Source organism: Lepidochelys olivacea, assembly GCF_965140295.1.
Source record: "Lepidochelys olivacea isolate rLepOli2 genome assembly, chromosome: 8".
Lineage (NCBI taxonomy): Eukaryota > Metazoa > Chordata > Testudines > Cheloniidae > Lepidochelys > Lepidochelys olivacea.
Window position 1 is genome coordinate 47,031,888 of NC_140418.1, and position 213,128 is coordinate 47,245,015.

At 43.4% G+C, this 213,128-nt stretch overlaps 2 protein-coding genes across 4 annotated transcripts; one reads left to right on the forward strand and one right to left on the reverse strand.

Annotated features, from left to right (window-relative positions):
- Window positions 1-7,278: 7,278 nt before the first annotated feature.
- Window positions 7,279-34,692, reverse strand: NTMT2 (N-terminal Xaa-Pro-Lys N-methyltransferase 2; the record flags this gene model as incomplete). Its single annotated transcript, XM_084637985.1, has 4 exons — window positions 7,279-7,553; window positions 10,874-11,123; window positions 24,691-24,866; window positions 34,539-34,692. 4 exons carry the CDS (start codon window positions 34,690-34,692, stop codon window positions 7,279-7,281), a joined length of 855 nt encoding a protein of 284 aa, XP_084494111.1.
- Window positions 34,693-71,624: 36,932 nt separating this feature from the next.
- KIFAP3 (kinesin associated protein 3) lies at window positions 71,625-209,701 on the forward strand. 3 transcript variants are annotated; one of them, XM_084636400.1, is made up of 20 exons: window positions 71,625-71,783; window positions 80,527-80,658; window positions 83,398-83,552; window positions 86,902-86,957; window positions 87,465-87,606; window positions 88,497-88,596; window positions 89,597-89,721; window positions 90,253-90,351; window positions 91,639-91,817; window positions 93,646-93,808; window positions 123,656-123,756; window positions 128,924-129,032; window positions 131,161-131,273; window positions 132,655-132,820; window positions 133,069-133,194; window positions 133,621-133,719; window positions 136,263-136,348; window positions 151,146-151,335; window positions 159,426-159,525; window positions 209,109-209,701. In XM_084636400.1, the coding sequence occupies exons 1-20, from the start codon at window positions 71,752-71,754 to the stop codon at window positions 209,146-209,148; spliced, it is 2,313 nt and encodes a 770-aa protein (XP_084492526.1). In that variant the 5' UTR covers window positions 71,625-71,751; the 3' UTR covers window positions 209,149-209,701. The 3 variants fall into 3 exon arrangements, with proteins under 3 accessions (XP_084492526.1, XP_084492525.1, XP_084492527.1); XM_084636399.1 differs by lacking the exon at window positions 209,109-209,701 and adding an exon at window positions 200,098-200,542; XM_084636401.1 differs by lacking the exon at window positions 209,109-209,701 and adding an exon at window positions 199,879-200,069.
- Window positions 209,702-213,128: the final 3,427 nt, after the last annotated feature.

Here is a 213,128-nt window from a genome sequence, read left to right on the forward strand (position 1 = left end):
ATTTTGGGTTTGACTTTTTGATACTCTTATACTAAAATGTGTAGAAAAAGACACCGTGATGTTGCTTCTGCCTAGTCCACTGGATTTATTAGTACAATGGGAACAGATAAGAGCAGTTAAAGTGTTACTTGAGAGCATACTTTAAGATTGCCTTGAGATAAGGGTTAAGGCAAAGTCAAGCAACCAGTTGGGAGGGGCAAAGGGGCTGGAGGGGGGGTAGGATAGGGGAATAAAACACTAAAAAAGACCAAAGAAATGCCTGTCCCTGACCGCAATACAACCTCTCTCCTTACCCCTCCCATGGGGTACAAAAGGGGTGGGATGAAGACCCCAGACCCAAAATGGAACATGACCCTAAGTTGTAAGGGGTGGGACCGTGGGCGAGCATTGCAGGTATATTTGGGCCTACTAAGAAGGAGGAGTTGGGAATAGGGAAAATAGGGAATGGGAAATGAGAATGCGGACATAGGCAAGGTTATACAGCATCAGAGCTGGGAAGGGGGACATGGAGCAAAGGCTCTGTAGTGTCAGAGCTGGGAACAGAACACTAGGAAACAGATTCTGCTGGTGTGCAGAGCTATGGATATGCCTGTTTGGAACTAAGCCCGATAATCATCGAATTGCCTGCACTTTGGACTTTTGGTCTTCTGTTTTCTGTCTGTGTGACAAGAACCAGAGGAGAGGGTGAAGGGAAAGCCCTCTAACACTTTATCCTGTACCTTTCATCCCAAAGCAATTTACAAACTATATATCTATATCTAGGAATCGGTTCTCCAAATATTGACATGCATCCACCTCTGGTGTGGAACTTGGCAGCTGCTATGCAATACACAGCAGGGGTAGTCAATATGTGGACCACAGATCAAATTCAGACTGCCAGAAGTTTTTGAACAGACCCTGAAATCTTTTTACTTAATTATTACTATAGTTATTTTATTATTATTCTCTGGCGTCTACACCTTGACTATACCTCGACCAAGAAATTTGGACCTTGACGAAAAATAATTGACTACCCCTGCTGCAGTGAGTCCACACAATAGCTTAGAGTGCCATTTAATTCTTTTTTTTTTTTTTTTACTTCTACAAAATGGCTCTCCCACAGTTGCAGAAATCCCACACCATTCAGACATGCGCTGCACAGACACGTAGTGCATTGAGGATTCCAGCAGGGTATCTATCCCTGGGAGAATCAGGGGAAAACGCAATTGATTTGCACTCATTATTAAGGCTCTTTTCAATTTTCCTCTTTTACTGACAACTGATGTTATTACCACTTGACTGGTGCCCCCTCTCCCACTTTCAGGGCTCACGTGACGCACATAGAAAGTTTCTTACAGAAACTGGAGTTCTTTGACGTGCATGGTTCCATTACCTGCCCTCCTTCCTCTCTGCTTCACATCCTCTGAAGGATCCCAAAAACCACAGTAAGGCCTGTGAATGGGATCATAAGGTTAAGGAGGTGGTACCAAGAGGGAGGGTACCATTGGTCTCCAACCCTGTAACGTGCCCTGTGGGAGTGTGTGGGTACCCCAGAGATGCTGGAACCCTTGTTGGGGCTCATGTTGCGCCTCAGAAGCGGCAGAGGAGGCCTAGTGCCAGCCACCAGCTCACCAGAGTAGGACTCTTCAAATTCCACTGGCAGAGCTGTTGGTACCGTGTGCCTTGTGATACCTTGGCTGGCAGGTGGCACGGGTGAACGGTGCACTGACAGTGTGAGTATCTCTGTAGGGACCACCAGTTCCTCAACTCTTAGTGACTCTGAATAAAGAGCCAGGATATCCAGGGCATTGTACCCAGGTCTAGCTGGTGGAGAGCAGGTGGGACTTCTGCCTCTTTGGTGGAGCCAAAAGTTTGGCTAGATAGTGAATGTTGGTACGGCCGAGTCCTCCTTCCCGCTGTAGTGCAGTACAGTGGACGCAGCCAGTGATCACTCTCTTTTCCTTTTTGCTGGGGTGGGCCTGCCCCTCCCCTTCTACAGCTGGTTGTTTCAGGTACTCTTGGCCCTCAGTATGGGTGGTTTGGACCCAGGCTCCTCCTTTGCTCCTGACACACCCATCCCAGGGTGCAAAGGATCACCCGATTTAGAAGGTGGAAGGAGGCAATCCGCTTCTCAGAGGCCTTGGAAGAAGAGGTCTCCCGTTTCTTACAGGCGTTTGTTTTTACCCTCCTCTTTAGTCCTTAGGCCTGGTCTCTGACAGTTGGTGCTCGAGAGCTTCTGGTCAGGAGGAGCACTGCTAGGTACCTCCTGCTGACATAGAGGGGGTCAGTTGACCCACAGTCAGACTGGGGCCTCAGCCGCTCCATTAGGTGTCTTTAGAGATGGTAGAAACAAACAGCAAACATCGCACTTGGAGGCAATATAAGCACTCACCAGGAAGACCTGGGGGCAGTCCACAGAGGATTTGAAGCCAGTGATTTTAGGCTTACCAAGAATCCCATATGGAGGTGGGGAGGTAACAGAGTGGGGAGCCCCCTCAGGCATCAAAATGCTTCTAAACTACCTAAAGGTAAACTATTTACAGGAAAGGCTAGAATCCAAGTGGGAACACTAGCAAAGCTGCCATGATCAGTAGAAGGAACTGGAGAGACAGGTGATTTGCACCTCACCTTTTGCCCTTGGCTTGGCACAAGAGGAGACCCAGGACACACTGAATGCAGCTAGTAAAAATTTTCCAGTCACAGGCCCATGGAGTGCATGTTCACCCACAGTGGCATACACATAGGGACCATCACCTGATGGAGAACAGTGGGGACACTACATATATCTCTGTGTCTAACCAACGACTACCACAGCTGGTGCATTTGTTAACAGTCTCATGAGAATGAAAAGGTCACTAAGACCCTCTTAGCTCTCAGAGTAAAACCTCCAGACTTTGACTATTCAGCTCCGTGTTTCTAGAATGTTCTCTGCTTCTCTAATCTTCTTCCACCAAATTACTAAAATGGAAGAATTTACCAACGCATTCTAGAAGCAGCTGTGTTGTGTGGCACTGTGATCTAGAAGCGCCAAGTGCTCTCCAAGCAGCTGTGTACTATGATATTCCGGAATGTTCACCGAAGCAGCAGGGCTGTGTCCCCCTTAATGCCAGAAATAGCAGGAGGGCAGAACGCACCCAACTACAGCTTAAGGACTGATGTAAGGAGCCATCTTGTACAAACAGATGAGTTCACACACACACACACACACAAAGTGATCATATTTCTAGAACTGCTGAGTTATTCAATTAAATAAGATCTGGGGGTTTATTATGGAAGAATGACGTGAGGTGCTTTTCCTTAAAAATACAACTGAAAGGACGCACCCCCAAAGGAGTCTTGCTAAATCCACTGGCTTCAGAGCACTATATGGGGTTAATCTGACTCTCTTGATAATACTTGACAGCGACCCCACAGTCTGTCGGACAATGCAGTGCCATCAAAATTGAAACACTTCACAAAATCAGGTTGATTTTGCTGGAATTTCATTTTGGAAGAAAACCAGGTAAACAAATTTTTTGATTTTTCATTTTGAACTGACTTTGCACTTTGAAATTTTTATATTCACTATCATAATATAATAAAGTCAAAATCAAAACAAAATGTTTTGTCAAAATGAAATGTTTTGATCAACCTGAACCCATTTTTTCCCCCAGGAATTTTCTTTTGCGGAGAATATGAAATGTTGAGTTTTTGCTCCTATTTGTAATGAAGCTAAATTTTGAAAATTTGAAATCCTTGAACTGGAACTTCTGTCCTCCACACAGCTCTCCTTGTGCATGTGTAAGTGAAACAAGAAGCTGTTCTGTGTATAATCTCTGGATAGCAGAGGAGAGGGGATATATGATTACTAGTAATGTCAAACCCAAGCTGTTTCAGTATAAATCATAGATGCCTTTGGGTTAAAGTAACATCCTCCGTAGCTTAGTACAGTTAATTAATTCAATATTGTATTAGTATCATCCCTTAGCCTCACTGTTAAGACCCCCTGAAATGCCATTAGCCCTGCATATCATGTCAGACTTGTTTTGAATATGGGTGTGATGGGATTTAGAGACACCCACCCACAGAGACTGATGGAGCAGTACTGGGCCAAGTGGACCCTGTCCCTGCTCAAAAGGGGACTCATATAGTTAAGCAGGGAGGCTGTTCAAAGAGAGGAAGCAAATTTGCAGCTTCTAGGGACAAGCGATCCATGGGGGAGGGACTAGACTGTGGCTTAGACTCAACCAGGAAGGTAGAGTCTTCCCCCACTCTCTGCAGAGAGAGAGCTGCAGTGTGCTTAGTTCACTGACTGGGAACCCCCACTGGGGAGAAAGTGGGCTGTGCCTACACACCAAACCAGACAGAGAGCAGGGAGGTAGGAAGCAGACCAAGGGAGACTAGTCAGGTGCACCAGGAAGAGGTGACTAACACGTTCCACATCTCTCCGCATGGGCCTTGGGCTGGGACCTGATGGAGATGGTGGGCTGGGTCCCCCTACATACCAACCCCCTACATACCAACCATCCGGTTTCTTTGTTTTGAACCTATGACCTTCACTCTGACCCCTGTTTTTCATTAGTTGTCCCCCGCAATCAATTGGTCCCTGGGTCCAATGGTCCCTCCTGCCAGGCCATGTGGGTGAACTTTGGGGGCACTGTGAAATTGACAGGCCATGACCTGCCCACTAGGCCTGCCAGCCTCTCAGTGAAACCCACAACAGTGGGAAAGAAAGGACCTCATGGTTGTATGAATCATGAGGGGACTCACCCAAGCAGTTTCTGCTGTGATCTTCCTGAAAACACCATCCTGGCCACCATGGATGTAGAAGCTCTTTACACCAATATTCCACATAAGGATGAACTACAAGCTGTCAAGAACAGTATCCCTGATGAGGCCATGGCACACCTGGTGTCTGAGCTTTGTGACTTTGTCCTCACCCACAACCATTTCAGATTTGGGGACAACTTACACCTTCAAGTCAGTGCCACTGCTATGGGTACCTGCATGGCCCCACAGTATGCCAACATTTTTATGGCTGACTTAGAACACTTCCTCAGCTCTCATCCCCTAGCGCCTCTCCTCTATTTGTGCTACATTGATGACATCTTCATCATATGGACACATGGGAAGGAGGCCCTTGAGGAATTCCACCTGGATTTCAACAATTTCCACCCCACCATCAACCTCAGCCTGGACCAGTCCACACAAGAGATCCACTTCCTGGACACTACAGTGCAAATAAGTGACGGTCACATAAACGCCACCCTATACTGGAAACCTACTGACCGCTGTACTTACCTACATGCCCCCAGCTTCCATCCAGGACACATCACACGATCCATTGTCTACAGCCACGCCGTAAAATACAACCGAATTTGCTCCAATCCCTCAGACAGAGACAAACACCTACAAGAACTTTATCAAGCATTCTTAAAACTACAATACCCATCTGGGGAAGTGAGGGAACAGATTAACACAGCGAGACAGGTACCCAGAAATCACCTACTACAGGACAGGCCCAACAAGGAAAATAACAGAAGACCACTGGCCATCACGTACAGCCCCCAGCTAAAACCTCTCCAGCACATCATCAATGATCTACAACCTATCCTGGAAAATGATCCCTCACTCTCCCAGACCTTGGGAGGCAGGCCAGTCCTCGCTTACAGACAGCCCCCCAACCTGAAGCAAATACTTACCAGCAACTACACACCACACCACAGAAACACTAACCCAGGAACCAATCCCTGAAGCAAACTTCGTTGCATACTCTGTCCCCATATCTACTCTAGTGACACCATCAGAGGACCCAACCACATCAGCCACACCATCAGAGGCTCATTCACCTGCACATCTACCAATGTTATATATGCCATCATGTGCCAGCAATGCCCCTCTGCCATGTACACTAGCCAAACCAGACAGTTTTTACGTAAAAGAATAAATGGACACAAATCGGACATCAGGAATGGTAACTTACAAAAGCCAGTAGGAGAATACTTCAATCTTCCTGGACATTCTATAACAGATTTGAAAGTAGCTATACTTGAACAAAAAACTTTAGCAACAGACTTCAAAGAGAAACAGCAGAACTAAAATTCATTTGCAAATTTAACACCATTAATTTGGGCTTGAATAGGGGCTGGCTCATTACAAAAGCAGCTTTGCCTCTCCTGGAATTGACACCTCCTCATCTATTATTGGGAGTGGACTACATCCACACTGATCGAATTGGCCCTGTCAGCACTGGTTCTCCACTTGTGAGGTAACTCCCTTCTGTTCATGTGTCAGTATATTTATGTCTGCATCTTTAATTTTCACTCCATGCATCTGAAGAAGTGGGGTTTTTACCCACAAAAGCTTATGCTCAAATATATCTGTTAGTCTTTAAGGCACCACCAGGCTCCTTGTTGTTTCTGCTGTGAATGTAGCTTTTGGTTTTAGAACAAATGTTTTCCGCAACTTAATTACACGTAGAAACCATTTTGCAAAGTTTTCAATGCAAACAGCGTTTTACAATGTAGGTCTTTGTCATTGACGCTTTCCCCAGAAGTGTTGAGAATCCTAATATAACAGCATCCTTCTAGGGCAAGGGAAGAAGGAAGTGAAATTGACTTAAAATATGAAATTGACCAGATTAGTTTCACTGTCTAAACTGAGGGAAATGCAAAAAATAAATAAAAAACAAATAAACAAACAGCATAACTGACAGTAAATAGATTAGACACTCCTGATATTTTTGGTTCCAATAATCTAAGGTATTAGCCACACAGATAAGGAGTTAAGCCGAGATTTTCAGAAGAGAAGTGATTTGTATGTCCAACTTGAATCTTCTTAAGGGGCCTTGATTTCCAGGAAGAGCTGAGCATCCATCCTCTGGGAAAAAACAAAACAAAAAAAACAACAACAGGCTTTGCTATGGCATCTCAAATGGGGCACCCAAAATCTGAGACTCTCAAGTCACTTTGGAAAGCTTTAGCCTATTTTATTTTCTTTTCTTTTCTTTAGCCTATTTTATTTTATTTTCTCACAGATGAGTTTTATCCCTTTAACAAAATAGAAATCTCACAGAGAGGAGGCCTGTTAGTAGAAGATGTGAAGACGAGGCAGCCTGGTTTGGGGAGCAGGGTAGTTCCCAGCATGCCCTGGCTCAGGTGCAGCTACTCTCATGATCATTTGGAGGGAGCAGAGCCCTGTAGCTATAGCAGTAGAGCTATCCTACTAGTGGGATTTTAGGAGACATTTCTCTGCTTCCTCTCATCACAAGTCCTGGGCATCAGTCATGTTTCAGGGGCTTCACATCTACACATCCCCCCTTCAGGGTACGCCAGGGTTCTTCTGCATGGCCAACATCCAGACTGGGACACACTGCTCAGGGAAGCGCTCCTGCCTCTCCTGCTGCAGGATGGTGAGTCCGCTTTTCTCAACAAGGCTCCGGAGGATGCTCAGGTCTCGGATCACACTGCTGTCCAATGGGTCCAGGATACAGCCTTCCCGGGCCACGTTGTCCTTGAGAATGACAACGCCGTTATCCTTCAAGCCATTTTGACACCGGATAAGAAACTCCAAGAGATCTTTATCGGTCAGGTATCCTATAGGTGAAGAGACAGAAATGGGTTGTGGTTCACCATTCCAGTGCATCTGATTGGACTCCTCTCAGCTGGGGCTTGACTTCATCAGCTTATTTATACTCCACTTATTTGACGCAAAGTAACTAACAGAAGTGTTTCTCAGGGTGAGAGCAGGAGACTGGGACTCATAGGACACCGGGTTTTCTTCCTTATACCAGCACTCTTTTGCTGGTATAAGCTGCATCTACACTAGGAAGGTTTGGTATAGCAATGCCACCAAACCTTTTCTAATGTAGACTAGGCCTTAGAGTCTCAGATGTTGTGTCTTGGGAGCAGGCCATTGGGTCAACATGCCATTGGAGGTGTTTTTAAAGAGTTAATCGTTCACACGCAAGGGTGCACCAAATGCACTGAAATCACCCAACCATTAAATCTATGAGATGATCTGAAACAGGTCACTTCCCATTCCATAAACATGAATCAATGTGATTAAACCTATTTCATTTTGTTTCATTTAGCAAAACTTCTCATTAAAAGGCTCACAGTCATGCCATGTTCCTATTTAGAATGAAGATGATCTAGATTCCCTGCCCCATGAGCCACTTTGTTCTCCCTACAGCTTTAATTTCTTAACTTTGCTCAGATTTGGGATGGGACATGGTAGCTAGCATGTTAATGTCCCAGGCTTGTGCTTTTGATTTGGCCCTAAGCAGTTAAGGACACCCTTGAATTTGCCATTTTCTTGTTGCACTCAGCTGCCAGCAGGGGCACTTGAAGCTGGACGATCCAAAGAGTTTGGACAACCTTCCTGCCGCTTTATTTCACACACAGCAGGTATTTGAGAAGCCTGACACCCTGTCCTCTTTTCCTGGCAAGCACGGTTCACTCCACAGCATTTGCAGGTAAGATAATAACACAGTCACTTGTGTTATAGGTACAGCTGATAGAGCCAGCTATACTTAAGTTAGCCTAAGAGTTTCCATTATAAGACCCTGTTTTCAGTTGCTTCTAACTTTGCCAAACTTAACCATTTGGGTTAAAATATTCCATGTCATGTGTCTGCCACAGAGTGAATTTTTTTTAAGTTTCTGCAAAAATGGTTCAGCCATTTCCAAAACCAAATTTAGGGAAAAATCTGATGTTTTTCCCATGTTAAAAAATGTGTACAAATGTTTCGTTACACAGTTCTAATGCCCCCATGCTGTGAACTAGAGTCACAGGATTTTTTTTATAGATTCATAGAGATTCCAAAGCCACAAGGGACCATTGTGGTCATCTTGTCTGACCTTCAGTATAACACAGGCCAGAGACCTTCCCTAAAATAATTCCTAGAGCAGATCCATTAGAAAAAACACCCAATTCTGATGTAAAAATGATCAGTGATGGAGAATCCACCATGACTCTTGGTAAAGCCACACTGCTGCACTGACCAGGAATCAAACTCAGCTCAATGGGTTGGAAGGCGGCTATACACTCAACTATACCACCACCTGAACTGGCCCCTTTAATGGAATTCAGACCATAGCATGAGCCCCTTTAAGGGAGAGGGCCTCAGTCCTGTGACTGAATAGGTGTGCCCTGGCTAGGGCTGATTACAGGGCAGGGTAGCACCTGGGGTCAGAAGACATATAAGGAGGCTTGAGAGCCAGGAAGGAGAGAGAGGCCAGAAGTAGGCTCCTGGGTGGTGGGAACTCCAGAGCCCCAGGGAGTGCTCCTGTGGCCATTGTCCTGTATAAGGGGCAGGGAACTAGGAGAGAACAGAGGATGAAGGAAGCCAAGGGCCTGCAGAGCAGTAGTGGGGACTTACCTGCAATCTCTGTGAGTGCTGGGGTGAAGGAAGGCCTAGAGGGCCCTGTGGTTTCAGTCCCATACACAGAGCAAGGAAAGAACCCAGATGGGGTGTGAGCCCTTCCCTAACCCCAGGGTGGCTGCCGTTTGCATTGTTGCTTTGTTTGAGTCTTTGAACTCCATTAGGGGATGATAGGGACAAACCCAGGAACCCTCCCCTTGAAAGAAGATTGGGGACTGAGGGAGAAGTAAGTGACAAAAGGCGGCAGAGCCAGAGGTGTTTGGAGTTACAATATGGGTCTTTGCTATATGCCTTTGAGACATGTATAATGATAAATTACTCCATGACAAGGGTGTTCTCAGCCCAAGGGAGTGTTGGGAGTGGGGTGACCAGATAGCAAATGTGAAAAACCGGGACAGGTGTGGGAAGTAATAGGTGCCTATATAAGAGAAAGCCCCAAATATCGGGACTGTCCCTATAAAATTGGGACATCTGGTCACCCTAGTTGGGAGGGAAACTGAGGCCAGGTGTCTGCGGGGCACCTTCCTTCCTTGCGAGGGCGCTTGAGGAGGGCCTAGCCTAATACCACCAGGAACTTGAAATTTGGCAGCTAAATTCTTTGCAGAGTTCATCTGCACTGAACCTGCTCCATCCTCGACCTGTCCCCCTCACTCCTCCCCTCAGCTGATCTGCCTCCTAAGTAAACCCACACACACGTTGTGGAACTAACGTGACATTTTCTACAATCCCATTGTTCACTCTGCAGGAGTATTCTGACAGCTAAATCTTAACAGTAGATTTAAGCATACATTTAATCTCTGCAAAACACTATGTGTTTAAACAGAGGCAATACAGGCATGGTTGAGTTCTGACCACCCAAAGGATTGAATCCTACGGGGAAAATGTATTCCCTTCCCTGACCCTGTGTCTGTCTGGTATATTTTGATTGTAAGCTCTTCAGGGCAGAAAACATCTAATGCACGGTGTTTGTACAGCACCTAGCACAATGGAGCTCCATTTTGCTTGTCCTTAGGCACTACCATAATAAACATGATAACCAGACTATGATGTGCCATACCAACAGTGACTGAGCATGCTCCTTTCCAAGGCTGCAGAGGTGCAACAGTATTTTCCTGCAGTTGCTCCTCCTGGCAGCTGGGGACTGCTATGGTGCACTAGAACTGAAAACAAGGAAATTGTATCTGCTATCAAATATCAGGGGGTAGCCATGTTAGTCTGCATCCACAAAAAAACAAGGAGTCCAAGGGCTCCTTAAAAGACATGGAGAGAAATGCATCAGATGAAGTGGGTTCTAGCCCATGAAAGCTTATGCCCAAATAAATCTGTTAGTCTTTAAGGTGCCACCGGACTCCTTGTTTTTGTATCTTCTGTGTTCTCAATGCCGCACCTTGCCAGTGCCTATGCCCAGGCAATCTTAATTCAGGCATTTCCTAACTTTTGAGTACCTGACTTTGCAACCTCAACATTCTTTGAACATGTATTTTAATGCAATATATGGATGGTTCATTAAATATATAAATGGTGAACTAACCTGAAACCCACTGTATCCAGATGACATCATATTTTTGGGGGGCTGGAGTGAATTCCTGGAGGCTGTAGCAATAGTACATCTTTACTCTGTCCTTCTTGCCCTGTAAATAGTTCTGGGCCTCAGCCAGGAAATTCTCCATCATATCCACCAGTTCCACGCTCTTGAAAACTGGCAAGAGGACATGCTTAGTGACCCGTCCAATCCCAGAACCACAGTCGAGGGCATGCTCCGTGCCAGCTTTTCCAGGACCCTGTGGAGTACAAGAAAACCATTTAAAAGCCAGAAATAGCACCACCAGGAGGATCGCTGGATCACTCAATTAGTCCATCAAATCCACTTTCTTGCCTCCATCATAATTTTATACTTGACACTGAAAAGGAAACGCTGCATTGTGCACATAGTTGGTTTTGCAGTGCTGTACAGAATTTGATGGTAATGTCAGCACAGAAGGAAATTCTCCCCTGTCCCCTGCTGCAATCAGCTTACAGTCTAATGTATGAGCTCTGACTAAGCTTAACATGCAAACCTAAAAATATCATTACCAGACAGAAAATTATCCAGATGATTAACTCTGTGATCCCCAGTGGCAGGGAGTTTCACAGGTGGCCTGCATTTACTGGTCATTAACTTCCTGGCATGCCTTTTTGGTTTTGGTCCGTGGGACAGGGTCTTGTACTAAACTCTTAACTTGAATGGCTCTATCAAGTTCCCCTGTGGGGGCTTGTCTACATTATAGCACTTTATCATGTTCAGGCATGATTGGGAAGAATCAAGTTAGCTGACAAGATTGGCCACAAATGACCATCAACAGGATATTTACAGTGTTGTGGTAGCTGTGTTAGTCCCAGGATATTAGAGAAACAAGGTGGATGAGGTAATATCTTTTATTGGACCAATTTCTGCTGGTGAAAGAGACATGCTTTCAAGTCCTGTGTAGCTCAAAAGCTTGTCTTTTTCATCAACCAAAGATGGTCCAATAAAATATATTACCTCATCCACCTTGTCCATCAACAGGATAGTAAAATGTTGGAGGGGGCCATGTCTCCCTCCAGTCGCTATGCCCCTGCCTTGGGAAAAATCACCCAACCTGTCTGTGCTCAGTTTACCCATCTGTAGGTAACCATATTTGCATACAGCCTAGAAATGCTGGAAGGCCTAATTAAGGAATGTTTAAGTGACATGTCCCTGACAATAGACTAGAACTTGGGACCTCCTAAATCCCAGCCCTGTGCTCATTCCTACAAAGCAGGGAGTCTTTTGCCTGGCACAATGGTGAACATAAAGTTTTCACAAGTCCTTAGTTTTCCGAAAACATTCACCCATTTCATAAAGTCCTTGCAAGTTCAGTTCTCATCTATTCACACCTACCCATCCACCAAAACCAACCTGTCACAAAACCAACCGACCCCATGGTCCTCTGAAGACAACTAAATCTTAACAGTAGATTTAAGCATACGTTTAATCTCTGCAAAACACGGTGTGTTTAAACAAAGGCAATACAGGCATGGTTGAATTCTGACCACCCAAAGGATTGAATCATATGGGGAAAATGTATTCCCCCCCATAAGGTACATAGAATTCAAAAATGGACAAATTGATTTTGCTGAACATTTTTTAAAAAACATCATCTCTGTACAGAGATTGGACATGATCAATCTCAGCACCACAGGTATGTGTATGAGAAAGTAACAATGAGCTGCTGAAAAAGGATGTTTCTAATTGATGTGTTTCTTGCTTAATTATAGCAGCAGCTTCTATTCTAGCTATACATGGGCTCTTAAGAACCTGCTGTTTTGCTGTAAAATGGGAATTTTAGCAGTGTGCAGGCATTAACTGTGAGACTGGAACTCCTCCAACTTAATTTGTCTTTAAAGAAAACACATTGGAGACAAATGTAAACACCTTCTCCCCTCTCCTATGTAAGTCAGTGTTGAAACGAAAGCTAAGGGCCAAGGTCATCCCTGCTGTAACTCCATACCTTTCAAAAAAAGATACATCAAGGAAGGATTTGGCTCTATCTGCTTATTAAACAACCTCCTTCAACAAGACTAAGAATAAATCATGTCAGAGGCTTGTATATCATCACTTCTTGGGCCCCCTTTCAATGATTAATTCAGCAGATTATTACGGTCAAAGGACAGTCCCAAGGACGACATCATGGCTATAAATATACTGGCTGTGCATCTAGTTACATGAGGTAGCTGTAGAATAAACACAGAGGCCTGGAAAGATCTCAGCCACTCACTCTACTGGTCCTGCTTTGTCCATTTCTGAAGATTAATCTGACCTTACTTGCAAGAGTGTGTGTCTGCCCTGCACAAGGCAAACCCAAAATTTTCCACAGGAAAAATCCCTGTTTTCCAACCAGTTCTAGCATAGCTTTTTACTGATGCATTCATCAGAACAGATCTAATTTTTCATAGAATCATAGAAGATTAGGGTTGGAAGAGACCTCAGGAGGTCATTTAGTCCAACCCCCTGCTCAAAGCAGGGCCAAGACCAACTAAACCATCCCAGCCAGGGCTTTGTCAAGTTGGGCCTTAAAAAACTCAAAAGATGGAGATTCCACCACCTCCCTAGGTAACCCATTCAAGTGCTTCGCCACCCTCCTAGTGAAATAGTGTTTCCTAATATTCCACCTAGACCTCCCCCACTGCAACTTGAGATCATTGCTCCTTGTTCTGTCATCTGCCACCACTGAGAACAGCCTAGCTCCATTCTCTTTGGAACCCCCCTTCAGGTAGCTGAAGGCTGCTATCAAATCCCCCCCTCACTCTTCTCTTCTGCAGACTAAATAAACCCAGTTCCCTCAGCCTTTCCTCATAAGTCATGTGTCCCAGCCCCCTAATAATTTTTGTTGCCTTCCTCTGGACTCTCTCCAATTTGTCCACATCCTTTCTGTAGTGGGGGGCTTAAAACTGGATGCCATACTCCAGATATGGCGTCACCAGTGCCGAATAGAGGGGAATAATCACTTCCCTCGATCGGCTGGCAATGCTCCTACTAATGCGGCCCAATATGCTGTTAGTTTTCTTAGCAACAAGGGCACACTGTTGACTCATATCCAGCTTCTCGTCCACTGTAATCCCCAGGCCCTATTCTGCCAAACTGCCACTTAGCCAGTCGGTCCCCAGCCTGTAAGGACTTGCTAATCGGCCACATGGAAATTCACATCAGAGAAGTCAGGGTCACAAAACTCCTTCCTTAGGCTGCCTCTTATCTCGGTTTCCTTGTAAGGGCACTGTCTCATCCTCTGTAAATGTATCTACTAATTTACATACTATTAGATATTGCCCATGCACCTAGTGTACAGCATGTAAATGAACATGACAAATGTTCTTTGGCTAATTAAGAATGTTCTGGGCCTGTGGAGAATGCCTGATCCATGAACTCTTCACTAGCCAAAGAACATTAGTCATTATTCATTTTTGGCTTCCCAGTGCAATATCAAAAACCAAAACATTCTGATTGAAAATGGCACCACACTGCCTCCTGGGAGTTGTAGTTTGGATACCTTATGCTCCCATTGTCTGTTAGGCAGAGCTGTCTGGCCAGATTTCATCTCTCACGATGCACCATGGCCAGGAGCTCCCTATGAGGCACCCGCTTCCCTCAGCGAGAGGGGAGAAAGTGGTGTATCATGGAAGATGTAGTCGCACCTGGAAGGCCCACCTATTGGGGAGAATGTGAGCTTGAACCACCCCTGAACTACAGTACCCATGAGCCATTGCAACTCCATTTTTAATCAAAATATTTTGCTTTTCAGCTGAAATTATCTGAATTTCAGGTGCCCTGTATTTTAATGAAAAATCAAAATTTTCCACAGAGAGCAGACACTTTTCTGCAAAAAAAAAAAAACCCTTACTTGAGTTGAAAACCCAATTTTCCATTGTCAAACAGTTTTGCCAGACAGGCTTTTGATCAGCCTTGCTTTAGGATTGTTTGAATGGAAAACACTCTACTGGTTGGTTCCCTCATTCCGTCTCGTCCCCTAAGCTGCTATCCTGTAGGAGATGTACATATTCAAAAGCTCTGGCAAGTAGCAGAATGAGGTGCTCATGGAGCTTCCTAGGGTCATGGCAGTATAAAATTAGTCTCTCTGGGGCACTGCCCTAGTGGGGCTCTGGACTCTTGCCATACCCAGTTACCACCATGGGGTTACTCCAGTACAAGCCACACCCTCTTAGTCCTTGTTGTGAGTCCTGCCCTTGTGGGCCCTGCTTGGTTGATGGGTGGGGGGGAAAGCAAAGATGCAGGTTCAACACAAAACAAGCCCCTCCTGAGATCAATGAAAAGCAGAAATGGTAGAGGCACCACCTTACTTCAGAGGTGCCTGGGTAGCCGCCTCAGTCTTTACCTATCGGGTTTGCCCCTGAAGTTCACTGGGCTCCTTGCAGAGCTGGGGGCGTTTCTGGAGTGAAGGTTCTTCCTGCTGTTTCAGGAGCTACTCCAGCCGCTCCCTTCTCAGGGCTTCCCCCCTGCAGATTGCAGCTTCCTGTTCAGGAAGGACAGGCAGGGCAGAAAAGGTGGGGGAGTAGCACTGTATGTAAGGGAGCAGTATGACTGCTCAGAGCTCCGGTACGAAACTGTAGAAAAACCTGAGTGTCTCTGGATTAAGTTTAGAAGTGTGTGCAACAAGAGTGATGTAGTGGTGGGAGTCTGCTATAGACCACCGGACCAGGGGGATGAGGTAGATGAGGCTTTCTTCCGGCAGCTCACGGAAGCTACTAGATCACATGCCCTGATTCTCATGGGTGACTTTAATTTTCCTGATATCTGCTGGATATTGCTGCTGGAGAGCAATACAGCGGTGCATAGACAATCCAGGAAGTTTTTGGAAAGCGTAGGGGACAATTTCCTGGCGCAAGTGCTAGAGGAGCCAACTAGGGGGGGCGCTTTTCTTGACCTGCTGCTCACAAACCGGGTAGAATTAGTGGGGGAAGCAAAAGTGGATGGGAATCTGGGAGGCAGTGACCATGAGTTGGTTGAGTTCAGGATCCTGACACAGGGAAGAAAGGTAAGCAGCAGGATACGGACCCTGGACTTCAGGAAAGCAGACTTCGACTCCCTCAGGGAACGGATGGCCAGGATCCCCTGGGGGACTAACTTGAAGGGGAAAGGAGTCCAGGAGAGCTGCCTGTATTTCAAGGAATCCCTGTTGAGGTTACAGGGACAAACCATCCCGATGAATCGAAAGAATAGTAAATATGGCAGGCGACCAGCTTGGCTTAATGGTGAAATCCTAGCGGATCTTAAACATAAAAAAGAAGCTTACAAGAAGTGGAAGGTTGGACATATGACCAGGGAAGAGTATAAAAATATTGCTCGGGCATGTAGGAATGATATCAGGAGGGTCAAATCGCACCTGGAGCTGCAGCTAGCAAGAGATGTCAAGAGTAACAAGAAGGGTTTCTTCAGGTATGTTGGCAACAAGAAGAAAGCCAAGGAAAGTGTGGGCCCCTTACTGAATGAGGGAGGCAACCTAGTGACAGAGGATGTGGAAAAAGCTAATGTACTCAATGCTTTTTTTGCCTCTGTTTTCACTAACAAGGTCAGCTCCCAGACTGCTGCGCTGGGCATCACAAAATGGGGAAGAGATGGCCAGCCCTCTGTGGAGATAGAGGTGGTTAGGGACTATTTAGAAAAGCTGGACGTGCACAAGTCCATGGGGCCGGACGAGTTGCATCCGAGAGTGCTGAAGGAATTGGCAGCTGTGATTGCAGAGCCATTGGCCATTATCTTTGAAAACTCGTGGCGAACGGGGGAAGTCCCGGATGACTGGAAAAAGGCTAATGTAGTGCCAATCTTTAAAAAAGGGAAGAAGGAGGATCCAGGGAACTACAGGCCAGTCAGCCTCACCTCAGTCCCTGGAAAAATCATGGAGCAGGTCCTCAAAGAATCAATCCTGAAGCACTTGCATGAGAGGAAAGTGATCAGGAACAGCCAGCATGGATTCACCAAGGGAAGGTCATGCCTGACTAATCTAATTGCCTTCTATGATGAGATTACTGGTTCTGTGGATGAAGGGAAAGCAGTGGATGTATTGTTTCTTGACTTTAGCAAAGCTTTTGACACGGTCTCCCACAGTATTCTTGTCAGCAAGTTAAGGAAGTATGGGCTGGATGAATGCACTATAAGGTGGGTAGAAAGCTGGCTAGATTGTCGGGCTCAATGGGTAGTGATCAATGGCTCCATGTCTAGTTGGCAGCCGGTATCAAGTGGAGTGCCCCAAGGGTCGGTCCTGGGGCCAGTTTTGTTCAATGTCTTCATAAATGATCTGGAGGATGGTGTGGATTGCACTCTCAGCAAATTTGCGGATGATACTAAACTGGGAGGAGTGGTAGATACGCTGGAGGGGAGGGATAGGATACAGAAGGACCTAGACAAATTGGAGGATTGGGCCAAAAGAAATCTGATGAGGTTCAATAAGGGTAAGTGCAGGGTCCTGCACTTAGGGTGGAAGAATCAAATGCACCGCTACAGACTAGGGACTGAACGGCTAGGCAGCAGTTCTGCGGAAAAGGACCTAGGGGTGACAGTGGACGAGAAGCTGGATATGAGTCAGCAGTGTGCCCTTGTTGCCAAGAAGGCCAATGGCATTTTGGGATGTATAAGTAGGGGCATAGCGAGCAGATCGAGGGACGTGATCGTTCCCCTCTATTCGACATTGGTGAGGCCTCATCTGGAGTACTGTGTCCAGTTTTGGGCCCCACACTACAAGAAGGATGTGGATAAATTGGAGAGAGTCCAGCGAAGGGCAACAAAAATGATTAGGGGTCTAGAACACATGACTTATGAGGAGAGGCTGAGGGAGCTGGGATTGTTTAGCCTGCAGAAGAGAAGAATGAGGGGGGATTTGATAGCTGCTTTCAACTACCTGAAAGGGGGTTCCAAAGAGGATGGCTCTAGACTGTTCTCAACGGTAGCAGATGACAGAACGAGGAGTAATGGTCTCAAGTTGCAGTGGGGGAGGTTTAGATTGGATATTAGGAAAAACTTTTTCACTAAGAGGGTGGTGAAACACTGGAATGCGTTACCTAGGGAGGTGGTAGAATCTCCTTCCTTAGAGGTTTTTAAGGTCAGGCTTGACAAAGCCCTGGCTGGGATGATTTAACTGGGAATTGGTCCTGCTTCGAGCAGGGGGTTGGACTACATGACCTTCAGGGGTCCCTTCCAACCCTGATATTCTATGATTCTATGATTCCTCCTTTTTAAAGCTTTCCTGCTTCCCATGCATGATTGACAGGGTTACCTTAGTGCACAGAGCTTCCCAAGCCCCTTCTCTGTTAGTGCAGAGTTTATACAGCCCATCACAGGCAGCCATGGCAGAGGCTCATGGCGTCGCTGCTCAAGGCTTTGGAGGAGTGGAAAGGAATGCAAAGAAGGGCAGTGGCAGAGAAGGGATTAGAACACAGGAACTTTTCCATTACTGCTTCCTGTCTCAGAGGGAAAGCTGCAGGTGAGGAGGGAGGCACTAGAGTTGGTTTAAAAAAAAAAAGTTATTTTTCCACAAAAAAAATCATAAAGTTTGTATTTTAAAAAAAAATTGCAATGCAAATTTGTTGACAAACACAAAATTAAAAAGGGAAAATAATTCACTAATCAAAAAATATTTTTGATAAAAATTTTCAGTGTTCAGACACCAAAAACTTTACTGAGAATTGAAAACTTTTATGGCAAAATATTCAATTTCCATTTTGTCATCTAACAACTGGAAAACTTCAACCCAAATGAAAATTGTCCACACACACACAAAAAAAATCATTTTGGTCAAAAAGCCAATGTTAGTCAAAAAACATTCTGATGACAAGACTTTAGTCAGCTCTAGGAGTAATGGGATGCAGAGAGAAGGCAGAGGATTGGGCCATGAGTGTATTTGGGTTTGGATTCACTATACACCGAGTACTAGGCCAAACTATTTGACATTCATTGGATAATAAAATAATGACCATGCCCTATCCTTTGGTGTTCAGATCCAACAAATGAGCCAATAACATCATGTAGTGGTTAGTGGCCATCCCTCCCTGTCAGTCTCAGAGAGAGGCCATGCCTGCTCATTATGTTGTACCTATACATGCAATGCTCAATAAGAGAATTAGCAGTCTCAGGGCTCTGGTCCTCGGGCAGGGCAGAGAAGTAAGCAAAAGCAGGTCATCCGGCCTAAGATGGGTAGGCGGCCATCCCAGGAGTGGGACAACTGCAGGGGGACCCAGACCCACCCTACTCCACCCAGCCCAGGGCCCTGACAGTGGCAGAGGGTTCCACCACTGGGTCAGTAGCGATTCCACTGTAACACGCTGACCTAGACTCTGGCAACACAACCGGACTCTGGTGTCCCTGGGCTACTTCCTACTACCCCTCCTGAGTGTACCTCCATCTCCTGGGGTTCCTCTGTCCCCCCAGGGTACAAGTACAGTGGTAGTCCCAGTAGCTCCTCCGGGTACTGGTCAGTCAACAGTTCCAGCACCTCTTCTGGGTCCTCAGCACTGGAGAGCTCCAACTCAGGTGCAGGGCTCAGCATCAGGCAAGAAACATCTGCTTCCTTCTCCAGCTCTTGCATAACTAAGCAGCAGGGCCTGCCTTTTAAACTTCCTGTCCTGCCCCTCTGGTTCTGGTCGGGGTTGTGGCTTGCCTGGCTCCATCCACCAGTGGTGGAGAGTGGTTTCTCCCCAACACTCTCAGAGGGAGGCCACGCCCCCTCACTATACATGGTAATGGGCACGTTATAAATATCTGTGAGAAACGTGAAGATAAGATACAAAAATCCCTATTAGAACCTCTTGTCCCCATCCTGCAAATGGCTGCTTGTGTCTACAGAACATTTTCTAGCACCTTGTCCATTCTAATTTCAAAAGTCCAAGCAACAAAGCTTCCGCTACTTCCCTTGGGAAGTTATTACACAGCCTAACACTGTCGGAAAGACTTTTCTGATATTCAGCCTATATGTTCCCATTCTTACTTTCATCCCATTATCTCCATGTTATACCCTATGTACCTTGCTAAATAATCCCTCTCTCTTAGCAAGTCTCCCTTTAGTCATTACTTGGTCAAGCTAATCTCTTTTATCCTCGTATACCCTTTCTTCCAGACCACCCTGATAATTCTTATCAGCACTGTTTGAATACTGTTTATTGGTTATATTATTTGATGAAGTGCAGGGCACCTTACTGACTAATGAACTCATTGTATATTTTCTTCTATTACCCAACCAATGGTAGTTTTGTTCCTCTTCTCTGAACTCACTTCATTTTGTCAATATTTTGCTGGTAACCAACTGTCCAGAAGTCAGTGCAATATTCCAGCTGCATTAGCACCAGAGCTATACAAAAAGAATTATTATCTCTTTACCCCATTACATTATGCCTTCATATAAGCAGACCGAAATGTAGATTTTTTTTTCAGTCGTATCGTCTTGTAAATTCATCTGTAATTTATTGGCTGCTTTCCCCATAGGTCTCTCTTGGTATTACTGTCTCCCAGATTTCTCCCTCCCATTAAGTATGAGTCTCTTGGTTTATTTTTATCCACCTGTATTAGCGCATTTTGTACATTTTATTTTGTCTCACTTCTTTACTTCGTGTGCAAGCTCTTGGGGAAGGGACCAACTTTTAGTTCTGTGTTTATACAGCACCTAGCACAAGGGGCCCCTAGGTGCTACTGTAATACAAGTAACTAATAGTAGTAATAGTTCAACAAGGAAATATCCAAGAATACTGAGGAAATAATACATACACCTTTAAAACAAAAAGCTGGGGATGAATTCTCTATCTCTCAGACAACCTATAAAGCATTAGGCTGGGGCTTCTGCTGGGATATACCAGAATGCCATAGTATTTATATTTTGGGCTTATCATTAGCCTTTTTTAACCTCAGGGAGCCATTTAGTGGATGGAAATAACACAGAATCCTAAAAATCAGGACTTGACATATCAAAAGCTTCCTAGTTCTTAAATCTCAACCTTAAAAATGGCTCCTGGGCATTAAAAAAAGCCTGTGAAATGTGTTAGAGCAAATCAACACACAAATGCAAGCACTAGAGGCTGCAGAGCACTAGCAAGGGAGATGACCTTGCCTGTAATGTAAAAGGGAGAGGGCTATTACGTGCAGTGTCTACTGTGACCAGCTCTATTTGAAGGGTTTCCCAAGCTAAGCTGGAACTAGATATAACACTTACAGTCCTATTCTTTGCATACTCAAGCAAGCATCAGCATCAGCAAAACCAGGCAGCTGGTCCGTGGTGATGCAAGTAATGGTTGATCAATTATGCTGGTTCCTGGATATTTACATAGGCTGGCCACACAAAGTGTGTGGTCTATTGCAGGAATTTTCAAGAATTGTGGCCTATTCAGGTTTGGACTTCACTCACCTCTGTGGTCAGATGTTTGGCTGCATCTGTGTGTTCCCCCTGTGTGCTGCTCCAGCCCAGACAGATGGCACAGCAGACTTCAGGCGAACCGCCCAATGACCACAAGATCCGTTAAGGCATGAAGGCATCCAGCCAGGCTTATTGTTGATAAAGCATGATACTAGTATCCCACAGACTCTACCAGACCACTAATAAATGTATGCCTGTAGTGAGGCGGTGTGGTGCCCCACCACCCCACAGAGGGAAGAACCTCCCCAGACACCAAAGTGGGTGGAGCCAGTGGATCCTGCGCCCGCCCCCTAGAGGTCAAGGCGCAGGACAGGAAGTATAAAAGCCCAACCCCAGAGCTCACTTGGGTGGCAGCCGCCGGAGAGGCCAGGTGCCTGTGGCCTGGCTCCGGCTTGGGAGACCCTGGCAATCCGCGGCTGACCCAAGGACTGGCTGGACCAGCCAATGCCTAATGCCGACCAGTGCACAGAGGAGCTGCCAAGCCTACCCCTCGCCAGCTACCCAGAGGAGCTGCCAAGCCTACCCCTTGCCAGCTACCTGGAGGAACCCATGGTGCTGGAACCCTCTGAGGATACCACCCTGACCCAGGTACCCTACGAGGGGGAGTCCAGAAGTAGCCCGGGGGCAGCCGACCCTAGTCTGGCTGCAGCGCTGCCAGAGCCAATGTCAGTGTGTTGTGGCCAGGATCCCCACTGACACAGCAGCAGGCCTTCTGTCGCTGCTAGGGCCCCAGGCTGGGATGCAGTGGAATGGGTGGGCCTGCGACCCCCTGCCACACACCTCGTGGGTGGCAGTCTCCCCCTCTCCCTGGTTGCTCAAAGCCAGGAGCCTGGGATTTGCTGTTGAACTATTTGCTCAGTCCCTGTCTGAGGGCCTGAGCCTGTGACTATTTGTTTGCTGCCAGCCCTGACCCAGGGCCGGGGCTTATATTGTACTGCTTGCTCAGTCCCTGCCTGAAGGACTGAGCCATAGACTGGGTATTCCCCAACCCAGCAGAGAGGGTGTAGCAAGGACGTGTGGTGCCCCACCACGCCGCAGAGGGACGAGCCCCGGCCGAGTCCCCTTACAATGCCCATAACAATGGACCAGCTCAGTGAACGGCGGGACTTTCCGTTCCTTCCTGGCACAGCTGGACTTCAAATGCAGGGGTTCTTGGCTCCCAGGACTGTAAGCAGTAAACTGGAGTGCACGGCCTCTCAGCCAAAGTATGATGCTACCCTCAGTGCAAAGCAGCAGAGACTTTAAAATACAAGGGACTTGTTAGTCATCAGATTTTATGCTGATCAGAGACAGAACAAACCCACTGCAACACCACCCAGAATGAGAAGACTGAAATGAAAAATTATTTTGCTACTCTCGATCGCAATTTTATGACCATTGGTTAGACGCTTATTTAATATGAAGGAGCACAACTAACTATATAAGTGCAGCATGGTCTAGTGGATTGGGCAGTGGTGTGGGAGTCAGGAGACTTGGGTTTGATTTCTGGTACTGATCTCCTCTGTGACCTTGGGCAAATCGCTTCCTCCCATCCCTTGCCTCTTTAGGGAAGGGAGTATTTCTTATTGTGTGTTTGTACAGCACCTAACACCCTGAGGTCCTGATCTGTTTTGGGACCTCTAGGTGCTAGTGTACTACTCCTAATAATTAATAATTTATTATTATTACTAATACATATTTACCAGTTCAGGCAATTCTATTGCACTGACATATTCCCCCAGTAGTTTCTATTGGATACAATATTCTTCCTCAATTCCTGCCCTACATTGCTATGTAGTGTTGTTCTGTGTTGTTAAAATACCACCACTTTCCATCCCAATATATTTAAACCTGATAAAGGAACATACTACTTTATAGAAACCCTAATTAACTCATGGATCTCATTGCCCCAAGATATCACTGAGGCCGAAAGCTTAGCAGGTTGCACAAACGTTTAAGACATGGGTATGGATAATGAACACATCCCCAGCGAGGTGCTTTGGAAAAATCCCCCCTTGACGCCCATCTGCATCTTTAAGCACCTACATATCTTTAAAAATCTGGCCCTAAGTGACTGAGGTTAGGAAAAAAAATTCTCTATGGGCAGCTTATTCCATGTTTGCCTAATAGAGGGTGGGATGCGGCACACCCCTATCCCAATCAGGAAATCGCTAACAAGCTCCTCTGGGCTCAACCAGTACTAAATAGGTGCATCTTCAGAGGACAGGACAAGGAGTAATGGTCTCAAGTTGCAGTGGGGGAGGTTTAGATTGGATATTAGGAAAAACTTTTTCACTAGGAGGGTGGTGAAACACTGGAATGCGTTACCTCGGGAGGTGGTAGAATCTCCTTCCTTAGAAGTTTTTAAGGTCAGGCTTGACAAAGCCCTGGCTGGGATGATTTAGTTGGGGATTGGTCCTGCTTTGAGGAGGGGGTTGGACTAGAGGACCTCCTGAGGTCCCTTCCAACCCTGATATTCTACGATTCTATGATTCTCTGCCATGTGTAGGAAATGAGCTTAAAAGAGAGAATCTGTCACAGGAAAGGGTGGTAACCAGAGGAAGGCAGCTGGGCCTCAGAGGCAGCAATGCTTGCAACAGAGCTGCCAGGAGGAAGATGGCTTGCAAACCTCTGCCACACGCAAGGGCCCTCCAGATCAGGTACAAGCCAACTACAACAGGGAGAGGTTGGAGATAAGCCCTGACCTAGGGTTTAACTACTTCACCTTCATTGACAAGCCAGACCTCTATAGACTCATAGACTTTAAAGTCAGAACGGACCATCATGATCATCTAGTCTGGCCTCCTACACATTGCAGGCCACAGAACCTCACCCATCCACTCCTGTAACAGACTCCTAACCTCTGGCTGAGTTACCGAAGTCCTTAAATCATGGTTTAAAGATCTCAAATTACAGAGAATCCACTATTTACACTAGTTTAAACCTGCAAGTAGCCGTGCCCCATGCTGGAGAGACTAATTTGAACGACTTGGAAAGCAAGTGTCCCGTAATTGGAAAGACTTTTAAGAGAGAAGGGTCTCTGAAAAAGCCCTGGACCTAAAAAGGCCCAGCCTATCATGTGGGATGTCTCACAACTTCTTCAGAAACATTTAGAAACAGACTCTGAGAGAGGCAGGGTAGTGGGCTAGCTGGAATATTAGTCTGATTTGGTATATTATGTCCACTTTACAGAACGGACCAGGTCTGACCTTGTAGCATTTACACAGGTGAAACTCCTACTGAAGCCAGTGAGACTTTTGCCTATGTACGGCCCCAATCCTACAAATAGAACCACCCCATAACCTCTGTGGAACTCTGGGGTTCTGTGCAAGTGCTTGGGTCCACCTGCATGGCGTGTTTTGCAGGATCAGGCCCTAAGAGCTGAAGAAGGACTGGGCATGATGCAGGTGAATTATGAGACATGAGCCCTGCTTCTTGCCAAAGATTGGAGCGGATGACTTACCCCAATAAACTTTCTAAGAAATTCCCTGGAGGATTCAATGTCTGTACTGGACAGCTCGATGTAGTCTCCCATCATGCCCTCTTCTGTCGCTGGCACCTCCCGGTAGAAATGTTTGGCTCTGGCATAGAACTGCATCTCGCCGTTGATCACTTCGCTCGTTAAAGCATAAAGTTTCACTGCAAACAGAAAGTGTATTATTATTTATTTATAATGGGATACTCCATGGTCTGATTGGGTGTCTTATTGGTGTGTGTGTGCACGCATGTAAGATATTTGAATGTGGAAATAAACCAACAATTTGCAAAATTCTCTTCCTAATTAAAAGAATGATTAATTCTGGACTGGCTCCGGCAAGATGCTGAGGTCCATCAACTCGCATTAAAGTCAATGGGAATTGAGGCCGCTCAGCACCTTCCAGGGTCAGGGCCCATTTGTGTAAATACATCCCTACCTTCCCAGACGGCTCCATGTTAATTCAAAATTGTAGATTTCAGACTTGAGAGCAAACACACATGCAAATTAGACCCATAGAGGCTGTTTGCTACACAGCAGAACCGTGGGTCGCATTAACATTTGTGCAGTGCCACTTTTTAGACTATGGGTATGTCTACATGGCAATCAGAGGGATAACTGCGCACACATGGACCTACCTGAGCTAGCTTTGCTCGAGCTAGCTTGAATAGCAATAGCATTGAAGTCCCAACAGTATGAGCCAGTTGCTCAAGTACAGCCCGTGCTGCTGCGGTTTCACTTCTATTGTTGTTTGAGCTGCTTCGATCAAAGCTAGCTTGGGTATGGCTCCATGTGCTGCAGTCACACCTCTGATTGCAGTGTACAGGTACCCCGAGACGAAGCTAATTGGTTTGTATAGTCCAAGGCCCAGCACCCTGTGTAGTTGATTATAAGCGTGCAAAGTCTGTGCCAAGCAGGAGTAAAACGGTCCCACCGGTGTGACTGAGTGAAGAATTCTATGACTTTCTGTAATGTTTTCTTCCTGCTTGGCACCGGTGTTGGGGTTAATTGCACAGTCCGGCCCTAAAAAGGTGCAAGGTGGTAGCGCATCAATCCCTAAATTTTCATCTGCCACAGATCAAAAAGGAGGAGGGATGTGTAATTGATGAGGGTGACACAATAGGTGCTAGAGTTTGGAGTTTCTATTTTCATTGTTTAGTTTTTAAATGTTTGGGCTCTATATTACTACCACATGGTTTGCTGGTAACCAAGAATAGTAGCTTTGCAGCTGTCTAAGAAACATGAATTCTCAACTTGATATTTGATACTTTTCCCTTTTTTCTTTCCTTAACTGAGATCTGTGCTAAATGTTCTGGGTTTTTCGTACTTACCCTTTCTGAGTATTTGTAGGCGCTTACAATCTAAATAAAAGACAAGACAACAGACAGATACAGACAGACAGATAGGAATACGAGGAAACAATGAGATAACATTGATCAGCATGAGAGAAAGTAGTCTCTGCCTAAGCATTGTCAAGTTTTTTTTTGTAGGCATCAATGCAAAGGAGAGTTTTGAGGAGGGCTTTGAAGGCGGATAATGTAGCTTTTTCTTGCATGAAAAAGAGCTGTTCCCAAACATTCCTGTGAATGAAGACCCAATCACACGACTGCCTTTGAATAGCAAGTAACAAGGAGGTAGGGATGAATCTAATGCTGGTACAGATTTGGAACAAATACTCGTGAGCAGTTTGCAGTATGTGGCCAGGCCTACTATAGGTCGTGCATCTCCAATACATGTGCAGCACTGGAAGTGAGCAAGTGCCAAATGTCCGTCTGGTTAGGTACCTTCAGCCACAGTGTAAACACAGATTTCCCTGTAGACTAAATAAATAAAATGAGGGAAAAGGAATGCAGTTTATGTAGCTTGCAACTGTTATGACTTTGTCTTCCGTGTACTGCACCTTTATTGATAATAATTATTGCCTGGGCTTTGAACAGGCAAGTGAGACTGCACTGTGGAGGACCAGAGTAGACCACAACTCACGAATGAGCATGGACTGTATTTACTGAAGGCAAGGAGCCCAGTGGGGAATAAATGTGTGCTTGCCCATCCTGAGCACCAGAATGACATCCTGGAGGCAAATGAGGGAGGGGCAAAGGAAGTAAAATAGGGAATAATTACCACTAAAGACCACTCTGAGCAAAATAGTGCTCTTGGGTTACGTATTAGCAGCATGCCAGGGATATCCTTTATCCAACAAAAGCAGCATTACCAGCCCTTCTTGTCATCACCTGCTTAAGCTGACTGCCGAGCGGATACTATTAAAGCTTTAATCCATTACACATTTATGTTATGCCTGAGAAATTTATACCACAAGTGAGTGCTGAGCCCAGCAAGGGTCAAACCCAGGTTTGACACACTCCACTGGTTATTTTCCATATTCCAAAAAAACATTTCACTAAAGGAAGAAAAATCAAGGGAGTGGCAGTGGATCCCCTGCAAATCTTGACCATGGTGATTGTCAGACCCTGGGAAATAGAAGGATCCACTGGCTGTCGTCCATTGCTGCAGGGACTGTTGCCCTTCTACTCCTGTATCCCCTTTCTCTGTATACTGCAGCCACTGCTGAGGCTAGTGGAACTGAGCCCCAGGATACTCGCTTTACAAGATCTCACTTAAGAGATTCCATTGAGGATTTCTAGAGCAATTTTATTGGGCTTATCAACAGACGGAGTTTCATATTCTGATGGATGGAAAGGAGAGGAATGAACATGCAGCTTGTGCTTCAGGGCTGAGGTTTGTGTGCAAGGGGCAGCCCATATTACTGTTCAGAGCAGTAACACTCAAAGTGTGACCCAAATGAAAGGGATCACATGGGAGTGACATGCTGCTCAGGATCTCAGATCTTTGGAGTCTGGCCCTGAATTTCTCATGGACCCTCAGCTACACACCACCCTCTGGCTTCCCCTCTCTACTGTCACCACATCCCAGAGGGGCACAGTTCATGGTTTTGCCCACTCATCAAGCCAACCAGGGGTCGTGTCAGATACATTCATGTCATGACTCCCATTGCAGCTAAACAGGAGAGAGACCAAATCTGACAATACCCACCGAGACCACAATAGAAGACTCAGACATAGATGTCGACATAAACTTCTCAGCCAAAAATGGCACTAAAAACTGTCCATTTCGATGTGGAGGGGTTCTCTGCAAAGAAGGCTGAAATGCTATCTGACATGAAAACAGATATTATGTGCTTGCAAGAGACACACGGCAAGGCAACAACACCAAACACTCCTGGCATGCATATAGCTGCGAACATCAAAAGCAACATTTATGCGGCACAATACTTTTATGTGACAAAAGACTGGTGGAAAAACACTGCTGTGAAGCACCATGGTACAAAAGCACTTATCATGGCAGCAATTTCTGTTTACAAACCACCAAGTGAACAGTTTGCATGGCCAACTGACCTTCCACTGCTGTAAAACCGTGTCTTGTCCCAGCCGATTTCAACAGTCACATCATCTCGGGATTCCCCAACGAAGGGGGGGAAGTTGAGAAGGGGGTGGCAACTAACAAGTTGAGCTTGCTCTATGACTTCAAGGACAAATGTGCCTTCCAAAGCACTGGATGGAACAAGGGGTACAATCCCGATCTAGCTTTTGTGACCCCTGAAAATGCCGGCAACTTCAGAAGGGAGGTTATGGCAATGATAGACCAGCACAAGTGGCAATAGAGGCTGCAGTGCAACCCAAAAACAAAGTACCTGCCAAGATTCTACTTCAGAAAAGCTTCCTGGGAAAGCTTCACCTTTGAACTAATGTATCCATCTGTAGTACCACTCTGATACATGAGCACTATGGCGAACTTGTCTCCCTGGTGTGAAAGTGTGCCCAAAAGTACATCCCTAAGTGATGTTGGAGACTACATACACCTGGGCTTTCAGAACAGGCAAGCCAACAATATAAGAGAGATTCAGAATTGTTTGACCTGGATCCATTCAGTGAAGAAACCAGTGAGCTTATGAGAGAGATTGGAAATGAGCAGCACAACCACTGAAGGGAGCTGATTGAAATGATAGCAAAAAAGAATGGGCCACCATTTGCAAGCTGAACCCCGATGCACAACAACCAAAGCGCGTTGCCATAGTCTCTCCCAACCAAGCTACACACCAACTCATCCCAACTCACAAACCAGCCCACAAAGCAAAGTATAAAACTAAACAATCAAGCAGGAACTTTGCTAACTCCTCAGACAACAAAGTCCACAATGAGCAGCAGCCATGAAAACCCTGAAAAGTGGAAAGCGGCTAGTCTCGATGGTATAGCTAATGAATCATTGCTACACTTTGGGACGAGAGCACAGAAGTGGCTATTTCACTTCTTTGTCGCTATGCAAGTGTTAACGCAGCCACCCAGGCTGTGGAGTCAGGCCAAAGGGGTTGCACTACTCAAACCACATAAAGACCCTAACCCTGCAAATAGTTATTGCCCAATATCCTAATCTGCTCAACCTACAAACTATATGAGCAGATGATAATAGTTAGAATAGTGCTCATAGAGGAAGAGCAGCTGGCTGATGCCCAGGCTGGTTTCCAACCAGGATATTTATGCTGTGGCCAAGTTGCAAACCTACCTCAATACATTGAAAATGGCTTCAAAACCTGCAAAATTACAGAGGCTGTATTTGTTGATCTGTCAACTGCATATCACACTGTGAACCATCATGCACTGCTGTTGAAATTGGAAAGAAGAGCCAGATAGTCCTGGTCACCTCTTCCCTGCTCAAAAATCAACATTTCTTTGCCAAAATGGATGGTCATAAAAGTTGATGGCTAGCACAATGGGAGGGATTGCCCCAAGGTTCAGTGCTATCACCCTTGCTGTTTAATGTCCACCCAAATGACCAACCAGAATTCCCTGACATGCAAAGATTAATTCAGGCAGATGATCTTTGCATAACTTCCCAGGTGGAAAGATTTGATGACACTAAGCGCATTTTAACCGACTCCCTGAGTGTACCTGAAAAATACTGCTGTACTTGGTTCCTGAATGCTAAGCCTAGCAAGACACAAGTGTGCACCTTCCACCTGAAACACCACCAGGCCAAGGAAAACTGCAGATATCATGGGATGATACAATCCTTGAGCACTCTGGATATCTGGAGTACCCTGTGGTCACATTGGACAGAATGCTGACGTTCAAAGAGCACAAGAACCTGAAAAAGTGAGCTCCAGGAATTGTGCACTCCAGAAACTGGCCAACACAAATAGGACCCCAAAATACTCTGAGCAACCAGTCTTGCCCTGTGTTACTCAGCTGTGGAGTACTGTGCCCAGAATGGTCACACTTGAGCCATGTACACAGAATTGAAACAGAACTCAGTTGTACGATTGTCACATTGACCTTGAAACCAACTCCTACACTGTTGTATACTGTCTCACTGGGATTCCACTGCCATCAGTGAGATGGGATGCCTTCAGTAAAAAGGAGAGACAAAAACAGGTGCATGATCCAAGACACCCACTGTGTGGGCACATTCCTTCACCCAAGAGGCTGAATTCCAGGAAGAGCTTTGCCTTTGAAAATCCCTTACCCCCCCCCCCAAAAAAAACACCGTGGAAGGCTGCAGAGTAACAAAATGTCAGGAAATGCTAGTAACCTTGGAGAACCTGGTTTCTTCAGGACCCAAGCACTGATGTAGAGCAAAAACACTGGTGTATGCTAAACCAAGCAAGAGCAGGGGGGCAAAGAGTGGTGACAATATGACCAAGTGGAAGTGAGGAATGACCCCAAATGTGAATGTGGAGAGCCTAGGCAAACATTTGAACACTCCCTGATGTGATGTCCCCTGTCGATATCCTATATTCCCAAGGAACTATTCCAGATAAAAGGACAATACCAGGTCTTGGGTGCAGTTTTGGAGTGACAAGCTTTGATGATCAAACCAACCACAGCTCCTTTCATGTTAGTCCTCCCCTTCTGTGCATGTAGGGAAGGTCATAACCTACAATTTGATCAGGCTGATTGCTATGGAACAATTGATTAGAAGTGAATGAGGAAGTGTATTTACTGATCCAATGTTTTATTGCAGTGTAGCTGTAAAATGAGATCCAGCATCCAGGCCAGGATCTCAGGCCCCTTAGCCTCAGAGATGTGAAGGGCTGTAGCTGTTTTTCATGTGTAGAGTTTTCAGAGGTAAATAGCTTACCTAGTCATATAGCTACTTTTGGGGTGTGAGAAATGTTTCTAGTGAAGTAGCATTTTTCTATACATTCTTGGTCTCCAAGCTGAAGCTGCTGGCAAGGAGTCCAAGCAGCGATGGTTATGAAGTACTCACTAGAAAGCAGACTGAGATCAGAAATTCATTTTGTAAAGGTCACTGAACAGTTATCAGATGTTAATGATTTGTAGTCAGTACCAACATGGTCTGGATGCAAAGTGGTGGCCAAGAGATGAATTCCAAGCCTGTGAGCTAAACCAATGAACGTTTACCTAAACTTTTTGCCGTTGCAAAGTCCAAATTGGCACTCCTATTCTTTTCTTAGGTATCAATTTAGGAGTTTCTTTCCCAAACTTCTGAAGGGCCCTTGCTCTGATCAAAGAAATGGTAGCAACCTAGTGTTGGAGGCATTCCTGCTCTCAGACATAATATCTCATATTTCTTAGCTGTGGGGTTCACTCTTCTAAAATTGTGTGATGGGAACAGAAGTTTGCATTTGTGAGCCTGTCTTTGTGACTCAAACCGATTTCTGTGAGACAGAGAACCAGTTCAGTTGTGTCCATTCAGCTGAGCCCCCACTTTAAAATGCATCATGTGGCCAATGCTTGGTGCATCAGTTTTAAACACACATTTGAGAACCCTGGGTGAATTTTACCCCTGTGTAGCAGACGGGCACAAGACTAGGGGCCACTTAAGCCCTTTTTTGTCCAAAGGTAAAGTTCATCCCCAAAGAACCAATTTTACATAGAGACCTGGGGCTCATGGTCCAGAATATTTAGCCCTACAAACTGACAGCATTCTGTTTTCTTTGCAGTGGATCATACTTCCTCAGCACCAGGGGGTGCTGGAGCAATTTGTATAGTAGGAGTACTGAGAGCCATTGAACCAAGCTGTAAACTCTGTATATGATGGAAACCACTTCAAGCCAGGGGGTGCTGCAGCACCCCTAGTTCCAGCACCTATGCTCAGCATTAAGGCCCCGATCCAGCAAAACACTTAAGTATTTTCATAAATGTAAGTATCTGAGTAGTTCCATTGAAGTCCACAGGTCTGCTCATGTGCTTCACGTTATACACTCACTTAAGTGCATTGCTAAGTTGGGGCCTAAATTCACTCCCATAACGTATTTATACAAAGAAAAAAGTGCTATTTTTGGCTGGAAAAATGGCATGTTGATTTCTTGTAAATTGGCTAGACACTGAATACGCTCAGCTCACATGTAACACTAGGGTGAGATTCTATGCTGCACCTCTCTAAGGTCCAGAACAGGACATATAGCCCAGGGTGAATGACGGCTAACTTTAAACCAACTTTGCACCTTCCTGACCCTAGGCTGCTCTAACCTTGAAATGGGACTACTTGTGCAAAGCTAGGTGCATGCTTAAGGCCTTGCTAAATCAGGGGCTTTGTCATGTTGTGTAATATTGAGGTTAAAGAAGAGAGACCTGGATCTAACCACAGATGCTGTGACTCAGACTTAGACGTTTTACATGGGGTGCTATGTTCTCCATGGAACTGAACTTGAAACAGTAATACTATCCTGGCTTTTGGGGCTGCCACATGCTTCCCAGCCCACCACTCATCTCCTTGCTCAGAGACACAGCAGAAAGAGTTGCTAAATTGGACAAACTGACAGTAAATTGACAAATTGGAAAGGGGTTAGAAAAGAGCTAGAAGATTGATTCAGGGACTAGGAAAACTGCTTTACAGTGAAAAACAAAAGGAGCTCCATCTATTTAGCATAACTAAGGCCTGGTCTACACTGGGCCGTGGGGGAATCGATCTAAGATACGCAACTTTAGCTACGAGAATAGCGTAGCTGAAGTCGAAGTATCTTAGATCGACTTAGAATCACTTACTTCGCGTCCTCACGGCGCAGGATTGACAGCCGCCGCTCCCCCGTCGACTCAGCTTCCGCCTCTCGCTGTGGTGGAGTTCTGGAGTCGACGGTAGAGCGATCAGGGATCCGATCCGGCAGGTAGTGTAGGCATGGCCTAAGAGGTGATTTGGTCAGTCTGCAGATATATTTGTGGGGAGAAGATACCTGATGGCAGAGAGCTCTTCAGCTTAGCAGACAAAGGGATAACCAACCCGACAGCTGGACACTGACGCTAGACAACCAGCTAGACACGATACTGGAAACAAGGCACAATTTTTTTTAACAGTGAGGGTAATTAATCATTTGAACAACTTACCTAGGGACCGGGTGGATTCTCCCATCACTTGATAACTTTAAATCAAGAGGTTGCCCTTCTAAAATATATGTTGCAGGAATCACTGTGTGAAACCCTGTGGCCTGTGCTATACAGGAACTCAAACTATTATTTTGGACAACTAAACAGTCAGAAATTTGGCTGAGTTTCTAATACCTTGCACTTATTTTCAGAACAAAGGGAAGGACTAGCATTGTAATGGACTTTTAGGAATTATGTAAGGCTATAACTAAGAAGATCTTTCTTTTTTATTGAGATTCCCCACAACATTCTTACCCATTCCCTCTCATCCTCTCAGAATGACTAGGGTGAAGTGAATTTATCTTCTATGGGACACTTCAGATGGTTGCACATTTTGTTTGTCTGTTTAGCAGCTTTATAGAAATAGTGCAAAACACAGAACTACCTCCACTCTCTAAGAGACCTATAAATGCCTTGATCTTTAACAGAATTCCCCCTGGTGTCAATGGCAGGTGCACATGTTCAGCAAAGGTGATCTGTTGCCTGTGAATGTGGAGGAAGCCCTCAAGAACAAATGCCCTGCCAATAAGATAAACAAGATGTGACCTTAAAGGTTCTTTCCATCTCTAACTGATGTGATTCTAACATTAAGCATAGCCTGCAGTATGCAGCTGGCAAAGTGACCATCTTAAAATAATACAGTCCTAAGTCAAAACCTGGCTTCTTTTTGATTGTCATCAGGACAATTGTGGCTTTTTGGAATTGGAGTAGGACATCCTAAACCTTACATATTCGGGGCCAGACATTTCAGTAGAGCTCAGATCCTATTTCAGCACTATTTCCTAAAAAAGTAGCTCGGCACTTAGCATTCAGCAGCTCCTGTCGAAATCTGGCCATAAATTAACACTTCCTTCCAGAAGTACTTTGAAACTAAATAAATAATTGGATTGAGTGAATTGTGGGAGAGATTTAGGATAGCAAACTCTTGATAACAGACCCACCCAGCATTGTTTCGCAAGCACCTTTCCACTCTGCAAAGCAAGACTTGGATCAAAGATACGGACATCTGGAAAGACAACAAATATGGACATTTGACAGCCAGAAAGCAAAGCATGTCTGCTCCGTTTTTTTTTCTCTCTCTCTCTCTCTTTCGCACTCACACACAATGCAGCTTCTCATCCTTAAACTCACAACACATTTTTTATTTTAACTGTAAATGGAAAAAAATAGCATTAACTGCATCTGCAAGCAAAGTAGATCTCATCTGCCAATCCATCTATTTCTGTGGTGCTTATCATTGTGGCACCAAGATACAATAAACTGTGATGCCAGATCAGTGGTAGCTGAAGGATAGAACAGACTGGCTTGTATAGCACCTTATTGTCTGTGCTAAGGCTTAGCAGAGCTATTTATCATTATTATCAATTTATTTGTATTCTGGTAGCTTGCACAATGCACTAGGCACTGTCCACAGACAGACACACACAGAGAACTCACCGAGGGGAAGCCGCTCCAGCAGGTAGAGGTAACTCTGAAAGAAATCACTTCGTATGGCCTTGTGCAGGATAAAAGACATGCTGTGCCGACAGAGCTCCTCATCCGTCTTGCGCCAGCGTGACTTAAAGGCTAAATGGGCTCCCTTACCATCCATGGTGATGATAGTTTATGGGCTGTTTGGGGAGGGTGGGTGGGAATTGCTTGGATTGTGGTCTGAGCAGTACCTGTCGTTTCCAAGAGGCTGAGAGTGTCATTTAAACTGGGGCAGTCCTCTGTCATCCTATATTGGAGGGAGGGGGAATGTCTGGGAATGGAGCCGGAGAAAGTGCTGGCTCTTAGCACTTGCTCAGAATAATCTCTCCCGTGTCACCCTCCTAACCTAGCAGCTGCTGGAAAGTTCTAAAAACCCAAACCGGGATATTGCTTAGCCAGGGTAAAAGTATATGTGCTCCCAGAGGGATCGCTCTAATTTGATTAGTTTTTAAAATCTTTTTAGCTTCTACTTCAAAGGACCATGGCTGTTGTGCAGTGGCTCCCTCTCCCTCTTTGGCATATTGGAGGGTGATTTTTGTTTTTCAGGCGCTGGGTCGCCTCCAAGCCATGTTTGCTATTCATTCCCCTGGGAAGCCAGGTCTTCTCGGCAAGGCACAAACTGAGTAGAGTGCAACTGACTCTGGAGAGGCAGTGTGGTCTAGTGGACAGCGTCCTGGGATGGCATTGAGACTCTTCATGGGGTTTTTGTCTATTTTTGGACCCACATTGGATGGTGTCCCAGAGACCTATATAGCAGGACAGCAGTTTTACTGCCTTGGAGAGACGTTGGGTAGGATCATTGTGCAGCTGATAAAAGAAGCTACTTAATAGCTCAGAGCTCACTGTTCTGAACTGATACATCTCTTTACACCTCTCTGGCTTGGCAATGTCCATGTGTGCAGCAATATAATGGTACCTCCAGGTTTCAGCTAGGCTTAGTCCAGGCTTGGAATGGCATCAGGGCAGAATGCTGTGTGTTTCCCAGGGGAATACTGACCCTGTGGGAACCTTAACCTAGAGTATTCTGGACAGTTTAGTCCAGGGGTCTCAAGCTCAATTTACCTTAGGGCCAGTGCCAGTCCTCAAATCCTCCCCGTGGGCCAATAATGTCACTGAAGATGGTGTTCAGAAAAGCAAACATTTATATTGTATTTTTTATTTTGAATTTCTTAGAAATAATAAAACTGTCATACAACTTTATACAATTCTTCGTCTGCCAGAGAGTTTTTAGTGTTTGCCAGACACCTGGCAATGCTTCAGTTCTGTCAGTTTGTTGATGTTTGGCCTCAGTGACTGAGCAGTTGAAACCGTCAGGATTGCAGCAAGGTGGGCATCAGATAGTTGTGTTCGGTATTTTGAGTTGTTCATATTCATTGTGGGGGGAAAAAGTGATACTGCCTCCATGGCTGACTCTGCCCAGCAACTAATGCTGCTACCTCCATGGCTGACTCTGCCCGGCGACTAGTGATGGTATCTCTGTCCCTCTCCCTCAGCCAGTGGGAGCTGCTGGGGCTAAATGCCGGCAGCGTGTCCACATGCATCTCTCCTCCGCGAGCCACAGTGGGGAGATTCTCGGGCCACAGATGGCCCGCAGGCCAGGACTTTGAGACCCCTGGTTTAGTCTATAAAATCTCTTATGACATTAAATTCATAGGCCCACAATACGCATTGTTCTCCCAACTTCCACATGGAAGTGAGGCCCAGCCACCTCTGTGGCATTGCTCCTACACTCTCCTCTGGGCCCCATGGAAGCTTCTTCATAGGGTCCAAGGTCTGTGACTTCTAGGAAACTACACTGGTTTACACTAGCCGAGGATCTGGACAGTACCATCAGGCAAACTCACAAGGAAGCAGAGTTAAGGTTGTGAGGTTATTTCTTACCTTTTGAGTCCTTTGTGTATTCTTAATGTTTCTTTTAACACTTTTTTAGCAGTTTCTGATAAGCTGGGGGCTTTCTGCAGACAATGTCCTTTGCATGGCTGTGCGTCGGAGCAGTCCTGCCCCGCACAGAGACCCTGAGGATCCATAGAACACTGAAGAAATAGTTATCACTGTTTATTATTTGCATTGCATTAGCGCCTAGAGGCCACAACCCCTTTGTGCGGGTGCTATACAGACATATTAACCAAGAGTTGCTCTCAGCCCTGAAGCACTTACAATCTAAGCAACACCATTCACATCTGTGCTGCACTAAGCCCCTGGATACCAGCATAGTAGGCAGATGATACTAGTGTGTTGGGGATTTCATCTCCGTTCTAGCTGTTGCTGCCCAAGATTAGAAATGGACCTGGCTGACAGATAGAACTCTCACCAGTGAGTGAGTGATATTGTGCTATTAGAGAAGGCAGCTGCTACACTAGCAAGATTCTCCGCATATTTTTTTCAGGAACAAAATCTAAACATTTTTAGCAATGTGCAATCAGCTATAACTTTGGCCTAGTGGTGCTGCCTCTGTTCTAGTTTTGGCTAGTATCAGTACACCTAGTGGCCTCTACCAGCTGATGGTCCCATTGTGCTAGGAACTGTACCAGCATATAATAAATGACAATCCATGCCCTGAAGAGTGTACAATAAAAAGTTAGCGTGTTTCTGTTTAAATGGGGAAAACAAATGAGTCTATCCCTCCATCTTCCTGCTCACAGTGAGTCTATGCCATCCTGGAAGAGGGAGGTTATCACAGGTTAAGATGGGGAAGTCACTGGGGAGAGTTTCTGGTTAAAATTCAGGCAGCCCATCTCTACCTGAGAGTAACAGGATTAAAGATGAGATTATCTGAGTTCTTACAAGATCCCATGCAGTTCCACCTGTCTGTGGAACACACCTCCACAGTGTACCCTCACAATATTAAATACCTACCTACTATGGATTTACCTGCACATACCTGCACAATTCATGTTTAGTCTCTGCATGGTAAGTCTTGAGAAAAGACTATGGGAGGACCTGATAACAGTCTTCAAATGTCAGGTTTCAGAGTAACAGCCGTGTTAGTCTGTATTCGCAAAAAGAAAAGGAGTACTTGTGGCACCTTAGAGACTAACCAATTTATTTGAGCATGAGCTTTCGTGAGCTACAGCTCACTTCATCAGATGCATACATCTGATGAAGTGAGCTGTAGCTCACGAAAGCTCATGCTCAAATAAATTGGTTAGTCTCTAAGGTGCCACAAGTACTCCTTTTCTTTTAGTCTTCAAATGTGTTAAGGGCTGTTTATAAAGATGATGGGGATCAGTTGTTCTCCATGTCCAGTGAAAGTAGCACAAGAAGTAATGGGTTTAATTTACAGCAAAAGAAATTTAGGCTAGATATTAGGAAAAGCTTTCTAACTATTAGGGTAGTTAAGCTCTGGAACAGGCTTCCAAGAGAGGTTGTGGAATCCCCATCATTGGCAGATTTTTAAAAACAGGTTGGATAATCACCTGTCAGGGATAGTCTACATTTATTTGGTCCTGCCTCAGCGCAAGAGGCTGGACTTGATGACCCCTAAAGGTCCCTTCCATTCTTATGGCTTGATGATGCTGCATATAACCTTTTTGATCCACAACAATGCCCTCATATGTCCACATTTGTAACCATTATGTAAAAATAACTGATAAAGAGGAGCATGTGGGGTACCCAGGGTATAAAGGGGTAATTTCTGTGCCACCCAGGGTATAAAGGGTTAATTTCTGCAGTGCTCCCCTTTACATAATTGCACTCTGCCTACAATATTCTTGATGTGCAGTGATGGAAAGCTAGTCCAGATTATTCTAGCAGTCTCCTTGTTTTAAAACTGGCTCTGTTGACATCCTTATCCCTCTCCTCACCCAAGCTCAGCTCATGGTGTCAGGAGTTACCCTGCTTAGAAAATGGGAATGTTTTGCCATGGAAAATTTTGCCTTTTGGTTTTAAAAAAAATTGGAAAATATTTTGGGGTTTTGCCAAAATCTGAAAGAAAAGGCTGGAAACTACCCAAAAAATTCAGGTTATGGCGGAATTTTTTTTAAGCTTTGGTTTTCCAACAAACTGTCAAAAAAAATTTCAGGAAAGTGGACATGCCCTATGAAAATCTTCCTTTTTTCAAAAACCTGATTTTTCCATTGGAAGAAAGTTGACTGATAATTCTCCCAGCAGCCTTATTCGGAGTATGACTGCACTGCAGTGTAGGGGGCGGTATTGGTTCTAGTGAGCATAAGGCTCATGCACAGCTGGGCAAAGTGGCGCCATCAACTTCCAGAAGAAGAGGGAGTATTTGATTTATGAGTCACTGGTAACATTATTTGATAGTGTCTGAGCTTTTGTAACTGTGAAAAATGAACACGCTCATATGCTGAGGTTATTGCTATTGCCTGTCACAAGAGCTGCACCTACCAGGCATCCTTCTTGGTTTGTATTTCAGAAAGGAAGTTGATTGTCAGAGGCATTTTGACATATAGCTCTTTGGGGTAGGTGCTGTCCTGGACAATGTTTGAATGACATCAAATACAACTGGGCTCTGATCTTGGCTGAGGTCTGTAGGCACTACCATACTACACATAACAGCTTTTCATAGATTCAAAGACGAGAAGGGACCATTGTGAGCGTCTAGTCTGACCTCCTGTATCACAAAGGCCAGAGATCTTCCCCAAAATAATTCCTAGAGAAGATCTTTTAGAAAAACATCCAATCTGGATTTAAAAATTGCCAGTGATGAAGAATCCACCACGACCCTTGGTAAATTGTTCCAATGGTTAATTGCTCACTTGTAAAAAATTACACCTTATTTCCATATTTCCAGTCTGAATTTGTCTAGCTTCAGCTTCCAGCCACTGGAGCATGTTATACCTTTCTCTGCTAGATTGAAGAGCTCATTATTAAATATTTGGGGAAGATAAGTCTGTGCCTTGGCAATGATGAGTCGTTTGTTTGGTTCCATGTGAAATTTGCAGTGTAGCTCTTGATAAGAAGCATGCTAGCTCTGCCCACAACATCTGGTTTCCATTGCGTCCTAGGGAGAATCCCTCACTCACTCCACCCCCACGCTTCATCCTCTCTATGTGGTAGCTTAATTGATGGAGTCTGGAAGGTTTTCAGGTCCAGCACTGTGATATGTGTCTCCATGTACAGTAAGGGATGGGTTATTTATCAGTTTCCTTTGAAAGCGTTTCTCCTAGGAAAGAGGAATTTAGTAAATACCAGGCTACCCATCATGCTTTGCATATTTTACCTGCAAACACAAAAGGTGTTTATAGGTAGAGAGGTGTTTTTTGGCATAAAACTTGATTTTTCTTTTCTTCTACGGTCCCCAAGTTGGCAAGGCATTTAAGCCCATGCCTAACTTTAAGTCCATCCCTATTCAGCAACACCCTTAAGCATCTGCTTAATTTTAAGCAGATGCTGAAGTCCCATTGAAGTCAATAGGTATGATTTTCAAAAGCACATAATACTGCAGTGTGGTATGTAAGGGAAAGGGTGGATGCCCTTTTACTATGGACATTTAAAACTAGATTGGAAAAACCAGTAGTGGGGAATAATCCCAGTGAGTTAATCTAAGAGGCCTTTTCCTTCTTTAACGTCTATGTTTGCATGAAACTGAGAAGAATCAGTCTTGTAAAAGTGGGAAGCCACTACAGACAGGCACCTGGGCAACAGGTCAGTGTTACCAGGCCATGCCACTACTATCGCAGTAGTAATGTCCTTACTAGAATACCCGCTATATATAGCGGATGAACTGGTACTGCATGCCTAAGAGATACCTGGCTTGAACATTCTTCATGCCTGCATCTTCTATGAGTTGTGTGGGATTTAGTGACCTCAGGAATTCTGCGGTTAAATCCTGTACACATCTTGGAACATTCAATTAGTGTCTGTAAAACTATGGAGCAAGGGGCAAGAAGACCAAATGATGGACAGCGTAACACATGGGAACATGGATTCCAAGGAATCCAGCTACCACCTCCTGTGAAATACGGTTCACATGCAGAGGAACGACTCAGAAACTGGAAAAACACCTTAGTTCAAAACTGAAAGTAGAATCTAAAAGAATAATATTGGAAATCATTTGCTTTGAGTAACTGCATTCCATCCTATTCCAGGACTAATGCTGTTAAAAAGTAGCATCTGCACAGAGAGTCCTCCGGAACTGTAAAATAATCAAGACATGAAAAGTTTGAGATGGCTAAAGGCTTCCTCCAGAGGCTGGGGATTAGGAGTCTGGTCAAGAAGCAAATAAAAAAGAAGAAAAAGAAACTCTTAAGTGACCGGACAAGGGACACTTAAATCTTATTTTTAAAGGGTTAGGTCGTACTGAGCCTTGAAAAATTAAATCCCCAGCTGTCTCCAGAGAACCATATCTCACCAAAAAAGCTTCATGTAAGTTTATCATGTATCCAACACCTAGACATTGGGCCTTGGGGATTACTTGGATAATATTTCCTCTGGATTAGCAAGAAAGCTAGCAAGTGACATTTGTAGGAGGCAAACTTTAAATTTAGGGGTTTTTTTCCTGTTACAAAATGATAACCTTAAAAATATGCTTACTGGAAAGGAAAGCTGTTTTGGTTCCTAATAAGACATCCCCCACTTTTTCATAAACAAAACCTGTCTCTTAAATGTGTTTATAACTGAATCAGTGACGTTACCAAATTAATGTTTTTGAGTCTGTTCTCTCCCTTTGACATTGACTAGCCCCAATGTCTTTTTATGAGCAATGCTGTTAATTCCTTTTATGAGCAATGCTTTTGATTTCAGGGGCCTTTGAGATTGGCAATGAGACTGCATAATATGCATGAGAAAAAATCAAGAAGAGATGCTGTAGTAAACATTTCTGGATTGGCTCTTCTAGAATGCACCTGACAACCTTCCAGATCTTTCCTTCTTCAGCCCTGAAAAGCCAACAACTCATCTCCTTGAAAGGCAATTGATATGTCCCTGGGCCCTGGTCTACACTAGGACTTTAGGTCGAATTTAGCAGCATTAAATCGATGTAAACCTGCACCCGTCCACACGATGAAGCCCTTTATTTCGACTTAAAGGGCTCTTAAAATCTATTTCCTTACTCCACCCCTGACAAGTGGATTAGCGCTTAAATCGGCCTTGCTGGCTCGAATTTGGGGTACTGTGGACACAATTCGATGGTGTTCAGCCACCACTACCCCAGCCGTGTTGTTTGACTCCTTCAATGGAGATGGAGGCAAAACGGAAGCAGGTTTTGGAGACGAAGAAGATGATGAGGAGGAGGTTGTAGACAGCTCACAGCAAGCAAGCGGAGAAACCGGTTTTCCCGACAGCCAGGAACCGTTTCTCACCCTGGACCTGGAGCCAGTAACCCCCGAACCCACCCAAGGCTGCCTCCTGGACCCAGCAGGCGGAGAAGGGACCTCCGGTGAGTGTACCTTTTAAAATACTATACATGGTTTAAAAGCAAGCATGTGAAAGGATTACTTTGCCCTGGCTTTCGCGGTTCTCCTGGATGTACTCCCAAAGCCTTTGCAAAAGGTTTCTGGGGAGGGCAGCCTTATTGCGTCCTTCATGGTAGGACACTTTACCAATCCAGGCCAGTAACACGTACTCGGGAATCATTGTACAACAAATCATTGCAGTGTATGTTTGCTGGCATTCAAACAACATCCGTTCTTTATCTCTGTGTTATCCTCAGGAGAGTGAGATATAATTCATGGTCACCCGGTTGAAATAGAGTGATTTTCTTCAGGGGACACTAGAGGAGCCCATTCCTGCTGGGCTGTTTGCCTGTGGCTAAACAGAAATTTTCCCCGCTGTTAGCCACAGGGAGGGGGGAAGGTTGAGGGGGTAGCCATGCGGTGGGGGGAGGCAAAATGCGACCTTGTAACGAAAGCACATGTGCTATGTATGTAATGTTAACAGCAAGGTTTTCCCTGAAAGAGTGTAGCCACTGTTTTATAAAATGTGTCTTTTTAAATACCGCTGTCCCTTTTTTTTTCTCCACCAGCTGCATGTGTTTCAATGATCACAGGATCTTCTCCTTCCCAGAGGCTAGTGAAGCTTAGAAAGAAAAAAAAAAACGCACTCGCGATGAAATGTTCTCGGAGCTCATGCTGTCCTCCCACACTGACAGAGCACAGACGAATGCGTGGAGGCAAATAATGTCAGAGTGCAGGAAAGCACAAAATGACCGCGAGGAGAGGTGGTGGGCTGAAGAGAGTAAGTGGCAGGCTGAAGAGAGTAAGTGGCGGGCTGAAAACAGGGCTGAAGCTCAAATGTGGCGGCAGTGTGATGAGAGGAGGCAGGATTCAATGCTGAGGCTGCTGGAGGACCAAACCAGTATGCTCCAGTGTATGGCTGAGCTGCAGCAAAGGCAGCTGGAGCACAGACTGCCACTACAGCCCCTGTGTAACCAACCGCCCTCCTCCCCAAGTTCCATAGCCTCCACACCCAGACGCCCAAGAACGCGGTGGGGGGGCCTCCGGCCAACCAGCCACTCCACCACAGAGGATTGCCCCAAAAAAAGAAGGCTGTCATTCAATAAATTTTAAAGTTGTAAACTTTTAAAGTGCTGTGTGGCATTTTCCTTCCCTCCTCCACCACCCCTCCTGGGCTACCTTGGTAGTCATCCCCCTATTTGTGTGATGAATGAATAAAGAATGCATGAATGTGAAGCAACAATGACTTTATTGCCTCTGCAAGCGGTGACTGAAGGGAGGAGGGGAGGGTGGTTAGCTTACAGGGAAGTAGAGTGAAGCAAGGGGCGGGGGGTTTCATCAAGGAGAAACAAACAGAACTTTCACACCGTAGCCTGGCCAGTCATGAAACTGGTTTTCAAAGCTTCTCTGATGCGTACCGCGCCCTCCTGTGCTCTTCTAACCGCCCTGGTGTCTGGATGTGCATAACCAGCAGCCAGGCGATTTGCCTCAACCTCCCACCCCGCCATAAACGTCTCCCCCTTACTCTCACAGATATTGTGGAGCACACAGCAAGCAGTAATAACAGTGGGAATATTGGTTTCGCTGAGGTCTAAGCGAGTCAGTAAACTGCGCCAGCGCGCCTTTAAACGTCCAAATGCACATTCTACCACCATTCTGCACTTGCTCAGCCTGTAGTTGAACAGCTCCTGACTACTGTCCAGGCTGCCTGTGTACGGCTTCATGAGCCATGGCATTAAGGGGTAGGCTGGGTCCCCAAGGATACATATAGGCATTTCAACATCCCCAACAGTTATTTTCTGGTCTGGGAATAAAGTCCCTTCCTGCAGCTTTTGAAACAGACCAGAGTTCCTGAAGATGCGAGCGTCATGTACCTTTCCCGGCCATCCCACGTTGATGTTGGTGAAACGTCCCTTGTGATCCACCAGAGCTTGCAGCACTATTGAAAAGTACCCCTTGCGGTTTATGCACTCGCTGGCTTGGTGCTCTGGTGCCAAAATAGGGATATGGGTTCCGTTTATGGCCCCACCACAGTTAGGGAATCCCATTGCAGCAAAGCCATCCACTGTGACCTGCACATTTCCCAGGGTCACTACCCTTGATATCAGCAGATCTTTGATTGCGTGGGCTACTTGCATCACAGCAGGCCCAACAGTAGATTTGCCCACTCCGAATTGACTCCCAACTGACCGGTAGCTGTCTGGCGTTGCAAGCTTCCACAGGGCTATCGCCACTCGCTTCTCAACTGTGAGGGCTGCTCTCATCCTGGTATTCATGCGCCTCAGGGCAGGGGAAAGCAAGTCACAAAGTTCCATGAAAGTGCCCTTACAGATGTGAAAGTTTCGCAGCCACTGGGAATTGTCCCAGACCTGCAACACTATGCGGTCCCAACAGTCTGTGCTTGTTTCCCGAGCCCAGAATTGGCGTTCCACAGCATGAACCTGCCCCATTAGCACCATGATGCATGCATTGGCAGGGCCCATGCTTTCAGAGAAATCTGTGTCCATGTTCTGATCACTCACGTGACCGCGCTGACGTTGCCTCCTCGCCCGGTATCGCTTTGCCAGGTTCTGGTGCTGCTGGATAATGCGTGTGGTGTTTAATGTGCTCCTAATTGCCAAAGTGAGCTGAGTGGCCTCCATGCTTGGCTTGATATGGCGTCCGCACAGAAAAAAGGCGCGGAATGATTGTCTGCTGTTGCTCTGACGGAGGGAGGGGCGACTGACGACACGGCTTACAGGGTTGGCTTCAGGGAGCTAAAATCAACAAAGGGGGTGGCTTTACATCAAGGAGTATTTCAGGCAGGACTTCACGGAGGGTTCCAATAAGAAATGGTGCACCTAAGTTATTGTTCTTATTGGAACAAGGAGGTTAGCCTGGCCTCTGATTGATACATGGCTAGATTTACCTCGCTGCACCTTCTCTGTGAGTGACTGCAGTGTGACCTAGAGGAATGAGTCCCCTAGATGGGGGAGGGGAGGAAGCAAATGAATACAAAACAAATCTGGTCTATTTCTTGTTTTGATCCACTCCATCTATCTTTTACATCTTTGGCTGGCAGCAGACGGTGCAGAAGGACTGCATGCCATCCACATCTCATGGCTGCTCAGCAGAAGATGGTACAGTACGACTGCTAACCATCCTCATCTCTTGCCTGCCCGGCAGAAGATGGTACAGTACGACTGCTAGCAATCCGTATCGCCTGCCTGCTCACCATAAGACGGTTCAATAGGACTGACTGCAGGACTAAAGAGAATGACCTGGTCAAGTCACTCCAAATTTAGTCCCTGCGCCCATGTCTGCCCAGGCGCTCCCAGCTGACGTGGCCAGGAGCACCTCGGACATGACGAGGACGGCTACCAGTCGTACTGCACCGTCTGCTGCCACAAGGCAAGGGGTTGCTGCTACTGTGTAGCAATGCCGTACCGCGTCTGCCAGCACCCAGGAGACATAGGGTGACGGTTACCTGAACGGGCTCCATGCTTGCCACGGTATGGCGTCTGCACAGGTAACTCAGGAAAAAAGGTGCGAAACGATTGTCTGCCCTTGCTTTCACGGAGGGAGAGAGGGAAGGGGGGCCTGACGATATGTACCCAGAACCACCTGCGACAATGTTTTAGCTCCATCAGGCATTGGGATCTCATCCCAGAATTCCAATGGGCAGCGGAGACTGCGGGAACTGTGGGATAGCTATCCACAGTGCAATGCTCCGGAAGTCGACTCTAGCCTCGGTACTGTGGAAGCACTCCGCCGAGTTAATGCACTTAATGCACTTAGAGCATTTTCTGTGGGGACACACACACTCGAATATATAAAACCGATTTCTAAAAAAACGACTTCTATAAATTCGACCTTATTCCGTAGTGTAGACATACCCTGAGATCCTTGGGAAATTGCAATACTTAGACTTAACTGGGTGAAGGAAGGACAGAGTTTGATGTTGCCTCTAAAATTAGAGATCCAAGGATGAGATGTGCTGTATAGATGAAAAGGCCTTTGTCAAATCAAACTCCAACTTTAGTATGTGTGTGCTTTAATGTGGATGTATGGGGTACATGTGTGCGGGTAGCTGTCTCATGTTCACTGGTATGTGAAGACAGGCACACAGTTGTGTATGTGGCTGGTGTGCCCATTAGTGTGGAAGATGAGCTACTGTATGCACATATATGTCTATGCCTATACAGATATATGTCTAGGAGGAGAAGTATCAACCAGGAGGCATATGTAGCTGCTAAAATTAAACAGGAAAGGCTAAAAGAGGGGAAGTACCCAAACAATTCACAGATGGTAACTGAATTAGGGGAAAACATGAGGATCATTTTTTCAACACACAACTTCACGGAGCAGTATAATTTTTGTTATTATAACATGGAAGCACACAAGGAATGGTCATGGCAAGAGCTGAACTTTCAGGTCCAAGCATTCGCCTGCGGTGGTATAGGTAAGATCAGTGATTCCTCTCTCACTGACACTGATAGATCTATCTTTATTGGCTTCACTTGGTGTAAGGAATAGGAGAATATGGGCCTTGATCCCAGAAAAACACCCCTGGAATAGTGAAGAAATATACTGTGTGAGGCTCCTTTCGCTTCATCCCCACCATTATCTTCACCACCACATTTCTTCAGCTGCATCCTCCTGCTCACTATCACCTTAACCATCATTGTACTCAGCCTTCCCTGTCACTGCCTCATGGCCAATATCCTCATTCATACCATCACCACATTCTGCTTCCTCCTAAGCACCTTTCTCGTCCTTACCAGCACCAACCTTGTTGTCAACAACCCCACCTTCATCCTTGTCACCATCACTGCTACACTTGTCCTTCCCACCGCCATTGTGCCCTCACCACCATTATATGCTCACCATTGGACTGGCCAGAACAAAGCAACAGAAGAATAAAAGCATGACAGGTGTCTGTAGTACCCTCCTCTTCCTCACTCTTGTCTCAGATTTCTTCCACCGGGTCAGAGATTGTAAAACCAGAAGGGACCACTGTTGTTACCTAGTCTGACCTCCTGCGTAATGCAGGCCAGAGAACCTCACCCAGTAACTCTCCATCATGTCCATAACTGCTGTTTTAGCTACAGCATCTCTTTTAGAAAGAGATCCAGTCCTGGTTTAAAGACTACAAGAGGTGGAGAATCCACCACATCCCAAGAGGAGTTGTTCCAGTAATTAGTCTGAATTGATCTAGCTGATGTTTCCAACCATTGGATCTCATTGTGCCTTTTTCTGCTAGGTTTCTAATGTGCCATTGTTAAGAGATGGGAATAAAGGGCAAGACTGCCATTGACTGCATTGAGAACAGACTTCAGCCCCAAATGAACAGGTCTGGCATTAGGCAGGGCTCAATGAAGAATTTTCGTGTCGTTGGGTTTTTTTATGAAGAATGTCCTTTTGAACAACATGAACATTTCTGTGAAAAAAAATCATATTCTAAATTTTCTGATTTTTTTTAGATTAAATTATTCAACAGTAAAAATTTCATTTTGAATGGATCTGAAACAACAAACAATTGTGGTTAGATTAAAATCGAGTGAAATCAAAGTATCGCCATTTTGGTTTGGGAGGTCTTCCCAACCTTACTCTCCCTGTTTCTTCCTTCTTAAAAGGAAAAGTTTGATTTTAAATTATTTAATCAATAACTCAGAAAATGCGGGGGTGGCGGGAAGAGATTTTAATAAAACAAAAAATGTTCACTTCATTTGAAATTTTTTGTGGAAAGGAGATCCCATTTTATGATCAGCCTTAGGTTTGAGTAGAGGGAACAGACCCCATTCCTGCAAACACACACATGCTTAACTTTTGCAGGTTCAGGGCCATGAAATGTCATGGCCTTTGTGGCTATGCATCTGTTTTCTGCATACTGTCTCTTTAGATATGAGGCGAAATACTGAGTCCATTGAAGAAAGTGGCCCATTAAGTCTACCTCCTTGTCTATGAAGGCCCAGGGCTATGAGATGATGTTACGGAAGAAGAGAGACTCTCTTATAGCCATTTCATTTTATATTTGATATTTCTACATTTCCCTTAATCTAATATAAAATTAATCTAGACAGAAAGTACATTTTTGCTCTTTGGGTAACAAAAACATATTGCATGGCACATTGTTCCGAGTGAGAAAACTAACACAAATGAGATGCAAGCATTGTATTGCACTGCCAGAGAACATACTGAAAATGAACAACCCATTGCTTGTGGGAACCTCTCTTAAGGGAAAGGACTTTTATTTAAAAGATCTGGTTCTTCTCTCATTCACCCTGGCTTTATACCAGTGTACCACCATCGACTTCAGGGGAATTACTCTGGATAAGCAAGAGGAGATTTGGGCCCAAAGTCTGCTATGTCTGGAAATTTCTCACAGTATGACAATTCCATCTTAAAGTTTAGTTCTACCCTCAAAAGTGAGTCTGTAAAAAGGGCTTTGTGTAGTTATCTGTTTATTGTTTCTCAATGCTGCCTTTATCAACACTGGCAAGACAAGGTGGGTGAGGTAGTATCTTTTATTGCCCCAGTTTCTGCTGATGAGCGAGACAAGCTTTCAAGCAGACATGGAGCTCTTCTTCCTATCAACATTGCTCAGTTTTATAAGGACACAGATATTTCTTCCTAACTGCCAACGCTGATAACTCAGCCTGGGTTTCGGTCTCATCAGATTCTTTCACCCATATTGTTGCTACAGACCAAACTCTGCCTTCCTGACACCTCATGGCAGTCTTACGGCCATTGGTGGGTAATTTACAGCCATAATGGGTTAGAATTTAATAAACAACAATTGTCCTGGTGAGGCACAAGAAGGAAAAAAATCCAGCTCACATCCCACTAGCAATGTTGGCTTGGCTGGGCTAACAGGTCAGAAGTGTTGTCACTGAAGTCAGCAGATCTGACTTCGAATACACAGGGGGAACAGATTTGCTGAAGAAAAAGATGCTCTTTTTTATATAGTCACTATTGAGAACAAAATCTTGCTTCAGGGTGTGAGAACTCTGTTTCTTTTCACTTCTTTAACCTCTGTTTTTAAGTATGAAATAACCTACTGCTAAAATTCTGGTGTAAGTAGTAGCAATTCCATAGATGTCAATGGGGGTATGCTTTCTCAGGCCAGTGCCAAATTGGCCCCATAATGTAGTTCAAGTCCTGCTCCCATAGAAACTCCTCTATGGGTTTTATGAAGCAAAACGCCACTTCTGAGTATTGGTTCCTCTCAAGGACACCAGGAGCTGCCAGTGGCTATCACTGTGACCACGTGACATTGAAAACACCCTTCTCCTGTTCAGATGTAGCAATCATTGCTGACTGAAAAAGCATTCAGCTACATTCCTGATCTGTCTACCAAGATTAACTTCATCAAGGCAAGACCTTCCCTTAGTGTATCAGATTTTGCTTCATCTTTTCTCACTTCTTCCTTCTAGTATAAATATTTAAGCTGAGCATTTACTACCCAATCAGTAAAGATGAGAGTGCACATGAGAACACCAAGAATTCTGCCCCAATGACTGGCCTGGTGTAATCCCTTATGTTTAGTCAGTCACCTTATCAAGTGGCATTATTTTATTTTAGCTAATAAGGTTCCATGAGGATTTTTATATAGACAGTTGATATAAAAGAGGATCATAGAAAAGACATGCAGCCACTTATTTCCTTAAGAGATAGACCCTGGATTTACCGTGCAGAAATCGGTACAGAGGAAGAGATCTTAGAAGTGGAGACTATAAGTCTCCGACTTTTTCCATCCGACAAGATAAAAAATAATCTATTAAATTTATAATAGTTTTATTTTCTGGATAAAAGCAATGCTGATGGGTTGGTTTAGTTTATTTTTAATTATGATCCTGAAATAACTATAAGGGATTCAGTCAGGCACTGAAGCAAATCAGATCCCAAAATATCTTCAGTAGGCAATCACAGTCCTAGCACTTATTGCCATGTTTTTTCATACTTCAGGGGTCACTGACATTCACAGAAAGATTCCTATTGACTTCAATGGGCTTTGGATTATGCCCAGAGGGCATCCATATCCTTTCAGTCAGGATGACTTTTGTTTCACATGAAAAGAACAACAAAACAAAAAAGAACAAAAATAAAGTCTCCATGAGAGAGCACAGTGTGTGTCTTCCCTGCAGCAGACTGTGTCTGAGCAAGAGTTGGCTGAGAAATTCTATGTTTTCAATGAAAAATTTCAAACGGGATGAAAAATTTTCACTTTGTTTGAAAGTTTGGTGCAAGCTTTTGGTCTTTTGATTACATGAAACCCAAAGAAATTTTGGTTTTCAGTTTTTGAAAACCAAAAAAATAGATTGGCTCATTTCCCTGCCAACTTGCTCTCCCTTTTATCCTTCCTCTTGCCTTTATTTCTGCCACTGGAAAAGTGGGGATGAAGGAAAGAAAACAAGGAAGGAGAAATAAAAGATGTTTTTCCACTCTAAAATCGTAACATTTTTACCAAAACAAAATTTTCATTTTGATCAAAAAGCTATTTTTCATTGGGGGGAAAACAAGTTTCAGCAAAAACATTTCGACCAGCCATGTTCTGAACAAAAATGGCAGCTGCCTCTGCAATTAGAATGAGGGACTTCCCTCTGTAAAAAGGAGCAGTATATAACAAATAGAAAACAGATCAATGCTACATACAGCACACTTAACCTATAATCTGTAACTGTAGTTGGTTTAGGGATTCTTGTCTAGCTCCTGTCTTAATTCAAGATCACTCTTCAGTTCTTGCTTTTCTCCCAGTCTCTTTCATCCCATTGCACATCTTTTTATTTCTCCATCTCCATACATCCCTCATAACATTTCCTTCCACTTTAAATTCTCTCCCTCCTTTCCTGCCTTATTCCTTTCAGTAATGCTCACCCTCTTTCCCACTCTGCTCTGTTTTCTCCCATTCATAACTCCTTTCTTTTAGCTGCCTTCAAACACAGTGTATACTTACAACCAGCTGGCCTGAAATCTTAAAAAACACAGGCCTTCAAAGAGCATGTTGATTGAGATACACCTCTAGTATGCAGCATCTCTGCTTTGCAGCCAGCTCTGCCTTAGATTTCACTCATCCAGCTTCATATGTCCTTGTGTATGCCGTTGATATACACCATGAACTGAATGAAATCACACCAGAACGAACAGAGCAGCCAGGACCATATAATGCAGCATGAATAATCAAGAGAATGCCTGTGCAACTAGCGCTGGTGCAGCAGTTGCCTGGCAGCGTGATTGTTAAAGAACTCGCCACACAAGGTAAGGTTTCTGGTGTTTGCGCAGTGTGGTCATCCAAACCCAACATCATCTGATTCACGGGGAGAGGATTATCTGTTTCTAGCACCACTTGTGGCTCAAATGCTACAAACAGGGCAAAGCTAAGGTCATTTTATTCTCGACTCTGTCAGGCTGAGATAGGCTCATTGCCCTTACAGCCCCTGTCACACAAGATGGCAAGTCTCGTGCTTTAGCCCCTGCATGATGATGTACTTGCATTGCAATACTTGTGTTACCGATCGCCTTTAGGATTTTCTTTCTCTTGCATTTCTCACATTTCATACCATTTTACATCTTCCAAGTCCTAAAATCTTTGGCCAGTTTTTTTTAAACGAGTGCCTAAAATTAGCCTCCTGTGTCCATATTTAAGCACCTGGAAAAATGGCCCTTTTTTTCAAAAACACTGAACGTCCCACAGTTCCTACTGAAATTGAGGGAAATTGGAGCGCTCAGCACTTCGGAAAAAGAGGCTTATTTAAAGACTTATTTAGCTGCCTAGGAGCCTAATGTTAGGCTCCCGCTTTTGAAAAATCCTAGCCCTTGTTTGCAATCACTGAGACCGACTGAACAAACCTAGGTTTGAACATGTATTCACACACAATTTACTTTGCCCCCCAATAGAATCATAAAATCATAGAATCATAGATACTAAACTGGGAGGAGTGGTAGATATGCTGGAGGGGAGGGATAGGATACAGAAGGACCTAGACAAATTGGAGGATTGGGCCAAAAGAAATCTGATGAGGTTCAATAAGGATAAGTGCAGGGTCCTGCACTTAGGACGGAAGAACCCAATGCACAGCTACAGACTAGGGACCGAATGGCTAGGCAGCAGTTCTGCGGAAAAGGACCTAGGGGTGACAGTGGACGAGAAGCTGGATATGAGTCAGCAGTGTGCCCTTGTTGCCAAGAAGGCCAATGGCATTTTGGGATGTATAAGTAGGGGCATAGCGAGCAGATCGAGGGACGTGATCGTTCTCCTCTATTCGACATTGGTGAGGCCTCATCTGGAGTACTGTGTCCAGTTTTGGGCCCCACACTACAAGAAGGATGTGGATAAATTGGAGAGAGTCCAGCGAAGGGCAACAAAAATGATTAGGGGTCTGAAACACATGAGTTATGAGGAGAGGCTGAGGGAGCTGGGATTGTTTAGCCTGCAGAAGAGAAGAATGAGGGGGGATTTGATAGCTGCTTTCAACTACCTGAAAGGGGGTTCCAAAGAGGATGGCTCTAGACTGTTCTCAATGGTAGCAGATGACAGAACGAGGAGTAATGGTCTCAAGTTGCAGTGGGGGAGGTTTAGATTGGATATTAGGAAAAACTTTTTCACTAAGAGGGTGGTGAAACACTGGAATGCGTTACCTAGGGAGGTGGTAGAATCTCCTTCCTTAGAGGTTTTTAAGGTCAGGCTTGACAAAGCCCTGGCTGGGATGATTTAACTGGGAATTGGTCCTGCTTCGAGCGGGGGGTTGGACTAGATGACCTTCTGGGGTCCCTTCCAACCCTGATATTCTATGATTCTATGATTCTATGGAATGAGGATGGATGCTAATAGATATTTTTATAAATCTGAAGGAATAAATAATGAAAAGTGAAAAAGCTGTAATGTTCTATGATATTGTTAGATGTTCTGTTTTTATTCTTAATATCCTGCTACTAAAAGATCAAATGTCTATGCCTGTTATCTATTTCTGTATTAACTACTTGACTCTGTGTGAATATTATTTCCAGTTATTTGCTTGTTCCAGGTCTATCAGTTGAGGCCCTGATACTGCAACAAGAACTGCACAGACACCACTTAATTTGTTTTGCAGGATTGGGACTTTATACATTTGTTACTTTGCTAATAGATACCACAGCCTGGCACCCTCTTCTGCCACCAAGCCCCAGTCAACTGAAAAAAAACAAACAAACCCTGCCATGAATTGCCTACAAAAATCCCCAATAAGAGTAAATTAATAACATTTTTAAGAACCAACCTGAAATAAAAATCCTACTCTAAATGGGGTTTCTACCTGGGAAAGGCAGAAAGGCTAGAGACTCCATGCAGTCCAGTAGACACAGAGAAGAAAGAAAGCCTGTATGGCAGCTGGGCTCCAGCAGGGATTTAAAGGGCCTGGTGCACCTGCCACTGGGGATTTAAAGGCCCTGCCTCTTCTGGTTCAGGCCACGCCCCCACTCAGGACTCCAACGTACTGGTAAGTCCTTTAAGTTACTTTCACCGCTGACTAGACACTTTGCTATTGCAATGGATTTTACATGGAAAGTGCTCAGACAGTAAGATGATAGGCAGCAATACAAAATCCATAGATGGACGGATGTGCTATGTTTGCAGAATATGCACAGAGAAGTTAGATAAAAATATCAAATGCTCTTGCTGGAGGGTTGCAACGTAACACTACTTTATTTTTTAAAATTCAGAATGATAACACAAAACAACGAGAGAGAAAACAGGCTGCTCCCTACAGCAGTAAGGTACAATTCACTCCACCTTGCTTCAGACTGGCTCTTTTTGGACTCACTCTGATCACATGCTTCCCTATGGAGTCCCTGGACTAGCCAGGAAGCAGGACCAGCAAACCCCTTGCTTTTAAAATTGTAGTTACAATTCCAACACATTCTCAATACTCACAGCATGGGCCTGAGCTGCGAAGTTCAGATCTGGATTCCAGCTTTGGTACACGCCCATCTCTAACAGAGATGAAAGACAAGGATGGAATAACTCAAAGGGATCCCCAGAACTGGATTGAAAACAATTCTGATAGGAACAAAGCTCAGTTAAAGGCAGTTTCCATGAGGATATCCTCATTAAAAATGTCTCCTGACATATCAGAACAACGTAACCCAAATTTGTGTTCCAAAAATGATGCCGCATGGATGTTCTATAGATTGGCTGGGAAGAGGAAGGTATAGAGAGAAAATGGAAAATTCAGAATCTGCTTCCACAGTGCCGCTTTCCCCATCCTACCCACTACTCTTCTGAGATTTGCAGCCACTGCTGTGAGTCATAGTGATGTCACAGTTCAGCCAGTTGTGTGCTGGGTATGAGCAGTGGTGCTGGTAATCAAGGAAGAGGATTTTGCTTTAAGATGCCTTTTTGACTCGGGCTGTCTTAGGGCTGGGATCAGCAATGAGAGCTAAAGAGAAAGGTGCGGTAGAAAGATGACAGCACAACTGGCCATAATGGGGGCAATACCAGGACAGGAAGAGATCCGGGATCCTCTCCCAAATATTGTAACCAGGTAACACTAGCCAAGCCTATGGGAAATGCTAAATGGATGGCCATGGTGGAAACATATATAAAGCTGGCTCACTCCTGCTACGCTGAAGCATCAGGTGGGGGAGAACATTTCTGAAGGCAGGATTCCAGACTGGATGGACCAATAATATGATCCTGCATGGCAATCCTATGGTCTTTGTGGTTTTATGGGATTTCTCCCCCATCAGCAAGGTTCCTTTTAGCCTCTCAGAGCTCCAAGGGTGCCTGTCATTTCTCTTCTTTAACTCATACTTCCCATCTTTAGCCCTCTATATTATGCAGATTTTTGGTTACTTATTAATTATATTTATGTATGTTTTTAATCAATTTTGCAATTAAACCTGTACAAGAGATCATACTTATTAGGCAATCTCCTGCCTATGGACAGCACCTCACAGTATACACAACTATACATGATTCTTCTCCACGTTTATTAGAAGACCGCCCCAGCCAAGGAACCTGGTTGGTCCCTGAGACAAGGTTTCACAGGGAATAGCAGCATAAATTTACATAGTGCTTTACCAACACAGACCAAGACACGCCCTTTGCTTTTCTACACAACATTAAGAATACAAGGAAATCGTAGGGACACAGTTGGGTTTCAAATAGTCATAGTTTTCTAAATATATACACACATACAAAGTCTAGTTACCTGTATACCCTGCTTCTCTGTTGGGTTGTGGTTGCATCTGCAATAAAACACAGGAAGGCCTATTACTGGACTCCCAAACTAGATAAAGGGATACCAACCAGATTACAATAACTTTTACAAGGCTTTACAATCCGAGATGTATAGGAGAAGATATTTGGCAACAGGACAGGTAGAGGAGGCTGTGGCAAGACTATTGGTGAGAAGAGGCTCGGAAGGAAGTCGGACTAGGTCACAGCTCACACCAGAGTCCAATAGCATTGCTACTAGACCATAGCCACATGCTGCAGCCAGTAGCAAGGGATGGAGACTGAATCAGAAACTCTTGATTTTATAGCTATTTTTAAGAGGCATTTCTGTTTTGTTGGGTCATAATTACTGAAAGCCTAACCTTTCTCAGCCCTGGTCTACGCTAGGAGTTTAGGTCAAATTTAGCAGCGTTAAATCGATGTAAACCTGCACCCATCCACACGATGAAGTCCTTTTTTTTGACTTAAAGAGCTCTTAAAATCGATTTCCTTAATCCACCTCTGACGAGTGGATTAGTGCTTAAATCGGCCTTGCCGGGTCGACTTTGGGGTACTGTGGATGCAATTAGACAGTATTGGGCTCCGGGAGCTATCCCAGAGTGCTCCACTCTGACCGCTCTGGACAGCACTCTCAACTCAGATGCACTGGCCAGGTAGACAGGAAAAGAACCGCAAACTTTTGAATTTCAATTTCCTGTTTGCATGGTGACCTGCAGCTTGCCACGCTGGCCAGAGCTCATCAGCAGAAGTGACCATGCGGAGCTCATCAGCAGAGGTGACCATGATGGAGTCCCAGAATCGCAAAAGAGCTCCAGCATGGACCGAACGGGAGGTACGGGATCTGATCGCTGTTTCGGGAGAGGAATCCGTGCTATCAGAACTCCGTTCCAGTTTTCGAAATGCCAAAACCTTTGTCAAAATCTCCCAGGGCATGAAGGACAGAGGCCATAACAGGGACACGAAGTAGTGCCGCGTGAAACTGAAGGAGCTGAGGCAAGCCTACCAGAAAACCAGAGAGGCAAACAGCCGCTCCGGGTCAGAGCCCCAAACATGCCACTTCTATGATGAGCTGCTTGCCATTTTAGGGGGTTCAGCCACCACGACCCCAGCCGTGTTGTTTAACTCCTTCAATGGAGATGGAGGCAACACAGAAGCAGGTTTTGGGGACGAGGAAGATAGCTCACAGCAAGCAAGCGGAGAAACCGGTTTTCCCAACAGCCAGGAACTGTTTCTCACCCTGGACCTGGAGGCAGTCCCCCCCAGACCCACCCAAGGCTGCCTCCCAGACCCGCCAGGCAGAGAAGGGACCTCTGGTGAGTGTACCTTTTAAAATACTACACATGGTTTAAAAGCAAGCATGTTTAATGATTAATTTGCCCTGGCATTTGCGGCTCTCCTGGATGTACTCCCAAAGCCTTTGCAAAAGACTTCTGGGGAGGGCAGCCTTATTCTGTCCACCATGGTAGGACACTTTACCACACCAGGCCAGTAGCACGTACTTGGGAATCATTGTACAACAAAGCATTGCAGAGTATGTTTGCTGGCATTCAAACAACATCCGTTCTGTATCTCTCTGTGTTATCCTCAGGAGAGTGATATCATTCATGGTCACCTGGTTGAAATAGGGTGCTTTTCTTAAGGGGACATGCAGAAGTGCCCGTTCCTGCTGGGCTGTTTGCCTGTGGCTGAACAGAAATGTTCCCTGCTGTTAGCCACGGGGTGGGGTGGGTTGAGGGGCTAGCCACGTGGTGGGGGGAGGCAAAATGCGACCTTGTAACGAAAGCACATGTGCTGTGTATGTAATGTTAACAGCAAGGTTTACCCTGAAAGAGTGTAGCCATTGTTCTAGAAAATGTGTCTTTTTAAATACCACTGCCTCTTTTTTTTTTTCTCCACCAGCTGCATGTGTTTCAATGATCTCAGGATCTTCTCCTTCCCAGAGGCTAGTGAAGATTAGAAGGCGAAAAAAACACACTCGTGATGAAATGTTCTCTGAGCTCATGGTGTCTTCCCACACTGACATAGCACAGACGACTGCGTGGAGGCAGACAATGTCAGAGTGCAGGAAAGCACAATATGACTGGGAGGAGAGGTGGCGGGCTGAAGAGAGGGCTGAAGCTCAAATGTGGTGGCAGCGTGATGAGAGGAGGCAGGCTTCAATGCTGAGGCTGCTGGAGGATCAAACCAATATGCTCCAGCGTATGGTTGAGCTGCAGGAAAGGCAGCAGGAGCATAGACCGCCGCTACAGCCCCTCCTCCCTAACTTCCATAGCCTCCTCACCCAGACGCCCAAGAACGCGTGGGGGGGCCTCTGGCCACCCAGCCACTCCACCCCAGAGGATTGCCCAAGCAACAGAAGGCTGGCACTCAATAAGTTTTAAAGTTTTAAACTTTTAAAGTGCTGTGTGGCCTTGTCCTTCCCTCCTCCACCACCCCTCCTGGTGCTTCTCTCCTCCACCACCCCTCCCAGGCTACCTTGGTAGTTATCCCCCTATTTGTGTGATGAATGAATACAGAATGCATGAATGTGAAGCAACAATGACTTTATTTCCTCTGACAGCGGTGATCGAAGGGAGGAGGGGAGGGTGGTTAGCTTAGAGGGAAGTAGAGTGAAGGAAGGGGCAGGGGGTTTCATCATGGAGAAACAAACAGAACTTTCACACCGTAGCCTGGCCAGTCATGAAACTGGTTTTCAAAGCTTCTCTGATGCGTACTGCGCCCTCCTGTGCTCTTATAACCGCCCTGGTGTCTGGCTGTGCGAAACCAGCAGCCAGGCGATTTGCCTCAACCTCCCACCCCGCCATAAACGTCTTCCCCTTACTCTCACAGATATTATGGAGCACACAGCAAGCAGTAATAACAGTGGGAATATTGGTTTCGCTGAGGTCTAACTGAGTCAGTAAACTGCGCCAGCGCGCTTTTAAATGTCCAAATGCACATTCTACCACCATTCTGCACTTGCTCAGCCTGTAGTTGAACAGCTCCTGACTACTGTCCAGACTGCCTGTGTATTGCTTCACGCGTGTCAACGTTCCTTCCCCACTCTGAACGCTAGGGTACAGATGTGGGGACCTGCATGAAAAACCTCCTAAGCTTCTCTTTACCAGCTTAGGTCAAAACTTCCCCAAGGTACAAAATATTCCACCCTTTGTCCTTGGATTGGCCGCTACCACCACCAAACAAATACTGGTTACTGGGGAAGAGCTGTTTGGACACATCTTTCCCCCCAAATTACTTCCCAAAACCTTGCACCCCACTTTCTGGACAAGGTTTGGTAAAAAGCCTCACCAATTTGCCTAGGTGACTATAGACCCAGACCCTTGGATCTTAAGAACAATGAACAATCCTCCCAACACTTGCACCCCCCCTTTCCAGGGAAATGTTGGATAAAAAGCCTCACCAATTTGCATAGGTGACCACAGACTCAAACCCTTCGATCTGAGAACAATGAAAAAGCATTCAGTTTTCTTACAAGAAGACTTTTAATAGAAATAGAAGTAAATAGAAGTAAAGAAATCACCTCTGTAAAATCAGGATGGTAGATACCTTACAGGGTAATTAGATTCAAAACATAGAGAATCCCTCTAGGCAAAAACTTAAGTTACAAAAAAGGTACACAGACAGAAATAGTTATTCTATTCAGCACAATTCTTTTCTCAGCCATTTAAAGAAATCATAATCTAACACATACCTAGCTAGATTACTTACTAAAAGTTTTAAGACTCCATTCCTGGTCTATCCCCGGCAGAAACAGCATACAGACAGACAGAGACCCCCTGTTTCTCTCCCTCCTCCCAGCTTTTGAAAGTATCTTGTCTCCTCATTGGTCATTTTGGTCAGGTGTCAGCGAGGTTACCTTTAGCTTCTTAACCCTTTACAGGTGAGAGGAGCTTTCCCCTGGCCAGGAGGGATTTCAAAGGGGTTTACCCTTCCCTTTATATTTATGACACGCCCCCCAAATCTCAGCTAGGGTGAAACACTGGCTGGGATTTCGTCCTGGAGCTCTGTGTCAATGGAGTGGTATGCCTGTTCAGTCAGTCCTGGGATGGCTGAGAACATTGGCGCGTAGCTAGTGCACAGCTCCTTGATATGCTGTTGCTGCATACGCCCAAGGATCATGGAGAGGTTCACCTCTTCCACACCACCAGCACTTTTCCCTTTGTAGTAGACAGCTTCGGGCCACTCAGCGTCGTCTCCTCCCTGGGCTGTAAACTGACAAACCTTTAATTCTCTGGAATAAAAGGGCTTTAGAGAACTAATATGGTACACCTTAGGCTTTCGGTTGGAGGTGGGGAATGCTATGAGATAATTAACAGTTCCCAGGCGCTCCTGGACCGTGAATGGCCCTTCCCACGATGCTTCCATTTTATGGGCCTGGAGCGCCTTTAAGACTATGACCTGGTCCCCTACTTTGAAGGAACGCTCTCTGGCATGTTTATCATACCAGGCTTTTTGCTCTTTTTGAGCATCCTGTAAGTTTTCTCTAGCAAGGGCTAAAGAGGTTCGGAGGGTGTTTTGTAGGTTGGTTACAAAGTCCAGAATGTTAGTTCCTGGAGAAGGTGTAAATCCCTCCCATTGCTGCTTCACCAACTGCAATGGCCCCTTAACCTCACGGCCATATACAAGTTCAAATGGGGAAAACCCTAAACTGGGGTGTGGTATAGCTCTGTAGGCAAAGAGCAACTGCTGCAACACTAGGTCCCAATCATTGGAGTGCTCATTTACGAATTTACGTATCATGGCCCCCAAAGTTCCATTAAACTTCTCCACCATGCCATTTGTTTGATGGTGGTAAGGAGTGGCAACCAAGTGATTTACCCCATGAGCTTCCCAAAGGTTTTCCATAGTTCCTGCCAGGAAATTAGTCCCTGCATCTGTGAGGATGTTGGAGGGCCAACCTACCCTGGCAAAAATGTCTGCTAGTGCCTGGCACACACTTTTAGCCCTGGTGTTGCTTAGAGCTACTGCTTCCGGCCATCGGGTGGCAAAATCCATGAAAGTCAGTATGTACTGCTTTCCTCTGGGTGTCTTTTTCGGAAAAGGACCCAGAATATCCACAGCTACTCGCTGAAATGGAACTTCAATGATGGGGAGTGGCTGGAGAGGGGCTTTGTCCTGGTCTTGGGGTTTTCCCACTCTTTGGCACACCTCACAAGACCGGACATAGGTAGAAACATCCTTGCCCATTCCCTCCCAGTGGAATGACCCCCCCAAACGGTCTTTGGTCCTGTTCACCCCAGCATGGCCACTAGGGTGATCATGGGCTAAGCTCACGAGCTTGGCCCGGTATTTAGTTGGAACTACCAACTGTCTCTGAGGATGCCAGTCTTCCTGGTGTCCACCAGAAAGAGTTTCCTTGTATAAAAGTCCTCTTTCTACAACAAATCTGGATCGATTAGAAGAGCTGAGAGGCGGTGGCTTGCTCCGTGCCGCCGTCCAAACTCTCTGGAGGCTTTCATCTGCTTCCTGTTCGGTCTGGAACTGTTCTCTTGATGTTGGAGACATCAGTTCCTCATGGGATTGTGGACCTAGGCTTGGTCCCTCTGGAAGCAATGTAGGGGATGGATCTGTTTCCGTTGACTGTGAATCGCTCTCTGCTGGTGCACTATGTTGGGATTCAGGCTCCGGCTGAGCCTCTTGTGTAGGGTTATGGGCTGCTGCCAGTTCAGGTTTGGTGGGGCCCTTTGGTGTTGAGGTTGCAAGTACTGGATTCAGTGCTGGCAATGGGTCTGGTGTTGGTTGTTCGGCTGGTTCCGGGTCTGGGATTGGTTCCGTCTGGGTCTCTGGGACTGGATCCACTACTGCTGTTGCAGACATTGGCCTGGGGTCTGGGTGCATCACCTCTGACCGGGTCCTGATAGAAGTTTTCGGAACAGAGCTAGGCCTCACGGCTTGTTTAGCCTGGCTGCGGGTGACGGTTCCCACCCTCTTGGCCTGCTTCACATGATTGGCCAAGTCTTCCCCCAACAGCATGGGGATGGAATAATCATCATAGACTGCAAAAGTCCACGTTCCTGACCAGCCCTTGTACTGGACAGGCAACTTGGCTGTAGGCAGATTGAAAGAGTTGGACTTGAAGGGTTGAATCGTCACTTGGATCTCTGGGTTGATTAAATTGGGGTCCACTAAGGAAGCATGGATAGCTGACACTTGTGCTCCGGTGTCCCTCCACACGGTGACCTTCTTCCCACCCACGCTCACAGTTTCCCTCCACTCCAAGGGTATCTGGGAGGTATCTGGGCCTGCAGACCTCTGGTGTGATTCCAGTGCAATGAACTGTAATCTGTTGGGGTTCTTGGGGCAGTTGGCCTTTACATGCCCCAGCTTGTTACATTTAAAACATCATCCAGCTGATGGATCACTGGGGCGAGGTGGGTTGCTGGAGAATGGAGTGGTGGGACGATAAGGTGTCTGGAGGGTTCTTTGGGAGGTAGGTGGGGCCTTGGGCGGCCCCCAGTAATAGGGTGTGGTCTGGGGTTGTCCCTTCTGGTCTCCGCTCCAACTGCGACCAGTTTTCTTCTTCTCTGCCACCTCCACCCATCTGGCTCCAATCTCTCCTGCCTCGATTACAGTTTTGGGTTTCCCATCTAGGATGTATCTTTCTATTTCCTCAGGAACCCCCTCTAAGAATTGTTCCATTTGCATTAGGAAGGGCAAATTTCCTGGAGATTCAACACTTGCTCCTGATATCCAGGCATCCCAATGTTTCACAATGTGGTAGGCATGTCGAGTAAATGACACGTCTGGTTTCCACCTTAGGGCTCTGAACCTCCGACGAGATTGCTCGGGTGTTATCCCCATTCTGACTCTCGACTTGGATTTAAACAGTTCATACTTGTTCATGTGTTCTTTAGGCATTTCAGCTGCCACCTCAGCTAAGGGTCCACTGAACTGCAGCCTCAGCTCTACCATGTATTGGTCAGTAGAGATGTTGTACCCAAGGCAGGCTCTTTCGAAGTTTTCTAGGAAGGCCTCAGTATCATCGCCTGCCTTGTAGGTGGGGAACTTTCTAGGATGGGAAGTGGTACTTGGAGAAGGATTGCTTGGGTTTGTTGGGATATTCTGCTGAGCTTTTATCGTCTCTATCTCCTCCACATACTTCCTCTCTTTTTCCTTCTCCTCCAGTTCTTTGTCCCTTGCTTCCATAGCTCTCCTGTGAGCAGCCGCTTGGTGTTGTTCTGCCTCTTTCGCTGCCTCCCTTTCTTGTTCCTTCTCCTCCTTCTTCAGCCGCATGAGTTCTATCTGTCTTTCATGTTCCCTTTGTCTTTCCTCAGCCTGAAATCTGGCTAATTCCAGCTTTTGTCGAGCCGTGGATTTTGTCATTCTAACCTCTCTGTTCTTAACTAACTTTACACCCGAGGATTAGAAATAAACAAACAAAACTTGGCTGTAAAATTTTGCGGTGCTGGAATAGAATACCTATTCTCTGATAGTGATTGTCAGCCTACAGAAAAAGACAATTCCCTTGTCTCTGCTCTGGGCCCAAATCAAAGCAAAAATCCTTCAACTACTTGGAAACCTGCTTACCAGCAGCCCAAAGGAAAAAAAAATTCCTTTTTAAACTTGTGCTCCTTGTAAAAAAACAAAATCCTAAAAAACCCCAAAAACCTGCCACTTTTGTCTCCAGGCAAATGGCTAGAACACCCCCCCCCCCATTTACTTTTAGGGAAAAAAAAAAACTCTGGGTTGGAAGACTGTGAATTTCCCTGCAGGAGTTAAGTACCCTGCCTCCAGGCAAAGAAAACCTGCAATTCACAAAGATAATCCTCTTTTGTCTCTGCTTGGCCACAAAGTGGAGAAAAAACAAGCTGCTTTCAGTTTCAGCAGCTTTCTGGACTTCCTTTCCCAAGGGAAAAAAAATTCCTTTTTAAAATCTGTATTTCTAGTTCAAAAAATCTCAACTGGATCTCAAAATGATTTCAGGTTAATCCTACCACTATGCCACCATGTCAAGGTTCCTTCCCCACTCTGAATGCTAGGGTACAGATGTGGGGACCTGCATGAAAAACCTCCTAAGCTTCTCTTTACCAGCTTAGGTCAAAACTTCCCCAAGGTACAAAATATTCCACCCTTTGTCCTTGGATTGGCCGCTACCACCACCAAACTAATACTGGTTACTGGGGAAGAGCTGTTTGGACACATCTTTCCCCCCAAATTACTTCCCAAAACCTTGCACCCCACTTTCTGGACAAGGTTTGGTAAAAAGCCTCACCAATTTGCCTAGGTGACTATAGACCCAGACCCTTGGATCTTAAGAACAATGAACAATCCTCCCAACACTTGCACCCCCCCTTTCCAGGGAAATGTTGGATAAAAAGCCTCACCAATTTGCATAGGTGACCACAGACTCAAACCCTTCGATCTGAGAACAATGAAAAAGCATTCAGTTTTCTTACAAGAAGACTTTTAATAGAAATAGAAGTAAATAGAAGTAAAGAAATCACCTCTGTAAAATCAGGATGGTAGATACCTTACAGGGTAATTAGATTCAAAACATAGAGAATCCCTCTAGGCAAAAACTTAAGTTACAAAAAAGGTACACAGACAGAAATAGTTATTCTATTCAGCACAATTCTTTTCTCAGCCATTTAAAGAAATCATAATCTAACACATACCTAGCTAGATTACTTACTAAAAGTTTTAAGACTCCATTCCTGGTCTATGCACGGCAGAAACAGCATACAGACAGACAGAGACCCCCTGTTTCTCTCCCTCCTCCCAGCTTTTGAAAGTATCTTGTCTCCTCATTGGTCATTTTGGTCAGGTGCCAGCGAGGTTACCTTTAGCTTCTTAACCCTTTACAGGTGAGAGGAGCTTTCCCCTGGCCAGGAGGGATTTCAAAGGGGTTTACCCTTCCCTTTATATTTATGACAATGAGCCATGGCATTAAGGGGTAGGCTGGGTCCCCAAGGATACATATAGGTATTTCAACGTCCCCAACGGTTATTTTCTGGTCTGGGAATAAAGTCCCTTCTTGCAGCTTTTGAAACAGACCAGAGTTCCTGAAGATGCGAGCGTCATGTACCTTTCCCGGCCATCCCATGCTGATGTTGGTGAAATGTCCCTTGTGATCCACCAGTGCTTGCAGCACTATTGAAAAGTACCCCTTGCAGTTTATGTACTCGCCGGCTTGGTGCTCTGGTGCCAAGATAGGGATATGGGTTCCGTCTATGGCCCCACCACAGTTAGGGAATCCCATTGCAGCAAAGCCACCCACTATGACCTGCACATTTCCCAGGGTCACTACCCTTGATATCAGCAGATCTTTGATTGCGTTGGCTACTTGCATTACAGCAGCCCCCACAGTAGATTTGCCCACTCCAAATTGATTCCCGACTGACCGGTAGCTGTCTGGCGTTGCAAGCTTCCACAGGGCTATCGCCACTCGCTTCTCAAGTGTGAGGGCTGCTCTCATCTTGGTATTCATGCGCTTCAGGGCAGGGGAAAGCAAGTCACAAAGTTCCATAAAAGTGTCCTTATGCATGCGAAAGTTTCGCAATCACTGGGAATCGTCGCAGACCTGCAACACTATGTGGTCCCACCAGTCTATGCTTGTTTCCCGAGCCCAGAATCAGCGTTCCACCGCATTAACCTGGCCCATTAGCACCATGATGCCCACATTGCCAGGGCCCCTGCTTTGAGAGAAGTCTGTGTCCATGTCCTCATCACTCACGTTACCGCGCTGATGTCGCCTACTCGCCCCGTATCGCTTTGCCAGGTTCCGGTGCTGCATATACTGCTGGATAATGCGTGTGGTGTTTAATGTGCTCCTAATTGCCAAAGTGATCTGTGCGGATTCCATGCTTGCTGTGGTATGGCGTCTGCACAGAAAAAAGGTGCGGAACGATTGTCTGCCATTGCCCTGATGGAGGGAGGGACAACTGACGACATGGCTTACACGGTTGGCTTACAGGGAATTAAAATCAACAAAGGGGGTGGCTTTGTGAGAAACTGAATGGCCCCCTCAAGGATAGAACTCAAAACCTCAAGGCCGTTGATTTCACAGAGGGAAAGAGGAGAAAATGAAAACAAAACAAATCTGGTCTATTTCTTGTTTTGAGCCACTTCATCTATCTTTATACATCTTGCTGGCAGCAGACTGTGCAGTATGACCGCTAGCCGTCATCATCTCCTGGGTGCTCGGCAGAAGACGGTGCAGTATGACGACTAGCCATCATCTTCTGCTGGTTGGAGGTTAAAAGAGGTGCACTGCTGGTAGGACTGAATCGCCATGAGACGAAACTTAAAAGGGAAATGACCTGGCTGAGTCACTCCCATGTTTGCCCAGGCACCCGATTAAAAGAGCACCCAGGACTTTGTCGATGATGGCTACCAGTCATACTGCACTGTCTGCTGCCAAAAGGCAATTAACTGCTGCTGTGTAGCAATGCAGTACCATGTCTGCCAGCACCCAGGAGATATACGGTGACGGTTTGCTGAGCGGGCTCCATGCTTGCCGTGGTATGGCATCTGCACAGGTAACTCAAGAAAAAAGGCACAAAACGATTGTCTGCCCCTGCTTTCACGGAGGGAGGGAGGGAACAGGTGCCTGACGATATGTACCCAGAACCACCCGCGACAATGTTTTAGCCCCATCAGGCATTGGGATCTCAACTCAGAATTCCAATGGGCAGCGGAGACTGCGGGAACTGTGGGATAGCTACCCACAGTGTAACACTCCGGAAGTCGACGCTTGCCTCAGTACTGTGGAAGCACTCCGCCGAGTTAATGCACTTAATGCACTTAGAGCATTTTCTGTGGGGACACACACACTCGAATATATAAAAACGATTTCTAAAAAAACGACTTCTATAAATTCGACCTAATTTCGTAGTGTAGACATACCCTCAGTGAATTTTGGTAAGTCTGCACTGGACTTAAAGCAGAATGGGGGGTTAATTTTTCTTTGTTGGAAGGAAAAACACTGACCTAGAATTATGCAGCTAATAATCTACCAGGCTTTATTAGAGTCTGGCTGGGGATACTGATTATCCAAAGTTGGATTCTGTTTGATCTGCTGCGTCTTTTTCATGATGCCACAGTTGTGAACCCACTCTCAAAGACGTACAGCTGGGACTCATCACTGATTTCCCGCAGCAAGAATACTTTCACCCAGGATGTGAAATTGTGACGTGGGAAACTGTGATGATAAGTTACAATGTGGGCATGAAGGGAGTTGAGGGGAAAAGTGAAGGAGGAACAAGTTATAGCTTTAAACTGCCAGGCTGCACTTCCAGCAGCAATTGTGGTCCTGTCAGCGTAAAAGCAAAATTGGGAGCAATAGTCCAAATGCAGTTTTTGATAAAAGAAAGTGAATTAATACTAGCTGCTGACCCACAAATTGCTGCTGAAAAGGCAGCTGGGTTTCTGGGGTTACATTGGCCCCTCCGAAACAAATGTATCTTCTATTATTAGCACTGTGAAATGAATATTGGCACCTTTCCCCGTGTGGTATGGGCAAAGCCAGAGCAGAATCTAAAAGGGTTGACATTAACAAAAATATTGTATTTGCCAAATTACCCATTTGGAAATTTGTCGACATTCTGCCCTCGTTTGTGTAAAGTTGCCCACATGTTTTGCAAGATGTTTTGCAACACCATGCTCTGGGTGTTCGCCAGAGGCTGGGAGTGGATAACGGGGAATGGATCACTCGATTGCCTGTTCTGTTCATTCCCTCTGCAGCACCTGGCATTGGCCACTATCGAAAGACAGGATACTGGGCTAGATGGACCATTGGTCTGACCCAGTCTGGCCATTCTTATTTAAGACTGGGGCTATGGTGCTTTCTCAGACTGTAAGCTCTTTAGGGTTTACAGTCCCCATCTTTCTGTGCTGTGTTTATACAGTGCCTAGCACAATGGATTCCTGGGTTATGACTGATCTCTTAGGTGCTACCACAAAACAAATAATAGTGCATATAAATAGTATGGATTGCCTTGTTTAAAATAGTCTGGTTGAGAAACAAGAAGATCATAAACACTGGGTGAGGGAGGAGAAAGGAGATGGTGCATGCAATGTGCATATTTTTTTGTCTATTTAAGAACAGTTGCATTTCTTTATATTGAGAGCCAGAAAGGCCTAGTGGACCGAGCATAGGGCTGGAAGCCAGCAATATCAGAGTGCTAATCTAAGTTTTACCATATGTGATGGCCACTGGCAAATCACTTCACTATATGTCAGTTTTCCATTTGTAAGAGAGATACGTACATAATTACCAAAAATCAAAATTGCTCACATGCATAGGTTTTGCAAAATCAGGCCTATGTTTGCACATGTATATATTTGTGCTTCTGAGATTTTAAAATGAACCCGTTTCAGTACTTACAATCACAACAGTTCAAAGATCATGAACCAGGCTCCCAAAAATCCTGAGTTTGCTTACAAATCATGATATAGATAGATAGATATAGTTCTTTGTCTACAGGTTTGTGAGCCTTTAGGATGCCCTTAGATCACAGTTTCAAGCTTTTCTCTGCAACCTAGAAACTTTGTTTTTAAGTGAAAGCTGAAAGTCTCACCTAATTACATGCATCCAGGAACTGGGGCTTTAAGAAAAACACCAGCTATTGTGAGACTTCTGATAAAATTGCAAGAGTTTAGTTATCCGAATGCAAATGAACAAAATATACTACGCAGCTTTCAATAATCCCCAAAGGAAACTTTACCAAACTGCTGCAACACACAAAACTCTCTTCCTTACTGTGCATAAATGTGGGAAATTTCGGCCCAAACGTGATTTGTTTGTTGTTTGGGATTATTTTTTATTTACACCCTGAGCATTTTTTAAAAGAAGGCCTGCACAGATCAGAGATGGTAGCTTAGTGGCTGATATATCAGGTTTTTTACTTATGATTCGCTGAAATCACCAGGTTAAATGCCCAGGACTTCTTCTCAGCCCTTCATCCATCCAAGGAAGATAAATTGAGTTCCTTCACTTTACTCTGAAGGTAGGAGACCTGGATCTGGAGAGGTGCAGGTCTGGCAGACACCCTAGTTTTTCAAGGAAGAGTAGGTGTTTGTCCAAGCATCTTTGCCCCTGCGGACTGTCTGCAATGGGGATGTTTTCTAAGCAGTTTTTAAAATGGCTCCCAGCGTTGCTGACTCTCACAATTTCATCACAAGTCTTGTAATATTTGGTGTTTTCCCTCAAGCCCTAGTTCCTGGAGACAAGTGATTGCATGAGAATCTCTCGGTTTTCATTTAAAGATGCTCCCTAGCCCTCATGGTTGTGGAGAAAAGCTGGAAAATGTGACCCAAGTGTAAGCTAGAGTCTCAAAACAAAAAGGCAAAGAAAAAGAGCCCCAACTTTATTATTTATGAAAAGTCTCATGATTTTTTTCTTGCATGGTGTCAAGTATCAGAAGGATGGGCCGTGTTAGTCTGTATCCACAAAAACAACAAGGAGTCCGGTCATAGGCGCCAACTTCTGCTGGCACCGGTGGGTGCTTGACCCCCCCTCTGCCCCAGCCGCCAGTTTTGCGGTAGGAAGCACTGGGAGGTAGGCAGAGGAGTGGGGACGCGGCGTGCTCTGGGGAGGAGGTAAGGTGGGGGGGTGGGGAGGGGAGCTTGGCCGCTGGTGGGTGCAAAGCACCCACTAATTTTTCCCCCTGGGTGCTCCAGCCCTGGAGCATCCATGGAGTTATAGAATCATAGAATATCAGGGTTGGAAGGGACCTCAGGAGGTCATCTAGTCCAACCCCCTGCTCAAAGCAGGACTGATCCCCAGTTAAATCATCCCAGCCAGGGCTTTGTCAAGCCTGACCTTAAAAACTTCTAAGGAAGGAGATTCCACCACCTCCCTAGCTAACGCATTCCAGTGTTTCACCACCCTCCTAGTGAAAAAGTTTTTCCTAATATCCAACCTAAATCTCCCCCACTGCAACTTGAGACCATTACTCCTTGTTCTGTCATCTGCTACCACTGAGAACAGTCTAGAGCCATCCTCTTTGGAACCCCCTTTCAGGTAGTTGAAAGCAGCTATCAAATCCCCCCTCATTCTTCTCTTCTGAAGACTAAACATCCCCAGTTCCCTCAGCCTCTCCTCATAAGTCATGTGTTCCAGTCCCCTAATCATTTTTGTTGCCCTCCGCTGGACTCTTTCCAATTTTTCCACATCCTTCTTGTAGTGTGGGGCCCAAAACTGGACACAGTACTCCAGATGAGGCCTCACCAGTGTCGAATAGAGGGGAACGATCACGTCCCTCAATCTGCTGGCAATGCCCCTACTTATACATCCCAAAATGCTATTGGCCTTCTTGGCAACAAGGGCACACTGTTGACTCATATCCAGGTTCTCGTCCACTGTAAGCCCCAGGTCCTTTTCCGCAGAACTGCTGCCTAGCCATTCGGTCCCTAGTCTGTAGCGGTGCATTGGATTTTTCCGTCCTAAGTGCAGGACTCTGCACTTGTCCTTGTTGAACCTCATCAGATTTCTTTTGGCCCAATCCTCCAATTTGTCTAGATCCCTCTGTATCCTGTCCCTACCCTCCAGCGTATCTACCTCTCCTCCCAGTTTAGGGTCATCTGCAAACTTGCTGAGGATGCAATCCACACCATCCTCCAGATCATTTATGAAGATATTGAACAAAACCGGCCCCAGGACCGACCCTTGGGGCACTCCACTTGATACCGGCTGCCAACTAGACATGGAGCCATTGATCACTACCCATTGAGCCCGACAATCTAGCCAGCTTTCTATCCACCTTATAGTCCATTCGACCAGCCCATACTTCTTTAACTTGTTGGCAAGAATACTGTGGGAGACAGTGTCAAAAGCTTTGCTAAAGTCAAGGAACAACACGTCCACTGCTTTCCCTTCATCCACAGAACCAGTTATTTCATCATAGAAGGCAATTAGATTAGTCAGGCATGACTTGCCCTTGGTGAATCCATGCTGACTGTTCCTGATCACTTTCCTCTCCTCTAAGTGCTTCAGAATTGATTCCTTGAGGACCTGCTCCATGATTTTTCCAGGGACTGAGGTGAGGCTGACTGGCCTGTAGTTCCCAGGATCCTCCTTCTTCCCCTTTTTAAAGATGGGCACTACATTAGCCTTTTTCCAGTTGTCCGGGACTTCCCCCCGATCACCATGAGTTTTCAAAGATAATGGCCAATGGCTCTGCAATCACATCTGCCAACTCCTTTAGCCCTCTCGGATGCAATGCATCCGGACCCATGGACTTGTGCACGTCCAGCTTTTCTAAATAGTCCCGAACCACTTCTTTCTCCACAGAGGGCTGGTCACCTCCTCCCCATGCTGTGCTGCCCAGTGCAGCAGTCTGGGAGCTGACCTTGTTCGTGAAGACAGAGGCAAAAAAAGCATTAAGTACATTAGCTTTTTCCACATCCTCTCTCACTAGGTTGCCTCCCTCATTCAGTAAGGGGCCCACACTTTCCTTGACTTTCTTCTTGTTGCTAACATACCTGAAGAAACCCTTCTTGTTACTCTTAACATCTCTTGCTAGCTGCAACTCCAGGTGTGATTTGGCCTTCCTGATTTCACTCCTGCATGCCCGAGCAATATTTTTATACTCATCCCTGGTCATTTGTCCAATCTTCCACTTCTTGTAAGCTTCTTTTTTGTATTTAAGATCAGCAAAGATTTCACTGTTAAGCCAAGCTGGTCGCCTGCCATATTTACTATTCTTTCTACACATCGGGATGGTTTGTCCCTGTAACCTCAATAAGGATTCTTTAAAATACAGCCAACTCTCCTATGAGGCTGGTGGCACCTTAAAGATTAACATTTATTTGGGCATAAGCTTTTGGGGTTAAAAACCCCACTTCTTCCATGCATCTGAAGAAGTGGGTTTTTTACCCACGAAAGTTTATGCCCAAATAAATCTGTTAGTCTTTAAGGTGCCACCGGACTCCTTGTTGTTTTCATTATTTTTTTTGCCAATCATGAGTTTTTTGGTGCCTGACTCATGACTGTTGGATGCTTGAGGTTGGGCATACCGGGTGCAACTTACACAGCCATGATCACAGCCATGGATCTGGTGCTAAGCAGTTTAAGGTGGCCTGGGCTGTTTATACTGAAACCAGTTCAGTATAAACAGGTCAGGATGCCTCCACATAGGGTGTGAAAAACAGGGACACTTTTTTGGGTGGCAGGGGTGGGTCTAGTTGCCTATATAAGGCAAAGCCCCTAATAATGGGACATCAGGTCATCCTACCTCCACACCAGGTCAGTCCTATGACGAGAACCAGGGTAGCTGAACTGGTCTTCAGTTCACACCAGTTCTGCCCCCAGATGCTGTGTCATGTGCTGGCCCCCTGCCTGACCCACAGGGGGAACTTGTGGCTGGTGCAGCCTGGGTGGGGGGCCCTGGGGCAGGGAAGCTGCTCCACAGACTCAGCTGGGGAGCTCGCCCGGCCTTGACAGCGATGGCCATCAGTGTCTCCTCCCCGCCTCCAGGGGGAGATGTGCAGGCCCCGCTCCTCCAATCTCGTTCTGCACAGGTAGCGAGGAATCAGTCCCACAGCGACGACGCGGCCTGTGGTCTCGCTGCGCCTGCGCGCTAGGGAGAGCTGCAGGGGCTGGGTACTGTGTGCGGGCGGGGCTGGCGCTGCTCTCACCCTGGTAACAGCGGCCGCTGCGGAGCCGCCCCCGGCCCGGCACCCCCGCGGCACTATGCAGGGGGAGGACGCCAGATACCTCAAGAGGTACCGCCCGCCCCGCGCCGGGGGGCTGTGCAGGCCGGGGCAGCACCCGAGTGGGGCGGGTGGGGTTCGGGGGATGGGGTCTGGATGGGGGATGGGTGGGGTTGGGGAGGAGGTTTGGGGTGGGTGGGATTTGGGAGATGGGTGGGGTTAGGGGAGGAGGTTTGGGGGATGGGGTCGGGTTGGGTGGGGCGGGGGATAGGAGGGATGGCTGGGGTTAAGGGTCGAGGTGGGTTGGGTGGGGGTGGATGGGTGCGGTTATGGGGAGGTTCAGTTTGGATGGGTGGGGTCAAGGGGGGAGGTTAGGTTGGGTGGGGGGGTGGATGGCTGGGGTTAAGAGCCAAGGTTGGGTTGGGTGGGGATGGATAGGAGGGATGGCTGGGGTTGTGGGGGGATGTTCGGTTGTGTTTGGAGTGTATAGCTGGGTGTGCACTGTACGGGTGAGGTGTAGATAAGGAGGGATTGCTGGAGATCACTGAGCAGGTGGGATGTCAGAGTAGCAAGGTAGGTAAAGGAAAGGGCTCTGGTGGGGAAGGGTGGATCTGAGGGATTGGATGGATGGGCTTTTTGGGAGGGATGGAGTGATGAGTGGATGATTATCTGCTGACACCATTGTTTAATGATGAAGCTGCCCCAGTTAGAGATTAGGGTCCAGCTGTTACCAGCTGCTTCAGAGGAAAATGCAAGCAGCCCCAAGAACAGTTATAGAATATTCTGCCCATGGGAAAGTTTCTTCTTAACCTCTGTCAGTTAGTGGCTGGTTTACCCAATAAGCATGAGCCCTTATCATTTTTTCCTAGCTATGCAACTCTGGATTTTCTCATTATCCATCATTTTTTTTTTTTGAACCCTTCTGAGCTGCTGGTGATCTCCCCCTCTCTCTCTTTCTGCTTGTGTTCTGCACTGTTCAGCAGCCTTTGCAGAGTTGTGATTGGATATGTTGGGACACCCCAGTCATGTGCAGAGTTCTGTCACTCCCTTGTTGCTTAGATTGTTTACTTGCATGTGTCAAATGATTACGATCCTTGATTTTAAAAATGCACTGAAAACTACCAATGATTTCTGATGGCCATTGATTCTGCTCTGAAGATATGATCATAGCTGAAAACTGAGTGGTCATCTGGTGTTATAGTTGCAATGGCCATCTTCAAAGTAGTATCTATCTTAATGTGTATATTCTATGCAGACCACTTTTGCGATCTTGGAGGAATTTTTTTTCCAGTGTTTTCAGCAGCAGACTTTAAATTTTTGTGTTCTAGAGAAACTGCTGAAACAAACCCAGTGCCCTGTTTGTCATGGCTCTGGGCAGATAGATGTGCAAGCATAGCTCTCCTCTGATTTCTTTTTCTCTTGTCATTCTTCATGCAGACTCCCACCCCAACATTCTGTTTGGCTCACTGTTGTAAGTTGTTAGTGTATAGGGGGATCACAAGAATTTGTAGCCTTGCATATGCACAAAAGTTGCACCAGTTTAATAAAATTAGATTTTAAAAAATGGATTTAAACTAGGGTAAACCCCAATGTGGATGCTCTTAATTCAGTTGACACTAGAGCTAAATCGGTGCAAGTTTTGTGTGTAGACAAGACTTTCCTCTTTTAAGCTTTAATAGAGATTCTTGTCAATTTCAAGAACCAAGCAGGCAAGCGAAGTGAAGGGACAGCATGGCATAGCTGCATACCAGCAACCTGGCACAATCTGTCCTTCAAGCCTTGACAATCATCCAACATTTAGATTTTTTTTTCAAGTAGATGGATGGTTGCAAAACTTAATAAGACTAGAAATGTTTCATTTATTTAAAAAACAAAAACATTTCCTTTGTGGCACTGGAGACCCATATACTACATTTGTTCTCGTGGATAGTAAATGTTGATAAATGCAAAGAAATGTGTAGAGCTTATTTAGTGCTTTTCAGCTGTAATCTCAAAGCATATCTCAAAGTTTAGGCTTTGAGATGAGGAAACTGAGGTACAGGTGATAGAGCAACTTCCCTCTCAGTGGTTGAGCCTGAGTAGCTGGTTGGACATTGGGCCTGTCTGCATGCAAGGGGAAGAAAATGGCCCCCAGGCCACAGAAGACAGGCTACTCTAGCCTGATAAGTAGATCATGGCCTGTGACCCATTATGTGGTCCCCTCCCAAGGCACAAAGGAAGCAAAGCAGAGGATCTCCACAACAGTAGGCCCTGTGCTCACCCATGATTCCACTCTATATAGAGGCAGGTTCCATGAGGAAAAAAACTTGAAGGCAGTACTAAAACTCATTGTGGTTCAGCTAATTTGGGCAGGCTTGCTCTTCAACCTATTCATAAATATTACCAAGTTTGACAATTAAAACAGTTTTGACTCATGCAGAGAAATTAATTAAATATTCTATGCAGTAAGCTTGGTGAAAATGGATTTGGAAGAAAATGAAAAAGCTGGCTTCCTTTGACGGTCATCCTACTACTAAGGCCTTTATCCTTAAATTTTGTGAGATTGCATGTCTATACAATCTTTAGTTACACACACAGTTAAAGCTTCCTGAGTAACCTTAACAAATCTACTAGGTAGGCCTTATTACAAATTCCTTCTAACCTCCAAAAAGTAGACCTTGAGTGAAGCAGTCCCACAAATTACAATTCCTCTCCCAAACTCCCTCACTCAAGCCCTAATACCTTAAGGTGTTGAGCACCCTCAGTTCCCACTGATTATAACAGGAGCTGAGGATGCTTAGTCTCTCATAAGACCAAGCTCACAGAGCTTTCCTGAAATAGCCTCTTACCAAAAATCTGTAGATATACTGAAACAGGTTTGGACTTGCTTGATTTATATCTCATGGTGGTGGTGAATTTTAAAAATCAGCCAAGCCCAGTAACAAACCATCAAAATCATCCTAAGACACTGAAGTTTCAGGCTCTGGAAAAATAGGTACGGTAGAGGCCTGTGCTCCAGCAGAAGGGATTTGTGAGTTCTTGTAGAAACAACTTGTTTGGAGTTCTTCATTCTTTTTTTCGTTTTTTTTTTTGGGGGGTGGGGGTAGTGCTTCAGTTCACTGTTTTGTCGACAAAACATTGTAGTGTAGACAAGGCCTAAGACATCTCTTATCCTATCACCAGAATCTGTGGGAAAGATTCCTTTAGAGAGAGATGAGTAACTGCTAATTGCATCAGTCTCTGGGGAAGCTGAGGATTAGGAATGCAGACTTTCAAAACATGGGCATATTTAGGCAATTAAACCCCTTTTCTGAGCCTATGACTTCCATAAGAGGCTTATCTTTCCGATTCAATGATTGATCCCTCTTAGTTTTGGATAGTATAGGCCAGGGGTCGGCAACCTTTGAGAAGTGGTGTGCTGAGTCTTCATTTATTCACTTTAATTTAAGGTTTTGCATGCCAGTAATAGATTTTAACGTTTTTTAGAAGGTCTCTCTCTATAAGTCTCTATATTATATAACTAAACTATTGTTGTATGTAAAGTAAACAAGGTTTTCAAAATGTTTAAGAAGCTTCATTTAAAATTAAATTAAAATGCTGATCTTATGCCGCCAGCCTGCTCAGCCTGCTGCCAGCCTGGTGTTCCATTCACCTAGGCCAGCAGCAAGCTGAGTGGGGCCTGCAGCCGGGACCCCAGCTGGTAAGGGGCCGGCAGCCAGAAACCCAGACCAGCAGCGGGCTGAGCGGGGCTGACGGCCGGGACTCCAAACCAGCAGTGGGCTGAGCGGCTCAGCCCGTTGCCACTCAGCCTGCTGCCAGTCTGGGGTTCTGTCCGCCGGCTCCTGCCAGCCAGGGTCCTGGCTTCCAGCCCTGCTCAGCCCGCTGCTGGTCTGGGATTCCGGCCCTGCCCACATAGAGTGGGTATCTACCTTCTCCCTGGTTCTAGACCCTTCTCTTCCTCTCTCTCTACACTGAGCTGAGGGTGGGAGTTCACTGAGCACAGAGCTGGGGGTGAAGGATCAGGCTGGGGGTTGGGGTGTAGGGTCTGGCCAGGAGCTAGAATGAGGGAGGGCGCTCAGGGTTGGGGCAGAAGATTTGGGTGTGAAGTGCTCACTAGGGTAGCTCCCATTTGGTGCAGGTGGGAGTGTGTGTGTGGTGGGGAGGCGGGAGTGCAGGAGCTCCCGTTTGGTGCTCAGGGTGGTGGTGGGAATGTGCAGGATGCAAGAGTCAGGGCATGGGCTGTGGGGGAGCTGAGTGCGTGAGGGGTGCTGGAATCAGGGCTGGGGTCGTGGTGGCATGTAGGGATCAGGGCAGGAGGCTGGGGTGTGTAAGGGTCAGGGAAGAGGGCTGGGTGTGTGTGTGTGTGCGGGTGTAGGGGTCAGGGCAGAGGGCTGGGGGTGTGTGAGGGGGATGCAGGGGGCTGGGGTGCTTGAGGAGGGTGCAGGGGTCAGGGCAGGGGGCTGGGGTGTTTGTGGGGGGTGCATGGGTCAGGACAGAGGGCTGGGGGTGTGGGCTAGGGTCCTGGGGGTGCTCCCAGCCCCCTGCCTAGAGCGGCTCACGGCAGGGGGCTGGAGGGGATATGCCCTGATTCCATCCCCCCTTTCCCAAGGCCCCGTCCCCACCTCTTTTTCACCTCCTCTCCTCCGCTCTGCTTCTCCCCCTCCCTTGCAAGGGCAATCAGCTGATCGGTTAAAAGAGGAGGAGGGGCAGGAACCCAGCACGACTGCAGAAGAGGCGGGGGAGAGGGGACCTTGCTTGCGCTGCAGCAGCAGCCGGCAGGACCCAGCTTCTTCACCCTGCCCCCTTGGGGGGTGGAGAAGAGCAGGCCGGGGTGGACAAGATTTTTAATGGCATGCTGCTGCCTGCCAGGGTCCCGGCCGCCGGCCTATCTCAGCCCGCAGCCAGCCTGGGTTCAGGTGCCATAGGTTGCCGACCCCTGGTATAGGCTTTATCTAGGCAGGCAGGAGCTTTGAAAGTCATTCTCCTTAATTACTTAATTTCTCTTGTAACTGAGATACCGTTCTTGGTATTTTTGGACATACCAAGATAGATTTCATTTAAATTATGATTTAAATCACTAGTCAGGAAGACGTGATTTAATAATGGATTTCTACATAAAAGTGTATTCTTGTTGGTTGTTATAACCTCAATACATATTCAATGTTATACCTCAATACATATTCTTCACAACTCCGAGATAGATGTCGGTTTCATGTTTAGAAGGTACGCACTGTATATTTTTTAAGTGATTTCTTTTGAAAACTTTTCAGATTACTTTTACAGCTATATCAGAAAATGAATGACTGTTTGGTTATTTCATTTACCAAAGGTAATTGAAGCAGATATTTGTGAAGTCATTGGGAGATAAACTATGTCCAATTCAACAGGTTAATCATTAATATTAGGAGGATTTTCTTGCCATGCTGTATTAGGAGGAGAACATCACCAGGCAGACATTTAAATTGTTTTATTTAACTAAACCAACAACATTATGTATTCTGGATTTTTTTCTTCAACAGCAAACTTATAATATTTTAAGAAAACAAGCATATGAATTTTTGAAGTTAGTTAAACATTCAAGTTTTTTAAAGTCAGGTTTGTTTTTGTTAAAATTGTTTTTAACTAAAATAGTTAAATGAAATTAAAAAAACAAAAATTAAATCGATTTAATGTCAGCCAGGTCAACATGAGAAACTTAAAATATTGGCTTCTGCAGCTGACTCAGTCATCTTCACCTTCATTTTCCTGTTTGTTCATAATCTGGAAAAGAAAAACAAGCTTTCCTGCTTTTTCAGGTCCCAAACGATTTCTCAATTTGGAATGAATTAGTCCAAAGGAAGAAAATATTCTTTTTACACTGGCAGAAGAAGCTACTGCTGTTACAAGTGAGATTATCACTTCAATCGTCTCTGAATCCAAGTGTTTAAGTGACTTCCATCAGTTCACTGGTGTGACTTTCTTTAAAACATCATCAGCAAACATATATTTCTTGAATGGTTCACCCTTAGCTCTAAAGTTTATTATAGTTGGCATTATGGAGGGAAGATTGCTGGATGTCCACGTCCTAGCCAACTCCTCTTCTTCAGCAGTTCAGGTTTGACCATAGTACCGAGTATTGAGAATATTTGCAAGAAAATGAGATGGAGAGAGTGCTTGTCCCATTCTTTTTTTTTAAATGCCTGTAATTTAACTCTGTCATTGCATATTTCTCTTTTTAAGATCTCATTCAGTTCATTCCAAATTTCAACAGCGTCAGCAATAAAACAGCTATTTCCCTGCATTTTATTCAAGGCTACAGAAATGGGCTTCAGGGTACTCGGCATGTGTTCAACATTTCTCTTAAGCCCAATGTTGAGAACTTTGGCTGTGACAGTGTCATCTATTTGTTCACGATTTTGTTCACAAACTGTCATCAGGTTAGGCCAGTTCTTGATATAGTGCTCAAAACAGTCCAGTACTGAGTTCTATCGCACGTCTTGTGGGAGAGTTAGCTTGGTTCCTCCCACTTTTTTCAGAGCAGCTGCTGTAAAGTGGTTGTTACCGAAGTGTTTTGCAATTTCAACAACATTAGCCTTTATTTCTGGAACATTGAAGTCTTTGGCTAGGAGGTGCATCAAATGTGCACTGCAACTGTATGTTGTTAGCTTGGGACTCCTAAATAATTTCTTCTCACCTTGGATATATTCGCAGCATTGTCTGTGACCAAGCTGCATACCAGACATTTGAATTTTTTTTCACAGTTTGTTATAGCTTTTACTGCTACTTCTTGTAAGTATTCTGCTGTGTGTGCATTTCCTGATGTATCAGTTGTTTCTGTAAGGAAGACATTCCCTTCTGTTGTCACACAAGCACGTACAACAGGATCATTGTGGACATTGCTCCACCCGTCAAGACTCAGGTTAACAATTTTACCCTCTAGACCTTTTGCACACTGCTCAATTTCTCTTTCATACACTTTATCCAGCAATTTGCCTGTGACATCTGCTCTGTTGGGTGGACTGTATCCTGTTCAGTTAATGACTGAACAATGTTAATGAAGTGTGCGTTCTCAATCATACAGAAAGGAGAGTTTGTTGCATAAACAAACTGGGCAATTTTTTCATCAATTACCTCTTTTTGTAATCTGCTGGTTCTTATCACAAATTTATCTATGGTTGTTTCTGGATGGTGGAGATTTTTTTTCTTTTCACTACAGGTGATATACTGTGGCTATGTGACATACATGATGTGACTGAAACACTATCATTTGCAGATAACTCTGAAACTATAGAAAATGATGGTGATCTTGAAAGTGGAATGTCTTCAGAATTCTGTATGTTGAGGATGGATTGTCCTAAACAAAATAAGTCAGTGCAGTTACTTCAGTATTACCACCATACTGTTCATTTAGTATTACTCATTGCATTGACTGACACTCAGTGCTACTTTAAAGGTGAAATTGTAAAACGAAGATCTGCCTATTTCAGCTATTCATTTTTTATCACAACTGCATCTAAAATGATAGTACCATAGAGTAGCAACTATATTTTTTTGCTCAAACATGAGAATTCAAGAATAGTCCAGAAGGAAGACAGGCAGTCCTTAAGAAAAGTATGAAATAAAAAAGTTTACCAACCTGAAGATCCTGCATGTTCAGACATGTTCCTTTCATCGTCTTTAACGCAGCTTCTTCCTGAGAAGGAACACTTCTCAGGATGTTGTTTCATTCGGGCAACCAGGCCTTGCATTTCTTCGTTGCACTGTTTGCATTTTGCACGCATGCCTGTCTTACCCACAAGTAGGGGAACTTCATTAAAATATTCCCAAACTGGGTCTCTTTTACAGCCTGCTACCATTATAGGTTTTCCCTTCTAGTGAGAGAATGGTATGGTAGATCTCAAATCAATGAAGGCTACACTCAGAAAGACCTCAAGACTTCTGGAATATGCTACTCAAACAGTTTTACTTTTGTTTCTACTGCCTGTCCCTCCCTTCTCACATTTATCTCCAGACTTCTTCTCCTTGTCCAGATCTGTTGCGCGCCAAACAATCTTCTATTCATTGAACTTTTTGAAATTTTGCACTTCTAGAGAGAGGTAAGGGATTGACTCTGTGTACACACATTTGCAAAGGGAGAATAGGGTTGAGGTCTGTTATTTCTCACCTCTATATATAATGTATTTATTTAAAAACATTTTTGCTGTTACCTCTGGAGACACAAATCCACAGTTTGACAACTGCAAAACTAAGCATCTCTGATGGTATCTTCTAGACTGAGCACTGAGTCCCATTGGGTAGATAGAAAGATTAACCTAAATAATCTATACAGAAGCCCCTGGAACCCCAGAAGGTTGGGTCCCTAATCCATGAACTATTGGAACTCATTTACAAAACTTTTCTTAAAGATTACATGAATATATTGTCTCATAGTATAGAATTAGAATTTATAATCCCTATTCCATGATGAGATATCTTTGAGCTATAATGTATCTTAATTAAAACCATCTTTCGGTAGGTTTTTTCCTCAAAAAGCATTTTATCAAAAAAATCCGATTTAAATAAAAAAATCCAATTTTTTTTTTAAATCATTGATTTTTAGCCACCCTGGCACATACTAGAGCCAATAGACATAGAGATGCCTCTTGTGCTAAGATTCGTATGTAAGTTGAAGGAACGTGGGAGAGACCATGTGCTAATGCAAAGAGGACCAAGACTGGGTTTATGCTATGTAGGTAGAATCTGTCTCAGTCATACAAACTGCTTGGTCAGAGATGTCCAATTCACATTGACCTGTTTTCCCAGATATTCCTTGGGCTTCTCATTTAGTCAGTGATGAATTTGTTTTTCTGCCTTGCAGGAAGGTGAAAGGAGGTAACATAGATGTACACCCCTCTGAAAAGGCCCTTATTGTTCATTATGAAGTGGAAGCAACTATTCTTGGAGAAATGGGGGACCCCATGTTGGGGGAGCGCAAGGAGTGTCAAAAAATGTAAGTTCCTGGCACACTCTTGGGGTTATTTCTTAAAGTTAAAATTTCCTGGATTTCTAGGCTGAGTTCTTAAAATTACTGTTCTATTATATTATTTCTTTTGTTACTGAAACTTTTTCAAACTTCAAAACATTTAATTAAATTAGTATTAAGTCTGGAAATAACATATATGCATAGTTGTTTGCAGTGTTGTTGTAGCATATATTCATTGTAGTATTAAACTTTTAGTTTTTATAATGTTTTCTATCTGTATATCTCAAGGTACTTTGTAAAGGAAAATAATTATCATTCTCCCCATCTTATGTATGGGGAAGCTGAAACAGGGAGAATAGGCGCCGACTCCATGGGTGATCCGGGGCTGAAGCATCCACAGGGAAAAATTGGTGGGTGCGGAGCACCCACCGGCAGCTCCCCAGCTCACCTCCGCCTCCTCCCCTGAGCGAGCCAACGCGTCCTGCTTCTCCCGCCTCCCTTCCAGTGCTTGTGCCACGAAACAGCTGTTTCACATGGCAAACCTGGGAGGGAGAGGGGAGGAGAGGGAAGGGGCGGGGCCAGGGTGGGGAAATGGGGAGGGAGTCAATAGGGGCAGGGAGGGAGCGGAGTTGGGGCCGTGGGGGTGCGAGCACCCACTGGCACCAAGAAAAGTTGGTGCCTGTGGCAGGGAGAAGTGAAGTTACTTGCTCATGGTCACACAGTGGTCAATGGCACAGCTTGGGATAAAACCCAGATCATCTGAGGCCTACTCTGGTGCTCTGTCCATTGGGATACACTGCATCCCTTATTTGGAGGATGTGTATGTCCAGTTAATGTTAGCAATTTCACTGTTGTCTGCATTTTCTTTATACAGGGCACAGTTGTTGTGCCCTCTGTAGTTAAGGTTGCCTAAGCATTTCTGTTGTAAAAGGCCCTTTTCCAGTAACTTCCTCAGACTTTCACCTTGAAGGTGAAACTTTGCAGGTCTGTTTTTTGCCTGAGGGCGAATTTTTTTTTTTTTTTTTTCAAAAAGATCGAGCATATGTATCTGAATGCGGGGGTTCTTTTTTAAGAACAAGGAACAGGTGGGAAAAAAACATTTCCATTGTATCAAAAAATCTGCAATAGTAGTATTTTCTTAACACACTAAAAATGTTTGTCTTGTTTACCATGAATCCATGCTATTCCATCCAGGACTCAACAGAAATCCTTTTATTCCACCTCCTGGTCTGTGCTTACAGATATCTGCTCTGGCTTACTCTCTGTCACTAGTATGATCTGTGATTGAGTCCTTTATGGTAAAGTAGACTTCTTTCTCTGGCTGTCCTAATGTGAAAACTTCAAAAAGATCTCACAAAACTAAGTGATTGGGCAACAAAATGGCAAATAAAATTTAATGTGGATAAATGTAAAGTAATGCATATTGGAAAAAGTAACCCCAACTATACATACAATGTGATGGGGGCTAATTTAGCTACAACTAATGAGGAAAGAGATCTTGGAGTCATCGTGGATAGTTCTCTGAAGACGTCCACGCAGTGTGCAGCGGCAGTCAAAAAAGCAAACAGTATGTTAGGAATCATTAAAAAAGGAATAGAGAATAAGACGGAGAATATCTTCTTGCCCTTATATAAATCCATGGTATGCCCACATCTTGAATACTGCATACAAATGTGGTCTTCTCATCTCAAAAAAGATATAGTGGCATTAGAAGAGGATCAGAGAAGGGCAACTAAAATGATTAGGGGGTTAGAACAGGTCCCTTATGAGGAGAGAGTAAAGAGGCTAGGACTTTTCAGCTTGGAAAAGAGGAGACTAAGGGGGGGACATGATGGAGGTATATAAAATCATGAGTGGTGTGGAGAAAGTGAATAAGGAAAAATTATTTACTTGTTCCCATAATTTAAGAACTAGGGACCGCCAAATGAAATTAATGGGCAGCAGGTTTAAAACAAATAAAAGGAAGTTCTTCTTCACTCAGCGCACAGTGAACCTGTGGAACTCCTTGCCTGAGGAGGTTGTGAAGGGTAGGACTATAACAGGATTTAAAAGAGAACTAGATAAATTCGTGCAGGTTAAGTCCATTAATGGCTATTAGCCAGGATGGATAAGGAATGGTGTCCCTAGCCTCTGTCTGACAGAGGGTGGAGATGGATGGCAGGAGAGAGATCACTTGATAATTGTCTGTTAGGTTTGCTCCCTCTGGGGCACCTGGTGCTGGCCACTGTCAGCAGACAGGATACTGGGCTGGATGGACCTTTGGTCTGATCCAGTATGGCCATTCTTATGTTCTTAGGTTGTAATGCAGTGTGAGGAAACTCTTGCAGAATCAATACTGACAGCAGATTTTATTTCTGACAGGTATTTTTTCTATGCTATGCTCTGGGAGTTTCATATTAATAAAGGATAGTTACCTTTAGAAAACTTTTTTGGAAATAGATCACTGACTCCTTATTTGCTGCTGTGTCTTGACCAAATATTAGGCATTTGCTAATGCAGCCATCTCTAAAGCTGTTGTTTGATCAGCTGGTGAGAAATGGTCCTATCCTATTAAGTCTATTTGACAGACAGTTGCTTGCTGTCCTGAACTCCAGGGTGCCACTGCTTTCTGATCTTGGTTGTTCCAAACTGTAGCATGAGCATCAGATGTCTGTAGATCATCTCTGCCTTGACAAACTCATGACTATAAAAGTTTAAATCGAAGTATTGAAGATACAAAAATCCTACATCAACTGGGGAGAAAACGATCTGAACTGTGTCTTGCAGTATTCGGCTGAAGAGTCTTAATGCAAACACAGACGTTGCTTCCCTGGCTCGAAAGGTGGTGGAGGAATGCAAGCTCATTCACCCCTCCAAGCTAGCAGAAGTGGAGCAGCTGCTGTACTACCTGCAGAACCGCAGAGATGCCTCTTCCGGGAAAGGTAAGCGAGAGAGAGAACAGGGTGAATGGGGAGCTGGAATGTAGCAGCTATAGCGATACTCTGTAGTTTGGGGGTTCTAATTCAGATGCTACTTTCTCTGATACTCAGAAACCTGAGGAGGGAAGGGGAGTGTGTGTTTTGTGCTGTACTTGGAAGAATTGACAGAATCGTGTGGGGAAAGAGTTGTCATTTTGATGATCTAAGTACATTCTGAATTTTGATTAGTCAAACTTAATATTGATGCTTCTCTTTCAATTTTTGTGTCTCGGTTAAAGTTTTCTGTTCTAAATGCTGAAATGATTATTTCAGATAGTGCTGTAAAGATGACGATGGAATTATTTCCATGAAAATTACAACCTCTTCTTCTCTTTTCTGTTACAACCAGTTAATAGGATAGATGCTTTCAAATGTCTTTATCTGGAAGCTGTGGTTCAATGCCTGTTAAATTGCAGAGCCAACAGGTTCTTTATAGTACTATGAGTCCTCACTTTGTCTGCTGACAGAGCTGTACTGTTACACCCTAGCTTTATTTAAACCTCTGTTTAACATCTGGTTCAGGGGCCTTCAGTCCTGAGGCACTTCGAGATTTAATAAGGTTAAAAGAATTCTAGCATTTTCAGATTTGTCTCTTGGTAAGACACAAAGAAGGCAAAAATCCTGGAGAAATTTCCACTCCAGTCCTGGATTCCTTTTCAAAGCAGTTAATTGTTAGGGGCTTGCAGGCATACATCTACCAACTCATGTTCTGGAACAGAAGGTATAAAAGTTTCCAATCCCTAGCAATCTCCTATGTGATTGCAAACCCAGCTCTTTTGTTATATAGGCACAATTATAGGTTAGGTTTTCTTAACTCTTTTCTGCTGTGTTCTTTTGTGGCTACTTTTTAGTGGAATGTGTAGTTCTTAGTGTAAAAGCAAAAATACTGGGCTGTGATAGTTCATAATTTTTTCCTTATTCCTGTCTAAAGAAAACCTGAAATTACATTATTTTTAAATGGTACCTTTCTGCCTGTTACATATATTAATAATGTAGATCTTGTCTACTCATTATATACTGGAAAATTCTGTAGGTGGGTGACCTGAGAATTAGTACTTTATGACATCATGGATTCAAAGGAAGCAAAACCTGATTAATTGAGAGAGGAGCTGATTTTTTATTCAGACTGTTTAAAACTCTCTTGTTTTCCTCTTGGTCTTATTACTAGGCATTTAGTAAACAATAGGAAGAAAAGCTTTTTTTGGATAAATATTCAACACTCCATCTCTTCAACTAAGGCTTGTGAGAATGCCCAGTCCTTTTCTCTGGCTCCTCCAATAGAGTGGCAGCAAAAAAACCAGCCACTTGACATTAGATATGATATGCTATTATTAGGACCCTACCATATTCACAGCCATGAAAAACGCGTCACGGACCGTGAAATCTGGTCTTTTGTGTGCTTTTACCCATACTATACAGATTTCACAGGGGAGACCAGCGTTTCTCAAATTGGGGGTCCTGACCCAAAAGGGAGTTGCAAGGGGTTTGCAGTATTGCCACCCTTACTTGTGTGTTGCCTTCAGAGCTGGGTGGCCAGAGAGTGGCAACTGTTGGCCATGTGCCCAGCTCTGAAGGCAGTGCCCTGTCAGCAGCAGCACAGAAGTAAGGGTGGCAATACCATACCATGCCACCCTTAGTCTACACTGCTGCTTTCAGAGCTGGGTGGCTGGAGAGGGTGGCAATACCATACCATGCCATCCTTACTTCTGTGCTGCTGCTGGCGGCAGCTCTGCCTTCAGCGGTGCAGAAGTAAGGATAGCAGTACAACAACTCCCCGCCCCCCTACAATGACCTTGTGACTCCCCTCCCCCTTCAGGATCCCTATAATTACAACACTGTGAAATTTCATATTTAAATAGCTGAAATCATGAAATTTAAGGTTTTAAAAATCCTACAACCATGAAATTGACCAAAATGATCCATGAATTTGGTAAGGCCCTAGCTATGATAAAAAAGAAACAAACAAGCAGCTAACTTTTCTTGAAACAAACACACACCTTCCCCCACCCCCTAAAAAAGCTCAAACTTTTCAGGCCTTTATCATAAAGAAGCAGAATAGACCTATGCCCAATGTTTTACCATTTGTCAGTTACCTTTAACGTTTGTTTGGATGCTTTTTTATGTATAGAATTTTGGACTTTTGGACTTACAGGCACTCCTGCCATACCACCGCATGAGCCAGAACACAGGGTTTAAAAAGTGCTCTTCCTGCTCCACAGAGATGTCTATTTTGGATCAATATGTTGCATGCTTGAGAGCTGGTCGCTTCGTAAAAGGGTTCAACAGCCTTTACACGCAGGCCTTGATGAGAACAAAGCCATAGCCTCAACGCCTTCCCCAGAGAAAGTCAGAAACTTTCACTATGTCTGTACATCACAAACTTTTCTTGTCAGCAACAAAAATCCTAGAATGCTTTACTTTTAACTGTTTAGTCACTTCCACCCTTTACCTTCATGCACACTTCCTAGGAAATGCTGAATCAAGGCCTACAAAGTTCTGATTAGACAAATAGCTTACTGAAAGCAATTGTTTTCCACCTTTGTGTCGTACATACCAACAGAATTTGTCATGTAAGTATGACAGGTTTCAGAGTAACAGCCGTGTTAGTCTGTATTCGCAAAAAGAAAAGGAGTACTTGTGGCACCTTAGAGACTAACCAATTTATTTGAGCATGAGCTTTCGTGAGCTACAGCTCACTTCATTCATCGGATGAAGTGAGCTGTAGCTCACGAAAGCTCATGCTCAAATAAATTGGTTAGTCTCTAAGGTGCCACAAGTACTCCTTTTCTTTTTTCATGTAAGTATGTGTCACTAAGTCTGACCTAAGCTTTCTGGTGGCCCTCTGCACAGAGGAAAATTTAATTCTGAAGGTCCGATCCCACATTATAGTGAGGGTATCCATGATCTTGTAATCATGTGATGATACTCTGTTCCAAGGCACGTATATGTAAGGGGGCTTAACTCTGAATTTTCCAGTTCTTATGCAGTTAAAAATGTTAGGCTTCTAAAGATGGATTCATTAAAAAAAACAAAACACCCCAAACTTTTTAAAAAGAAATTTCCAGTACATTATTCTGAGTGTCAAAAAGTCATGGCGAAATTTTCTCCTTGGCTCCTTCTTGCTCTGGCTACAGAGCTGAGCAAAAACAACACTTGAGCTTTGTTATATACAGTACTTAGATTGTAAACTCTGTGGGGTGGGGATCCTCTTTGTTCTATGTTTGGGGCTCCTAGATACTAGGATAATACTGACTATGCTATTGTCAATGAATATGCACAACATTAATTATAACCATGTCTTTTATTGCTATAGAAAAGAAAGAGAAATCTAGTAAACCGAAGGATCCACCACCTTTTGAAGGAATGGAGGTAGGAATCAAGCTAGAATATAAAGGAAGCTAAATATGAAGACCTTTACTCTTATAGGACTGTTTTATATTAAAAGGAAAAAATATAGATGCAAAGCCGATGAGTAAAATATTGAAGAATTTTTTATTAAAGACCTTGGTTTAAAAATATGAAATAATAAAATAAAAGTCCTCTCCATAAGTGGTAAAATTCTTGCACATTTGTCTTTGAGTTATATACTTAGAGGGTCATATGAGTGAGATTCCGGAACATGGGGCTAGACATGACGAAGCTGCTACTTAGCGTCAATTGTTTTTGTAATTAAATCTCCTTGTGTGTTCTGGGCAATCAGTAGCAATGGTTCTGTACATGGTGTTTGGTTTTTGTTATCGTTTACATCTTAAGACTTAGCTACACACTCTTTCCTGTTTTGTCTGCAAAGTAACATCTTTTTTTTTTTTTGGCTGCGTGTTGAGCGGGTTCCTTTTTCTCTGTGTCGGAGCCCAGCTATGTCTTTGATGCTTTCAGATTGATGAAGTAGCCAATATCAATGACATGGATGAGTACATTGAGTTACTGTATGAGGATATTCCTGATAAGGTGCGTGGCTCTGCCCTTATCTTACAACTCGCCAGGAACCCTGATAATTTGGAAGAATTGCTGCTCAATGGTAACTTCCAAATCCTCTCATAAAGTTATGCTGTTTTTGTCCATATCTGTGGAGCTTTCTGTCCACTCCCACATCTTTCATTTGGGATGGGATGGGGTTCTAGTATTAGTTTGCTCTTAGAGCAAAGTAGGGCAAGGATACATTTACTGGTTATATCTCAACAGTGCCGTAGCACCCAAAATGTGCTAGGTGCAGTGTATGTGGGGGGAGGAGGAGAATGGAGAGAGAGTTATAGAGGAAGGCATTCCTTGCCCCCCAAGAGCTTACCCTCTGTAAAGCAACACATTATATAAAGCAAGATCTGAGTTAAGGGTTTGTGGTGGTGATGCTCTTTTTCCCTTGTCCTCTCTCCAGCCATCCCTTCTCTCCTCTGGTGCCTCAGCCAAACTGTTTCACCATTGATGCCCCAGTGTGTCCTCTCCAACTGGCCCACCCCATGTCATAAAATAGGATTAGTCTGGTCTGAGAGATGGACGCAAAAAACATTAGGCAGTCAAATGGTGGCCATGTTAATCATAGAATCATAGAATATCAGGGTTGGGATGGACCTCAGTAGGTCATCTAGTCCATCCCCCTGCTCAAAGCAGGACCGATCCCCAATTTTTGCCCCATATCCCTAAATGGCCCCCTCAAGGATTAAACTCACAACCATGGGTTTAGCAGGCCAAAGCTTAAACCACTGAGCTATCCCTCCCCCCATGAAAGTGTCTGAAGGCTGAGGTCACTCTGGTGGCAGGGGCCTACATGGCCTCACCTGCTCCTTGCACTAATTGGCAGATTCTGCTGCTTGAAAGAATGCAGTGAAAGGTGTGTTTAATCTGTTTAGCGCAAGCGGGTCAGAGAGAAAGAGGCACTACACACGTTCATCTAAATCTTGTTTGTTTTTTTAGAAACTGCACTGGGTGCATTAGCCAGAGTGCTGAGAGAAGACTGGAAACAAAGTGTGGAACTTGCTACTAATATTATTTATATTTTCTTTTGCTTTTCAAGGTAAGTGAAAGAATTTATACACAGAGGTGAGGAGCTTGCTCTATCAGTTGCTTTGAGTTTTTAGTTATTTTCTGCTCTAGTATAGTTTGGAACTGCATCTGAAAGCACTTTTACTGAGAAATGTCACTACATATGGGGAAACAGAAGCATAGCAAGTAAACACGCGGGGACATGGGCCTCAGCAGAGCCAGGATCACAGAACCCATGGTTTTTGAGTTCCAGTCCTGTCCCCTATCCCACTGGACTCTTTGGTGTCTTCCTTATCTCCCACATAACTCCCCCATCAATGAAAACACTATTCAAAACTCAAGTATTCAATTGAAATGTGAAATATCCAATTGTTAGTAATGTTACAGCTTCACTACATCTAGAATATTGGTGAAAAAGAAGTTATCACATAGGTGGATTGTTACCTTCCCTCCCCCACCCCTGTTTTTGTTTTTTGTTTTTTTTTGGTGAGGTTGGCCTGGCTGAACCATTTTTTAACATACAATCTACAGCTGGCTGGAAATAGGTCATAATCTCTCTTGGAACAAAAATTCCATATCAGGTTTGTGTGTGTGTGTTCCAAATCAGAACAAAAAAAAAAAAATCAATTTCCTGTGGATGAAAATTTTGAAAAAGTTCAGTTCATGTCCATCAAATCATTTAATTTAGATATTCATTTTGTTTTTTAGACATCTTAAAATATGAACTATTATTAAAAATCTAAACAAAATAAATTGAAATGACAAAATAAAAAAAAAAATTTCTATATCAAAATGAAATTAGTTGAATTATTCCTATCAAAATTTTCATCAAAATTGACACATTCTCACAAAATGCTTCTAGTTTGACAAAATAGCATTTTCCGATAGAAAACTGTTTCACTGAATTTTTTTCGACTAGCTCTGATGAAAAGCAGTCAGGTTGTGCAATACTATGAAATCTTACTACCCCGGTTTTGAACACATTCTTGGCTTTATTTCACTCATACACTGCATATCTTTTTTTAATATAGTTTTTCTCAGTTTCATGGCCTAATCACACACTACAAAATTGGAGCTCTGTGTATGAACATCATAGATCATGAGCTGAAGAGACATGGGCTCTGGCAGGAGGAACTCACCAAGAAGAAGAAAGCTGATATCCTCTCTCGGTGCTTGGGCAACATTAAGCTTTCCTGATTCCTGGTGGTTGAAGCAAACTATATGTGTAGTAACTCATGTCAGTACAGAAGATGAGTAAAAGTGCGCAAAATCTAGTTGCAGGACTAGGGCAGGTGAAAACCAAAAGTTTTAAAAATCTGAGCTGGAGAAGGGATTGTTTGATTTTTAAAAATGATTTTAACCTAAGTGTTTTAATTTACCAGTAGTATGGCTTATATGGGACATTTTTATTACTAGTAGAATCCTTAACACCATTGTTCCTAAACCTATTCATAGTGTGGACCACATTTTAATAGAAACGTCCCATGGGCAACCTCTTATTCATCATTGTTTTTGCTGATACAGACTAACTCGGCTACAACTCTGAAACATCTTATTCATTATTACACAGACTATGTAGTCCCAGCTGGTGATCAAATAACATCTCTGATTAATATTTGTCCCCATTCTGTAATTTCCCTGTGTCTTTTGCTGTATTACTATACAATCCTTAACTCCAGTTATTTACTTGATGAAGATCCTGAGAATCAAACCCTGAAAAAGGACTATGAGAAAACCTATAAAAAGTACCAGGGGCTGGTTGTCAAGCAGGAACAGCTGCTGCGAGGTATGAACTCCTAAAACATAAACAAAAGGCAAGGAGATCCTTGTCACAGCATGGAGGGCCAGGACTTGCTGAGAACTTTTAACTAGTGTGGAAGATGTTTATTTTAATTTTTCTAATTTGTTAGTAGTCTTAATCTGCATTCTTTGGCAATGTTTTAAACATTATTTAAGTAGTCATCCAATCTCAAAGAGAGAACATTGATGTGCGTTTGCCAGAACACTGCATACTGCTGGTGACATTGCTCCTGCCATTGAATGGTGTTGGAGTCTTGCAAGGACCAGATTATCAGCTGGTGCAAACTATTATAGCTCCACTGAAATCCATAAAGATGCCTATTTGTACGAGCTGCGGATCTAGTACTTGAATATGTATATAAAGCAAATTGTATTTCCTTTCAGTGCTACTTGTTCCTTTTAAGTTCTCTTCAGAACACGCTAGATGGTTCTTAGCCCAGTTCTACCACCACAAGGATTATCAATGGGCCCCTTTGTTGGTATTCTCAGTCCAGAAGCCCGCAATTAAATGAGCCAGGGAGACTGACAAGCTTCTCACCTGTATGCATAATTCATTTGTTAGGGATTGAGAATCACTGGCAGGGAGTACTGTATTGCTGCTGTACTATGTCTGTTCTGTGCATAGAATTGTTCTTTTTCCAAGACACTCAGTCTAGTGCTTTACACCAGCACTAAGTTCTCTTGTGAAAAGTGAAGTAATGATTTTTTTTTAAAATCGGGTCTTTGTAATAATCTTACATTTTCATCTTTTAAAAATCAAGCTCTGCAGCAATCAGGGAAAAACTATGTTTACAGTACTTGGCCTCTCTAAGCAGGCAGTGTGAGTGCTGACGCAGTGTGCCTCCATGTAGTAGCCAGAAAACACGTTGAGGTCTGGCAGGCAGGTGCAGATCTGCGAAAAAATTGGGAGACAGGTAAATGAAGAGAACACTGCCAAATTAAAAAATTACGTATTGCCAGACACTTCTTAGCTTTTATTAGCAACATAGATAATTATTAAAACTGGCATAACTGCAAAAATGTAGGGCCTGATTCTCCACTGCTTAATTTTATAAAACTGTATTTTCAAAACCTATATAACATAATAGAAGTGGATTGTAATTCTAACTTTCTATTCTAAATGGGGATCAAAGCATTCAACTTCTGCCTTGCTTAAAATCAGTGGGATACAGTCAGTGCTGAACACTTTTGAAAATCCCAATCTAAACGTTTAATGTAGATTGACATAGTTCCAGTATCTTTGACCTATTGGTATGATTGATTTTGATGTTAGTTGCTCTTTATCTGCTGCTGAACCTTGCTGAGGACACACGTACAGAGCTGAAGATGAGGAACAAGAACATTGTACACATGCTAGTGAAAGCACTGGACCGAGAGAACTTTGAGCTGCTTATTCTGGTGGTGTCTTTCCTGAAGAAACTTAGCATTTTTATGGAGAACAAAAATGACATGGTAGGTCTTGTAGCAATCTACAGAAATGCTCTGGTGGTTGTTCATTGGGTCAGAGATTCCAATGAAAGTGAAATAAGCCTCTTGCATCCCACTCCTTTTAAAAATATTTGTAACCCTGATTTTAGTACTATGAAGGGACTACAGTAAACATAATGCAAGCCCCAGCAGGAACCACTATAGAAAACTACATATAGAATCATGTAGGGAGCCAGCGTCACCATAGCAAAATTACATGTCAATATGATGGCAACGAGACGAATTGCAAATATTGGTATAAGCATCCAAAAGTGTGGGTATTTATCCAAACATCTGGAGGTCCCCAAAACCAGCCTGCAACAAGACCCTCTTTTTGACATTCTATCTCTAACTCTTGTTGTCTCAGGGAAGGAGATGTGGTTACACTTTAGCAGGCTGCTAGACTGAGCTATTGCCTTCCCAAGCCAGCAGGATCTTCCATACTGTAATAGGATGTAGCCCAGAAGTGCTTCATGTTGCTGCTGCTGGCCCCTAATCCAGAGACTTTCTCCATAAGCCTGGGTGGGTGGGTGGTAAGAAATGTCATGTCCTTGGAAAAAGGACCATACAGCTTAGCTTGGCTATCTTCACATGCATTTCTTTCATAGCACAAATAATACTTCAGAAAAAAAAATTGCCATACAGTGAGGAAGCTACTGATGAGGGAGATGGGATTCTGAAATTTATAGGTTTTCTCTCATTCTAGTTGTGTCTGAATAACTCTTAGAGACAAAATGAACCAAGTTAGATGTTTCAGGCTTTATCCTGTTTACTTACTTGGGCAAAACTCCTAACGATGTGATCATTTAATCTATCTAGGTGTTTGTATCATGTTTGTCACCTTGGCATCTGAGTGCCATCATTACTAATTACATTTAAAGCAATGGGGCAGAAATTGTTATTGGTCGATTTGGACTCATAGATATCTAGTGTAATGCAAATAATTTGGATAATATAGCACATTTATGAAGATCACCAGCGTGGTGCTAACAGTTTTCTTGCTGCTTTGAGTTCATTCTCTGCATATTTCTGACTGAAGGGTTGGCTACAGACACAATCCTAATGCATATGGTAAGAGCCCAAAGGGTTCAAACTAATCTACATACACTTCTTATGGCCAATAACGGCAGACAGATGTAGCTTAGAAGATGGTGAGAAAAACTTTCTGAAGACTTGTCAGTCAATGATCAGATGTCTTTTCTTGGGCTGGTAAAGCAAACATATCAGAAAATGATACTGCTGCTCTGTCCTTAGATTATGTCCTGTAATCTTAGTGATATGTCTATCAAGATCACTTTCATTCTTCTGTTAAATTAAAATACAGGGCAGCATGACATTACGAGAGTACATACCAAATCCTGCCTAGGAACTCACTCAAACATGTAGGGAAATGGCTCATGCTCCTTGGATAGCAATTTTGTGTCTCTCTCAGTTGGGTATCTATCTGACTTCTAATGGAGATCACTCCAAGGTTATCTGTGTTTGAATTAGACCCTGGATCCTGCAAGTCACTCAGCAAGTGGATCCCTGCTACAATCCCATTGAGGTCTCTTCCCCCCCCCCCGCCACAATTCACCTGATACTCCAAGTGGCTGAGTCCATTAGCTCAATCTTCCTTTAAAAAATAATTAGCCAGAGACCAGACCTAGAAAATTTTTAGCCACAAAGGCCAAACTTTAGACACTGCAGTAACTTTTAACTATTGGCTTTGCTTTTGCTTTCATTTATAAGTATAATTTTAAAAATAGTTGCTAAAAAAAGCAAAGGTTTGGGTAGGTTGTGGGTTTAGTGACTTCTCATGCTTCTCATACAGGTTGAAATGGATATTGTGGAAAAACTGGTGAAAATGGTACCATGTGAGCATGAAGACCTGCTGAATATCACCCTTCGACTTCTGCTGAACCTCTCTTTTGACACGGGCCTGAGAAACAAGATGGTCCAAGTTGGGCTGCTTCCCAAACTCACTGCACTTCTAGGTATGTTTTCTTTTACCCCTGTGCAGCCCTTCCAGCAGTTTTAGCATCGTTGTTATTATTGAGCTGTTGTCAGCCCCCTCCTATGGAAGGACAAGATATCAACTTCCCTTAAAAAAGCAATTGTCAAGACATCATCTCTTGCCACTGGCAATCCAGTTATTGTCTGTCTCAGATCATCTTTTTGGATGAAGATTATCAAGAAGGTTGTCGCAAGTTACACACACATGTGAGTCCTAGTGTCTTTTTGACCCTTCTTAATTTGGTTGTATGCCTGGGTGTGGGATGGAGACTGCACTGATAGGGTGGGATTGCTGACCTTCTGATAAGGAACAAAGATTCTGGTGTCCATACTAATCCTGTTAGAGCAGTGGTTCCCAAACTGGTGTGTGGGCCGGAGAAACGTTCAGGGAGTTCAGCGGGGCCCAGGCTAGCACTCGAGGGTGATGCTCCCTCCCTGCCCGAGGGAGCATCACCCAGCCCTGCTCTGCCCCCACCTGCAGCCTTGGGCTCCAGGAATAGCCCGGCACCAGCTGCAGCCCCGATTCCCAGTCGCAGCCCTGCTCCATGCCCCGGCACCTGATGGCTGTTCCTAGGGGGGCTGCAGACAGGTTCCATTACAGGTAAGGGGGGACATGCCAGAAAAAGTTTGGGGACCACTGTGGTAGAGCTATCGGCCGTTTTCTGGTACTGTTGATCTGAGCTAGTGCAGCTGACTTGCTTGTGGATCTTAGCAGGGTAGACTGAGTTGTTCTTGAGTGGTTCTATTCCTTTCTTTTTTTCTGAGTGATACCACAAGATAGTACTGGCAATGTCTTCTCTATTCTGAGGGCTGTCTCATGCAGTGTTCCACAAGGTTCAATTCAGGGGTAGTTAAGAATGTCAAGATTGTAGTGTCTGAGGACATCTGGCTGTGTGTGTCAGTCTCTTATGGGGGAGTAGTTGGATACCTTTCCTGGTGTCTTAACATAGGGATGTGATCAGAGCTAGCTGCCTGAGAATCAACTGAGATGACACTGTTAGTGCTTGTAGTATGGAGGAAATGGCCAGTTATATCAGAGCCTTTGGTGGATGGCTATGCCCACCATTTGTTGCTAAGGCTTGTAACCTGCGAGACTTGTTGGATTCCAGGTAACAGTGGTTGCCAAGAATGTGTTTTCTTGTTAGTAGCAAATAAGGTTATGACCATTTCTTTTAGATGTGAATTTTCCTGCAATTATGTCACTTGCAGGTTGGATTACCCTAGTACACACTATATAGAGTTACTCCTTATCACCACTTGGAAATTGCAACTCAGAGCAGAACGTGTTTGCTCACTTCCTAAACGATATTTGCCACAAGGAGCACTTTGATACCAGTTGATTTCCAGGTGATATTTAAGGTAAAATTCCTGTTTGATGGAGTTTGGGTCCTGGCTGCTTGATAATGTTTCTCCATACAGATGGAAGATTCTCAGGATATATAAGCCGAAGAGGAATTAAGGAGCAGGAATGTATGACAGAAACACTTTCTTCAGAGTGAAACAAATGGAAAAATTAAAAGGGTACAACGAGTAGCAATTGAACCTCAGGCTGTGCTGAAGGGGATGTCAGTGGTTTATAGAATCGTAGAAATGTAGGGCTGGAAGCCACTTCAAAGTTATCGAGTCTGGCCCCCTGCACTGAGGTAGAACCAAGCAACCCTAGACTGTCCCTGACAGGTCTTTGTCCAAACTGTTCCTAGAAACCGCCAATGAAGGGGATTTCACAAACTCTTGGAAGCTTGTTCCAGTGCTTAACTATCCTTATATAGAGAAGGTTTTTTCTCATCTCTGATGTAAACCTCTCTTGTTGCGGATTATGCCCATTACTTCTTGTTCATGAACAACGATCAGTTCTCTTTATAGCAGCCCTTAACATATTCGAGGACTGTTATCAGGTCCCCCACATAGTCTTTTGTCAAGAGCAAATATGTCCAGATTTTTAAACCTTTTTATCATAAGTCAGATTTTCTAAACCATGTAATATTTTTATTCCTCTCCCCTGGACTCTCTCCCATTTGTCCACATCTTTCCTAAAGTATGCATCCAGAATTGGATACAGTTCTCCAGTGGAGGAGTCACCGGTACTGAGTAGAGCGGTACAATTACCTCCCATGTCTTACATACGCCACTCTTGTTAATACGCCCCAGAATGATGATAGCCTGTTTGCAGCTGCATCACATTGACTCATGTTCAGTTTGTGATCTGTCGTGACCCTTAAATCCTTTTGAGCAGTACAACCACCTAGCCACTTATTTCCCATTTTGTAATTGTGGATTTATTTTTTTCCTTCCTAAGTGAAGTACTTGTCTTTATTGAATTCATCTGGTTGAATTTAGGCCAATTCTCCAGTTTGTCAAGGTCATTTTGAATTCTAATCTTGTCCTCCAAAGTGCTTGCAACCCTCCGAGCTTGGTGTCAAATGCAAATTTTATAAGCATACTCTCCAATTCATTATTCAAGTCATTAATGAAAATATTGAGTACTACTAGACCCCTATTGGGACCCCAATAGATACACACTCAGAATTTGACAGTAAGCCATTGACAACTACTCTTTGAGTATAGTCTTTCAACCAGTTGTACATCCACGTCCTAGTAATTTCATCTAAACCACATTTCCCTAGTTTTCATAAGAGACTGTCATGTGGTACTGTGTCAAAAGCCTTACTAAAATTAAGATATATCATGTCTTCTGCTTTCCCCCATCCACTAGGCCAGTAACCCCGTCAAAGAACGGGGTTTATACATCAAGTGTAGAATAATCTCCATGCAACAACGATAAATTCAAATCTAGGCAAGGCTGGCATTGCCCATTATCCTCAAGGTAGATAGATTGTGTTCCATACATGTGAATTTTTCATATAAGACTTAAAAACAAAGTTCTGTTATCTATGTGTAAATAGTGCAGCCTGTGATTACTGTTGGGTGGGGAATAGTTGTCCCAGCCCATGAAAATTTGAGGTTTCAAAAATTTTCCTCCACATTCGGATGAAACAAGACCTTTCAAAATGTTTTGCAAAAAAAAAAAAACAGAGTGAGACCCCAGTATAGACAATAGTCTGCCTGTTCAGGCACTCACCTGGGATGTGGGAAACCTGGGTTCAAGTTCCTGGTCTGAATCAGGCAGAGCAGGGATTTGAACTGGGTCTCTCCCACATCTCAGGTGAGTTCCCTAACCACTGGGTTACTGGCTATTCTGGGGTTCTGTATCTATGTGAAAAATCCATCCTGGACTCGTGAAACCTTCCTGACAAAAGTTTTGTTAAAACTGACCCTTTCCTACAAAAAGTTTTGGTTTTGATGAATTGACATTTTCTGATAAAACCGTTCCACTGAAAAATTACCAACCAGCTCTACCTGTGTTGTGTTTTGGAAGTACGGAGGTTTGTCCCACTGTCACTGCACAGAATTTCCCTTCCAAACACTGCTGTGAAGCATCCTGTGTACCATTTGGCTGCCACCCTCCACTCCAGAGGCTGCAGCAGTCCAGAGATTCTGTACCTATAATTGAACTTGGTCTTGTGAATTGCTGAGCACCCTGCTTTCAATGGGAGCTTTGCTCTTGCATTAGTAGGCCCATAATGCATATAATGCTTTGGGAAGAAAGGGGATTTGTGAAATGTTATCCCTGATGGTGTGGCTGATGTGGTTGAGACCTCTGTCCACACAATGTCACTAGAGTAGATATGGGGACAGAGTAGACAATGAAGTTTGCTACAGGGATTGGTTCCTGGGTTAGTGTTTCTGTGGTGTGGTGTGTGTAGTTGCTGGTGAGTATTTGCTTCAGGTTGGGGGGCTGTCTGTAAGCGAGAACTGACCTGCTTCCCAAAGTCTGTGAGTGAGGGATCGTTTTCCAGGATAGGTTGTAGATCGTTGATGTGCTGGAGAGGTTTTAGCTGGGGGCTGTCTGTGATGGCCAGTGGTGTTCTGTTATTTTCCTTGTTGGGCCTGTCCTGTAGTAGGTGACTTCTGGATACCCATCTCGCTGTGTCAATCTGTTCCCTCAATTCCCCAGGTGGATATTGTAGTTGTAAGAACGCTTGATAAAGATCTTGTAGGTGTTTGTCTCTGTCTGAGGGATTGGAGCAAATTCGATTGTATCTTAGGGCTTGGCTGTAGACAATGGATCGTGTGATGCATCCTGGATGGAAGCTGGAGGCATGTAGATAAGTATAGCTGTCAGTAGGTTTCCAGTATAGGGTGGTGTTTATGTGACCGTCACTTATTTGCACTGTAGTGTCCAGGAAATGGATCTCTTGTGTGGACTGGTCCAGGCTGAGGTTGATGGTGGGATGGAAATTGTTGAAATCTTGGTGGAATTCAAGGGCCTCCTTCTGTGGGTCCATATGATGAAGATGTCATCAATGTAGCGCAAGTAGAGGAGGGGCGCTAGGGAATGAGAGCTGAGGAAGCGTTGTTCAAAGTCAGCCATAAAAATGTTGGCATAGTGTGGGACCATGCGGGTTCCCATAGCAGTGGCATTGACTTGAAGGTGTAAGTTGTCCCCAGATTTGAAATGGCTGCGGTACAGATGAAACTTTAACTTGTAAACTAGGGCAGGGACTGTGTTCTGTGTTTGAACAGTGCCTAGGTGCTATTGCAATACAAAAAATCTGTCATGATGCACAAGGCATTATTCTGAGATGTCACAACTTCTGAGGATAACCTGATGGAGCTAGAGCCTATGGCTATCACGTATCTGCTTTTTAATGTTTGTATCTGGTGCAGTTTACGGGGTTCAAAATATTTTTTTATATTTGGAAACCATAATTAAAATACTGTAGCCTACTTTCTCTACACCCTATGCCAGTTCTGGGCTTCAACAAGATTTCCTAGATGCAGTACCTGTGATAAATGCATCACTTTGTACATCACAACTGAACGAAACTGGCCAACTGGACTTCAGTATTAAATAAACTATTTTTAAGTGCCAAATACCCCTCTTATCCTGGTTGCTAGGGAATTGAATACATATTACTCAACTAAATTCACTTTGGTTTACATTTGCAGTTCATCTTCAAGCGCTAATGCAACTCAGCAGCCGTTGACAGGTTAACCATACAGTTCTGAACACGTCAGGGTCAAACTTGTCAGCTCATTAGGCTACTGCATTTTAACATTCATACATATCATGCCTTTAAGTTAGCAGTGGGTATGAAAGGAGAGTATAAATTAAATACATAGGCATTTAGGGAGGAAGTTTTGGTTGCAGATAGGTAATGGGCAGGGGTTGTGGGCACATATTTGGGGACTGAGACTCATGAGGTGGAGAAGTAGCGTTTGACATTGTAGCATAGGAAGTTTGTAGGGTCCTTGACTTTCTCCAGAGCCATTAAGCAGCATGGGAGCAGGAGTGGAAGGATCTGATGTTAAGGCATGTCCCAAGGTGGGCGTTGGTGGGATGGTCTCTGCTGTGAGAGGCAGGCAGAAAGAGTGAAGGAATTTTACAACTGAGCTAATGGAGGGGACATAGAGTGACAGACATTGAAGGAGAAGGATTATTGTTTGTCTTCTGCTCTCTCATCCTAGAGCCTCTTGGCTGATGCAAGGGAGATCCGGGTGATGGGAGGTTCTCTGCTCTTCTTCGGCCTCCATTTTTTTTGTTGTTCTCCCAGTTTGGAATAGCTCCCGGTGTCTGCTTCCCCATATAGCTTTGCGAGTCAGCAGCAGTGTGAAGCCAAACTTGTTGCTTTCAGTGCGGCCTATGTGTTCTGAAGAATTTAAAACTGACTGCTCTTCCAGCTTACTGTGTGCTCCTGAGTTCATTGGGTATAGCAGAGTTTAGTTATGCTCAGAATCTCGAAAAGCTGGCTCCTTTCAGGAAAGTTCAGACTCAAGCTTGCTGGCCAGAAGCCAGGACAGAGGCACAAGAGCCACCCTGCTCTGGTTGGGGTTTCCAGGCACAAGCTGCACAAAGGGAATGTGGCCAGTTGCTAGCCTGGCTGAAACACCTATGGCACCGTTTGTACCACAAGCGCTGCAGGTATCTCACTCTTTTAATAAGGATGTTATACGTAGTTGCATGTTTGTCTCTGTCATTAGTACTGCATGTGCTTTTAAGTGTTTAGCTGTCGTGAACTCGGAGACAAATACTGCCTCCTTTTCCATGAGAACAGAGGGCCATGCACAGCAGAAGCAGTGTTCTGTCATTTGTGTGAGGTGGGAGGCTGCTCGGAGGGTGCATTGGGAGCTCCCAGCACTTCGATGTGCTTGGATGCCAAGCCAGTAGTATAGCTGGTGTATCCACTACCAGTATATGAATTGGCTATCATTTGTCCCCTGCAGAGAGGAGCCACAGGCATCATAGAAGCTACTGCAGTAGCAACTGTGTAGATGCTTAGAGGGTGGATCTCCTCCCACATGGAGAGCTGTAGTACAGTCACTCTGGCTGAGTGCAGAGAACAGGGTTTGGTCCATAACATGTAAGTAATGTTCCTTTCCTTGGGCTATAGGATGAGGCCCAAGTTTTTAAAAGTGTGTAGTGACTTTGAATGCCCCACTTTTGTGGTGATCAACTTCACACCTGAAAGGGTCTTGGCTTTCAGAGGGCCTGTGGCCAGCACTTTTTGAGTATCAGGTCCCTTTTAAATTGTCTCAATTTGGGCACCCAAAATCACTAGTCACTTTTAAAAACGTAGGTCTGACTGTACACAAGTGGTTGGAATAAGCTGAAAAATTGGTGAATTACTGACAGAGTGTTGGAGTCACTGAGTTGCAGTACTTCAAAATATGTTATCCCTAGTTTCATCTCAGCAACTGGAATCCATAAGTATTGTGCTAGATGCAATTTAGGTAATACATTTCCTTCAAATTTTGACTTTGCAAGGGAGAATAAGGCACAGTCAGCAGTTATTTATAAGGTTCATGTTGGAGAGTTGGAGTCTAAAGGTCTCCCCAGTGAGTGTACATACCCATTGTACAGCTTCATGTGATTCCATCTTAAAAGAGCTTAAGATCTTAAAGCACGCACCCGTCTGGTGGGTTGTTTGAGAGGATATTTGTTGGGTAGGTGTACAGTTCCAATATAATAGTTTCCGTGTTTCATGGGTACAATGATCTGATCAAGCCAAATTGGCTATAGGGGTTTGTCTTGCAACTAGGGAACATGATCCTTTCTTGATCTAGGTTTCATAACATTATTCTAGATATGAAAGCACCCTCTGTGCTCTGGAGACCTTATGTCAACATGCTATGAGGAACAGGTTCATCTATCTTGTCTTAGGAAGGCCTCTACAGTTCTGTGATAGTTTGAGCTCTTTTGGATGAGGCAGTCTGGTTTTTCCTTAGTGTTAGAGATGGCCAGAGCTGTTCACATCAGGCTACAACTTTAACCAGCTTTGATCATTCAGAAGTCAAGTATTGCTTCCTTTGCCTGTCATTGCTGGTTTCCTTGACAGATGTTCAGGCAGTGTCTTGCTGTCGAAGGTCCTTTTTGAAATCTTCCACAGTGATTTGACGTTTTTTTCCTTTTTTTAATACATAGGTTTTCATGAGTAAAACAAAGAAGAACTAGGTTTCAGAATAACAGCCGTGTTAGTCTGTATTTGCAAAAAGAAAAGGAGTAATTGTGGCACCTTAGAGACTAACCAATTTATTTGAGCATAAGCTTTCGTGAGCTACGTACAGAGTATGTATCCGATGAAGTGAGCTGTAGCTCACGAAAGCTTATGCTCAAATAAATTGGTTAGTCTCTAAGGTGCCACAAGTACTCCTTTTCTTTTTGCAAAGAAGAACTAAGGAGTCACATTTTGTGTCTTTGATGACCAGTTCATTATACATTACACTTCTGTGCTGAGTTCTATACAGACTGCTGATTAAAAACTCCAGAAATAGCCGGTTTTCTGATTAACAAAGAGTTGTGGGTTTTTCAACTATTCTATTGCTTTTATGAAGGTTTCTTTTAAGAATGTTTAAAGTAGATGTTTTCTCTTTATAAGTTAGTTGGCTTAGGCTTTTTGTAGTGAACTTATTATGGAGCTTCACACATCTGTTTGAGAAGGGAGCTTCTTATAGGCTACTGCAGTGTTTTTGCAATTTTAATAGGCCTCGTTTATCCTATAAAGAATCATACATTTTCCTACCTGACCAAGTGAGCAAACAATAGGGGTCAGATGTGGCAAAGACCCTAACAAAAAGCACATGTCCAGCTGTCAGAGTGAGGCAAAGTCATATCGGGATTGCTTGAAGTTATTAATGGCAGTAACATTTATGCTTCCTCCTGTTTTCCCAATTAAATTGAGAAACCTTTTTTCCTAAGGTGGCTCTGCAGCAGCTGGTTCTAATACTCGGTGTGTGAACATTGCCTGGGGTATCTCCATTTCTTTATAGTAGATGCTGGCTCAAGCACATTTAAGTAATAGTTCAGCTAAAGAGACCAGTTTGTTGGAAAGCAGTAATTATTAAGGGATTTATTTTGAGAGTGTTTTTTTTGATCATTTGTGGTGAGTATGGCCAAGGTTTTTAAAAATAAAAGCCTAAAGTTAGGCTTCTAAATCCATATTTCGGTGTGTGAATAAATGGCCTGATTTTCAATAGTACTGAGAACTAGAGCTGGGTGACATTTTGTCAGCCAGTAGTAGTCATGCCAAAAAATGCATTTTTCAGGGCTCAAACTGTTCGCAACTTTGGTTGAATTCAATTAATAGTTTCATCCAGAAAAAGATTTAAAAAAAAAAGAAAAAAGTCAGCACTTTGTTGTGACCATTTTGAAATGTCTTGTTTGACTTTGGTGTTTCAAAATGGTGTTCCGTTTTGAAATTTGTCCAGTTGAAAAAAATAAAAGGGTGAAAAACAACAAAAAAGTGCGTTTTTGGATTCAGTGACAAAAATTGAAAGGAAAAATTTGGTTTCATTTTGAACCGAACTGTATTTTCAGGGAGATTTTTTTTGGTTCAGCCTCTGAATTGAAAAATCAGTTATTTGCTCAGGTCTAGTGAGAACCCACCTTTTTCTGCTGACTTCAGCAAGATATTGGGTTCACAGCATGTTTTAAAACGAGGCTATTTATTTAAACACCAAAATATAGATTTAGAAGCCTAACTTTAATACTGAATTTTTTAAAATCTTGCCTATGATTTTATTATATATAAAGCTATCAAAGTGTAGAGGCTTCAGTATCAAATTGATTAACATTGCACTATGAAAGGCACCTGAGGCTGGGATCGACTCCTTTGACTTTATAATAAAATATTTGTTCATTAGAATCATACTGCTTGCTGTAGTGAATAGAAAGAATTGCCAAGGAAGAGTGAATGAAATTCATTACACGTTGTGAGTTTTTTTTGTTCTTCCTTTGTTGAAAAGTACTACTGTCTGATACTTTATTCCTTTAATTTAACATGGTCAAAGGCTGGAAACCACTGCCATGTCTATACTACTGGCTTAATCAGCACCACTGTGATGAATGCAGTGGTGTCGATTTAGCAGGTCTGCTGAAGAGACGCTAAGTTGATGGCAGAGCGCTCTCCCACTGATGTCTGCACTTCACCTCCCCGAGATGCAGAAGCTAAGTCGATGGGAGAGGGTCTCCCGTCAACATAGCGCAGTGTAGACACCTCTGTAAGTCGACCTAAGTTACATCGCCTTCAGTTATGTAAGTTACGCAATTGAACTAGTGTAACTTAGATCGACTTACAGCGTTAGTGTAGACCAGTCCCAAGTATTTTTCAAATCTGTAGTTACCAATCTCTAGTATTGAAGTTACAAAACTGTATCAATGAACAATTTCATTGAACTATTTCATGTATGTCACAGAAGTGGACAGATTAAAAATTGTTCATCAATGGATGATGAATAGAGTTTGTTGCATGAAATGCTGCCATCAAAAACTTAAGATGACAAAACTTGGATGTCTACAATGTCAGAGGAGAGAAGCAACAAATCTCCTGGGGTGTTCAGGATCTTTGCAAGAGAGTAAAGTTTCTGCTGCAGCTCCTTCTAACCTTTGAGAATATGTCTAAACTACAATTAAAAACCCGCAGTTGGGCCATGCCAGCTGACTCGGGCTTGTGGGGCTCGGGCCAAGGGACTGTTTAACTGCAGTGTAGATGTTCTGGCTTGGGCTGGCGCTCAGGCTCCAGGGCCCTGAGAGATGGGAGGATCCCAGAACTTGTGCTGCCAGAGCATCTACACTGTAATTAAACAGCCCCACAAGCCCAAGTCGTCTGGCATGGGCCAGCCACAGGTGTCTAATTGCAGTATAGACAGACCCTCAGAGGCTCACAGGAGGCAAATCTGTACAGCCACAAACTTTGTAAGCTCAGCATAAGAAGCGCAGTCTCCTAAGGGACAGAGTAGTGGTGCTCTTCCGAAGGCGAGGCTTTGGTACTCAGTACCTTAGGAGAGGTACTCTTCTCAAGCAGACCTTAAGAAGCTTCTGGATGCAGAGACGGCCTCCTGGGAACCTCAGAAAGGAGCATCTGGAAGAGTTCCACAGGAGAGATGAGCCTGGGGATCCTGAGCTGGAAAAGGGCTGTGTGGGATGGCTCTCAGCCATTAGAACTTTAAAAGGCACTTTGGGGAAAGGGGAATTTGACAGCTATATCACCGAGCATCTGAACGCTGCAGGAGGGGAAGTCTGCTGCCTCTCCTCCAGAGTTCCCCACGCTCCCCGCTCCTGTGCAGAAGAGCTGTTACATTGTCCTCCTTCCTCACGGCAGCTCAGGTATACTTTGTCTCTCTACAGTTGGCTTCGCTTTTTATCAGTGTTTTTTTTAAAAGATTTGAGCTGATACAAGGAGAAATCATTTCAATATTTGAAATTATATTTCCATGCTGTATTGGCTTTTGGAGTAAAAGCTGATACAAGAGTAGAAGTTGAATATCCGTTGTCTGTTAATTCCATAAAACAGAAGTTAAAGAATTGTAGTTTTACAGTAAAATAATTTCTATATTTCCCAGGTCTTTGCTTCTTTTATCTTAGGCCCCGATCCGGCAAATATGCACATGCTTATCTTTCTGCGTGTGTGTAGTCCCAGTGACTTCAATGGGACTGTTCACATGCAGGAGCATTTGCAAGATTGGGGCCTTCGCTTTTTTTGTATTCTAAAAATGATCACTAGATCTGTAAGAAACTGTCTCCCTATCCCAGATAATAGGTGGCTTATTTTTGTTATCAGGAAATCCCATATTCTCCATATCCTTGCAATGTTATCAGGTGGTTCTATCCTCCTCCAAAGTATTGCCAGAGAGAGCCTTGATGTTCAGTAGCAGCTGATGGCAGTTTAGTGTTGTGGAATGCCTGTCTTTTTATCTGGGAAACCCAAAAGCGCTACCAATAGATCCAGTGGCAGTTTCATTTTGGGTCAATCCATTCAGGTCAACAACCTGAAAATCAAGCAAGTCATACAAAAAGTGGAAACTAGGCCAAGTTACAAAGAATAAATATACATACCAAACCAAACCAAGTGTGTTAGGGACAAAATTAGAAGACACAGAATGAGATTCAACTAGCTAGGGACATAAAGGGAAACAAGAAAATATCTTACAAATACATTAGAAGCAAGAGGAAGACCAAGGATGGGGTTCATCCATTACTCAGTGAGGAGGGAAAGACAATAACAGAAAATGCAGCAATGGCTGAAAGTTTTAAAAGCCTTTTTTGTTTGTTTTCAACAAAATGGTTAACAGTGATTGGATGACTAACCTGGTGAACATCAATGTAAACGTAGGATCTGAGGCTAAAATAGGGAAATAACAAGTTACTTAAAGGGTATGTCTACACTACAGAATAAGGTCGAATTTATAGAAGTCGGTTTTTTAGAAATCGGTTTTATATATTCGAGTGTGTGTGTCCCCACAGAAAATGCTCTAAGTGCATTAACTCGGCAGAGTGCTTCCACAGTACCGAGGCTAGAGTCGACTTCTGGAGCATTGCACTGTGGATAGCTATCCCACAGTTCCCGCAGTCTCCGCTGCCCATTGGAATTCTGGGTTGAGATCCCAATGCCTGATGGGGCTAAAACATTGTCGCAGGTGGTTCTGGGTACATATTGTCAGGCCCCCCTTCCCTCCCTCCCTCCGTGAAAGCAAGGGCAGACAATCGTTTCGCACCTTTTTTCCTGAGTTACCTGTGCAGACGCCATCACGGCAAGCATGGAGCCCGCTCAGGTAACCGTCACCCTATGTCTCCTGGGTGCTGGCAGACGCGGTACGGCATTGCTACACAGTAGCAGCAACCCCTTGCCTTGTGGCAGCAGACGGTGCAGTACGACTGGTAGCCGTCCTCGTCATGTCCGAGGTGCTCCTGGCCACGTCAGCTGGGAGCGCCTGGGCAGACATGGGCGCAGGGACTAAATTTGGAGTGACTTGACCAGGTCATTCTCTTTAGTCCTGCAGTCAGTCCTATTGAACTGTCTTATGGTGAGCGGGCAGGCGATATGGATTGCTAGCAGTCCTATTACATCATCTTCTGCTGGGCAGGCAAGAGATGAGGATGGCTAGCAGTCGTACTGTACCATCTTCTGCTGAGCAGCCATGAGATGTGGATGGCATTCAGTCCTTCTGCACCGTCTGCTGCTAGCCAAAGATGTAAAAGATAGATGGAGTGGATCAAAACAAGAAATAGACCAGATTTGTTTTGTACTCATTTGCCTCCTCCCCTGTCTAGGGGACTCATTCCTCTAGGTCACACTGCAGTCATTCACAGAGAAGGTGCAGCAAGGTAAATCTAGCCCTGTATCAATCAGAGGCCAGGCTAACCTCCTTGTTCCAATAAGAACAATAACTTAGGTGCACCATTTCTTATTGGAACCCTCCGTGAAGTCCTGCCTGAAATACTCCTTGATGTAAAGCCACCCCCTTTGTTGATTTTAGCTCCCTGAAGCCAACCCTGTAAGCCATGTCATCAGTCGCCCCTCCCTCCGTCAGAGCAACGGCAGACAATTGTTCTGTGCCTTTTTTCTGTGCGGACGCCATACCAAGGCAAGCATGGAGGCCGCTCAACTCACTTTGGCAATTAGCAGCACATTAAACACCACACGCATTATCCAGCAGTATATGCAGCACCAGAACCTGGCAAAGCGATACCGGGCGAGGAGGCGACGTCAGCACGGTCACGTGAGTGATCAGGACATGGACACAGATTTCTCTGAAAGCATGGGCCCTGCTAATGCATGCATCATGGTTCTAAAGGGCAGGTTCATGCTGTAGAACGCTGATTCTGGGCTCGGGAAACAAGCACAGACTGGTGGGACTGCATAGTGTTGCAGGTCTGGGACAATTCCCAGTGGCTGCGAAACTTTTGCATGCGTAAGGGCACTTTCATGGAACTTTGTGACTTGCTTTTCCCTGCCCTGAAGCGCATGAATACCAAGATGAGAGCAGCCCTCACAGTTGAGAAGCGAGTGGCGATAGCCCTGTGGAAGCTTGCAACGCCAGACAGCTACTGGTCAGTTGGGAATCAATTTGGAGTGGGCAAATCTATTGTTGGGGCTGCTGTGATGCAAGTAGCCCACGCAATCAAAGATCTGCTGATATCAAGGGTAGTGACCCTGGGAAATGTGCAGGTCATAGTGGATGGCTTTGCTGCAATGGGATTCCCTAACTGTGGTGGGGCCATAGACGGAACCCATATCCCTATCTTGGCACCGGAGCACCAAGCCGGCGAGTACATAAACCGCAAGGGGTACTTTTCAATAGTGCTGCAAGCTCTGGTGGATCACAAGGGACGTTTCACCAACATCAACGTGGGATGGCCGGGAAAGGTACATGACGTTCGCATCTTCAGGAACTCTGGTCTGTTTCAAAAGCTGCAGGAAGGGACTTTATTCCCAGACCAGAAAATAACTGTTGGGGATGTTGAAATGCCTATATGTATCCTTGGGGACCCAGCCTACCCCTTAATGCCATGGCTCATGAAGCCGTACACAGGCAGCTTGGACAGTAGTCAGGAGCTGTTCAACTACAGGCTGAGCAAGTGCAGAATGGTGGTAGAATGTGCATTTGGACGTTTAAAGGCGCGCTGGCGCAGTTTACTGACTCACTTAGACCTCAGCGAAACCAATATTCCCACTGTTGTTCTGCTTGCTGTGTGCTCCACAATATCTGTGAGAGTAAGGGGAAGACGTTCATGGTGGGTGGGAGGTTGAGGCAAATCTCCTGGCTGCTGGTTATGCGCAGCCAGACACCAGGGCGGTTAGAAGAGCACAGGAGGGCGCGGTACGCATCAGAGAAGCGTTGAAAACCAGTTTCATGACTGGCCAGGCTACGGTGTGAAAGTTCTGTTTGTTTCTCCTTGATGAAACCCCCCGCCCCTTGCTTCACTCTACTTCCCTGTAAGCTAACCACCTTCCCCTCCTCCCTTCGATCACCGCTTGCAGAGGCAATAAAGTCATTGTTGCTTCACATTCATGCATTCTTTATTCATTCATCACACAAATAGGGGGATGACTACCAAGGTAGCCCAGGAGGGGTGGTGGAGGAGGGAAGGAAAATGCCACACAGCACTTTAAAAGTTTACAACTTTAAAATTTATTGAATGCCAGCCTTCTTTTTTTGGGCAATCCTCTGTGGCAGAGTGGCTGGTTGGCCGGTGGCCCCCCCACCGCGTTCTTGGGTGTCTGGTGTGGAGGCTATGGAAGTTGGGGAGGAGGGCGGTTGGTTACACAGGGGCTGTAGTGGCAGTCTGTGCTCCAGCTGCCTTTGCTGCAGCTCAACCATACACTGGAGCATACTGGTTTGGTCCTCCAGCAGCCTCAGCATTGAATCCTGCCTCCTCTCATCACGCTGCCGCCACATTTGAGCTTCAGCCCTGTCTTCAGCCCGCCACCTCTCCTCCCGGTCATTTTGTGCTTTCCTGCACTCTGACATTATTTGCCTCCACGCATTTGTCTGTGCTATGTCAGTGTGGGAGGACAGCATGAGCTCGGAGAACATTTCATCTCGAGTACGTTTTTTTTTCTTTCTAATCTTCACTAGCGTCTGGGAAGGAGAAGATCCTGTGATCATTGAAACACATGCAGCTGGTGGAGGAAAAAAAGGGACAGCGGTATTTAAAAAGACACATTTTATAAAACAGTGGCTACACTCTTTCAGGGTAAACCTTGCTGTTAACATTACATACATAGCACATGTGCTTTCGTTACAAGGTCGCATTTTGCCTCTCCCCACCGCGTGGCTACCCCCTCAACCTTCCCCCCTCCCTGTGGCTAACAGCAGGGAACATTTCTGTTTAGCCACAGGCAAACAGCCCAGCAGGAATGGGCTCCTCTGAGTGTCCCCTGAAGAAAAGCACTCTATTTCAACCAGGTGACCATGAATTATATCTCACTCTCCTGAGGATAACACAGAGAGATAAAGAACGGATGTTGTTGGAACGCCAGCAAGAATACACTGCAATGCTTTGTTGTACAATGACTCCCGAGTACGTGTTACTGGCCTGGAGTGGTAAAGTGTCCTACTATGAAGGACGCAACAAGGCTGCCCTCCCCAGAAACCTTTTGCAAAGGCTTTGGGAGTATATCCAGGAGAGCCGAGAATGCCAGGGCAAAGTAATCCTTTCACATGCTTGCTTTTAAACCATGTATAGTATTTTAAAAGGTACACTCACCGGAGGTCCCTTCTCCGCCTGCTGGGTCCAGGAGGCAGCCTTGGGTAGGTTCAGGGGGTACTGGCTCCAGGTCCAGGGTGAGAAACAGTTCCTGGCTGTCGGGAAAACCGGTTTCTCCGCTTGCTTGCTGTGAGCTATCTACAACCTCCTCATCATCATCATTTTCTTCGTCCCCAAAACCTGCTTCCGTATTGCCTCCATCTCCATTGAAGGAATCAAACAACACGGCTGGGGTAGTGGTGGCTGAACCCCCTAAAATGGCATGCAGCTCATCATAGAAGCGGCATGTTTGGGGCTGTGATCCGCAGCGGCCGTTCGCCTCTCTGGTTTTCTGGTAGGCTTGCCTTAGCTCCTTCAGTTTCACGCGGCACTGCTTCGCGTCCCTGTTATGGCCTCTGTCCTTCATGCCCTGGGAGATTTTCACAAAGGTTTTGGCATTTCGAAAACTGGAACGGAGTTCTGATAGCACGGATTCCTCTCCCCATACAGCGATCAGATCCCGTACCTCCCGTTCGGTCCATGCTGGAGCTCTTTTGCGATTCTGGGACTCCATCATGGTCACCTCTGCTGATGAGCTCTGCATGGTCACCTGCAGCTTGCCACGCTGGCCAAACAGGAAATGAGATTCAAAAGTTTGCGGTTCTTTTCCTGTCTACCTGGCCAGTGCATCTGAGTTGAGAGTGCTGTCCAAAGCGGTCACAATGGAGCACTCTGGGATAGCTCCCGGAGGCCAATACCGTCAAATTGTGTCCACAGTACCCCAAATTCAAGCCGGCAAGGCCGATTTAAGCGCTAATCCACTTGTCAGGGGTGGAGTAAGGAAATCGATTTTAAGAGCCCTTTAAGTCGAAATAAAGGACTTCATCGTGTGGACGGGTGCAGGTTTACATCGATTTAATGCTGCTAAATTCGACCTAAAGTCCTAGTGTAGACCAGGGCTTAGACAAGTTAGATGTCTTACGGTTGGGAAGACCTGATGAAATACATCCTAGAATATTTAAGGAACGAGCTGAAGAGATCTCTGAGCCATTAGCGATTATCTTTGAGAACTCATGGAGGAAGGGAAAGATCCCAGAGGACTGGAAAAGGGCAAATACAGTACCTATCTATAAAAAGGGGAATAAGGACAACCCAGGGTATTACAGACCAGTGACTTTAATTTTGGTACCAGAAAGATAATGGAGCAAATAATCAAACAATCATTTTGTAAGCACCTAGAAGATAATAAGGTGATAAGTAAGCCAACATGGATTTGTCAAGAACAAATTATGTGAAACTAACCTAATATCCTTCTTTGACAGGGTAACAAGCCTTGTGGCTAGGAGGGGAAGTGGTAGATGTGATATATTGTGACATTAGTAAGGCTTTTGATACAGTCTCATGTGACCGTCTCTTAAATAAACTAGGGAAATATAGCATAGACTAACCTACTATAAGATGGGTGCACAATTGGTTGGAAAACCATACTCTGAGAATAATCAATGGTTCATGGTCAAGCTAGAAGGGCATATTGAGTGGGGTTCCCATAGGGACCTATCCTGGGTCCGGTTCTGTTCAATATCTTCATAAATAAGTTGGATAATGTCAGAGAACGTACACTTACAAAATTTGCAGACTGTTGCAAGCTCGGAGGAGTTGCAAGCGCTTTGGAGACAAGATTAGAATTCAAAATAATCTTGACAAACTGGAGAAATGGTCAGAACTAAATAGGATAAAATTCAATAAGGACAAATGCAAAGTACTACACTTAAGAAGGAATAATCAATTGCACAAATACAAAATGGGAAATGACTGCCTAGGGGAGGAGTACTGCAGAGAAGGATCTGGAAGGGTGTAGGTGATCACAAACTAAGTATGTGTCAACAATGTAATACTGTGGCCAAAAAAAACAACAACAAAAACCCCCACCATTCTGGGATGTATTAGCAGAAGTGTTGTAAGCATGACACAAGAAGTAATTTTTCCACTCTAATCAGCACTGATAGGGCGCCAGCTGGAGTACTGTGTGCAGTTCTGGGCACCACACTTCAGGAAAGATGTGGACAAATTGGACGAAGTCTGGAGGAGAGCAACAAAAATTATTAAAAGTCTAGAAAACATGACCCATGAGGATAGCTTTAAAAAAATTGATTTTGTTTAGTCTGGAGAAGAGAAGACTTGAGGAGGACATAAGTCTTCAGATACATAAAAGGCTGTACTAAAGAGGAGGGTGATAAATTGTTCTCCTTAGCCACTGAAGACAGGAAAAAGAAGTAATGGGCTTAAATTGCAGCAAGGGAGATTTAGGTTAGACATTAGGAAGAACTTCCTTACTGTAAGTGTAGTAAGGCACTGGAACAAATTACCTAGGGTTGTGGTGGAATCTCTGTCACTGGAGGGTCTTATGGACAGGTTAGACCAATACCTGTAAGGGATGGTCTAGATCAGGGGTGGGCAAACTTTTTGGCCCGAGGGTCACATCTGGATATGGAAATTGTATGGCAGGCCATGAATGCTCACGAAATTGGGGGTTGGGATGCTGGATGAAGTGAGGGCTCTGGCTGGGGATGCAGGCTCAGCGGTGGGGTCAGAAATGAGGAGTTCAGGGTGCAGGAAGGGGCTCTGGGCTGGGGCAGGGGGTTGGGATGTGGGGGTGGGTGAGGGCTCTGGAGTGGGGCTGGTGATGAGGGGTTGGGGATGCAGGAGGGTGCTTCGGGCTGGGACCAAGAAGTTTGGAGAGCAAGAGGGGGATCAGGGCTGGGGAAGGGGGTTGGGGGTGCAGGAGGGGGTCAGGGGTGCAGGCTCCAGGTGGCGCTTACCTCAAGCAGCTCCCACAAGCAGCGGCATGTTCACCCTCCAGCTCTAAATGCTGGCACGGCCAGGCGGCTCTGTGCGCTGCCCTGTCCACAGGCACTACCCCTGCAGCTCCCATCGGCCGTGGTTCACGGTGCTTGGGGCGGGGGCAGCGTGTGGAGCCCCTTGGCTGCCGCTTCACATAGGAGCCAGAGTGGGGACATACCACTGCTACCGGGAGCCGCGTGGAGCAGGGCAAGCCCCTGACCCCGCTCTCCGGTGGGCGCTCAAGGGCCTAATTAAAACGTCTGGAGGGCTGGATGTGGTCCCAGACCTGTAGTTTGCCTACCCCTGATCTAGATCATTGATGGGCAACCTGCAGGCTGTATGCGGCCCATCAAGGTAAGCTGATTGCGGGCCGCAAGACATTTTGCTTGACGTTGACCATCCGCAGGTCCCAGTGGCCGCAGTTTGCCGTTCCCAGCCAACGGGAGCTGTGGGAAGCGGCAGCTGGCTGCAGTTCGCTGTTCCTGGCCAATGGGCGCTGCGGGAACTGGTGGGCTACTGGCCGCTGCTTCCCGCAGTTCCCATTGGCCAGAAATGGCAAACCACAGCCACTGGGAGCTGTGGGGCGCCATGCTTGTGGATGGTCAACGTAAGCAAAATGTCTCACGGCCCACAATCAGCTTGCCCACCCCTAGTCTAGATAATGCTTAGTCCTGCCTCAGTGCAGGGAATTGGAGTAGGTTAGTGGTTCTCAACCATGTGTGCGCGTACCCCTGGGGGTATGCAGAGGTCTTCCCAGGGGATACTTCAACTCATCTAGATATTTGCCTAATTTTATAATAGGTTACATTTTTGGCACTAGTGAAGTCAGTGCAAACTAAAATTTCATACAATGACTTGTTTATACTGCTCTATATACTATACACTTAAATGTAAGTACAGTATTTATATTCCAGTTGATTTATTTTATAATTATATGGTAAAGATGAGAGAGTAAGCAATTTTTCAGTAATAGTGTGCTGTTGCACTTCTGTATTTTTGTGTCTGATTTTGTAAGCAAGTAGTTTTTAAGCGAGGTGAAACTTGGGGGTACGCAAGACAAATCAGACTCTTGAAAGGGGTACAGTAGTTCTAGAAAGGTTGAGAACCACTGTACTAGATGACCTATTGAGGTCCCTTCCAGCCCTACATTTCTATGATCTCTTTATGCCCTCAAGCTGCTGTACTCAGGAATTGGGCAGGTGAGCAGGGGAGTTTTTAATGCTTTCTTCATGTGGAACTTAGAAGTTCAGTAACAGAATTTCCCTCTTGTGTACCTTGAAAGCCAGGTGCCATAGAAAGCTTTGTGCCTGCTCCTGCTCCCATTGAAGTCCAGGAAATACGGTTCCAAGGAGCATTAAGTTATGTCAGAGGCCTGTAAAATTTCTCCTAATAGGATGAGTTGCTGGAGTAGAAGGATATTTTTAGGCATTTCAGAATTATATTTTGATGTTGTGAAATGTGGTGGTGATATGGTAGTGGGTTTATATAATGCACTTTTTAGAGTTTGTGTTTTAATTATATTGTGTAATAACTAATCTATGTAACTCTTTTATAGTGAGTAATGTAGTATGTATGTTAGTGTTAAAGTACTTACAGGTAATAGATCCTGGGAACAGGAAATGAGATATTATAAACCCCTAGTAATTTGTTATTTTGACCTTTGTGTCTGGATAACAGGAAAGGAGGAAAGTAGATAAAATACCGAATTCTCACACTTTGCTGCATGCTTAGATTTGCACAATGTTCCTCCACCCATGTCAGGGCTGGGACTTTCTTTAGCCTGGGCTACGCTAAAAAGACAAATAGTTTTTAACTTACAAAATTTCTTGTAAGTAACAATAGTTAGTTTCGCAGTTCCTGTTTGCTTCCTGGTCTGGATCTGGCCTGTTGGGTGATCTTGAGCAAGTCACTTCCCTTTCTGTACCTCAGTTTCTCCATCTGTAAATTGAGGATAATGATACTGACCTCCTTTGCAGAGCACTTTGAGATATAAAGAAAAGTACTACATTAGAGCTAGTGATTTATTATTAATGCTTAGTAATTCATAAATAACTTAATGTATTTACACAATGGTCTTTACAAAAGGAACAGGTTTGCAAACCCTTTTGTGGATTCTTTTGATTAGTTAAGTTGTGTCCTACAAAGTTGATCTTTGCCATATGTAAATAAAGTGAATAGGATTTAAACCATACACTGAATAACATGGTCCAATGGTCTCAGATTTGGTACAATAATGTAATTTTCCTTTAGCTTTTTCACTATTTTTTCTAGCCCTTTTTACTATAATAGTTTCTTAGGATCACTGCTGATTATGGTGTGGACTTCTTAATGGAAGAACAGTTGTAATCTAATAAACTGGTTTCCTGATTCAGCACTGCAAGATATGTATATAAGAAGGCCAAGGCCAGCTTCTTGAAATTCTTACCATACTAGAATCCTTGTTTTAATTTACCTAATATTTTACAGTAAATGTAAGTTTTGGTAGTTTGTGCTTGATGCTGAAATGTAGAATTGCTCTGCTAGTTAATGTGTACAGAGGCTTCCTTTGAATTGCTCATTTTTCAGTGAAGTGTATTTAATGTTTTCCACATGGGTTGTGTTGAATATATTTCACACTTAAAGAGGTGATGTTGGTGATTCCATTAGAGACTAACTTGAATTACTGTTATGCCATTCCATTTGGATAATGTAGTCCATAACTTGTATTCTTGCTGTGTGTTACTGCAGCATTGTTCAGGGCTGATTCTGCTCTTGAAATTCAAATGTCCAGATCTGTCCTGTACTAGTGCTATTTTTTCTTGACTGTGGGGCTAATAGAGAACTTTAGTGTTAGGGTTTGTCTACAAAGTGAGTTAAGGCGCAGCAAGCCAGGGTGTGAATCTACAGCACGCTAGAAGTTCCATAGTCCACTCGGACTGCTTCAAAAGTCACTTCCAAAGGGGAGAACATCAGAGTGGACTATGGTACTTGTGAGGCACTGCAGGTGGTCTGCATGGCTAGCTAAAGTGCTGTAGCTTCACACCCCCGCTTGCCACACACTATCTCACCACATAGACAGGCCCTTAAAATCACAAACTTGTCCAAAATAAAAAGTCAGATCCTGAAAATTATTGCATAGTGTACAGTTGCCACTAAAGCCCAGGGGTATGTGGTCTTAGAAATACCTACGTAAGGAATTCAGGCTTTGGTCATAGTTACTAGCACATGCCTTCTTAACATTCAAAGACTGAAAATCTGAAACCGTTTGGAACTCAGAACCCACCCCTCTAATTTGCAGAAAACTAGTTGTGAAAACAGCCCAAGGGACCTGATATTTTTCCATCCCAGCTGCTCCAGCTGAACTACAGCTGCAAATTAAAAAAAAAAAAAGAGAGAAAAAAAAAAGAAGAAAAGTATTGTTCCTGTAAACTGTTGAGTGTATTTTATAACAGCAATAATTCCCACAAAATCAGTTATGGCAGTTAATGACTGGTTTGTTAAGGCATTAACTACCCTCAGCTGGGAATGACCAATTTCTCTGGAATGGTTGTATAAGTACTAAGCATAATTCAATAACACTTTCAAATAATGATTTGGTTAATTACTGTTAAATTCTTGTGGAAATCCTATCTAAGTACTTATGACCTCCACATTTAATATCCAATGAGTTCATCATGATTCATGTTTATTACCATAAATACCAAAGGAATCCATAATGACTAGGCCATTATTTTTCCATGGGTGCCTTGACTGCTTTAGTCAATTTGGCTAATCTACCTTCAGTCATTAAATGCCTGATTCTCAAAACTACCAGTCTTTGCAGGGCACTACTTTGGCACATTGCCAAAACATTGGTGACTTTTTATATGCGAACTGTTGGCAGAGAATCTTTGTACTTTTCCTAGTTAGGGGACTAATTTATGCCTACTGAATAAGTCATAAGGAAGTCCTTTGCAGTGCCTGCTTTTGCATGTGTGGCCCTGCGTTGTTATAAAAAATAGCATCCTGTTACCCCATCCTGTTCCTTTAAGGCTTCTGCATCCAGGAAGAGAGCTGTTCTTTACCCTGGCTCAAAGTGAGAGGGTCGAGACTGGGTCGATCTTCAACAGAATCTCCAAATAATTCTGATTGACTCATGGCTTCATTCAGCAATGTTCAAACTAGAACAAAACACAAGATGTGTATCTTCTGATTAATTTGTTAAACAATGATCATTCACCCATGCCAGAATGATTAAAGGACTGGAAAACAAGCCTTATAGCGATAGATTCAAGGCGCTCAGTCTGTTTAGCTTAACAAAAGAAGGTTAAGGGGCACAGTCTATAAATACTTCCATGGGGAAAAATTTGATAATTGACTCTTCAATCTAGTGGACAAACGAATAACAAGATCTGACGAATAACAAGATCTGATGGCTGGAAGCTGAAGCTAGACAAATTCGATCTATAAATAAGGTGTACATTTTTAACAGTAGTGAGGGTAATCAACCACAGAAATAATTTAACAATGGTTGTGGTGGATTCTCCATCACTCACTGGCGATTTTTAAATCAACATTGCTTCCTCCCCGCCCCCCACAGATACACTTCAAACAGGAATTAGTTGAGGGAAATTCTCTGGCCTGTGTCATACAGGAGGTCAGATTAGATGGTTTCTTCTGGCCTTGTAATCTTTGCATATACCTTTTAGGGAGTTAAAGTCCTTTTGAGCAAGGAGAGCGTCTGGCTTGTCAGTCTGTCAAAATTTCCTCTGAAGAGTATTATGCCACCTACCTTAAACTCAGTAGTCTGGCTAAATGCTCAAAAAACTAAGTGATGATGCTGTTGAACTTGCAAACTGTTGATGTGTTGAATCTCCTTTCCCTGAATGACACTGGAAAAGAAGATAGCTAAAGGTTGTCTCCAATATTTGCCAATATGCTGATTGAGCCTGCCATGGTGCCTAGAGCAGGGGTTCTCAGGACAAATTTTTTGGTGGCCTCAGTACAGCCACCAACTCTTGCTGATGCCCGTGCTTATATTTTTTCCTAAAATACTTGTGGACTGGAGCCTGAAGGCCTATGTCCAGATCCCGAAGCCGCATGGACAGGGCCTAGAGACGGAGCCTGGGGCCTGCTGCCTCAGAGCCGGAGCCCAGGACTGGAGCCTGAAGCCCCATGGCCAGAGTCTGCTGCCCTGCCTCCCCAGGGCTGAAGCCCAAAGCCTAAGCCCCACTGCCCCTGGCAAGGTGGTGAACTCACTGGCTGCCCGCTCCTCCAGCGTTGTGCCACAGGTGTCTCCAGAGGGGGGCAGAGTCCAACCCCTACTGGCAGCCCCAGCAACCAATACCAAGGCAGTGCATCCAGGAGCAACAGGGAGGGGCCGCTACTTTGCCACTCCCCTCCCCCCCCAATCACAGCCAAGGAGGCTGTGGATGCAAGAAAAGCCCCTGGTGGCCACGTGCTGCCACGGTGGCTGCATTTGAGAAATGATGGCCTAGAGTGGGTCACAGCTGAGAAAGTCAAAGTCAGGACAGACTGATAGAAAACAGGGCAGATACACCCACAGTGGTAGTATATTCTACAATTAGATTTAACCAGATCAGGAACAAATGAGTATTCCTGTATTGCTACACCAGTTTACCATGGAATCACAAAGTGTCTCTCCTTTGGCAAACCGACCCTGGTTTACCACTCAGAAAAACTGTACTTCTGTGATAAATGATCCAAAAATCACATATTAGGTTCTTCCAACTCCACGGAGCTGGCCACATACCTCAGATCAAAATATACTTCAGGATCTCACAAATTCCATGCTGCAGCCAATCTTTAGTAAATTAACTAAAGATTTATTAATAAAAAAAGAAAAGTGAATCATATTACATTACAGTCAATTTGAGAGTCTGTAGATCAGGATGACTGCAGTGATGTTAACTTCTGCTAGTTTGCAATAAATCTATCCGGTACATCCAAAAGATTAGAGCCCAAATGGTAGCCTGGATGTAGAGTCTGTTAGTCTTTCCATGAATTTTTTGGGGAATCCCAAGTAATTACTTGGGGATCTCCATCCAGTGGCTCAAACTTTCCCTGTTTAAAATTCAGCAGATCAGAGATGGCAGGATCATGCCCGAGGTTTTTCTTTTATAGTTGAAACACGCTGCCAAGTGTTTCGAGCACAGCACATACCGAAAGATTCCTCTTTAAGTCCACACTAACCCACCCTTTGAGGGTAACATTCTACTTCCTATGTGAGACGAAGTGGGACTGTTCTTAATGTTTCCTCTGAATAGTGTGAGGGTGCATCAGTTTCCCCTATGCAGTTCTTAAGTATCTCGGTGGTGGGGTAAGGGTGTATGATCATTGCAGAGCCCTAGAGGGCAGGTGTGTGCAGGAGTCTGGACACAGAGGATGGCCGACACCCTGTTTCCTGGCAACTGATGGCCTGGGCCCTTCCCCCCTGCAAGGTGAGAGCTAAAGGGTTGGAGAACAAAGGTATCAGGTGACCTCCTGGCCCGGGAAAGGAACAAAGCCCGGAGGAGGGGCTGGAGGGAGTCTCAGTTTGGTGCTGGCTGGGACATGGAGTGAAGGGCAGACGTGGTTGTCTGGCTCACTGCCCCCCAAAATGGACCCAGTGGAGGGGTCCTGTTCTCTGCACCTACAAGCTCTGTTTTAGACCATGTTCCTGTTGTCTAATAAACCTTCTGTTTTACTGGCTGGTTGAGAGTCACATCTGACTGCAAAGTTGGGGTGCAGGACCCGCTGGCTTCCCCAGGAGCCCCGCCTGGGCAGACTCGCTGTGGGGAAGCACACGGAGGGGCAGAGGATGCTGAATGCTCCGAGGTCAGACCCAGGAAGGTGGAAGCTGTGTGAGCTTTGTGTCCTGAAGACAGGCTGCTCACTGAGAGGAAACTGCCCCAGAGTCCTGACTGGCTTTGTGGGGAGCAGTTCCAGAGCATCACCCAGGGACTCCGTGACACTATGCATATGCAGTTCTGCAGAAAAGGACCTAGGGATTGCAGTGGACAAGAAGCTGGATATGAGTCAACAGTGTGCCCTTGTTGCCAAGAAGGCTAACGACATTTTAAGTTGCATAAGTAGGAGCATTGCCAGCAGATCAAGGGACGTGATCATTCCACACTAGTTGGCATTGGTGAGGCCTCATCTTTCATAGATTCAGAGAATATCAGAGTTGGAAGGGACTTCAGGAGGTCATCTAGTCCAACCCACTGCTCAAAGCAGGACCAATCCCCAATTTTTGCCTCAGTTCCCTAAATACCCCCTCAAGGATTGAACTCACAACCCTGGGTTTAGCAGGCTAATGCTCAAACCACTGAGCTATCCCTCCCCCCTCTGGAGTACTGTGTCCAGTTTTGGGTCCCACACTACAAGAAGGGATGTGGAAAAATTGGAAAGAGTCCAGCGGATGGCAACAAAAATGATTAGGGGCTGGAGCACATGACTTATGAGGAGAGGCTGAGGAACTGGGCTTATTTAGTCCGCAGAAGAGAAGAATGAGAGGGGATTTGATAGCTGCTTTCAACTACCTGAAAGGGGGTTCCAAAGAGGATGGCTCTAGACTGTTCTCAGTGGTAGCAGATAACAGAACAAGGAGTAATGGTCTCAAGTTGCAGTGGGGGAGGTTTAGGTTGAATATTAGGAAAAACTTTTTCACTAGGAGGGTGGTAAAGCACTGGAATGGGTTACCTAGGGAGATGGTGGAATCTCCTTCCTTTGAGGTTTTTAAGGTCAGGCTTGACAAAGCCCTGGCTGGGATGATTTAGTTAGGGATTGGTCCTGCTTTGAGCAGGGGGTTAGACTAGATGATCTCCTGAAGATTCTTCCAACCCTGATATTCTATGATACAAAGGTAATCCAGCTACTCTGATTTATACAAGGCAGTTCCCGGTTATTCATTATAACAGGGATAGATAAGTTGAAGAAAATATAGGGAATATTCATTTTGATTCATGCAGTATATACACATCTTGTGAATATACGACCAAACACTAAATACAGGCCTTTGATCTAATAACAATTGGATATAGTTACATATTTAATGTAAAGGTAATTAGTTACAAGATATAGATAGACATAAACATAAACACAGCATCTTCCTTGATTTCTTTTCAACACAAATGAATTAGCCTAATCTATTAATCCCTTTTAACATCTCTTTGATACCCACACACAAGTGAATTGTCCTGATTACAGTTGCAGTGCCTCTTCTCAAGCAAGCCTTTAAGGTTCATACCCAGGTTACTTGGCCTGTTGATCCTATCCTGAACTGGTTTGCCAGCATCACAGAGCGCACCTAATAAAGCATTGGATCAGAGTGTGGTACTGAAACTGTGCCAGCTGTGTTGATGGATGACCTCTTCCAGTCAAAACATTCTTCCTCAGCCTCTTTCCTGCAGCATTCAACCCTTTTGATTCTTAACCTGCTGCTATTTTGCCTGGGAACCAATAGCGGTCAGTGGTAAGGTGGTCAATGGTTCTGTTTCTTCCTACTGGGCTGCACTCAGTGTTTGTGATGGACCTCTGGGAAACTTTCGGCAAACCAGCAGAGCTTTGAAGCTGTGGAGACTGAAATTCTTTCCTTCATTTTTTTCTGTCCCTTCTTTACAAATATAGGCAAATAAAAGAAATTTAAAAGAGAACCTAGTAAATTAAATACAAAAAATTATGGTCACACAGCATTACGGTTGCACTATGGTTGCACCATGTAGTTCCAGCCCTTTGTGCATGTGTATTATAATAGTCTTTAATGACATGGTTACATACTGTGCATAAGGATGTAGAAAAAAATCATACCCCATTATATTCCTGTATTTGAGAAATTGTATGTAATTATCAAAGATTGTATTGAAATGGATGTGCACAAGAGGGACAGAGTGAAGGTTTAACCATGCAACAATAATGATGTATGAGGGTTTTTGCATTAAGAAAATACAAAGGATTAAAGTATTAAAGAGACAGTAAGTCCTGCTCCCAGAAACCTTCCATCCCAACCCCAAGATAATTCCTAATACTGGTGAGTGCAGAGGTTAAAGTAGCCATAAAATGTAAGATGGTAGTGGTTAGTTTTTGGTTTCTTCCCCCCTCCCCCAATGTCTAGATACTTAATAAGCCTGGAATTCTGGATTCCGTAAACTTTGTTTTGTTGCATTGGTTCCTCTTTAATTCTCCTTTGTCTTCAACCATTGTTAATTTCATGCTGCTTGCATTTGTGTAGTGCTGCCACCTCCGTGCGTCTTCAGAACTTTTCTGTGTCAGGTGCAATAGGCATTACTGTAGCACCTTAGACGCTTTCTACTTAAGTTGAATAGGTGGATCCATTTTGAATTTTTGGACATGTTGGAAATATCATTCAACATGTTGCTTGAGGTGCTCTATAGGCATGGTATAAAACTCTGCGCCACAGATGCTTGTTTGTGTAAATACGGCTGTGTTGAGAGTCACAAGAAACCCTTTGCCTTCACATTCTACTGTCTCTGTAATAGGAGTCTGGAAAGGGAGTGAATAACTGTGGAAACGGGGGGAGTGAGTTGTCCAGTGACCTGGGCATAAGCGGCGCTAGTGTTTCCAAAAGAATACAAGACCTCTATATTCTACTGTCTAGAAAACTGGTTCCCAAACTTGTTCCGCCGCTTGTGCAGGGAAAGCCCCGAGCGGGTGGGCCGGTTTGTTCACCAGCTGCGTCCACAGGTTTGGCCGATCGCGGCTCCCACTGGCCACAGTTCGCTGTTCCAGGCCAATGGGAGCTGCTGGAAGTGGCGGTCTAGGCGGAATTGTGGCATTTCAAATAACCTTGTGTGGTAATTGCAGGCAAATGCTGATTTCATAATGGTGGCTGCTATATATCCTGATTCAATCCATAGGCATGTTCAGATAAATGCACTAATCCCACCTATCCCAGTATTACACTTGTGACAATCAGGGTCCAGAAAGTCCAAGGAAAGAAAGGGGGGGTCTGAACCCCAAAGAATAAGCAATAAGCAGCGGGTTATATACAATGTTGTTTGTGTATAAAGATATGCCAAGTAAAGTCTTTTAGGAAAGCTTGTAGTGTTCTGAACTTCATGGTCACTAGGAGATCTGGATAGAGGTTGTGGTTATGAATATATGCATGTATATGTGTGTAGAACATTGTAATTGCAACACGAGTGCACCAACAGCATTATCTCACAGCAGTGTGGGGAAGCAATCTGGCAGGGAGGGGCACCTCCCAGGGTGGTAGTTTACATGAAACTAATTCCAAGCACCAAGCGTCCTACAACCCAGGGAAGAACAATCATGGACTGCTACATGGAAAGTCGTTGAAACTGAAAAGAAACCCCATCTTGAACCCCTAAGAAAGGAGGGAATTTTTCCTGGGCTGTGTAACCATGAATTAACGTAGTCTGGAAGAAAGGAAGAAAACTCTGCAAACCTTGTTAAAAGGGAAGGGATTTGAAATGAAGGCTATCCCTAGTGTGCAAACCATCTGGAGTGTGTCCCTCGAAGTGAACTGGTGATTGGGAGCTGGTTTCACCCCTTCAGGGGTGATGAATCAGATGGGAACAATCCAAGTGTCTGTTAGTTAAGAACTTGGGCAGACTCGGGAGCTGAAGGGGATCTTGAGGTGATCCTGCAAGGAGTAACTAGGCCTGTGCAAGCCAGGGTGAAACATTTATGCTTGTAGGTTGGCTACTGGTGTCAGAGCTCTGAGCCATAGTAGGACAGTATTAGGGCAGTGAAATCTACAAGGCTGGCGGTGACAGAACCCCTCATTGGTCTGGGTGATCTCCAAAATGTCACACCTGTCAATCCAAAAACACTCAATTTTCTTTTCTTTATAATGTGTTCTATGCAGCTTTTGTGTTGTTTATCTAACCTGTGTTCAGTTGCCTTCCTGCCCCTTGCAAATGCTTAAATGACACTGGAACACCAGAATATCTTACCTTTATATTACCAGTTTTACTGCAATTGTTCATCTGTTACATTCTTTTATTTCCAATGCTGATAGAAAACTCTCTGACAGTATTATGTATTTGGAAAAAGTTAGTTGTCTCAGCTTGGCATCCTCATCAACAGCCTAGTTGGCCTTAATTTGTTCCTTTGCCGACATTCTCGGCAGAGAGAAGGTTTGGGTTGGCCACTGAGACTGAACTCCCCTTTCAATCATAGAAGGTGGATCCCTGCATAGTAGGGATGAACATACATTCCCAAATTACATTGTGCAAGAAGCTGGTACTGCCACTGTCTATGCTGTGTATGATCTGTGGATAAATAGAAGACTCTGGTCCTGAGGGACTGTCAGTCCAGCATCTTTCACTAATACTAATGTGTCACACACACATTAATAAAAAAGAATCTTGTTAAAGCAACAGAGAATTTAAAAAGTGTTATCATGGTAATCTTAATTAAAGAATTAGACTCTAGTGGAGAAATAGGAATGTACAGTAACTACAGTGTTGAGGATTTTAGTTAACACACAAATTCATGTTGTGTTTTTTATTCTCCCTAGCAAATGAAAGCTACAGACAGGTAGCAATGTGTGTTCTGTATCACATAAGCATGGACGACCGCTTTAAATCGATGTTTGCGTACACAGACTGTATACCACAGGTATGTGTTTTCCTTCTAGACGCATTCCACCACAAACATACCATTTGTCGCCTTCCTGGTAGCAGAGGTCACAGTGACACCTTCAGGTGATAATGGGAACAACAATGTTTCTTCCCAGTCAAATAACTATGAGCCTCTATTAATACGGCAGCTTAACCATTCAGACTACCGTTAAGCAGCCCAGCAGAAGGAATAGGTGACCAACTTTGTCTGTCAGTGCTGCTGGCAAATAAGGCACATCAGGGTATAGGCAACCAGAAAATACCAATAGAAGATTAGCCATGTTAAAGGGAAATGACAATTGGTTCCCTATATAATTACTGTATATGTCCTGGAGAGCTTTGCTTTTTGCAGTTTCAGAAGATACTCCTTTCCAATCTCATTTTGAGTATCAGAACATCATTGTCTGCAACATTACGGAATATGAGCTGGAAACCAGCCAAGCAAATGTTACATCACTGCATGGACTATCTCTGCTCTGACTACAGTCCCACTAAATAAAGGACACATGAAAACTGTGTAGTTGGGAAAGAAATACCTTTTACTTACCTTCTGGATTAAGGATTGTTTGGTGCCTCTCACTATCTGTAGGGAATAAACAAACAAAATTTCATTAAAGAGAAAAAGACCTGGATCTTTTAAACAACTGTATGAGTCAGTTTCTCAGGGTTCTGATTTAAGGTTAGAGTTGAGGATAGAGTCTCCATCTCATAAGTGTAAAAAGCTTTCTGGTTGCTTTTTTTAGAATTGCACCACTCTGTTCTCTTTCCTGCCAAACATCTTTTTAACATCAAGCATATCCGCGATGGGAAGTTGCAATGGAAAGTTTTCAGAACATTTTTTGTCAGTATTTCATGGCAAAAGTTGTAATGTTCTTCCAAGTCGGGGGGAAGAAGGAGGATCTGATGGGAATAGCAAGTGTATGTTGCACAATACTCTTGTAAACATCCTGCAGATTGTTTGCCACAGGATGAAGTTGTATGCTAAGAAGCCCAAATGATACAGAGAACCCACTACTTTTGAATTGTCTCCCACCAAAACCAGAGGCTTTGTTTTGCACTATGGGGCTCAGTTATGATGTGATTTTGGAAAATATGGGCATGGTTTAAAAGCCCCTAGTGCCAAATATAAAGAACCATGGAAATTTCAATAATGTTTAACTAACATGCTTGTTCTGATAGGTATTGGCTGCTCAAAGTTGTGTCTGTAACCCTTGTTCCAAAACCCATGGAAGTAAATAGACTCCCATTAATTTCATTGTTCTTTATATCTGGCTCATAAAGCCTAGAAAAACTTTAAGGCTATCTGTGACCATGATGAACAGTTACCGTGCTCATTAAATCCTATACTAGACTATGGCTGAAGACCCTGTTCATCCAAAGCCACGCTGTGATTTGCCAGTTGGTCCTTTGTGATGAATATCTGTACACCTGCAGCTGGTGGGAAGAGCTAATTATAAGGGGGAGAGGTTGGGACAGGAGGGGAGAAATGAACATTTTAAAGTGACCCCCCTCCCCTCTCTCCCCCCCGGCCCCCCCGGTGACTAGATAGAAAGTGTGAAAAATCGGGATGGGACTGTGGGGTAATTGGGGCTTTCTCTTATACAGGCGCCTAATATTGGGATTGTCCCTATAAAATTGGGACATCTGGTCACCCTCCCCCTCCCTCAGATTGTTTTAATATAAAATGAAGGAGCCAACCATACTCTCTTAGCAGTAGGGCACATCAGGGTGTGTACTGGTGGGCTATTGGTGCATATCTCGGGTGGCGGAATACACTTCTCCTTCCCATGTAGTCCCCCATTCACTAAAAAAATGCGCTCCCTTTCACCCCAGTCAAGCTCTAGAAGATCACAGCACAAGCTAGCTGATGAGTTAGTTGAATTCTCCTTCATAGAAGGTTCTCCTCTGCTGACCCACTGGGACACGGGATATGAGAGGCTAGTGAATGTGACCAAAATAGGGCACAACAGCCCTATCCTGCCCCCATTGCATGGTGAGTGTCACCTCTGCAGAGCTGCCAGTGCATCCTATCTGCACAAAGAGTTGGGACTTGTTTCTGTCACATTTGCAGTCTGCAGGTCCATTAGGTCTGCTTGCCTGTGTCTTTCCTTTGAACACTTTAAATTGTCTGAAAGGGGCTGCATTCTCCCAGGTAAGCATCCTTGTGGATTTCAGGAGTTAATGGGCATTATTCTATTACCACTTAAAAGTGAGTATTAACAGTTCATTCTTGTTAGACCTTAGCAATGCGTGTTTTGTTTAAATAGGTGCAAATGCCATCCAGATGCTGATAAAAGCATATATTGGTAATAGCCTGGCCAATCAAAGAGCATGGTTAGGCAGTGATGTTATGGTGATATTTAATATTTTACCACTGAGCGGTGTACAAGGATCTCCTCAGTTCCCCACATGTTTTCCACCACAGTTGTCCTGCTTCGCTCCTCTTTGATCTATAAGCTTCTTTTTAGTTTAATGCTGGTAAACGTCCTCTCTTGACAGCGCCCTTTGCTCCTGTCCGCCATTATCTGCTGAAGTTCAGAAACCAGAGCATCACTTCAAACAGCAGAGTTAGGGAGTAACTGGTCAGAAGAGATTCCTGAGGCATGCAGTTCTGGCATAATCATTCAAAGATGTTTGAATTGGGGTTGAGGAGGGGGTTGGACAGAGGTGTATGTGAACAGAGCTGTGGGGGTTGGCCTCTGGTCATTGGTAAATAAGTGAAGTCAGGTGCCAGAGAGTCTAGACACAGTGATTTCAGTCCTGGGTCTGTGGTATCTGATACTCAATATGGGACTTGTCTGATTGAACACTACTGCCTCTTCATTGCACATGCTGCAGCCTTTTTACTGCCTTCCTGTTAAATCAGTAAAAGATGACAATGGACATGGTAAAAGCAGAACAAATTTAATTTTAATATTTCCTATTTGGCAGCAATTATGCTCCCTTTTGAAGTGGCACGAGGAGCAATCAAATTAAATGAAGACATAATGGGAAACATGGAGTTCATACAAAACTATTATTTTAAAATTTGAACTGGTTTAATTGAAATTGGAGTATATTTATTTCTTTTTACAGAGAAGTAGCTCAGTAATGACAATCTGACCCCACTACGTTCAACATTTAATTTCCATAGATTTTTGCATTCAGTGAGCATAGAATATGTTTGTTTTAAAATATATATAAATAATCTGAAGGGATTTTAAAATGAGAGTTCTGGAGGGTAATTTCTGAAAGGTCACATCCCCTACTTGCTGAACTTTCTATATGACTTTGCTGGTTAATTCATGTTTATATCAGGGCCATAGATTTAATAAACTAAAGATCTTCTTAGAAGTACTTGAAATCAGGGAAATCTGATTAACCTTTACTTAAGAAAAGGAGGAAATCGGCAATAGCTTTTACATCACCTTGTGAAAGCCCTAAAAGATACTTTATTTTTAGAGAGAGAGTATTAAATATTTTTGGATGTTTTTCTACATTTTCAAATATATTGATTTCAATTACAACACAGAATGAATATTCATTCTGTGTTGTAATTGAAATCAATATATTTGAAAACATAATACAATATAGAAAAACATCCAAAAATATTTAATATTCTATTGTTTAACAGCGATTAAAACTGGATTAATCATGATTAATTTTTTGAGTTAATTGTGTGAGTTAACTGCAATTAATCGGTTTCAGAGTAACAGCTGTGTTAGTCTGTATCTGCAAAAAGAAGAGAAGTACTTGTGGCACCTTAGAGACTAACAAATTTATTAGAGCAGTTAATCAACAGCCCCTATATATGAACAAGAACACAAATTAATCAATATTGTGACCTAAATTTGTGTGTATTAATTTGGCAGCCTCTTTGGAATGACAACTTGATAGTGTATTTATCTATTGCCAGATAACTCCCTCCAACAGATTGTCTGTGGAGGATTTACTTGCAGTGCTGTTGCCTCCTAATTGTCCTTTCTCTGAATATATTTTTTGGTAGATACCCACTCATCTTGTACTTAATCATTCCAAGGTGTTACCACTAGGGGGCAAGAGTGCAACTACTTTGACAGTTACAGTTCAGTTCTTTCTCCCTGCCCCTACCCCTGTATCTGTCCTCTTTTTAAGTGCATTTGTTTTACTCAGCCTTGTGCCCATGCTACCTTGCATTGTGATTCTGATAGGTCTTGCAAGCTAAGTAGTCTGGCTTCGTCAGTGCTTGCATGGGAGTGTGCAGAATTGGGGTTGGTGCTGCAGTAGGGGTGGTCTACCTTGTGAGTCAGTAACTGAACCAAATCTACCAAATCTGTGAAAAGTGAAGACTGAGAAATAGACTGACGTTTGGATGTCATTTATATATTGGATTTGCTGTTTGTAAAAAATTAAGGCAGACTTACAATAGACAAAATTAGGGTTGATATGTAAGCCGTGATAGACCAGTGAATATATAGGAACAAATTATATGGAATGGCAGCTAGCTGTTGGTTCTTTGTAGCCTCATCAGCGGAGTCACTAACATGCACCACAGCAATTAGAGCAGACTGTGGGAAATGTGTATTTTATCCCATGTGTCCTTTTTCCTCTACTGAAGGAGTGGGGCAGTAGTAAAGGAGACACTGGCTCAGTACTGCAGTATTTGGCAGTAGCAATGAGTGCAGCGGTAGTAGGTTTGCTTAGACAGATGGTGGGAAGGACATGTAGCAGATAAATCAGAGTGAGTTTAGATATAGGCAGCGGAGTAGACTTAGCCAGTTCAAAATAGCAGAAGTAGAATTATTATACAATAAAACAGCCATTCGTAGTGCTTTATTCCATTAAGCAAACGGAAGTATCCCGTTTTTCATGGGATGAATGCATTAGTACACAAGATTTTAAACTGTTCACAGGAATTTAACCATTCACAATCAATACGTTATCTCCCTATCACTGGATTTTATTTAACAAACTAGTTTATTTTAGAAAAGGTGGCAAGTGATTGCAATTCTTAACTGTTAGTAACTCTGGCTGTCCACAAATAATCAAACCCTAGTCCTTCCAAATTAATCACTATGACAAGTTGGCAGCAAATGTAGAGATGCTGAATATGAAAAGTATTCAGATTAGCATAGTTGGCTAGAGACTATTGCTCTGTTTTTTTTTCTCGTGCTTTGGAAAGTTTAATTACTTGTGTGTGTTGGTAGTTAATGAAGATGCTCTTTGAGTGCCCTGATGAACGCATTGACCTGGAGCTCATTTCCTTCTGCATTAATCTTGCTGCTAACAAGAGAAATGTGCAACTTATCTGTGAAGGTAAGTGTGCGGAAGCTTCACAGCATATCTTTGGGTCAGTGCCTAGCACCCTGATGGCAAATGTAATAGTAATACAACTAATGACAGCAGAAAAACATTCAAACCACATTTGTAATAAACATTTATGTATGTGCACAGTTGGGTCAACTCCTAATGTCACTCATCCCCCTATTGAGCCATAGTATCTCCAATTCTGTGGTGAACAGTTCCATGAAATCACTGATGACTATTATATTGAAAACTTTATGCTTATCCTGACCCTTACTATGTGGGTTGAATGTAACTCTGGAATTCACCCCCAAATCTTCCTACAGGCAACTGGGGTTCTGTTTCCAGACATGAATAAGTAACACAGGGCCTCTTTTATTTTTTAATGGAAAGATACAATTTGATCTATTTTAAGATTACATCCCTCAAAGCTGGTGTTTACAAGCTGCGTAGTATGAACAGGCTTACTTTTCATGCGGTTGCTCCAAAGCTGCTCTCTCTTTTTCTGAACTCCCTGTGCTGATTCTCAACTTTAAAGTGCAGTTCTTCTCTGAAATGACACCATAAAACTGGCACATTCTCAATCAACCATTTTGCTCCCTGTATGTATTCAGAATCCTAGCCACTAGCTTCAGTGGCAACTGCTTCATAGATTCTAAGGTCAGAAGGAACAATTATTTATTCCGGTCCCTGCATACAACAGACCATAGAATTTACCCAGCGATTTCTGCCTCAAGCTCTGTCACTTGTAGTTGAACAAAACAATGTTAATTGCTTTTTAGTCCTATTATCACTTGAAAGCCAACACCTCTAAAACAGAGTGAGCTGGATTCTATTCCTTTTTGTGCATCAACAACTCTATTTTTACTAAATTCCAATCAGTTATACATGTGCAAACTACACAGAAGACAGTGGACTTGCACAAGTGTCACTGAGGGAATAATTTAGTGTGCAGGATGTTTTTTACTGATGAGGATACATGAGAAGGAAAGAACCCAGTTTGACACTCAGAACCCAGACTGAGTTGGCAGGGCTCACAGTTAGAGAACAACCTTTTTTTATTTGCAAACTGAGCTTATTTGGTCTGGAATCAATAAAAGCAGTACAATAATGCCATTTTTACAGAATTTCCTTTCAGAGTTATAGCTATGAGAAACTTACAATTTTTCACCAACTTAGATGCAACTTTGTGTATGCATCACATTTTCTCTTTCTGACTGGGGATGTTTTCTATGAAAACAGGATTTCTGCTGCTGCATAATCATCTTTCGTTGCTGATTTGCTCAGCGTATCAGACCTAACCCTTTGCTATATTTTCAGTAGGGCTATTTATATATTGACTAGCATGAGGGCTGCTTCCTTTGTTGGTGCTCTGTCACAGAAACTCGTATAAAAATAAAAAAGTAACTGTTAATATCAGACAGGCAAGGTTGTCCTGAAGAGTCACATCAGTAAGACCATGATTTGGCCCACAATATCAAATAGTTGAGTCTGGTGAATGTACTGTTGTTCCTGTAGTGTCCAAAGTGCGGTGAGGGCTTGTTTGCTCCCTAGACATGTACTAAAAGAGTGCTTTGGTTTATAGCCTTTGCCAGCTCCCCTGGGCAAAGTAGCTGTTATATATGAGTACCTCTATTTGAAATTCCTTTGCAAGAAACCTGTCCAGACTTATATCTCCTCAAGTTACCAATATTAAGATGGATAGGCATTGTTTGAGAACTTGACTTGAAAATTAAGAACAGGAGTTTGGGATGGCTGTATAGAATTGGGGTAGTTATAGTGGTGGTGGGAGTAGAGGCTTAGCAGGTGGGTTGCTTTTATTAGAGTTATAGTTGATAACTGAACTATTTAGTTCAGTTTTCTCTTATAGTGATGAGTCCTAATATTCAATAATTGAGATATTGGCTATTATATATTTGCCTTATATTTTGTCTTGGAGTTTATTCAGGTGAAATTTGTCCCTCTAATTATGGCCTGAAAGAACAAAATAGTTTCTGCTTTGTCTGATTTATTTGTCTTTGTCCTTTAATACTCGTAAATAAGAAAAAAATTCTAATTGTTTCTTTTTTTTTTAAGCAAAAGACCTGATTCTAGCTTTAATATGATCTGGGAGATTTGCCATGTATCATTTTCTTTTCAGGAAACGGATTGAAGCTGTTAATGAAGAGAGCTCTGAAGTTCAAGGATCCATTGTTGATGAAGATGATCAGGAACATTTCACAACATGATGAGCCAACGAAAAACCTGTTTATTGTAAGCACTTGCTATACGTTCTCAGTACCCTCTATCCCTTTGCATTGGAAAGGATTTTGGCTTTAGACTGCTGCTGCATCTTGAAGGATGGGTTGGCTTTTATCTTTACAAACGATTTTATATTCTTGAGTTTCATGTATTTGGCATTTCCATGTTTTTATGAAGCTGATTTCATCGGTATTTTAAAGGGGTTTTGGATGCCTCAAGGAACTAGTGGTTGGTTACAATGTAAACCTTTTTACGTCTAGGTCACTGGTACAAAAACATGGAAATATACACATCTCAGAAACCGTTGCCACAGTTAGCAGTAATCTTAAACTTTGTTCTCAAGAGAGAAATCTAGGACAGAATGAAGTATCCTTTGCCTGTTACAACTGGTTCCTTCAATTAAAGATTCAGGAGCAATGTGAAGAATCTCTTGCTACTTAAAAAAATAAAAAAAGAACAGGAGTAATAAGTGCTACTCTAAACCTCTTGACAGGTTTCAGAGTAGCACCCGTATTAGTCTGTATTTGCAAAAAGAAAAGAAGTATTTGTGGCACCTTAGAGACTAACAAATTTATTTGAGCATAAGCTTTCGTGAGCTACATGCATCCGAGGAAGTGAGCTGTAACTCACGAAAGCTTATGCTCAAATAAATTTGTTAGTCTCTAAGGTGACACAAGTACACCTTTTCTTTTTTCTAAACCTCTTGCTACTTTTAATAACTCTTGAGCGACTTAATTCTCTAAGGCTGAGCTACCTGTCCAGCAGTCTCATGAGCATTAATTACACACGCTCACGGAAATGAAATATGGAAAAGAATTTGTATTTTAGAATAAAAAAATATTTGGGTTAAATAAGGAGTTAAAATTCTAATTGGCAAATCTCTTAATAAAGTTGTTACTGCATGAAATCAAATCTTTTAACTGCCGTGCACTGCTAGTTCGTAAAATCCATACATGTAAACCACATAAGGTAACTTCACATACATTTCAGGAGGCTTTTTGGGAGCAGAAACCACTTCTATGGTTAAGATTCCATAACATTTTCTATTCTAACCCCCTTTCTTCAGTCTGGTAGCTTTCTAAAACTTTTACCTTTTGGGGGCTGAAATTTTCCATGTGTGGGTGTTTTTCTCTACCTACAGTAAATGTTCTTGAAAAGTTTGAACAAAAAGGTTCAGAGAATGAGAAATGGGGAAATTGTCATTTTTAAAAAACAGGTCTGCAACTAAGGTGTTGAATTAAATTTGGCTTGAAAATAGTCCGCACTTAGGAGATGTGCCTTTTGAATGTTCTGGTGAAAATTAGTTTTGCTTTGACTGAGTTAGGAACCTTTCAAAATCCTATGTTCATGTGCGGTACTTTTACTAATTACCTGCCTATATATTTTTTTTTAGGATTATGTTGGTGACTTAGCAGCTCAGATCTCTAATGATGAAGAGGAAGAATTTGTGATAGAATGCCTGGGAACACTGGCTAATCTGACCTTACCTGACCTGGACTGGGAGCTTGTCCTGAAAGAGTACAAACTGGTTCCATACCTCAAGGATAAACTAAAACCAGGTCTGTATTATCAGTGGTTTAGTCTTCCATGATATTCTGTTTTCTGATTGTAGTATCTTTTGCTATCATATTCTATTCTTATTGCAGTATTGTGTTTTGCTACTGTAGTATCTCTTGGGTGTATTAATTAGCATAATGTTAGCTTGTTGGAAAATTAGAAGAACTGTGTATAAGTAAGAATAAGAACGTTCAAGGATTCAGCAAAGAGTTTTCTTAAATACCCAGCTCTCTGCTGTTTTATTTGCCAGGTTCTGCAGAAGATGACCTTGTCTTGGAAGTGGTGATCATGATTGGAACTGTATCTATGGATGACTCCTGTGCTGCTATGCTGGCCAAATCTGGAATTATTCCAGCACTCATTGAACTTCTAAATGGTATATTACTGAATTTCTGATTTTCAGGCCTGTAGTTTCTAATGGACTCAGGTGGCACCATTCATTTTTTTAGCCTGCAGGATAGCAGTAGGTAGTCTCCAATGAAAGCACAATGTCTTTCCATTACTAGCAAAATGGCAATGAGCATGGTCTAGTGAACTCACTTTTTCTGCACTTCTGATGTCCTAATCTAATTCTCGCTGAAGTCAATGGGAATCTTTCTGTTGACTCTGATAGAAGTTGGATCAGGCCCTAAAAGTTCTGTGCACACTGGCAGGGATAGTCTGGTAGATATAAGACACCAGAAAAATGCATCCCAGTGTCCTTGGCTCTCCTGAGAGCCCAACACAACTCTTGAGACATTAATATACAATAGCAAAGTGCTCTGTCTTGGGGACTTGAGGAAAAACTTTTTTCTTTTTGCAGCTCAGCAGGAAGATGATGAGTTTGTCTGCCAAATCATCTATGTCTTTTACCAAATGGTCTTCCACCAAGCCACCAGAGATGTCATCATCAAGGAGACCCGTATCCTCTTATAAAGGCCAGACGATTAGAATTATAGTACTTAACTTACTATAATTAGAATTTGTTACGTGTCAAGCTTTACAGAATAATGGTGGTTTAGAAAATCATAGTAATTAGAATTAATTGAACTTGAAACAGTGGCTGAACACTATAGACATAAGACAGGTATACAAGTACCATAAGATGGTGTTGTGCAGTATAAAGGTTTTATTGGCATGCCTTACATAGGCCATTCCAAAAGAGTGTTGATAAAGTTTATTGTGCCACACCACTGTATTATGTATATGTCACACACTGTACAGGAAAACTATTTAATAAATGTTTGAAATATTTTAATGGGAAAAATTCTCGTATCTTTCCACCTGTAAAGGCAGGTGCCTTAGGCCTGGGCTACACTGGGAGCGGGGTTCGAATGAAGATACTCAACTTCAGCTATGCTATTCACATAGCTGAAGTCGAATTTTCTTAGTTCGACTTACCTGGCTGTCCTCATGGCTGCGAGTCGACCACGGCGGCTCCCCTGTCGACTCTGCTTACTCCTCCTGCCGAGGTGGAGCACAGACGTCGATTCGGGGATTGATTTATCTCATCTAGACAAGACATGATAAATCAATCCCCGATAGATTGATCACTACCCACCGATCCGGCGGGTAGTGAAGACGTAGCCTTAGTTACCATGATTTCACCTCTAGAGGGTTCAGATGGAGAAGAAAAATGTTTGTTCTTTCATATGCCTGCTGCTTCCAATCTCTTCTTCCCCTTCTCCCCCATCTCCATTTTCCCCCCTTAGAAGCATGTGTCCTCCAACGTTCACCTTCTTATCCTCAGTGCTGTTGTCATGTATCACTCTCCTGTCTCCTTCCCATCATTTCTCCTCTTTGATTTCAGTTCCTGGCTCTCCTCTTTTTCTGTGCTGATGGCCCCATTGCCTCTGCTACCTTTTGCCTTTTCACTGACTTTCTTCAACTTTGCATGACCTTAATTAGACTCCTGTTCTCCAGTCATCACCACCTCTCACTCTTTTTTTCTCTTGTTTTGTTTTAAACTGGGACCTGATTCAAACCTGGGAGTCAGGTCTTCATGTCAAAAATCTTTTCGGTATTATATTTATAAAGCACCTAGCATACACTAAGTGTTATATAAATTTGATGATAGTACCTCTGAAATGACCTACAGTATCTTTTCTAGGTATAATATTACAGCTTTAAAATCTGATAGCTCTGGAACGGCCAGAAATAAGTGGAGAATCCCCTTTCTGTCATATCAAAGTTTTTGGTTTTTGTTCTAGAAAGTTGCAGGATACCAATTCTTAAACTTGGACAATATTCCCTCAGGCCATTATCATCCTTTACTTCATTATTGCAAAAGCTGCTTTCCCCTAAGCACAAATTTCTCTTACTTAACTCACCCAGGTTACATTCCCTTAGCTTAGTCAGCCTGGAGAGTTTGAGGTGTCCTGGGACTCACTGAAGTGATTGCATGCTTGGTAACGTTGGACCAAGTCTGCCAAATATTTATCTTTACTTTTCCCCCAGAAAGCTGTCAGCTCATGCTGAGAGAGAACAGAATCATTTTTTGAATTTGAGGTGTGTGTGTGTAAAAAAATCAACAGTTATTGTTTTTTCATATGATAAACCATTCAATTGGAAATCCTGTAGAAACATTGTAGCACCCTGTATTTTGGGATAGCCAGTTTTCTGCCCCAAGTCCCTAAATGGCCCCCTCAAGGATTGAACTCACAACCCTGGGTTTAGCAGGCCAGTGCTCAAACCACTGAACTGTCCCTCCGCCCACTAATGCCCAGCTTCATAAACAGTTCATTGTCAGCTTATTAATATGCTCCATGTCATAACAACAGCCAGTCTTTATCACCCTTTCTCCCTCCTCTTTTCTACCTCCTTCACCTACATCCCAACCATGGCATTTAGGATGCTGCTTAGTTTAAATTCAGTACTTCACCCTTCATTTCCTTCATCTTAAATTCATATACATCCTGTAATCTAATTGATTAAAATACCTCCACTGTTAGCCTTTTGTTTTTAACAAAAACTCACAGATGTTTTTATATCTACACAGCCACAAGAAATGCAATTTGAATAACACTTCATTCATCCACATAAGATCAGCCTTTTAAAAATACTGAAGTCTGTACCACAAGCATGCATCAATTGAGCGTTCTTACCTAGGATAAATAGTTTGCAAATCAGTCTTTACATTTTATAGCTTTTGAAAATATACTAAACTATGCCACAGCAATTAGAGAAACTGCACAAAATGTAAACTGAAAAAGATGTCCAAATGGCAGCATTTTCCGTGACAAACTAGAGAATATATTCTTAATAAAACAAATGTATATTCCTTTTCATTAGAAGTTGTATGTGAATGCACAGCTCTTTATTTAGCACATGAACCATTTGAAAAAAAGCCTGAGCTCTCACATGCTGTGGATAATTCCCCAGTGTGACGCTCAATTCCTCATGCCAGTTGGAAGAATCCAAACCTGTGGTAAAACCAGCATTACATCCTTAACCATTTCTTCCCAGAGGCTCCAGCATATCTTATAGACCTGATGCATGATAAAAATGCTGAGATCCGCAAAGTCTGTGACAATACACTGGATATTATAGCGGTAGGTTGAGTTCCTTTGTCCATTTTAAGAGCCTGTTTGAATGTGACATGGTTGTATTCTAAAAGAGTACTAGTAAACACTGGCCTGTTGAGTGAAAATATTTGTTCTACAAATGCACCTTTTTATTACATAAGAGGGAGTTGCATTTGCATGGCAAAATTAATCTATCTTGTTATAGTAATCTGTATCTAAATTTCTCGTTTAAAAACCACATAGATTCTTAAAAAAACAATGCTGGTTAATAGGATTTTAAAAATGTTTATATCACTCTTTATTTAGCACCACTTTGCGGTGTGTGAGGCCATACTTGATAAGGATTGTATGTTTTTGGAATTTTATGGTTGCCCAACAGCTTTTTCACTCAGTTATATCTACTTGTTCAGAGACCTTTTCTCTATCTACCACCTTACAAAGGTAAGTGCACATGACAAGGTTAGCCGCATTAAACTTGGAAATATTAGAAACCACTGTTGGTTCTGTCCTGTTCAATTATCAGAATAGGATTTATGGGTAACTTCTTTCCTGTCACTTTGGATTAGTTTGCAGTTTATGATTTCATCTTAAAAGTTTAGTGCAAAGGCTTGCAGCTATTCTACCTCATTAGATCTCACAAGCTGATCAACTTCAAGTGTGGTCAGTGCTGGAATGGAGCACCTCCAGAGAAAACCTAGATTTCTGCAGGAAATGGTGTTGGCAACTCAGGTGGGGCTCTTCCATCCGAATCGGTACTGAACCAGTGTCCGCAGCATAATGATGTTGGGCCACCATGCTGCTGGCGGTTCTATTTTTCTAGTGATCATTAAAGCTTCTGTTTGCCAGAAGCTGGGAATGGGCGACAGCGGATGGATCACTTGATGATTACCTGGTCTGTTCATTCCCTCTAGGGCACCTGGCACTGGCCACTGTCAGAAGACAGGATACTGGGCTAGATGGACCTTTGGTCTGACCCAGTATGGCCGTTCTTATGTTCTTTTGTAAAACGTCTGTGCTTGGGACCAAGAATAGGATTATTCTGACTTTATTTCTTTTCAGGCAATTACTTTTCACCTTCCTTCCTAAATCCCTTTTGGCAAATTTAGGTGGATTCAGTAGTTGTCATCACATGGGAAATATCTTCACTTCTGTGATGGGTGAAATAATTCCAATATATAGCAAGCTATATTGCATGAACAGTGCTGTTTGAATGTACCATAGTGATCATGAAAAGTGAATTGTTGTCGCTGAACAAAACTTAGCTGTGAATTTGGAGAGTAGTATTGAAAATTTGTTATGACTGTTCTCCTGTTTTAACAGGACTTTCCCCTATTTCCTCCCTCTATCTTCTTCAGTTGAAAGCTATATACCACAGAAGCTTGCTTGTTCTTAAACTTGTGGAGTTAGATTCTATAGATTCTGATGTATGCAATAGTATTATATTTTCTGTTTTATTTCTGTGTAATAACCATGAGCCATGCTTATTGGCTAAAATGTGCCCTAGAGAAGTGCAAAATATTAGTAATATTATTATTTTATATGTGTATGCATTTTTGTAGGACATTGGTATGTTTTATCTATCTTTATTATAAGCTCTGCTTGTGTTTCATGCAGAGATATGGTATTAAATCCTGGCTCTGTTGAAGTCAGTGGAAGTTTTGCCATTGACTTTCAGTAGAGTCAGGATTTCACCTGTGATGAATTCGCACCTGAATCCTGGTGTGTAAGATGCTCATGAGTCAATCCACCAAGAAAAAAAATTAGTTTAGTGAGACAAAACCCCAGTGGGAGCATTAGACTTTTCTGGGGGAAGATGTTTTGGCTTTTAAGAAGGTTCTACAGTATTGAAATGTTTCTAGTCTTACATTTTTGAAGATTACTTAAATGGAAAGATTTGAGGAAAATGTGAGAGACCACTATGTATGAGTTGTTCCAGATAAGATCATTGTTGTTCTGCTGCCCTGCAACGTTTGCCAATCAGTCTACATTGTTTGACGTATTCTTTCCTTGCATTCCAGACCTCTCTGAATATCTAAGGGCATTCTGGCAAAGGCCTTAGTGATCTCAATTTAGCTGTGAGATACCATTCCTAAAGGAAGACATGCTGGGGAATTTTTATAAGGGGTTGAAGTAAAATGAACCTCAGGAACAGTAACTTTTATATAGTTGGGGATATGAAAGCCTATCAAAGTACAGTAGATATTGGAAAAGTGACAGCACACATTCCTATAAATCAGATTCTTCTACGATACATATCGCACTTTAAAAATGTTAGCTTAAAAAGAAAGTGATGGGGACAGGAATGCTTCCATGTCAACCCCAAAAGCAAGAGTCTTGAGTTCAGGTGAGTACAATTAGCCTTTTGCTTAGCTGTTAAGCACCAAAAATAGTCCAGGTATCCTCATGCACCATATCACAGTTACTGGGCTAACTGTGTTTGAGGCCTGAGAGGCAGAGCACTCAAGCAGTCATTGTTCTTGAGATAGAAAAAACAATTTTCCTAATTACAGACTGGGACCTGGCTGCCTTCCCCTGTGTATCAACCATGATTACCTCAGCAGGCCTGACTTAGGCTCACACCCTGCCGTTCTGCTCCCTCCAGGAGCAATGACAGTAGTCCCCAGTGGCCAGACAGCCTTCTTAAAGCAAAATATTATTTTTTAGAACAAAAGCAATTAGGAATAAAATAGACTAGACACGTGTCTAGCATAGCAGGTGTTCAACTGTCTTCCGCATGGGGATTCTGGTAGGGCTAAGCTTCCTGTAGAAGCCCCCCAGCCTGAGACCTCTAGGTTCTGGCTGGCACCGTCTGTTGCCTTAATGCACAAGCCATTTTTCTCCCCCATCCCTAAGAAAGGAGTCCTTTGCTGCTTAGTCACCTGTCCCCTACCTCGAGACCAAGTCACTTTTACTGTTACAGCTCTGTGATCTGTTAGTTCCCAGCCTTGGCAGAACAAGGCTTGCAACTTGTTGGAGACAGAATGTAAGATCATTGAAGCTGACAACTTTGTCCATTGTTTTTCAAGTGTGTGCTTGGGCATCCTTTTCTAGGACCATTGTCATACTCTTCTTTGTTCTTCCCACAGGCTCCAGTTAAGCTAGATCAGTGCATTCATGCAGGAAAGTCTTCTATCCCAATGCACAATAACTTCTGTTCACTGACCAGGGCACATACAGAGATGTGACAATTTAAGAAACGCTGTATTAGAATATTACTTAGCGAATCCACAACCATGGGGTCCAAGATTGGATGTCTCTTCTATCAATATTCTGATTCAGCAAAATGCATTCAGAATGCTTTAGAAGCCTTTACTCCAAGGGCTAAATCGGCTCTGCTGCAGTCGATGTAGCGGTAATTGGTTTAGTGGGTCTGGTGAAGACATAAGTCAATGCGAAAGCACTCTCCCATGGACTTCAGTACTCCACGACCCCAAGAGGCAGAATCTATGTCGACGGGAGAGTGTCTCCAATCAACATAGCGTGGTGTAGACACGGCTGTAAGTCAATATAAGCTACATCAACTTAAGTTGTGTATTTTACATAACTTAACTAGTGTAACTTAGATTGACTTACCTCGTTAGTGTAGACCAGGCCTGTGTCTCCACTGCACTGTTCCAGTTAGTTCATGTTACATTACAATTGTTAGATAACTAATTGCCTGCTTAATTTTCTAACCCAGTGGTCTCCAAACTGGGGTGCGCGAGATGATCCCAGGGGGTGCCCGGCAGCAGGAATGCCGCCGGACGGCACTCTGCCATTTTTTTTCTTCAGCAGCAGCTCTGCACATCCCAGCTGGTGTTTCCTTCCAGTGGCTCACCTGCGGCATGTCTTCTGGTCTTCTTCCATCGGCGGCATGCCTGCAGCTGGTCTTCTGGTCTTCTTCCGTCGGTGGTACACCTGCAGCTGATCTTCCGGTCTTCTTCTGTCAGTGGCGCGTGTGCGGCAGGTCTTCCGGTCTTCACCCTGGGGGTGCGCGAGCCAAAAAGTTTGGAGACCACTGTTCTAAACCACCAAAGGATGGCTTGTTGTCCTTTTTCTGTTTTGTGCTCTGCTTTATAATGTTGTCAACATTTCCAGAATCCTTTCCTGAGTTCAAATGCACAAAGCACAATTCTGTATGCCACTACCGAGGAAGGGAAGGAACTGTTTAGGGTTGTACAGGGAGGTATAATAAACAAAGGTGATAATTAAGAAAAGAAAAATCCAGACTGACAAGATAAGGAAAAATTCCTACTGGTGAATGATTCTTTCTGGTAAGGTCTTGTAGACTGTGGTGTAATCTCCCAAGGGAAGTGATGCTAGTCTTGTCGCTTGGGATGTTATAAACACTCAACTTGAAAAAAACATTAGCAGATAAACTTCAGGGACCATTGATGCACTAGCGCCATAGGCTGATGACCCCGAAATCTCCTCCACTGTGGGGAAACTAAGAAGAGGCTTACAGTCTAGAAGATGTCTCCCCATGCTCCTGAGAGCACAACTCCAGTGTTTCAGGGCAGCCAGAGGAGGCCTAGTGACAGTGTAGAGAAGAAATCCCTTCTCTCTCAACTAGCATTGGCATGGAAGGGATGTTCTAGTGGTTGGAGAGGGGAGTAAAGAGACAGAAACGGAAAAAAGATGCAAGAAAACACAACTCCATGTTCTGTAGATTTTATTTCAATGTTACAGATAGTACACGTTTTCAGATGTGAATCCTGTGAAGTGCTGAGGGAGAGGAAAGGAAAAGTGCTGTGAGGGTGGATGGGAGAATGGCTCACCTTGCATGCTGGCAGTCCTGAATGAAACCTTGGATCCAGAAAAGGAACAGCAGCAGCAAGATCAGCTGGTGTTGAAGAGGTTGTGGGAAGCCCGCAGTAGCCATATGAGTGTGCGGATGGCAGGGAACTTAGCCCTAGTTCCCATTCCCTGCTGTTGTCAGAAGCTTGCCCACACATGGATGAACAGATCTTACTGGTATATATTGGGAGAGCTCTCTGCCCTCTTCTTTCTCAGACACTTGCTACTTTGCCGTTTAGAAGTGGTGTTAGATCCTACTTAGACAGTTTCCTCCCCGGTGCCCATACAGAAAAGCTGAAACCCACTGATCCGTATTTTCCTTGAGAGGTTAGGCAGTAGAGTGCTACGTATCAAGAGGGGCAGGAGGAATCACCACATGATGGCATCATCTTTTCTCTGCTCCAGAATGGAGGCTTCTCTGAAGTCCTGAGCATCCATGTCAGGTGGAGGTACATCTCACACTGTTGAAGGAAGAATAGCAGCAATGAGGCTGGAGGGGCCAAAACATAGAGGTCCTGATGGGATGTGCTACCCAGATCAGAGGCCATGGTGGAGAAGCCCATAAAGCTACCCATCAAGATCAGCATCAAGGCACACTTTGCTTGCACTGCCAGAGCCTGTGAGGTGCCTGTGCAGCGGGTAATAGAAGATTTCAGTCTCCAGGATTGTCAGGCCAGCTTTCTTCATCAGTACTAAATTTGCAACAACAAAAAATAATTAAATAATATTGCAGACTTTTTGCCCACATGTATTTAACATAAGCAAGTTGCTATGACGATGAGAAATCAGAAAATAAATGTGGGGAGAGAGATTTTTGATACTTAAAACTAATTTCTTTTTAAGGAGACAAACACGTTTTTCAGTCATCAAGAAGCTGCACATAGTGTGATTGAAACAACATTGAGGAAAATTAGAGGCCTTGCAAGCCTTGGGGGAAATATGCTTTCTGCTGTAAAGTAATTGTCACAGAAATTATGGAAACGTTACACCAGTGATGATTTGTTTAATACAGCTTGGCTTGATTCCGCCATTGGTGAATTGAAACAGATGTGTTGCTTTAGTACGGTATGTACCATGGAGTCATATGGGCAGTCTGCACTGGAGGATGTGAATGACCCCTTTCAGCAACAGGAAAACTAGTCTCTGGCTGTTCTTGAATAGCTTCAATTTTCTGGATGTGGTGCTGAGTCCTGGTGTGAAAGAGCTAATTTACTAACCCTATAATCTGGACACACACTGGCTGTCTCAGTTCAGGGACTAAGATCAGCTTCATGTATAGTGCGTTCTGTCAGATTCACACTAATAGATCTTAGTTTTCCATTGAGCGTTGACTGTTTTAGCTACCCCACTTTTCGGAGATCATCTTGACACCTGTGTTGGAAGCCTTTGGAAAGCAGTGGCAATTGGCACTACATGTATACTTGCTCATAGCATCAGACAGATCAGAGCTATTTAAAGATCAGTGGGCTCAATCCCATACCAGTTCCTTTTCCATCACTAAAGAGAGAGGTCTCTGAACTGTCAGGCTCCTCCTCCTTTTCTCTTCCTCACTGTATTAGGGCTTGCTGTGTAGTTAAATTTTCTTACTTATTCTTGGTTACTTTTTAGTTTTTTGTGTAAATCAAACTAATATAGTGTTAGGGTCCATATCCCTTCCACATTATCTGGTCAGTTTCCCTAACAGCTTTGTTTGAACCAAGGATCAATCCAACATGTCAGATCCCAAATGAGTCTAAGAAGGCTTGGGAATGGTTCTAAAGTGTTTTGGGATTTTGAGTCGGAGCTGCTCCAGGCCAATGGGGGCTGCGGGAAGCAGCACGGGCCGAGCGGTGTGCTGGCCACTCTTCCTGCAGCTCCCATTGGCCTGGAGCGGCGAACCGCAGCCAGTGGGAGCTGTGATCGGCCGAACCTGCGTACGCGGCAGGTAAACAAACCAGCCCAGCCCGCCAGGGGCTTTCTCTGAACAAGAAATGAAGTACAAAAATGATGAAGGTTATGGCACAAATCAACAGCCACTAGGATGTTCTAAGTGAAGTCTAGTTTCTAGTTTCTAGTGAAGTCTGCAGCCCTAGTTTGAGAACCACTGTCCTAGACCATTGTGATATCAGAGGTAACTCAACCCATCACCCCCTTTATAGCTAATTTGTGTGCAACAGTTTCACTGGTTGTAGAGGAAGACTGCAGAGATGGTGGATAACTTGACCAGCTGCTGCCACACCAGTGCTCCCAACTACTACCCATACAAATAATACAACTCTTCATACAACACAACAATGCATACCCAGAGACAAAACACATCCAGCACACACAATAACTCCAAACCTCATTCCGAAGCCTAGAATATCTGTGGAGTCATAATGAAGCAGTGGAAACAGAGAGCTCTTTTTGTTTAGAATATCACCAGGTTCAATCATCAGTGGGATTTAGTGTGTTCTGTCCAGTTTTTAAATTCTCGGCCATTTTTGGCTTTTTTACATGTTACTTTACAAACTACATTTGTGCAACAGCACAGGCTTTCAACTTTGAGTATGAAGATACGGATGACAGGCCAAGCAACCTAGACCCTTTAGTGAACCCCTCTTTCTATCTTCACAGTGAGTCACAGCTGACCCACACCTCTGAATTTAGCCTGGGACATTTCATAATGGAGAAGCAATTTTGGTTTTTCTCTTTCCTCCTCCTAAGGAAATCAGCTGATCAGTTTTGCTTGAACACTGTATATGTGTATGGGATTAGACAACACGTACACTCGCCCACCTTGCGGGAGAGATCAAGTTTGGAAAGCTGTGAATGTTTCAGAAAGTTATGGACTGAAAATGGGGGGTTAGAATAGAAACTGTTAGACAAGCTTAAGTATAGTGGTTATTTCTGTTAGCAGATAAGACCTGTTACCTTGTTTTATAGCTTGTCTCTAAAGTTCTGATTGCAGTAGTTTTCCTTGAACACGAGGTCAAACAAAACAGGGCAGAAGTTACTGCAACTACTGGTTCCCATAGCAGTTGGGATCTTTTATTGCTCAATATTTATCTTTGTACACAGAAGAGGCTATATATATATATATATATATATATATACATATATACACATTGAAAATGTTTATCATGGTGGTTTTGTTCTGCAGAGGACCATTTTGGAGACCATCACAAAGCAGTTAGGGAAGGACGGGAGATAGCTTGTGCTCAGATTTAAAACAGATGCATCTTTTCCAACCTAATTTACATTTACTGCACATTACATTGATTTTACATTATGGGCCATGGCAAAAGCTAATTTCTGTCAGTAGTGAGCCTAATTGTGCTCTCAGTTACACCTGTACAAGCCTATTGAAATCATTGAAGGTTACACAGATGTAATTGAGGGCAGGATATGGCCCATTATGTGCTGGAAGAAGTTTGTTTTAGGGACTGGACACTAAAGATAGCTAACCAGAAAAACTCTATCCTGTTAAGCAATGACTAATATGCTGTTAATCTAATCATTTGTGTAGACTATGCATTTTGTTACAGCAAGTGTCCATTCAGGCAACCATCAACACAGTGTATCACTTTACCAGCTACAATCCTAACCTTAACAAGGATTCAATTTACTATACAGCAGTTTTAATTTAGTACAGGGAATCACATTAAATGAACCATATTAAAGACCTAATTAGAGGGCAGCCACATTAAAGTGAAAAGGAAAATCTGTTTTCCATCAGCTTGATAGAACACAAAACAGATCTGTGTAGCTCTATGTTATCCTATAGTGTGTTAATCAGATACAAGGTGTGACGGAAGCCAGTGACAAAGGGGACGCCTGATAGGGAACAGGCATGCTCTGATAATAGGCCAGTTAATGCTTCATAATGTTTCTGTGGTTCAATAGTAAACAAAGCTGGATGTAGGACTTCAAAAAGGATGGCACATTCCATGCAGAATCAAACCATACATCTTCCATGACGCTCCAAGATTTATGGATACCGAATGCTTAAGATAGTGATGTCAAGGGAGCTCAGAGGAGAATAAAGTCAGCCTCTGAGCACTCTTCTCGTTAAATAACTAAACTTGCAGCATTTGAAAAACATCAGCCCCTCCTTACCCAATGGTCTGCTATTCAAGAAGACTGACAGACTTCACTTAGAACATCCTAGTGGCTGTTGGTTTGTGCCATAACCTTCATCATTTTTGTACTTCATTTCTGAGGGAATTCATTGGGTAAAGATGCCCTTCAAGTAAAGAAGGTTTTTACTGGTTCAAAATTAATCTCTTCAAGGACATTATAGACACTATTGGGTTTGCAGGGAGTTGCTTTTCCTTGATATTTATTTTTAGTTTGTTACCTATTTTCTTCTTTAGTTCTAGTTTTATGGTACTAAATTTTCTCTCCTGTGCTGATGTTTACTCATACAGTTTTTTCCATAATTGTTCACTCAGGTATTATTTGTACCATCCCCTGGAAAAGCCAGAGGCTTCATAAAGGAATTATTGATTGAGACTCCCTGGCCTATGTTATGCAGGAGGTCAGTTGCTAAATGATCATAACGGTCCCTTCTCGCTTTAAAATCTATGACCACTGCCAAACACGGATCCTAGACAAAATTGACCTTTGCTCTTATCTGATACGGTAATTCCAAGTCAATAGACTTAAACTGATTTTGAAAATATTAGAAAAGCACCAAAATTACCTGAGGGCAGGTGGGGAAAAGTGGGGTTTAGATGATTAAAAAACGTACACAATTCAATCAAGAGACAACCAGATCCATGCCAATTTAATTCACCAGTCATCTGCTAGTTTTATCTATTCTGAGGTTTAAGGAGGAGTATTTAGGGTAGCATGTAGTTCATCTCATGGAACTTGTTGTAGTACATGTGGAGTGTTGAACTTCTTCTGAAAGAAACATACCAAGAGATCAGTATGTTCTGTGGATGCTTTTTTATGTACTACAATAAGGGGGTAGTCAGGGTTGGGGGAATTTAAATTGATTATATCTTTAGAATGATTAATGAAAGTCCACATGACCCCTGCTACATCTTATAAATAGCATGGTGAATTCAGTCAGCTCAGATGATAGTGTGGAATTGAACTAAAAAAATCATGCAAGTGAGTCTCACCAAAGATCAACGTTCTTTAGAAGGCATTAGATTTTTCTATGTGCACCCTGCTAAATCTGCAATTGGGAACTTAGAAGCAATGATGGTGGTTATTGGGACCCTTTGAAAGTAAACAAGCCAGTGTAAAAAATACTCAACTCCTACAAATTAATCCGATTTGCTATGTTTAGTTTTTCCCCTTCTTGTCATCATCGTTTCTGGGAATAGTTTTCTTGGGATTTACAGAATGGCCTCTGGCAGTTACAAGGTGTTTCTCTAAAGCTTGAAAGGAGCTTAAGGCTGCTGAGGGCTGACATAATAGATAGCCCACGCAGACACAGCAAAGGAAATGTTTCCAAGATACTGGTCAGATGTCATCACTGAAAGTTGCACCTTTTCATTTTTCACGGGTCACTTTATAAATCTTCTCAGAGATGAGTTTACCTTTTCCAAGGAGTTTATTTTTCACTGCTAGTTCTAGTTTTTCTTTTAATTAAAAGTGAGAGGGGGACAAGAAGAAAGAACTCAGCCCAGGACAGTGCTCTTTCACCTAAGTTGTGGCATTTTTATGCAGCAGTCAGGAGTTCAGGTTGCAGTCTTGGGGTCTCGTGATTGAGGCCATCAGGGACATTAAGTATTTTCAGATCCAGTCTGGTGACCACAGTGCTATATGCACACAAAGCCATGTGGGAGACCTGGGTTGAAATCCTGATCTCTTGCTCCCCAAGTGGAGGGGAATCCCAGTGTGATTAGTTTACTTGCAGACTCAGAGATAAAAATCTTAGATGTATATTTTACAAAGTGCAAATTTGCACCACAAGTATGTCCGTAGAGGTCAATGTAGACAGGTGCTGTTATGCAGACAAAACTACACAGGATCATTTTAGGGGAGAAGACAAGATGTCACGTTTATTATAACACAATTTAACTTATGACCAATAACTAATATCTAATACCTATGTGTGTATACATACACACACACACACCCCCCAAATGTTCTGCAGCTGCTGTATAGTTACCAGTCCTGAATGTAGCTTGAGTTCGTGGCTTGAGTTCGTAGCTTATGGCGGCTAACTAGCCAGGAAAGCCGGGCACAAGGAAGAGCTGGGTCTCTGTTGGGCATGCACCGATGCCCTTAACATGTTGGCAGCAGAATGTCACTCTCCAAAGTCTTCCATCTCATCCATCCTTTTTGTAGGCTTTAGTTTGAATCCAGAATCTATCCGTCTTGCTGTGGCACGCTGCCTCTGGGTTCGGTGTGATTGATTACCCGTCAGATGCAGACATGACTTTCAGCCTAGGACCTGGCTTTGATGTTTCTTCAATTGTACTTTTGTTCTTTTCTTTTTAGGGTGGACTCTTCTTGCTTTGTCAGGGCTGTTGTCTGCATCTTCAGCCATTGGTGTTTACACTTTATTTCATCAGGACAGGCTGGGGCTGGAGGTTGATTCCATCGTCCATACATACCTCATTCACACATCTAAACTAAACTAATAAGATTACAGCAGGGTTTTGCAAAAATGAAGGTTGCAGCAAGCTTTTACAACATGGAGTGAGCATTTTAAAATGGAGTTTGAGTTACAATATGGACAAGTGTAAGGAATGGCAAACAGTGAACGGAAGTTACAATGTTGAAACAGTGTAAATTTCAGCGATTTAAGCAGCAATTGGATTGAAAGTGAAACTCAGCCAGTTATTGGGGTAACTGGTTTTATGAATGAATGTTGTTTCATTCATAAAACTTTGCTTATGAAGTTATATTAATAAAATGAACAATGAAAAACAATTTCATTGATCAGTTCTACAGTGCTTGTATTGAAGTATCAGAATGGAAAGTCCATGTTTGGCCTCATGCCAAGAGAAACGAACTGCCATTCTTCCAAGTAAAACAAAGGTGTAACCTCTCCATTTCCAGTGGAATAATGGTTTTGATGTTGCACGGTGGTAAATTCCCCATGAAGCCTCAGAGACTCAAGGTAAGTTGATTGGTTGTTTTCAGAGAGCCACCTGATGTGGGGGAAGGAACACATCTCTTCTCTTAGGGTATGTGTAAATAGCAAAGAAAAACTCACTGCTGGCCCATGCAGGGCTTGGGCAGTGGGACTGTTTCATTGCTGTGTAGACTTCTGGGCTCAGGCTGGAGCCCAAGCTCTGGGACCCTCCCACCTCGCAGGCATAGGCCAGCTGCGGGTGCCTAATTGCTGTGCAGACATACCCTTAGGGACTGATACAGCACCTATTGAAATCAGTGAATTAGGCTGTTAGAGTGTGGAGAGGACTCATTAGGGCATGCTTCCATTTCAGAGAAGGAATGTCATGAAATATTATTTATGAATATTATATTGATGCATGTATGTTGCAGTTGACAGGCCTCTGGTAACCACTGTGTATCATTTAGACTCTGCTGTGAACCTGTGCACAGATGTGATAGCTGGCTTTGGAAATACATACACACATTTCTTGAGTCTACCATAAGGCCTCTCTTACCAGAAGTGTTAGCAAGTTTCAGCATGTAGCTTATCACTGAAGAATGACCACAGACGCTATCTATCCCAACTTGGATTTAGCTCACCTACTCTGATTTCTTTTTCCAGACCAGAAGAAGAACGCTTTAACTCAAAATCTTGTACCTTCCACCAATAGAAGTTGGTCCAATAATAGATATTACCTCATCTACCTTGTCTCTCTCACAAACATGTTGGCATTGAAAGGGCACTTTATACTGTAGGGGAAGATGTGTACAAGACTGTTCTGTTGTTTTCCTCTAAACCAGCACTATCTCGCAGCTAACTTCAACATCGGTAGACTGTCACTTTTTTGTAATACTCCTGTGTAGCCAGCTTTGGGAATCATAGAATCATAGAATATCACGGTTGGAAGGGACCTCAAGAGGTCATCTAGTCCAACCCCCTGCTCAAAGCAGGACCAATCCCCAATTAAATCATCCCAGCCAGGGCTTTGTCAAGCCTGACCTTAAAAACTTCTAAGGAAGGAGATTCCACCACCTCCCTAGGTAACTCATTCCAGTGTTTCACCACCCTCCTAGTGAAAAAGTTTTTCCTAATATCCAACCTAAATCTCCCCCACTGCAACTTGAGAGCATTACTCCTTGTTCTGTCATCTGCTACCACTGAGAACAGTCTAGAGCCATCCTCTTTGGAACCCCCTTTCAGGTAGTTGAAAGCAGCTATCAAATCCCCCCTCATTCTTCTCTTCTGTAGACTAAACATCCCCAGTTCCCTCAGCCTCTCCTCATAAGTCATGTGTTCCAGTCTCCTAATCATTTTTGTTGCCCTCTGCCGGACTCTTTCCAATTTTTCCACATCCTTGTAGTGTGGGGCCCAAAACTGGACACAGTACTCCAGATGAGGCCTCACCAATGTCGAATAGAGGGGAACGATCACGTCCCTCGATATGCTGGCATATTACTAGTGTGAGGAAATCAAGTTTTATTAGGCTTTTCATTAAATAATCTATAGATGATCACGAATCTTAGCTCAGGATCTGAACACACCAAACTTCAAAAACGTTTTGAACCAGATCCAAATTTAATAGCTGGCCTTCAGTTCCATAGTGGGCTGCTCCTAAACTTCCAAACTTGAAGTTCAGTTCAGGCCTGAACTTTGTATCTTGGACTCATCTTATAGAATCAGTATTGCTGTTTGTTTTTGTTGGACACCCAGTATTAAACATAGAAAGCAGTTGTACAGTGAGGCCACAGATTGCAAATGAGTCTTAAATTATTGGAATAGACTCCGGGGATGCTAAACAGAAAATTGCTTACAAATTAGGGTGTGGCAAAATCTGTGCTGGTAGATTTTATCAAAATGTTTTGAACCTCTATTTGCCTGTTTAATTTTCTAACCCACCAAAGGATGGCTTGTAGTCCTTTTTCTGTTTTATCCTCTGCTTTATAATGTCAACATTTCCAGAATCCTTTCCTGAGTTCAAATGCACATAGCAAAATTCTGTATGCCACTACTAAGGAAGGGAAGGAACTGTTTAGGGTAGTACAGGGAGGTATCATAAACAAAGGTGATAATTAAGAAAAGAAAAATCCAGCTGACTAGATAAGGGAAAATTCCTGCTGGTGAGAGATTCTTTCTGGTAAGGTCTCCTAGACTGTGGTGTAATCTCCCAAGAGAAGTGATGGGAGTCTTGTCGTTTGGGATGTGGGAATGTGGGGGTGAAAGGGCTTGAGGGTACCCCACAGGGAAGAATTCCCAAGTGCTCCTTTCTGGGTCCAAAAGAGTTTTTTTGCATTTGGGTGGTGGCAGCATCTATCCATCCAAGGTCAGAGAGAAGCTGTGACCTTGGGAGTTTTATACAAGCCTGGAGTGGCCAGTATTAATTTTTAAAACCCTTGCGGGCCCCCACCTTCTGCACTTGAAGTACCAGAGTGGGGATCAGCCTTGACAATATGGGACAAGGGCTCCTGCATGTAACTTCTCCATGGCGCAATCAACAAAGTTTTTCTACAGCGGCCCATTTAGTCTTGATAGTCCTTCTTGGTGTGTGGGGAGCCCCTCTTCATGCCTAGGTTCACAAGTTCAGAGTAGGCATTTTTACAATTGTAAAGCTATCTTATAGCACGGGATACAGACATAAAAGTAAGATTAATGCATGCAGCAACGTACAAGCATTTTATAGAGACTAAACACATTCTTACAAGTCTAACACCTATCTTGAACAATAATATATAGGTGAGCTGGTCTGGCTTCCAGCTATACATTTGTCAGTGCTCAGCTGACGCCTACAGACTTGGCAAGAGCTGGCACCTGGGTTGCCAATGTGTCATACGATACTTGCAACATGTTGCTTTATACAGTCAATGCACCATCAAGTTAAACAAAGGACTTCAGTCTCCAAGGCTGTCAAGCTTGTGTCTTTCACTAGCATAAAGTTCACTCACATTTACGTACAAAAACCAAATAGTTTCTCCAGTGCCTGGTTAAAAACCTGCTTGGCATTTTTAACAGGAATATGATGAGGAGTGGGCTAAGAAGATCCAGAGTGAGAAATTCCGATGGCACAACTCTCAGTGGCTAGAAATGGTAGAGAGTCGACAGATGGACGAGAGTGAGCAGTACCTGTATGGGGATGACCGCATTGAGCCCTACATCCATGAAGGGGATATTCTAGAAAGACCTGACCTTTATTACAATTCAGGTAAGATGATAGAATATATTCAGTATCTGTCCACACCTTCTCCTGTTTTAACATATCTGAACATGGGACCAGATTCTCAGCTGATTGGTTGCAGTGTAGCTGTGCTGACTTACACTAGCTGGGGATGGTTATGTTACTTCATGTTATGTTGTAATGTGTGTTGTGTTATTGTGGGACTCTGAACAGCACATTCATGATCTGGCAGATCTTTACAGGAGCGCTTGAAAATGTAGTGGAGAGTAGGAGAAATAGGCTATCTACTTCACACTAGCTTATTCAGCAGGCTCATACATATGTATGTAAAACTGGCCTGATCTTATAGAATCATAGAACTGGAAGGGATCTCGAGGAGTCATCTAGTCCAGTCCGCTGCATGCGTGGCAGGACTAAGTATTATTTAGACCATCCCTGACAGGTGTTTGTCCAACCTGCTCTTAAAAATCCCCAATGATGGAGATTCCACAGCCTCCCTAGGCAATTTATTCCAGTGCTTAATCACTCTGACAGTTAGGAATTTTTTCCTAATGTCCAACCTAAACTACCCTTGCTGCAATTTAAGTCCATTGCTTCTGTCCTATCCTCAGAGGTTAAGAAGAACAATTTTTCTCCCTCCTCCTTGTAACAGCCTTTTACATACTTGAAAACTATCATGTCCCCTCTGTCTTCTCTTCTCCAGATTAAACAAACCCAATTTTTTCATTCTTCCCTCTTAGGTCATGTTTTCTAGACCTTTAATTGTTTTTGTTGCTCTTCTCTGGACTTTCTTCAATTTGTCCACATCTTTCCTGAAATGTGGTGCCCAGAACTGGATGCAGCACTCCAGTTGAGGCTTAATCAGTGTGGAGTAGAGCGGAAGAATTGCTTCTCGTGTCTTGCTTACAGTACTCCTGCTAATACATCCCAGAATGATGATTGCTTTTTTTGCAACAACGTTACACTGTTGACTCATATTTAGCTTGTGATCCACTATGACCCCCAGATCCCTTTCCGCAGTACTCCTTCCTAGGCAGTCATTTCCCATTTTGTACGTGTGTAACTGATTGTTCCTTCCTAAGTGGAGTACTTTGCATTTGTCCTTTTTTAATTTCATCCTATTTACTTCAGACCATTTCTCCAGTTTGTCCAGATCATTTTGAATTTTAATCCTATCTTCCAAAGCATTTGCAACCCCTCCCACCTTGGTATTGTCCGCAAACTTTTTAAGTGTACTCTGTATGTCATTATCTAAATCATTGATGAAGATATTGAACAGAACAGCATCCAGAACCGATCTCTGCGGGGCCACTTGTTATGCCCTTCCAGCATGACTGTGAACCACTGATAACTGCTCTCTGGGAACAATTTTCCAACCAGTTATGCACCCACCTTATAGTAGCTCCATCTAGGTTCTATTTCCCTAGTTTGTTTATGAGAAGATCATGCAAGACAGTATAAAAAGCCTCACTAAAGTCAAGATATATCACATCTACTGCTTCCCTCCTATGCACAAGGCTTGTTACCCGGTTAAAAAAAAGCTATTAGGTTGGTTTGTCACAAATTGTTTTTGACAAATCCATGCTGACTGTTACTTATAACCTTATTATCTTCTAGGTGTTTGCAAATTGATTGCTTAATTATTTGCTCCATTATCTTTATGGGTACAGAAGTAAAGCTGACTGGTCTGTAATTTCCCGGGTTGTCCTTATTTCCGTTTTTATATATAGGCACTATATTTGCCCTTTTCCAGTCTTCCAGAATGTCTCCCATCTTCCATGACTTTTCAAAGGTAATTGCTAATGGCTCAGACGTCTCCTCAGTTAGTTCCTTGAGTATTCTAGGATGCATTTCATCAGGCCCTGGTGATTTGAAGACATCTAACTTGTCTAAGTAATTTTTGACTTGTTCTTTCCCTATTTTAGACTCTGATCCTACTTCATTTTCACAGGCATTCACTATATTAGACATCCGATTGCCACCAACCTTCTTGGTGAAAACCGAAACAAAGAAGTCATTAAGGACCTCTGCCATTTCCACATTTTCTGTTATGCCTCACACCACCTTCTTGTGCCCATAGCTGGTTTTCTTTGCAAATGAAACCAAATAAGTTTTTATCCCTGTTAACCTCCTGGAGCTGTGCAGCTATGGAAGTTGAAGCTGGATTCTGTTTTGCCTTGCGTGTCAGTTAAGATCCAACTGTGACATATTTGTTTCTGAGGGTGATGTAAGACTTAGAAAGAACCCATCTGGATGTGCAGATCCCTGTTTTGCTGGCAGCCAGAAAAATCATCTTTTGACTTCAGGATCTGAAGAAGAGCTCTGTGTAACCTCTAAAGCTTGTTTCCAACAGAAGTTGATCCAATAGAAGATATTACCTCACCCCCTCTCATTTGTCTAATATCCTGTGACCAACACAGCTACAACAACACTGCAAATAACTGATTTGATATAAATGTCCTACACAGAGAATATATCCTAGAGATTCCTGTGGTTTCCTTCTCTCAGTAAAACCTTGCTTAAAAGCTATCTTTTTACATATTCTGGTTTCCATTTTTTATATTTTTTTCCTTAAGAAAAAGTATTTTGTCACTTGAAAATTAGAATGGCTGCAGTCACAAAAAATGATGATGTAAAAGTGGAACCTTCTTACTCTATAGACGTGGTCCCTATGTGTATGCAGTCAGTGGTTTTAAAGAAAAAATAAGTGTTTGCTAATTTTTACTCATATCAGTAATGCCCAGCCAAAAGTTCTGGGAGATGAAATGGACTCTCTTCATCTCTCACATCATTAAAGATTTTGCAGTTGCAATTTAGCTAGAAACACAGGAATTTCCAGACTGGATCTGACCAATCCATCCAGTTCAGTGTGCTCTCTCCAGTGGTGGCTATTGTCAGCTGCTTCAGAAGAAGGTGCAAGACACCCTGCGGAAGACAGTTTTAGAGTAACTTTCCCACAGGAGAAGTTTCTTCCTTAACCCTCTTTAGTTAGAGGCTGGCTAACACCCTGAAGCCTGAAGATTTATATCCCTGAAAAAACTCTTGCAGGGAGGGAAAGCCTGGTTATTCTTACCTTCTATATAAATGTGCAGTCCTTTGCTGCTGATGCATGAGCTTAGTTTGGGTTTCAGATCACAAGAAGAATTTTTAAGAAGGGTAATAATTTAAAAGACAACCCAAAAACCTTTCTGTTGTAAACTGGATACATTTTATCTGAAGTTACTGAGAGAGAATAAATATTGAAGTCCCCAATGCCAGTTTTACAGTTACTTTCAAAGTATGTCAGCACTGTAGTGTGCGGATGTACAGATTTGATTATATATGTTAGCCATAGCAATACTCATGCTTTATAGATTTATTTTTTTCCTTTTTGAACACTTTATCTAATTGCACTGAACCTATATGACAAACTTTTTGAGCAATTCATAGGATGTTACAGGGATCTCTTATTATAGCAATGCTTTTTGCACTTTCTGAAGTGAAAGATATGAAAGCATGCCCGTTGTAATCTTCCCTTTCCAGAGTTTTGCAATAGACCTTTGCTTGTTTCAGCAGACCATTTCTTTTCCCGGTAGTGTGTGTTAGGGACAGTGTGTGACCAGTAACTTTGAATTTCTTGGCTTTCAATAATTCGTGTTACAGACTTAATATTATTTGAACAAAGGTTTTTGTGTTGGAATTGATGTTTGACCGGGGGAGGAAGGGCAGATTTCCAATGATATGTTCTGCAGATGTTTGAAAAGTCTTTTTGGTTTTTTTAAGGTAGAAGAGTAAATGATTATATTCAAAATACAGATTCACTTTTTAGTTTCCTTCTGTCAAGGGCCACTAAGGGTGTGTTCTTGAACTCTGTTAGATTTATATTCTTGAAATGTGGTCAATGTACACACAATATAACTCTGAAAAGACTATGGATTATTATACCAACTGGAATCTTTTTTTGCAGTTATATAGATTTCTGAAGGACTATTTGTTCATAAGTTCAAAAATCAAAACTTCATTCAGTCGGAACCAGCTTATTTATGAAAGTTCAGTATGATACTTTTATGGATGACCTGCTCTCTGATTGGCCGAAGCAAAATACACATCTCTTCTCTCAACCAGTAGGAATTCTGCAAATCACGAATGACATGAGTTGTTATTGTGGTGCTGCATCAACACCATCACATAAAATGACTAAACCTACATTAGAATCTAAAGGGGACTCTAAAGTAACTTTCCATGAGTTCAGTGTTTCCTCAGCTTTGAATATACACATCTTTAATTTATGTCGAATATATGTAACAACAGATATTGATTAACCTGTAATTGCATTCTATGCAACTGACACTGTGTACTTTTATATTCCTACAAATTCATACATTTGTTGTCCATAACTCCAAGCTTTATGGTTTGAATGCTAGTACTGTTGACTGAAGAAACCTTAAGCAGTGTGTGGTTACTTCAGTGTCAAAGTTAAAATGTAATGCTTTTTCCATTGATAAGGATGAAAAAAGTATTTAGATATATAACAATCCTGGTTTTGAGATATAAGTTTGACATAAAAGTTAATGTTTACAATATGAAATTACTTAATTTGCATATTTAAAATTTGAAAATATCTTTAGCGCAAAGATGCTTAGGTTCCATCTTATTTTTTTTGTTTAACAATTCAGATAGAGAGAAAGAGAGACTCAATGTAAGTATTAATACAATTAATTAAATCTGTTTTCCTTTGAAATATTTTACTCTATATAGCACACTTGCCTTTTGCCTGCATCTGAACAATGTGAAAAGACAGGATTATTTATTTGTCAGAATATTTTCTTGTCAGGTTCTATTCTCTCTCATGCTGTACACACATGTATGCAATTAGCTGTACGCTCTTCCACCGCATCTTACACTTCTAAAAATGCTGTCTGATCATGGCTAGCATTTTTCATTTACAATCTGTTACGTTGTCTTCAATCACTTTCCCATACACTATTATCTTCTAAATGAATCTCTGTAGCACCTCATCAAATGTCTCATGGAAATCTAGATGTGTCAGCTCTATTCCTTTTATCATTTGTCACTACATTATCTTAAAAAAAAAAAATCAGGTAAATTTGTAATGCAAAGAGAGATTTGTTTGAATGACTGAATCGTCCTCTTTAAGCCCGTGTCTGTAAGTAACTTTCCATTGCTTCCTGCTTAGGCAACTTTAGTAGCTTTGAAACCACAGAGGTTAAGCTAAGTGGCCTGTGATTCCCTGGATCTTATCTCTTTTACTTTAAAGTGGAATGGCATTTGTTACTTCCTAGTCATTAGGAATCTCTCTGTCATCTGTTAAACTATTAAAGTATCAGTCAGAATGCATCTGTTTCTTCCATGGGTTTTTTTTTTATTGGAATGCTTTCTGATCTGTAAGGCTGGGGACTCACTTTTAAACGCTGCCTCAGACTTTCGTTGTTACTGTATATTTTAATAGAGAGAGCCTTGTTTTCTCTAATAAAGCCTGGCACATCTTACCAGGTAAAGAACTGTGCCCTTTTTATTAACAACTAATGTACCAAGAGTGTAAGAATAGCAATAATGATAAACAGTGCTTTCATTTTAACTGAAATAAATCTGGAGTGGTGGACTGACTCTGGATTTACACTGTGCAGCTTTTTCTTATCGGCTGTGGAGCTTGCCAAACCTATTGTAGCAGCCTCATCAGCCAGATTTAGAGACCTCAGACCACCATCCCATCTGGTCAGAGGGCAGTCGTCAGTGATGTGTGACACTGTCTTTGGCCATCGCCACATGTGGGATCCTCTTGTTGGCCCCAGGTATGAAGGCTCACATTGGGCCTGTCCCATTCTAAATTGATTCAGAAGGACCCATGAATGGCATGGCAGGTCAAAGCCAGGAACACGCCTGGTTGGTTCAGTTATAAGAGATTGGTCTGCAGTTGACTTCAGAAACCATTCTTCACACCACATTGACATTGCAGAGAAATCTGGGCAGGGTAGGTGGGCCCACAGTGGGTACTTCGACAACAAGCACGTTCTTGGGTCATCAAAACAGTCTGTGTATAGCGGTATGCTCGGGTTTGCCCTGATCTTCTGGCTGTAACATCCTCATGGCAGATGCATGGAGGAGTGATGTTACTTAACATAGGAAACCATGGCACTGGTGTGGGTTGAATCATCCCAGTTGCGATGCACTGTGGTTGAGTGTAGTTGTGTGTCAGCTAACTTGACATGGGCTGACTGGGGTCAGACCAGAACAAAGTATTCTGCTGCAGAGTAACACAGGGCTAAACTGAATGATCGGAGAGTTTGAAAGTTTGTTCCCCATGAAGTGGCACCCAGGGTGTTTTAGAATGTTGTGTCGTCACCTTAGCTGCAGTTTACCTCAGATGGCTGAGATATGTGAGAGATCTATCTAGGGTTTCTTTGAGGTAGATTGGGTGGAATTCATGTTTCAGGTGATGTCAGTCAAGAGAGATATTCAGTTCTTGGTCTGCTCTGGCATTGTGAAGATGGAACACACTCATAAATGCCTTGGTCACACTGACTACAGTATTTGGCCAACTTAATCAAATCAGAGTTTAGGACATCTTCAAGTTCTAGGAATAACCTTGCTTGGACGCCCAAGCAAATGTCATCTGCATATGTGAACATGCAGGACTGGGTGAGCAGAAGGATATTTGTGAACAGGTTGAAAAGCATTGGTGCCAGTACAGAGCCTTGTGGTAGATTGTTGGTTTCTTTTCCACATGCTAACTCTGTCTCCCATGTGGAAACATCTGTTGCAGAAAAGATCAACAATGTTGACTACCCATGCTGGGAGTGCTCTTGACAATTTGTCTAAGAGCCATGTGTTCCACGTCATGTCATATGCTGCTGTCAGATCCAGAAATATGGCTCCTGTCTTCAGGTTTTTCTGGAAACAATTTTTGCTCAGTGTTGTCAAAGCAGCACTTGATCGCAGGTGCTCCAGCCTCTCCAACTCTGTTTGCTCCATGCTGAATATTGACTCCGTTTCTGGGGAAGGATGAGATGCTTCAGAACTTTGAATGGCATAGACAATGGAGATATCAGTCAATCACTTGCAACATTATGTGGGCTTTCCCCTGGTTTCAGGAGAGCAATGATTTTTAATATTCCCCATGTCTTTGAAAGTCGCTTTTCGTTGACCACACAGGTGAAGAACTGTGCCCGCCACTGGTGAGCACAAACCTTGAAGTGCTTCAAGAACTCTGGTAAAATATTGTCATAGCCAGAGCAGTGCTGCTCTTAATATCACTCAGAATTTTGTCTAACTTGGTGGCTGTGAATGGCTGTATTGCTAAGTGGCATTTCTCTGATGGAACTGACACCATTTGTCATTCTCATTTGGGGATTTTGACACATTCAACAGCTGGTGTAACTGAGAGTAAATTTCCATAATTTCCTGCTCTCTTCTGTAAACCAGGTAAGGCTGTGATTCCTTTAAGGCGTCGTAGTGACTTTATAAACACATGCACCTACTTTTACCAGTGGTGAATGTAAAAGGAACAAAGTAATATTACTCTTAGCTAAGGAACTGTCCATTTCCTAGAGTTCCCCAGGAGCCTGTCATATGAAAATTATTTTTTATTTAGGCTAGTCTTATGAGGCATTAAACTACTGGGAAGGTGGGGGAAATCAAGTCATGAAGTTGCCTCCAGGAACAGCCTCAAAAAGAGGGTGGGGGCTAGTGGTTGAAGAATCAAGCCATAGGTTGCCTCATCATTTTTATTCCACTGACCTGGAAGTTGGTGTTTGGCTCTTTATTTACTTCTTCTCTGGTCCCAGTGCTGTGACGGAATGGGCAGGATTGGACCTTGTACATCTCTTCCAGTCCTGCTGGCAAAAGTGTGAGGGATACAGCTCTGAGCTGTGGCCCATCACAGGAGCTGTGAATTGGGCTGTGAGTGGTGAAGTCTGCTTCAGGCCCCGGTGAGTCTCTTGTCTTATTGAGCCAGGAGCTGGCCTTGTTTCTTGCAGCTTGTCTTTGATCCCTAAACTGACACAGATTGCTGACTGGAGCGTGCCTGGGATAAAGCAGCACTTGCTGTGTGGCCTGCTTTTCTGGCACCCCCAACAAGCCACTGTCTCTCAACCTCTATATTTCTTGTCTCTTCATAGATGGCCTGATCGCCCCTGATGGAGCAGTGAGTCCAGATTTCTTCAGTGATTATCATCTCCAAAATGGAGACTTAGTTGGGCAACATCCCTTCTCCAGCAGGTAAAGCTCTTATTGGAAAGAATTTATGTAATCAGAAAATTACTAATTCAGGTTTCTTTTTAATGCTTGATTTACATTATTTCAACTTGAGTAACTTTTTTTCCTTTCCAAAACATAAGCTTTAATAGGGTTACATTTTAAAACATACTTGGGGCAATGATTTACATCGAGAAAGCAGGTTTATAGAAATCATAGATCAAAACTTCATGGTGTTCTGTCACACTGGAGGATCCAGTTTTCCTTTTGACTTATACATTTCTTTAATACATTAATGTATGCATAGTATTTCCTGATAGCTTTCCAAAGGCAATAAAAATGGAATAGAAAACTAGAGCGCACAACTCATTACATGTTATGACAATTATTCAAACACTATTCAGGCATCATTGTTTGGAAATGTCTAAGGAGACGCTAGGGATTTGATTAACTAGCAGAATTGTTTCCAGTATTCTTAAGCTGTTAAAAATAAGTTTCTCAGCTGTCAGGATTGTTTCCTGATTTTACTCAATCTTCCCAGCTAACACTCAGCTTGATTACTGATGTCATATGCTTTGAAAATCTTGTGGATGGGTGAAAGATGTCTGTCTTTTGGCTCGACTTGTAGATTCCTGGAGCTGTTGGAGACATTTGTCTGAATTGCCCTTCTATTCTGACCTTTTCTCCCTTGTCATCTTAGCAAGCTGTTCCAATTTGGATCTCTGGACTGACTTTGTTCACAAGGTCAAATAAGAAAACTCCCATTTCAGAGAAGAAGATCCTTCCTTGTTCTTCATGGCATCTGTAGGGTTTAGGAAAGTCTTTATTTTATGTCAGGTTTCAGAGTAACAGCCGTGTTAGTCTGTATTCGCAAAAAGAAAAGGAGTACTTGTGGCACCTTAGTGGTCACTTTGGATAAGCTATTACCAGCAGGAGAGTGAGTTTGTGTGTGTGGTTTTTGGAAGGGGGTGGGGGGGGGTGAGAAAACCTGGATTTGTGCTGGAAATGGCCCACCTTGATTATCATACACATTTTAAAGAGAGTGGTCAGTTTGGATGGGCTATTACCAGCAGGAGAGTGACTTTGTGTGTGTGTGTGGGGGGGGGGGGTGAGAAAACCTGGATTTGTGCTGGAAGTGGCCCAACTTGATGATCACTTTAGAAAGCTATTACCAGCAGGAGAGTGGGGTGGGAGGAGGTATTGTTTCATGGTCTCTGTGTATATAATGTCTTCTGCAGTTTCCACAGTATGCATCTGATGAAGTGAGCTGTAGCTCACGAAAGCTCATGCTCAAATAAATTGGTTAGTCTCTAAGGTGCCACAAGGACTCCTTTTATTTTATGTGACATGTATGCCAAATTATGACAGATAGGCATGTGTGATAATACACTCCAATAGAAGGATGTACTTCGTTCACAGTATGGTAATCCTGTGGAATTCACTTCTACAAGAAGTTATGGAGACATGCTTCCACCCTTTCTTGACTTTTATTTTTTTCTTCCCCCAATAATTAATAACTTTAGTATCTTTATGTAAAGTCTGAACAAATCCCAACATGTAGGGCAGTGGTGTAATCTGTTTTGGGAAATTCTGTGATTACTACCTAAAATCCAACAGTTGAGTTGGACTAGGTAATTGCTCTCCTTTCCCGAGGAGAACCTCTTAGAAAGCATGCAGGTTTTTTCCCCTTTATACACCTTCCTATCTGAAACCTCACCTGCATGTCTATTTGACATTGCTCTTTAAGGAGCACTCCAGTTCAGTGCTAGCCCCTTCTGCTTCCTTGCAGCTTGACTGGGGGAGGGATTCTTGCCACAGAAATGCCAGCAAGCCCAGCACACACAAGGGTTGACAATTAAATGACTTCCCAAGCTTGACTCTGCTAAGACTGGTTTCAGAGTAGCAGCCGTGTTAGTCTGTATTCGCAAAAAGAAAAGGAGTACTTGTGGCACCTTAGAGACTAACCAATTTATTTGAGCATAAGCTTTCGTGAGCTATAGCTCACTTCATCGGATGTAGCTCACGAAAGCTCATGCTCAAATAAATTGGTTAGTCTCTAAGGTGCCACAAGTACTCCTTTTCTTTCTGCTAAGACTGTTTTGCAAAATCTTTCTTACGTAGTGGTGACTTTTTTACTATATATTTTTTTAAAAGTGAAAGCACTTGTGATACAGTTGTGATTTATTTATTTATTTTAAAATGTGTATGTCTATTAAAGCCCATGAGTGATGGAGAAACTGAAGAAAAGGGAAGCCAGGTGCAACCTCTGGAGTCCTAGGGTATTTCCATACCACAATCAGGGGGCATGATTGCATGCAGCACATGTAGACGTCTATACCTGACTTGCTTTAATATGGCTAACTTGGGTACTGGTTGCAGTGAAGCTGTAGTACCATGGACAAGCCCACCTGGAATCCTGGGTAATTATTTGGGCAGCTATCCTGCACAGAAGCATGTGCTGCTGCTGCTTCACTGCTGTGACAACCAAGCTAGCTAGATTAAAGCTTTTGGATGTGCTACACGAGTTGAAATCACATCTCTGATTGGAGGGTAGGCATACTCATGGAGTGTGGCTCACAGCCATTCTCAACTTTAATATGGAGATCTGGCCCATGCAAATGACAGGGTGCAGTTATCAATCTTGATGAGCCAAGATCTAGATGGAATGTCATTAGAGAGAGAGAGAGAGACTATCCCCAATGTCTGCACGTTCCTATTAAAGATGAAGATGGCTGCGGTCTGCTTTGTTTTTGGGAAACTAAGAATAGCCCCATCAAGATCTTGTCACTTTGCCAATGAAGCCCTTGGTTGGGAAAAGTCTGGGCATCCTTGAGCTACATTAGATTGCTGAACCTTGCATTTCAAACTTCTGTTGAAATGTATGTTTTTAAGGCTTTGAATCTGGTCTCCTTCCAGCAAATGAATGGCAAAATTACATCAAATATATTTTAAAAATAAAACGTATTTGTAGAACGTCCTTGTTCATAACCACAACGCATTAAAGTCGGGGACCCATTTAAATGAAAAGAATAAATACAAATTACAAATCTTGGTAACAGCTCTTTGTGCAGGGCACAGGCAAATACATTCTGATTTCTAATTAAAATTCTGTTTCTGAGAGTGCTTTTCAATATGATTGTCCCTGGAGTTATCTGCCGTATAAGGAGACAACCTAATTGGAAACAGCATGTACTGTTACAAATGTTCTGTCCCATTTACAATACAGAGGGTCAGAATTGTTTGTTAGAATGGAGGCAGGCAGTCGGACAGAGAATCCTAGTTTTCAGACATGTCATTATCGTTTTGAACTTCTTGGCACCAAGAGCCAGGATTTCCTGATGCTTAGAGCTAATGTAAAATGGTTTAGTGCTCCGAGGCATGAGCAACAGAATTGCCAGTCCCATGAGTTTGGAGATTTCAGCCTCCCCAAATTTTAACTGGTGTTGGAAGGTAAAGCCATATTTGCTATAGAGCCTAATTAAAAATAATAGCAGCTAGTCAGGGTTCTTTTCATGTATTATATAGTGTACATTTCATCCATACCATAACATAATTCTGGAGTATTTTTATGCTTTCATTTTAAAGCTAACAAGAACCTTATGTTAAGAATTTGGAGGGGGGAGAAACCAGTTCCAGCTTTTAATAAACCAGTTTCTTGTTATAAAAATGATTCATTTTTCTACTAATTATTGGATAGTTTTCATAAACTAGTTTAGTTACTGGGAGAAGGAATGGCCAGCTGCTGAAATGATACATATTTACATGTGCTTTGAGTCTGTTTGTATGAAACATATTTTTATTTGTTGTGCTTTCTGACTGGTTTAGATGTTCTGGAATGAATAGGAAGAGTTCAATTCACTTGATGATGGGGGGTGCTGTGGGAAGGGTCCAGATCTATCCAATTAAGACCATCCTGTAAAATCTGAGGCAAGTGATAACATTAAGCTGAAACTGAGTCAATACCATTGGCTGTGAAGAATCCACATTTTCCTTCTCCTTTCTATAGCAATATCGCGGAGACTCCTAAAACTCTACATGTCCTATTGCCATGAGGCTATTTCCTACAATTACAGCATGCTGTACAAAAGCGTACAGGACATAAAGACAAAGTCCTTGCCTCAAGGAATTTATAATCTACGTAAACCATACAAATCAGATACAAAGGGTTCATTTTCCCATGACTTTGCACCTCTAATGAGCGCTTGCGTGCATGATAACAGGCCCAATTGGTATCAGTGCCCACGGTGTAATTGTAAAAGAAGGCCCTAATAGGGCTTAAGTGAGTTGTGGTAGCCAACAGTTACACCTGGCCTGAGGGATTTGGTGACGACATGGCCAAAGAAATGGGCCCACCATGAAATGTCCAAAAGGGCACAGCTGGGCTCAAGCTGTCACCTCTGCACCAAAAGTTTCCAGCATAAGCTGTATCTGATAACTGCACGAGATGACCCAACCTACACCAGCTGCACCAGAGGCAAAGAGGCATTCATCTGACAAACAGTTTGAGGTTGCAGCACACTCCAGCTGAGGGTCAAGGGCAACCTCTGCCTCTTGAGTATCATCAATAAATTTTCATCAGTACTGCATGAGAAAACACAAGAGGAAACTTGTTAGTCAAAGCAGGGCCCAATGCTGTAGCCACATAGGATGAGCGCAGCCAAACAAATAGCCACTATAAAACAACTGACTTCCTCTCAGTACTCAACTACTGTGGTCTGGGCTCTGTTCCAGTAGACACTGGGGCTGCAGACCTACAGCTGCTGAGGTTCACTTATTCAAATAGGTCAGTTATTGAGCCAAGAGCTTAACTGGAATCCAAACTGGATTAGATACTTATAGGCACCTGGCCTGTGTGTCCTAAAGCATAGGACAGGCATGTCTCATTCTAATGTAAATCCAAGAAATAAATATGAATAAGGACAGCCACAGATCCATTAGATTGGATGTAAAATGTTAAGGGCATAAATTGTCTGTCATGGGGTTTCTTGTGCTTTCTTCTAAAGCATCTGATACTGACCACTGTCAGAGACAGGAATACTGGGCTAGACAGATCAATTCCTATGTCAGAGTATAAAACTCCTTGAAGGGACACTGTAAATGCTCCTAGGCTAAAATTGGATCACCACCTCCGCTGTATTTTGGGTTGGTCACCTGCTGCCCTCTCTGTCCGTCTCCCCATCCAGAAGCTTTGGCAAGCAGAATCTTTGTCAATTTCAGTGCCTGTCTGGTTGGAGGAGACCGTGTCAGGACAGCACAGCATCTATTCACTTGTGTCACCATTGTAAACGAACTCTCATTACACGTTAACATGTGGCAGGTCACCCAACTAAGAAGTTGGCATTTTAGCAATGTGACAGCCCTGATTTTAGGGACCCAATACATTTTGGAAGAGCAGCCCAGAACTAAAGATGGTACGTTTCAGGTAAGTTAGTTTGTGAGCTTAACATCCAGTTGAAAGACCTGTGTTTTCATAGTCATTGAGGTGAAGGCTAGAAGGGACCACCAGTTCATCTGACCTCCTGCATACCACAGGCCACTAGCGCCACCCCCACACCAAGCCAACAACCAGAATTGAATCTAAGGCCAGGTCGACACTACCGTGGTAAATCGATCTAAGCTACACTACTCCAGTTATGTGAATAACGTAACTGAAGTCAACGTAGTGAGATCCACTTATCGCGGTGTCGACCAGGAGACACTCTGCCACCGACTTAACTTACACTTCTCGGGGAGGTGGAGTACAGAAATGAATGGGAGAGCACTTTCCCACTGATTTAGCACCTCTTCACTAGACCCACTAAATCGATGCTGCTGCATCAATTGCAGCAGCGCCAATTTAGCTCCGTAGTGAAGATGTGCCCTAAGTGTTACACTCCTCAGGATACTAAAGTATGGTGAGCCACAGGCAGAGAACAGGAGGAGCTGAGGTGCACCAAAGACAGAGGCCCCTGAAATGGCAGGGACTTACCCAGATATACAAGCTTTTTAATGGAACTATGTCCTTGTGCGTGGTGCATATTTTTAAGGAATATTTTTAATATAACACAATAAAACAGTGACAAACCTAGAGATGCTGCATGCACATTTTCCTCCAAGCTTTGCTGCGCCAGAATGCAAACAGATCTCGGGGATATATTTTCCATTCAACTGAAAATATATGGCTGAAGGAGGTTGTTTTAACAGCTTGTATCCAGGTTTTTTTCATTTGCTATGAATAGATTTTTTTCCTCTTGAAGTGCTGGTCCCTATTGTATTCCACTATGGGTTACCCATGCGCACTGTGTGTGTGGAGCCAGAGAATTTGGAAGTAGTATCCGTTGGTCTGTGCATACGCCCTGGCTCACCTTGTGTGTCTGACCGAGAGGAAAAAGGGTAGGGTGCACTGACCGCCTCCTCAGTTACTTCTGACCGCTGCATGGCTCAGGTCGGAACCTCTCTGTGTCTGTAGCTTTGGCTTCATCCCTTAAGATAAGATTTAGCTTCCTAAATAGTTTTTAGTATCTTGTACAGCTTATAGTTATAGTATTTTTCATAGATTTTAGTGTTAGAGGGGAAAGTGTTCCCCCAAAATATTAATCTATTTTGTACGGGCACTGGACTATGCCCAGGACTCCAGGCTTCAAACTTGTACTTCCTGCCTTCAGTGCTTCTCGGTCAGTGATGACTACCAGCGCTGCCTGTACTGCCTCAGGGAAGCTCACATTGCAGCAAGGTGAGGTATCTGCTGCTTGTTCCCCAGCTGTACCTGAGAAGGGTGGGAACTCGGACTTCGAAAACACCTCATGGAAAAGGCCATGAGGCCTCAATCGGACCCGGCCAGGGAACCCACTCCCTTCTTCCCCCCCCCCCCCCAATACATTGGCCTGATTCAGCAAGGAGTTAGCCTCCTGCTGCTAAGTCCAACACTGGTGCCAGAGAATCTACCCCCATAAATCCACTGCAGGGTCTTCTCGGGAACCCAGGAAGCACTCTCATAGAGGTAAGGTTTCCTTGAAATCCACTTCAAAGAAGTCTGATTCGGCTCTGAGCAAGCCCAGCACCTCAGCCCAAGAAGACTTAGGATATCTTAGTCCAAGAAGCTTGACAAGAAAGCCCATATAAACATCAGGCTCCATCAGTGCTGGAACACAACCTATTGGTACTGTCTTCATCGACACCTCCCAAACCTTGGGATCTGTTGGCACTGATGAAGATGGTTCAACACCTACCTGCAGCACCATCTTCAACAGCACCCTCTCAGGCGCCGATGGTTTGGGTGGAGACATCCCCTCTCACAGCAGTGAGAACTGGGTTCCATGCCATTCCACAGGACATCTTTGCACTCCCGGATCTGAAATCCCCTCGATCGGGTCCATTCCTTTCCAGAGATGTCATAGCACCACCTGGGAATTGATCGCTCAGAGAGGTTTATCGCCTTTTCCTTCCTTGAAATACAACTTCCTTTCAGCGTCACCGATGGTACCGCCTCTGGAACAGGAATCAACTTTCTCTTCATTGAAAGACTCTGAACCACCCTACATGTCCTCTGCCATCAAAAAGACTTACATCAGCTTGGGACCAACCTCTGCATTGAGCTTGGAGCTGCTGGCACCCCATGTCTCCCTTTAGACACTTCCTACTGGCCACATTCATAGACTTTAAGGTCAGAAGGGAGCATTATGATAGTCTAGTCTGATCTGTACAACACAGGCCACAGAATCTCACCCACCCACTCCTGTAACAAACCCCTAACCTATGTCTGAGCTATTGAAGTCCTCAAATCATGGTTTAAAGACTTCAAGGTGCAGAGAATCCGCTAGCAAGTGACTCGTGCCACACGCTGCAGAGGGAAGCGAAAAACCCCCAGGGCCTCTGCCAATCTGCCCTGGAGGAAAATTCCTTCCCTACCCTAAATATGGCGATCAGCTAAACCCTGGGCATGTGGGCAAGACTCACCAGCCAGACACCCAGGAAAGAATTCTCTGTAGTAACTCAGATTCCACCCAATCTAACATCCCAGATGTTAAGAGCCCTGGGACCAATACTCCCCTGCAGAGTTGATCAGGTCTGCTAGAGAGTCACTCCTTGCATCCCATAGGAGGCAGCACTCAGGATCCTTCAGAGGAGGAAAAGCAATCAATATGCACCGGATCTGGCAGTTCTGACGGAACCAACACGACTGCCATCTTCGTCTTTGGACAAAGTGGTAATCCCTATGTCTCCTTCCCCTCTGATGAATTCAGGGAGTTCCAGGATCATCTTTGTAGAGTTACTGGTGAACTACATATTCCTCTTGAAGAGGTTCAGGAATCCTAGCACAAACTCCTTGACATCCTCCACCCATCTGGATCCAACAAAATAACACTTCCTGTTAATGAAACTATAATGGAGCCAGCTAGGACTATTTGTCACACCCCCGTCACCTGCGGTTTCATGCTCAAGAAGTTGGAAAGACGCTATTATGTGCCAGCCAAAGGGACTGAATTTTTTTTCTTCTCTCTCCCCGGACTCTTTGGTAGTCCAAGCAGCTTCCAAAAGGGCTAGACAGCAACACTCCCAATCTACTCCTAAGGACAAAGAGTGTAAGCGCCTAGCCTTATGGGGAGAAAGGTCTTCTTGGATCTAGACTCCAGTTCAGGACAGAATCATAGGACTGGAAGGGACCTCGAGCAGTCATCTAGTCCAGTCCCCTGAACTCATGGCAGGACTAAGTATTATCTAGACCATCCCTGACAGGTGTTGACCTGCTAATAGCCAATTACCAGGCACTAATATCCAGGTATGACTTTGTGAACTACTCCAAGTTTATAGAGTTCACTAATAGTCTGCCACAACAGGACAAAGCTTGTTTCCAGTTGAGAGATGAGGGCAAACTAATAGCAAAGACTGCTCTCCAATCCACAGTTGATGCTGCTGACACTTCGTCTAGAGCCATGGCTACTGCTATTGTTATATGCAGCATGTCAGGGCTCCCTAGAGAGACCCAGAACACTATGGAGGTCCTCTCCTTTGATGAATCACAGTTATTCAGTCAGAAGATGGACAATTCCCTCCATACTCTCAAGCTACCCTTTGCGCTCTGGGGATATATACACCTGTCCCCATGAGGAAGTTCCTTTGATAATTGCCTAGACCTAGACCCACGGCTCAACAATTTTTTCATTAGAGGCCCTACGAACCATCACACACAAGGCAGAAGATTCAAAGGACCCACTTCCCTGCACCTTCAGCGATAGGCTTGGCATCCTAATCTCAACCCTCGGTGAGGCACTATTTTTGATGGGACCTTGAGAGCTGAAAGCCACTAAATCCAACATTGCCCAATCTTCAAATGCCATTTGGAGGTCATCTAGCATTCTTTCTCAGCACCTGGAGTGCAATAAGAATAGACTAGTGGGTGCTGAATATCATCCATTCTGATCTCATACAATTGAGTTTGCATCCATATCTCTTCCACAAGCCTCTTCCCCTTTGGGGATCACTCTCACAAGACAATTCTCAAGCAAGAGGTGGACTCCCTATTATAGCAAAGAGCGATAGAACAAGCCCCCTTCCCCCCCAATACTAAGTGAGCAGCTTTTCCTTGACATATTTCCTTATACCCAAAAAGAAGGACAGAGGGAGACCAGTTCTCAACCTCCACCACCTCAACCACTTCATTCACAAATTCAAGTTTCATATGGTCACAATGGCCTCTATAATGCCATCTCTAGAAAAGGACATGTAGTTAACAGCTCTGGATACTTTCATGTAGATATTCATCCTGCTCACAGATGCCTCGTCAGATGCATGGTGGGCTCCAATAATTTTCAGTACAGAATGCTCCCTTTCGGCATGACAACCACCTCCAGAGTCTTCACCAAAGTGTTCTCAGTAGTGGCAACTCATGTCAGACACCTCAATCTCATTGTATTCCCATGTCTTGACAACTGGCTCCTTGTTGCTAAGTCATGCCAGAAGGCCCATGCATCAACTCTAATGATGCTACACCACCTCTCTTCCCTGAGCGGGTCAGTCTAAATGCCAAAAAATCTGTTCTCGCTTCCACAGTCTCTGGACTTCATCAGCACCACCCTGGATTTGGTCACTGCAGGGGTATACGTGCCCACAGACAGATTTCAGACCATGAACGATATTATAGCCCAGATCACAAACAGCCCTCGAGTACCAGTCAAGACATGCCTCTCTCTCCTAGGTCATATGACCTCATGCACTCATGTCACTCCATTTGCAAGACTCCACCGTCATTGCCTTCAAGCGTGGCTTCAGTCGTTATACTCTCCAGACCACCACCCAATGAACTTCATTGTAACAATTTCTGCCAAGGTGGTTTCTTCCCTATGTGATGAACAAATCCTCAACAGGTATGTGTGGGCATCCTCCTGTCCTCCCTCCTCTCCAGACAGCACCATTACCACAGGCACATCTCTTTTTGGTTGGGGAGCTTACATGGTCAGCCAAACAAGACATGGCACCTAGACACCCTGGGAGTCCAGGATGCACATCAGCATTCTGGAGTTATGAGCAGTCTAGAAGACATGCAAGGCTTTTCTTCCATTCATCTGCACCCACCACATCCTGATACTGTTGAACAACATGCCGACCTTTTTCTACATCAACAAGCAGGGAGGAGCGAGATCTGTCTCCCTGTGTGCGGAAGCAGTCAGCTTGTGGAACTGGTGCATCAGCCACCAAATCAACATATCAACAGCCTACCTTACCAGAAAATGAAATACATTCACAGACTCCTTCAGCAGGCATTTTTCAGCCAACCATGAGTGGGAAATTCATGACTCGGTACTATGCAATATCTTTAATCTATGGGGAACCCCAACCAGGGATCTGTTCTCCTCCATAACGAACAGAAAATGCATCACATACTGTTCAAGAGGAGCAATAAGTTACCACTCCCCAAGGTGATGCTCTACTTGTTCTTGGTCAGATCACCTGAACCATGCATTCTCTCCACTATTGCTCCAGACAAGAGTTCTATTCAAAATCCAGCAGCACAAGGAATGGGTTATCCTGATCGCTCCTTACTGGCCCAGACCGTTTTGGTTCCTGAATCTCCTGTGCATGTCATCCTGATTACCAATCGCCCTCCCAACGTTTTCTGAGCTCCTGACCCATGGCTAGATCAAGCACCCCGATCCATATTCACTTCACCTCAGGGCTTGGTTTTTGGATGGGCATCATCCTTAGCACACTCATGTTCCACAGCCGATGAGACATACTTTCTAATAGAAGGAAGGATTCCACTAGACAGTGTTACCTGGCTAAGTGGAGATATTTTTCTTCTTGGGAGCATCAAAGGACCATTTTTCCAGAAAATGCAGATATCCCTCTCATTTTAGACTATATCCTTTCTCTAAAGACATCAGGCCTATTCATCAGCTCCTTATGAGTCCACCTGGCAGTGATTAGAGCATACCATCCTCCTTCCCAGGGTTACCTAGTCTTCACTCACCCACTGACCACTTTCCACCTATTCACAAGCCTGCCCCTCAGTAGGACTTGAATCTTGTTCTCTCAGCACTCACAAGGCCATCCTTTGAACCTCTAGCTTCCTGCTCCATGTCCCTTCCTCTCTCCATGAAGCCATCACCTCAGCCAGAACGGTTGGTGAGCTTTGAGCGATGATGGCAGATCTTCCTTAAACTGTATTCCATAAAGATAAAGTTTTGTTATGTTTATACCTTGAATTCACCCCCAAGTTTCTTTTGGAATTTCACTTGAACCAAACAATCCACTTATCTGTGTTCTTTCCTAAATCTCACACTTCCTTGGAGGAACAAACACACCGTGCCCTTGATGTCTGGCAGGCTTTGGCCTTTAACCTACACAAAACAAGACCAATCAGGAAGTCCCAGAAACTATTCATCACTGTAACAGAAAGAATCAGGGGATAAGCAACCTCTACCCAGAGGATCTCCAAATGGATCTCTGGCTGCATTCTACTCTATCAACTAGTGAACTTTCCCCCTTGTGTTGTCCTCCCCGCTAGAGTAAGAGCTCAATCCATGAGAGCACAAGTAGTGACTATGGCATCGCTTCAGGAGATATCCCTCCTTGATATCTATAAAACAGCCATGTGGGGCCCCATTCACACCTTTGCGAGACACTATGCCATAGTCTAGGACTCCTCTGCTGATGCCTCCTTTGGAACGGCTGTCCTTCACTCAGTCCTACTATCTATATCCTCGCATCCTCCTACTACTTAAGTACTGTTTGATTACCCACAGTGGAATACAATAGGGATCATCACTTGAAGAAGGGGAGGTTACTCACCAGTAACTGGAGATTCTTCAAGATAACTGGAGATTCCCTATATGTACGCCACTACCTGCCCTCCTTCCCCTCTGCTTTGGATCGCCTCTTGAATCACGGTGGAGAAGGAACTGGAGAGGCGGTCAATCTTATCCTTATCCCCTTTGTAGAAAGTACAAGGTGAACATGGGCAGACCAGCAGACACTCCTTTCAAATTCTCCGGCTCCAGGTGCATAGTGTGCATGCGTAACCCATACCAGAATACAGATAGGGGCCATGCATCTTTAAGAAGCTCCAGTTATAGGTGAGTAATCTCCCCTTCTGTGATTTAGATTTCCAGCTTTGAATCGCAATACCATCTTCCAGAAACTGATGGGCATTAGGCAGCAATTGGAAATTTTCATGTTATTAAATCTAAATTCAGGACTCTTGGTTCTGATAAAACTTTCACTCTGTATTAAGAGCTTATTGCAGCAGCAAAAAGCAAAAAAACTCCCCTTTGACTAATATGGTGACAATGTAGTGTCTGAGTTGAAGGAGAGAGAAGATATCTGAAAGATGTGTTCAGGATTATATGCCATTTGTTCATTTATCTGCATTCAAATGTTAACGACACACTAGAGCTTAATGACTTTCTGGTTCCAGGCAAAATTGTCATAACTAAATATCTTGTAATGGAGACTTCCATGGGATTCTTTTTTCCCTGCAGGAAAAGACAACTTTTTAACATAGCCTGACGAAGTTTAGGTAATGGCACAATGTAGTGTTTAGTAAGTGCCAGTTGCTTGTAAATATTGAGAAACTGGGAATTCTGACTAAGCTATATGTAATGTTAGACAAATAACTAGGAATGCTGAAAGTAGCCCCAGCTTTCAATTTTTCTTGCAGAAGAACTTTATGAAATACCCTTTTCTCCAATACAGGCTCCTGTAACCCTGGACAAAATGTAGCAGAGCTGCCAGAGCACAGCCTTCCCTTTCTTTTTCATTGAGACAAGGATTTCTGTATACATGTTGATCCTGTATGTGCACTAACAAATGTAGTTTCATGGGGTGGCCATCTATCTCGATACCTAAGTGGACGATTGTCTAGATTTAAAGCCAGGGAATTATAGCTGTTTCTTTTCTTGCTCTGATGGATCATGTGGAGAACTGGGAACCAGAAACTCCTCCGCTCTGCACTGACTTCGCTCAGGCCTGGTCTACACTTAAGTTAGGTTGACATAGCTACATAGATTAGGGATGTGAAAAATCCATATCGCTAACAATATAGCTGTTCCAGCCAAACCCTCAGTGTAGATGCAGCTATGATGACTGAAGAATTCTTCCATCAAGGTAGCTACTGTTGTTCAGGGAGGTGGTGCTCTACAAAGAGGGAAAAACCCATTGTGTTGTCATAGGCTGTGTCTACATTACAGAGTTGTACCAGCATAGCTACGGTGACATTGCTATCCTGGTATAGTCACGTAGTGTAGACATACCCTTAAACTCTGCCTCCTTTTTTAAGGGTGTGTAGTAAAGAGTCACTTATTAAATGTCCATAAAAGTGCTTTGAAAATGATAACTAAATAGTTCATCCCTACATGTGCATACGCAAATATCCCCCACATTTAATTCCTTTTAGCCCTGGCAGTTGTAGCTATATTCTTTTGTTTCAGTTAGACTTATGCAAGACAGCCACGCCATCCTTGCACCATACATTTACATAGCACTATAGTTTGGATTTGGCCTCTGAGGAGGAGCCCTGCTTCAGTCTCTGTCCTGCAGAATCTGTTTCTTAAGCAGGGGAGCCCACACCCACGGAGGCCAGAAGGGGGATCATTCTAAAATGGTTTTATCTTTTGTGTGTAAAGCCTACTGTATTGAGGCATTGACTTTTCAGTCATATTCTGGTTTTTGGGATTGGTTAATTTTTTTTTCCTTGGGGTCTTCACTTCCTGCCAATTCACCAACTGACCAGAAGGTTACAGGTTACTTCTGAAAGTGACAGGCTAATGCATTGGTTTAGTATGGGCAGGCAAAGCAAGCTGCCACACCCAGCTTAGCCAATGTACTTGCAGGCCTGCCTGGCAGCCTTCCTAAGCAGAGGCTGCCCCATTGGGTGTGGTTTGGTGACATGGACCTATGTATTGGAGACTTCCTAAAATTAACAAGCACTTGTGGTCCAAGTCAGATTTAAAGCCGAATCTGGACCAGTGATAGTCTAATGTACCCACGTACCTGTTGCCTATTAGGAATCCACGAAAGCTTATGCCCAAATAAATCTATTAGTCTTTAAGGTGCCACCGGACTCCTTGTTTTTTTTTGGATACAGACTAACACAGCTACTCCCTGATACTAGTAGCCACGATTGTGGATGCAAGCAGTTGTACTAAGATCAGGCATCCATTTTCTTTTCTTTGTGGGTGGGGTGGTCTCATAATTACTGGGTGAGGTTCTTTGGCCTGTGTTATGGAGGTCAGCCTAGATGATCTAATGGTCCCTTCTGGCCTTAAGATCTATGAAATAATGCCAAGGCACTAAGTAGATTTTGAGAGTGAGATTTTGAAAAGCACTGTGCACTGACCTCAAACTGCTCCCATTGAAGTCAATGATAAAACTTCAGTTGATTTCAGTGGAAGCAGAGTTAAGCCAACACTGAGCATTTATGAAAACCCCTCCTTGAATTTCTAAAGAGGGTAGATTGTTATAAATTGCTAAAATCTGCATGTAAGTAGAAAGTAAATATAAAAATGGCCTCTATTCCTATGCTGCTGCTGTGGACATTGTGTAAATCTTGCATGTAGAGTAGTTACTTCATTAACTAAAGCCTCCTTTATCACATGAGAAGGAGAGATGATGCACAGCTGTAAAATGGGATGGTAGATGGTCTTATACTGTAATCATAAGACTGGGAGTCAGGAGGTGTAGCAAAGCAGAAGGAGACCACACAGTGAATCTGTAGGCTCTGAGGCAAGTCACATACAGTCTCTGTACCTTTTGTTTCCCCACCTATAAAGTAGGGATAATGCTTACCTGCCTTGCTGGTGGGGTGTAAGGCTGCATGTATTAATGATCTTAAAAAAATTGTCCTTGAATAGAATAAACTAAAGTTATATTAATTATATGACTTCACCATGGTGGTGTTTGTGTTTTACATTTCCATGTTACTGTTTTTGCTTCATTTAAACTTGATTAACAAGTGACACTTCTTTGCCCTTGAAATGCATTCAGCAGAGTAATATTCAGCTTCTACATTTGGACACTATTCAATTTGCAGTTCCCAACGAGAACTGAGTTAGGTTTTATTAGTAAATTGGGCCCATAACATTGTAGCCAGGTTTTATTAGTTTATCACACATCAGCATTAGCAAATTGTAAATCCCACTCAAATGAACAAGAAAAAGACCTTAAAGAGATGCCCAGAACTAGTGAAGTTTCTGGAGTAAAAGGTTTTTATCCTGGAAAAATACTCAAATGTTAACAAAGTCAAATATATATTTAACATATTCTAGTATAAGATCGGCTGAGTGGGGTCACGAGGCCACACCAAGTTTGACATATTTTCATATTCCCTTAGGTCTGACTGGATATTGTAAATTTATGTGACATTAACACCAACCTGTTCCTAGAAGCACCAGCAAGGAACTTGGTCCATTGTTGGGATTCTGATTGTGTCTCGTGAAAGGTTAATGGAAAGATGCCTGTTGATTTCAGTGGATATTGAATTGTACTCAGTGTGACAATTCAGGCTATCTTGAATTTATGAGTGGAATCTTTCAGATGTGGGATCTAGTTATATTATCAATGCAGTAGGCTTCTGATTTAGATTTTAGGGCCTGTCTATGAAGCTGAAGTTAGTCATTGATAGAAATTGGCAATAGTTCCCTGATCATGTTATAACACAGTTTCATCTCACCTGTATGGATAGGACCAAACCATGTTATTACACTGTTTTTACAGCCTTTTAAAGATCAGAGCCCTGATCCTACAAGAATCTTTGCATGAGTCAGCGGGGCTCCCCAAGGGCACAGGAGTCTGACCATACAGAGCTCATTGCAGGATCCGGTCCCCAGTACTGACTCTAGTTGGTGCTATCCTAACAAGGAAGAACCAACTCGGTGGTGTCCTAATGCAGTGAAATTTCCTGTGTAGACAAGCACTTAGGAAAGGTCAGAAGGGGCCATTAGATCATCAAGTCTGACCTCAAAAGCACAGGTGCCACCTTATTACACAGTAAGACACAGTCCTTGTAGCTAAGAGCTGATTCTCTAGAGAGAGGCAGACAAAAGGTGGAAAGGGGGAAAGAGGCAAAGAGAAGTGAAATAACTGATCCAAGGCTGTGTGGCAGGGCCTGGAATACAACCCAGGATTCCTGACGCCTAATTCAGTGCCCTGTCTGCTGGACCACACTATATGGCCCATAATCGTGTGGGGTCATATTGCAATTTTTGTGTGTGTGTATTTTGTCTATTACTCTGAATAATTTGAATAGCATTGTAATAAATGAAATATCTTAGTCATGAATATTGTAATTTGTAATCTTTTTAGCGAGATGCAGATTCCATTTGGGAAGAGACTTGGCATTGAGCTTTTAATCCATTTCAGCTCTTAGATCAATGGATTGTTAGGGCCAGTTATGACTTGTGGTGGCTCTTAACTGTTTTCAGTTACTTTTTATTTTATTGTATTCCACCTGCATTCTGACTGACGTAACCAATAAGATTTAGTTGGCTATTAATAATCTAAAAGAATGTCGGAATGCTGTAACAGTAAGATCAGGTCCCTTGGAATGTCTTACAGCCCTCCGCAAATCTGGGTCCGTCTCTTTTGAAATGTAGCATTAATTAATTCCCACGTTCTGTCTACTGCTCATAGTCCTTCCAGATGTGCTGCAAGGAATTGACTGGCTCCTGGGTTACAAGCCATCTGGGTTCTGTAAACTGATTTGCACTTACATTAAACAATAAGTGAACAGAATGTGAGAGAGTTATTAAAGCAAATGTACATTGCCTATAAATCTCCAAGTAAAATATTAAAACGTAGTAAATGAAACTGGAATGTGCAAATGAAGACCTGCCTGGTTTTAATGAGTTTAGCTCTGACCTTCATTTTCACCAAAAAATAATAATTTCTTTCTTAGTTTTACTTTTCTCCTTTAAAAAACAATCAAACTGCTTACAGAAGTATCTGAGACAAAAACAAGGAAATATAATGTTCTAAACTTGACTAGTCCAAACTACTCGAGCTGCTGTGACAGCTCATAAAACTGAGAGTAGTTCTTAACTGGACTCTGTTTTACATTGCCAGAGTGAATTTTCCTAGCAGGAAGTAGCCAGAAGGTTTATTTAGTTTCCAGACTGTGGCTTTGATCTCTCTTTTCTGTCACTACTCAGGTTACATAGCCCTTTTTCACTGCAGTAAATCTGCAACAGTTAATGAGAATAAAATTTCCTTCTTCTCACTGATCGCATGCTGTTAAATGCCAAACCACAGCCAGCAGCGTATTTGCAGAACTCAGCTGCACTGTACAAAAACAGTACAATCAGTTTAATCTTGTTGTCTTTGTAATTCATTTTATTGAGCTTTCCTTTTTTAAGTGACCTATTTTACCGAGACAAGTGGTTGCAAGGCCAGACCTGGAAGAAAGATTTAAAACTGTAATAAACCAAAGGGGGTTTTGGGTGTTATGCACAAGCACGCTCACAGAATTAAAAATTAAAACTTAGTCCTAAAAAGTCCAGCCTTTTTGTGCAGTAAGTTAGTGGGATATTCTTCAAGTGCATGTTCAGCGCATGATATGCAAATTCATTTATCATATTAATTATATTTCAGTTTTTGACAGAATTTTATTGGTTTAAAATTTTACCTCCGGAGTTTGTGTTGCCAACCTTGAGGTATTCAAATGTGAGCAAGGCCCCCAAGATAGTGATATTAGTTTTTAGATACAATGAGATTTTTAAATTAATAAATTTGGATGTCTTTTTATTTGCCTTCTGAGGTTCCTATTTTCAAGGCTTTCTGCACAATCATGAGAATGAGAAACTTTTTTATTTATTTAAAGCTGAGATTCCTGCATAATAAAGCTCCAGGGCCCTGGAGGCCAGAAAAAATTCCATGCGTGCACATCTCATCCTTGATACGTTCCCTTAAAAAGCATTTAGAATCAGAATAGAGAGAACTTCTGGATGAGCAAACTTTGGTGTCAATTATTCATTTAAACTACACTAAAATTTTGGGTGGCTTGGGTCAGACTTTGTTGGAGACTGCCCTGGTGTAGCCAGTAGAATTTGGTCCATGCTCAATAACATTCTCACAGTATTTGTTGCATGCACCAAATACTGAATACTACAAATCCCGTGGTAATGGTTACGTACAGAAAGCAGTTTTTAAAGCTCTTCTTCATATGCAGTGTAAGTCAAAGCAAAACTGACTGTGTTTGTCATCATTTTTCTGGGCTTTCAATTGTCTTCCAGTCTTTTCATGCCATGGTTTGTCATACTGTAGTAGGGCTCATGTGATATGAAAGACTAATTGTGATGTACTCGTTAGCTAGCAAGGAGCCCCTGGCACCAGGCTGCCAGCTCCTTGGTGCTGACAACTGGGGACAACACTTAGCTAGGGACATGATGGCATTATTCTCTTAGGGAGCCATTTTCAAAACGTATCTGGGGAGAATTGCTTTTTTGTCCACTCACTTTTCAGCATGGCTCTGATCCTGGGGCGTCAGCTATGTCTGGTCCATGGGAGTTGGAGTAAATGTGTAAATGAGATGAGAGTTCAGAATACAGTAACTCCACGACAGGGGTAGCTTCCTGACAGTGAAAATTGCATTCCCAGAGCCTTTCCTATCAAGAGCACATCTTGCTCAGGGCATCTTGTGCATAATCCAGCACATGTGGTGAGAAGCATGTGGCAAATGGAAGAGCTAGTCAAAAGTAAAAGCTTTGAATTAAAAACTTGAGCCAGATTCTGTGCTCTACCCAACAACATAGTTCCACTAACATTCAGGGAGTTACACTCATTTACACCTGTTGAGGGTCTCACCCTTTGTTTCCCTGAGGCTGCCATACTGAGCATAAAACTACCATTAGTGGAGTCCATTGAGATGGTCAAATCAGTCCCAAACCAGTTGTAATACTAGTCTAATATTGGGATATGAACTTCACCCATTTTCGGTATTGATATGAAATATTTTTGCTTATCTTTAGCCATTTTGGGGAACTCCTCCCTTGCTTCTCATGTTTTTTGTCCGACTGTTTTATTAGTTTTAGAAATGGATACCTCTGCTTGGTGGGATGACGGCTCTCAGAGCCAACTGGAAGGGGAGCATTTTCTGTGGAGTGGAGCTTAGACTTGAAAGTCAGAGCTCTTGGATTCTGTTCTATCTTTGACTCAGTTTGTGACCTTTGTAGATCATTTAGCTTCTGAACCACTTTCTCAGTCTGTGAAATGGGTGTAATGCTCACTTACTACAAGGGGGAGTGGTGAGGCTTGTGAAGTAATTTTTGTAATATACTTTTGTAATCCTCAAATGAAAGTGGTTGTAGATTTGCTCAGGCATTATTGTGCTTGGTGCCAGATTATTCTGTGTATTTAGCAAATATTTGTGAACGTGTTGGTTCTTTGAATTTTGTTGACTGTTCTTTTGCATGATGGTAAATTGTTGTGTAGTCTTTCTGCTGTTTAAAAATATTACAGCAGGATCAGATTGGGGTTTTCAAATCTACCTTGGGCTGATCTATTTTAGGTACTTATGGTCTCTCCATTACTATAGTATCCAAGCATCTCACAGGCCTTGTCTATACTGGCAAGTTTCTGCGCAGTAAAGCAGCTTTCTGCATCGTAACTCCTGAGGTGTACACACTGCCAGGCCACTTAGTGCACAGAAACTACACAGTTGCAGTGCTGTAAAAAAAACCACCCTGACAAGAGCTTTCTGCGCCAGGGCTACAGCACCGCAGTACCAGTGTAGACACCGGGGTCGATTACAGCGCTGCGATTGGCCTCCAGGAGGTGTCCCACAATGCCTGTTCTTGCCTCTCTGTTCATCGCTTTGAACTCTACTGTCCTGCCCTCAGGTGACCAACCGTCATCCCCACCCCGTAAATTCCTTGGGAATTTTGAAAGTCCCCTTCCTGCTTGGTGACACATACAGTGGTCTCAGCGCATCTTTCCAGGTGGTCATGCCTTCTCCATGCACCAGGCAATCCCCCACTTGGAGCAGTGCCGAGCTGCTGGATCTCATCAGCATTTGGGGAGAGGAGGCTGTCCAGTCCCAGCTGCGCTCCAGCCATAGGAATTATGATACGTATGGACAGATTTAACGATGCATCACAGAAAGGGATTATGAGCGGGACACACTGCAGTTCAGGGTCACCATGAAGGAGCTGCGGAATGCCTACCACAAGGCGTAGGAAGCAAACTGCCGCTCCGGTGCCACGCCCACGAGCTGCCGGTTCTACAAAGAGCTGGACGCGATACTTGGTGGCGACTCCACCTCCACTGTGAAGTCCTCTGTGGATACTTTGGTGGCTCGCATGCCAGTCGAGAGTGGACCGAGCCAGGAGGAGGAAATCTTGGACAAGGATGTGGAGAGGGAGGGGGACTCAGAGGCAGAGGACGACTCGGAGGCCAGAGATACAGTCAGCCAGGAGCTCTTCTCTACCCTGGAGGAGGCTAGCCGGTCACAGCTGTCCGATCTTGGTGAAGCGCAAACAGGAGAGAAGGCCCCTGGTAAGTGGCTTTGATTTTGTGAATTGTTGAAGCGAGTTGTTGGGGGCAGGAGGGTTGCAGAAAGCAGACTTATGTCTGTATGATGTATGTACCACCACATGCCTAGTCTGAGCGGTGGAACAGGGTGTTGATTGACTCCCTCACTTCATAGGAGTCTGCCTCAGAGATCTGCAGGAAACTCTCATGCTGATACTGGGCAATCTGCTGCTGCAGGTTCTTTGGCAGAGTTGCTTTGTTTCTTGCCCCATTAAGGGAACTTTCCTGCACCACTCTGCTGTCCCTGGGGGTGGGGGACCATTGCTGCACACAAGTGAGCCACATAAAGGCCAGGGCAGAATCCGCAGTCTTGGAGAAGACTCTCCCCTGATTCTGTGCTCACCCTTAGCAGCGAGATATCTTCCATAATGAACACAGCCTGTGGAAAATGCGGGGACAGGAAAGATTATAAGGCTTCCCCTACAGTGCTGGCTCTCCCCCAAAGCCACGTGCCCAGTGTACGGTAGGGTCCGGGAACACCCGATTTCTCCTGCCCCTGTGGCTACTCACCATTTTGGGGGTCTTGTGGCTCATGTGTGCTTCCCTGGGGTCAGCCAGTTAGTGACAATTATGTGAATACTGGCTGTGTTTTAAATCACCGAATCAGTGGTCTGTGTGTTCCAAACAATACTGCTTCTGTAAAATGTTGCATTTTGGCTTCACAGATATGACCTTGGGAGCCCAGCCTCCCTCTTTGTTATCACAGATGGCTGCGCAGAATTAGAAAGCGGCCACGAAGAATTAAGGATGACTTTCTGCTTGAGGTCATGATGCATTCCGCAGCCGAAAAACAGGAATTGAAGGAGTGGCAGGACAGCGAGAAGAGGGACCAAAAGGAGAATGCGGTGCGCCAGAACGAAGCCACGGAGAGGCTCTTAAATGTTATGAAGCGCAAAGTGGACGCACTCCAAGCGCTACTAGCACTGCAAACCGAGCAGCTCCACACCCTCCAATCCTCCCCTGCAACTGCTGTCGCAAAACTCTTTCCCATGCACCCCCCAGAAACCGCCAACACACTCTTATCAACCTCCTGGCTCCAGTCTGTACCTGCAGCATTCCACTCCTCCCCTGTCACAGTCCAACACTGCGGACTCCCAGTACCCACTGCACTCAACACCCATCCCTCTGCAGTTTAGCCCTTTTGAAGTACAGTACCCGCTGCACTGTACTCTCAAGGAGAAGGTTGGATATGATACGTGCACATATACAAATCTTTAACTGGGACCCCACCTCCTCCTGGGACCTCCTCATCCCCCTCAGTGCTGATGTGTTTTTTTGTTTGTCTCTCTCCTCCGGTGGTTGTTTTTTTTTAATGAAAGAATTGTGTTGGTTTGAAAGCAATCTTTATTAATTGAAAGCAAACAGAGCCCTGCAAAGCAGCAAGCAATTTTCTTAAACCTTCATAGTGCATTGTCTGCACTAATCACAATCACCTCCTAGCATTACAAGCACTGCACTCCCGAGCATAGCAACAAATATTAGTGGCTTTCAGCTTCAAATTGCTGCCTTAAGGTATCCCTGATCCTTTTTACCCCATGCTGCACCCCTCTAATAGCCCTGGTCTCTGGCTGTTCAAATTCAGCCTCCAGGTGCTGAGCCTCAGTGGTCCAGCCCTGAGTGAAGCTTTCACCCTTCCCTTCACAAATATTATGGAGTGTACAGCACACAGCTATAAGCGTAGGAATATTGTCATCGGCCAGGTCCAGCCTCCCATATAGGCAGCGCCAGCAGGCCTTTAAACATCCAAAAGCACACTCAACAGTCATTCTGCACTTGCTCAGCCTGTTATTGAACCACTCCTTGCTGCTGTCAAGGTGCCACGGCATTATGGGGTAGGCAGGGTCTCCCAGTATCACAAAGGTGCCACAGCATTTCTACTTCCCCTATTGTGATCTTCTGGCCCAGGAAGAAAGTCCCTGCTTGCAGCTTCCTGAACAGGTCAGTGTTCCGAAAGATGTGTGCGTCATGCACCTTTCTGGACTTTCAGCTTGTGTAAATGTCCATCAAACGCCCACGGTGATCCACAGGCGCCTGGAGAACCATAGAGAAATACCCCTTCCAGTTAATGTGGCTAGGTGGTCTGGTGCGAGAATTGGAATATGCGTGCCATTTATCACTCCTCCGCTGTTAGGGAAGCCCATTTGTGTAAAGTCATCCACAATGTCATGCACGTTGCCCAGAGTCACGGTCTTTCAGAGCAGGTTGCGATTAATGGCCCTGCACACTTCCGTCAACACGAGTCTAATGGTAGACTTTCCCACTCTGAACTGGTTAGTGACTGATCGGTAGCAGTCTAGAGTAGCCAGCGTCCACAGTGCAATCACCATGTGCTTCTCCAAAGGCAGGACAGCTCTCATTCTCATGTGCTTGTGCCGCCAGGCCTGGGTGAGCTCACCACACAGTCCCATGAATGTGGCTTTCCTCATCCGAAAGTTTTGCAGTCACTGCTCGTCATCCCAGACGTGCATGACTATGTGATCCCACCACTCGGTGCTTGTTTCCCGAGCCCAAAAGCAGTGTTTCACTGTGGTCAGCACCTCCGTGAATGCCACATGCAATCTCATATCGTAGCTACCACGTGTGACGAGATCAATGTCGCACTCCTCTTACCTTTGTAGTTTAAGGAATAACTCCACTGCCACTCATGACATGTTAGAGCGATACTGGTCAACAGTGTGTGATCCATTCCTGCAGACCAAAGAGGCAGAGCGTGCAGTATACAAACTGTTAAAAGATGGCGCCAAATATGGACGGGAGCACAGGGATTGCTGGGATGCGAAGCAGTGTATCACAGGGCATTGGGACAGGACCCAGGATGCCCCACGACCCCCTCCACCTTCCCACAACTCTTAGTGGCAGAAGAGGAAGAAATGCTCTGTGGGATAGCTGTCCAGAGTGCACCACTCTGAATACCGCTGCAAGTGCCACAAGTGTGAACATGGTATTGCGCTGACAGTGTGAAAACACAACAGCGGTTTCCCTTCAGAGCTCTCTGAGTGGCGCTGTAACTTTACCAGTGTAGACATACCACAGTCTTCAACGTATTTATCCTCACAGCACCCCTGTGTGGTAGGGAAAGTGCTGCTCTCCCCATTGTGCAGATGGGGGCACGTAGGCACAGAGAGTCTAATGACTTGCCCAGGGTCACTTGGAATCAGTATCAGAGCAGGGAATTGATACTGGGTCTCCCAAGTCTCAGGCTGTCCCCTCACAACTGAACAATCTTCCATCACTCAGCAGAGATAATAGGCTATGCTACTTTTCAACAAGACTTATTGGGTTCTGAATTTCTTAATTCAGAGCTTTTGTTTTAGGACCATTCAGTTGTGAAACATTTAAGAATCACTTCTCAGCAGTGAACTCTAGAGCTCTTTTCCCTGGATATGTAGCTGGACTCGGATGTTGAAGACAATGCTCATTTCTCCACAGTTCTCAGATTTTGCTGTTGGCCTATAATTAAATTGCTGGAACAAGAGAATTATGTTAAGATGCTCTTGGAGTTTTTGCCAAATGGCATCTGGAAACTCCATTTAATGCAGTGTTTTGAGAGCCGGACATATGGGGCTCCTTGGGGTTAACCTGTTTTTATGAGTGACAGAAATAGGTTTGATAGGTTTCTCTGATGCGCCGCCTCCTTTCAAAGGTTAGTCGGCCAAATCTAATGGTCTCATACCTCCCGCTCTACTCCACTGAAGTCAGTTGTTTTGTTTAAGGCATAAAGTCAGCATTGTATTAGGTCAATACATGAAACTTAAGTCTCTGCTTTCCAAAGTGTGCCCAAGTGTGTAACGGATTCTGTCACATACTCAATAGCTTGGTGTGGTATTAGTTACGGGTTCCGCTTGGTTGCTTTACAGAGCATCTTTCTCTTTTGGCTGATTTAACAATTAGGGCTGACGACATTAACCATATTTAAAGAGAGTTCATACCAAGTTCTGGGTCTGCTCTTCAAAGCCACATGATCAGGATTTTTAGCCAGTTGATTCTGCCTGTAAACCCTTCCCTCAATACCTTCCACCCTGAGTATGCACCTAAAAAGAGAGCCACAAAAAGTTGCTGAATATTCAGTGCAATTCGTCCTTCTCTGAGAAAATAAATTAACATAGTGTAATATCTTTCTGGCTGGTAACAGATCTACATTAGAGTGATCTCCTACAATCAGTTTGTGGATTTTTTTTTTTCAGCAGGCAACCCAATATAACTTTTCAGTAATTAAAATGGCTCTTCCAGGGCCATTGTGACTAGCATGGTGTCATTCATGGGCTCGTTACATACACACAGGCACAGGTCTGCACTGGCAGCCCAGGCATGATCTAATTCGGATTTGTTGCAGCTTGTCTTGGAGAAAAGAGGGAGAATAACAGATAATGCTACAGAGTTTTGTGTGAATCTGTGTCTGTCAATCAGGATTGCAGTACCACTGGAGAGAGCTAATAAAACATTTCTGTTTAATGGCCTGATCATTCACTTCCTCCAGCTGAGACTTCCCAACCATGCTCTGGCAGCTTGGCCCAAGAAGTCCCGCCCCGCAGCTCACTGATACTTTCAGAGCTGAGTGCATTTTCACACAATCCCCATCTACACATGCATGCACACATTGCTACAACTGCTAACGTAGTATATGTGAGTTACATTAGTGGTCTCTTTGATCCACTATATTGTGTCCAGAAGGATTTTTGATCTGGAAAATGGATGCGCCGCATATATGACCAGCTAAACAGCAGGCTGTCTGGTCGATCTTGTAACACTGGAGCAATAACGTCAATTGAAGCTTTGGTCACTTGTTCGAGGTGGCTGCAACAGGGGTGCCTCGTACCTCTGACTTCAGTGGGTAACACCAAAGTGGGGTGTGTGCAGAGGCTCTGATCACCCCTTCCACCATGGAACAGGTATTGTACTATGGAGACTTGGAGAGTTACAATTTGTGGAGTCCCCAAGAGTGTTCCAGAGAGGGGGTTTCTCTCCAGCAATTGGACAGGGTTGTGGCATTTGGAATGTGTGTGCACTGGGGACCCACAATATTTGAGTGGAGTCCTCCAGACTCCTAGCTTACCTGCTCTGTCAGGACCCCTGCTGCTATTGGTTAGCTGCCACCTCAGTGTGCTGCCTCTGAGGGAGGAGATAGGGGGCTGGTTAGTGTCATGTCATTGAAATCATAGGTGTAACACCAGAATAAAAGTGATCAGTCAGGCCCAGGTTGAGCATCGGTGGGTAATCTGTAATAACTTCATTCACTTCAATGGGGAACACTGCAAGTTTGGGGGCAAAATTGGAGCATAAGATGGGACTCTGCCCTGCCCCCAAGGTGAGTAGAGTCTAAGCCACACACATTTACATGGGGGACCTCCATGGGATCTGGTGGCAGGGGAGGAGGGTAATGCTGCTTGAGTTTTTCTTCTACCTCCCTCACTACAGCCCTCTGTCCTACCCATTCATGCAGAAAAGTAGGGGAGATAATGTGGCTCCTTATTATAGGTGGGGCTGGTAGTGCAGCCTATTCTTAAGGTTGCCTGTCACTTCCCATTATAAGACCCTGTCTTCAGTGGCTTATAACTTTGCCAGAATTTCTCTTTGGGTTGAAATTTTCCATGCTGGGTGTCTGCCTCAGGCTGAATTTTTTTAAAAAAAACTTCAGCCAAAACGATTTAGTCATTTCTGAGAACAAGACTAAATACAAATGTTGTTTTGCCCATGTTAAAGAAATTCTGGTGATCTTTTCTTTAAGAAGCTTTGGAGCAGGGATTTCAAATTTGGCAGTGTGGGGTGGCCCTTTGTGTCAGGGGTATGCGTTTTATTGTCCCTGTGAAAACCCACCCTAATCTGGCCAAGTTATAAACCTTTGAAAAATTACAAATGGTAATTGCAGTTCACACAAATTCAATGTGGAGACTGGGACTGAGATTTTAACAGCTAAATTGCCTGAAGAGTCTGTCCACACTAAGCATAGAATCATAGGACTGGAAGGGACTTTGAGAGGTCATCTAATCCAGTCCCCTGCACTCATGGCAGGACTAAGTATTATCTAGACCATCCCTGAGAGGTGTTTGTCTAACCCGCTCTTTAAAATCTCCAATGATGGAGATTCTCCCACCTCCCTAGTCAATTTGTTCCGGTGCTTAACTACCTTGACAGGAAGTTTTTCCTAATGTCCAACCTGAACCTCCCTTGCTGCAATTTAACCCCGTTGCTTCTTATCCTATCCTCAGAGTTGAAGAGAACAATTTTTCTCTCTTCTTGTAACAACCTTTTATTTATGTGAAAACTGTTATCATGTCCCCTGTCAGTCTTCTTTTCTCCAAACTAAACAAACCCAATGTTTTTCAATCTTCCCTCTTAGGTCATGTTTTTTCTACCTTTAATCATTTTTGTTGCTCTTCTCTGGACTTCCTCCAGTTTGTCCACATCTTTCCTGAAATGTGGTGCCCAGAACTGGACACAATATTCCAGTTGAGGCCTAATCAGTGTGGAATAGAGAATTAATACTTATGTCTTGCTTGCAACACTCCTGCTAATAAATGCCAGAATGATGTTTGCTTTTTTTGTGACAGTGTTACATTGTTGACTCTCCTTTAGTTTGTGATCCACTATAATGGCCAGATCCTTTTATATAGTACTCCTTCCTGGGCAGTCCTTTCCCTTTTTGTATGTGTGCAACTGATTATTCCTTTCTAAGTGGAGTACTTTGCATTTCTTCTTACTCAATTTCATTCTATTTACTTCAGACCATTTCTCCAGTTTGACCAGATCATTTTGAATTTTAATCCTATCCTCCAAAGCACTTGCAACCCCTCTGACCTTGGTATTCTCCGCAAACTTTAAGTGTACTCTATGCCATTATCTAAATAATTGATGAAGATATTGAACAGAGCCAGACCCAGAACTGATCCCTGTGGGACCCCACTTCATATGCACTTCCAGCTTGACTGTGAATCACTAATAACTACTCTCTGGGAATGGTTTTCCAACTAGTTATGCACCCACCTTATAGTAGCTCCATCTAGGTTCTATTTCCCTAGTTTGTTTATGAGAAGATCATGCAAGACAGTATAAAAAGCCTTACTAAAGTCAAGATATATCACATCTACTGCTTCCCTCCTATGCACAAGGCTTGTTACCCGGTTAAAAAAAGCTATTAGGTTGGTTTGCCACAAATTGTTTTTGACAAATCCATGCTGACTGTTACTTATAACCTTATTATCTTCTAGGTGTTGGCAAATTTTGATTGCTTAATTATTTGCTCCATTATCTTTCCGGGTATTGAAGTTAAGTTACTGACTGGTCTGTAATTCCCTGGGTTTTCCTTATTTCCCTTTTTATAAATTGGCACTATATTAATATTAATTGACCTCTTCCAGTCCTCTGGAATCTCTCCCGTCTTCCATGACTTTTTGAAGATAACCGTTAATGACTCAGATATCTCCTCAGTCAGTTCCTTGAGTATTCTAGGATGTATTTCATCAGGCCCTGGTGACTGGAAGACATCTAAATTGTCTGAAGTAATTTTTAACTTTTTTCCCTATTTTAGCCTCTGATCCAACCTCATTTTCACTGACTTTCACTGTCTTAGTTGTCCAATTGCTACTAACGTTTTTGGTGAAAACTGAAACAAAAGAGTAATTTAGCACTTCTGGAATTTCCACATTTTCCGTGATTGTCCCCCCACCCCCCATTGAGTAACGGGGCTACCCTGTCCTTGGTCTTCCTCTTGCTTCTCATATATTTGTAAAATGTTTTCTTTTTACCCTTTGTGTCAAGCTAGTTTAATCTCATTTTGTGCCTTGGCCTTTCTAATTTTGTCCCTGCATACTTATGTTGTTTGTTTATATTCATCTTTTGTAATTAGGGCTGTCGATAAATCGCAGTTAACTCGCGTGATTAACTCAAAAAAATTAAGCGTGATTTAAAAAATTAATCACAATTAATCACAGTTTTAATTGCACTGTTAAACAATAAATACCAATTGAAATTTATTAAATATTTTTGGATGGTTTTCTACATTTTCAAATATATTGATTTCAGTTACAACAGAATACAAAGTGTACACTGCTCACTTTATTTTTTATTACAAATATTTTCACTGTAAAAATGATAAACCACAGAAACAGTATTTTTCAGTTCATCTCGTACTAGTACTGTATCTCTTTATCGTGAAAATGAAACTTACAAATGTAGAATTGTTTTCTTACATAACTGCACTCAAAAACAAAACAATGCAAAACTTTAGAGCCTACAAGTCCACTCTGTCCTACTTCTCATTCAGTCAATCGCTAAGACAAACAAGTTTGTTTACATTTACAGGAGATAATTCTGCCCACTTCTTATTTACAGTGTCACCAGAAAGTGAGAACAGGCATTTGCCTGGGACCTTTGTAGGAGGCATTGCAAGTTATTTACATGCCAGATATTCTAAATATTCTTACGCCCTTTCATGCTTCGGCCACCATTCCAGAGGACATGCTGATGATGCCCGTTAAAAAAATGTGTTTGTTAAATTTGTGACTGATATCCTTTGGGGAGAATTGTATGTCTCTGCTCTGTTTTACCCACATTCTGCCATATATTTCATGTTATAGCAGTCTCGGATGATAACTAAGCACATGTTGTTGATTTTAAGAACATTTTTGCTGCAGATTTGACAAAATGCAAAGAAGGTACCAATGTGAAATTTCTAAAGTTAGCTGTAGCACTCGATCCAAGGTTTAAGAATTTGAAGTGCCTTCCAAAATCTGAGAGGGATGAGGTGTGGAGCATGCTTTCAGAAGTCTTAAAAGAGTAACACTCCGATGCAGAAACTAGAGAACCCGAACCACCACAAAAAAAGAAAATCAACCTTTTGCTGGTGGCATCTGACTCAGATGATGAAAATAAACATGCATCGGTCCACACTGCTTTCTATTGTAATCAAGCAGAAGACGTCATCATCATGGACGCATGTCCTCTGGAATGGTGGATGAAGGGACATATGACACTCTAGCACATCTGGCACGTAAATATCTTGTGATGCCAGCTGCAACAGTGCCATGCGAACGCCTGTTCTTACTTTCAGGTGACATTATGAACAAGAAGTGGGCAGCATTATCTCCTGAAAACGTAAACAAACTTGTTTGTCTGAGCGATTGGCTGACCAAGAAATAGGACTGAGTGGACTTTTAGGCTCTAAAGTTTTACATTGTTTTATTTTTGAATGCAGTTATTTTTTGTACATAATTCTACATTTGTAAGTTCAACTTTCTTGATAGAGGTTGCACTACAATACTTGTATTAGGTGAATTAAAAAATACTGGTTTTTGTTTTTTACATTGCAAATATTTGTAATAAAAAATAAAGTGAGCACTGTACACTTTGTATTCTATGTTGTAATAGAAATCAATATATTTGAAAATGTAGAAACCATCCAAAAATATTTAAATAAATGGTATTCTATTATTATTTAACAGTGCAATTAATCGTGATTAATTTTTTTAATCGCTTGACAGCCCTATTTGTAATTTGACGTAGTTTCCACTTTTTGCATGCTGTAGCCTAGAGCTGAACAGGACTTTCCATGCAGTTGTAGTTCTGGGCTGCCACAGGCCATTCCGGGTGCAGGTCAAGGCACCTGAACTGCAAGCAAGGGGGCTGTGATGCCACATGATGGAATTTGTATTTTCAATTTTTTTTTAAATTGAATAGTAAATAATACATGGGGGGAGAACAGCCACCCACCAGCCTACATTAAAAGAACATTAAAGTTGCAAAATCAAGCACTCTGAAATTAGAACATGTCGGAATTAAGGTCTCTGCAACCTTAATTGAGACTTCTTGTCCATATGCATTATGGTACAGTCTTTAATTACATGATCACATGCTACTTTTTCCTTTAGGACCCCTGGCTCTCTCAGGAGAAATCACAGCTGTGTAGATAAAGAGGCTGTTGTCTATAGGACCCCGCCTCGTTTGTTGCAGAAGTTGGAAAGTGTGTAGTGAATGAGGCAGTTGACTTCAGAAAAAGAATGGATGGTTTCATGGTTAAAGCAGTTGAATGGTACCCTAGAGCAGTTGTTCTCAAAGCCAGTCCACCGCTTGTTCAGGGAAAGCCCCTGGCACGCCGGACTGGCGAACCACGGCCAGTGGGAGCCGCGATCAGCCGAACCTGCGGACACGGCAGGTAAACAAACTGGTTCGGCGCACCAGGGGCTTTCCCTGAATAAGCGGCGGACCAGCTTTGAGAACCACTGCCCTAGAGCATTAGATTCCATCTCTGCCTCTGCCACAGAGTTCCTGTGTGATGCAGGGCAAGTCACTTACACCAAACTTTAGGCACCTGACTTGACACCCTTAATCTGATTTACAGAAGTGCTGAGCAGTCACAGCTGCATCTGTAAGTCAGACCATGTCTAGACTTACCGGGGATCGATGCTGCTGTGATCGATGTAGTGGGGGGTCGATTTAATGGGTCTAGTGATTAATTAAAGACTATATCATAAAGCATATGCACAAGGGAGCACAGAAAACCTTAATTCTGGCATTTCCAAATTTTTGAGTGCTTGACTTTGTAACATTAATGTTAATATAATTGTGTAATTAATATTTAATATTAGTTTGCGGATGTGCATGGCACTTTGGGGCAGGAACTGTGCATTTATTGCTACATAAAGCTTCCATCCAAGCTGAGTTTGAGAGAGACAAAGTATGGGAAAAACAAACAGAAAGGGAAGAAGGAAGGTGGGGCCATGAGATACAGAATTTAAAATATTTGTGGTTTATCATGCCATGATCATATCATATTACTGCTCATGACTATAGTTTATGGGATATGTTATTACATATAAAAACCTCTGACTTTTAAAAAAAATTATATTCTGTCTCCCAGGATTTGCTCTCACAAGTTGAAGGGCAGAACAAGTTAGTGGACAATTAAGGAGAAACAGAGAAGTAGCTGCATCAGACTATTATATAGTGGGTCTGTGGAACCTTTTGTCTCTTTGGTTACCAGAGTCCAAGCAACCATGAGTAGCTACCATCTGAATGCTAAGTGACCTGTGTGACACTAGCATAGTGGCCTTGATCCGTTACTTAGTGAACAGGGGTCCATCACAAAACGTTCATCCTAGCTGGCACTTGGTTGGCAGTCTCAGCAGAAAGACCAGGGAACTAACGTGGCTACTGAACGATCCTCCCAACTCTAAAGGTGGTCTTGGTGTGTGGGGTGGGGTGGGGTGGGGTGGGATGGGGGGGGCAACACACTGAGAAGCTTGTTGTGCCTTACCTGCAGATAAAGGCTCTTGGGCTTTCAATCTAGTACCTTTCATCAGCACTTAAAAATGAGAGCTACCAAGAGAGGAGAGAAAATACAGACTTAAACACTATCCAGTCCTGTCTCGTGTTGGCACTCAAGTATGATACAATTTAGATGCAGTTCATTATTTATGTATTATAATGCTGGGCTTATGTCTCAAAGTTATGGTGAGTGGTGTTTCACTTTCATGGCTTGGGTACCCCAAGAGTGAAAAATACAGTCTTCTCCTGTGTATTGAACATAATTCATCCTCTCTGTTATACACAGCTAACCTGATACAGTTTATGCATTCCACAGTTTTATGGCATAGGATTTTACAGCAGGATGGCTAGAACTGCAACAGTACCATATGTTATCAACAATACTGTCACTGACTAATAGATTCTCTTTCAGAAGTGAAATGATAGGACTCTGAGGATAAGATGATTGTGAATACCAATTGTGTGTATGGGGGGAGAACCTTGCACATTTTAAACCGTATTCTTAAAATATTCATCATAATAAGGTATGCAAGTGATTCTCAAAAAGGGAGCTCCATGTCTGTGGGCAGCACTGCGGCCAAGTTTTCAAAGATCCCGCACACCCAAAAACATGGGCCTAATCCTGATTCCATTGACGTCTGTGGAAGTTTTGCCAGATCACAGTTATAAATCAGTGGGAGCAGGATTGGATCCCATGTGTGTACATGTGTTGCATAGTTATGCGTGCAAATGAACTTCAGTTCAGCAAAGCACCTAAGCACAGAAGTAGCTTTAAGCATGTGAGTAGTCCGACAGAAGTCCATAGAGCTATTAATGAGCGCAAAGTTCTGCTCATACATAAGTGCTTTTCTGGATCAAGGTCCCACCTTGCGTGTGTGGATAAACATTTGCACTTGTACTAAATGGAGACCTTTTTAAAATGTGTTCCCATTGATTAGTTTAGTGCCTGTCAAAATTACAGGTGGATCTTGCATCAATCTGATTCATGCAAAATATGTAGGTAGTGGGGGTTGGCTGGTCTTCTGAGCAGGACTAGGATTTGAAGACACCTGTCTTCTAATCCTGGCTCTGACACTAACACTGTATGTGACCTTGACCTCCTGTTTTCAGTGGCCAATTATTTTTGGTCCCTGTGTTTTTGGGTGCCAAACATGCAACAGAGGCCAAAAAAATTCTTATTTAGGTCCCTAAAGTCAAGCTCTTAAATCTATATTCAAGTTCTGAAATACAATTTCCCCAACTGCTGTGGGGTCATGTATCAGCAGTTGCCAGAAGGCCTATGTCCATCTCCACTTCATCAGGAGGTTGCAACCTCTTCTTTCAGATGTGGACCTGGCTTTCCTCATTCATGTGTGTGTCATCCATTTGATTATTGCAGTGCACTCTGCATGCTGCTATATGGTATCTTTAAATGCAGTCTGAGACTGAAGCTGGTGTATAGTGAGGCTGCCTGTGTCCTCAGCAGTATTTTCTGCTGGGAGCACACAACATGGGTGCCCTGGGTTCTGTGCTGGCTACTTTGGATTTCCAGATAGATTTCAAAATGTTTCTTTTGACTCATAAAGTCCCAAATGACCTGGGAGCTGCCACTCTGAGGGCTTGCCTACACTTCAGGAATTAGTACCCATATTGCAGTAACTGTCAGCACCAGTGCTCAGAATGGTCTGAGCACCGGTATAGGCAGGGCTGAGGTGTCTTTACCACTGTCATGTACACCATCGCTGGCCATTTTTGTAATACGGATGCTAATTTTCCTAATGTGGAAGAACCTAGAGAGCCCTGTTCTCTGCCTGCACCATAGAGTTACAGCCAGTGCGAGACCCTGAACTGGAATACCCTCATCCCCTGGTCTGAAACAGCCCAATCTTCCAGGCCTACTACAAAGCCTGTCTGTTCTCTCAGGCTTTGAGCGAGGGACGGGTACAAGGAGAGCCGGTATATGTGGGGAAGGGGGATACTGCTTGGCATTTCCTGGCTTGGATAAGGGTGACATTGCTAGTATTGTTTGATTGTATTTTTGTATTTTAAAATGTCTCCTAGGCACCATGGGCCCAGGACAGGCACATTATTTTTGTACATTATGAATCAAGGTAAATATCAATAAATAAAGCTGTTAAGAAATCTCTCTTCACTCATGCACATTAGGAGCATTTTCCCCCTTGGCATGTGTTCTTCGGTTCCCCAGCCGTACAAGCAAATTAGAAAGTTCAGCTGTCATTTTGGGAAGGTCATAGATCATGCCAGCAGCCTGAGTAATCCAAGAGGTTTTAAGTATCATTGCATTTAGTTTAAAGTGAAATTTGCTCTGACAGGGGCTGGCAGACCAATAGGAAAAAGAAATATTTGTGCTTGGAGAAGTGCATGTGTAGAGACCGCGAGTATAACTGATGGCTGGAAGTGATTTCAGTCTAAAAAAAACAAATCATTAAGAGAGTGCATAGGGGTAAAATACACAGTTCATATTTTAAAGGGTCTCAAAATGAACCAGCAGCTGAGGTTAGCATTACATAATAATTAGTTGTGTTCCCTGTTTAACTCCATGAGTCCCAGACATGTTGGTAAACCATCCGTGAGAAAATAGTGGTGCTTTTGCTGTGTGGTGAGCACAGTCACCAACTGCTCCCATCAAATAAAAAAAAATTTAAGACAAAGATGCCTTAAGAGTTTATAGATTAGGGCAATTTCAGAAACTCACTTGTTCCAGACTCACTACAATGTTGTGCGATCGGTTTCTATTAGATAAATGTATGTGGTATGAATGAGCTCCCATTAGGTATCAATTTGAACTGTGTAGTGGGAAGTGAAAATGATGGATTTTTTTTAAAGGGGGATTGAGGAGGTGGAGGATTGGGATTACTTGCTTGATTTCATTAAAATATGTCACTGCCTTTTCAGAATAGGGCTCTGTATAGTGCCCAGCACTCCTTTAGGTGCTATCAATAATACTAATACCAGTTCTTTAGTTAAGTTTGGATTTGATTGCTAGTGTAGAAATAAAAGCAATTGTTATTGCCATCACAACATATCTCAGTGAGACATGGCAACTTACTAAGAAAGATACACAAAAGCTGGATGCATTTCATCACTAATGTCTGAGAAGAATATTGGGAATAACAAATAGAGATAGGAAGAAGAATGAAGAAGTTAGAAAAATTACTGGATACGGCACCTGCTCACAAATCTACAAAAGAAGACAGCAGAAAACAAAAGAAGAAAGCGAGGAAGACTGCGAATAACATGGAAACAAACAATTCTGAATGACATCTAACTCTAAGCACCTCAACATGAAATGGGAAGATTTGAAGAGAAGGGCAGGTGACAGGCACGGGTGGCAAATGTGGGTAGCCCAATAAGCATGGGATAGTCTAGGGTCTAAGGTAGAAATAAGAATCCATGAAGCAAGTTCTCAGTCCAGTCACTAGTGGACATCTTAAACCCCAACATCACAACTGGCTCCATCCTTGGCAGAGGTGTGGAACAACTCAGTGAGACATGGATACTAAACTCCTTTCTCCATTATCAAGGTGGCCTTTCCAGGTCAAGATTGCAGCAGAACGCAGGCATGGGGCATGCTTATGCTTACGCTGTCATTGCTCTTAGTATAGCTGTTCTGGGTATCACCAGAACTTCAGTCTGCAGTGCTGGCCCCTGATAGTTCACTTTTTGTCCCTGGTACTCAGTTATTTTCTGGGTTCTGTGGCCCCTCCCTCAGCTGAGGGGATGGAGGGATGGAGAGGCTTTCATTCAGGTAGACTCTGCCCACCAATCCCAATCATCCAAGAGGGTAGGCTGAGACTTTTAAAGAGCACTAAACTCACTTGAAAGCAAAACCAGTATTTTCTGAGGCATAGAAAAGGATTCATTTACCTAAGGAAAATGTTTAGCTAGTGCACCATTTTCTGGAGGGGGGGTGAGTTTAATATAATTTTCTGTTCTCTTTTTTTTAATGCAATCTCTGAAGTAGTTATCAGCTGATCCATCTCTTACATTTTTCTTCAGGATACTACCATATGTCAGAACCATTTGGAAATAACTGATGCTGCTCAAAGTTTAACCTGTAGGGACCTGTACCTAATTACTTACACATTTACAAAAAGGGGAAAAAATTGATTTGCTGAGAATGTAATTGAAGCCATGTTTTTGTGCCTAACTTTTTATCCATTTAGATACATTTAGAAGTTGTTTAAATAAGGATTACTAAACTGGAAATAGTTGGAAGTACTTGGCAATATTCTGTAATGAGAGAGTGCCATCTAGTGGTGAATAGTACTTGTGGCCAGCACAATATTCCACTCCTTTTTTTGGTATCATATACTGTATTAAGGAGGACAAAGGCCAGAAGAAACCCACACACTTCTGCAGTGCTAGGTGCAGCCACTTTCATATTTAATTAGGAGAATCTGCCCTTAGGAAATCTGAGTATGAGTGAGGATGCTGAGTTTTGTCTTGAACTAAGTAGCCATTTGGGACCTGCATCTCCTTCCCCGCATTCCACCACATTAAAGTTGAAAGGGGCTGCACCTGATTCTGTTTTATGCAAAACAGGTGTGGTCTTTGGGTTTCTGACTAATCGCCGAAGCAGCCTTCAGCTGGCAATAGTGTGGTCCCCCTGCCATATATATAGTGTCTTCCCAGCCTAAAATTTTCAGGAATGAGAGTCACGATCACAGATAAGGAGTACTTGTGCAGCTGTTACTCTAAAACGATCACAGATGTGATGGGTCTCTAGTTGTTACCACAATAATAAATAGTAAATTATCCAAAACTGATGTAACATCAATCACAGACAAAACACCAATGTAAAAAATAAATAAAATGAAGAACTGAGTTTCCTATAACAAATTAGAGAGACCAGGTGGGTGAGGGAATATCTTTTATTGGAACAACTTCTGCTGGTGAAAGAGACAACCTTTTGAGCCTTCACCCACCTTGTCTCTCTAATATCCTGGGACCAACACTGCAAACTATAACAAGTTACTTTTTAAAATTACAAATTATTTGACTGTAGAGCCTGAAGTGGATAAGTCAACGGTTTGAGAATTTGTGGAAGGAAAGAAGAAAAAGTATTCCTGAACTGAAGTTCTGGCTTAAAGGGACAGTGGTTAACAAAAAGTATGGACTTGATTCTACCCTATCACCCCAGTTTTACACTTGTGTAATGCCACTGACATCCATGGATTTACATTACCATAACAGATAGAGAATCAGGCATTTTCAGACACATTTTCCCTTACCTACAGTATGTTAGTAAATTTTGAGATTATCATAATTGAAAGCTTCCATTCTTTGGCCTACCTTGGCTGTAATCATGGTTGGTTTATTTCTGAATGCAGTGTTTGATTGTCTTTGATTCTTCGGGGACTGGAGAAGAGGTGTGTCTGGAGATGGTGAGGATAGGACCCTCCGTGGTCTCATTTGGCTCAAGCCTGCTGTTGAGAAGGCCATACCTAGTGCTCCCTGCTAGTCTGCTGGATGACTGCAGCTGCTGCAGAGAGACCTGGAAAGTGAGGCAGTCTTGAAGATCACATGCCCTTTCCCATAGGGCTTTGTAAAAGAGTCCCAGAAATTTGGAGTGGTTCCAGTAAGGAAGGGGAAGCCAGTGCAGGCCGCAGACCATGCTCTTTAGCTTGTCCCCACCCTAAGCAGACAGGACACTAGAGCATGTACCAGTGTTATTTGACTCCTCACCTTCCTGAGGAATTTGTTCAGCATGGCACTCCAGGCCTTCCCCAGGGCCGTGGTGAATTAGTGAAGTGTGACAATAACACTCCTGGTTCAGGGAGAAAAAGACAGCTCTCAGAACCACTGCATCCTGATTTGGAGCAGAGTGCTAGTAGGCCAGGTCTACAATATAAACTCATGCTGGTAGTTGTCTGTCAGAAGCATGAAGAGGTGTGATCCAAGACTGACACAGCTGTGCTGGCAGAAGGTCCTAGTGTAGACGTGGTTATTCTGGCAAAATTGCACTCTTACCAGTAAAAAGAAAAGGAGTATTTGTGGCACCTTAGAGACTAACCAATTTATTTGAGCGTGAGCTACAGCTCACTTCATCGGATGCATACCGTGGAAACTGCAGCAGACTTTATATACACACAGAGATCATGAAACAATACCTCCTCCCACCCCACTGTCCTGCTGGTAATAGCTTATCTAAAGTGATCATCAAGTTGGGCCATTTCCAGCACAAATCCAGGTTTTCTCACCCTCCGCCCCCCCACACACAAACTCACTCTCCTGCTGGTAATAGCCCATCCAAAGTGACAACTCTTTACACAATGTGCATGATAATCAAGGTGGGCCATTTCCTGCACAAATCCAGGTTCTCTCACCCCCTCCAAAAAACACACACACAAACTCTCTATCCTGCTGGTAATAGCTCATCCAAAGTGACCACTCTCCCTACAATGTGCATGATAATCAAGGTGGGCCATTTCCAGCACAAATCCAGGTTTTCTCACCCCCCTCCACCCCCATACACACACAAACTCACTCTCCTGCTGGTAATAGCTCATCCAAAGTGACCACTCTCCCTACAATGTGCATGGTAATCAAGGTGGGCCATGTCCAGCACAAATCCAGGCTTTCTCACCCCCCCCTTTCTTTTTTCCCAGGGACACACACACACACACACACACAAACTCACTCTCCTGCTGGCAATAGCTCATCCAGTATGATTTATTTTGCTTAGGGAAGCTGGGATAAACTGCATCCACGCTAGGAGGGCTTTGCCAGCATAGTATACCAGTATAGACATACTAACACAGCCTTTAGGTGTATATCTGGCTGTAACCTCTCGGGTGGCTTATCTCAAGGGGAATCATCTCCTTTGCAGTTTGGCTTATTGGCCATTCTCTGTCCCTGGGGAAGCGGGTCTGGCACTCTTAAGTCCTCCACTCTCTGGATTATCATTGTAGCATCCTTTAGGTACACTGGTTTCCTGACTGGTCAAGCACCAAACTCCTCATGTTCATCCCTAGGTCCTGCCCAGTTTCATGTTGCTGGAAGCAGTGTTTGTGTGAAGATAAAGTGCTGGAACATGGTCTTCTCAGTGCTCTGTTGATCATGACGCCAGTTTAGCTCAAGCATGGGCTTGAAGTTAAAGGTGTTTAAGTGCTTTGCTGAATCAGGGCTTGAGATATTACCAATCTGTGTATCCTGGGTATCCCTTTCTTTTACATGTTAATGCTATTGTGGTCTACAACAACTGTGTTCAGTATGTGCAGGATAATGGCAGCAGTAATAAAGTGCACCTCTTCCCCACTTTAAGCACTGGTGGCCACTAGCCCTTTAATGTCTTTGTGTGAGAAGTTCAGCTCCTTCCCCCGTAGTTCTAGTCAGACACTACACTGAGGTCCTTTTTGTCCATCTCTGTCTATTCAGGTGCAAGTGTAAAAGATGGCATAATACCAAAGAGTATGCAATAATCCAGTGTCTTGGCCAACATTCACTTTTTTTCTCTGCCTCTGTCTCCTACCTCAGAGCTATTGCTGAATGTAGAATATCTGTCACTTTTATATCTAACTCACTGATTTGGGACAGCTAGAGGGTGAAAAATGATACTGTATATGAAGACCAAATTAACCTTCAGTCTGGCTAGAACATAGAGGGCTTTAGTACATGATAAAGTCTGTCTGCCCTTTGGATGTCAGTCTTATCACTTCAGAAACCTTGGTGTGAATTTCTGACCTAGTACATAATCAGTGCCATATTTGCAGTTGCCATTTCCTCAATAACTTTGGGGTTTCTATCCATTGGTCAGAAGATAATTTGACTATTTGGTTTGTTGTATACAGTTAGCAGAGGGCTTTGCATCAATATCAGTTTTCAACAATGTTGGATTATAGCAATATATTAAAATCCTCTCAGACAGGGAAGTATTATCATTTTATAGTCAAGGAAATTGAGTCATAGTGAAGTGACTTGCTACTGAATTAATAGTATAGCAGGATCTAGGAATCCCATCACCCAATCCCTTGCATTGCCCACTAAACCAGAAGTTCCAAAAGTGTAGTCCACAGAACGTTGGCTAGTCACGTGATACAGGCTCTTCTGTTCCCAACTAGTAACATTTTATTAAAAGAATCCATCAAATACTTTCCTAGTGTTACTTTTCCTTTTCAGGAGCTGTCTTAATCTCTACAGAGATATTACCTGATCATGACTGGGAGAGAGGGTCTGCAGAATCTTGAGTCCAAAGGGAGTTGGTGCTCAAGATAGTACCTTTGAATGTGGTCTGCCCTATGGAAAAAGTTTGAGAGCCCCAGCCCTTGAGCGCACTTCCTGTATGTGAAACACAAGCATCAACATCAGTTTCTCTCTTCTTTTTTTTCCCTTCCCCAGCATTGGAGTGGATGCATTTGGTCAGCCAGCTTGTATTCCTGGCCGCCCTGCGACTGCATATGGATACCGTTCTGATGAATCTTTCTACTACGGCTATGGTACCCGATAGAGCATCCCTCTACGTACTTTAGGGTTCTGTCTTCCTGCTCCATTAGAAACCAGTTGTATGTAGCTGACTTTAGAGCACTCCCTGGTAATGCATGGTTATACTGGAATGGGTCTGCGTGATATGTATCCTTTGCTATGTGTTAGCTCTAGATAAACCTAACCCTTTCTGGTTCTAGTGTTTCAAACACAGACTGTGTTCACCAATCGGTTTCTCTTTATTATCATTTTTGTACAGTGTTTGCCATGTGACTTGAAAGCAAGTATTGAAAAGCTACTAGACTGGAAAGTAAACATTACATTATGTATATTAAGCAAGTAATTTAATTTCTATTAAAAAGAAAAACCATGCAGTCAGTGCTGATGAATGACTGAGTTCCATGTTTCTCTCTGGTTCATGAGGGATTTTTGTAATTGCCTCTTGTGGAGCATTTTAAGTGATGTACGTGTACTGTTCAAGTACTTGAGTAAGCCACCCACTGGAAATGCCTAGCGCCTGGTATCCAATGGTTATACCCTGGAACACTGTTACAGAAATACAGCACTGGATTCAAACATCCCAACAGCACACATCCCAGAGGGTATGGTGCTGTACAGCTGTAACATTGGAGGGTAGATGCAGATTCACTCATCTTGAACTTGAAACATGCATCCGACGAAGTGGGTATTCACCCACGAAAGCTTATGCTCCAATACGTCTGTTAGTCTATAAGGTGCCGCATGACTCTTTGCCAATTTTCAGACAGTTACAGCAAGAGCCGTCTCCACCATCTAAATTACCACAATTAGAAACCATGCTTTAAAAGAATGCTTCAATGTTCTAACAGAGTTCATCTAGCCTTTGTGTATAAGGCCGTGCAGTGTTAGAACAACATTTGCTGTAGCTAACTATGGACCTAAGATAGAGCATGATTTTTAAGCTGCCCAACCCACTTTTGCCCAACCCACTTTTGCCCCACCCCATAAGCTCTCAAGCCAGCTTAAATTGTGTCTGTGCACAGACTGTAAACTGTTGACTCGCAGTTACAGGGCCAAGAGGTCTCCACTTGAAACTAACATACTTGCAGTGCTACAATTGTTTTCCGAGGCCCAGATTTTTAAAGCTATTTAAATGTTGCTGCACTCAGTGTTACAACACCTAACCGATTTAGAAGCTCAAGTCTCATTTTTAAAAGTGATTGAATAGGATTTAGGCTTGTAAGTGCCTAAATCCCTTTTGAAAACGAGACTCAAGCTTCTAAATCATTAGGCATTGCATGCACAGCAACACCTAAATACCTTTTAAAAATATGGGCCCTATTCTAGGGTGGGTGCAGCATTGTTTGGGCTAGCATGAATTCTACAATAGATTCCCTGTCCCCAGTGGGCATGGGAGAGCCTGCTGCTAGCTGCCTTTTCTCTCACAACAGCATATCAGACTGAGGAGCTTATTTTCCAAAACAAGAATTACTTCAAAATCACTTTTTTAAAAGTAGCTGTTTGATTTACAGAATTTTTTTTCAATCCCATCCCTTTTGATTTACTGGGATCCAAGGTCTATATTATTAAACTCGTTTAAGACCAGTGTATATGCCAAGGGAAAGATTTCAAAGGCACAAAGAATAGTTAGGGAGTTGGGCATCTAACTTCCATGTGTACCTCTGAAAATCTCCCCTAAAATATGACCTTGCCTGAAAAACCCGGCGTGATCTTTTAAAACTTCATGTGGTCAGTTACAGTTAGTCAAGCTACACATAGCATTCTATGCATCTGTGGGTGAGAGAGAATGGAAGGGACTTTAAAAACAGCCACAATACCAAACCAGACTTCCTCCCAGATGCTGCCTCAAATTCTGTTCTTGGAGATGGGACAGTTACTAGCATTGCTGCTGCTACAACTAAAATCCCTTTTTAATCCTCCAAATCTGTTGTACGTTTCTAAAGCGACCTTTAACAAATCTATTAAACTCCTGATGCCTTTTTGTTCACAATACTGCCCCTTTGTAGATCCCTCCTACTGATCTGGGCCCATGTTTGTGTGCACGGAGGCTATGCCACATCTGCCCGCCGTATCTCAGATGTAGAGACAGCTACAGCTGCAAGGGAAACTCCTGGAACTGCACACGCCCCGGCTTTTCATTTGGAGATCTCTGCATTCACATCTGTTATTTTAAAAGATGTTCAGAGAACTAGCATTAAATTTTTCAAAGCAGTTGTCCTTCTTTTTGAATTTGCTTTGAAAATAGTTAAGAGTGGGGTCTTAAAGGCTCAGCACAGTACTAGGGAAACTAAAACTGCATTTAATTGGGAGCGTCATGTTAACAAGGACTATAGCTAAGCCTGGTGTATGGTGCATGCCTATAATTGTACTACATCTGATCAGTCCCAAAGTAAATAGCAATGGAAAATCTCTGGCTGCACTGTAATATCAAATATTGGAAATTTTATGAGAAAAGAATGAAAGAACTAAATGTTCACAGCTTGGCTAAGAGCAACTAAAGGGAAGGGAATAATTATCCACAAGCAGAGCTTGGTAAAAACTCACCTGAGGACTGAGCTTGCTAGCCAGGATGAAAAACAACTATGCTGCTATGTTCACCAAGGCAGGGGTGTAAAAGTCATTCTGGGGAGAGATACAAAAATCCCTTTTTAATTATGGTCTGTAGGGCATATAAAAATGCATGACTGCATATGTCTTCAACCCACAGCATATCGCCCATGGAGGTCAATGGGAGATTTGGGAGTCTAGCCTATAAACTAAGTTTTTAGTTATTTTATTGTGTTCAGTCCCTTGGCTTAGAGGGATATTCTGCCTCAACTGGAGGAAGATTCTGCTCCCCACTAGGAGCCTTGCTATTTCTGCAATTTGTTGTTCTTGCTTTCTCATCCTCCTTTCTCTCCCTCTTCCCTGGCTTTAGGTTGTTCCTCCTTTCTTTCCAGTGTTTCTTTCCCTGTAATATCTTCCAATTTGGGGTCAATTCCTACCCCCATTCCATTGCTAAATTAAGCAAAGATATAGTTAATGTACTGGTATCTAAAGTCTCATTAGTTTACAGAGTTAACACTACAGTGAGATTAATAGTAGGCAGAGAAGGTCACACCTCTGAGACAGTGTTTCAGGCTCTCTGCAGACTCAGACAACACTGCACAAGTAACATGGGTTTGCAGTTGGAAGATTTTCTTCAGAACCCTGAAAGCAAGAAACGTTCTTTTTAATAATAAAAGCTGAGATTCTGCTGATCCTGAATATGCCATTTGGACCACAAAGAGGCTGTGCAACCTGTGTCTTGTATGTTTGATACCTCTGTACTAAAGCCACAACCCCAGCCGTGTAAAGAAATAAACCAGTTGTGTGCTTATTGTGATGGTCCCCCCCAAACTCTAGGTCACCTCTGGACCTAGAGTTTGGGGGGAAGGGCTACTCACTGTCTCCCTCCCCTCAGCCATATGGGATTGGGCCAAAAGAAATCTGATAAAGTTCAACAAGGACAAGTGCAAAGTCCTGCACTTAGGAAGGAAGAATTCTATGCACCGCTACTGGCCGGGGACCGACTGGCTAAGCAGCAGTTCTGCAGAAAAGGACCTGGAGATTACAGTAGATGAGAAGCTGGATATGAGTCAGCAGTGTGCCCTTGTTGCCAAGAAGGCCAACGGCATATTGGGCTGTATTAGTAGGAGCATTGCCAGCAGATCGAGGGAAGTGATTATTCTCCTCTATTCGGCACAGGTGAGGCCACACCTGGATTACTGTGTCCAGTTTTGTCCCCCCACTACAGAAAGGATGTGGAAAAATTGGAGAGAGTACAGCGGAGGGCAACAAAAATGATCAGGGGGCTGGGGCACATGACTTACGAGTAGGGGCTGAGGGAACTGGGGTTATTTAATCTACAGAAGAGAAGAGTGAGGGGAGGTTTGATAGCAGCCTTCAGCTACCTGAAGTGGCGTTGCAAAGAGGATGGAGCTCGGCTGTTCTCTGTGGTGGCAGATGACAGAACAAGGAGCAATGGCCTCAAGTTGCAGTGGGGGAGGTCTAGGTTGGATATTAGGAAACACTATTTCACTAGGAGGGTGGCGAAGCTCTGGAATGCGTTACCTAGGGAGGTGGTGGATTCTCCATCCTTTGAGTTTTTTAAGGCCCAGCTTGACAAAGCCTTGGCTAGGATGATTTAGTGGGTGTTGGTCCTGCTTTGAGCAGGGGATTGGAGTAGATGACCTCCTGAGGTCTCTTCCAACCCTAATATTCTATGATTCTATGATTGGGAAAGAAATGGCAGGGAGGAGCCAGCCAGAGCCTGAAGCTGGCACAGCAGCTGCACAAAGGGACCATGGTTCAAGCAAGGACCAGTGCTGTCATCAGACTGCTTTCTGCCATTTTCACGCTGTACATTCTCACCCTTACACTCTCCAGCCCAGTCTTTTCCTTTCTTTCCATCTAACTAATCCCCTCATAATATAACCCCGGGGAAAGGATTTAAATAATAAACACCTAATTTCAAAACTAACATGATGTTTGCTGCCATCTCATTGTTCACTTTGATTGTATGTTCTCACCTTTTCCTCCACCCTTTGTCTTGTCTATTAGATTGTAAGCTCTTTGGGGCAGGGATTGTCTTATTCTCTGTGTGTGTGCAGTTCCATAGAACAATGGGGTCCTCTTCATGGTTGCCCCCTAGATATTACTGTAATAAACATGATAAATAAGGGTGAAAGGCTGTGCAAATACCTGTATCTCATCCTCAGAGTAGTGCAGGCAAGCAGTAAGAGCCAGCAATCTAAATATGTCCAAAACACCACAGAGCAGCCAGCAATCAAGAAAGAAACTCAATTCCCCATAATAGCCACATGGTTATACAATACCACAAACTGTAGCCATGGTACATAGTGCAAGTGGAAATCAGCCCATGCCTGTTGCTGAAAGGTGTTTCCATCATTCCATCAAATATGCACCGAGGCCAACATTTTCAAATGTAAATGCTTAAAGTTAGGCACTTAAATCCATGTTTAGGCACCTGAATAAATGTCCTGGTTGTCTTAGGTGCTGAGCTCCCACAACTCCCCTGGATTTTAGTTTTTGTGCTTAACTTTTAGGCACCACTGTTTATCCAGTCTTGGTTTAAGGCTTCTGAGCTGCCCACCTTTGCATTCTTCATCAGAGGGAGTCCACATTTGTGGACCTTATTTGATGTCCCACTTTGTTATGTAGCCAACACACGAGACATATGAGGGGTGTGAACACCTGCTGTACTTCGCCCTTGCTATCCTTTCCCTTCCCATCACCCTGCTTGATCTAAATGGTCACAATCATCTTGTTGCCAACATGTCAGCCCCTGCAGTGCCTAGCTTAGGCACTAGCACTGATGATCCAGCTCATTGCCATCTGAATCTGCCAATCTGAGAGGAGAGGGTGGTGCAGGGGAAGAAGTCCTTTCTCTCTTCACTTACCTGAACTAATCCTGAAGCTCAAATGAGGAAGCAGTCTGAGTTTTGGGTAAAGGTTCTTTATGACTCTTTATTTTGTCCAAATGTCTCTGACCATTTCTATTGACTGTGGATTTGCTGCAGATGTTGCAGCAAAGTGTGATGCTTGGTGTGCTCATTTACAGGCCAGTACAATGGGAGTTAGGCACGTAAATACCTTCTTGGATCTCAGCCCTTGGTCTGTTTCCCAGCAGTGGTGGCATCTGAGTTCTGGGCACAAACTGAAAGCTCTTGTCTAGAATAGGATATAAGGCATATTGCCAACAAACACATTCAAAAAGGCTAGTGCAGACAAGGCAATGTATACTCTGACGTGTTAAACTGGTTGCGTTAAATGCCTAGAGGGGAGCTCAGGTGTTAACACAGTTTAGAACATCTTAGTTATGTGTGCTAACATCCTTTAAATCCTAATCTAGACAAGGCCAGGGGTATGGGTGCGTTAGTGTGTACCTTGATTTATACTATATTTTAGGTTCATAATGACTGAGAAAACCACATCCTAAAGCCCCCATGCTGTATGGGACAGGGATAATGTTTGAGGTGTGAAAAGCCCAGACCTCCCACTGTACTGTAGTAATTCCTTTTAATATCCATTCTTCTGTCCAAAATACTCTAATGAAATCTCTCCCCCGAGTCATTTTACTATGAAACACAGAGAGCAATTACAAGTTTCAGAGTAGCAGCCGTGTTAGTCTGTATTCGCAAAAAGAAAAGGAGTACTTGTGGCACCTTAGAGACTAACCAATTTATTTGAGCATAAGCTTTCGTGAGCTACAGCTCACTTTAACGGAATTGAAAATATCTCCTTATGATACACATATTATGTCACTACAGAAAATGCATAGTATTTAGGGGGGAAAACTTTCACACAGACCACCTGCCTTGTGCATGTAGTTTTCACCTAGTCCCCCACACTGTTTAGACTAGTCTAGCAGCTATTGTTAGTCTCCCTGCCACTCTGCAGTGCCTATTCAGTGGGAGACTGAATACGCACAGCCCTGACAAGCTAGCTGGGGAAGGAAATTGGCTCACTAAAGGCAGTCAGAGGAAGCTTGTATATATAGTTAGATGGGGAGACACCTATTCCTCAAGCTCCTAAATGACACGGGCAAAACTAGTTTTCACATAGAGCAGAGGGGAATTTAGACTAGGGATTGGAGGCCACTCGACAATCTGCCGCCAAGGCAAAACTTCAATGTGCTATCTTCTACCTGCTAGAATAGAGGTTCTCAACTGGGGGTGGTCTTGGACTTTCTTAGGGTGCATGATGAGCCTTCTGATGGTTTGTAGAAGTGGGGTATGGGGAGCAAGCACCAGGTTTCAGTGCCATTCACTCAAATTTGAGTGAGTAGCGTCGTGACCTGGCTTGCAGCATCACTCAGATTTGCACCAGCTGCCCCAGGCAGCTGCCTGCTTTGCCTATAGCTAGAGCAGCCCCTGCAGGGAACCCCTTTTGCCCATGACATTGTAATTCAGAGAGCAGTGGGAAAGTAAACAGAGGATATGAATTATCAGTGCAAACTTTGTACTCCAGTCCAGTGATCTACAGGGTATGAGCTAGAGTTTGATTAGAAAGCCTGGGCAGAAGGCTGAATGCAGCATGTACATTGTGTGCAAACAGGTAAGCTACTTCTGTTAAAGGCTCATGCAAATTCTGTTGTCTTCTGGGTACAACTCAAACTACAACCATGAATTTCTTGTTCCTCTGAATTGCATTGGACTGAACAGAACAAAAATCACAAAAGCTTGATCATGGTCTACAAGCACCTCTGTAGGGAAGAGACTTCTGATAGCAAAGGGCTCTTTAATCTAGCTGACAAAGGTGTAATGAGATCCCATGGCTGGAAATTGAAGCTAGACAAATTTCAATAAGAAAATAAGGTGCAAATTTGAACAATGAGGGTAATTAAGCATTGGAACAACTTACCTAGGGATGTGGTAGATTCTTCATCACTTGAAGTCTTTAAATCAAGATTGTTGGCCTTTCTTAAAGAGATATTCTAACCCGACTAGAAGTTATGGACATGATGCTGAAATTACTGGTGAGATTCTATGGCTTGTGTTATGCAGGTCAGACTAGATGGTCATAATGGTCCGTTCTGGCCTATGGGAGAGATTGTTCTTGTTAAAACAACTAGGAGTCCTTTTGGCACCTTAGAGACTAACAAATTTATTTGGGCATAAGCCTTTTGTGGGCTAAAATCCACTTCATCAGATGCATGGAGTGAAAAATACAGTAAGTAGTATATATATTACAGCACATGAAAAGATGGGAGTCGCCTTACCAAGTGCGGGGGTCAGTGCTAACGAGGCCAAATCAATCAAGTAGCCTATTCTCAACAGTTGACAAGAAGGGATGAATATCAACAGAGGGAAAATTACCTCTCCAGCACATCATCAAGGATCTACAACCTATCCTGAAGGACAGTCGCTCACTCTCACAGACCTTGGGCCAGTCCTCACTTACAGACAGCCCCCCAACCTGAAGCAAATACTCACCAGCAACTACACACCACATAACAAAAACACTAACCCAGGAACCAATCCCTGCAAAAAACCCTGTTGCCAACTCTGTCCGCATATCTATTCAAGGGACACCATCCTAGGACCTAACCACATCAGCCACACCCTCAGGGGCTCGTTCACCTGCACATCTACCACTGTGGTATATGCCATCATCTGCCAGCAATGCCCTTCTGCCATGTACATTGGCCAAACTGGACAGTCTCTACACAAAAGAATAAGTGGACACAAATCAGACATCAAGAATTGTAACATTCAAAAACCAGTAGGAGAGCACTTTAATCTCCCTGGAAACTCAATAACAGACTTAAAAGTGGCAATTCCTCAACAAAAAAACTTCAAAAACAGACTTCAACGAGAAACTGCAGAACTGGAATTAATTTGCAAACTGGACACCATCAAATTAGGCCTGAATAATGATTTGGAGTGGCTGGGTCACTACAAAAAGTAATTTTTTCTCTGTTGATATTCATACCTTCTTGTCAACTGTTAGGAATGGGCAACATCCACCTTGATTGAATTGGCCTTGTTAGCACTACAAAAAGCCATTTTCTCTCTGTTGATATTTACCTCTTCTTGTCAACTGTTGAGAATAGGCCACTTCCATCTTGATTGAATTGGCCTCATTAGCACTGGCAACCACCCCTCCCCCCCACTTGGTAAGGCAACTCCCATCTTTTCATGTGCTGTAATATATATACTGCTTACTGTATTTTTCACTCCATGCATCTGATGAAGTGGGTTTTAGCCCTAGAAAGCTTTTGCCCAAATAAATTTGTTAGTCGGTAAGGTGCCACAAGGACTCCTTGTTGTTTTTGCTGATATAGACTAATATGGCTACCACTCTGAAACCTGTTCTTGTTAACATAACCTCTGAAAAAGCTCACCATCTGCTGTTCTCAACTGTCTTGTGATCCATACCCACAGAAGACAGACTATGCAACCAATGAGAGACAGAAGAAATTGAGACAGGAGGCACTTTCTGCACCAGTGTCCGAAATATGACTGAAAAGAGACTTCCTCAAGTATTCAGAAGTCAAAAGGTGTCCCATCAAAAAAAGATGATGTAAAACCACTCCTGACCCTGGGAGAAAAGAGAGAGATGACATCGCACTATGCAGCAACCTGCCAGCAGATCAGAAATGGACACAGAGGATCAAGCCTCAAACAGAATATGTAGCCATATCCTGGATGGCTCTCTGCTACTTCTAACAGATAAATGAGGGCCCTCACTGGCTGATCTGAGTCTCTCCGGTGTGCTACGCTGCAGGGGGACCTTGGGCCGAGTCAAGGGGAGTGCATGACAAATCATTCCACCAGCTGGACACCTGCATCCATTTGCCTCTTTTTTACACTTTGGCAACACTTGCAGACCTTGTCATACCAATAAAGTCTCACTGAATTGAACTGACTAAACACCATGGTCTTACAATATGAGTAAGTGTTACATTTAGCAATAAAGTTTAGATTATAGTGAACGGAGTCTTAACAAGCAGTCAGTCTATAGGAGGCCTCATATTATTCACTGATAACAGGTAAATAAATAAATGTACCTAGAACCCAGCTGGTTTATAGAGATCTGTGCTTTCTAACAGCTCTGCTTTTATAGATTATAACACATAGGACTGTTCTCTAAATGCCAATCAGATCAACCCTGAGACTAGGAGCCACTGTTGTTTTCCTGTACCAGTATCCCTCCAGTAAAGGTAAAGTTGTGGCTCAAGAACATTCTCATTGCATCTTCAATGTCTCTTGCTTCTAAAATTAATGCCTGAGTTTCTGGCCACTTCTGTAGAAGCAGAGGGTTTTTATGCCTGGTCTACACTTGAAACTTTTGTCAATATATTAACATTGCTTAAGGGTCTGATATTTTCACAGCATTTCTGTGCTGGCAAAAAGCCTAGCATAGATGCAGTTATACTGGCAAAAAAAAAAAAAAAAAAAAACTTTTGCTGGTACAGCTTTTTTGTTTGGGGAACTGGGAAAAGTTTTATTGTAAAAGCACTCTTTCGCTGGTATAAGCTGAGTCTACACTAGAAAGGTTTCCTAGTATAGCTATACTGGCTAGACAGAACCCTACCTTGAGACAATACTCTTCTATAATGAACCTTAGTGGCCTCATCTGCTCCCCAAAATTTTAACTTAGAGCTCGTCTTCACGTACAACACTACAGCAGTGCAACTGTAGCACTTTAGTGAAGATGCTCCTATGCCAACACAGCAGCTATGTTGATGGGAGAAGCTCTCCTGTTGACCTAGCACTGTCTACAAAGGGGGCTAGGTCAGTATACGTCACTCAGGGGTATGGATTTTTCACATCCCTGAGTTATACCGATTTAGGTGTGTAATGTAGACCTGGCCTCATAGTTGCTCAACTGCACTCCTTATCAATACTAACATTACAAATCCAGGAAGGCACCAATTATGCTACAATTCACATCTACGTTCATGTTCCATGCCAGCCAAATACTGTAAATACCTAAACATGCTCACAGACTCCTCAGCTCCACCACACACTCCCTTCTGGTTTGATCACAATGTAGATTTCTGATTGTAAATGCTCCAGGCCAGGGAGTGTATCTTTTCTATGTTTGCACAGTGCTCAGAAAAATGGGGCTTTGATCTTGACTGTGGCCTGTGCATACCACCATAATGAAAATATTTATTTAGCCAGCCACAGTGCACACATCCAGTTCCTCACAAACTGCACAACCTGAACTCCAAACTCAGGTGGAGTTCAATTACCTATATATAAATTTGTGTATATGTTAGGGCTGTCAAGCAATTTAAAAAAATCGTGATTAATCACGTGAATTAAAAAATGGCAATAAATCACGTGATTAATTGCGCTGTTAAACAATAACAGGATACCATTTATTTAGATATTTGTTGATGTTTTCTACATTTTCAAACATATTTATTTCAATTATAATGAAGAATACAAAGTGTACAGTGCTCACTTTATATTTATTTGTTATTACAAATATTTGCACTGTAAAAAATGAAAGAAATAATATTTTTCAATTTCTCCATTACAAGTACTGTAGTGCAATCTCTTTACCATGAAAGTTGAACTTACAAATGTAGAACTATGTACAAAAAAAAAACTGCATTCAAAAATAAAACAATGTAAAACTTTAGAGCCTACAAGTCCACTCAGTCCTACTTCTTGTTCAGCCAATCGCTCAGACAAAAAAGTTGTTTACATTTTCAGGAGATAATGCTGCCCACTTCTTGTTCACAATGTCACCTGAAAGTGAGACTAGGCGTTTGCATGGCACTGTTGCAGCTGGCTCCACAAGATATTTACGTTCCAGATGCACTAAAGATTCATATGTCCCTTCATGCTTCATCCACCATTCCAGAGGACATGCGTCTATGGTGATGACGGCTTCTGCTTGATAACAATCCAAAGCAGTGTGGACCGAGGCATGTTCCTTTCATCATCTGAATCAGATGCTACCAGCAGAAGGTTGATTTTCTTTTTTCGTGTTTCAGGTTCTATAGTTTTGCTCTTTTAAGATTTCTGAAAGCATGCTCCACACCTCGTCCCTCTCAGATTTTGGAAGGCACTTCAGATTCTTAAACCTTGGGTTGAGTGCTGTATCTATTTTTAGAAATCTCACATTGGTGCCTTCTTTGCATTTTGTCAAATCTGCAGTAAAAGTGTTCTTAAAATGAACAACATGTGCTGGGTCATCATCTGAGACTGCTATAACATGAACTATATAGCAGAATGCGGGTAAAACAGAGCAGTAGGCATACAATTCTCCCCCAAGTAGTTCAGTCGCAAATTTAATTAACGCATTATTTTTTTAAAAGCATCATCAGCATGGAAGCATGTCCTCTGGAATGGTGGCCGAAGCATGAAGGGGCATACAATTTTTTAGCATATCTGGCACGTAAATACATTGCAATGCTGGCTACAAAAGTGGCATGCAAACGCCTGTTCTCACTTTCAGGTGACATTATATATAAGAAGTGGGCAGCATTATCTCCCACAAATGTAAACAAACTTGTTTGTCTTAGCAATTGGCTGAACAGAAGGAGGTCTGAGTCGACTTGCAAGCTCTAAGGTTTTACATTGTTTTGTTTTTGAGTACAGTTATGTAACAAAAAAAAATCTACATTTGTAAATTGCACTTTCACAATAAAGAGATTGCACTACAGTACTTGTATGAGGTGAACTGAAAAATATTATTTATTTTTACAGTGCAAATATTTGTAATAAAAACAAATAAAGTGAGCCCTGTACACTTTGTATTCTGTGTTGTAACTGAAATCAATATATTTGAAAATGTAGAAACATCCAAAAAGATTTAATAAATTTCAATTGATATTCTATTGTTTAACAGTGCAATGAAAACTGATTAATCACAATTAATTTTTTGAGTTAATCGTGTGAGTGAACCAATTAATTGACAGCCCTAGTATATATTTAATTGGCTATTTATTAGCTGTGGAGGTGAATTCTATAATATGTCACAGGATCAGAGAGAGTTCAGATTCTGCATTTGAGTGTAACAGCAAGGAAGTGGATGTCTGCATTATTGCTAGCTGTATGCTGGATCTGTGTATCTTGCATTTTCAAGGCTGCGCTTTCTTCTGAGATTGCTTCAGGGTCCACTGTCAGCCTTCTCCCTATCCTCGTTCCCTTCACCTCCAACCAACTGTACTGAAGCCAGGTCAGCCCCCTTCCTCTCTTGGCAAGTCCCCTCTAGTAAGTGTTTGTTTCTGCATTTGCAGGTAGAATGGTGCTCGCTGCTAACACCCTTTCAGACGTCTGCGTAAGGGAGTTGGTCCACGACCAATAATCAGAATTCCTAGGGAGTCATATGTCAGCCTTCCAGAAGGACGAAGGACAGTGGCTGGAACATAATCCTCAGACTTGAGAAACTTGGGTTTAATTCCCTGCTCTCCCACAGACTTCATGTTTAACCTTGGGCAA

Excerpts from the sequence above, each read along its gene's own strand:
- KIFAP3 (XM_084636399.1), top strand. The coding sequence starts at position 71,752 with ATGCAGGGGGAGGACGCCAGATACCTCAAGAG. Across the intron at positions 90,352-91,638 it reads GCAGGAACAGCTGCTGCGAG|TTGCTCTTTATCTGCTGCTG; the intron begins GTATGAACTCCT and ends TTTTGATGTTAG. Across the intron at positions 151,336-159,425 it reads TGACCTTTATTACAATTCAG|ATGGCCTGATCGCCCCTGAT; the intron begins GTAAGATGATAG and ends GTCTCTTCATAG.